Source organism: Agelaius phoeniceus, chromosome 5, assembly GCF_051311805.1.
Source record: "Agelaius phoeniceus isolate bAgePho1 chromosome 5, bAgePho1.hap1, whole genome shotgun sequence".
Taxonomy (NCBI): domain Eukaryota; kingdom Metazoa; phylum Chordata; class Aves; order Passeriformes; family Icteridae; genus Agelaius; species Agelaius phoeniceus.
The window spans coordinates 40,845,378-41,133,735 of NC_135269.1; the positions used below are offsets into that span (position 1 = coordinate 40,845,378).

Genomic DNA, 288,358 nt, shown 5'->3' on the forward strand with positions numbered 1-288,358 from the left:
TGTCTCCAAGTGCCACATCTATATGGCTTTTAAATACCTCCAGGGGTGGTGACTCAGCCACTTCCCTGGGCAGCCTTTTCCTGTGCTTCACAGCATTTTCAGTGAAGAAATTTTTCTAACATCCAATCTAAACCTCCTGTGATTCATCTTGAGGCCATTTCCTCTCGGCTTATATCATTACCTGGAAGAGAGACAGACATGGGCACACTACTTGTGCAGCCGTGGGGCAGAGGCTCAGCTACTGCAGAGTTACAGTTAAAAGTATATTCCTGCATTTTTCATTTGCATGTATATATTGAGAAAGGTAAGAGAAAACCTGCTGACGTGTCCATTTCAGCCAGACCCAGATCATGTCATTTAACTCTATTTAATCCCTCAGCCAGCATCAAATTGTTCATGTTCTCCTTCCTTGGGCCTGCCAGCTCTCAGTGTACCTGCTGTGCAAGAAGGTAAGGGAACACAGAGCTCTTCTCTCCCTGGATTCCAGCTCAGTGCCAGTGCACAAGATTTGTTCTCACACCTGGTGGGGACGGTGCATCAGGCAGGCTGCCCCGAGGCCTGCCATTTTCTGTTTTCCTTTCCACTGGTTTTAGCCTTGCTGATCGGTGGGATTGGCTGGGTGAGAGGAACCAAATCACTGTGCCAGGGCCACAGCCCTGCTGGGGCCGGGGGGAGCTGGGTGTCCAGTGGGGCTGACTGCCAGGAAAGGCTGAGGGACGCCAGGACCTGGGGTTGAGGCCGAGGCCGCTGCAGGGCCGGTGAGCTGCAGCACTGCGGTGCAGTGAGGGACACCCCGAGCCGTAAGGGCTCCCTGGCAGGAAAAACTTGCTCTGGCTGAGTCTGCTGCAGCCGGAGTGCTGGCAGAGACCGGTGCTGCCAGCTGTGTGGTCTGCAAGTCCCAAAAGCTTACGAAAATCCACACCTGGATTACCACCTTCAGCGTAGCGTCTCAGACCACGGGGGAGACGAACACGCGGGCTCCAGCTGTAAGAATCCGTGCCTGGACGGGCTGCTCGGGTCCAATGCGGCCGGCTATGGACCCCAGCCCACACCATCTTCCATGGGGCAAAAGGCAACAGTCGGAGAAGCACTCTTCTCCACGTGGGGACAAAGTCCTGTTGTTTTATTCCCTAGACAGGAGAACACCAGGCGATCCAGGTGACTCCTCAGGTGGAAAAGAGGGGGTGGCCTTTTCCGGGGGGAATTTGAGCTGAGGGGAAGGGGGGCGGAGGAAGGGGGCAACAGCCGGTGGGACACCAGTGAGGAGGGGCGAGGGGAGGGGCAAACCGGGAAGAGACCACCAACACTGACACTTGGGGGGAAGACCATGTGGTGAGAAGATACAAATCATGTGAACAGTGCAAATTATCAAACACCCGGTGCAAATGACTAAATAACTATTTAGTGTCATACATCAGGATTGGCTGGATGAGTGGAACCAAATCACTGTGCCAGGGCTACAGCGCTTCTGGGGCCAGGGGAAGCTGAGTATCCAGTGGGGCTGACTGCCAGGAAAGGCTGAGGGACGCCAGGACCCGGGGTAGAGGCCGAGGCCGCTGCAGTGCCGGTGAGCTGCTGCACTGCGGTGCAGTGAGGGACACCCGGAGCCATAAGGGCTCCCTGGCAGGAAAAACTTGCTCTGGCTGAGTCTGCTGCAGCCGGAGTGCTGGCAGAGACCGGTGCTGCCAGCTGTGTGATCTGCAAAATGCCCTTGTGCAAAATGAGAGACAGGGAGTAGCTGCAGTTACAGTGGCATGTCTGAATGAGCGGTTGGTTGGTTTGTTTTTTAAACAATAATTGAGCTGGTTCAGCTAACTGGGTTTTAGGATGCTAAATTGTTGATCTGTTTAGGCTTCCATATATTATAGTGGGAGTTTTTTCCCTCAAGAGGCAAGTTCATGGAAAAAAGCAATATTCCTATGTACAAGAATGGTACCTTCCTCTTGTACCATCTCCAGTTAATACTTTCCCCATTTCAGTTGCTCCCCATGTATCAGTTCCATCCAGACAGACATCAAGGCTTGTTCCATGGGGTAGCAGTGACTGAACAGAGCAAATATGGATCCTTCTGGTCAGGATAAGTCCATGTGCGCCACAGAGTAAGAAATAAACTGTGTGTCTCTGCAAAGGAGAACTTAAGTCCTGGGTGGATCCTCTGTGGGTTCCTTATGCTGTCTGAGGAGGTGTTTGTGCAGGCTGGGGCAGTGCCACATCCTGCTGGAGCTGCATGTGGCTTGAAACAATGATTTGCAGCAGTGGCCTGAGAGCTAAACACTCTGCTGCCACTGCTACTCTTTTTCTGTTTAGCCAATACGCTTTTCTCAGCAAAACATCTCATCACCCTTTTGCTTTTCGAGCATCAGTAGAGTCAGCAGTTCCTCCACTACCTGCCAAAAGCTTTGGCTGTCTCCGTGAGAGCTGGGCTTCTTTCCACTACAAAAACTGGAAGGAAGTTAGGAAATCAGCACCGTGCAACACTGAAACTTCATGTTATAAAACAGGAGAAGACTCCTTGTGTTTTCTTACTTATTTTAAAACAGATTAAAAACCACCACATAAGCCCTCACCAGTGAAGGATCTGACTGTGGAAACTGGGTTATGCATCCTCTGGGCTGTGTAGGACCTTGAAAGAGGAATGACCTTTGCTGTCCCCTCCTGTGTGCCTCAGTCAGCTTTTGTGCAGTAGGGGACAAGAAGAAATGCCTGAAGTAGGTCGCTGGACACTGCAGTGCAAAGGCTGCTGCCACAGGCTGATCCATGAGCAGTCACAGCTTTCTCAGCAGGAGAAGTGACAGCCCTGCTCTGAGCTGGGGTGCCCCTTCCCCCACACCACCCCACACTGCCCGACACAGAACCACAGCATGGTTTGGGCTGGAAGGCACCTTAAAGATCATCCAGTTCCTACCCCCTGCCATATGCAGGCACACCTTCCACCTTAAAACCAGATTGCTTAAAGCTCCATCCAGCCTGGCCTGGAACACTTCTAGGAATGGGGCATTTGTCTTCTTCAGGCACACAGTGGTCCTCAACAACAACCAGGGATGACTGGTTTGGATTTTTTTAGCAAGGATTGAGAATGCATTTCCAAATAGCTCTTCTGCCCCTAAACATCTATGGTGGGAAAGCATGGCAAGCCTATTTGGGCAGCTGTAGTCCGAGCTCAGGAATTGTCCTTGATAGCATCTGATCCATGTATGGCAGAACATTTCTCTGCAGTTATCAACCTGACAATCAGACCCCCTGGTTCCTGGAGCCAGGGGGAGGGTGTGTATTGCCACCATTTCTCACACATAAGGTCACTGAAGATGATCTTTAACTGTGGCACTCCCCCCACCCCCTCCCAGCATGACAGCATCTGCATCTCTCTCTTTTGTTCCAAGAAATATCCCAAATTTAAGAAATGTCCCTTTTGAAATTCTTTTCACTCTATTTTTAAAAAATGTAAGCTGGAGTGTTTTCCTCACCCCATTTTTCCTGGGGGGAGCAGGAGGGGGATGTCAGGGTGTTTGGCCAAGTGGGCAGTGGGGGCTTTCCTCAGCCAGTGTGAGCAGGATTGACTACCCTTGATGGGTTCTCAGCAGAACTACGTGAAGTTGGTGGCTCTTTGCGAGGGGTTTTCAGGTAAAGAGGGACTTTTAAGTTAGGCAAGGAACTTTCCAGGAACAAGTGCTTCTTCAGGCCAACAGTGTGATAGCTCTTGATGCAGTGTGGGGTGTGGGTAGCTGGGGGATGCTGGTGTGCTGGATGCTTCCCTATGTGGGAAGTAGATCATTAATGCATGTTGGAAGATACAGTGGTTTCCCCAGCAAAACTACACACACAGACAGAACTATCTTCTTTATTATAAAGATACACTATGAGGAACAAACTTGAATGTATACTGAAGCTTGTAATGGTACATGCCAAAAATGTACAGTACTATACATAAAAGTGCATTGTCACAACAGATTAACAGTACATTTCTCTTCCAGAACTGTGGGTTTTCCATGTTTTTATTTGATCTTCAAGAGTGGAAGGAATGCAATGGGAATGCAGCCATACACGAAACAGGAAAGGATGCAATGGAAATGCAACAGTACAAGAGCAAAGCTACAGCTCCTCTAAAAGTTAAAGGCACTTTCACATGTACATACTACAGATGTACATTGACACAAGTAGGTAACAGTCAACAAGCAGGAAGCTACCAGTACTGCAATTCATCAAACTTGACAGTAAAGGACAATACTGATTGGATTAGGTGTGCAGGAGTTACCCTTTAGTACGCCTGTAGATGTAGCAGTCTTTCCTGTTACATATCCACTTACTATGCTTTAAAGTATCTATAATAACCATCAAACTACACATTAACTGTGTGAATGCACTAAGTGGATGCATTCACTAAATGCACTGTTTCTAATATTTTCTTTTGCTAAACAATTTCTAATAAAAGCATTATGGAGTCCAGTACAGTTATTTAAACATACAAAATTCCCTATGCAATTTAAAGATACACGTATCCATCTCAATTGTGCCAGGTGGGTTAATTTAAAAATGCTAGACAAATTCCAGTTTTGCTCCACTGAGTCTAGTAAACTGGGGAACTACTTGAAAATACCTCTGGTCCCAAACAAGTGAGCAGACCAGCACTGGTCTGCAGCTGGGGCTGGTCTGGCTTAGGCTCTGGCCCTGGCATTAGGGCCAGGCCAAGGATGGAGGTTTGCTGACCCATGCTGCACAGCCCACTGTGATGGATTAAGACTTTGCCTCTAACCTAGATGTGTGTGAAGTCTCTGACTGCATTGAAAAGTATTTGCAAATACCAGCAATAGTTTGGGGCTCAGAGGCAGTTTATGGGGTACTTCTCACACATAGAGCTTCACATTGCATCACCTGTCTAGAAGGTGTACACCAGAGCAGGAATAAATTGCTCCTAAATAACAACAGGAAATTACTCCTGTCACCTCAGCAATTATGTCTATCAAATTTTGTCCCTACTCTTCTCCTCCCAAACTCAATTTTTTATGTATAATGAGTTGTAAAATTTCAAGCTTTCCAAAAGTGAGATCTTACAGAATATGTGGAAAAACAGATCTTAATTACAGCCAGTTGTACTTCTGTAGGTGGACCACAAGTGATTTTTCCCCATTTTATTAATTGAAACTTCTTTTGTGGATTGGATGCTTGAAAACATGTTCACAGAAATAGTATTATGGCTTACTGTTGCAATGTGCAAAACAGCTGTAGGTTTAGCTCATGCCTAACAAAGTTTAACAACAGAGCACTAAGCAAAGTTGACAGTCGCCACTCACACAGACATAAGAACGGGACTGATTTCAGTCATTAAAAAAAAGGGAAGTGGAGGGGAAAAGGGTTATGGAAAACTTTAGTCAGCTTGAATCTAGGCAGTAGAAACTCAGCTGCCTGTCCTGTGAGTGACCCCTGCACCACTGGCAGGGGGTAGTCCCCCTTCAGAGTCCCTGTCTTGCTGCTGTCAGCACAACTGAGCATTTGCTGTGCAAGGCAGTCAGCACAGCTGGGTCAGCTCGAAACTTGGACTATTGCAACCCAAATCACGTCCTTAATTGGACACTGAGCAATAAAGTCAATGGGATACTTTTCTGAACTACTGTGTAGTTGGTCCCTTTAATAGCCCCTCATGCTCCCTGATGGACCAACAGGTTCAGGCACTCCCCAGAGCCTGGCTTCTGTGAACTTCAAACAAATTCAGCTTCTGTAAAAAATGTGGTATCAGGGAATGAAGGTCTGACTTCACGGGAGAAGGTACACTATTACAGAGGGCAGCAAAAGGAGTTTCTAGATACTATCCTGGAGATGTGCTTTAGCTGTGTCCTGGAATGCTGCTTTGTATCAGTGAGAGCAATGTGATCTCCAGCTCCATTCAGCGCTTGCCTCTAGTGAGACTGCCAACAAGAAAGCTAACACTTGGTGCCAATTATGAGTTTGTAAGGGTTTGGTGATTTTTTCTCTTGTGTCTTAAATAAGAAATGTGGCCTGAGATGACTTAGACATTCCACACAGACACGTAATCCTCACATGCTAAGTTTCAGTTCTTACTAACCTGCTTGAGATTTGGTTTGGTGACCCAGAAATGAGTGGCTCCATGTCCTCTGAACCCCCTCCCGCCCCTTAGTTTTGTGCAGGATCTGTTATTATATAGCTACAGTAAGACTGTGAAGTATGGTACAACGTGGCAAGCTGTTTGTGATCTGTGTTGGTTTTATTACAAATGGTGCAGCATCAAGTTTTCAAGTAAGTCTATGTTTGTTTTTTAAAACTATGCACAATTGTCCAGTTTTTCATTTAATCGAAACCATACAAAATACAAATGCCCATGTTAATGTAGCTACTTTCAGACAATACATTCAAAAACACTGAAAAACAAAGCCTCTCCAGTTACAAACATGAACAAATGATGTTACGGAGCCCTGACTTCTATTGTTAATCCATCTCTTTCCCTAGCACACCCCAGCTGGGCGCTGTGGGTGGCTGAGCTGCCTACATTGTGCAAGATTTGTCGGCTGGACCCTGGGAAGGAGGAGAAGGCCCTATGCTAGGATTTGTTTTTGGAAGAACAATAGGTTTTGGCCTAAGAGCAGGAGGTTTCAGCTGCACTCCCATTCTAGGGGCCACCATGGGCTTGAAAGTACTCATGGTGTCACTGGAAGAACTAGTGCTACGGCGGATCTGAGGCTCGGAGCTCCTCAGAACAACGCTGTGGAGAGGGCTGAGCGACTCCGTCGAGGTGGCAGGGGTGGGGCTGTTCTTCACTTGCTCCAAGGTGTCCAGCACAACATCAGGGGCGTGTTTGGCCGAGCTCTGCCGCTCCAGCTCACGGAGCTCATTCAGTGCTGTGTTCATTGTCTCCTCGATGTCCTGCGTCAGAGCACAGAGAGAGCAGCATGTCATTTGTGTTGCTACTGAATGCCAGAGGAGCAAGGGGAGGGGTAAGGGAATGCATTAATTAATTCACCAACCATCCTCTAACAATTATGATAATGCTAAAATCAATTTCCACCAGATTTGTTTGAAAGACATTAAGATTGACAACATGGCAGCTTTGGGTGAACATTACAAACATTTAACCTTGTTCATATGAGAGAATCAAAAAAAGGTGTTACACCAAAATCTGCAAGCCATTTATGAAGTGATTGTCAGGACAACTGATGTCTGCTTCGCAATGTTTTAGTGGTGAAGATTTCTGTCATCTCTTGGTTACTGACAACTTTAAAGATTTTAGTCCATTTGTTCACTCTTAGCTAACTGCTCTGCTCATCTAAAGCCTCAGGTGCTCAGGGTCTGTATTCCCTCACATGGATTACAAAACCTAGTTTTCTAAGGAAATAAAGTTTGTGTGCTCATCATCTCTTCTCTCCTCTTGTTTCATCAAGTTAAATCTTAAACAGAAAAAATCTGTAAGATATTGGTCAGTATGCAAACCTAAGAAAAACTATTTTCTTCATCAGGATTTCAGGCCTGAAGGCTAAAAAAATGCACCAAGATACTAGTTTACTGCTTCTCAGTGGTATTGAGATACAACTAATCTTAAAATATCTTGTGTTCCCTGCCTGCTCATACTGACTTTCACATAGTTTAATCAAAGTTTGGGTTCTAGTCTAGGCATAAAAAAGAGATATTTTAAGCCAAACAGTGCTGTTCCAGGAAAGTAAATTAACAGCTTGGAATAAAATATAACAGTAAAAACACTTGCACTTTCTAACCCTAATACATGGGTTCTGACCTAAGCATGCCAGTCCCTTCTATTCCTCACTGGAAGCAGAGTTTGAAAGCAAGCATTATCAGTACATTAAATTTTAAAACATGAGTGCCAGTGTTATTGTAAAATGCGTTTGCAATCATAGAGCACCCTCAGGGTGCTCCCAGTAATCACGTTTTCCCTCCTAGACAAAATGTGAGTTCTGAAGACAGAGGCATCTATTTACTCAAGAGCTGTTACCAGCTCAGTACAACAGACCAATTTGATGATCAGGGTACTTCCTACTCCATTCTCTTCACCTCTTCACTGCCAGGAATGAGACAGGTGACTGTTCACACAGTAAGATGGCCCACAATTTATGCAGCTGTGACATCTTGCACATCAGGTTCTACTACACGCCTCAAATCAACACACAGTATGAACTGTATGAAAACTATAAAATCCACAAGATCCTGGACTGTAAATCTCTGCTTTGAATGGCAATGGTCACTACTAGCCAGTCAGAGCACTTTTCTGCTTACCACAATACTGAGACATAATTGAACACTTATTACATGCAAGTCAGAATAGGCCAGCCTTCAACAGAGCACAGCGGTCTATGTAGCTGTTGTAAGACTGTCCTAGTGTTCTGTATGGCAGAGGCAATTTCATTACAGTGTAATGGGAAATAATTTCTTTTTATTGCTTTTGCAATGTTTACTCCCCTTTGTGCTTCTTCTATTCAGGATTGCTTAATCCATCTTCTTTCACACACACTCTGTTTGGAAAGCCAAATAGGATATTCCCCTGCACACACCTTCCCACCAGAGCATGCGCTCTGTGCTGTGCTATTCAACGGGATTTGCTGCTCAGAAAATCAGACAGTGCCATAAATAAAAAAGACACAAACCTGAGCTATTGACTCCGGGTCCAGTGGTTTGTGGTCATTGAAACCTGTGTACTGACCAGAGGATGTAGACCTTCTGATGGGAGGGCTGTCGATCTTCTTCAGCGAGTCGTGCCTGCTGATGTTAGTGAGGCTGCCGTGGCCCGGCCGGCGCCGCCGCTCAGGGCTGTCGGCGTTCAGGTTGCGGTTCTGAAGGAGGGCTCTGGGACTGCAGTGAGTCGCCAGGTTGGGGGAGCCCAGCTCCAGGGCCGAGTTGGAGAGAGGGTGAGGTGGGTGTACCGGGCAGTGGCCGTCACTGCTCCTGCCTGGGCGTCTCAGGGGAGGTGGAGGCTCTGATCTCTTCCTCTGCCTGCACCAGTGGAGAAGTGGTGGAAGAACAAACTGTAGTGAGCCAGCATAAGCAGCACGTGCAGGAGTAATTACTGTGTTAGCTGAGCTGTGAGCAGCACTGCTGAAAACACGTTACACTGAGGCTTACCTTCCTGAATACACATCTGAGTGACGGTCAGTAGGGGAGTTCATATCCTTTGATGATGACTTGTCCTCAGTTATGGGTCCGCTGCTGGCCTCACTGTCTGCTTTTTGGCTCAGTGTGTCTGAGAAAGTATCATCCCTGAACAGAACACAGGTGGTGAGATGAGAAGTCAGTGAGTGAGAGCACCTTGGCACTCTCAGATTTTAATCCCCTTAAGAAAAGCAGGCATGTTGTAAATGCACTGCAGCCCTTGCATATCTCCCAAAATTGTTTATAATCCCTCTGTTTACTGAGCTCTTTGCACTCTGAGTGTATGTAACCTTTCAGTAAAGAACTTTGTCATCCTTGGCAAAGCACGTGCCTAATACTACAAAACAAGAGTTCAGGGCTGCATTTCCCCAGTTCTTGCTATTCTGAAGTTAAAAGTCAGCAACTGCTACACAGAGATAGTCTAATTAAAATAGGTGCAGCAGCATCTGTCTCTTAATGTACTGGGAATGTATCCATAGAAGTAGCTTAGCCTAGTAGTAGTTTTTGATGGAGCTTTCAATTCAGGGCAGTAAAGACAGGTATCCTGCATAAAAGGCAAATGTTTAATCTATCTGACCCCTCAAACCACTGACCCATTTGGCAAATACTGCTAAGCACTGTAGACTTTACACCGCCCCAAGAACCCAGTCACACCAGACACTGCTTACATATCCTGCACCACTATGTACTGGTGAGGAACAAGGCCATCAATTCCATTGTGCCTTCCTTCCCACCAGTCCTCAGACGCTCGGTGATAGAGCAGAAGGGAAGCTCCTTTCTTGAAAGAGAGTTCTCGTGCAGATCTTCCAACATAGTCAAACTTGGCAATAGCTTCTATGGGCTCGCACTCTGGGTGGGAAGAACAACAAATATCAGATTACATATTGCTCTTTTTGGTTTCATCAACCCCATTTTTTCCATTTTCTCAGTGCTCATTCTGACAGAGATCAGCTAAAGGAAGGCAGACTTCAGGCAGTGGTTACAATGTGCCCCTTACAAAGAAGTATAATTGATCTGTGCCCTAGGTGTGAAACATCTGGGCTGCTTCAGGAGCTTCAGAAAACAACAGCATACTAAAATGTTACAACTGCCTTTGGAGAGAGGCCTCTGCCTCCTGCTGTAAAGGATCCTGCATGGCTGGAGAGTGGGATGGAGGCCAGGCAATAAAGACTTCTGAAAATAAAAAGAACAAACTCAGATGAATAATCAAAGGCCCAAGGAATCAGCATGATAAGGGAAAAGTAAATAAGAATGCTTTTACCATCTGCAGTGGCAAAGGAAGGAAGACAAGATTAGCCTGTGCATGAGTAGGGATACCCTGCTGAACTGGGCCATGGAATTTCTGTCTTTTACGTGACAAGCATGCAGACCTCCTGAAACCTAGTGTTTTACACAGCACCAAAGCCTCCTCCTTTAATTCATTTCCTTAATGCCCTTTTGGAGTGAGACAAGATGGCTCCAGACCACAGGGACAGTCCCTGTGTGGCCTCAAGTTGTTTAAAGCAGCTCTGACTGCTCCAAAATCCTGAGCTGCCCTGATTTCTGCAGGGGAGGCCGGTGTTTTCTGAAACCACACACTGGCTACAGCAGTGCTGGCTAATCCTCTGTCAAAATGCTGGTAAATTCAGACTTAGTTACCAGCCTTAGGCTGGAAATGGGTTCCATCCCATAACCTGTGCTGGGATGGAGACCTGTTGATGTCAGCAAAGGGGCCCTGCAGCTATGGCCAGAGCTGTGCCCAGGCATCCAGCAAAAAGCTGTGATTTTCACAAGCTCTCATTTTGTCTGCATAAAACCAAAAGCACCTGAGCTCTAAAAGATTAAATTTTGTCATCAAAGTCTCAAAACATAAAGAAAAAACTGCAAAATACAGGTCTAAAAATCACATACTCTGATGATTCCAGTAACTCAAGAGTCCCTGAAATGACTAATTTCTTTACATAATTAGAGCAATATTTAGATGGAAATTAACATCTGGGCTAATGACTAGCATAGCAACTTTCTGTCTGATGCGAATTAAAATTGCTGAGGTTGTAATTCCCTACAGAACCAGGCTGGTAATGAAAGCCACTGTCCCTTTATGACAACATTTTGCACAGGAATGTCTTTTTAAAATTAACTTCGTTCTACAGTGTGAAAACATAATGACAGCACCTTTATTGAGGTTACAGCTTGCAGCTCATTTTTTAATAACTTGCCCAGCCTGCAGAAGAGTGTCTTGTGGTTTGCTGCTTCTGCAGTCACTTTAAGTGTTCCTGTCAGTGACAAACTGTAGAGTGTATAGAAATCACTAACACAGACACTTTACACAGATGGAATACAGTGATATGGAGAATTTACTGTTACAAACACAGAAGTAATGTATGGTGGCAGAAATTATTTCAATCATATAAATACAATTAAGAACCAAGCAATAACAGTATACATTCCTGAAAATGCATCCCCCTACTGGATGGCTGTAGAGGACCATATTATCTTTTTTGTTCTTTGTCTTTTTCCTCTCTTTTTCTCTTTTGCTTTCTCTGTCTCACAGCCCCTGCTCTGGACCACTGACATGGCAGCAACAATGTGGGATCTAATCACTGGTTTTATTTTTTGTTTTCTTCCCTTGCCCTGCATGGACCAAGCACAACTATCATATTCTACCCCATACTCTGAAGTTTGTTGTGGGAAGGAAGAGCTTGTGAGCCAGCACCTTTGAATACCAAATGTACTGTGACTTGTGAGTCAGCACTTTTGGCTGTGTGTTGTGGGAGTTGAGAACTTACTGAAGTGTACTGTACAAAACAAAGGGCTCGTTCACCTCCACTCTTGTGGAAGTCTGTCGTAAGAAATTTAGGGTGTGTTAGCCAATACCTTTTGAGTCTAAATATTGGGCTGGTGGCCAAAGTTATGGTGACTGTACAATAAAACCTACGAGTTCCTTGATATGTGTCCAATGTCTTTGTTCAGCCTGATGAGAATTTTTAACAAACATCACGGCCCCTACGAATGTCTCGCTCACCGGCATTCCCTGGTGGGTGGGGCTGAAGCTTTCTTGGTTTATGTTTTTAAGCAAAGAAACTATAATGTTGACACAGAAAGAAACATTCTGGAAATCTGGGCTACCTCTAATGGTGGTGTGATATTATGATATGCTACCCTGTTGTCATTCCTACAGCCTCTAACAGAAAATACAGAGGCCACAAAGTAACTGTAAGGCACAGAAAATGAAAAGAGGTAAAACCAAACATGCCTGTTTATCTTGCATCATCTTTATGAGAGCAATATGAAATGGCAACAATGTAACACTGACAAAAGAACACAGTTCTCCTATCATGTGTATTGTTCGTAGAATTTATTATAAGAAGGAAATACTGGAATCAGGTAGGATTGAAAAGAAGAAGACATTTATGAGCACTCTGTTCTCAGATTACAACTAATTTATGGGTTATGGTAGAGTTGGTCAAGAATTCAGAAATAAAATCTCCCAGGCTTTGGAGAGGCAGTCACTCACTAATAGGCAATATTTTAAATTAAAAAAAAAAATTAAATCAACCAAACAAAAAAGTTTTACAATAAGTCAAAATCCCAAATTTCCTGCACATATTTTTCTTAGACATTCTCCACAGTTAACTGGTAATGCTCATGAGTACTGGATTGATGGACAAACCCCTACACTGATTGGCTATGGAATTTGCTGTTTCTCTGCTAACGTCAACAGACCATACAGTATCCCACAATTAAGTATACAGGTCTTTTTATTTACAAATCAGTGGACTAAACTAGAAACAGTTCTGTCTTGCTCAGTGGAATTATGCTCATCTAAGTGTGATATGCAATGAGAATCCTCTTTATTGTATCCTTCTACCACCTGCAAGACTCACATTCTTTCTCAGAGGTCTGAATGACATTGTCCCACTGGAACCAGCTGTATGAATTGTTAATGTACCCATAATGGATGTGACTTTTGAGACATGTACATTAGATTGCCTGGGTAACAAATCCCACCTCCTCAGGGAGGAGTGCCCAGAAAATTTCACACAGATTTCATGAAGAGGACGAAAAATGAGTTCAGACAGGTTTTCCTACTGTGAAAGGGGTGTCTTCATTTCTTTATACACAGAGATAACTTTCCTATAGTAAACAGTACTGAGACTGCACTTAAATAGTAATTCACCTTGTTACAGGTCAAGCTTTAATAGTGAAAGCCCAAGTACCATGACAGTTACTCCTAAACATAAATGCATTTGGGAAAGTTAAGCCATTTAATATCAAGGTTACTGAATGACAGATGAGTATTTCAAAAAGCTAAGGCAATGAAGGCTAAATTTGGGATCTGTAACTCAATTTCTGTGTGGTACAGAATGTCTAACAGTAAAACTGTCAGCTCAGAGGGAAGTGTAATTGCACTGCTCTGTCCGTACCTGCGGGCATTCAGCTAAAATACCAGGAAGTGTTTGGTGGCATACAGGATCTCACCAGCTATCATCTCTAGTGAATCAGGAAATGCTATGGAAAGGAAAAATCAGGACAAACTGAAGAACTGTGGGAACAACTTCTGCTTGGGAGAGCAGAAAGGGCAGAATAAACGTGTTAGTTTTATCTTTGAGATTGGAGTGCCAGATGTAGACCACCTACAGAGGTGATGGCAGTGAATTGGCCCTGGGCTGCCCCCTAGGCCTCAGGGCACAAGGAGCTAAGGAAAGGAGGGGACACCATTCCCTGCACTTTTTCTAGGGGAGTTGCTGTTGCTCTGCTCTTCCTCAGTTTTCCCAGGTGTACCCTGTCTGTTGGGAATAAAGTACGTCCCAAACTCCCCAGGAACATGGGAGTCTATCTCCTTATTTCTTTATCTTCTGCATCCCATCAGAGAATAGAGTGGTTTTGTAATTTCAAAGTCCTGTCCTCAGGACAGCAGTTTTCTGACTGGGAATAGCAAAAGCAAAGAACTGTTGCAAGGTGTTGACAAAACAGAATTTGGCAAAGTATCGATCACAGCACGCACTTCTGAAGAGCAAGAAAATGAGTATGTGTTGGAAACAACAATGTACAGTCTGACACGTCCCTGTAAGTTTTGTTTTCAGCAGAAATACCAGCTAAAGTTTTATCCTAAGTTTATGAGATATCTATGGAGAGCATGGCATTAATTTTATGTATGTTTTCCTAGGAGAACTCCATCTGTCTAACTTCCTCAGGAAATGTTTACTTCCTTTGCAAACAATTTAGTCACTCTTTACCATATGACTCCAACAAGAATAAAAAATCTCCATCAGTTTGAAGGTAAAGGAAATATGGTAACAGCTGTTTCAGTAAAACATAAACAATAGCCTTTGAATCTTTACTGCAGAGACATTTTCAGGTAAAGGTTTGTCTGCAGCAAAATTACAGGTAGATTTTTTTTTTGTGTCTCAGCTTGAGTACAAAAGTTCTGAACTTCACAAATTAAATTTCATTTCCAGATTGAAGAGAAAGGAAAAAACTTCTATGTTTCCCTTACCAGGATATTTTCTGGATATCTAAAAAAGCCTGAAAACACTACAGAAAAATGCAGCTCCTTTTTTTTCCTGCTTCCCTTTCCAGTGATCAACTGAAATACATGAACACCTGTAATCATAGGGGGAAAAAACCCACAACAATTTATATGCTTAAAATAAAGCATTTATGAAATATTTATATGCTCATTTATATGTGCTAGTATTTTTCCCCTAATCTACTGCATTTTACCTCTGTGGACATAATTAAAATTTAATTTTTAAAGTCTTGTTGTTTTCTAGTGCTACTGACACAGCCCCTACAGATGGGTTTTTTCCTAGCAGGCACAGAGAGCCACTTGCAGTTTAACTTTACAGCAAGAGTAAGTAAAATAAATCCTTTTGGTTTTGATCGTAACCTCTGGATTATGTTTCAATGACCCTGTAATTCCTGTGGGGTAGGCAGCTTGGTCTTACATATGTACACAACATTTTAGCATAAAACTAATCAGATTTTCAACATGAAAAAAACCCCTTAGCATTTACAGAATCTGCTTCTTCCATGTCCTAACAGAGGGAGCCATGTAAGTACCACACGTCCGATCAATGCAGCAGCAATGTGGCACCTCCCTTTCTCTCTCTGCACATTCAGCTGGCAGTGATGCATCCAGCTTATCATCAATGAATCAATCACATTAAACTCCCAAAATACTCCAGACCCTTTAGTAGAAGGGTTTTTGTTATCCACCACATGTTTATCAGTGACTCTCACAAAGTTCAGTAAGCAAACTGAAAAATTTTCACCTATTCTCATATCTGGTGTAAACAATACTTTTTAAAAGGAATTGTCTGGAGCACAAACACATGAATGTATGTGCAAAGAGAGAGTGAGTGAATTTAATTTTAAGTCTGTAACCTACATTAGAAAAATGTGCTATTACAACACAAAGCCATATTAATGGAAAAAATGGGTTAGAGCTTGCAGGTTGGAATTGAAAACGAACAGTTTTTGTGTGCAATCCAGGCTTGTTAATCTTCAGCTGTGCAGCAGTATTTATCTAGCCTACAAATATTTTTGTGGTAACAATTATTTCTCTGTAAACACAGATGTCCGCTTCCTTTTGGCACTGAATTAATTAAAAAGGTGTGATGAGGAAACTAGAATTAAACTACTGGGTGATCTGGTGAACAAAAACCCATGTCTTGAGCAGTCAAATCTTTCAAAAGAACTTTGTCCTGTTGACAGGTATTCTCTTCAGGGTTTGTCTTCCCCAGTGACACAGTCACAAGTAGTACCAGGACAGGAATGTAAAACTGGTATAACAACACAGTGGTGGGGTACAGCCCACGATGATTGAGGCCCAAATGATGCATCACACGATGCCACAGTCCTGCTCCTCTGTATCCTGCTGATGTTTTCATCTTTCCTAGGCATGGCTTTGAAGCAACTGCTTTGATGGCTGCTGAAAAGCTGCACTTCTTCTCCATGTCCACTTGTGCCTTCGTCTGTCAGTTTGGTCATGGGACCCTGAAGTTGGCCCCAATATATTGAACTGGTGTGTCATCTACACTTTACTTGTGCTCTAAATGAGAGACAGGCAGGCTTCCTCAGCTTCCACTCTTGCTTCATACCTCCAATGGAAGAAGGTGTTCTTCTAAAGTATAGCTATACTGTCTTGGAAAAATAAGGTGCAACTTTTGAGTTTGTTCACACTGCTTAGAAGAGATGTGCTGTAGAAAGATGGTGGGTTTAGTTGTACAGAGCTGGTCAAGAGGAACCCATGCACAGCCTGTCTTGTAGAGCTGCTGGTACTCCCTGCTGCACAGGCATGGCTATACACCCAGGCAGAAGACCAAGATTTCTCTCCTACTCTCAGTCTTCCCTCCTTCTGTAATGTCTGCCCACCCAAATGTCCCTCCTGTCCAAACAGCTGTACTGACAGACTCTGCCTGCCCCTCCTCACCTTGGCAAAGGGGAAGAGACAGACAATCTGTTAGTGACAGCCTGTGTACGTGACCAAGCAGAGGGGTGCAGCTAGAGTGGAACTATTGTTTGCTCTGTGTGCAATGGGAGCAGCGCAGCCAGCTTTCCTATACATACACCTTCCGGTTTCCCTTCCCCACAGCAATTGTCCCAGCTCCTGAACGGTATCCCTTATGACATTATTAAAAAAAAATATATCCTTTTCTGCAGTAGCTCTTTTCCTCCCCTCTCCTCTGCTCTGTCTTTTCCTCTTCCTTCCTCCACACATCCTCTGTAAGTGACAAGGGGAAGCTTTTGTTTCTGCTGCTGCACGTGTGCTGGTTGCTCTGTATGGGTTGCCTGCTGGCCAGACAGGCAGAGAGCTCACATTGCTGCTCTTCTCTACATGGAGTGTTATTCTGAATCCTTCACCTCTAATGAGCTACTAATTCTCACAAAGTAGTAGTTATATAACAATTTGGAGAATCCTTTTCTATCTGTTAAATTTGCTTGAAACTTGGCAGAAGATACTGTGAGGGACATCAGAAGAATGGTCAAACTGTCACACTTGAATACATATTTATGACCTGGATAAAAAGAATTAATATAATAGATTTGCATCAATTTTTTCATTGATACCTCTCATACCTAGAAGTATACGTGACTGATATTTACAGAAAATTATTACTGTTCAAAAGTTTCACTGTGGGGGGTACACACATGTTTTTAAGTTGTTATAAATACTTCAGAGAGAGCAGCTTTTAAATTCATATAAAAATAGAGCTTCAATGGCAAATATCCTATAGCTGCAATATTTAAGGGCATACTTTTGACAAGTTTAGTTTTTGTAGACAAAAGAGTCACTAAAAATGTAACACTATGTCAGAAAATAATATGTGCTGACTGAAATAGTTTCTCTCTTGCCCTTCCTGTGACTGGGCAAATCAGGAGAGAACAAGGAAACAGCTGGTCAAACACAGATGAATCAAGAGTGCAAAAGCACACAAACAGAGATTGAAGATTTGGTACAGAAAACCAGGACTGAAATTTCCTTCTTTCAAATAAGACACAATTAGGAAAGGAAGAAGGTCTCCTGCCTGGAACACCTGTAGAACTTACCCCCATCAAAGGCACAGTAAAGTGACAGACTCACCATCTTCACTGGTGTGGGGCTCTGTACTGGCATCCTGGTCCCCCTCCTCCAAGGTACCATGCTCACTGTATGGGCTGTCACTGGAGGCAAGCAGAGAGGAACCACATACATCAAGCAGAGAGAACCACATACATCTTATAATGTTACAGAGTTATGTGCAACATAATTATCCTCATGTGCTATGAATACATAATTAATAAAGAAGCCTGTATGCATTTTCTTGAAACAAAATCCCAACATTAAGAAGCCCTCAGAACATTTGATTCCTTTATATATAAAAAGTGTGTGTGTTTGCTGCCAAGGGGGCGTCCTGGTTTTGGCTGGGATAGAGTTAATTTTCTTCCACATAGCTGGTACAGTGCTGTGTTTTGTATTTAGGATGGGAATAATGTTGATAACACACTGATGTTTTAGCTGCTCCTGAGCAGTGTTTACACTGAACACCCCACCACAATCTGCAAGTAGACTTGGGGGCACAAGAAGCTGGAAGGAGACTTGTCACAGCCAGGACATCTGACCCAAACCAACCAAATGGGTATTCCAGACCACGTGGCATCATGCTCAGCACATAAACTTGGGACAAAGCTGGTCAGGGGCTGCTGCTCAGGCACTGGCTGGGCACCCACCAGTGATGACGAACAACTGCATTGTGCATCACTTGTTTTGCATATTCTAATTATTGTTATTTGCCCTTTCTTTTCTGTCTTATGAAACTGTCTTCATTTCAACACATGAATTTTACATTTTTTTCCCAATTCTCTCCCCCATCCCACTGTGGGGAGAGTGAGTGAGTGGCTGTGTGTTATTTAGCTACCTGCCCTGTTAAAGCACAAGAAAGAAAAGGAGCAGGCATAATAAGCTGAAATTTTCTAAGGTGGTTCACAGCCAAAGAAACAATTTCCTACCTGCCTGTGTGCTCTGTACATCTGGAATTCTATCTCTGGCTCAACACAAAGCAACTTCTTCCACAAAATGTTGTAGGAAGCATCATCATAATTGCTTTCGCTTTACTTTTTCATACTGTTTTTACACTTTACTGTGTGGACCTAAATGCTCTTCTCATTTATCTTCATACTTCTAACCAGCCTAATGATTTTGTTTAGGAGACAGAAGGATAATCTTCTGACTTACCAATAGTCATCTCCAGCCATGCATTTTTCATACACCGGTCCATCAAGTTCTTTCACATCTGGAAAAATAGCCTCATGATGGATGATGATAGTTTTGATTATCTCATTCACATGTGCCTGACAAGACACCTGGTCTTGTATGTCTGGAACAGGCATCAGGGTTGGCCCAAAACAAATGGCCAAGTTGTATGGATCCATCATGTTTTCATCACTGTACTGTGAAAGGCTGTTATAACACAAAAATCAAGAAAAATTGACTTTTCCACTGTGACTAACCTTATTCAGACAACTGTAGAAAACTTTTTGAAATCATAGCTTGGAGATTTCCTGTTGTCATTGACAATCCCACATAAAGTAACGGAACAAAAAACCAAGATTTCTTCAATAGATTATATACACTATAAAGTGAGTTTATTCCACATGTATATTTATGTATGTGTATGTGTTCCCAGGCTACCATGTTGAGTGTACACTGACTTAATGGGCTAACATCAACTGCTGCTGCTTCTAGCTCAACAATGCTCCAAGTGGACTGGATGCAAAGTGGGTCTACATTTCTCATTGGACCTGGGTGCATCTCTTTCAACAGCCAGGTACACAACTTAGGCACACAGAATTGTCTTCTGCAGGCAACTAAGTTCCTGGATCTTGCAAGGGCTCTTGTGACCTTTGGGTTCTGTTTTTACTATAGACTAAAATTCCTAAGCACCTTGCCTTCTGCCCACAAACACCCATAACAGTTTCATTATGGAAGTGTCCAAATGAAAAGCCTTCATTGTTATTAATCAACTTTTGCAAGCTCTCTTTTCTTCCAGAAAATGCAAGGTTACTAATTTTCTAATTTGAATGAGAAGTTGCTATCTATTCCCTTGTTTAAAAGCATTTGCATTTTTACTGAATGCCAGTGCTGGCTTTTTGAATGGTTCTATGTGGGGCTAGTCAAATAGAATCTGAAGTGCTGGGATGCCCTATACTGTGTTGTCCTGCACTCTGAAGCAGCATAGGAATTCTGATGTCTGGTTGTGTTCAAATACAACACCATGTTCCCTCTAGAACAGGAATTTTAGAGTGTTTCCCTTGTTTAATCAATACATATGCAAACCTTCTACATGACTACCCTCATAACTAGCTTTTAAAATTAATCATGTTTGCCCCTTTCTTATGCCATGATTTACTATCCTGTCCTGTGTGTTAATTGGAGACATCTTGTTCTTCTGATTTATCAGGTGGTTCAGACTTTATACATGCACAACTGTAAAAAAAGCTTGTAACAATCATTGTGAAATGTGAAGTTCTGCTGATGGCTGTTAATAAGCAGTGCTCCTCAGGGCTCAATGGCAAGGCTGGTACTGCTTAGCATCTCCATGAATGACCTACACAAGGGGATGGAGGCACACTCAGCCAGCTTACAGGTGATGCCACACTGGGAAGGGAGCAGTAAATGTGCCAAAGGTCAGACACAGGGCTACCATTTAGAAGGACCTTGACAAGATGGAGGAATGGAAAAATGGAAATTCATTCCACAGCATTTGTGACTATATTAGGAAGAGAAAAGGCAGCAGGTTAAGGGAATAAATGATTCCTTTTCCAACTGGTGCTTGTGAAGTTGCACATGAGGTTCTGTGGCTAGTTTTGAGAGACTGACAAACTGGTACAAGCCCAGAAAAGGACTACTACAGAGATGGCTGGGGAGCTGAAGCATATGAATTAAAATCTAAAGCAGAGAGAAGTGGGTTTGTTCAGCCTTGGATAAGAAAGTTACATTTTTTTGCAATCTCCTACTATATATAAGATTATTAACAAGAGCAAGACAGACACAGGTGCAAAGAGATGAGAGGCAATAGACACAGCAAGGGCTATTCCAATGAAAGCACAAAAAATTTCTTTACTATAACAGTGACCTAGTCCTGGGACTGACTGCCTGGAGAGGCTGTGGAGTTGCTGCCATTTGAGGTTCTTGACTGGCCAAAGCCTTGAGCAACTTGATCTAACTTTGGAGCCTTGCGTGGGAGGCTACACCAGGCTAGGTCTGCCGTGAGACATCATGACTTCATGTGGTCAAGCAGGCATAACTGCATATGCAAAAAGCAGAATGGGATTTGCAGGAAGTCAAATAATGGGAACATTTTTCCTGTAGATGCATCAGGAGCAATTAGGAGGCAGTAAGGTATTTAATCTGCTTTCCAAATTGCATTCCTGTGGAGAGCACAGATGCAGCTAACATGATCACATAACAAGTACAACCCTAGACAGCTCTGGTCTATCTGTATGTCTCTGCAGAGGAGAAGTTGTGATGTAATTTACATGGTGTAATTTTTGGGGGATGGATTCAGTTTCAAATGAATGGTTATTTTCATACAACTTTAGATCTCTGTCTCTCTCTTAAATACTGCTTGAAAGTGGTTCAGAAATTGCTAGAAGAAAGGAAACAGGAACAGCTGTGACTACAGGCATGAACAAATAACCTGGCTGCAAAAGACCCTGTTTCTATAGGAACAGACAGGCTGGATGAAATGGGGAAGGTCACAAAGACAGAATGAATCAGCAAAGGGCAAATTTAGGAAAAAAGAGGAAAAAGGTGATAAGAAAACAGATAGAGCAGGAAACAGACAAATTGACAGTAGAAAGAGAAAACTTAGAATCAGGGCAAAGTGCACATAAGCAAAATTTTCTGTGAAACCACTGGGGTCAGCAAAACCAGAGAGGGCCATGAAGGACTGAAGGAAGAAACACAGTTCAATTGCCTAGCCTGTCTTTTATTTTCTCTTACAGGAAGAAGAAGTTTTTTCTGGGATGATGAAGACATGAACACCACTTTCCCTCTCAAACAATCCTCCTTCCAGCCTGTGTTTTGCAACGTGAGAAACAAACTACTCTACATCAAAGCATACTCAGGGGATGTGTCCTCTCTGTACTCATACTCCTGTTATCAGAAAACAGAAGCAGCAAGACAAAGTCTCACCCTGGCAGTGCCTAGCATCAAACAGGTAGCTTGTAGTGCCTGTGTTGCTTGAATATACTGGGGTTTTTCCCATCAGGAGAAATCAGTTTGAGACAAGGAAAAGAAATGCATTTTTAAATTGCATAAACTAGTTTTAATGTAGCTACAGTTTGTATTTGTTATTTTTCTTATTGGCTTATTCTGTTGCCAGCTTTAATGTTGTAGACTGCACTCCCCATTTCAGACAACACTTTAATCTGTCTTATTCAATTCTGGACAAATGGAATTTTCATTTGAACGGAATCCAGCGTTTTCATTCTATTTCCACTGCCAATTAGAAGATCATATTTTGTGTTAAATGGAGCTCAAATGTGAATTCTACATAGAGTATGAGTGAACCCAAAGAACTTCAACAGCAGCAAAGGAAGGCAGAGACAGCTGCAGCAGCTGGGGTCAGTACTTACTGGTTGAGGAAGGCGAAGAGGTATCTCATCACTATAAGGACCGACCTGGGCAAAGTAAGGAGCAGTTTGCGGATGTGAAGAGCCCTCTCATAGAGATTGTCTATTCCTGCAAACAGAAGAAAGTGTTTTATGTTCCCTTGTATATGATTGTCAAAAAGAGCATTCAGTCAATTTACTTTGACTTTTTATCATCACATGCCTCTAGTCAGTATTGTCTAATTCTGGCCTATTACAAAAATGAGATCTAGAAGTTCTTTTCCCTCTCATTAAAACCATACAGCTTAAAAGTAACAGTTTTTAAAGAAGATACAAATCTGTCTAAATCAAAGACTGGACACTTGCTGAGCTTTACAGCTCACAAAACCACAAAATCAGTACAAAAATAACCTGAAGGAACCAAAGAAAGATGCTGGCCATTCCTTTCAAATACAGATGCATTCTCTTAATTTGAATTTTCCTATCAGACATTTAATCCGATCACCAAGCTTCTCTAGCAAGTTTTCTTAATCAAATATCCAGCTATAACTCTCTTAGTGGCAAAATAGGAGAAAGGCCTTTTCTTTTTTTTTTTTGGTATGGAGCCAAGAAACACAAAGATTGCATTTTTCTCAAATGATTTTATAGCAGTCCACGGAAATTCTTCTGAAGTGGGAAAAATCATCTGATAAAAGCATCAGTTCCTAATGTCTTGTAACAAGGATGCACTATTTTCCATGCTGGTCAGAAAGACTGTGTGGCTGCAAGTCGGGCAATGATGGAATAAAAGCTTGAAGTGTTTTTCAGAAAAAGCAGTATCTCAGTTTTTAACTCAGTGTGTTTTCTGAGTCCACAGTAAATGACTCTGTGGGAACAACCTCAAATTTCAGTAATGCTTTTTATGTGAGCCAAGAAAGTATGCTGCAATTAACAAAATCTAGGGGATATCTTAGCAGACTAAGATGAGAAATCCTGTCCAGTGGCACTAAAGTGGATATTCAGCAATTTGGAAATCAGAAACAGGAGATGATTCCAATAGCTGAAAAACAGATTGTACCACAAAATGTGGTATTTAGGAGTGTACAATTAAAATAATTACTTACATAAAAATGTGTTAAGTGAAAGTGTACATAAGTAATACACATCAGAATTACTGGCATTATTTATGTGCTCTTTGGTATGGCTATTTCAGTATTCATTTGCAGATGCAAAATGTGTGTTGACTTACATTTCTTAGAAGAAAACTGGTATCTAGTAGTTGTTATTTTGGTATTAAAAACTAAGCATCAGAAGAGGATGTTGGCAGCAAGACTTTGTTTGCCACCTAGGTGTTATAGTTCACTAGGAAATGCCAGTGCAGCAAAAGGGTGTGAGATCTGCTCCCACATCAGCATTCACAGGAGATTCCACTGGCTCAGCACCACTAGTGTGCTGGAACAAAAGATTCTGGGATGGGATCAAACTGGCCTCCATCAGAGTTTCTGTAGAAGCACAACTGCCTACCACTGCTTGCATGAAGAAGTCCATTTGGCTTATGGTATCTACTGCAGAGGCAGAATAGCAAAACTCTGGCAGGAAGTAAAAATGTATTCCCCAGCAGAGACCCTGAAGGCTGGACAGTGTCCCTGGCGAGCTGCTGCAGAGCTGGTAGGAAAAAGGACTGCTGACAAGCTGTAAAATTTATAACCTAATGAGTCACTCTGAACCCAAACACTGGCTGGAAATCAGTTCAAGCCGTCTCAAGTGGAGCATGGGACCTAAAATTTCTTTTTATGTTTCTTGTAAACATGGACTGCATGAGTCAAGAAATACTTCTGATTACTGGTTAAGAACTGGTGTCCACGGCAGGGACATGCCAAGTCTGGGAGCTGCTTGCATAGTGAACATCCACAGAGCAACTACAGTTGTCCTTTCCCATTCCAGTGCATCTTTCAACACTCCTGCTTCAGCAGCACATGTGTGCTGCATGTGGGAAGCTGGAGGGCAGTTTTGATGCAACACCAGGACTTGCATTCTGCATTACAGCCTTTCCTGGCTAATACCTTGTGCTACAGTCCTGCCTCCTCCAGACAATTCTGGAGACTGGCCCTGCTCCAGGTTCAGTCATTGCTGAATTCAAATCAGACCTGAGAAATGCACTGGGCTGGGACTCAAGGTGGGTTCAGCAGCTCCTTCTAGCAGTGTGTTGCCTGAATGGCTGCAATAGCTCTGCCTAAACTAGTGAGCTAAACCAGGATGGGGCACACTGGCAGGCAACTACCACTCAGTCGTTATCACACTCTCCAGTTGTGCTTGTGGTCCCTGCCAACTACAATTTTTCCAAGCAATTCCTGGACAAGTTTGACAGATACATGAGTCAGGAACCAGTCCCAGTAGGCAGCACAGAGATGGTGGAGCAGGTACAGATATTCTGGCGGTGTAGTCATGTATTGAACTATCCCAGCTGTCCTACTAGGAGCATGATCAGTACTAAGTACTTGAAGTGACCTGCACTCCATACTGAAGCAGTTACAAGCCATACATGCTTGAATGAGAGGTGTGTGTTACCAGTATTTTCCTGGTAACACTGGACCCAGTTTCCATGAAAGTCCCTTTATTGAAAATCCAAACTACTGTCAAGTGGTAAATTTATGTACTTTCCACATTATTTCAAGAGGCTGCACTGATTTGATTTAAAGGAGCTAGGTAATGATGTAATGTATTTGCATGCTGTTTTGAAATGTGGAGCTGAATTTCCCTATTGCTTGAGTGTATGCAGCACATGAGTGTTTGGGTACTTAGGAAAGATGGAATGAATACAGAGCAATCTTTTTACATGCAGGCAGAAAGAATTTGCAGCTCTGCTGCTTCCCATGCAGAGAAAAGCTAAAACATTGCTTTGCCTCCAATGGCTTTGCTAAAGAGAGCCTCAGGGCAGAAGGACCATGCACGCTGGTTGCTGCAAGGAAATACTGGCAAGCTCAATGCTGGAGAGAGCTGGACACACCTCCCCTCTCACAGTACTTCTGTTGGAGACACTCTTTTCATTACTCTGATTTTTTTTTACCTGAGTGCCTGATGAGGTATTACCCATTTCTCAGCTAAGAAAACAGAAGTGCTTGCTATTACATGATTTGTCCTAGTAATGCAATTTAACTGCTGAGCTGAAATAGAAATCAGGGGATTTGAAAACTGGTTCATTACTCTAATGATATGATGAGACTCATATTCCCAAAGACAAGCAAGAGGACAAGCCTCTGGCAAGGCCAAACACACTGAGAATTAATGTATTTTTTCTGACTGTGGAGAGAGACAGGGAAGAGAGATCTCTATGAAGGACACAGGAATATCAACTACAAATCAAGACTAAAGTCAAGTAAATATCACACAGTGAAATGGTTATTATTTTCTAGTTCCCAGTTCTCAGAGCAAAGCAAAACTTTTGGAGCTCTGCTCTGACACATCTGCCTTCCAGACCCATATCTGCCATGGGGGTCAAACCCACAAGCAGGAGAGTTTCTTGTCAGCAAAATGAGAAGCTGCTTGTTGTGGGAACACTGTGCTTCTGTCAAGGCAGAGCACAGGAGGTAGTTGTAGGGTGAAACAAGAGGAGGGGAAGGAGGCAGCTTCTGGAGTTCCATGACTGTAGCACTTTGTGGAAGAGCCTGGCACCTGAGCCAGAACCATTAATGTACCTTCATCAGACAAGAGTGGAACAAGTATTCTAATAATATAAGGAATTTTATTTTCTGTCTATCCATAACATTATCTAGGCATCTAAGTTCCTGAAGTGTTTTGGATCTAAGAAGCCTCCACCAGTTACTACAAAAAATGAAAAACAGAGAGCTCAGAGGTCATTTAAGTCTACAGTCTTAGCCTCTGACTTCACTTTAATCCCCTCTGAAAGATGTCTGTTCACCTTGTTCATAAAATCCTCCAAAAAGTTCACAAGCTCCACAAGAAAATCTGTTGAGGTGCAATCCTACATTGCTCTTGGAAAAGACTTTATTTACTGATCTCCCAGGGACTTACTCTGCAAATGTTCCATGCCCTTCATCTGGATGAATGAATCCAGAAGAGATTAATGTCATTGCATATATTTATCAGCTAGCTGCCTCTCTCTCAGCCACACACTAAGGACTGGCTCTCAATCACATAGATAGACATAGATCCTAGGCACTCAAGCCTTGAAAAGTGTGATCTTCAGTCTCCAAGAAAACACTGGAACCTCTTCTGGAGAGGCACTGTCACCTTCACTGACTGTAAAGACACACAGAAACAATGAATCTCTACTTTTCTCTTCCAGGAGAAATAACAGTTTTAACCACCTGGTCACTCATGATGAGGTTTTCGAAAGGTAACTCCAAATTAAAACAGATCAGAAGTGAACAATCTACCACAGAAGAGTAAAGGAAACCTGAGAGGGGAGAAAACACAGTTACTAACAGAAGCCCCCAAAAGACAAATAAATAAAAACTAAATTAGAACTGAAATAGGGTATATTAATCCCAAATAATATTAAGAAAATGTAAATTAAAGTTTAATTAAACAATAACTCTGAGGTAGTAGAGCATGTAAAAGGTGATATACTCAAATATATCAATGCAGTGATGCAGAATACAAGTCTTTTGCATGAGAGCAATTACTGGTGGCTTCAAAGTATTTTGGACCAATTGGACAGCTGCACACTACTCTGTTGTTTTAATTTAAAGAAGCAGAGGAAGCTCCGTGGTTGGTCATACACATGGCCTCCCCTGCAATGGAGGTGAGACATGGTTATCCAACTGAGAAGGTTCAGCCTGGGAGCCGGCAGAGCTCAGAAACACCTGAAAACATCTGAAAGCATCTGAAACATCAGTTCTGGACTGCAAATGTTTGACCAGCCTCTCTAAACAGGCAGCCTCCATGGGCCAATCTCAGTATGAACAACAGGACTGCAAACATTTGGCAAAGGGAAGATATTGTTGATCAAAACATATGGAAGGAGAAACCTGGTGTCAGCAACTAATGAATTGTGTTACAACCAACATCCAGGGCTGTGCAAGGTAAGCATATTTCACAAGCAATGGGAGCCCAAAGGAGGAAGCAAACAATGGTAATGTAAGATGTCTCTCCACTTTAGGACCATGGCTTTGAAGGATAAAATCCAATGTAATATCTCTTTGTGGGGGTTACTTGCTATTTCCACTTGGTGTGGTGCCTACTAGTAACAGTGAATGCCTAATGCATATTTTACACACCCTGAGAATGCCAAATGGGACTGAGTTACACTTGCAGATGTAATTTTTATGGTCAATTTGCAGCTGACAAGTTATCTACATGAATATGTATTAGTGCTGAAGTTAACAATTTGTGCCTCTTTTCATTTTGGTCGAGGAGTCCAATCCAGCTCAAAGATATGTATATATTAACTCAGCAATGCCACTCACAGCTCTTTCAGATCTATTTAAGAAGGCATTACAAGAGGACAAACCCAGCAGTCTCCACTGTCACTTATGGAGGAAAACACTTTCTATTTTGTTGAAACTTTTTCATGGAGAGTTGACAATTGAGAGTACTTTTTACTCTTTAAGTAATGGGCAATAGTCTGGAAAAGAAGTAAAATAATTTTCTTTCATAACGTTTATGTCTTCAGGTAAACAGGCACTGCTGGTGGCAAGGGATTAAAATGATAAAAATCAGAAGAAAAAAAGGACACAAGTTTTCAATCACCTTGCCATTTTTGTCTATGAAATTTAAGGCCAAGGGAGATGAAACCATGAAGAACTGTAATGCTCTGTGCAGACATTAAGCAGTCTGAATAGCTCAGGTGTGTCTCCTGCTGCATGGCACAGCTATCTACGTAAATGTGGACTTAAGTAAGCCATGTGTGTAAGAGCTCACACCAGGAGAGAAACTGCAGTCCCCAGCAGTGAAGTGGATCACAGCCAGTCCTGAGCTCAGCTCCTGCACCTTCTGCCTCCAGATAGCTCCTGTTACAAATTCTTGTCTTTGGCCCTATCTGTTCCTATAAAGGGGCAGAAAGAAGTGCACTGGGACTCCCCTCCTTCCCACCCCAACCTTGGATTGTCCTCTGGATAACAGAATGCTGCTGGGACCAAGAGTAGCCACTCCTAAGGATAAGAAGAAACCATTATGGCCCATGATCAGATGGATTCTTTATGTTCTGCTCTACCTTTCATGCTTGCTCTGGCCCAGCGCATACAACTTTGCCCAAATTTTATCTAAATTAGATCATAAGCCCAAACAGAATAACATTGTTCTCATGAGTGTAATTAATACAAATTGCCATAAAAATCACAGTAATTTCACATTGTTTCCACTGTATTTACAAAATGGAAAGTATTAACTTACAATGCTCTTTTTCATTTGGAAATATATGCATAAATGTAAAGGAATTTCTCGGTGGCTGTACTGAGGAAAGGTTCATTTTGCAGCTGTAGCCTCAATTATGCCTGACATCCATAACTAAGTACTTCAGTTTCAAGGGGTTTTTCACTGGCAACATCACATTTCCATATAAAATGTGTGACATTCTGCCCTTTTATGGTTTTATGTGAACATTAACTTCACAAATTTCCTTTCTCCCTCTACCCTTCTGTAACAATTTCTGCCAACAATTAAGAAACCACACTGACATTTATCTTGAAAAACTATTTGAAAAGAATGTTTATTCCTTTCCTCAGTGTTTTTCAGATCATGAATGCAACATGAATTAAGAGTATTTAAAAACGCATAATTAAACATGTGAAAGTTTTGTGGATTTTATGTATCTAAAGAAGTTACATTAACCTAAGTTCTCCTAGAAAAAGGGAGTCTGGCCCTGCTCCCATTAGCAGGAAGACTGAGATACATAATTTGTGAGGCCACATAAGCACATGAAAAAACCTAATACAACTATGACTGATTCAAAGTGTGAAATGAAGGAGAAATCTTGCCTAGACAATTTCCCTTTTGGCAAGATATCCAGTGTTAAGGTTAAAATATAGCAATGGAAATGGTGTTTTAGACCCACAGTTTATGACAGTGTGTACCATGTAGGTGCTACACAGTGTATTTAGAAATGCTGGGGGTTTTTGTTTGGTTGGGTTTTTTTTTTTGGTTGGTTTTGGTTTTGTTTTTTCCCAACAAAGCATTCTGATTCCTTGGAAGTGGTGCATCATTCAACAAAGCACATAGAATAGTACACAGCTGTAAAAATACTCTGCCTCAGGCTTCTCAGATAACCAGAAGATGCAGCCACACAGCCCCTTGCTCTCAGCATATGGTTCTGGGGCTGGCTCTGGGTGCAAGGTACAAGAGCTGTTCTTGTCCTCATACTTCATTCAAACTCCCCCCACTGTGACAACACAAAGCAAACTCACCCTGGTGTGCTCACAGAGAAAGCCCCCTTTGTCCCACCTTGGTCCACACTTAACTCTCCTCCCTGTGCTGAAGGCATTGATATGCCATTTCAGCATGCCCCTAATGATAATTTTGTGAAAACCAAACCAAACAACAAAATCATCCCCACGCTTCCCCCAAAACCTGTAAGAAAGCAGATCTCAGACTCTTACAACATATTATCAGACTAAAATCCTCTGCTTTCCTGTACAACAGCACTAGCAGAAGTCAAAGCTAGCAGAACTACTCAGTCATTACACCTTGTTTTGACAAACTGTCATAGAGATGACAATCCAGATTTATGACATCCTCAGAGAACACTCAGTCTAAACCAGGATCAGATGGCAACACCTCTTTCTCAATAAACATTTTAAAATGTTGTTGTGAAAAGCAGTGACTTTGTTCCAGGCTATTGTTGTTACTGATTTCAGTTCTGCTGGATGATACTATTATTTAAATAAAAGGTTGGCAATTCTTTCGCAAGAAAATAATTAATTGCCTACTAGGAACATGCAATAGTTGGACATTCTCTATGGAAAACAAGATCTAGCACTAGGAATCTAGTATTCACAGCCATTTTTCTGGAAGTTCTTAACAACAAAAGAAATACTTTTTTCGGGGTAACTGAACTGGAACCCTCTCAGACAGTGATGCTCTGGAAGGCTGGTGAATCTCTCCTGCCTGTGCAGGTGCCACACAGATCTGTCAGCTCAGTCCATTGAACCTCCACCCCTCTTTCCAAATACCCCATCCCCTCTTCAGCACCTTCAATTGTGAATGAGAACTCTGAAATCTGATTCCTCAATTGTGAATGAGAACTCTGAAAGATTCCTCTTCTTGGAACACATTTATAAGGCTGTTCTGGGCAAGTATCTTTGCATCTCCTGAGCATTCAGTTATATAATCTCTGTAAACTGAACACTCATTCAAGGTATTTTAAAATTTAGTTTACATATGTATTTAAATCTCTTCAACAGAGCAGACTGCAGTAACATCTTCATGCATAAGAACCACCATTTATATTTCTCTTATGCTTAGTAAAAATAATGAAGACATAAAAACATCAAATGGGCAGAATCTGATAGCAGGAACTTTGAGAAAGAAATCTAGTACAAATGTTTAATGATGAAAGTGATTATTCATTTGAACAGCTTATCCAAGAATGTGGTAGATTTTCTATCAAGCAAAGCCACTAAATCAACAAATTTTTCCAGCAGATATGCTTTAATTCATCCAGAAGTTATGGAAACCAGCTCAGGATTATTAGGCAGAGTTCTATCATCCCTGTCATGCAGAAAATCACTCAGTCAAAATGATCCTTTCTTACATTTCAATTTCTGTGACTTGCAGAGATTTTCTGGGCTGTGGCACCACAGTCAGTTAAAGCTGAACTGAAGCAGAACCAGGATTGTGCTTCCTAAAAAGACACTGTCCCCCTCAGCATCAGGGATCAGACTGCTAAATTGTGTTTTTTAGGTTTTTAGGACTCCTCAGTGCCACCAAGTCTGTAAGCAGCAACAGCTGCAGAAAACCCTGCAAAACAACGATACCAAAACACCACACATAGATGTGATCACAGTGCTGCACGTACCTGTTAACCTCCAGGAGAAACTACTGCAATCCTCCCTGTGGGGGAAGCAAACCACACACACTGTGTCCCCCAAGTAGGAGCCAAAAACCACACCTGACTGCCAGCCTGGAACACTGTGCACCCACCAACTGGTGGCCTTGCCTGCTGGGCTGAGATCTCTGCCCAAATAACAGTTTGGAGAGCCTGACCTCATCAATATCCCAAGGGACTGGCTCTCATTATTTGAGAAACTGCCTCTTTCTCCATTTGGTTGAAGGGGCAAGTTATAAAGGAAGAGTAGAAAGGAAATTCTTCCTCAAAGCTAGCTCCTCTGACCACTGTGCCCACAGGGAACAGCAAATCTACTGATGGCTGGCTTGGCCTCACCCCTCAACACCTGCAGGGGTCAGTGAATTGGAAGAGGTTTTGTGCATGTCACAGCAATTCACTCAATCCACTGACAACTTTCCAAATTACTACAACCTCTCCATGTCTGGTCATGAACACCAGCAGGACACAGATCATGCAACGCTCCTCCAAGGCATCCCATTGCAAATCCTGTGTGGGAAGGCAGACCAGGCTCTCCTGCAGACAACACTCAGCTCTTCCCCTCCTTCCCTGCACCCAAGAGTTTTCTGGGTTAGATTGGTGGTTTTCAGCAGAACACAATAAAGGTCCAGAATCACACAATGTTGAGCAGTTAGTTACTTATTTACCAGTGCTGACCCCAAGCTGTGGGGCATGAAAGCCTTGGAAAGTAACACAATCTGTTTGCATGTTCACAACTTCATTCACTTCTGTCTGCCTCAGTGCACAGAGGAAAATAATAATGTGTTTAAATTTAACTATCCCTTGTGTACCAAAAGATATTCTTCCTGCCCTGTTAAACAAAGAATTGTACTGTACATTAATCCCAATGGGAAAAGGGAACAACCACAGCTGTGAGTATGACTAACAACTGAGCCAGACTGCTACACACAGCAAACAAATAATCTCAGGAAAATCTGTGAAGTTAGCTGTTTTTTCAGGCTACTACTGTGTATCTGAAAGTAAAATCCTATTGAGAAAAATCAGAAGTTTATACTTACTGATACAAGAAATAAGATCATTAAATCTTTCCTTAGGAAAGACAGGATTTTCCAGCCCTCGGAAATAGAGCTTCAGTACTCCAGCAACTGAGTTAATGTCATGGTTACTTTGGTCGTCTGCCAAAGGATTTTCACCTTAAAAAGTAAATAAAGTGAATGAAACAGACATGCAGGAGCATTCTTGCATGGAACATTTTTAGAAGTGAGTGACATTTTGGGCGGGTTTTGTTTTTAGTATGTGGGAGGTGGCAATGCAAGCATTCAAGTAAGATAATAAACACTGATTTAGAAATCCCAGGCTATGATTAAACTAAAAAAAGGCAGCCTAAATAAAGCTTCCTTAAAATTACATAACCTAGTGATCTCTTAGGTCCTGAACTTCCAACTAGGTATTTATGGCCATGTTGTGATTTACAGTTAGTAAAATAAAAAAACCAAACACTCTTAATTGAATAGAGTTTTGCAGACTTTTCTTTGGAGCCCTACATAAAACAAATGGAGTTAGACCACTCATTGAATTGAATATGTGTCTTCATTCTAAAAAGTTAAAGTATCAGGAATATGTGCAACTACTTTGATGAAAATCTAACTGCAACCTCATCCATGACTGAACTGTTTTATTTATGTAATTTTAAATTACATAAATAATCTTTATTTTGAAACACTTTAAAATGTATGGATCTTCAAGGATAACGCTACCTAGGAGGAGGAGTTAAAAATAAGCAGATTTAAAAGCTGCAGAGTGAAGGGATGTGGCTTCTCTTAGCAAGTGAAAACAGCTGCTTTATGTATCTTGTCAAAGAAAAGATCAGGTTTAACAAGATATATATAACTAATATTGGGAAGCAAAATACTGTGCATATTTTTTATGCTTTTAGTCACAAGACTTATTTCTTCAAGGGTTTTGTCATTTGCAGATGATCTGCAGAAATTTTCCCTAGAAATTAAAACAACCCAGCTTTTAACACTCAAAAAAAAAGAATGTAAGATTTACAAAGATTGTAACAATATTGCTTCAATACACTTGGAGGATGGCTGGATCCTCGTTTCCCTAGCAGAACAATCCAAGCTGGGTGTTGCAAGCCACTGATATTGAAAAAGCTGGCTGTACTTCCTGGCATTTTTCATGTAATTCCTCCTCTGGGGGGGCTGAAGTTTCCTTTGGGAATGAAAAATGGAATGACCCTTTTTTTAACTCCCTATTTTCCCAGATCATGATGCAACTTGGGCAGAGGGGCCAGAAAGTCAAGCACTTGTATTCCAGAAGATCAAGCAACAGGACTTTCAAATTTCATTAAGTAGTCTCTTGAATCAAATTAAACTCATTACCTTTCTTTTCTGAGGATCTTTAAAATAAAATATAAAAAAACTATTATTTGCAGTTTACCATTAACAAAAAACTAATGTTTACAGTTGATTGTAGAGTCATATGCCTTCTTTAAACAAAATGAGAAAAACCCTCAAGCTCCTAGGACATAATGGGGGGAAAACCCACCCGTCATCATTATACTTCATGTTTAAGCATGTGATGGTGGAAAGTCTTAGGTGCAGCACACAGAGAAAATTATTAGAATTTAAAAGATTTTAAAATGTCAGATATTAAAGTGCTCAAATAAATGAAAATCCAATTACCTCTCTCAAATGAATTTTTAATATCATTGACTTCCACCTGGGAACCAGACACTCTAAAAATCCCCTGATGCTGAAGACCTGCAGAAAAGATGGGAGACAGTGCTGAAAGATTACTTTATTTTTTAAGATACTTAAAATGTGTATTTTAAAAACTAAGGTGCTAAATGAGTAATGTCCAAGACACACAAAAAAGGACAATAATGAAATAGTTTTTTTCAGAGCTTACCATATAAATTTATAAATCTGATACAGCTTTCCACAATAAGAGGAATGACTTGCCCCGAATCCTGCAAAAACAAGAGCAGAATGAGTGAGCTGCAGATCAGAAAGAGGAAACCTCCCTGCTATGGCCTCAATGTGAAAATGCACTTGGTCAATCTAGATGGACATACAGTGCTGGCAAAAAAACACCTAAGAAAAAATACCACTTTTAACAGAGCTCTCTTCCCATTTAGGGAGGGAGGAAAAGGAACAGGTAAAGCAAAGGATTATGGTTCTTAAAATAATTTCTTCAGGAAATTCAGTTCTCTACCTCTGTCACCATATCTGGCTAACACTGTATGTGACATCTAAGCTCATGCATGCATTTTAGATTTCTGAAGCAAAATGAGTTAAAGCAGTAAATTTGCCTTTTAAAAAGATTACAATTAAGAATAATAATTAATGATGAAGATGATTCCTCAAATATCTATTTAACTGACCTTTCTTTTCCTGGTGAAGAAAATCCTACATTTGGACCTAATTACACAGGACCCAATTCCTCAATGTGGGGTTTTCTTTTTGTAAGAAGTTTATCACAAACAATTTACAAGCCTTTTCTGGATTTGCTGGACTATGAGAAACACTCTTGGAGCAGAGCCACTAAATGACATTGCATGGGGTACCATGATGTCTCCCTCCTGACTGAAGCACTGCTATGGGCTCTGCTGGTTTGTGTGCCCTGCCATGGGGCAATGATGGGCTGGCATGTTGTTTCTGGCTGCTCTAAATGGCTGGTAATCCCTGGGTGTTGAATTGCAGCTACCCTGAGCTGAGCATGTGGCTCAGCTGCTTTGTCTCTATGCACAAGGTTACTGGGAAAGGGAGGTCACAACCTCTATCTCCCCACCTGCAGAGCTCAGAAATCACAGCTCCTCATCTCAGCAATGACACAGCAGTAGGTCTGTAGCTACATTTTCAGCTCCATAAATTGTTTTAAAAAGGGATAAATGGTATTTGTGATGGGAGGTGGAGAAGACTATATAATTATATTAGTGAGTTACTTGTCTTTTTCTTTTAAACTGCTTATTTTCCAAAATAACCATTGGAAACTTTTTGTTTTGGCACTTCAAGAAATGGATATTTTAATCCAAGTGACCAGAAGTTATCAAATACAGATGAAAGACATAAATGATATGATTAAAAAATATTTGGAAAAGTTGGTGCTTATGCTGCAGAAATTACTGTTTCATAAACAATCTTCGAATTTCTTGTCTTGGAAGCTGTAATTTTTCTTTCCAAATGAATTTCCAATATGTAAGTGCTCAGAGAATTGACTAATTCATTTGGAAGTTTAGTATAAAATCAGTCTGAATTATAAAATCATTAATTCAAAAGCACCTTGTAACTCAGAATATATATTTCCTCTTATAAATTAGTACTTTGTTTTCATGCTAAACTACACTAATGGGAAGTTTATGAATTAAGCTCAAGTAGAAAAAAACAACAAAAAAGTTTGAAAAATAACACACAGTAAAGCAATTGCACCTCCTGAGGTAACCTAACCCCCTAATCTTACACGTACTCTGCACTGTTTTCGTGGGGCTTACAAAAGACTGTTACCACTAACTCTGCTATTTAAACTGTGGCTTGTTTGTCTCTGAATTTGAAACCTAGCAAAGACTGGCTAGCCAATAACCAGTAATGGCTGGATTAGCATTTCCTCTTTGACTTGTGTCATGATTCAGTAAGAGCTAAATAAAAAACCCCTTGGATCAGGTCAGTTAAGCCCAGGAACACCATAATCTTCACCAACACTCTGCAGCCTGCCTCTCCAGAAAAGCAGAGTATTAGCAAAAATGCACAACATGCACCCCCATCTCTTGTTAGTAGTTCATGGTTCATGCAAAGAATGTAAAGCCTAGGAAAAGAGTGTTTGCAGTAAGAAATTACAATAAAACCCAAAACCCAAATCCCTTTCATACCTGTTTTTGGAGAATCTGTTCAGAACCACACAAAACTTTGTACTTAAGTAATACCCCGAAATAATCTAAATTAACAGCTTTGCCTTTTGGATCTAATCAATGAAAAATAATTTGAAGTAACCATCTGTGTTGGTGAGTGTCAAGAACAGTGACCCTACTGCTACTGTGAATTTAATCTGATGTGTGAAGTCAGTGAGTGGATATTTGTGACTAGTTAGAATTTCTTACGATGTAAAACTCAATCACAAAGCAGTTTGGCCTGACACTGTATTTCACTAGCTGTGCCTGTCAAAATGACTCATCCCCCCCCAGGAACGACACGGTCTTTGGGCAGACAGGCTGTCCCACACTGGCAAATCTGACATAAGGCTACCAGCTTTTCTGACCTTTCCTTTTGAAAGACTAATTATGTAGGACTCCCCACTTGCAAGTAAGCCCTGTCAGCCACACTGCCATGTTCCCTTGTGAGGGAAAATGATGGGGTACCATTTCTCCTGAGTTGCTTTGTCCTTCTCTAGTCATGGGGCTTTCACTGTGAGAATCTCTGCTTCCTTGCTTACTTTAACCTTTCAGCAAGAAACTGCTCATGATACTTATTTATTTCTCATGTGATGATTTCTAAAGGTCTTTGCATTTCATGGCACCTCCTGTGTAACAGTAACAATGAAAATAATAATTTCCCCTTTAGTTGTACTGAGGATGACTGAAAGCTTGATTCAAAGACAGCTAAATCAATACAGTGCCACTGAGCACAGAATTTGTTCTGCAAAATGTCTGCCACTAGCTATACTCAACAAGAAAAAAAAATCCCTGTAATATTCAAACCAAATTCACAGAGCTTGCAGTCAATAATTTCATTCATTGCATTTATAAATGTATTTTTACAATTTTTCAAGATTTCTTTCCTGTAGCTGTGTCAGCTGTGTCCAAAGGCACAAACTGTGATGTGGGCGAGTCCTTGAAAATGAGTAAGAGAATATCCATCATTTAAGACTACAATCCCTCCAGAGTTCTGCTCTGGTTTAGTTTTGCCTGCTATATTTGTACACTCATTTCTTACTGCAAACCTCTCCCTCCAGGTCTCTGAAAGAACTCATTTTGAGCCAGGCAGGAATGCAACCCAAGAGCAAGGCAGAGCTGTTCTCTTGTCACCAGAACGATACCTGATGTCTCGTGTGAGAGTTCCTTCGGCCTCGGCTAGAAGCATTATTAGAAACAAAAGTATGAGAAAGAAGAAGATAGTAAATACAGCAAAGATACAAGATCCAGAATAGTGTTGATCACAATTTCACACAATATAATAAATTCCTAAAGTCATAGGAAATCAAAATCTGGATATCAAACCCAGGGAAATGCTGCTTCTCCACAGACTTTGAACACTGGATGTTATGAAAATAGCAAGCAGGAAATTGTGGTAAATTGTGGGATGCACTGCTACATCCTACCTACTACATGGAGCAAAGTTTCCTACTAAAAGCAGGCTGACAATACTATTCCTACTTGATTAACACAACTGTAGGGAGGCTAATGTGAGAAACGAATCCCTCTCTTTCCCTTTGACTTCAGGAAGTATTATATTGATCAACTGGGAAAGAAGAGCCCCAGGACAGACTTAAACATAATGATCTGCCTCAGCTTTGGTGAGCTGGTGACCATTATAGTAAGAAGTGTTGAGATCAGCCACGGGGGTGGCTGGTGCCAGTACCTTGATGAAGGACTCCAAATCACCATTAAACAACTTAGCACTATACTGTGATCGGGGTCTGGGCTTCCTGTGTTTCTGGGGCTTAGGGGGAAGATTTGGAGGCCTAAGGGAAGGGAATATGATTACTGAGCAAGGTAGAATTAAGTCACACAATAAAATGAAATGTCTGTAAGCTCATGGCACAACAGAACATTGTAAAAGGGAGCAATAAACACAATACTTATCAAATAAAGACTTTCCATCAAATTTAAGTGTACCACATTAAAGAGCGGAGAACTCCCCCATTAAGAATTACTTATGGATAAATAATGACATTCTTTATGAATCCCTGTTTTGCAGTTTTACCATATAAATTTATTCCAAACACTGCATAAGTGGAATGGCTTTTTTTGTTGTGGTCATGCATAAAATGTGCAGCAACCACTGGAATTTATCCTGCCAGCCATGGCAGAACACAGACCACTCGAAGCACCTCTTATCAAGCAGAAAAGTTGCTTCATGTTGGAGAAAATTCAAATGCAAATTAAAGCTGCTCAGCACACTCCTAAGATGCTTCGAAACCAAACTGTCTGCATTTTCAACTAGAGCCAAGAAAGTTAAACAGCTTTAGCCTTGCACATCCAACCAATTAACAACTTCACACATGAAAAGAAACACCTTGCTAATTGGCTAATGGAATTAAAAGTATATCAACTTGAACAAATAAATAAAACCAGAATAACACATAAAGAAGTAAAGAAGAACACACAAAACTTTGGTCTGCAAAATTTACCGAGTGTGTTACACGTGGTGACCAGTACTGAAAGAGATTACAGGAAATAAATACTGTTCTCTAGATCACAAACTACTTTGTGAATGTCATGTCAACAGTTAAATGCCAACAGCTTCCTTAGTTCCCATGCACCAGCAGTTTCTACAGGTTTTTTGGACTTAGCAAAAAATCAAATGTTTTTGGGGGACCAGTGCGAAACAATAAGGCATAGAGCATTCAGCAGTGGGACTTCAGTTTGTTTGAGTACTGTCAGCTGTTTTAAACTCATCTTTAAAGATATCTTCTTCCCTTCCACAATTTAACTTTGACCTTAAAGAAAATTTCTGTTTGCATGTCTAGCAGTCCAGAAACATAACTGAACCTTGGGGCAAGAGGCAGGGCCCAGCCAAAGCCCAGGAGCTGGTGTGAGGAACAGATGGGCAGGCCCTGCTCCTCAGAGTACTTTTCTCTAGGTGACCAGCTGTAACAAGATATGAGGCAAGATGGCTTCACTGCTCCCCCACTTTGCTAAGGCAAAATCATTGACTGAATCCACCATCTCCTTTCAGTTATTTACACAGCAGGGAACTTAGGATGATGTAAGCCTGATGAGTCGCCTGCATTGGAGTCAAGAAAGGAGGTTTTTCTCATTAGACATGAACTTGTTGATTTCCATGCATTCCTGGAATGGTAGCACCTGGAGGCAGAGTTAAAGGTACAGTTGTCAGAATTAATGGCAGCAACTGAGAAGAATGCTCTGATTTGTAACCACTTTTCAACTGAGGTCATGTAAGCTAAGAAGTTGAGGAAGTCCAGCTTCACAGAGCTAATAGAGAACATGGAGTGGTGGGAGAAAATCCGATGTAAAGTCTGTAGAGATGTCCTGGAAACATCAGGACCAGGAAATATGGTTCTTGAAGGCATTGGGCAAGGATGTATTGCATGGGAAGGGAAGGGAAGGGAAGAGTGAGACCAAGCAAGCTGGGCTGGATGTTCCTGCTGTAGCCAGGCAGACTGCCTGTAGCAGTGATACATACAAGTGGCAGCTGCAAATTCAAGCAGTTGCCATTGCCCCCTCCTAGTCTCTGGGGGCTGCAAAGCTTATCCAGGTTTATATCTGGAGGCAGCTTCAAAGCTGTGGCATTACACAACTGAAAAAGTACATGCAGCACAAAGCTGGGAGATCTAACACTGAATCCCTTCTCTTCTGTGGATATATAGAGCTGTTTCAGTATGGAACACATGGATGCAGGAGGAGGCAGGTATTAGTGTTCAGAGCTGGGTTATCAAAGACACAGCCCATTGCCCAAATTGATCTTCCTGCCAGTTTCTTTTAAACTGTGTATCCTGACCAATTGAATCACAAACTATGAGAAGCAAGGTATCTCTGACAAGTGAAAAATATTTCTTTTTGAGCACTTAAGTCCCCCCTGCAACTTCCAAATCTGATGTGTAATTCACAAATATTTTTGATGATCTCCCAGCTTGTCCCACCCTTGATATTGGCCAGAGCAGCTCACAAAAATGAGGAAGATGAATGGTCTGATCCTTTACTCATCAGCATGCTGAAACAGAAATGCTGAATGTTAAAACACACAGGGTCCGTACATAATTTATATAACAACGGTAACCAGCCTTATGAAGTTGTCCTAAAATTTGTAAATTCTAAGATTTTACCTATTTTTTAACTCTAAACCAAGTCAGATAAAAATATCTTACCTTGTTGTCATGTATTCAGCTCTGTGACCTAGAAAGTTCAATAAACAGGAAACAATGATTTGTAGGTTTTAGGTTGAAATTTTTGTATCTAAATGATACTTAGCAAATTATTTTTAACCCTAACTTTCGTACTACCAGCAAAAGATATACAACTATACAACAAACAGGGCACTGTAGTTACCTACTATCTCCACAGTTCCACTTAAAATACAAACACAACCCATCTTACGGGACAACTTTTAAGGAGCCTACCCAAAGATTTAGAGTCACTTGATACTGTAAATAATTTCAAGTAAAATTCCAAACAATGTCTATTGTTGGTGCTCATATGTTTCAGTGACTAAATCAGTATGGAAATAGAGCTGTGCCAAGATTAGATTACATCTCCCCCAGTGCCTTGTGCCTAAACCTGTTCAGTGCTGAAAATGCAGGGCTCTAGACATGAGTAGTTATGAAAAGACTGCCTACTCTCTTTTCTCTGTGTATTACAGGAAAAAAGCACAACACTATCACTGAGAAACACCATAGAGAACTGCAGGGAACTGTAAAGAAGCAAATATCATATTCCAGAAAGGCTCCTTGGCAGATCAACAGACCAGTAAATTAGGCATGACTGACTCATCATAATGAAAAGCAAAATAATGAAACAGGACAAAGATCATGGTATGGTAAGTTCCAATGAGCCCAGCATTGCCAAAGGGAGATTGTGCCCTATTAATTTAGTAAAAATCTTTGAAAATGTCAGTAAAATACTGGATAATGAAGAATCAATTCAATTAATTTACTTAAGCTTTCGAAGGCCACTGATAACTTTCTTCACAGGAGGTGACGAAGGAAACTCAACAGCCATGGACAGAGTGGCAAAATATTCTCACTGATCAAAAACTAGCAAAGAAAAGGGAAACCCAGTGGACTTATAATGGTCTTTTTTCATCATGGCAAAAAATGTAGCAGCCATTTACTCAGACCTTCCCATTAGGACCATTTATGCAATCCAGAAGGCATTTATTAATATCTTGAGAGATCACAGCAGCTAGGGAAGCAGAGCACTGTGTAGATAACTGAAATACTTTTGTATCAAATCATGACAAAACTGTGAAGGCCTTTAAAGGGGTTAAGTGACACACACTGCAAACAAAATTCACTATTAACAGGCTTAAGTAAGGTATTAGTGAAGAATTAAACACCTATGCCAGTGAACAGATCTATGGATATGATTTCTTAAAATCACTCTGAGCTTCACTTGGGCTAGGTCCAAGTACACATCCCAGTTTGAAGGTGACACCAAACCAGCTTTTCAGACTCAAGGAAGAATGAATAACAGTGATATGAAAAACATACTATTATGTGCCAGTGTTCAGATGCATGCAAAGTACTGCACAGTACTGAATATCCTAGTCTGAAAATATATTTTGCAATACTAGAAGAGTGTGGATCCCCTCAAAGCGGCACAAAGAAAAAGCTCTGGGAACAAACTCTGACAGTAAGACATGTGAATCTTGCTGGCATCTATTTCAGAGAGGTGAAAAAGAGAGATCAAAGAAGAATATGAAAAATAACCTATGACAGAAAAAGAGTAAGCCAGGGACTTCTCCATACTCAGGTTACTACGGGAAATTCACTGAGACTAAGAATTCCAAAAATAAACGTTAGTAAAACAGAAGATGTTACAAATGCTGTGCCTGGGGGGTTTTAAACACATCTTTGTTTAGGGCAAAAGGTGTCTGGGCCTTAGGGGAATTTCTTCTACAACTCCTTGTTTTCTTTCCTGCATTTCCCTTTGCTTTGTTGATTTCTTCTTTCAATAGATGAGCCTTTGGATCAGAACTAATGCGACCATCAGTAATGTGACCATCAGTGTGTGTAAATTGATACTATGTTTAGTATCAATTTCATTTGAGTGTTTTTTATTTACTTTCCAAGTTTGTAGAAGCAGATTCAGCACAGAGCACTTCATCTATCTTCCCTGTGCAGATCATGAATATGTATCTGCTGTGTTCATAAACAGCAAGACTGTAGTAGTGAGGTGATGAACCAGAATAGAAGCCAAATGCTGTTAACATTGTGGGCAGCAGATGGAACCTGGATCTATTCAGCCTACATCCTTACACTCTATAGTTTTGAATGAAAGCAAGAAAGGGTGCCAAAGGAAAACTTGCATTTGAGACAATCCTCTCCTTCTCCCCACTTTATTTAACACAGCACACTGTGTTATTTGTCTGCAGTCTTGCTGATATTAAAGTTTCCAGAAAAGGCAATTTGAGAGGAGCAGGGGAGCAGTTCATGTCCTACAAATTAATTTCTATATTAGATACAGCAATAACATTCATAATACCACTGTAATTTGATCCTTTCAATCCTCCCCATTCAAGAAACTTTCAGAATCCAGGTCCTCCATCCAAGACATGGGCATTTTAATGCAGGTCATGCCTCAACTGAAGGGGGTACTAAAACTTCTTAACCTGTAAAAAGGATGGCTCCAAATACCAGCTTTCAATGTAAATGTGTATGTTTGAGGTACTATTTGTATGTGCCATGCTATGGTGCTGGGACAACAAATACGTGCAAAACCACTGTGGGCAACACAGATTAACTACATGGGGATTACAGATGGTGTGTAGAAGGGAGCTCTTCAAACAGAATAGTCCAAGCATGCCTCAGCATGGCAGAATGGCCCAGAGCCTAATGGCAATTTATCACTTGGGTCACCCTGCTGAGAAGTTTTTCTTTAGGTTTCCTTTCAAACAATTCTTTCCTTCCTTTTTTCCAACACGGTTTATGCAGCAGATTTTTTTGCCTTTTATCTCCCTCCCTTTCACTGTATTTTTCCAAAGACATTTTCAATGAGCTTCCAGAAGAAAAATGTCCTCTTTTTTTGACCAAAGTCAGCTGCACACTGTTTTGTGTGAATAAACTGTTCACCACACACATTCAAAATAAAAATCTTTTAAATGAAAACTTCCACTAGAAAGAGGGTAACATAGGTAGCTGTCTAAAAACAGGTACCATCTTCTACAGTTCAGTTTTGAAAGAAAATGCTGCTTATATCCTACCCCCAACCTCAGTCACTCCCTGGACAGAGGCACTGTTTGGGTTATAGCCACTGAAGTGCTAATAGCTGTTCAGGCACCTCCACATGATTTGGGGATCTGGGCTTTTGTATTAAAAGCAAAAGGAGATGTGATTAACTACAGATACTTGGCAGTAAAAAGAAAATAAGCTGACACATCTCTTAGAGTAATTATTTTAGCAAACAGGTTTCCTTTCTTGAGTCTAAACTTTAAATCACAGTCTTTAACTTCCAGAAGAAGATTTTTATTCTTTGTGGTGTAATCTCACTTCCTCTCAAGTCCATTCCACTCTGTGTGTCTGGTCTTCAAGGTTTGTACTGCAATTCCCCTTTTCCCTTCAGTGCATGAGGAAGTGTCTGTTGGGAGGGCTGGTAAAAGGCTGGAGCTGTGTATAGTGTGTGATTCATTAAAAACCTCAAGTCAACAGAAATGGTTAGGGTGTAGAAATACTACATTTGTCACAGCTCTTAAATAAACCTGCACTGACTGTGTCACTCTCCTTGCAGGCATGAGATTTTTCATTCAATAGTTCTGTTGCCAAATACAGTAATTTGTCTAAACACCTGTGCAGTGGAAATAAGTATGTGTTGAGGAAATAAAATCAATTTACTGTGTATACTCTTACCACTGCACCAAAACTGTGATTGGTAAAAATCAAATCTATGTTTACTGGACAATTAAGCTTTAAGTTTTGTATTTTTTTTCCTGTGTATCTTTGGCATTTCAGTAGGTTCATTGTATAGTTTGGAATCACTTTTCAGTTTATTGCGTGATATTTACCTTCTCCGAGTGTCCTCTGCAGCAAGTCATGTTTTGCTTGAAGTTTTGTGATGAGATTGCTACCTTCCAGATATTCTCTGAATTTCTGTAGAAATGCAGATGAATCTATTACTATGCATGACACATAAATCCCAGGAACTTCTGGGTAATGATTACTTCAGGTGTTTGGTCTGCATCAGATGAATGAGGGAGCAACCAACATACCATGAAATAGAACTGCTCTGTTTCCTGCTGGTTAGCTCTTCTTTTTGCAATGCTAGGCTTACTCAGGTATGTCTCAGAGACTGTTGACTTCACAGACTCTGTTGAGCGACTGTGCTGGAAACACTCTGACACATCATAATCTTCAATGGTGACCATATCTTGTATTGTCTGCAGGGTAGCCTCTGTTGTTTTCTTAACCTGGTATTAAAAAGCAGAGTTTGCCAAATGCCAGATAAATATATAAAGGAACAGCTTAACAGGGAAGCTCATTACTCACAGTAATTCTCTGGCACACTCCCCCAAACAAACTGGTGTGTAAATGTGAAAAGTCAGGTGTGTGATAACAGATATCTATGTAACAGATATCCTGTCTCATTCTCTGCTTTATCATGGTCTAACCCACAAACACAGATGCACCCTTGTGTTGACCCCTGTACTGTGAGTGCTGTGATGAGGGCCACAGTAATGTTCAGACTGCAGAAGTGGAATACATTGTTGACAGAGAGGGCTCAAGAAAGAAAAATTTCTTGTTTGTTCTCAAACCAGACTCCCAGCCCTCCTATGACCTATGGAGCACCACTGCTCATAGTGGAAACCCAGGCATGGATGCTGTGGACAAGGGATGCAGTTTCCACAGTGCAATAAAGTAACTGGTAAGATTCACAAGGATGTGATTATTTCCCAGTTTTGCTTCAGATGGAGTCTCTAGTAGGGTCAACCAAATCATGAACATGTCTACACACAACTCCAATGTAGTCAAATATCCCTTCCATGCCTGTCAAACATGATTTTTCCTGCTATGCTCTTGTACTTCATTTCACTGAAAGAAATTATCTTTCTTCTTCCATCTTTGTTACCTTGAGAGACTTTCTGAATGCAGGTGGTTGTTTTTTATTTTATGACTACTGTACACGTCTCATGGACATTAATACTTTGTTCTAGATATTCAACGTACAAACTAGAATGAGAAAAACTGACATCTTGAAAACTTATCAGTAAAGTACATGAAGAAACTAAATCATTTCTATGTTTCCTTTTAGGAACAGATTCTCATGTAAACTGAAGGACTTTAACATTGCCTCAACTGTGATAAAAGTGCATTTTATTTCCACTGCCAGAGCAGGGGAAAGACAACAGCATCGTTTTTTCCGTATTTTACAAAAAACTGCATTTTTTTTGCTAGGTGAGCTGTTCCCATCACAGGCATTCATTAGTCATGTTTATAAATAGCTGTAGCTGAGAGCCTAAGAGATCTTGACTCAGCGACCACAAAAGACATTTCAAATTCCTTTGTACTACAGAAGAAGCAAGTTGAGAACTGGACAGAGGGTGGTCACAAAAGACAATAACTGTTCTCAGTGGCTTTCTGTCACAAGAATTTAAAAATATGTGCTCTAACAAGTTTACACTGAAGCATCTGCAAAACATGGAACTCAGGAATGTAAATGTATGGACCGGTAAAAGACAAAGTTTCCAAACCTCTGTAAAGCAGGTGAGGATTCACCTTAGCCTATGTGCCAGTATTTGATGTTTAAAATTAAAACCACTTATACAGATTGGAGCCACTTCAGGGTCATTTACATGCTTTTGGCAAGGTAGAAAACACTGCACCTTCCTGAAAATTACGTTCAATGCTTAGCCCTTGTAGACATAGATCTTACCTCCTCATTTTCAATTTTGAGTGTAGCCAATCGTGACTGCAGTTGCTGATACCTAAGCATAAGCTCTGCTTGCACAGGTTGCTGGGCAGAGACCTGGCAAACCTAACAAAGAATCAAAAAGAGCTGTAAGATGCAAGCAATTAAAAAAAACAGTCAATAGTCTTGCTGTTCTTCTTAAAACTAGGCGAATTCCTACCAAAGCTATTAAAACTTAATAAAGCAGACAATAAAATGTGCCCATCTAAATTTAAAGTACTTATGTGCTGTAAAGTGTGAAAGTATGTACTACAGCTTATTAATAAAGAGCGCAACACTTTTGTATGTGTGCTTTTTATAGTTTTTGTATCACACAGAAATGCAAACCCTGGAGTTATCTTCAGAAAAAAAGATGTACATGGGTGATTTCAAATTCTGCTTTGCTACTAGCCTTTGGTGTAGCAGAACAGGGCACAGCTGGGGTACCCCATATGCTTAAAATCTCCAGATGATAAAACAAGAGAAGAAGAAGGGGGAAAGGCTGCATTGCAGCAGGAATAATTTGGAGCAGCTCTGTAGCTGCTCTCAAATAGCACCCACAAACTCTGTTATGAGTGATGCAGTTAGTAAAGACAAAGTCACTGCTTACACTGGTGCTGGGCTGAGCACAGGTTGGCCAGCAAATTCATAGCAATGCCATTATAAATGATACAGAATATAGTAACACTTAACTTAATTTTTACGTGGGAACTTTGAAGCAGCAGACAGTGCTGTAAAGTTTTGCAAAATGTTATTGCTGATCCACTGACTTTCAGTAGCTTTAACCAAACTCTTCGTAAAAGGGCTTGGTAAATGATAAACTCTCTGTCCTGGTATACAGAAACAGTCACTTGGGGATACTTGTCAGTGTACAGACCTCATCACCCATGTGAGACTGGAACTCAAATTTCATTGGTGGACAAAAAGCAGTAGGGTACATTTCCATGAATCTTTGCTTGTCACTGCGTGGCTCCAAGCAGTCAACTGCATTTTCAATGATGTCTAATCCCTCATGCCTGGAAGTTTCAAGATTATACTCTGCAGAAAGGTATGTTCTTAGGGCTCTGTTCAGACTAGCATGGTATCCAAGATCACAACACTAAAAAAACAACAAAGGGAAAAGAAAACAAATTTAAAAGGAGAAATGCCATTCCAATATCACAATCCTGAAACTGTCACTAAAATTTTCTGTCCTGAAATTTTTCTATGTTTGAAGTATTTAACAAAATATCTTCTAAATTAAAATACACTACTGGGGTCAAGACAGTAAGTATTTAGTATTGCCAGTCTGTTGCAAAGATTAATGGACAGTTTTAGAAAAGAGATCAAGTGTACACGTGACAGTTTGCTTATCAGATAGGGAAGGGCAGGCACTGTATATCAATGAAATCTGGGGCCCCACACAAGTAGGCTTTTCAGCATCAATAGCATCTGTAAGCCCTGAATCCCCTGTTTAAACACACCCTAACATAACTATCATCTAAGTTAATGACAGCAGCAAAGTGAACTTGAAGCAATTCTTGCTTACCCTGCCTGTGCCCAAACCAAAACCTTCACAAATACTTTGAGCATAAGCAATCCATCTAAAATGCTTTTTCAAACAACAGGAAACGTTTAACATCTTTTTCCCTGATCATGAAAATGTATTTAATATAAACACCTTATTTCCCATGCTCATATAAAGCCAGAAATGTATATCATGTTACTAAATGCAGAAAGTCATAATTTATGTATTTTTTTTCCTATGAAATGGAATGTAATTGAAACCTAATTGGTAAAACACAAAGTTGTGTTTGTTCTTGAATTTTAAACATCCTCAATTTGCATTATTCATGTTTCATTAATATTCTAGAGAACAGCTGAATATATTTTAAAAATGTCATCGCAGTAGCATATCAGCTGATTGTTTCCCTACATTGTACAGTAAATACCCTCAGTTTCTGCTCAGTGAGCCTCCAAGTAAGGGGAGATGTCACCTCAATAGTGGCACATCAGTTTGCAAACAGCTGCATACAAAGCAGTGCTCTTTATTCAAACAGGTGAGATGTGCCCCAATCAGAGGGCACATCTGCCTGACCAGAGCAGGCAGAGCACTCTGCTTTAGGGCACCCCTCAGTTCCCAGCCACTCCTCTTTGGTGCCCACCCACAGCCTGAAGTCACCCATCCCTGTAGGACTCCCAGGGTAACTACAGAGCTGGGTAAAGAAGCAATTTGGATTCAGTCCACTGTACCCTACATGCATAAATGCACTGTTCATATGAGTACCTCCCTCACAGCTATTACAAACCCCACAGGACTCATGGAATCACATTCCCCTCCCCTTCCTCTTGCTTATTTGAAAAAGGAGAGAAATAGACAGAGAGAGAGACAGAAGGAAAGAGCTTTCAACCTATTTACCAAACCAAAACCTGCGTGTAGAAGGGAATGAAACACTTCTGTAATGAACAGAAGGGAATGAAACACTTCACACCTTGACTTAGATAGGGTAATGACTAGTGCTGAAGCTGCTCTCTGAAATCTAACAGAGAGCTGTTTATTCACAACAAAGCTTCCAGAGAGACTAAGTTTTCACTCCTAGCAAGTACTCAGGCAGTGACTGCAGATGGGACAGTGGCTCTCCAAAAAACCAGATGCTGAACTATTCAAACAAAATAGAAAAGATGTCATGTTCAATCACACACACATACCTTAACCTCTCTCTTTTGCATTCATAAAATGGAAATTTTTCTTACACTTACTAAAACAGCCACTCAACCTTTATACTGAAGTGCATCCATATTTCAAAGAACACCAGCCTCAAAAATACTGTTTCTAAAAGGAAAAGTCTCTTGGTGTTTTTCTCTTGTTCTATGTCAAATCAGATCTCATATTTAATTCACTATCTTGGATGAAAAAGACGGACTAAAAGTGCTGATAAGAAAGTGAATTGGGACAGCTGTTTTATTTCATGTGCATTAGTTTCAGAGAGACCTCAGAGAAGATTAAACTGAAAAAGAATTAGAAATAGAGGGCAGTGCCAGGTTTAGCATTGCCAACTACCCATGTGTTAGAATACTACAGACTGAATTTTGGCTCTGGTGGATTAATCCGAGTATTACTAGAAAGCTTATTGATTTACAATTAGAGCTGTGTGGGTTTCTGATGCAGCTTTTTTGCAAACTGGAACATAAAATTGCAGTCTTTATGCTGTGACACAACTTCACTGTTTAACCCTTAATCTACTCAGTCACTATCACCATGATCATCTTTGGCAAGTGATGACAGCTGAACAAGGCAACAAATCAGACAAGAAGAGGATTTTTCAAGTGAAGCAGAGTATCTTGCCAGGCTAAGGCATTTTCTTGCAATGCCAATGCCAGCAGAGAAAACAAAAATTAAATGCAGATCCTGAACTAATGCTTTATCACAAGTGTCTCTTTGAATGGAATTAAAAACATCTGAATTTGAAATTTTGCTTAAATTACTTATGTAAAAATAGAATTTGTATGAGGGAAGTTATTTTTTAAAAGCAAAACTAAACACTCAGACATCACAACTCTTACTTCTGCCATACCATAGCCCACTTTCCCTAAAACCTGGACACACAGGGTAACAACAGCTCTGTCATAGTATCTTAGTTAACCAGAAAGAAATGTTCTGGTTTAATCTGCTGGAAAGATGGTTTAGAAAAGAGAGTTGTCTCTACACACACACACGGACATGTATTTACATGATTTTCAGGAAAAATCTGTAGATTTGTGGAAAGACTTGTACAGTTCAAGTGAGCAACCACACTGTTAGCCAAAATAACCACGAGTGTTAGAGGCTCACTAGTCAGCACAGAGGGTCCAGCCAGGGTGCTCATCCATCTATGGGTCTGCTACCAGTCTATGGGATAGAGAGGTGAGATGTCACTTGCTGCACTAAGACATGAAGATGAGAAATAACAGAATGAAGTCAGATGAGGGATGCATTTGGGGTATGTGTGAAAAATTAATTTTGTAATTTGCATTTTATTCTTATTTGAAATTAAATCGGAAGCAGTCTCAAGAGCATTTACTGCCTTTATTGTACCCCAGAGTACATTTAGGCTTGAACAAAACAAACTGAAGTGCTTAGCACAGAGCTTCAACCAAACCAAGCTGCTCTTATTTAATTTAATTTTGTTTCAGAAATAGGAATAAAATTCTAACGTCAATGGAGAGAGGAATTAATAAAAAAAGCCTTAATCTCTGAATAAGTCACTTTCTAAGTATTTTGTTACACAGGCATCCACATTCAAATCAAAGGGATCTAAGGGTACATACCATATTTATGAGGACTTACATAATAAAGATTGTGAGCTGCACACATTTTACCCTAGTTTTAAACTTGGTTTTATGAATGATTAATAAAGAACCTTTACAGAATAAATTAAGTTCACAATTGCTAAATGTTCCTTAATGTCTTAACGGTCCAAAGCATGCATACTGCAATTAGAGATTCAGTAACTACATTTTAAGAAAGACCAACACATTGATATTTTATTTATTTCAGCGGCAGAACTACAGTAAAGTTGATTTGATCACTATTTCCTAGTATTTATCTTCAGATCATAAAAATGCATGGTAAGTCTGAAAAAAGGTCCTTACCTTCCTCTTACACAAATTTAATGGAAGTAAATGAGTAAAAGTATGTGCCATATGGACAGATGCTGGCACTAACAGTCAGATTAGCAGCACTGTATAGTTTGTTGTTCCTCTGAAACTCAGAATCTTAAAAAAATTTCTACATACTAGGTAAAGCTTATTTAATTCAGCAAATCTTTACTGGTTTTTATAGGTGCAAATAAAGAAAATAACTAATTCTGTCCTGCACTTGAACTAGATCCCACTCTAGACACCACAGAAGAAATATTTAACAGAAAATTCAAATTCCTCTACAATATGCAGGGGACAGAAATACACTGTGCATATCAAATCCTGTTTACCTCTCTGCTTCTTTGCAAATGTTGGTCTCATCTCTCAGCTCACTAACTGCATTAAATCATCCAGCTAAGACTCCAGCAATATTTTTATATTACTTTTATCACAAGAGCTTAAAATGAGCAACACATAATTTTTAGTCAGAAGCGCTGAGCTCTGTTAATGAAATGACAGAGTTGAACAGTTCAGACTGAGTTCAGATGGGGAACAGTAATTTAGGATTTTCCATATAAGCCTCATATATGGAAAATCAGTGGAATCCAAAGGAAAAATAGGTGGCATTTTTTGTTTTTGTTTTTTTTTTGTAAAAATGAGTAGTCCCACTCTGCTCCCCAACCTTGTTAGAAAAAAATTTATGGAACAGTTTATTGCATGTACTTAGCCTGCTTTCATTAGACACATTTTTCACTAGCACAGGAAGACATTTCATTTCATTTATGGGCAACACCAACAGCTTGGGGAGATCTAAATTCTTCCATTATCACTGGAATTGAGACACAGAGCAGAGGTAACCCCTTTCTGTACAGGCAAAGAGAGAGAGTTCAAGGAAGCACAGAAGTCAGGCTAGTAAAGCGGGACAAAATAGAGAGGGCAAAGAATGAAATTGCCACCACTGTTCTGAAAACTCCAAATTGTACCATGACATTAACAGATTTACAGAATGAGGTAGTCTGGACTGTTGCAACATATGGCCAATGGGAAGCATGTCTCACATTCCAATGATATAACTCCAAAACCTTGCCAAGATTCTTGCATTTACAAAAAGAGTTTCCTTTGTCAAGTGGCAAACACTCTGTCTAAATACCAGTGCTTTCACAGCATATTCTGATTAAATACAAATGTCTGAAAGACACTTCATTTAAACAAGCTCACAATTGGATTAAATTAGCTCTGAAGCAAATTCTGGTTGCACATGTTTACAGCCTACTCTTACAAAACAGCGATGGAAAGGGCAGCTAGACTTTCCATTTAAATTCCTTAGGGAAGAGTAATTTCTCAAGCCATTTTGCCAAAAGAATGTTATGCTGTACACTGGTCCATGGCTTTCAAAAAGACAGGCAGAGTAGATACAACTTTTCTGTGCTACTAAATATTGTAGAATGTATATTTTTCTTAAAGACTAGCAGTTAGGAAGCTCTAGTCTTCATGGTTGTGTAAATACCCTTACATACACACTAACTCCAGTAAGTGTTGGCTCTGTGTGTGTGTATGGACAGAAAGCTTCACTTCTCCTCCCCTCACAATTCTTTGTAAAGCTCCAGCCTGGTGGTTCCTCCCCTCAGTTTTCACTGCTACAGAAACCTCTGTGGACATCACTGAAGTGGATAAGAATCACATGCATCTTCCAACCTGATAAAGTTTTAGAAGCACACACTGGAGACATTCTCTGAGAAATGTGAACTTTGAAAGGGAAAGCATGAGAGGTGACAAAATGAGCATCTACCCAGCTTCTGAAGGGGTATGGGTGATGGAAACAAAAAGAAAAGGACCCTTCCCTCCTTCCATAATCCAAGAAGAATATGTTCACATGTATGAGTGAACAAGAAGTTCACATGTATGAGACATGCCCTAATTACTGACCAAAAATCTGTCATCCTTTAAGCAGTAGCGGGAAAATCATCCACTAGGTAGGCTCAATTTCTCACTTGGGGGATACCCCAGCAGGTAAACAGCTTGTCCTTTGTTTTATGCCCTAATCTTCCACCTATAGGTCCTGGTAAATGCTTTCATTGCCTGGGCAACCTAGATGGGTGGATCAGGTTGTGCAAGTGGATGGATGCAGACTAGACAAGGACAGGACACAGAATAAACCAGAAGAAATCAGGAGCAAACATGCAGTAGCAACTAGGAAAGGAATAAAAGAGATGTTGAAATAGAGACAGAAAAAAATTCTGAAAACACAAAAAAGATTGACATCTTTTACAGGAAAGCAAGAAAGAAATGAAGCAAAACCATTTGAAAGGGAAAAGTTTTAACAAAATCCAGCAAGATTTTATAATTATAGAAACACTAGAAATTATAAAGAAAATATCAGTTTTTAGATGACATATAATAAAACACGTATATGGAGCTATTTTAGTCCATTAATCTTAAGAAGGCATTTTTCCCCTTCTCTGTGAAGCTTTGCTTCTCCAGTCAGTAGAAATGAGACTTCTTGTCAAATTCTGTATTAATTTATTCTATATTAGAAACCAGAGTTGTGTATGAATGTTGTTTACTATTAGAAGTAACATATGTTAGTGTTGCAGTAGGCAAACATATTCAAGTATCCAGAATTTCAAATGGGCCACTTTTTCAGAGGTGAACCCACTGAGCCATTTAACCCTACAATGCTAGTGAATGAATGTTCTGGAGCTTGTGTTTGCTGTCTCTGTATTTTCTCTATCACATATGAAGTCAGCTTACAAAGAGGGTAGGATGTGATGAGGGTGCAGGATGCTCCCTCTGCATCATGTAAGAATGTCAGTAATACAGAAGACTAAATGCTGGCACAAGTCAACATTAGTGTATAACCTCATTCTTCTAGGATGTTCTCATAAAAACAACTTACTGAAAATAAGTAACAGGTATGCTGATAGTGCAGAGTACAGGACTGATTGTGCCTGTTCTTCAAACTGCATGAAGTCAGAGTAAGAAGCCATTGTATGTATGATTCAATGACTAAATGAATGAAACTAAAGAGTTTTGAAAACATGGAAGAAATTGTTTCTTTTGAAATAAATATCATTAGATGACCAGTTAAGTTACCTTGTAAAAAATACTTTGATTCCAGAGATCACACATAATTGCAATTTTGTATTTTCTATTGACACATGGGGTGCAAACACAACATTCAAACTTTAAAGGGATGGGTTCAGCATCTTACTGGCACTTTATTTTGTGGAAATAAGGGAAAAACTTCTGATTGTATCCTACAATATTATAAACAGCAAATGTACTGTAGGCAACCCATATGACTAATATATTCCCTTTAAAACCAAAAAAAAGTATTATTCCTGAAGAGAATAATAAAGATAAATCCCAACATGCCAATACTTACATCGATCAGATCCGAAAGGTCGTGAATATAATACTTGAACACAGAAGCATTGGTTGCTTCAAGGGTGAGCAGGTATTCATTACGGGCCTTAATAGACTTCAGCTTGTTCTCAGAATATTTTGCTTGGCGCTAGGAAAGACATTTCATATTAATGTATTTTAATTACTTCATTTTTGGTAGCAGAAATGGTAACAATTCAAGCACACATTCCTAGTAACAAGAAAGAATCTTAATTTCTAGCCTGTTATACATACAACAGATAGAACCCAAAGTGAAAACTTAATATTTTGTTCCAAATGTGACAAATTTTACAGTAAGAATTATATTTGTAATGAAGTATCCCCTCTCTCAACTGAAACTATGTCGAGTTATCTATAACCCACTGCTAGTTTATTATGTGTACATTGCTTGATTTAATTTCCCAGTTGGATTTCTCTGTCTAATATTATGCCAAAGAATGTCAGAAATGCCCTGAATTTATTTCAAATGAAACAAAATTAAAGGACTATTTACTTTTTCCTTCATTTTTTCAATCTTCTTCACAGAGCTCCGTCTCTGGTGCCTTTCTTCTAGTCGAATATGAAAAACAGGGTCTCCTGACCTCCCAATCTGTTTTTCTTCTTGCTTCTCTGCCTCCTTCAGTTTGCTTTCAGCACTGATGCTCTCTGCATGATACATGTGGTATGTTTTCATGACCTGCAAAAGGCAAGAGTTAAAGAAGAATTAGAGAGAATGAAAATATAAAGGTATATACAGAAAAATCATAGGGTCTTTGAGAAAATGTTGACTTATAAACATGGATCTTGTGTAAGTTTCTTTGCCAGTGGAGACTGAGGACTTTTGGTTGCATTTTTCTTTTCTGATTTATTTAACAGTATTCCAAATAGGTATTTTTTTTCTTTCATTTTCTCTAATAGGAAAGAGCAAAAGCCATTCTTAATAAATTTCAGTATTATCTTCAAGTGAAAATCTAAAATAATGAAAACAAAACTAAATCTGTGTCAGTACTGAATCTATCTGATATATAACCATCTTCTGGGCTAAATAACAACTTGGCTGTGGACACAATGTTTGAAAGCAGAAGGATCCCTTAAACACTAGAAAAGGGGAATGAAGGAGAGGGAATGGGATGGGAAGCTTTGGCCTGGGAGCAAATCCCCAGATAGCCGGATGGCTGTCCATGGCCTGGAAAGAAGTGTCTGCCCACTGCACAGCCTGCAGACTGGGCCCAATCTAAAACCAGATGAGAACTGAAGAAGGAGCTGCCTGATGTGTAAGTTGTGAAAATGCTAGACCCAAAGGCATCTTTCCTCTGCACACCTGCTGGGTCTGCAGATGAGAGAGCTTGGATTGCCAGTATGTAAATACATGTTTGCATGAAGAGGAAAAGGGACTGGGTTACCCCAGTCCTCCCTTTCTTCTCCAAGCAAGAAAAACCTCAGCCTAGTGGACAGCAGTCAATCACAACACCCACCTCTGCTGGATACGGCTGACTCTGCCCACTTCCACCAAAGGAAGCATCTTTCTGCCTTTTGTTGTTGGTTTCTTTGCGTTGTTGTCTTAAGTTTAGAGCACTGAATAAAGCAGGAAGGCATCCTCAGGCAGCCAGAGGCCTCCTCTCTTCTAAAAGCTCTCACCAGCAGATATTATCTTTGGGTGGAGGCCACGCAAACCATTCAACTGAAGGACACACAGGCAGAAGGAATCAAACCAGCTGCTTGTGTGACCCATGGAGGAAACAGTTTTGAGAAGCTGCCTTGAAATATTCCTTTGGGAGAGTGTACTTTTTGTAACTGAGTATTTAGGCCAGCCTAAGGAGTATCCATGGAGTGGCAAAACACTACAGCTAGATATTGCAATTCACTACAGCACATCTTAGCACAGATTGACACAAACCAACTGCATGCCATGCCAGTGGGTGGCTGAACTGATGTTTATTTCAAGTCCTGTGCAACAGAAAGACAGACGCTTTCAGAGAAATGCTATTTTGCATAACAATGCAGGTTATACGCCATAACTGTGTATGCCACTACTTAAGACTCATGCCCCTGATACTAAAAATGAAACAGACAACTCTTCACCAGCTTCCTGTAGTAAGGTAAAACAGCTGGTGACAAACACTAAAAGTGGCCCTGTTTTTATTTTAAGAAACATATGCTTATAGCTCTGTGGTGGAAAAAACCAAACTGCCTGGAGCAGGACTCTGTGTTATTGCTGCTGCTCCTCTATAGCACTCTGGGCTCCAACGCCCAAGCAGAGGGCAGAGCTCCCTGTCCAAACACTGCCTACACCCACTGGGAACAGCTGCTGCCCCACCAGTTCACATCTGCACGGATGAGGCAGAAAAAACTCCCAGGGACAGACAAAGCTGGCTTAGGAAGAGAAGGCAAGCCCACAAGGGTGAGGTCTGCAAGGTTCCCAGTCTAACTAAATAGCATGTTCAGTCTCCTGTATCATGCTCTGCTCCAAAGGCACTCTTACAGCTGTGGATGATCAGTACCCAGGGAGCTTAACTCATACAGCCACATGGAAACAAATGAATTACTGCAAAGAGAAGAAAAGGACTTTTCACAGAAATGGTTTATATAATAAAACAGAAAAGCACAGAAAGTGATATGGCTCTTATTAAAAATGATAGGGAAAGGAAATTAAAAGCAAGGTTGTGCCCTTTTCTTCTGGCCTTTCCATTCAAATCTTTTAAGTGTTTCTTTACATAAGGCTAAAGGTGTTTGCTTTTATTTTTTATCTTTTGTTCTGTGTCATCTCTAGAGACTTTTTAGTTGGTGGGACAAGACTAATTCATGTGTCTTACCACCTAGAAAAGTTATTTTCTTTTGCAGTCTGGCTGTGGAGGGAACTATGGGTCCTGATGGAATTAACCCAAGAATTCTCCAAGAGCTGGCTGATGTCATCACAAAACCTCTCTCTCAGTTTTTGAGCAGTCTTGGGAATTGGCAAAGTCCAGGCTGGCTGGAAGCTGGCAAATGTTGCCCCAGTTTTCAAGAAGGACAGGAAGGGTTCTTCCTGCAAACTGCAGGTCTGTCAATCTCACTTCAGTGCCTGGCAAAGCTATGAAGGAGATTATTCTGGGATGTATTGAAAAACACCTGAAAGACAACACAGTCACTGGTGACAGCCAGCAGAGCTTCATGAGAGGGAAGTCCTGTTGATTAAACTTGATTTCCTTTTATGGCAAGGTAACCCACGTAGCTCCCACCAAGGGAAGTCAGCTGATGCAATCTTGGATTTCAGTAGATCTTTCAATACTGTCTCTCAGAGTACCCTTCTGGAGCGAATGTCCAGCACAGCTGGATAAACACCTCATGTGATAGGTGAGCAACTGGCCCCTTGGTTGGGCATAGTTATAGTGAATGGGGTGAATCAGTGAATCAGACTGGTGACCTGTCACTAGTGGGGTTCTGCAGGGCTGTCTTAGGTCCTGTGCTCTTCAACATCTTCATTAATGACTTGGATGCATGACTAGAAGGCGTACTAAACAAGTTCACAGCTGATACAAAACTGGGAGGAGCTGCTGACTCCCTCCAAAGCAGGGAGGCCCTGCAGAGAGACCTTGACAAATTAAGAGAACTGGGCAATCACCAACTTCATGAAGTTCACCAAAGGAAAGGTATTGGGACTGTGCATCTGTGATGGGGCAATCCTGGATGAATGGACAGACTGGGGAATGAGAGGCTGGAGGTACCATGGAAAGGGACCATGGGGTCCTGGTCGAGGGGAAGTTGGATATGAGTCCACAGTGCCCTGGCAGCCAGGAGGGCCACCCATGTCCTGGGAAGCATCAGGAACAGCACTGCCAGCAGGCAAGGCAGGGGACAGCCTCACCTTAATAACTGTGTGCAGTTTTGGGAGCCACAATAGAAGAGGGATATAAAGCTATTGGAGACTGCCCATAGGAGGGCAACAAAGATGGTGAAGGACCTTGAGGGGAAGCTGTCTGAGGAGTGGCTGAGGTCATTTGGTCTTTTCAGCCCGAAAAACAGGAGACTGAGGGGAGAGCTCATTGCCATCTGCAACTTCCTTATGAGGGGCAGACATTGATTTCTTCTCTGTGGTGACCAGTGACAGGTCCCAAGGGAATGGACTGAAATTGTCATGGGAAGTTTAATTTGGATATTAGAAAAAGGTTCTTCACCCTGAGGGTGGCTGGGCACTGGAACAGACTCCCCAGGGAAGTGGTCACAGCACTAAGCCCTGCCTGAGTTCAGGATAACACTCTTAGGCACATGACATCACCCCTGGGGATGGTGTTATGCAGGGCCAGGAGCTGGATTCTATGATCCTTGAATGTCCATTCCAACTCAGCATATTCTGTGATTCTGTATCAAATATATCTCAAAGTTTTCTAACTGTGTCTAAAAGCACCTAAGTGGTGAAACAAGGATTTGTTCTGCTTGCCAAAAGCAGCAAGCATTGAAGTTCTTAAACTAGCAGATTATGTTCTTAAACTAGCATAAATGTCCTTCTGCAGTGGCTGACATTTCAGCTTGCCTCCTTGCTGAAAGAAGCACTCCTTGAAGGAGTACAAGGGTATCTCTGTTCTCACCAGTATCTCCACACTGACTCCACTAGTTCACATCACCAAGGAGTGTTTCTTCCTCTCACTGCTTGCTTACAGCACATGCTATCAAATTCAGAGTGTCTCACTCCACACTGATAGATAGGCAAGTTTTGGGGGAGAACTACATGGAACTCATAGCCTTCACGGGGAATGAAGATGTCTACTTGAAATCCATGTTCTCAAAACAAACTCTGCACAAGTTCTTGGTACAAATGGTTTCCTAAATAACTAAAATTCAAAAAGAAGTTCTTTCTCTGTATTCACAGAGCTGGACATCAGTCAGTCAGTCCTACCCAAGCCTCACTGCCTTAGGAATCAATATAGACTCTATAAAGAGCAATGATCAGCCTAGGCACGTGACTCCTGTCCAGTTTATGATATTTATAGCATGCTTATCTCATGCACTAGTGACATCATTATTTTGCAAGCCTTTGGGGAAATGTCTTAATGATTTCTCAGCCTTTTTCATGATGTGTCAATGCTTTTTTAAGAGCTGATATTGCAGCAGCTGAACTTCATTTGAGAAAGCATTAGAGAGACACGTATGGAAAAATAAATGGGAATAAGCTAGGGAGCTGGCTTCCAAGTATTTCAGCGCATACTTCCCCAACAAATTGGCTTACAATTTGCTGGCGAAGTTGCATATATGATTCTTTCCCTTAACACTATGTCATCTTTTTGCCTTGGAGTTTTTAAGACTGTTAGATGTTGTTAAACACAGTAACAGGCTTTCCTAAATAGACTTATTGTATGAAAAGTTCTGAGATTTGTAGGCCTCTGATCTGTGAACATGCAACGGATTCACAGACCTGTTATTCAAACTATGAAACATGTAATAATTCTTCTCAAATGTCCACCAAACTGTTGAACTGACAGATCATCCTGTGTGAGTATCCATCACTGAACTGATTTTAGTTAGTCTCCAAAGTGTTTACTGATCAGCTATCAAGTACACACTGAAAAAAGAGAGCAAGGTTGCAATTTTGCAGATGCTGAACTGCCATAATGATATTTGCTGCATTTCTCCACTGTAGTGAACCAGCATTGTTAAAAGCTTACTAGTACCTTTCTAAAATTAAATACTGAGTTTATCTTCTATTAATTTAGGAGGTTTATTCTGCTGATCCAGGTATGTAAAATATATATTTGTCAGATGACTGTGTCAGACTACAAGCAGATGAAAAAAATTTTGCTACCCTAACTATGTACTCTCACATTTTTAGGTGACAGACTGTTCACTTGGTAGCATAAACATCTCAATTTGTGTGCCAAAGTTTCAGCATCATTTGTAAGAGCTCAGCAAATAGGCTTAAGGCAGAAGATAGTATTTATCACAAGGAAGGGCACACTAGAGTATATCCCTAGGTAATTATTTTATTTAACTCCACAGTTGTTATCTAGGCAAATTCATCAACAAGACAGTAATTAGTGCTATACTTCTATGGGCCATAAGTGAAGAATGTTCTCATAGCAGGGGACTAGCTTTCATTCTCTACACAGGTCCTTCTTTTCTAGAAAACTCAAACCAAGGCAAGATTGAAAGCTAGAGAGTTAAAATAGATTGAAATTACTGTGTTAACATGTACTTTATTTTTATAATAAAACTGCATAATTAAGAGCCTTTTCACAGTGTTTCTCAGGAAATAGCAATTTCCTAGCTTATCCCTGGTGTATTTATCATGTTTGAATTGTTTTAGAATTGTCTCTGTTAAGCTGTGAGTTCCTCTCAGAAGGTGAAGTCACAAAGGTTTCATTAAATTGGGTTAGTTAGTGCTCTGCACAAGAAATAAGCAAAATCTTATGCCAATTTTACCACAGCAGTGGCCTCTAACAGTTAAGCAGGCTCAGTATGAGCTGTTGTCAGCATCCTGTCCACTCATTCCAAGCCGAACTCTGCTGTGGTTTTAGGAATTGTCACTTATATATTATTATCAATACAGGACTGCTGATTTCACCTTCTCATATCTCTGATGTGCCACAGTAAACTGAACTTAACTTTTGAAGAGGAATCAGATTCTGTGTTATTTTGGCAAAGAAAAAAATAAAATCTGGCATCAACTACCTTGAAAAATTAAATAGCCAGGATTTTTAAAGAGTAAGATAAATCAGTGGAAAATGGAAGTGGCACAGCAGCTCTGTCTTTTTTAACATCCAAGTTGCTTGGGACTGTCCTCACTTTTTCCTTTTTCTGAATACTTTACATTTGCATTGCTTGTGAAATGTGTGATGCCAGTAGGATTAATCTGGAAAGCCAAGTGGGAGACATGAAGATATACTTTTATGATGTGCATCACTTTTCTACACCATTTGCCCTCAGCCTTATTACTGGAACAGCTTTGTATTTTTAGCAAACCTGTGACCTTCCTGATGTCTTTAGAGGACATTTATGAATATGTCCTGACCCCTAAATAAGTCCACTGAAAGCCTCTCTCCAACACAAGAGAAGTGTCTGCCTACCTTCTGTTCCCTGTCATTCCCCATCATTCAGATACTATGGCTATATACCAGTATCTGATCTAACAAGGCAAGGTATTTTAGCTTCCCAGAGAAATAGAAGAGTTTGACTGGGGAGTTTTCTATGTTGCAAAGATGATTTATTGCAAAGTCAAGAATCTGTTGTCTCTTTAAGTCAATGTGTAAGAAGATTTCTAAATCAATCAGTTCACAAAAGTAAACCAAATATCTTCCAGCTTTCAGTTTGACCAACTTTTCTTCCTGTAACTGCCAGGAAAACTCCTATCTGTGACCCCACACAATTAACTGAGCTGCCCTTTCCCCACCTCCCTCACTCAAAAGGTACATTTCATAGTAGTTTCTATAGCTTATATTCTTATCTGAAATATGGGACTGATTCCTGGCCTGCACTGGCTAAAGTGTGGTAAGGAGAGGAGTAAGGGAGGAGTGCAGCTGCTGGGATGCTGCAGACCTGAAAATACCAACTGTCTGGCACAGCCACAGAGACACCAGGCACAGCTTTAAGTACTTGCCAGTCATAAATCACTGAACTCACAAAGATACAAAGTGAAGCTTAGCTATTAAATTGGTTTTAGAATGATGTCGTCAGTCATAATTTTAAAATGTATGCATAAAATACTGAAAATTGAAAATACAGAATTTTAAAGTGCATTTTTGTTAGTTGTAAAACATGTCAAAAACCTATGTAATGTAACATTTAAAAAACCCTTTACATAGAAGAGATGGAAAATTAGAAAGTAAGGTTTCCCTTACAAAATTCTGATTATTCCAGCAAAATAAGCCTGCTTTGTTCTGAGAACATCTGAAGTTGTGGTTCAGCTGCTTCTGTTCTTATTTCTTCAACAATCCTGTACATGATGTGTAGTTTTAATGAGGACAGCACAAGCTAAAGGCCTTAATTTACAGACCTTTGCTGTAAGATAAGGCATGATGATAAGAAATAACTGGATTATTAAAGCTTCATACACACTAAAAGCTCTGATACTTGCCCCTTGCTCAAAGGCTTTAGAGGTATTTAAATTCCAATATGACACCACATTCTAAGTTACACTTCATGAAGGCACCTCTCCTGTCAAACAAATAGAACTAAGCAGTAGGGAGAGACTTCAGTATTAGTATATTACTCACAGATTTTATATCAATTTGCTTTTTTTTGGACACAATGATTTATCTCACAATAGAAAGACTGATTTTTTTTTAACTTTTTCCCCTCTATAAATCATGGGGCAAACAAGTAGATGACATTTCCTTTTTGTGACTGAGAAATGTCAATTGCTGGAGATTAAAACTGTCGATACTCGTCCTGATAAGGCCACTATGATCTTATTCTGTACACAGTAAATGTCATAAAGAATTAAAAACCCCATGAGGTCCCCATGCATGAGGTCCCCATCTGTCTAGATACTGTTCTATCTTTATGTACATGAGCAGATAAAATACACAGATATGATGATGACCATTCTAAACATTCAAGCAGTGAAACAGATGCCACTCTGCACCATATTGTCACTTTATTATTTGTGGGCTTTATTTAGCTAAATGTGGACATGTACAGCTGACCAAGCCCTTTGCAATCAATGAAAAGCTGGACAATGAAGTTAACAGTACAGATCACTTAATCTGAAGCAGATTCTTGCATCTGATTAAAGGGGTCTCATCTGCTCATATTAGATTTCCAGGGACTTTAGCTGGAACACAGATAGAATGCTAAGATATTTGTATCTACACTGCAGATGTCTGAAAATCAGGTAAAGTAAATTCCATCCCAAGAAACCATCTTGCAGCACTAGCCTGACTCAAGTTGTGGAAAAATTCAGAATTTTTATAACATAAAAAATATTCCCATTTAAAAAATAAATCTTTAACTTTAAAAAAGGTATTAGCATGCACTGGAAGCCATAATATGGAAGTTAATACCTGATTAAATATGATGGCATGATCAGTGTGCATATATAGCACTAGTGTGAAGAAAAAGAATGAAAATACTGAAGTCCAGTCCTGCAGATTTTCAGTGGTACTTTAGAAAAATATTTCAGCACATGCTTCACTGTTTCCCTACCCTGGGAGCACAGGCACTAATCCCAAGCCTTGCCAGACACTGGAGTTATGCAACTGTTTAATTGAAACAAGGCTGTATCTTCAGGGCTTATTCAGCACTGAAGTCCCACTTGTGCCATGGCTCCGGCAGGCGCTGATGCCCCAGCTGAGGGAACTGTCTGTGCCTATCGCTGCTTTGCAGAAGCTGATCCCAGAACACTTCACTGACTGCAGGCCTCAGCCAAGAAGGATTTGCAGTGTCACACCCTACAAAATCCTGGTGGTTTCAGACAAACAAAACCCAAAGAAAATCTCAAACAAACAAAATAAAAAGTGGTGGTTTGGGAAGGCTTTGGGAATCTGTCCGTAACAATCAAAAAGACCTCAGGGCAGAAAGACAAGACTAATTTTCTTTGCATCTCCTTTTTGCCATGTAAGTTTTTCTTGAGTTTAAATGTTCTTCATCCACTGATGGCTGCACAGTTTTCCCTAGGTCAAAAGAAAAATCACCAAGATGCACAAAACTAATGTTTGGGCTCTGCCTGTGGAGAAGTGATCACTGATAGTTTCCTAAACTTCACAAATATTTCTTGATATCAATACTGTAAGGGTTTTTTTTTATGGTCCTCCAATTCTTGAGGATGGGGAACAGAGGTGCCTAGAGATTGTTATACAGGGTACTGGAGCATATATGTTTCAGTTCTTCCAGACAAAAAAAAGAGCATTTAAATGTACAATTCCTGAATGAGAAGAAATCAACAGGCTTTTCTAAGAAATGCACATCACCAATTCATCTTAATTCTACAGCTGTGTTTCAAAAAAAGGGTAATTGTTGCTTCTTTTCTTTTTCACAACATACTACCTCAGAAAATAGCTGGGGAAATAGTTATCAGGTAGACGAGACATTGTTTTGTAGTACCAAGTTGTGTAAATGGGTTTCAAACAAGAAAATAGAAATTCAGACCTAAGTTCTCTCAGATTTGCCTATGGATTAGCAGGAGCTTGCCAGAATGTTCACAGTGGTTTTTTTCTTGATCTCTCTAAATGGTATGGGAAGTCTACAAAATGCTCTGTTTTTCTTCTCATTATTTACTTATCTGAGTCAGGGATGGGGAAGGGCACATAAGTAACATTTAGACAGCACAGCACTGGATCTGCAAACCTATGATTTTTAGAGAGTGTAGACCACAAGTCAAACTAAGCAGATGGCAGCATGGACAAAAACAAAGCAGAAAAGAAAGAATTTTGCTCTGGCAAGCTCTGAGTTGAAATGTCTCATTAATAAACAACAAAACTTCTAATAAATTGGCTTACCAGAGTCTGGGGGAAAAAAAGGGTTGCAAGTAAAGACTAATCCTGAAAGCATTATCATACGTATTTTAAACAAGTGAGTAGTCTTTTCAAAAATATAGTTTAGGCTTGTGTAAAACATAAACATAAGTAACTCCATTGGGGGTAACTTAGTCAATGAAAGTCCACTTAAAGCTTACAGAAGTAGTCTGATATGGAATTTGTATAAGATAAGCTAAGTAAGTAACTGTACTTACTGTGTAAAGCTCGTTAAGTACTTTCATTAAGTCTTCATGAAGCTGAAATGAAATCTCTTTACTCTGTAATTAAAAAGAATCATTAGAAATGGGCATGTAAAAACTGCATCATACATTTGTTTCTTGATATTTATACTCATTGCTCATCCTAGACGGTGAATGCAATGTTGCTCCCAAAAACCATTCTGAATTACAGTGCACTAAAAAGGCTGATTCAGGGATGCAGAGGCAGACAGATAACATCTGGACAGAAGACTCCTAAAAAGAAACCCAGAAGTAGTTTTAAGGTATTTTTCCCATAAAGCATCAGGAAATTAGGTGCCAACAGAAAGGAGAAAGTTCAAGATTAATGTTTTTAATAGAACAAACTGTGTACTGTTTTATAAGTGCTATGATATATACAAAAATGAAACCATGCAGAATGTGATATTCTAGAGGGACATCCTGCCCAATTTTGCATCTAGTCTTTGCTTCTCAGCACATACAACTATCTAAATATTTATGCAAGAAATAATTGTGGCTCCTCTTTGAAACAGATAGCCAACTGCATAATATTCCACAGAGTGGGCTGCTGAACCAGCTTTGTTTAGCTTTTCTGGACTGTGACTTTACTTTCATTCTGACCCAGAAAAAAAAGAAATGCTTAGCAGCAGTTATTATCAAAGCAAATATGTCAAAACAAGATCATTTAATTGGAGTCTCATTGAAATATATTCCTTTGTTAGTTTTCCACAGCAGCTCAATCTGATGAAAATGGTGGCAACTGTGCAAGAGTTGAAGGCATTTGTATCACAGCCTTTGGAAAACAGCTACAGAACAGAGCTACGGGACTTGGCAAACAGCCTGGCTACACTTCTGCTGTGATGCTCAGCATTCTAACATCCATGCTGGAAGCATCAGATTTTTTTTCTGAGAATAAATTGATAATTAGTCTGGCTTCTAAAAACTTCAACAGCATAATAGATAATGGCCTTAGCTATGAGAAGTACTTTGTATTTGTATGGAAGCCAAAGGAAAATCCTCAGGGACAACTCATGTCCAAAGCTGCTAGCGCATACTTGGCCATCACTAAAACACCTGAAGGAATAATGGGCTTCTGAATGAGAATTTGCAGCACAACATCCACGTATGAGGAGAAACTATATCACACATCCCACCCACTGTGTCTTCCAGGAGGATGAAACAGATACATACAGTAGCTCAAACAGAAAATTTGGGGTGTTTTTTTCTCCTGCTCCTACTATCCTACTTTAACTCTGGGCACTATTTTAAAGCACTCGTCATATCACTTATCAGTATTCACTCCAATCATTAAATGCAAGATGGTTTTACACTGACAAGAAGCTAGGAATATAATTTAAAAAAACACTTCAGTGAAATTCTTGTACTCCCAAGGGCATTAGCTGTAGTAGCTGAGGCACAGTAAGACAGTTGCTCTGAAGCTGAGGTACACAGAATTACTGTGAAACTTTCCTTATTGCTTATACTTTTCAAATATGTATTTTCATGAGGTATGCTTTAGTTCCAAAGTATCTAGAACACAAGGCTTCCTACTTCCATTTCTCTGCAAATATCATATTATTTTCATCTAATAAGAAGGACAAAATTTCATATATGTAATAGTAGAGTTCTTATGAAGAATTGAAAAGGACTGCAGATTTGCAAGCTGCTCTAGAGAAATGACATAAAATCTTTAGGAAAAATTCTGAGTTGCTTTTCATTGCTTTACATTGGTACCCTGCCTTTAAAAGTCAGCAGCACAGCTCTAACACAACTTACACATCTCCTCAAAGCTCCAAGCAGAGGTTACCTGTTTATTCTTGGATAGATGCTTCTATAGTGCTGAACGTGAGTAGTTTTTAAAATTACTTCAGCAGAAAGAAGGGCAAAACATACAAATAAGATGTTTGACATTAAGATGAGAGCATACCCATGTGGGAGGAAACTCTAGTAGAAGTCCAGCTTCAAGCAATTTATCCCTTTCAACTGTTGCTCACAGCCATCTTGAGGCTGATGAGAATCAAACCCTAAATACAGCAACAGCAATTCTAAGTCAGGACGCCTTAACCTGGTAGTGCAGAAGTTTGTTTGAGAAGGTGAGACAGAAACCCCCAAATCAATTTTCTCTTTACCCTTGAGGTTTTACTGTAAGCAAAGTACACACAGTTCATTGAGGGATGGACCCTCCTCTTAATGCAGTCCCACCTTGATGCAAGTAGACACCAGATGAGCTGAGGATTTGGTGAATGAGCACTATTTACTAGGAGCCATTTTTTCCCTTTGCTCCTTTCAAGCTCTGTCCAGCACTGAAATACAAACAGTCCAGGCCTCAGGATTTACTGGCTATCATGCACACATGATCTTTTCCAGGGCAACACAGTGATCAGTGGTAAATTTGAAAGTGAATGGAAGAGATCACAACAGAGAAAGATGCTTTTATAGAAGGACAATAAGTTTTAAAATGGAAAGCAAAATGAGAAGGAGGGAGGTGATCAGCAAAAAGAGTGAAAATTGGGAAGTGACAACCAAGAAATCACAGAGGAGTCATCCCTCCACCACTTCATCTGTGGACTCCAACTGGCAGAGAATGCCTGCAGTGATGGATGACATTTCAAACAATTTCAATTCTGATGAAAGATCTTGTAGGAATTATCCAAAAAAATAAAGAAATTTGGTTAAACTTAGCTGTATAAAAGGGATTTATTTTTCAAGAACCAACACATTTTTCTTTGCCATTTAGGATCAAGAAATGCTGACTTGAGTGGCAAGCAATATGGCTTTTAGTGTGTAATATATGGCATGTTAGAGCACCAGATAAGAAGTAAATTTATTTTCAGTGGTTAATTGCTTTCCTGTTTCTTGTTTATGCTACCTATTCCTTGCAGTACGGTTCAGCACGTGTGAATGGTGTGCTCCTCTAGGAGCCTGTCCACAGGGTACTCAAACAACAGAAAGTAAGATGCAGCACACATTTTCCCAGAGCTAAGCTGATAGCGCTAATCAGGCTATTAACAAACTGACAAACCATCAGTGAAGGTGCTTAGTTATTCCCTGTGCCCCTGAGAAATGCACTAGTATCTATTAACCAAAGGAATGAAGAATATAATAAAAATGTTAGAGCACATGCAAATTCCTGCTAAAAATATTATATATGGTACTAATTTGGTTCAAGACATTAAGAGACAGCAGTGTATTTTTTTCACTTGCTAGCAGCACAGATCATACACATCCAACTGACAAGTAAATGTACCTAAACCCTCCTTTTTGGTATGTGCTCAACTTTCAACACATCAGTGCTCCTACTGATGTTATCAAGATTTGTTTTTCTGGATAAAAATCTGAGAAACTTAAAATTTTATTCCACATTAATATCTTTTCCTTGAAGTCTGTTAAAATTTTTTCCATACATTTCAGTTAAAGTATAATTTGGCAATCCAGCTTTACTCTTGTTTATTTTAACTGAAATTTAAGGGTCAGTCCAGTTCTTCCTGGAACTCTTTAGTGTCTGCATTTAGCCTACACAACACTACTCAGTTAACATAATTTAAGGAAAATATTCTGTGCCTATTGCTTTTAAATAAGTCTGCCGCTGGTCCCTGTGGGAAGTAAAGTGCAAACCCTTCTTTTATGGAGGTTTCATGAGCCGCGTGACACTAACATAGCCAACTCAGTAAAATTTTTTCCCAGACTTGCCAGTCTATAGCAACAAACAGCTTTGCTATCCTTTTAAACATTTAAATGTTTAAGAAAATGATGCAAAAAAATTATATGCCACAATCTGTATAACACCAAACGGATTCAGTAGGTAGTCATATTCCTTGTTAATAGCCAGATTAAGGAACTAAAATATTTATTGTGCTTGGTTTCTCCAGCATCTTTTACTGTAAACATTGGAAGACATGTTCATCTTGGCTTATGTAGATTTCTGTCCAAGGAAAATACATGTTTATAAATTATAAATATAGAAATCTGCTTAAGGATTTTGTGAATATGTGTTTATATAGTTGATTATTACTGCTGGGGTAACCAGAATCACTGCATGAAATATTCTGCATAATACTTTTTCCCTTCTGCTTGACATTTCTCCTTATTACTTTATTCTTTAATTGTCCCCATGAGGCCAGCTACCCCATCTGCCTGAAGAAACATGCAAGTATGCAAGGTTTGAACTCCACTACTTTATTTTTGTAATTTTATGTGCAGCATGAAGGGCAGGCATCAACAGCAATCTTACTGCTTTTATATGCCAGCAACTAAAAAGAAGAGATTAGGTGCCTATCTGAAAGTATGAGGCTTGACATAATGTCTCCCAACAAATGCTACAAAATCTCTGTATTAGATCCTATCTTTGTCTTGCATTTAGTACATTTAAACAGATGTCAGTTCCTGACCCCTGAGAAAAAAGAATGACAAATAGCTCCTGCGAGAACAAAATTAATTAATATCAACATGTTAAGGAGGCCAGACTAGACAGCAAAGCCATATACAATCAGGTACTTGAATACAACACATCCAGTCCCATCAGACCATGTAAGGCAGAGCCAATAGGGATCATTTCCCCAAAACAATCCAAATACCCAGACAGACAGATGCATAAATGCACACAAAGGAAAAACAGAATGATGAAGAACAGAAACTGAGACAAGGACAAGGTACAAAGCCTAAGGAACGAGGACACCCTCACCACTACATTTGACCAGATCATCATTGGCTACTGCACACACCTTTTACAGAACGAGGAGAGAAAGGTGCTGCTACAGACTTATGGCTTGTGCTATATCTCACATAGGAGGGGTAATGAAACAATACTCCAATGGAAAGCAGGGCTGGGAAAGGAGGAAATTATTGAATCTTTCTACAGTTCAAGCTGGAGTCAATCTTAAGATACAAATTCAAGCCACACTCCTCTAGAAAATGTTGGGCTCATTTCATGGAAAAGTTTCATTTGAGAACAAACATGCCCACCAGCAAGATGGAAAAAGTCAGTACTGTCTACCATTGAGAAGCAGAATGGGAAGTCCCATCCTCTTGGAAGGAGAAAGGGGGAGAAAAAAAGAGGGAGTAGAAAGAGTCAAGATGTTCAGAGTGATTACGACTCTGCTGTTTTATCCCCTTATCTTGCTTGTGGGCAATGGGGCAATCCACCCTGAGACACCTTCCCTTTCTGCAGCAGGAAGACTGAGGTTTCAGAGCAGCACAATGAACATCTGTTCTGATCAGGGGCTTGGTGTGTGTACTTACTCTCCACACTTGGAAATGGAGTAAAGCACCTTGCAGCTACAGGACTGATGGAGCACTAAAACAAGGTAAAAGTAGTGATTTGTAACACCATTAGATTAATAAGCTGTAAGATATCTAACTGAAAGATGTAACCATTGAATACAGAGAAGCTTGACTAGCTGGTATTTGTAAATTATAGAATCACAGAACTGTAGACATTACATGCTCTTGTGTGCAATACTGTGACAGCCAACAGAGTACAGATATTTCCTGCTCTTGACCGTGGACTGCAGTAAGACACTAAGCATGCACTTGTTAGTCTATTTTTAAAATCTTCATATTTCTACTTGTTATTTATATTTATTACTTAGAGAGACAGTACATATTTCACACAATAGTATGATCAGATTCCAGAATAGAAGTATCTGCAGGACATGGTTTGTCTCTACTTTAATCCAAAATCTGTGAACAATGAACAAATTCCATACGCTTTTACAGGGATATGACACCTATTGAGAGTGATTATACTTTTCTCCGACACTATTTTATTCTAAATACATTTTTTTTCTGAAAGTAATCTGCAGAATCACAGAAATTGACAGAAATTGCTTAAATATGCTATTTGATGTTACAAAATCTCCAACAAAATCAATGCCATTTTCTTCAGGGAGAATACAATTTTGATGGAGGACACTGTTGGCTGTCACCTTTCTCACTGTAAGTGCACCTTCTCTCTGCCCCTGTGACCTCTTTCCTGCATAGAGAACTGTAGCAGAGTACATGTGTTTTTCATCTGATCTTTTTGTTGCCCAGTAAACATCCATTATGTAGTTCTGTGAGTACCTTAAGTTAGACTGCTCATTCACATCTCACACAAATTATCACAGGATCATGGAAGGGTTTGGGCTGGAAGAGTTTCATCATCAGTTCTGCACCTGGGAACTAACGGCAAATAAATCACCAGTACTCTGCAGCAAGCACCATAGCAAGAACTGTGCACAGTACACTGGGGCTCAGTGGAAATACCAACCTTCTGCAACAAGTACTGAGCCTGACAGAATGTCTTAAAAATGTGTGCTCAGAATTGACACTGGTGAACAAGCACTGCCACATTGAGTCCACGTGCCCACAAAGCTCACTTGTACCATGCTGAGGTGTTCCTGCCACCCTTCCCCTAACCCCCTAAGTTATGGCACTGGCTCAGATCCCTGCACAGAGCCTTTGCTTAGCTCACTCTGCCCATGCTCCACCTCAGCTATCAGCTGTTTGACATGACACTCCCATGCTGAGTGTCAGCTGGCAAACCCTGATGAGAGGTAGCAAAGGGCTGCTCAGGATCTGGGCTCTACTAGTGTCAGCTTCAGGTTATGCATGGCAGGACCACCTCAATTTCCCTGCTCTTCTTTCCCCTTTTATATTCCCAAGTTAGGAATATAAAAGCAAGAGCAGATGCTAGCTCTTCTTCAAGAAGCTGTGCTAGAAAGAGAAAACTTGAAATGTTGCACCTGAATGGGAACAACATGGAGGACAGAGACAAGTTTATCAGGGAGATGGGACAATATGCCTCCTGATAACACACTGAAAATATTCACGCATTTTCCTCCTTTTGAGAGAGAAGCTGCAGCAATCTCCATTGATAAATTATGAGTGAATATAAAAGGACACACACTTGTCCCCTGAAAACTTTAACAATATACCATTTTACAGTCTACCTGGACAAAAGGGAAGATAAAGCAAAATTTCTAGTGCCAAAAAACTGAACTATGCTGAAAGCAAACAGATTTGTCTAATAATGCACACCTATTGAAGAAGACATAAACAAAGGGAAAACTATTCCAGATTTTAAAAAAAAATCTACTGGCTTGGAACTCTGAGATATCTGCACATAGACAGTACTGCAGCCCATTCAAATCACTTTTCTCATTATTGGATCAATTTCTATAACTATCTTCCATTTCATTAAATTGAGTGGTCAGTAAATTATAGTTTTACATATCATACATATTATTTGAACTACCCATTACTGATTGAGAAACTATAAACTTCAACTCTGTCCCTGTTACAGATTTTAATCCATACCAGGAAGTTCTATTTAAGTTTTTACTTTCATTTCCTCCAAGAACAATCAATGTGGTCCCTAAATGATTCTTCTCCCCACCCCAGTGCTATCTATGGTTAGGTATATGTGAAACCAGGTCCCTGTTTTTTGAAAACATTAACTTGGGTACCGCTGCTATCATTTCATCACACAATTTACGTCTTTTAGCCTTTACTCTTCTTGAACTCTTTTGTATGCTGATTGTCTACCAGCATCCCGCTGTGACTAATATATATGCATTTATAATCTATTTTTCTTTTGAAACATTTGAACAACAATGGCTGCAAACACATGATGTAGATCTTGAGCTAAGGTTGTTTAGAGTGCTTGCTTAGTACATGAGGGATTTACACACCATGCATGTGTTATGAAAATACATAACAGTCGTGGACAAGGACAAACATGTACAGAGACAAGACTTAAAGGCTCTAATAGAAATACTTATCAAAAGTGTATGTTCATATTTAATATTAGGAAGAAAAAGAAACACTTTTAGGAGAATTACAGCATATGCTACCAACTTTATGTCAAGGGACAAAAAAGCAGATTCTTGCTTCGCCTTCAATCTGTTTTGTTCACAATGAAATTATTTTAAAAAATAATTAATTAATACAATGTTAACTATTTTGGGAGACATTAGTGAAAACTGTTTCCTTTCTGCATGGACAGACAAGTGTGCTTTTTAGAGAAGGACAGGCTTTTTCCCCTGCTTTTTGGATATTTGTGATTCAGCTCTTAAGGTCACCAGCATATACAGCAGGATCCCAGGCATTTCAGCACTAAGTATCTGCTTCAAAAGATCAGTCATGAAGAATTTATATGTATGCTAAAACAGATTTGATGCTGTGTGTGCTGAATCTTCTCCTCACATGCTATCTATTAGGACACTTTTGCCTGCCTCATGCACCTTATAAGCCTGGATAGAGGGCTGCAGGAGAGGCATTACCTTCTTGAACATTCTGGTGGAGTCTTCACTTATCTGCATGAATCGCATGATCACATTGTTCAGGTAGATCTCACTCAGTGTTGCATGGTCTTTGCTTTCTCTTCTCACTTGGTTCAGGAGTAAGTACCAGCAATTCACTGGTGACAAGAGGTTCTGGTCTTTCCTGAGGAAGGAGATACACACATGTATAACATATAGAAATGAAAAGGTTATGTTATTAACTGAAACGTCTCACTGACATTTACAGTCGTAACTTGTTACATAAAAATATCTACATCTGAACAATCTATCCATTCTTGGGATAACTCAGGTTAGGCAAGCCTCAGATGACTTTTAAGACACACTTGAGTCCCATGAGGCATGGATACTCTGCAAGCCACCTTTAAAGTATAAAATATCTTTCCACAAAGCTTAGAGATGGAGTACATGTAAATGTTCAAAATCAATAAAGGTCATTCCTGGAAGAATAACAGTAATTAATTTTTGATATCAGAAATAAACAACCACTGGAAGCACAACCCAAATTCTTCATGAGAAGAATTGCAGGTGTAGCTGTTTCACTGCAATGGATTTGTATAACTGATGAAGTAGAAGAAAATGTCTCAAGCATCCATATTCTGTGAGCAATGCTCAGAAATTCACAGCATTCATAAATACACTGCTACTGCTAGTCCTAGATGTGTCAATTACAAGACAAAGAGCAGGACTGGACTTTTTCCAGTGATCAATTCTGAATTCCCATGACAGACTGTTTGCAATGCAGGCCCACTCCCAGCTTTAATGTAGCAAAAAGTGAAATAAAAGATGACTTCTCATTTCTTTTACACAAGGCAAAATAAAAATACATGTAGTTCACAACTATTTCACTGACAAAAAAAAAAACTTTATATAATTTGTCTTATGATTTTATTGACATTTTAGTATAAAGTTTGCCTTCCAACTAACTGCTCCAGAAACTTGCTGCTCTTTTTTTTTCTCTTTTAGAGGGATTCTCCTTTAGTTAAAAGGATAAAGCACATGAGGATCAAACAGGCAGAAGTGGTGATGAATTGAAACTCCTGCAACTCTTGGCAAACTCCTCTAATAATTAGCTCTTCTCATTGTTAGAAATATGGCCTTTAATTCCCATCTAATCATCTACTTTCAGCTCTCACCCTCAGAATCAAAGCAACAATGAATGATTAACAGAGAAGAGTATTTTCTTTTTCATCAGTGCTTTGCTATGAATCAGGAGTTAAGAAAACTTCCTCCATTTGTTTCAGATAGACATCTTAGCAGTGTTACTTCACAGCAAGGGGTTTTATCAGCCAGGTCAGACCACATGAGCACTCCTGAAGGGCCATGCTGATACTACTTGGTCCTCACTGCTTCTGTACGTCCCAAAGCCGACTCCAGAGACCTTCCTGATTGTTCTGGAAGTAATGGTGGGAACAGCTCAGGGGACCAACAACTAAGGCCACTTTTGCTGTAACCTGTTCTCAAAGCAGAGAACAGCAAGAGCAAAGCCAAAGGTAGAACTCAAATCATAACTCCCATGCACAGCTGCCAGTCCAGATTTAACTTGTTTAAGAACAAGGAAAGATGTTTTGCAAACATAAGGAAACGAGATTTTGCCACAAGCAGAATAAAAGCCAGGGCTCTCTGAGAAGTGATGACATATGCACAAGTTGGATATTTCAGAGAATCATTGAGTCGCTAAAACAAATTTTAAGAAATATATGTTAATGCTCTTTGAACTGTTCAAGCTCTAATTGATTAACCTTTTCTTTGCCAGATTTATTTGGAAAAGACGTTTGTCCTGGAACAACAGTTTTATTTGTGTATCTCTAGCACAGCACTGAGTGAACAGTGGGAAAATTATTTTTTAGTTATACAAACAAAAATACTGTTCTAAATCCCTAAGCATAACAGAGCCAGACACATGCATCCATTAATCAGCTCAAGTCAGGAAAATAACCACGTAAGACTATGTCAGCAAGTGATGCAAATGAAGGATTTCAGAAAACCTACTGCATGTTACAAAACTCTGCTATTAAAAGGATACATTAAACTGTAAACAACACGTAACATTCACATCATCTTTATTCCCAGGAATCAGAGAGGTGAAGATGCAGCAAAGTTTACATGCAACAATAAATCAAAATAGTTTTATTTCTTAATGTCATTCTTGGCCAAAATTGTCTTTTTTGTTGCTGTTGTAATGTTGACTGACCTTCATGCAGATGCTTCAAAATCCTACCAACTCCACTAGAAATGAGCACACAGATTTTCAAGCTTTTGGAGCTCTGCATCTCTTCTACATACTGGCTCTATTTTGGGTAGTTTAAAATCCATATGGTAGGTTAGGGATAGTATTTGTGCAACTTAACTTTTAAGAAATTGAAACTACTTGTCAGAAGCTGCGATGAGTAACTGCATAGAGCCACATCAACACTGGTATTTAGGCATGCTTCAACTGCAATGAGAACTGCTATGCTGCTAAGCAGGGCTGGGAATTTTAAACAGGCCTTTGAACCAGCAACAGGTACAACATGGGGGTGATGGGCAAGCAGATTTCTCTTACTTGTACTGCTGATGATCCTTTGTACTCCTGGTTTTTGCCATGAACCTCTCTGCCAGTTTTTCCAGGTTTCGGGAATACTCCATCTCTATTTCCGACTTCTTGCGGAAGAAATCCTGCAGATCCTGAAGAAGCTGCACTCTCATCTCAGTCTGCTGCTCCAGGCATTTCTGTTGCTCAACGAGTTGAGCTCGGATCTCTAATGAAATAAACAAATATCCACTCAGGTCAGTGAAAGTAAATTAATTGAGTGTCACCAACCAAAATTACAAACGCTCCAGTGTACTTCATCCTCACAGCTACACCAGCTGGAGCTGGATTTGAGGTCTGTGGTGGGACACAACAGTGGCAGCTCTCACTTCTGCCACCACATGCTTCATCCCTCCATGTGCTGTCTGTCTTACAACCAGCTGGGGCTCAGGTGAGTCTCCACCTTCCTCTCCCATCCCTCTTCTGGCCACTGGCACTAGCACAACATTCCACTTGGAGTGATCTCCTTGCAGAAGGTGGTGCTGCCCTGAAGAATGGCTGGATAAACAAGCAGCCTTTGGGCCAGGATCAGCCTGCTGATTGTCAGGTGTTATATCTCCATGTACACCATGGAAACAACCTTGTGATAAACCCTGGAGGCAATATCCATTGTAATTGTGCAGAGGTGAGTCTCTGTGTCTGCCCTATCTCTGCCAGGGAAGGAACCAGTGTACTATACATGCATCCAACAATGTTTTACAGTAAATATAGAGGAAAACATGTACCTATACTTAGAGACAACTATTTGAAAATTTGCACCTCTGCACAACGTTCCAGAGACTATAGTATATTTTTTAGTATTTAAAAAAAATCGTTTTAGAAGAATCTCAGTTTAGAAGAGAGTAGATGCTCACAGTTCTCTTCTAGAGCAATAAGGAAAAGCCTCCAGATAACCTACCACTTTTTGCCATATGCAAAATTACTATGTAATAAGGTTTTTATTTTAGAGATTTCTGGGGTTTTTGATTTTCTTTTATTTTGGTTGGTGATTTTTTAGCTGACCAGTTAAATACATTCTGAGAACATTTAGTCCAAAAAGATCCCTCTGGTTCTTTAGAGTTCATTACACGTTTGTCAGCTGCCCAGGCACAGTGTACTCCAATACTGTGGAGTAGAGTAAGTAGTAAACACTTCCTGACAATAATATATGTGTATATTTTTTACATAGTTTAATGCTATAATAAGGATTTATCAACAGCAAAACACCCGAAAGTGATGTCCATGTAAATGCAAAATTGTTGTGAAATTTTACTTGATTCTTAATGACATAACCATGCTGTGGGCAAAAAGATCCTGGAAATCTTCAAAGCCCGCAGCATAGTTCCAAATAGAAGAGCATTCTAAAAGTCATACTAACATCACATGCAACTGCAAACCACTAAGCACTAATAACATCACAAAATATTATCTGATGCAACTAGGATCTAATGCATCCTTACTGATCTTAGAACAGGTATGAAGGCAGAGATGCACTCTGCTAGGATTCAAATGTGTATACTGAAATAAGGTAGTACGAGCAGAGAAAACTGTTAACCACTATATTTGCTGGAGGAGGGAGACACTGCAGTATTTTCTTCCAGATCTCCTGTGAGCTACCAGCTGCTGTGTTAATCATTAATGAGACCATCCATTTTTATAGTCTGGGAGGTGAACCAAAAAATTCACGGTTTGGTTTTCACTTCATTTCAAATCAGTTTGTTGGAAAAGAAACCGTGCCTCCAGCAAGGATGAGCCACTGTAATACAACACTGTATCAATGACATTCATGTACACAGAGGAGAAAATCACATCAGAGCTGGAAGGATAACAACAGAAACAGATGCTCAAGACCACTTTTGTAGGTTTCTACTACTGTAAATATTGCAGTCATGGAAAAGTCCTGTGTATGGCTGTACAGATCCACTGGTCAGAAGCAGCAGTTTTGTTTATAAGCTGGAGTTTTCACTAAATCCAGATCCATGTACATGGTCACTATACTTAAGCCACCTCCCTTTCCCACTCAAGATTTTCTAGCAGCTACTTTGAAAGCAGCATTTTGTACAGAGCAACTATGTTCTGATTATTTTGTAGGTCAGTGTACCTTGCTGCTATAATTCTTCCTTTTTAGGCAGGCTTTTACCATAGCAACAAGAATGAGAAAGATTTTAGAAACAGGAATATATGAATAGAAATACAAGAAACAATGAACAAGGGACAACTGATAAAATATGAGAAACTGCCTTAGCTTTTTAATGCTGTCTGGATTTCCAGTGGACAATAGTGGCTTCCTTCAAACTTGTATTTTAGGAAACAAAATTGAAGCATGATCTATGAAAGCTGATGGAGATGTACAAGCTCTGAGTAAGGCTGGTAAAATTAGGGGCTCAGGGGGCTGCAGCTTTATGAAGGGAAGATTTCTAATTTCTGGTTATTTGAATCTCAGCAAAGAGAAAGAACATGTTGATTCCAAAAGGCTAAGCCTGAGGCCTCCTGCTGGAGGAGAAAAAGGGGAGATGTACATCCCACTCATGCTAGCTGACCACAGTCAGTCCAGAAGTGACTTCAACAGCAGTTCTCTCCATTTTTTATCTTTTCTTTTACTAATAACATGTGTAATGCCATACTGGCAGGCTGAGGAGACGGCAATGAATAAGAAATCAGATCAGAAAATGTTGTGACTTCCATTTTCCGATGAGAGTGATGGATTAAAAAAAAAGCAAGCAACCAACAAACCAAACAACAATAAACCCCCAGAACAAGTACTGGAAAAATAGGCAGGCAGCCTGAGTGGCTGTGTGTGACAAAATCACAACTGTCCAGGTACTATTATTAACTATAATAGACTACCCATTACCTACTGCTACAGAAAAATGCACCAAGGCAATGCTATTTTCTTTAACCAGTTTATATGTGTGATATAAGGCTATAAAGAGTGGCATGGAAAATTGCTGCATTGTATTCAAAGAAATAAAATCAGTATAGTCCAAACTCCATAGATACAAAGACAGGTGTAGCAAGTAAGAGAAGGGTGCCTGTCTTTACTCTTATTTTGCTGGCATGTTTAAATTAAAAGTTGAATTGGTACCAGTTGTAATGGGCAATGCTCTTCTGCTCTGCTGAGTGGCTGATGTCAAATTGCCAGGCTATTTTGTGCCAGGAAAAGACCAGTTTAAACCCTGGATGAGTTAGCACCTTCTCCTTCTTTCTCTTGGCAGCTTTGAGTCAATGCTTACTGGCTTTCTGGCCAGGGGCAGGCTCAAAAGGAATCCCATCCATTTATACTGCAGCTTGAACAGACTGAGATTACATCAACTGGGGAAAAAATTAAATCCACCTACACTTGGTCCAAGATTTGCACAAAAAGTGAGGAAACAGTTAATGTGATGGCAATTAAATCAATAAACTGAATAAAGTCTTATTTCTAAAGATTTTTATGCTAAAATTTATTTTGGTTATGCCCTCACAGACACCCTCCACTACAATTACTGCATTAAGTATAAAATTAGATTTTGTTTATGCCAATTTTTGTTTATGCCAATTTTGAAAATATAGCTTTAACGTTTCAACAAATCTTTATTTCCTTGACAAGTGGACAGATCTGTGCATCATGAAAAGTAAAAAGAGATAAGATATATAGTTGCTTTGAAAGTTAAGTCAGAGCAGATGAAGCTGAATTACTGATATCACCCAAATCATAATCAGAAGTAACTCATCAAGGTTACCTCTTTGCACACAGTACAGTATTACAAATAGTGACTTACATAGCACTGCTGTAATACCCTGTACTACCCTGGAGAACACGCATGGAACCAGTGACAGGCCAGTGCCCCCACTGAAGGAACCTGTGAAGTTACACTACAACGTGACACAATCATAATGCTGGCTACACACCAGCATGGAACTAAGTCCTTCACCTTCACTTCCACACACAAAAGCACCAGACTCCATCAAACATCCCCAAAAAGTCAAAGGAAACCCCCTCCTGACCTCATAGGTCACAACTTGTAAACACATGGTATTAACCAAATTAACCCACAGACAGACCAACACTGCTGCCCTGCTACAGAACTCCCCACTGCAATGCCCACCTCCATCCCTGCCCTGAGGTACTGCAGTGCTCCAGCCATGCTGCACCAGGCTGTGCCCAGCCTTTTAGACCTTGGAGACCTTTCAGACCACCACAAACTCTCTTACCAACTCTCAAGCAAAGCAACTCTAAAGAATGCTTCATGGTGCTACCAACACACCTGCCTCAAGATGCTTCCTGCCTGAGCCACTCCAAGAGCTGATGCAGCCTGCCACTCTTAGCTCCCATTTAACTTTTGTGCTTGCAGGGCAGCCCTGATATGGGCTGTGGTGTTTGCTGAAAGCTCTGGAAATGCCACAGAGCAGGACATGTCTCCCCAGTCACCCCGCCTGGCTGCACTGCAAGCCTCCCACCTGCTGCCTCACCCTGCCTGGCAAGGAGCTATATTTAAGTCATGATTACAATTCACAAACTATGCAGACATATTAATCCAGTGGTATTACTGGATAATCATACCAACAGCCTTGGGGCCTCACCCTTCAAAAGATCACAAAAGCAAGTAACTCAAGAGAACTCTGAGAGTACTGAGGCTCTCACAAGACACAGTTATGTTTGCAGGTTTTATCTGAGTAACCAGACAAAGCTGCATCACTTCTCATTTTTCTCCAAATGTGTCCTTCACCAAAAAAAAAAAAAAAAAAAAATTTAAAAAAAAAAAAAAATTGCTTTTAAATGTCTCAAAAATGTCTCATGCACTAAAACCTATACATGGTATCTTAGACTTTGCATTTCTAAAACCATTACACTTAGGTTTTTTTTTTCCCCAGTGAGCTATCAACACACATATCCTTCATTGTCATGCCAATGATATCCAGATCATATTTCACAGGCAAAGATTCAGACCTTAAATTCAGCCTAGATATCATCTGGCGACCAACATGCATGTGTAATTAAGCAGCTATTGCAGCATTAATCATCTTGCAGTTCCTCCTTGAAGACACTTGAGTCTTATATGCCTCTCATTGTGCCCTAGTTATTTAGCATGAAGAATTGCTGATGTCTACCCCTGCTGCTAGAAGCTGGGGTGCTGCATGAGGGGACTAATCATTTCAGTTTCATTCGAGCCTCTGCCTTTGTAAGGACTTGGTTTTGGCTTCTTTGTCAAGATGAGTGGAGCTTTGGTCCAGCTGCGTGCAGCTGGCCAACATCTGCAGTTTAGGTTTTGCTTGAGCACAGTGCTTATCTCCAGCCCACTGAGGATGCTGCCAGCAGAGAAATAGCAGCAGGAATCACTGAGAGGGGCCTGGAGGTGTCCCTGTGCACATCTAGTACTCCTTAATGCCATGTCCCATCAGTGCTCCCACAGTTCCCAGGGACATTACTGTTCCTCTCAACAGACAAGAAGATAAAGATGGTGAGAGGTAACACATCCATGGTAGGTGCTCAGACCCAGCTGATATTACTGGTCTCTGAGATACATAGCCTAAAGATGCTAGTGCTGTAAAGTTTTTATTTCTCAGACTTGGCTGGAAAGCTATTTGAGTGTTTCTATGACAAATGGCGAGGGAAGCTCTGCGGTCAGCAGGGAGTCTGGCTCACACTCTCTCCCAAGTCCTTGTTGCCATTTTCTTTGACCACAAGCAGGAAAATCCACTTCAAAAGCCAGGAAATTCCACCAGACTGACAGCTAATGAGAGATGCTGGGGCAAAAATCTCGGAGGCTGATGCAGAAATGCCTTTAAATAGATCATGAGCCTGTACCACAACATTAACCTTCTATGACAGACTAGGGGAGATCACTTCCCTGTGTTCAGCATGTAAGAAGTGTGGCTGCAGAGACAGTGATGACCTTGAGCTTCCATAGGCAGGGTTTTTGTGGACTTTGTTCTACCCTGACCCCATCAATTTCACTTAGTACATCGAGCATACAGCTTTATACATGTTGCCACTTGAAGTGTGACTTCTGCCGTGCACACCCCAGCGTTAAACTTACTGTTTGACTTTGTGCTATTTTCCAGAGAATTCATTTCAGATTTTTTGTTTCTGTGGGGATTTTGGGGGATGTGCTTGAGGTTGCCTATAACAGATCATGTCTTCAGGCTGTAGTGTAGAACTGGATGGGGACAGAGAATCACTTCAATCACTTCTGCTATCTGAAGGGCTGTACAAAGAATGAGCAATCTGAAGCCCCTATTGACATCTGTCAACCTCTTTAAAAACTGTAAACTACATTCATTCAAGCACTTTGGCATGCTTAAAGATAAAAACCAATCCTCATGCAGCCATTAGGAGGAAAGCTGGTGTAGAAGCCATTTGCAGGATGCAGACAAATTTTTATGGGTCACTTCACTTGTCCTGCTCAAACAAAGGGAGCAGAGAAACAATGAATCCTCTCCTTGAAGCTGCAAATTTCATTTCTATACATTCAAGCAAATACACTTCTGTCTACTGCAGTCACAGACTGGGCAACAACATGTGCTAATGCAGAATCCTGTAACTGGGGGATCCCAGTGGACAGGATTCAAAAAGGGCAGCTGTATTAGGGCACCTTCCAGATCCTTTTGAAATGAGAAGACATGTCTGGAAGAGCCAACAAAATCTCTAGATGTAGAAGAAGAAGCTTTTCTTCTTGTTGTTCTTGGACTAGCGCCCTCCTGCTATTCACAGCCACAGCTGCTGGTCACTTGGCTGCCTACCGTCCCAGTCTAAATGGAGGGCAGTGTGCCAGCTCATGACTTGGCAGGACACTTGTGCCACAATGCTGCTGCCAAGTGACCATGAATTTAAGCAGGCAGTCTGCCTGCACCACATTTTGAGTGCCACTGCTTTTGTGGCAACTGCTCCTTTGCACGCATAACTAAGTGCTGGCACTATGTCCACCCAAACCTTGAGCCTGGCATACTTTGTCCTTGTAGTCACAGGATCTGGGACTGAGGACAAAAAATTCTGTCCCTCAGTGGAGAAGAAACTTTATTTTGCTCAATAGTAAAAGCTCAGCTCATCTCAAAACACTGCCAACCAGAAGAGTAGAGAGCAAAGGGCAAGATGCCTCCTCTGCGTCAACAGTCTGATTCAAGGTCTTTCACCAGAGTGACCAGCCCTGAGAGAGCAGATACTCTCCCAAAATCCAGCTGCCCTACCTCTAGATGAGCAAATCAGTTCTGCTAAGAAAGATGGAGACAGTGAGAGAGGAAAAAAGAGTCCATGCAACTGTCTGCCAAGCAGACAGGTGATCATAAAGTAGGTGTCTAAAAACCCATTTAGAGCATCTAAACTGTTAAGATCTATAGGAAAACTTATTCTGAAGCTTCTTAACAGCTTCAATCATCCTTTTTTTTGTGCTTGTTAAAGATACCATCAGCCTTTCCTTGCAGTCTTAAATTCTGGGCATGTGAGAAAATGAAAAAGAAATCAGTATGCCCAAATCTTTCTTATCTTTTCACCAATGACGTATCTACCTATAGAACAGAAAGATGATTCATGAGTCTTCTTGGAAACATTCTTTGCACAATGGCTGGGAGGCCTGATTGGCATTAGAACTCCATGAGACAAAAAATCCACACAAACCAGGGGGTCCAGTAGGAAAGAAAACCCAGTTTGTCACAATCCAAGCAGTACTGAAAACTTAATACTCTTCATTAGCTTCCTTACTTGTAAACTGGTGAAATCAGGTTGAATTCCTGCCTCAGCTGCTACAAGGCTGAGGATGGAGCTGCCTCTGAAAAGTGCAGCAGTATCTACTCTGCAACAGACACTGCATCACTTGTCCACCAACACTACCCTGAAATAACTCCAGTCTTAGTATTAGCACATATCCTTTACTTCCAGAGAATCATAAACCTCCTGACCATACAGATTTGAGTACAGATTGCATCCAGACCAGCACCATTTCATTTTGTTACGTTCTACTTATTTGTCACAATAAAACCCTTCCTTCTTAATATCTTGGACGGAGAGTTGACAAGTGAAAACATCTGAAGGCTTCTTCTAGAAATGAAATGTTGAGAGAAGTACCTTTTCTTGACAAAAAATTTAATTAATCTGAGCCTCTGGCAGGTGGCATAGCTCTTAAAATGAGAGTTATGTTGGTAGAAGAGCAGGTCAGGAACTCCTGAGCAGCCGGATAAGAAAGCATGAAATCTGCACATCAATCAGATACAGCATCTCCTGTACACTGGTAACTATCACTGTGATAAGACTTAGAAATTAATAACTAGAGAAAATTCCCTCCCTACATCCTGTGAAAATGACTCTCCATGCACGGCACATCTTTAGGAGGTCAATAAAACATTTTTAGGATGACACACACCCTGCTGCATGTCATAAATAAGAGCATGCATTTGACCCAGCCATGACTTTCAGTGACAGCTCTTTAAGTCCCAAGGTGAAGTAACAGTGCAGTTAAGCACAGAAAGGAAATGGTAATCTGTGCTGTGTGCCAGCATTTTACCCACATCACTTTTCAGTACAACCAGTCAAACATGCAGTAAAATACTTTCACTATTGCTCATTTAGCTTTGATACATTTAACTCCAACCCCCCAACTCAATACATTGAGCACCTTTGTGTTTTTCTTCTAAAATAAATATGTACTTTTTTTTTCTGCAACAGATCCATGATACTCCTTCAGTGAGACAAACAGCTATGGCACTGAGATGCCTCCAACACTGGTTTTAAAACTTTATGTACATATCCCATGCTAACTACTCACTGAGTACATCCCTGTAGTTACTGAAGGCCCTGTGTGCCCCAGCCAACCAAGTGGGGAAAGAAACTGTCTTGGGCAACATGCCAGAGCTGCAGAGCCTGCCTTGGATGCTGGCACACTTCTGGGCAGAGCATCAGCCCCTGCCCATGAGCACCGTGCTCTCGAGCAGCACGGAGCAGGGACAGCCCTGCGCTGCCGAGGCAGCAGTGGGGGATCAGAGCTCCTCACTCACCCACCCAGTGCTGAGTGAAGGATGGCATCCACCACCCAGCCAAACTTTGAATGCAATTCTATCACTGTGCTTCAGGCTTCTTGGACAGATTTAACTGTAAAAGTGCAAGTCTGGCTCAGGAGAATGTCTGTCAGACCAGATGGACCTTGATCTGCATAATTTTTTAGTAGAGACTTGGCCTAAGTCTGCAAAACCAAAGCCCCAGTGAGGGATTACTGGTACTCTGAGCATGACTATGATACTACCCAAAAGTAAATTTCAGCATCTTGTCTCATTTTCACATAGCAAATAATACTGAATTTGACTCAGTAGAGGATTTAAGAAACAGGATATAATGTTTTTTGGGGGAAAAAAAGTTCTGTATGACAAACTCTGAACAGAAAATTCGTATTTTTACTAATTAAACAAAAGAATAACCCCAATCATGATGGAATTACTTATTCTATCTGTGGGAGTACTAGTAAATAAATAATCACCATGCTGGTTGATTATAACTATTATACAAGTAGAAGTAAGAGACAGGTATTTTTATATGTCACCTAACAAGATTAGATAAATTCTGCCATCCTTCAAATACATTTGTCTGTGTACTGCTCTGATTTGGTAGAAGGTGTAATGCCTAAGTGAGAAGATAAAATGCCTACCTCAAAGGATGGTTTTGAACCCAATTACTCAAAGCCTCAAATTCCACTAACAGCAGCTGGGAAAAAACAAATCCTTCAGTGTCACAGAGCAGATTCTTTCTGCTACAGGGGAGTATAAATTGGATTGTGGACCACATTTAATTAACTTTATCTTCAATTGTTACAGTAGCAGGAGAAGAAAGCCCCCCCCCTCCCCCCCCCCACCAGAGGTTCCTGCTAATGGGAACAGAAAAAAATATCCCATGAGACTGTAGGTAACTGTTGCTTACTCACTCAACAGTAAAATGAAGAATAGTATCTGCTAGTAAATGAACTCTGGGCTAAAATAATTTGCATATTTCCAGGTCCCCTGGAAACAGTCTTCAATCTGTCAGAAGTTTAAAAAAAAAAAATATAACTCCGATTTTTTTAATGAGAGGAAATATCAGAACAAACAAAACTTAAAGCTGATGATTTGTAGAACCCAGTATCTGCATTGATTCACTGTTTTGTGTATTCTGTAAATGTTTCTCTCCAACAGATATATGGGTGATTAGGGTTTCCAGCAGGGCTTTGATGACTGCTGAATGGAAGCTAAGACACCAAAAACAGCTGTAGGAAACAGATGTGCCACTTAGGGCACCTTCACTGAATGGCCAAGGGATTAATGCTTCACATGCTTAGTTCAGAATTCCTTTATAAAAAAAGGCTATAAAATCCCTATTATTACCTATGTTTTTAGCCTATCTCCATTTGGAAATAGACATTCTGGTAGCAAAAGCTGCATTGGAATGAGTAAAGGAGAAGAATTGCAATGGGCAGGGCAGTAGCTGTAGCTCCTAGGCCCTTTCCCTGGTTAAACTGAAATTGAATCTTGATGTTTTGTAAGCATAAAGTTCCAGCTCTGAGAAGCACATCAGCAGTTATAGCACCTGGATGGCAAAGTGGTAACCTGTGAAAATAGTTATTCTTTATTCTGGGAAAAAACACTGTTTGGTAATTCACGGAAGGCCATGCACTACTTAGTGAAGAAATGAAAGATGTGAAATCTACAATGGAGAAATCTCCATCCTGTAAGAGGATCATCATCCAACCATTAGCAAAATACTAGGGGAATTTTTTGGAAATAATAAACACAATAAACATGGATACCAACTGGGGAAAAAAGCAAGGGTAGTTGGAAGGACAAACCAGACATGCCAGCAAGCAATATGAATCTCACAGGCTTCTGACAATTTGCCAAAGGAGGCTTTCTCCCGGCTTACGTTTCCTTAATCAGGAATACTCTGAATACTCCAGATACTGGTTTTACAACAGTGCTATATTTCCAAATGTTTACTTTAGGGCCACGCTTTTTTTTTTTTAACCAAAGATGAGTTTGAGTCAGTCAGGAGCACTGGGAAAATAATTGAAACAGAAGGATAAAGTAAAGACCAAAAAGTCAAAGTGTGGCAGTGCACACCTACTAGGCCAGATGAACCCAGGACTGCAATGGCCAAACTGCTGACAAGAATCTGTCCCCTTTGCCTGAAAGTGGCTGCTGTGACTAAAAAGCTGGAGAACATCTCCTGGAAAGGGCAGGGGGAGCAGAGAGAGATGCCAGTGTGTTCTAGGCAAGCAAATTGCTACTTCTGCCTAAATTACTGAAGTTCTCATCAGAAATATTTATAGAACAAAGACAGGTAGAGAGATAAGGAGAAACCAGGTCAGTTCCTGGAAAAGAAAACTCCACTGGCAAGCCACTGGAGTTACTTAAGCTTATCAACAGATAGTGGATAACTTAAACCCAGCTGACCTCCAGTTTCAAGTTACCTGCAATCCTTCGCCTCAAGTTACCTGCAATCCTTTGCCTCAAATTATTCTACTCCTGTTCCATTTAAAATTTATCAAAAAACCTTAAAGAACACAAAAATACAGATAAACCAGTTGAAAAGCATTTATTTTTTCCAGTTTCTGCAAAATGTGCATTTTCACTGCAACTTCCTTTCTGCACGTAATCTGTCAAAGTACAGCGACAGTGCTTACTGAAGCATCAGTCCTGTCCTCTCTGCCTGGATAGGGATTTTCATCTTAGTGCTCATCTACTGCTTTGTCACTTTGCTGATAATCTGTCATAACCTTGACATGTAAAAACCACAAAGAAAAGAAGACTACCTTTGCATGAAGTTCAAGTTGTCCCAGTTGACTCAGTCTAAAACTGCAGATTACTCATGTCCAAGCTGGGCATTATCTAAAAGACCTCATCTGTGGCTTCTCTATAGAACAATGATCTTGTTGTTTACAGAAACTTTTAGGTTATGAAGAACAAGAATAAGATAGTCAAAAAGAATAAGATAGCAGCTGTGAAAGGGGTCTGAGCAACATTTACTTTTGTCTACTTTGAAGGAAAAAAACCAGAACTCTTTACCTAGAATGGAAAGCAAAGACAATAAGTGCTCAGTATTTAAGCATTCTGCAAGCTAAGCCTTTCTGATGCACTGTTGCAGGTAATGGTTCTTCCCCTGTCCATAAAACCCAGTTTCACTGCAAATTAGCATTGGCTTTAACCAGTGAGATCAAAAATTGAGAAAATAAAGAACTTCAGGCATGAAGAAAGGCTTGTCAGAAGACTCAACAGAACTGTAACACCCAGATGAATCCAGCTAACCTCAGCAGGAATCCCCTCCTCCAACTTCCCAAAAAAATGAATTTGCTTGGAGAGCAAACAGGCCTTAAACAATGCCCAAAACTGTCAATCATGTGGAAACTGCTTGCAAATATAGAAATCTACCAAGGTGTTACAACTAGACTTACTTTTCTCCCCTAAAGCTCTATTTACAAAATTACTTTAGAGACAGGAATAGGCAAAAGCCTCCCTTGGTCTGGAAGACCACTGGACATGGTATCCAGCCAGGCTGCTGAGCTCAGCCTCCTTCTCCCAAGGAAAAAGCAAGCTTTTCCTACATTCCATAGAGAGATAGTCCCCTAGCCATACAGGTAATATGGCACTCTCTAAGGAAAGATTCAGGTCAGAAAAGCCAATAGCCTGAACAGAAAAAGCTGGTTGTAAGCCACCTTCCTAGGAAAAAGTTTTCCAGCAGACCTACAGGCAGCTCATACTCAAGCCAAACAAACTGCTTGAGCTCCTCAGAGTGGGTGGAAAAGCCACTCAGAATTAGTGTAGTCTCTGACGGAAGCAATGCGATTAGATGGTAACTGAAGACCTACCTCATGTCCTTTGAGTGAGAAGCACATCTGCAACATTTTAACTCTGCTGAACAATTAGTTGTTTCTTGAATCATCACTAAGGCTAGACATAAAAACCACACTTTGATAGAAATGCACCAGAGTCTGGTTTGAGGCTAGGACACTTAGAACTTTCAAAGAAGATCCTTCTTCTCAAAGCACATCCTCATTGCCATCCTGTATCAAGGGCATCACTCAGTTTGACCTGCCCCCACCCCTCAGGTGTTTTGTTGGGATCACCAAGCTGGAGATCCTGCCCCTCCCAAGCACTTTGTGCAGGAAGTACCATTGCAGTGCTGCACATCTACCCACGTTTGGCAAGAAAAGGAAAGATACTTTCAAAGGATATCTTTACCCACAAGGATGCAAGCACTCTGAAGGCAGAGATGATTTAAAATAAAAAAATCAAAACAAATCAGGAAAGCCCTTAAGCACTCTGATTTAACAAAGGAGAACAAACATATTCCAATTCTAAAACACCTAATGATTTTAATTAAAAGCTTCCCTCCTCTGCAAAGTTTCAGTCTTTTAATTTATAAAAAGCTTGTAATTAAGATGTAAACAGAAGTTCCAAACCTTGCAATTTCCTGTGCTAAGGAAATTCTGATTATTTTTCTTAATATGTCAGTAGTCCGTTTGATTTAGACAGAAATTTTATCATTTAGATCTCCAAGCAAAAACATCTAAACAACTGCTGCCAAAGGAAATTTAAGGCAAGAAATAAAAGCTTTCAGTGACGTAACAACAGTGGATCCAGGAGACTAAGCAGCCTTGCAGAGACTGCATCTGGCAGGGGAATACTTGACAAGACTGTCAGCATTCTCCTGAGCGCCAGACTTCTTCCAATTTGCACCTTCAGACCTATGCATTTGTTCCCTGAGATGTAATAAGAAAAAGTGCTGTCCTTGTTCCTTGTGTTGCCACACAGTGCACACTCCATCACCTCAGTGCAGTGAAAAGTCTCAAGACACTCAGTCTTATTAGAAGCCTGCACTCATTAGCTATGCAAGAGAACACACTGTCTGGCCAGTCACTGCTCCTTATGCCAAATACACCTGCCTCTGATCTGGGCTGGATTCACCACCACCTGCATCCTTCCTATGGATTCCTCTGTGCATGGCTGACTTCAGGATGGGGCCCTCACGTAAATGAATCCAAAATTAGTAACTTGGTAACAGTTTCAGGTCTCCTTTCGAGAGTGGGTTTTTGGATGCCTTCACTGTATTCTCACTGCCCTATACGGACATCCTGAAAAATGCTGCTGTAGCTCAAGAACCTCCACTGATGTTCTCTGAATGCAGGGAGGGAGGGATAGCAAGAACCCTAATTGTTTGGGGGTAAAACAAAATACTTCCAGTATCTTTTTATACAGGCACCAGACAGCCATGTACAACACACTGGTTTGAGGATGCTCCTCTTTATTTACCAGGATGTTTTACTTTGCAGGCATATGCTCCCTCTGTATTCCCCATATGTTTTTGGGGTTTAAAAAAAAAATAAATTGGAGGAGCAGAATCATTTGCTCCATTGCAGGCAGCTTACACAGCAAACATTTGGATGAGCATCAGAGGACAGAAGAATCTGCTTTGATGAATAAATGAGATTTTGAACTAAAAGACTGAAAAACACAGAACAAGATTTTGTGACATTAATGCCATTACTTATTAAAGACTACAGACAATCGTCATAATACAGATGTACTACTTCAGAACATATATAGTAAGGACCAAATCAGTTCAGAAAACTGTACCTTTTCTGCATAAAAATACTGAATATTGCACTGTCTTCAATACGAGACATCCACTGTTAAGGTCTGGTCTAGACAGCCATTTACAGCTCCCAACAGCAGCAGTATTGATCAAATGAATGGATGCACAGCCATGCTCATTCTTGTCCAGCATAGAATGGTGACCTTTCTATCATACATGACCATCTAAATCTCAAACCTCTGCTTGACAAATGCTGCACATAGAGGAACAATGTGGGTTCTGTGTGGCATTAAGTATCCCATGCCATATCTAAGGCAGGAAAGAGAGGAGCTGCCTGGGTGAGGATGAAGACAGTACAAACATAACACCTGCGAAATAGAGATTTTATTCTCAGTTTCTGCTAAATTCTCGTGTGATCTGAGAAAATGCTTTACCTTCTTCTGTGGCAGAGTGCAATAAGGCCCTGTACCTTATTCACCACAAATGTTTTTGTACCACAATTTTTTTAAGCTTCCTTAGAAGAGAAAAAGAGCAAAGAAGTGGGTGGCTTGAAGTGTTTTAGTAAGCAGCATTCCAGTAACTTTGATTGTTACACAGGACCTAAAGTACTTTTTTTAGAAAGCACTTTTAAATGAAGAGCTCAATATGAAGCTGTCTAAGAGTGGTTGCTGAGAATAAAAGCATAACCTTCCAGTTTGACAGGACTGTATTTGGCTGTAGTTTCTCTATCATGGGCCACTTCTCACTGCCTAAAACCCAGCTAATCTCAAGACAACAGCAGGGACGCAAACCCAAGCTCTGACATTCAGATAAAGCAGTGAAGGGAGAGAGTGAGTGCACCTTTCTGCTCTGGAAGCAAGACCTATGTGGTTCTTTGAGGAAAAAGGAAATCCAGCAGAACAAAAAAGGCAACAGGCATTCTATTTACTCCAGGCACTATCAAAATTAGAATTGCTATTATTATTATAGCAAATTTGGTGTTATGAGAGAGCAGAAACCTTACTGCCTATCTCTGCACTTGCTGTTTAACAGTCTCCATCTGACTGCCCTTTGCACACTGCAGAGGTGCAACTTAAGCTGACCTAAGCTGGATTGAGAGCAGCGCATCTGTGCTAACATGTGTTATGCGTGCTTAGGGTGTTGATCTCACTAAAAATTAACAAGGTAAAAAAGATTATCCCTCAGATCAGCTCTCACTGCAACTACACCACTGCCACCACTACTTGCAAACCAGAAGAGTCATGGGACCTGAAGTGCAGAAGGACCGAAGCTTTGGCTGATCTCTCTTAGCTGATTAACTGTGGGCTGTTAAAGAAATATATGGGCCCACCTTCCCTCCTCTCCCTGTTTGCTCATCCCCTCCTCAGATAAGATACATGAGGCTGCATGCTGCATAATCTGTCAGACCAAAGCCTGAATCCAACCAGAAAAAAAAAAAATCAGGTGAGGGAACTGCAGGTAAGGATTGTTTTTCATCCATGCAGGTCCCCTTGTAGTAGGGTTACATTATCACTCTGGCCTAAGGGAGTTCATCTTCCACCCTGCTTCTCTTTCAGCCACTGGTTCAGAGCAGCAGCCAAGTACCTTGCACTCTGGTCTGCCCCCTGGGAGAGCTGCTACTCTCTCCATTGCTGACAGAGGGAAACCAGAGAAACCACCCCCTTGCCAAAAGGGTGCGATGACTCCAAACCATTAGCTTCTGTATAATCTATTTTTCACCCTCAAACACAGCTAGCACCTCACACAGGAACCAGCAGCCCCCCATACCAGGAATCAGGGAGAGGCAGAAAGAACAACTGCACTGAGGTGCCACGGCGTATAAACGAAAATTCACCTAAGTTAGTCAGATATGAAGTCACACATGAAAGGAAAAAAAGAGTAAGAAAAGTCCTCTTTGCCCTGCATGATACACTGTCACCTGATTATGTGCTGAGCCATTTCTCACAGTGCTAGGCACAGTTGCTGTCTTATCTGTCAGCTGTGCATTAGACACCCTGGTGAATTACTTGCAAGGATACATTTCCCTGGATGTGACACTCTGATGCCTTGGCAAGAGTAATGGCACCAAATGCCAAGGGTTTGCTGTCTTTCAGTCCAAATCCTACAGCACACGGGCAATTTCTATTACTGTCAGCCATAAAGTACAGGGGATATTGTCAAGCACTTGAGCAAAAATGCATGTGTAAAGCATTAACAAGAAGGATGATACAGCTTCCTTCTTGATAAATGACTCTCTTGCCTAAAGCCTGCAGTAGGAACAACCACACATTTCACCATATTTCCTGTGGAAGAATTTCCTTTTGGTTTTGCGGATCAGACCGTCATTTAACACATGCACCTCACTATTGGATTTGCAGTGGTGTAGAGCAGCAATCCACAGGGTTCTATGCCTCTGGAAGGCAAGCACCCATGTTAAGTGACTAAGGAGTACCCAGTTCAGGAACTGAATATTCCTCATGCCATGAAATAAATCCTCCTGCAGGGAATTCAGAGCAGCTATAACTCCCAGAGTGAATATCTCATCCATCATCTTTGTGCAGGTTGCCAGTCCTGAGGGTCCTGGGACACCTGTGACAAGGGACAGATCAGCCAGTGCTGAGAGGACAAAGGAATGTGAAGCAATTGAATAATGGAGAAAGCTGAGGAGGAAACTGTCTGTCATACAATTGCTTCTTCAGGTGTGCATTGAGCCTGAGGCATGGAGGTGTCAAGATGTTATTCAGTGTGAGGAAAAGAAAATACTTTATCCTGTAGGTCTGGTTATTTTTATTGGAGAGGGAGAAAAGACTCCCTTGACATGAGTGGGCTCTCTGAAACAGCTCGTCCCAGGGAGGTAGGACATCGATCCGTAGCCTTGCTCGGGGCTTCTCCCTCTAGTGAAAGGTTGGATACAACATTAGCCCATGCATCAATGTGTGAAATGGATGGATTTGTCAAACAGGAGCTTGGTCAGGTCACCGGCTGGCTACTACAGATATGCTAGACAGGAACACACACTGCTGTTTTCTGAAGAAGTAGAAACATGCCTCCTTGCTGTGCACCAAATCAGACTGACTTGAGACAACCTCTCCTGTACCAGGATAACTTTTTCGACTACAGCAACACTGTATTCCCTTATTGCTACTGGTCTTTCCAACTTCTTTTTTATTCTGTTAAGGATAGAATGCAATATATTTGACGTTCTAAGGCAACTGCTTAAGAGCTCCACAGCAGATGATAGCCAGCACTTAATATGGATCAGAGGCACTTAGTCAATGTTGGAATGCTAACACAAAAGAAGTTATAAATGCCTAAAACATACTAGTCAGGAAAGAGAGTAATTATGGCAATTAAATAAGGAACAAACAAAATATTCCCTTTGTTCAAAGAGACTTAAAACTATAAAACAAATATATCAGAAAGGAAATGCTGTGGTAAAAAAAGCATTCATAAGAACAAAACAAGGAGTTGTCTCAGGAGAAAGGAATTATAATTATTATGTCACATCAAATGCAACAGATAACTTACTTCCACAAACAAATGCATTTGAAGGGATTCTACAAGGAACTGAATCCTGTGTTAATGCTTTCCAGGTGTAAGATGATAGCTAGAAAACCACAGTAATGACAAGCCCTTAACTATGGCAGAATGAGAAGCTCTAATGGGGTGATAATCTTCCCAGAACTGCCTCTCCACAGAGCTCAGTTGGCCTGGCTTGATTTCCCCTATCATTTTCAATCTTAAAGAAACACCACCAACTTCAACTCAGTCAATCTCCAAGCCATCTGACAGAGTCACCCTGCGAATTGAACTTTATGCGTTTTGTAGGGTTTTATTGACATGTTAAAAACATACTCTCCAACAAAAGATGAAAAACTCCAGGGGAATCAATGCTGTAAACGAAAAGAGAAAACTAACTAGGAGTGAAATGCACAAGGATCAAAAGCCAAGAAACTGAAAAGCATTTCACCCTCCAATCTTTTGAGCTAAGTGTATTCCTTAAAGATTCACTGCTGTTGTTTCCAGGTGACTGTCATGACCTCACACTGGCTGCTGGTCATCAAAGTGGAGCATGGGATGGACCCCCAGCTCAGATCTGCCATATTCCTAACAGCCAAGTCCCAGGGGGTGTTACACTGCTGATCCTATCTCAGTGTTATTCTTCCTTTCCCTCATGTCCTCTCCTTTTTGTGCTACAAAGACACAGTTGTCTGTCTTGGAAAGCTCACTTTTCAGTCCTTTACCTTCCCTCTCATTTTTTCCTCCTTGGCTTTTCTTAGGCTACTGGGCATGGTGAGAGTAGGGGAGAAGGGTTATACATCACATCTCATCTCTGCTGGGACTCACAGAGGCTGCTCTTATTAAAACACATACAGTTAATACCACAGTGGACTTCTACACTGTATGGGGTGAGGCAGCTACTGGCATGCTGGTGCAGTGCCCAGGGAACTAAGGCAGGCATGGGGAGGAGGACTTGTCTGAGGTCCCACCAAAGGAATCAAGGGCACAGCACTTAAGAAACAAGTGAGTAGCAGCATAAGGAGCTGTCAGAGTGGTTCTGACACCCAAACCAACTCCTCCTGCAAGCTATAGCCTTGACTCCATAGCATACTGACAGACAAAGCCTGGCGGCTTTGATGGCAAAAGAAATCCAGGAGGAGTGAACAATTTGATTATTGAGAAAACAGAAGACTTGTTTACCTGCATACTAGTAGTACTTTTGAAACATCTCATTTAAAAGCTCTGCTGTGAGTATGCATACTAATAACTTCCTCCTGCTCCTTAAGCAAAACGTTTAGTTCTGAGTGGCAAGAAGCCCCTTTCTTGCCACTTTCTTGCCCTTTCTTGCCACTTTCTTGCCCTTTCTTGCCACAATTCAAATATGCAGGTATCTGTAGGATGAAGAGAGGAAATTCTGTGCAATGCTGCCTTCAGTGTGCAAACCAAACATCTGCATTAGTCATTGGCAGTTTATTGCAAAGTTCAACTTTTCAACCTGTCTGAAGAAACTCAACAATGTGATTGCATTTTTCACAGTGGGGAAATCATTGTGGAAAATCCCTAAGCTGAACCCTCTGAATCCTCAGATTCACAAAAATAAAGCCATCTGTGACTCTCAATTAAAAAGTGCCTCTGAAATATAGGGTGCTACTCTCATTGCTTCCCATAGAGGAAAAACATATTGCCTTCAAAAGTAAAAGGCCATTTTTGTGATTACAAGCAAAATGGCCTGTAATCAGCCTGTCTGGTGACTTGCACTGCAGCACTCAGCAGAGCTGCAGGGTTAGCTTGTAGGTCATTGTGCCATTGTACAAACAAGCTTTCTGTTCACTTACTTCCAAGTCCATTGCATCTTTAGATCCTAAAACACATATGTATTTTTACAACAATCAGGGTATTTAATATGAAATATTACCATTAAAAGCACAATTCCATTTTAGAAACTCCTATCTATGTCAAGATATCCAGAACTAAGGCTAGTCAAAGCTTAGTAGGAGCACCAGAGCAAAAGTGAAGGTGTTAGAAAAGATGCTGAAATCAATTTTCTCTTAGAAAAATGTTGATCTCACTAAATGTAACACAGGGGAAGAATGATTCTGTCAGAGCTTTTTGAAAGACATTATCAAGATATTCTATTCTGATTTTAGATCTTTCAAATGTTATGTTGACTTTTGACTGTATGTGGATTTTGTTCAATACACTAAAAGGCAGAACTGCCTGATCTTCCTGTAGTGTGGATATTTAATTCTACAGATGCTGATATGATGAACAAGAAAGCAAAACCCAGGATCCCAGATTCCACATTTGTAATAAAACTCTGAAAACATCCAGACTTGTAGGAAAACCAGGATCTCAATTTTTAGAGGCATCATGCTAAATAAATTCAACATCTTTTAAGACTCACATCATCTACAGCTGAACATGAAATCCAAATCTATTAGTCTTGCACATCATTATGGGCACAAATGCCTAAACGTAAACCTAGACAGAGAAAGGCAGCACTGCTCTAAATCTTGCTAGTTTCAAATAGAGAAGAGTCATGTTCACTCCAACTCCTCATAAAGGAAGTTGACCTGAATTTTCATAAAGAGAATCAATCAGATAAATATCTTTCACCATATGGCCTAGACAGAAGGCCGTGAAGATCTACTTATAAATGTCCCCTTCTGAAACTAATAATGTTGTTCATCATTTGACTGAGGCATTTCTTTCCCTTTACTCCTCTTCCTCCACAGAAGAAGTAACAGCTTTTCCATAAATTTTTGCATGCACATGTTGTGAAGCATTAGTGCATTCTCCATAGTCAAAGCTATTTTATCGTGCTCTGACACATATTTTCAGGAAAAGTAAAGCCAGAAATGATTATCAAAATTTGATATGGAATCATATGAGTTCTATGGATTTACAGTGTAAACAACTAGATGCTTTATTGTCTTTAGCCAACATATGTTCATATACCTATTACAAAGAGTGCTGAAAGTGAAAGAGGTAAAAGTAAGACTGTTAACATGGAGTAAGGATTCTGATTTAGCTCATCACACAGCACTTCCTAGGAGGCCAGCTAGGAGAAAGCAGGATGGAAAGATATCCAATTAAGAGTCTGAAGAAAACCTAAATAAGTATCAGTCATCTGGGAAGAATTAAATGGCTAATGCTATCAGAAAAGAGGTGATAATGGATAGCCCAAGTGCTTTCCAGATGGGCTTGAGGGAAGTAGTCTGGTGCTTAAACTTCTGTCACCTTCCCAGAGTACAGCAGGTCTGGCCAGAAACCCTGAGGTGCAAAAGAAGGTAATTTTTTTCTATGAATTCTGCTTCTTTGGTTTTGAAATACTTGAATCACATAGATGAAGCTTCAGAAGGTGTTCACTTCTGTAATGCAAACTGGAACCATCTACACTTAAAATGTCACCTCCAGATTTCTTTTTAATTGTAACAGAAATTTTGGGAGCAGCAAGGCCATCCAGTACTGACTTCTACAGCTGAGCCAAATGTCCTGGGTGCCTCATCATCCATGGGCACTTTCAGAGTTTCAACGAGATGCTGTGGGCTAGGTTGTAGTGCAACAAGCCAGTTTCAAGTATTTTTTTTTCCAGGAAGTAGATGCTATGGAAGACATCGGACAACCCTCAGAAGCAGAGCCAGGATTTAAATTAAAAACCTTTGGGTCTTTCACCCCAGAAGAGTCCAAACTCCGCATTATCAGCATTTTACTAATAGCATTTCCTCTGGAGGATGAACAAATCCTGTTGGTGGAACAATGCAATTAACCTGAGTGTAAAAACATATAATCTACTTTTCAGAACAAGAAAGGTAGGAATTGGTAAATGCAAATTTGATGAAAGCCACCCATCTGGCATAGAATATTTGCTGGTGTATAACCTATATTTTACAATAATACACTTTAAAAAATTGCGATATATTTTTATGCTGCTACTTTTGCAACAAGACTGTAGCAACTACATCAGAAACATGGTTTAGCACAGAAGAGAACTAAGCTACCACATTTCCTATAAACCATTAAATATTAATATGCATGTAAATATATTGCACCTGGCAGTAACAATCTCAGCCCCAACCTAGAATAAAACTCCATTTTTCCCAGTCAAGTGAAAATAATGTACAGTCACTGCTACGGTAACAGGTCTAATCATTTCCTTAGGCTGTCTCCATTCTCCGTATGTTGGCTGTGCATAATTCATAGGATTTGCCATATGTTGTCTGAAGCAAGTGTCCCTATAAGTGTTTGTGGTTCTACTCGAAGGCATGTCTTCATAAATTACATTGTGATATATTTGACATTTAAAAAAAAAACCAAACAGGGAAAACAATTCAGTGAAACATAATCTGCTTAGAGTTTACCACTTAGCCATGTGTTGAACATTCAAGCGATTAGCTCCCCAAAGTACAACTTTTTTCTCAGTGCGTGCAGTCTGCTTCTGCTGGCAGCAGTTTCAAAGGCAAGAAACAATTTATCTTTCTCTCAAAATGAGTACTTGGTCCAGCAATCTTCAAAAACAGATAGCTTTTGCTGGCTTCTGAGAGCCTGAGCATATGAGCATACAAACTAGGATTAGTTGCTTGAGTAAAGGATGGCAGCATTAGACTATCCACTGGTTGCAGCCTTGCAGGCGAGAACCCCCACAGTATACAACCTGGGTTTCCTGTTTCCTGACAGACCTCACAGCTTCAATGACTTCTCTGACTCCCAGCTGGTTTCCCTGCAGCATCTTCAATAATTTTTAGGCAAGCAAAGTTCAAAAGATAAGCAGCTGTGGAGCAAAGACAGTATTGGTCAAAATAACAGGATGACAAATAACAGGATCTCCCAAGAGAGTGGCATTGTTCAGAGAGGGGAAACAAATGGCAAAAAGTATAGGCAAGGGCAGAGGAAAGGGAAAAATAAAAGCAGAAGTGATGTAACCTGTTTGCTTCTGTCTCCTGATAGCTAATGAAAGATGAGCTAATTAGTACACCCCTCAGCTGAAACAGGAATAAACTCTCCTTTCTACAGACAGCTATGCACACTGCAAAGGCTCTCAGGGGCATCCTGTCTCTCAGACTGCTGACCCCCTGACCTGTGTGGCTGAGATCTGCCCTCCAGCTGAAAAGGTGCTCAAGAGAGGAGGGCAGGCAGTCAAACAGATGGACACAGCAGGATCTCGTGGTACATCTTTACTTGGGAAAACAGGATAAAAATCTGAAGCATAAAGGAATACAAACATGGAAGTTCCTTTTATGCTGAGAGAAAACAAATCATCATCTGAAGCTTTTGGGAGGAAAATGGGAAGTGGGTTGAAGAAAGGCAAACTGGAATCCTGATGGGTAGCTTTGTATATTTACGAACTTCAAATTTTAAGATAGCTTCTTATGATGTCAGCATAATTGTGTTTGTAGAATTCCACTATATTCAAGAAGTCAGAAAAGCAAGCATGAACTTCAACACGAAAGTGATGCCCACTTTCTAAACCATAATTTACTTTTGATGCTCATAGCAGTGGTGCCATCAAAACTCACTGACAGTTTTTTGTTGAGTTACCTGAACAAAAACTTTCACACACAATATAAAAATTTCTGATGCAGCCACAATCCCGTGAAGAGACACGTATTTCCAACATGAGTTACAGAGTTAGGCTGGCACAGCGGGGCTACTAGCACTGTCAGTAAAACATGCACTCACTCTTCAGTTGGTCAATGACTCAGGAAAGCCTGACCCCCACAAAAAGGAGAAGGCCATGCTCCCCAAATCCAGGTCAAGGAGAAGGGGCTTCAGACTGCAAACAGAAATATTTGGGTTTTAACAGAGCTATGTGTGTGATGCAATGCGAAGAAAGAGCCAGACTTCCAAGTGTCCCAGGCAGCACTATGTTGACATTCTTATACTAAAAAAATAGACTACATAAACCCAGAATAATTAAAATGGTAATTGTTTCTTTTGTTGAAAGTGTACCTTTAGGAAGGGGATATTTTTTCACGTGTTGAGATTTAGTTAATCTCACAAGAGATCACCTATGCATCTCAGTTTTCATGTAAGCAGAAAGATTCAAGATCATTAAAGATCTAACACAAGCAATTCAGAGACACAACAGGTCTTGCAAAAGGCACCACTGACAGTCCAGTACAAATCCAGTGCATGATTCTTTCAACATTTCAAAGATGGTTACAGCTCTCATTATGTTTTGATGTTTGGGTTTTTTAAACATCTCTGTGAATTATTATTAAAAAAGTTAAGTTCAGAAAACAATGAAAACTAAAGCCAAGACAAACATGTAAGAAGAATGAAGAGACTACTATTCACTTAAGATCCAATTTTGCATCAATGAAACCAAAGCAAGTTCTACTGCCACATTTGCTGAAGGAAGTAAGTCCCTGCTTGTGGTTCTTCACCTACACACCTGGTAGAGAAACAAATTTAACTTCATAAGGTCTAGTAACATCCAGAACTAGGTCTTGCCTCTGGCCATCAACACTACAATCGTCATTACCTTTCTTTTTCCTGAGCAAAAAGTGACAAGAAAGGAGACTGAGAATCATAGATAAACATATCAGTTACTATCAACCAACAGTATGCTCTTTGGAACTTGCTAAAGACAGAATACACTTAACACATGAACATTCACTGTCAACAAATCCAAGTTATTACCTCATATACAAGGAAGCAGCACAGCCACAGGCACTTCAGGGGCAATTGCTGAATACAATATGACATTAAAAGTGGAAGAAGAAAGAGACTCAAATCGCTTCTACATCTCTCAATGATTTTTACTAGCTAGGAGATTATTTCCTACAAGAAACACCCTATTTCAAAGGGTTCAGCTATAACTGGAGAATCATGAAGCCCATCACAGAAGCTCCAAGTATTGTGTTAGGTACCAGCACAGTAGTTTCCAATTCTATTGTTGCGGTAGGCCACACAGCCTTTAACAGAGGGAAAGAGTGGAACTGGTGGTCTCCACTGTACAGGAAACTTGGTCATTCATGTGTCTGCAGATCATGCACCCTTTTTGGTCATTCCCTGTGAGCACTGGAGTTTAAGGGCACACATGACTCTGAGCACAAGTACATGCTCCTGCCATTAAATCCTAACTCCTTCCTGTTCAAGGCTGGAGAGCTCCAGGAGAGAGTTTGGGCATAAACAGCATGTTGCCAACAGAGTAATTTGTGTAGCTGCCTCCCAGTGACTGTTTTCCTGAGTGTCCTGCAGAACAGGATAAGCAGTTTTCAAAGAAATCTGTTCCTCTTCACCTTCTTTCCTGAGGCGTGGTTCCTTTCCCTTCTGTACCATCAGGACATCTCAGAGGATGTTCAGGCTGGGTATTAGCAACAAGTTCTACACTCAGAGGGTGGTCAAGCACTGTAAAAAACTCTCCAAGGAAACGGTCATGGCTGCAAGTCTGGCAGGGTCAAGAAGCATTTGGACAATGCACTTAGGATAATATATGGTTTAATCTTTAGGTTGCCTGGTGTGGAATCTCATGTCTCTTTGAATTCAGGATATTCTGTAATTCTATAAATGGCAATTATGCACGAGGATGGTCTTTATTTCTGTAACATGATGGAGACGAGCTGATTGCTTTCATCAGAGCAGCTAATCCAACCTGCACTATGCTCCCAGTATGACTCTGGAAAAGTAGAAGAGAATATACCACAGTGATCTCATAAAGGAGATACATGACTTCTGCTGTATTTTACAACACACCGCCTTGATATCCTATTATTATAGAGAGGAAGAACTGGGGTTTCTTGATGGAAATAAGCAAGTGGCTTTCTCTAGAGAATGTTGATACTTACAAGAGAAGCTTGATTTCACTCAAATCCCCTGGAAGATTTCTACTGCACTCTGTAATTAGAAGGTTTTGCCTAGTTCTGTCAATTGAAAAAACTATAGCTCACCTGATTAGACAGTGCCCCCTGCAAAAAACATTTTTGATGTGAATATTCTGGGAGTGCACTGATACTGACTGAATCTTGATTTTATTTTTTCAATGAGATTCATTAATATAATTTAATGGTCTAACTGTTTCCACATTACAGGACTAAAAATCCTTTCTCTTTCAAAGCAGGCTTTGAGTGTAAAAGATTTGGTGGGATGTTTCCATTCAAGGCTAACGTTCTTCAGTACCAAGTGTATATTTAAATACAAAAGCTAACTGTATTAAGTTTATTTCCGTGGCACAAGAAAACTTAGCTGTCGTCTTCATTTTTTTGAAGATATGCATGGTTCAGTAATTGAAGTAGATAAAAATATTTTATTCCTTAAGTATAAAAGCTCCCAGAAACCCCAGCTGAGAAGAAACCCCACTGTGCTAAATGATGTGCAAATACAGAGTAATGCACAACATCCTCCCGAAGTTTGCCATCAGCAGAATCACAAAGAAAGTACCATCCCTACTTTACATTGTTCAAACCATGCAGCTGAGCTGAGAAAGAAATCCAGATCTGCAGAGACCAGATTTAACTACAACTGCCAGCCATGGCAGGATGAAACTGAGGTCTTACCTCAGTGAGTGCTCTACTAACTCCTCTAAGGTATGATCTCCTTAGCCTCTTTTGCCCTTGAGTAGTCAGCTTGCCAACCCACTTTCCTTCTCCTCTTAAATTTTTTTAAAAATTGTAGCTCACTTATGAGTCATTTGTCATTTTGGAGTCATCAACAGTTTAACCCGAAGTGGTCAAGTGCCTCATTAAATTCTTCCCTACTTAACATTAGCATATCATACATTTCACTGTGATTTTGTCATGTTCTGTTCTAATCGCAAGTGTTTAAGCTTTTGTTATGAGTGGCTCCTTTCAATGGTTATTAATGCCCATTTTATTGGAGATGATGGAAGCTGTTTATCAGTAGACATAGGTCTCAAAAAATTCCAGTAGATGCAGAGATCACTCTTTGTTTCTACAAAGACAGAAGTATCACAAATTTGCAAAGTAGTTTTAAAGAAAAACACATTGTATTGTTTGAGTCCAGCACAGTTAACAGAAATGCCACAATAGGATTGTATTCTGGCCCTGGAGTAACAAATATCAATATATTAGCCATAATTCAAAAGATGGATAATAAAAGCTGTGAAAAAGAAATGATACACAATAAAGCTATGAATAATAAGAAGGCTGCTATGCAAAAAAATAGGCAAGGCACTGGACCCAAGCCAGCTGTTGAGACTACCTACCTCTGCATTGTCTAATATAGTGGTTATTGTAGGCCTTAAAGCTGAAATTCAGTGGGGCTCTGGGAAGAGCAAACATGGAAATACAATGGGCCAAGCTGCTTGTCTCAAGGAATCCATGTTCTTATCTCCAATTAGGTGCAATGCTGCCTTACATGAACTGGCACAAGCAGACCAAAGGCTTACCTGACAGGATAAGCAGGGCATTGCTACAAATAGTGGAGAAGCTGCCAGAGGTTCCCAAACGTGAGCACTCCAAGAAATGTAGCAAAGAGGGAAGCTCTAAAGAGGGATCTGAGATCATTCAGTGCTGGCTAAACCTTTAGAAAACATGCACTGCATTTAAACCATTTTACTGTTTTCAAAGCCAAAGCTTACATAGTACAGGTTTTGTTCTAAATCCAGAGCAGTTTTGCTCCAAAAATACCAAAATTACACTGTCTAGGGAATAAATTAGGCTTGGTGAGGAAACCACAACCTATCATTGCAGCACTGAAACTCGGGGTCCCGCCTAAGAGAGGGAGAGTTTCAAGCTTCCTTCCGGAGATGGAGAGGATTCAAGATCTCCTGCTCAGACAGAGCATAACTGCAGATGCCAGGAAAGCACAGGCAGGCTACTGTCCACCCAGCAATCAAGATTTTTCAGGATGTGCATTTTGTGGCAGTCGCTGAACCATAACAGCACCGTTTGAAGCCAGAAAAATGAGCATCCAAACAGAATGAATCTGCTATAAATAAGTGTGGAGGGGAACTAAACTAGCAAGACTTCACTGTAAACCAATGTGAAGAAGAATGCTTGAGCTACCCCTTGTAAATCCAAACAAAAGCAATCTTCCAAAGTCAGAACTATCCCTGTTGCCATCAGAACTGGAACATATAAATGATCTATGCAATTAATTCAGTAAAGTAATTTGTAATGTTTATAAATTAATCAATAAGGTGACACTGACAGTCCAGTACTTTTTAATTGCAGAATTACCATGTTCTCCCCATTAAGAAACAAGGTAGAAAAGAATCCAATACTTAAAAGGCAGAGTTAACCATCCAACACAGTTCTTTTCATTTTGAGATACCCTGAATCTTATAACCCTGCCAAGTAAATTGATGTCCTATGAGCAAGTTAGTGAAATGAAAGATTTATTTTCCTCTGTTGGATGAAAAGACTGTCATCTCACAGGACATACTTCCACCATCACTACTGCTAAAATAAAATATGTCTATCAAGTCACAAGCATTTCCTCCCATTATTGAGAGCAAACAACATATTCTTACGCAACTCTGCATTCTTTTCATGAGCATTTTGTTATAAAGCTAAAATATTAAATGGTACAAGATGTATTTCTCAGCAAATGTCATGCTATTTATTTGCTCAGACTGGGCAGGGGTATCATTATGAAAGGCATATTAGAGGCATTTACAGAAGTCTCATGAAAAGCTATTTCCTACTCTTCTGTTTTGCAGTTCTACTATGAATGCCCAGGGCAAACCAAACAATCTATTCCTATCAGCCAAATCCCAAAGTTCTGCAAATGACATAGAAGGTACGGAAAATTCCGACTTTTTTTTTGTTCTCAGTTTTACATATATTAAAAATTAAGGTCAAATCAGTTTGTTCTTTCACATACCATGGAAAATCAGCACTAAAAACACCTAGATTTCTGGAACAAAATCAATTATTTCCTTGAAAATTTTCCAATTGTTTATTAGGCTTGAATTAAGGGGGTGTAGATTTAAGAGCATAGCTACTTCAGTGAGAAGTTTCAGCCTTGTTCTAAGCTGAAACCAAGATCAACACAAAGCCAGCTAGGGATATCATACAACACAATTATGATGGTGCCAGCAGCATTTGAAAAGCACCTAATTACACGTTTTAAGGCAAAATTTAAAGTATTAGGGATAGTTTGCTAATTTAAGACATCCCTTGTAGCCATTAATGGCTCTGAACTACACTGATTTTTTTGGTATACTGAAATTACATAATTGAGATAAAGTGATAAAAGAATCCAGTGGAAAACGAAATAAATTCTTTTGTATTAATATATTATTTTATATTATGCCCTGCAACCATGGGCATAAAAGTGTCTCTAGCATAACACCTCATTCTGATACTGGGAAAGTGATACAAGACTCAGACATTTGATCTGGTCCATTCTGTAAGAAGGCATTTTGCTTTCCTATTATGTTTTCTTCTTACAACCACCATCCCAAAGAAAGCAGATGTATCCCAGCCCTCTAGGAACATAGCACTAATTGTCACCTGTTCATATACAGACCTTCACCCCCTCTGCCATCCTCTTGCCAACCTCAGTGCTGCTCCTGCCTTGGGCTGGCGTCACCCATGATCCCTGTACCAAGCACCATGTCCCCCTGGAACCTCATGTTCAGTCTCTGCCATGGGTTAGGAAGGCTGCAGCCAGCAGAGCCACCTGGTAACTGCACCCCAGAAACTGCAAAATCCTGTCAGCTTGTTGGGACATTTATGGGGGCATCAGGAAGGCTGCAGCAGCAGAAGTGCATCAGCATTAAGCACTCAAACAGCATGATCTGCAACCTCTGGTCAACACCGGTGTAAACAATCTTGAAGGTTCTCTTAACAGAAAGTTAGATACAGCAGTCACTACAGAGAGATCTGATTTCTTCCTGAAGGTAAAGGACACCCCCACCACAGAACAAACCCCAGTGACTTTTCTACCCATTTGTTTTACACAGAGCTCAACAGGCCACAGACAAGGGAAGCCAGTGACAGCACTAACAGCTGCCACGTCTTCCCACTACTGCTAAGTTTCATCAATACATGCCAGACCGACTGATCCAGGCTGCAGCCCAAAGAGACTCATTTGGCAAGGTTACGTAAGAAATGAGCTGCTGGACTGGCTGCTTCATTTTTGTTTATCCACACAAATTAAAAAGTGTGGTCATGCGTAAGTTAATCAATAGCAGAAAACAGCAATCCCCACTTTTGATGCCAGTTGGCCTATTTAATGCTCTCAGTTTAAAAAGCAGCAATAAAAAGGCCACAAAACAGAAGATGTGTCAGATGAGTGGAGCACGGTGACTGGCTGGAGAGTGAGCCAGGCCGTCATGTCCAGCGTTACGCATTTCCCAGAACCCAAGTAAAAAACTGGCAGAAATTACAGATAACCCTCCAGCCAGCAATACACATTAAGACTTATTGCAATGAAATAGAATGAAGCCCTGGACAAAGCAATATAAACTTGAAAAAAAGAAGGCAGCTAAGAGATATGTATAAGTAGATGCAAAGGCACTCTCTCTCAAGAAAGCACCAAAAGAAAATAAAACCCAATATAATATACCCAACTACCACTGAGAATGCCATCCCCATGATTTTAAGTGCTTATAAACCAAAAAGGCATTTGGATCCAGCATAGATCTGGGAAAAATTGTTCCAGGATTAACCAATTACACATTCTGAATTTCTAATATAATTTTTTACTTAATATTCATGAAAGTATTGTGAAATATCTCCTCCCAATTTGTAAGCTAAGAATAAAAAAAACACAAACAATACATTCTTTGGCATATCTCCAGGCTTTGGTTTTAACAACTCATGGTACCCAAACCAGAAATTTGCCAATGTTACCTTAAATTTTCCATTAAGTTAAAAAAAAAAAAAAAAAAGAAAAAAAAAAAAGTCAGTGCCTCGAGGAGGTGGCCATTACATTATACATTACAGATGTGAGGAAGCTGCAAGCTGTTAGACTGTGGACTCATGCCTAATATGCATTAACTATGTCCATTACAGCTAATTTTTACAGCCATTTGGTATCCTGACAGCTTACTCTGAGGTTTGCCATCATTGTAATGCCAGCCCCATGCTTGCCTTATGTATTACTGTCTGTATCTGTGCAACTTTTTCAGCAATGAAGAATTATTTTATTCTAAGGCATGGCGTTCTCCAACTATTTAAAAAAAAACCACTGAAATGGGGGGAAAGAGATTGTTTGCTTCAAAGCCCGGTTAATCAAAATGGAATGTCTCCTGGTGCTCACATCTGACCCTAGGGCTTTTCAGGATTTCACTGGTCTCCCTGGTGATAGTTGCTATGAGCACTTTCTGTATGTGTCATGAGAAATACGCAAAAATAAATTTTCACTGCTTTCACACTGTCCTTCTAACCTTAGCTCTATTAACTTTTATCAATGTTGTTGCCCATAAAAAAGTAAGTCCAAAATTCTTCTAATTTTTCTTTTCATTCCTTGCGAGGAATCCAAGCACTGGACAGGGTTTGCCTCCTCCTGCCACAATGAGCCACTTTGAAACCTTTCAAGATTAAAATATTTTTTTCAAAACTTGCCCTCCAGGGAATGAGCTTAAGAAGATGAAGGTGTCTTGTCCTTTTAAAAGGCTCAAACCAGGTAAAACACATCTAGGTATGATGCAAAGTAAATTACAGCCATGGAGTCATGTTCATCAGCCTCACACACTGGGCCCTAAGAATCTCATTTTATTTCATGAATATGAACAAGTTGAGTTTCACCGCTTGAGAGGCTACAATAAACGGTATTTCTTTTTCCTTTTTCCTCAGTTGAAAATACCAGCATTCTGTATGTTTTAAATCTCATAATCCTCCAACCAACAAACAAAATGATTCTTTATAAACCTTAGAAGATAAAACCATCTTGTTTAATGTTTGCTCTGTAATACCAAGGCAGTAAAGTCATGTTGTTGAAAGTGCTGCAGTGTGTGTACTTAGGCATGGTCAGTTTTGAGCAGTTAAACCTGTTTGAACTGATTTGACAGAACCAAACACTGCAGTTCAGTACAACAATTTCTCCTGCCTTTTTGTTTTGCTTTGTCTTCTGAATATTCCAAAGAAAGTTCAAGTTTAATACTTGAAAAGCACAGGAAAACTATACTCATGTATACTTTCTGGTGTAGTAGTAAAGAAAAAAATTAGCTGGTTATTAAAAAGAGTCAACAACCGAAACCTAATCAAAATTAGTTGGAACATCAAAAACTGACACAACTTAGAATACACAAATAGACTTTTAGAAGGCTTGGGAAACCACGATTAAGGCAGTCATTTCCAAAAAACACTAGGGTACAGTTCCTTTGGCAGCAGCAGAAACACATTCAGCTCTATTAAGATGCATTAAACATCTGCTTAAAAGCTTTCTGGCAAACTTAAGTAAAAACCAAATTTTATATCGAATGGCAAAGCTCAAGTTTTTCCTATAAGAGGCTGCTTTAGACACATGAGATTCTGACATATTGTTGGACGAGAGCCTGAAAAACATCCTTACAGTTTGAGCTGAAAATATCTGGATTCAAAATGGAACTGTAATTCTCAGAGAGTTGTAATTCAAGTGCTTTATACTTTCCACTAGTGTCTAATTGACTGGCCTACACTTAAAAGAGGAGGAAAAACTTTGTTTAATTAGACTACTCAGCTGACAGAGGACTTTTGAGGCAAAAGACTTTCACGTTACAATTCCCACAGGAAAACAAAATGGCAACTTGAATGCTTTTTCACTTTTAACTGTAGACTGAAATACATGGGAAGACACTAGTGCTGTCCTCAGCTGCCTAATGGGAAGACATACATATAAGAAGGCAGACCATAGTATTCCCAGAGGTGCAGAGTGATGCTAGGAAAACCAGTAGACACAAACCGCATGACGAAAAATTCTGATTAGCTGGAAGGAAAAAGACCTTCTCTGTGACAGCAGTCAAACAAGGGAACAGGTTGCCTAGAGAGAGGTAGTGATTCTCCATTCTTGGATGTATGCAAAGCTCAAGTGCAAACAGCCTTGAGCAACCTCATCTAAGGGGCTGCTCAGAACAGGCTGGACTAGGCTGCCTCCAGACATGCCTCCCACCCTAAATTATATCATGATTGTATACAGAGACTGAAAAAATAAACTGCACATTCATGAGCAAAGTGAATATAGAAGTTCTTCACATATACCTACTTCTCAATAAATAACTTTACTTCACAATTACAGCTAAAGAAAACTCAGATGAACTCTTCCCTGGACTGTAGACAGTCCCCTAAACAAAGAATTTTGTTCAATTGAATAATATACTAAACTCATTTGGAAATAACAGAAACAATTCTCCAAATAAAAATACTGAGTGCCATCATGCACACAATTTGCCTGTATCAGGAAGACATCTAGATGTCCCTGAGAGAATACAAAGAGTTCTTTAAAGGCAGCGATAGTTAACTATGCTTATTTGATGTGCACTGGGGCAGATTAAAAGCTCTTTCAAACATTTTAATATGACAAGGTTGACAGCCACAGACAGACTCATGCTGCTATGTGCATTACCTTTAGGAAGAAGTGTCATCCAAAAACATAAGCATGATCAGACCAGCCTAGCAATACTCAGGGTAAAAATCTTTACCTCTGTTCCTGAAAAATATCTGTGCAGGAATGCAAGACAATTTCAGACTTTAGGAAGAAAATTCTTCAGGAATAAAAATATGAATGTAAATTCTTCAGGAATAAAAATATGAATGTATTCCTTTATATAAGTAATACATGTTCTAAATTTTACTATTCCAAGATGCAACCAATATACTGCAAAAAGCAGCAAAATTACTGAATGGAGGTCAGTTTAAGGAAAAGAAAATTTTAAAAGGAAAGCCCAGCTGTTTCCTAAGATCTGTCCTAAACATGACCAGAAGCAGCTCCTTTCCATCTCTATTATAAAGCAGGCAATTTGGTGCTTTATTATAATGCTAACAACTACCAAGAAAAGTCAATTTAAGAAACACATCCAGCAAGTGATCTTACCAAAGCACAGAAAGACTGAGAAAACATGCTTTCTTCAAAAAAGAAGAAAGTTTTTGAATAGGTGACATTTTTCATAGTATAAGGCTTTCCAGACTTAAATACTTGTTTTTATCCTTGAATTGAATATTCTCTTCTTAGTAAGGAATTAAACACAGCAAGTCAGAATGATATCACATTCATATTCATCCCATTGGGCACACACATTTTTTCAAGTAGGGGCTGAAAATCTTGTAGTCTGGCAGATGCTCTCCAGGTTAAAGATCACCACCTCTCACACCGGACACTTCTAACAAAGGCTAATAACTGTCTAATTCCCTTCCAGTCCTCCAGAAAGAATGTGTTCCAGAATGCTGCCACTTCAGTCATTCCGAGTCATCTTTTCCATGATCTTATTTATTTTTTTGCCTTCAGCAACACATAATTTCCCATCTCCCTCCCTAGCCATTTGTTCCCAGGTCATCTGGAATCCCCTTTGCACCCAAGTGGTTCCATGCATCCTGTATATTTTTAAGTATGTCACCTTTGTTATAAGATAGAGAGACTATAATTATATACAGTGTTTAATAAATTCTGTACCATGGTTTTACACAGCAAACTCTTTTGATAAGTAGCATACAATTAACCTAGTACACTTACAAAGAACACATTAAACTGGAGCCATAGTTTAATAGGTTAATCCATGGTTTATTCCAAAGTCTATTATGTATTTTACCCTTTATGCGGCTCCTTTTAATATGCCTTGGATTGTTTCCTCATTTTTATCTACTTCCTTTCTGAAATATTATAATGGGAACTAAGGGGGTTTTGGGAGGCCTTTTTATTTGATGAGAAAACTGAATTAAAATACATCATCTATTACAAATCCTCAGCATAGAAATTGTGAATGAAGACCCAGTAAAAAATCGGCATTTTTTGTGGGTACTTCAACAAACTCATTTGCACTTAACCATTATTTCCACATCATATCTTTTGTGACTTCTCCCTTGCATATGGAGATGTAACTGAATTTTTTGGACATTACTGTTTTCTGACATCACAGCAATTCTCATTTTCTTCCATATTCTGCATCATTATCACCATTCTGTGCTATAACTGCTGGTCTATTTCCAGGATAATGACCATATATTCATTTATTTTCTAGCCACATGGACTGAGGCACCTGTTAATACATTTGACTTATTAATGCTATCCAGTTTCTCTGTCCTTAAAGCACAAAGCCATTATTCCAAAGCTGTAACCTGCTGCTATTTTGACACTATATTTGACATATATTGACAAACCAATATTCAACCCTGGAATATTCATTGTTAAGCTGGAATATTCATTGTTAAGGTATTTTAACGAAGAAATCAGACACTCCAATCCATTCATATTAGCTTGTAAGAGTTTGAAGCATTGTATAGAAGCACTTGCACACTGAGTGTTGGTTTGATTATCTGTTTTTATGTGCTCTGTTTAAATAAGACTGTCAGCCTGTTTCTTGATAAAACCTGATAATACTTCTTTCTGGACAATTTTTGACATTTTCTACCATGGAAGAGACAACATCCATATTTGCATTAATTTAGTTTTCCAAGTCTTTAGGTTAAGAGAAGACTGGGTAGAGAAGCAATAGTTACTTGTTCCAACACAGTATCATGCAAATGCATATAAGGTGCTTCCAGACTCCTAAATGAAGATTTTTGCATTCCACTATAGCAGGATGGTAGCCCACCAAGGTACTTGGCAGGCGGTATCTGAGGCCTCAAAACAGCTCCCTGCATTGAGATGCACATGGCAGGTGCTCATACTGAGAGAGGATTCAAACTTTGAACTCCTCCTTGACAGATGCAGACAAAACAAGATGGTATTTAAAAGCCTGTTGGGAAGTCTCTTCACCAGGTATGACAGCCTAGGCTAAAATTCTTCCACCTGAGAGAACTGAGTCAGTCTGTCCCAAAACCTACACTGAGAACCTCACTTCATGCTGCCTGAATTCAGAGATTCATTGTCTCAAGAGTTCAGGAGAAAAAGCCCCCCCATGATCACAGTCTGATGGTCACATCTAGCCTTTAGCAAAAACAATGCATGGGCAGGATCACTCTTAATCACTAAGGGGCTTGTAAAAAAATTCCCACTGATTAGTGATAGTTTCCATCACTAAAAAGAAGTTGCTTTCCCTTTAGCTCAGACTCTCTAACAATTATGAGGAATCCACGGAAAACTAAATCCTGCCCGAAGGAAGGCAAAAAAGAAGGCTCTCACCCCAACAGGCTTTTGTCTGATGATGAGGACATTCTCATCAGGTAAGGGAATATGAGACTGTGTCTCTTCAGCAGGAGGCAACAATAACCATGCCCAGACCTGCTACATGCATAATTAAACACTTATTGCACTTGTGAATGAAAAAAAACCAAACCACAGAACACCAACCAGAAAACTTGGAGAACTTTCATGAAGTCTTGTAATACACAGAATGAATAAAATAATATACTAAAGAGAAGTTCCTTCTCAAGTGCAAAGAGCATGGATTGATGTCCCATGATCTGATTCACAAAGCAAACCCAGATATTTCGAAGAATATCATTATGGTTTTAGTCCTTATCAAAAAATAGAGAACACACTTCACATCCTATCTTTAACAAGTTAAATACAATAGTATGCAATGGTATTTTCCTATCACAAATTCAGGTAAAATTCAAAGTTCTGTTGGTCCTCTTCACCCTTCTGATCTCTTGAAGTAGCTACCTACTATCTTGTTTGGGGTTCCTCCCCCCTTCTTAATCCTGACTCTGTTTCTTCCAGAGATTATAATTGGTACCTTAATAATTTTAAAGATGAGAAACTAGACAAGAGTCTAAAGGGCAGATAAAAGAATTCAAGGCTAGAAGAAATTCAGAGCCAGCTATAGGTCAATATATGACTTATATATATAAATTAATAAATAAATATATGAAACTTCAAAGTTATGTTGAAATAGCTTTTGTGATTTCTGCTCTTCAAAGTTTCTTAAAAATTGATGTAGCTCTAAATAATGTATAAGGAAAGAAAATGAACAGTTGAGTAACAACATAGCATTATTAAGGTTGGAAAAGACCTCAAGATCATGAAGTCCAATCATTAACACAGGATTGCCATCTTCACCACTAAACCATGTCCTCAAGTCCCTTATCTACAAATTCTTTGTCAGAACATGTCCAAGGATGGAAATTTCACCACTTCCCTGGGAAGCCTGTTCCAATGCTTGAAAAACCCTTTTGGTGAAGAAACGTGGAGAATTTTTTCCTGATAACCAATTTAAACCTCCATGGGTGCAACTTGAAGCAGTTTCCCCTTGTTCTATTGTTTCTAAGTTGGGAGAAGAGACTGACCCTGACTTTGCTACATCCTCCTTTTAGGTAGTTCGAGAGAGCAGTATCCCTGAACGTCCTTTTCTCCAGGCTAAACAATTGCAGCTCCCTCAACTGCTCTTCACAAGACGTGCTCCAGACCCTTCACCACCTCTGTGGCCTTCTCTGGACTTGCTCCAATACCAAAATGTCCTTCTTGTAGCAAAGAGCCCAGAACTAAACACAGGATTCAAGGTGCAGTATCACCAGTGCCAAGTAGAGAGGGACAATCACTGCCCTAGCCCTGCTGGCCATGCTATTTCTGACGTTTCCAGGATACCTCCAACTTTTTGCCTACAGTAGTGGTGCTCTGGATACTCTGCCAGTAGAGAAAACATTCTGGAGAAACAAGTGTTAAGTTCCATAGCTTGTAGGCAGTCCCGTATCCAGACAGGCAGCAGCCATGGCAGGAGGCGCAGCCGGGCACACAAGTGAAGTTGTCTGTGATCACCATCTGCCAACACAGGTGTCTCACACATGTATCTGCCTGTGTGCTAAGATGTGTGTTCAGCATGATGGGAGAGCCTCAGCATTCTGGTGGCAGCCAAGGGGAAGCAAGTCCCCTGGGACAAAAGGAACCACAGTGTAATCACTGATGACTCACCGTGGTCTGTATCCTGCCCTCCCGCCTGGTCCAAAAGAGAAGGTGAAAGGCACAGGCTGTGGACTCTGAGAATTACTTTGGTAAAATGACTACTCCTAAACCAGAGCATTTCTAGAAGGAAGTTTTGTATCTCTTAAATAAGCAATCTACCAGAAGATGCTGTCCTCCCTGAATGCAATTAAAATTTTCTCTTCTCCAGTGAGTCCACCTGTACTTTGTGACTCCAGCTTGCCAAAGAGGTTTTGGCACTTCACAGGCACCAACTCCCTGAAGATGCGCAGGAACACTTCATTTCATGTCATGGCTTCAACATAACATCATCAATCTGACCAGACAGCCAAATCTGGTAACATCTGTGACCAGCTGCACCTGCCATTTGTTATTTATCAAAGTGTGTGTAGGACCTTGCAGAATTTATGGGGGCATCCAGTGGTGAAAATGGAAACAGATATAAGATGGTGATCCTGATCTACTTTAACAAATCAAAACAAATCAAATTGACACTCTAGACAGATTAGCAATTGTTTTCATTGACAGAAGCAATAACAACTCAGTAAAAATGCAAAGAAAATACAATACTAAGTATTAGCCCAAAGTAATTAAATCCTTATCACATGCTCCAACGTCAAAGATTCCCTGCTCAGTAATACAACTTCTGCTATTCTGCATGGGCATAATACATACATCATGGTAGATATACAAAGAGATTCCTCTTTCCTCATTTCAACTATTATTCAAAAGAATATTCTCCAGTTTTAATTTTGGCAATATGTCCTTACTAAGCCCTATATGCTACTGTCTTCCATTAATCGGCTCTAAGTAGCTGCACAGATGCAGTTGCTAGTAGACTGACATGTTTATTGCTGAATCTTTCTGTTTACAAGCAACATGAAACAACCATTGCTACTACAAAGTAAAAGCAATGATTTTATATTTTCAAACTGAAAAGGCTTAAAATTAAATTTAAAATACTTACTGTCTTCTTTCCACTGTGTCTATTCCATAGCATTGATAAGTGTTTCTTTCCTGTGCAGATAACTGTGCTAGTGTACCTTTCCCAGATGGACAACGGTGATAAACTATTTAACAAGTAAGAAGATGAGCAACTATCAGATTGGTGTCTTGGGCGTCAACCAAAATTTCTTTTGTCCTCAAACAAGTGGAGAAAAACACAAATAAGGGCGAACTGGAATAATATTCACTTCAGACCTTCCCTTCAGTATCTTCAGAGCAAGCATTAAATATATTCACTGAGTAACAGTCTGTCTGATACCAAGAAAGGTCAACACATGTCCCACCTTCCCCTTCACAGGCTTCAGGCACACAGTCCTCAGCAGGCACACAAATAATGTCAAGAAAATGCTGACACAGCAGGCTTGCCATATGAATCCCAAGTACACTAGATTATTTTTTAACTGGTTTTCTGGGTTACCACAAACACAGTAAAAGATGACCATATGTTTAAAACACCACACTCATATTACAAATCTCATCTATATATCTATCTATTTGATCCCACACACAAAGGAATGCATGTATTTAAGTATCAAAGGGAATTGTGGATAGTGTCTCTGATGCCACACAGGAAGGCCACCATAGTAATATGCAATCCAATGTTTCATTCACAATCTGCAGATGCAAAGACACTCTTCACAACTCATTCATTCATTCATTCATTCACTGAAAGGAAGGCCAGTGACCTGAGTAATAAGGACTAATACTCTGCATAAATTTAGTGCATGTGGTAAGCAATATATAGCAATATTTCCCTCTAAACCAGTACAACGCACACCAGTTTGCACACACTTTGTAATTTCCAATATCTCCCTTCAGGTTTTATCAACTCTGGGACATTATCTCATTGTTGCTAATAGCAAATTATCACTTCAAAACTACTTTTACTTCCTTAAAGGCAGGTACAGAGGATAATTATCACACTATCTTAGTACAGAGTCACAAAACTTTACACTAAGGCCAAACTGCAATTCAGATAAGAGTATGCCAAGTTGCACCTGGCATTATTCACAGAATTTCAAAACAGAAGTCATGAAGCCATGAATTGAAACATGGGCTACTAATGTCTTCTCAGCACAGCTAAGTTTTAGTACAACAGAAAGGTTCAGCAAATACAGCATAAATGCACTAGGTGCTATCCTACAGCCCTGAGTCACTCTTACCCACAATCCATGATTACAGCAGACCACTATTTCGACTAAAGGAAGAATAAAAATATTTGAGCAACCTGAAAGCACTGAACCCAAGCACTGAACCCAAGCCAAGAAGTACCAGGAAAGCTCTGGGTTCACCATTAACACAGCATAGTCAGGAGGCTGCTTGGTCAGCTTGGCTCTGGAGCAAAGTGAGCCACGACACAGCGTGAGCACATCTGGATGACTTGCCATTATGCACAGGCTTGTAATCTCATTCTCTGAAGATCTACTGCAAACAGGGTGATTATATTTTAAATAGGATAAAAAATATATGCACTCTATCCTATCAAAACCCATTGCATAACTTCAGCCTTCCCTGTGGCTGTAGCATGAAGCTCTGATTTTACCATTCAAACCCAGTGAGACCCTCCCAGGAAAATAATGCTGCAAATGAGCAACAGATAGGAAAACCAGAATTTTATTTAACTAAAGTAGTAGAAAATGAAGTTTAATTTAAGGAAAAATAAACATCTTCTCTGTTTTCAGAGGCAAAATCCAACTGTTGTTCTGTGTCTTTCCCAATTCATCAATTGCTTAATTAATTCTGAATAGAGCAAAAAGTCTACTACCAAAAGACACTAAAGTCTAAGACATTATTTTTTTCACCTTCACTGAGATGGAATTTTTAAGAGCACAACTCTTCTTTTATGAGAGTTTCAAAGTGTAATCAGGATATGTACAGGCTTTATTGTTACAAAGGGAAAAAAAAATTGCTTTGCAGTCCTCTTGGCATCACAATGTATCCATTAGCAATTGCTGATTTTAGCTTTTAACAGAGACTATAGCCATATCAATTCATGACGCTGACCTCTGTTTTTCTGAATGAATTAAGAGGAAGAGAAAAACGTGGCTTCCACCGAGCTTCCATTCCAGCACAGGAAATCCTGTGTGGTTAGATACAGTATGTGTCGCGCTCAGAGATTTCATTCTACTCCCCTTTAAAAAGCCAACACGAGCAGCATGTCACAGGAAATTCTTCCTTATTTTCAGTAGTTTTCAGGACAAGGCTTCTTTGGAAACAAGGTCAGCATGAATAGAGCATTGCTTCCTTATCGCTGCTAAGCAGCTGCGTTGAGGATGCGAGACACAACGCTGCACCCTGTCCCTGAATACCTCTTTTCATAAACTTTAAGCATATGCAGCTCAAGCAGTTAAAAGTTCCCTTGTGCTTTTTTATTTTGAGATTTTTATATCACATACTTTCAAAAAATATTTTTTTAAATGTACTGAGCAACTGTAAGGTTAAAATCCACCTTAAAAAAAAAATCAAACTTCAACTACTTTTAAACAGACAGCACCACACAGCAAGGCCGACAAAATTAAAGCACAGTTTTGGCTGACTCTTCAGGAAGCGTGGGGCCCAATTCCACCTCCCTCTGCAATGTACCTCTTTCAAGGTGCAATGTACAACTTTCAAGGTATTATTTTAAGTCTTTTACTCTCTGCAGCTCCTCAGTTTTATACAAAGCTCCAGTTGTAATCAATCATTTAACTTAATAAGCAATTTAGGCAGGAATTATATGCTTAAAGAGTCAAAGCAAATTCCAGTTTTTCCAGATATTAAGCCACTTACAAAACATGCAGTTTCCCCCTTCCCATACCGTGCCAGTGAGACTACTGTTAAGTACACTGATGAGTAAGGTGCTGCTAATTTCCCTCAAGATAATGTCTTGAAAGGTTTGCATTGATAACAACAGCACTACACAAAGCATTTGCATTTAGTTTTTGCATATTTTTGCAAGGAAGTTAAGGGATTGAGGAAGAGGAGCTTTGAAAGTAGCAGCAATTTGTCTAACTGGCAGTAACACCAGTTATCCCAAATAGCAGACACCCCCCAAACCACAGGAAGGCATTTAAAATGAAGACATTTAACCCCTCTGTGGCCAGAGAGAAACAGAGTGGGCAAGGTCCATCCACCACAGAAAGGCACACATATCAATTCAGTGCTCTTGGCAGAGGGGATGCAGAGGCAGTACAGTTCTCACACTGCAGACTCTTTGATTAAGAATTTAAGTGGAAGAGCTCAGAGGTGAGACTGCCAGCATTCCTCAGGCAAAAGGGTAGCAACAGCCACCTTTGAGACACAGAATGCAAGAGGGGAGAACATAAAAGAAGGGAAGCATTACAGACCAGTGAAAAATGGTCCTAGCAGATAAAATAAATTGTAGGCTGAGGCATAGAGTGGCATGCAGTACCCTGACTGCACTGCATTTCAACCCCATTTGAGCTGAGCAACTCTGCAAGTATTTTCCAGAAGAGACACCTAAACAAGAAATATAAACTCATTATCTACAGGTTTTTCTTCCTAGTTTTCTGGCTGCAGAGTTCCCAAGTGTCCTCACACTGAAAGCTCTCATGCAGCTACAGCCCCAAGCTGATGAAGTCTAAGATCTTGTATGCTCCTGGCTAGGCTGCAATGCTAAAACATCCCTCAGGGCTGTAGGCAGTATGGATATGGTCTGGGTGATTACAATTATCTGGATTAGAATCTCTCTTCTGAAGAAAAGCCATAATGTAGGATAGGTTATTAGAAATTGGTGTCTTGAAGGAAACGGCAATAGTAATAACCAGCAAATAGAACACTTGCCAGATGTTTTAATTCTGTCATAAAACTTGATGCCTCTCTAAAGGTCATGCAGGTGCTTTCAGCCATATCATCAGATTAGGTAAAAAATCCTACACTGTTCTGGGGTTCATGACCATCTAGAAGCAATTTTACAATCTACAAAATAGTTACAGTAGAGTCTGCTATGTGTGGAATTGCTTACTTGATTTTACAAGCATTTTCTGAAAGAAAAGGCATCAGATAAGAAAGTAATATTTTAAACCACTAGCAAGGAAGTACAAATCGAGTGGTTTTGAGCATTTGATAATTGGTACAATATTTCTATGACACTGGGACACTGTAAATCTGTTTAATTTTGCAGTGTAAACATTGGCTTTTCCCTGAAGTGCAGAGTAGTAATTCCTCACAAAGGAGGAAGAGTTTTCCTCAAGCACCCAAACCTTAATCCTCTCCTTTTTTTTTCAGGATATTGCTGTTAGCTTAAACCTCAACATAACCTATACAGCCAGTACAATTTATTTAATACCGTAACACCTGCAGGATAACTAACAGGATAGATTTTCCTTTAATTGCAATGTAAGGCTAAAAAGAAAACACCATCCCCCCAAACAACACCTAACACCTTAGATCTTTTAACACTTTATAGGGATTTGCTGCTGCATCTAACTTACAGCTGCACTGGAAACCAGACTAAGAAGGTACAACTGGTCCAGATGCACCAGGAACTACTCCCTCAGCAGAGCACACTGCACTTCAAAATTTTTCTATCTACCTTTATTCTTAGAAATCTGACTCTGTGTGCAAAGCCAGAAAACAACATCTTGAAATGAAGCATGGCAAGGACTTGTGTTGACACAACTCATGGACCTGTCTTTAAGATCCTCTGCTTGACTCTTGTGCATTTGACAGGGCAAGATCTTGATTTTTTCTGGATGTGAAGTTAAACTGAAGCTGAAAAGGGAGGATGAAGTGCTATTTCTGTTCTGACAGTGACTATGGAAAATCCAAACCATTTCTTTTTCAGTATTACTCAAACTGGTAATAAATTAAACCTGACCAGCTCACTAACAGTTGTTTGTCCATAGTTGGTAAGGTCCAGAACTAACCACAGTCAGCCAAAACTGTGCTTTAATTTTGTCAGCCTTCTTCTGCATATCATGTAGGTGCCAGAGGTGCCAGGGCTGGCTGGCACAGAGGCTGCTGAAGCAGCTGTGGCTGGTTCCACCCTGCATTGGAGGCGCCAGGCCATGGGATCACATAATCCCGTATCACCCCCACTGCTCCCTGCTCCCAATTCCTCAGAACTCCACAGTCCATGGGCTGGAGAGGCTGACTGTTTTTGCACAAGGCTTTCAGTCTGTGAAACCTGTACTGCTTGGCTCAAGCACATTTATTGCTTATTCTAACAAGCACCTGATACATCAGAAAGAACAGGGAAAAGCTTCTGCCTGGAAAATACACAGCATAAGTTACACTGACATCATAATAAACACAGACAAGCTATGAGAAAGGAAACCACCCCTCAAACAGGACACAGCTTCCAGGAAATCACTATTGAGAAATTCTAATAATTTACACCATGTTTGTTTAAGAACTTATTTTCATGCAGTATACTGCATGGCAGAAATGGGAAAATAATACAAGATCTGAAAGCAAGCAAGGCAGCACAAAGCATGATCACAGAAGCAAGAACATATTGACTGAAGTCATTAAGAACCACTAGTTACAAAAATAACTTGGCTTTAGGTTAGTGTCAAATTCATTTCAGTTCTTGCAAAATCTGAAATTCATCAATATTCATCACTTTCCTGGCAGAAAGTCTCATTCTTTAGATTCCCTTGTTAACAGAATTACCAAGCCAGAAAGAAGTTCGAAGTTTCCTTCTGTGACAGTCAAATCCATCCCTCTGCAAGCGATTTTCATTTTATGGGAAAAAATGTCAATTTTTTGTCAGTTCCATCTTTGGCACAGAAGTATTTAATTCTCATGACTGCAAATTTAAGTACATTACCAGCTTGCCTACCTCTCACACGTAGAAATGTACTCTTCTGCAACTTACATGTGTCTAAGACCTTTCATGTAGCTACAGACTAACAGCCAGATGAAGAAACAAAACAAACAAACAAACATTCACGTACTCAGAGAGCTATGAAATTCCAAGGGCAAAAGGCAACTCAGAAATTACTCAGGGCCTTAGTAGGATAAAAAAATCCACTGTAGCACAGGAGGCTAACCAATGGATAGCTTCAGTGAAATAAACCACCCCAACATCCCTATACTATAATAATTAAAGTATGATTTCTAATCTGTACTTGGTTATTACTTTGTACTTTGTAATGGGGTGAATCATTCAACTGGTCTCCACAAAAGCTTGATACTTCCCCTCCAGGAAGCATTCATTTCATTGCTGTGGTCACTTGAATTTTAAAGGTTCCTTCGCCACTGGTAAAAGGATCTATCAGAGGCCACAAAGGATCCCATACAATAGGAATCAGGTTTATTGCTTTCTATTGTTCTTTCAGGCAAGAACTGTTTTAATCTCACAAAAACTTTCTTCAGTCTGTTAAAAAACAGGGAAGTCATTGTACAGAGGCTTTCACCCCACCCTGAAAGGAAGAAAAGGTACTTGGAAAATGGTAGTATGAAAATCTGTTCTTTTTAAAGACAAACAAAACAAAAAGCACATTCATACTGCCAATGGAAGATTTTAAGATTTATTTACCCACTCCAAAACTATCAATTTTGATAGCATGAGAAGTAAAATATTTGGTACTTGGGTAACTAAGTTAGCTAACCCAAAGAGACAACTGTCCAAGCTCCTTCAATGTATATAAGGACACTAACATTTGAGGATTAAACACAGAAATACAGCAATTAAGGCCTCTGATGTTTTTAACGGTGTACAGTCAAAGAGGTTTTCTTCTAACAGTCACAAAACAGAAACAGAAACATGCCTACTTTAGGAAGTCCACATTTACTGCTGTCACTATTAGACTTCCCAGTACAACTATCGACCAAGGAATCAATGAAAATAGTTTGAAAATACCACTCTGCTATTAGCAGTTACTCAACCAAGGAAAGATCCCTAAGGTTAGGAATAAGAGTAGCATTTCTCAGCATGGAAACTGGTTTGTCAACAACCATTCTTCTCCTGCACAAAACCTCCGACAATGCCATCTCACAGCAACACTAGCTTCATTTACTGGCGGGAAAAAAGGCGTCCCTTTGTACCATCAGTTTTGTGCCCTTTCAATAGCAGCTCTGGCGGTAGATTGGTGTGGACAATCGCAGTGACCATCTGTGACTAGGAGACAGTTTGATAGCTGCAAGACTAACGTAGCTTCAGCATCACCACATCTTGCCCTGCTGAGTCTTTCAAACAGCTTTGAAAAACTTAATGAAAATGGATACATTCAAAGCTGAATAAAAAGAGGTCTCAACAGGCTTGACCCTAAACCTGAACAATGAAACTGTAATGCCGGCACCATTGTATCAACACGACAGATGTAGGTCGTGCTAACTTTCATCTATAGTTGTGACTGATAGCTTGCAATTTGCTGACAAGACATCTAGTTTCAATTTTCATTTGGTTTGTAGGCACAAATTTCAAGGGTTCAATTAAAATGGAAGATGCACCTTTTTTTTTAAGTTGTTTCTTGCAAATAGTATAGTCAGCATGTGTCACTAACCTAGGGCATTCTTGTACTAAATCCACCCTACAGAATTTATTCTAAAATTACTCAGTGCAAGATTGGTTTAAAAAGTTTATAAAGTTACTGCTTAACCAAAAAGTTAATTCACAAAGACCCGTAGTATCAGCACAGTCTATAGTTTTATATATTTTATAGTTTCATATTTTCCTGGTTAATTTAATTATGTAATCTAAGCTGTACGAAATTTTGTTAATAAGCTCCAGAAATCCGTCCATCATAAGTACACATTCACTGCTGGTACAATCTCATCATGTGATCTGTCCCATTTGGATCAAGGTGAAAAACTGATTTATATTGGAGCTAGGGAAGAACAACCAAAAAACCAAAAGCTCCTAAGCTGCACCCGTTACTTGAAGAGTAGTCACAGTAAGCTTTATAAGCAACACTCATGCTGGAGAAGGGCAAGCACAAGCAATCCAGGAGGTCTCTGGAGCACCCTGATAGTGGCCTCCTGACATGGGTGATTAAGGAAACAATATAAGAAGATGCTCTGTTTGGTCTCATACTTAAAAATCAGAAAAAAATGGCCAGGAATGTGAAGGCTGGAGCAGTCATGGCTGCAATGACCATGAGATGATGGAATTCAGGATGGTATGAGAAAGGAACAAAATAAATAGCAGGACAACAGCCCTGGACCTTTGGAGAACAGATTCTGATCTGTTCAGGCACCTGCTATCAGCAGGATAGCTGGTTGGATTTCAAGGATCACTTCCTCCAAGTTCAAGAATAGTCTGCCGTGGTGAGCAGAACATCAAGCAAGAGTGGCAGGAAGGTTAAATAGATGAACAAAGAGCTCTTGACAAAACTCAAACATAAGAAGGAGGCATATGAGAGGAAGCGCCAGGGATAGGCAGCCCAGGAACTATCCAAGAATGCAGGGAGAAAATTAGGAAAGCCAAAGCCCATCTGATACTGCATCTGGCTAGGGACATGAAGGACAACAAGCAGGACTTCTGCAAGTAGATCAACAACAAAAGGAAGACGAGAGAAAATGTGGGACCACTGCTGAGTGGAGCAGAGAACATGGTGACTAAGGACAGAGAAAAATGCAGAGATGTTCACTGGCACCTTCGCTTTGGACTTGAGTGGCAAAGATTTGGCTTTGGCATTCTCAGGTTCCAGAAACCTATGGGAAAGTCAGGAGCAAGCATGACTTATCTTTGGTACAAGTGAATTAGTCTAGCAAACACACAAATTGGACATACTTAAGTCCACTATAACTGATGGAATACATCCATAAATACTGAGAGATGGTTAATGCCATTACAAGGCAATTCTGGAATATCTTCACAAGGTCATAACTACCAGGAAAGCTTCCTCAGTACAAGAGAAAAGCAAAGGCAACTCTTATACTCAAGAGAGAAAATAAAAAAGATCCAGGAACTAAAGTTCAGCCAATTTCACCAGGACCCCAGGGAAGGTGAAAGAGAAAGTAATTCTGGAAATATTTTCCAAACATGTTATGGACAAGAAGGTGATTTCAAATAGTCAGTATACAATTATTAAAGAAAATCAGGATTGACTAACCTGATAACCTTCTACAATTAGATGATTCCCCTGGCAGAGGACAGAAGAACACAGAATATTGTCTATCTTGATTTTAGTAAGGCTTTCAGCACTGTTCCCCTACAATATCCTCATGGAAAAACTGATATTAAGTATGAGCTAGAGAGCAAACTCTGGGGTGGACTGAAAGTTGACTGAACTGTCAATCTCAAAGATTTACAATCAGCAACATGAAGTCCAGCTGGCAGCCAGTGGCATACCCCAGGGGCTGATAATGGGGCCACTACTCTTTTAACATCTTCATTAATGACTTACATGATTGGTCAGAGAACATCCTCAGCAAGCCTACAACTAATACAAAACCTGAGAAGAGCATGTTGATACAGCATATGGTTGAATCAACTTCCGTTCAAAAGGACCCCAATAGGCTGGAGAAATGGACAGATGTGAACCTCATAACATTTACCAAAGGCAAGTTTAAAGTTCTGCACCTGCAGGCACCAGTACACAGTACAGGCTGGAAAGTGCTTGACAAAAAAAAGTCGTAATGAATATCAAGTTAAACATGAGCCCACAAAGTGTCCTTGTGGCAAAGAAAGCCAGCAGCCTCCTAGGTAGCACTAGGAAGGCATTGCCAGCAGGTAGAGGAAAATTTTTTGTCTCTACTCAAAACTGGTAAGATCTCATCTGCACTGCTGTGTCCAGTTCTGGACTGTCCAGTTCAATGGGGAATACTTGAGGGAGTTCAGCAAAGAATCACAAAAATGATTAAAAAACAAGAGCAATTTTCATCCTGAAGAAGAAAAGATTCTTAATAATGGATCTTAACAATGAATTAAAATATTTAATGGGGAACAGAGGGAAGGAAGAGAGAAGACGGAGCCAGACCCTTCTCAGCAATGCCAATAGAAAGAACAAGAGGTAACAGACATTATTTGATATTCGGGGAAAAAAAAGACCTTTTTGAATTTCTACTCTCAGATTACTAATACCTCCCTTACATAAAATTACTGTACTGATCCTTGTGACAAACAAGAACCAGTCATGATCAAGTCAGGCAACAGGAAGAGCCATTTAGTAGCACATTCTATAAATGCAACACAATGTCCCTGTCCCTCCTTCCTGGTAAAGAATCCCAAATGCCAGTTGAGGTTGTTCCAAGGGAGGGAGTATAATAGCTTTATTTGGCAAAAAAATTACTCATATGGGATGCACTAAAGGGGATGCAAGATGAGGGTAAGGGCAGGAGATTTCAGTAAGTTTCAAGTATACTGCTACTATGAAGTATTCTTTGCACCTCCACAACTCAGATGCTGTTCTGCACTTAAAGTGGAGTTTACCACTCACCCAGTAAAACTAGGTGAAATTTTAGTAAACTAAAAACTAGGCGAAAATTTAGTAAAACTCAAATTTTTCTAGAGCATTATTCCACAAAATAAAATGTTGAGCAAAGAAGATCACATCAGTTATTTAACATAAAGGGCTCCACATTTTCTTTCCCAAAGTCCAATGAAGTCAACAGTTGCCTTCTTCAGAATTTAGCAAAATGGTTAGATTCTTTAAAGGGACATGGATTTTGCTCTGAAAAGCGTTCTCCTGATAGGACTGAGCAGAAGGCTGTAAAATACCCAAAGAGATAGGTAATGAGGGAAATGGACTACCTTAAGCCATGTCTGAGAGCTCTTCTATCCAAACAAGGAGTAGAATCAATTGTTTCTCAGACAACAGCAGTCTTTTGTCATTGCTGGATTTGGCATTTAAACTGCAGAGGACAGGCATAAGACAGATGACCAAATTCACCACCACCCTCTTTTTGAGCTTTTCCTTTAAAAAACTCATTTAAGACAGATTATTCCATTGCCTCATCATACATAGTAAACCAGTGAACATTAAATAAGCCAGTGCAAAAGAAAGCTTCACACCTGTGAGGCTTCCTCTTACCAGTGTCTGATGGACAGAGGAGACTAGTTTGGGGTTTGTTCGCCAGAGGTAATTTCAAAAACAAATTAAGGAACCCTTGAAGCTACTAGGTATTATTCCTTAAAATTGCCTGTTTTATAATTTATTGCAGGCTGGCAACTTGCTGAGGCTATAGAGAAGGTTACTGACTTCAAGACCTCAACAATACAATGTATACCCCAGAACATACCAGAAAAGATTCATTATCATTCTTTATGCTTAAAGGAAATACTGCATTGTATTTAGGTCACACAAAGTAGGTACAAAGTTGAGTAAGGGAAGAATGCAATTACAATGCACGTACCAACCTAACCCAACATATTAGAACCCTGTAAACATCGCTATTAAATTTACATTGCGATAAAGCTATCTCCTGGATGAAAAAAACAAAGATAGCAAGAAATCCCCAAACCCTGAATAACCTGAAAAACATCTCCTTAAAATATCTTGACTCAGATGCTCAGGGATTGGGAGAAGGCAAATCATATTTTAAGTTTCCCAAATAAAAACTACTGGTTTATTGTAAACTCAGCACTTAACTTTGTAAATAGATGTGCTTCTTCCAAACTTCCTTCACCCTGCCATTGTTTTATTTATCTGATTTAATGCAAGTTTTTCTTACACAAAGCAAAAAAGAATGCAATTGAAACTCCTGTCCTAATTAAAGGCTTCCTTGTTCTATTTTGAACCTTACTTGACTGCTCAATACTATTGCCCAGAAGAACAATACATATTTAAATCTCTAATCCCCAAAAGGGAAGAGAGTCCATTTGGAGTTCTGCAGTAACTATAACAATCTTGCTTGGGGATAAAATACTGTTAAAAAATATGTGTTAATCTAAACTTCCTGACTCTAACAGTCCATACCCTGTAACCACTGATCTTTAAGAATTTGTACACTTACAAATCAATCACAAGTCATGTGCAGCTGCCTCCTGTACTAGTTCATGAGGTTTGACTGTGGAGAGGTGGAAGTACAGACCATTACGAGTCAGAGTTGCTCAGAGTTAGATACAGTGTCACAACACACCACAGAATTTGCACTACACCCATGAGACCTTTAGAAACAAAAGGGACCTACCTCCACAAACCTGCATCTCTCCAACTCTAGCCCTGGCAATCAGTAGGAAAAAATCTAGGACAGCAGCTTTCACACGGGCTATAGATTTTGTGCTTAAAGATAAAAGTGATCAAGAACTTAATTTCACTCAGATGTAAAATTTCATTTTCCACTTTGTATGACTGTAGACAATCTGCAAATATAAGCCTGCAGCTAACTGCAGGATGGTAAAGAATCACATCCCAATGTCACTTGTAAACTCCATCAGTGAGAGCCACTTGCTGAACACATCATCTTGTTAGAAATTTGCAGATGACTATTGAAATGGTGATGTTCAGTTCTGTTTGGGGACATAATATAACCCAAGAGGCTCCCAAGGGAAATGATTTACAGCTCCTCGTTCATCTTCTGACCATGCATATTACCATCCTACATGTAATTTCAAGTACAATCACGATGCAGGCAAGTGTGCATTCAGAGTGGGACAGCATCTGCAACCAGTCCCCAGTTATGTAATGTGATACACACACCCCTAATTATGTGATATGCATTTCAGGTCAGAAGACAACAGTATAGCTAGTCACAACAGAGGGAGGGCATGTATGTTTGTGAGGAAGTACAGCAGAAAGTAAGATTTTGGTTAGAAAAAAAACCCAACCAACCAACCAACAAAAAAACCCCCACCCACACAAAACCCTTATAGTGATAACTAGGTCCACAGCTTGCCCCAGAATCCCACCCAGATCAGCTGACAGAGGTGATTCTGATAGCCAGGATCGGATCTAGGTTGGCTATGCTTGCTCAAGGCTACAGAGTATCATCACAATGCATTCAAGGACTTGCATTACAGGCAACAGAAGTCATCACTTTCTTGTTAGTGCTCTGTATTTCATATACACATAGGCCCATCATGGTCAGCAATGTAATTCTATCATCAAGATACTTTTCTTATAACAATGTTCAGAGAAATACCTAATTTAGGGAATGAACAATATATACCTGTAAAGCAATTCAGTAAACTTATCTGAAATATGAACTCAAATCTTTTTAATATTAACACAACTTTTGTTCATGAGGCAAAAAATGAAATAATTCTTGTTGTTCAACATTCTGTGGAACCTTCATTCCTTCAATATTTCAAGGCTAAACATATTAATAGGGTCATAAATATTCAGATTATGTAATAAAGACAGTGAAAGCAGATGATAAAATGCTGTTAACATTCATTTACAGCAGCTGGGAAGGCCCTGCCAAATGTTGCTTTACATAACAGGTCGTGACGCTCTGACTGCATTAAGCTTTCTGATCACTCTTCCTTTATCTGCTATGATTTTGAACACAATACGAGACAGCACAGACTAACCAATGGATTTAGGAGCCCTTTCAAACACACCACCATTTCAAAGGTTTAAAAGATTAAAACATCAAAAAGAGCCTAGTGGTTACTATGTTTGTGCTTTTGCATTTTATAGTGCAGACATGAAAGTGACATATCATTCTCCATTACCTCCACAATTCAGTGCCTCCAATAAATTTTAGAAGTGACTTTATTTTATTGTGCCATGCTTTAGTTTAGCCATTTGCAAAAAAGGAAGTAAGTCAGTAACTTGAAAACATCACTGCTACCATTTTCACAAGGCATCTTGAGTACTACTGAAACGTTCTGTAATGTATGCATAATCCTGTCTACAACCTACGCTAATTTTATTTTATGAATTGCATCTGATTCAAGTGACAGTTATTGCTTTGCTCCAGTATATTCTGCATTACATTTCCTTTGTTTCAGAACAGTCTCTCCTACACTTAAGAAGTCAGGATTCCAACAGCATGGATCAGATCCTGCAAGTTCTCAGGCAAGTATCAGCCAGACACATTGACTGTGGGGGTAGGTCTGAATGTCCAACTATAAAAATAATGACTCATAGTTGGATTCGTTTGGCACATTCCCATGCCAAAATTAAGCCAAATTCTTCAGACATTATGGAGATTAGTAGCCCTAGGAAGGTTAAAAGCTCTAGTCAGGTCAACAAATTGATGTGTGTGAAGTAAGCAATGCTGTCCTAACATAGCAACTATTCTGCTTGTAAAAGCAGTACCACTTCATTCATCCCTCCAACCCTGCGTTAGTTAGCAACTATTCAGTGCACTGAATGCATTCAAAGCCTATTCCATTAACAGACTGAAATTTTACTGCAGTGGGTCTCAAGCTCTTCCCGTAGCCAAAGCACATTAGAAAGCACTGACGTGTCTTTACACAACTGAGAAGTTTCCTCAGCATCTACCAGTGCCAGCTCCACACCATCCACATGCAACACTGCTTCAGCAAAGCACACCTCCTTGCTTAGGAAACCACCTAAATACCAGATCTGGGCAAAAATATTACCCATTATAGGAAAAATAAATTCCTAAAGAGAAATACCGGTTTGTTTCATCAAAACTCATTTAATGCTGTGAACAAGGAACTTGGTACTCCATTTTTGATTCAAGTACAACTACCTTCACTACACTTAAGGAGACTCTTGTCAGTCTGTTCAGTCACCTGGAATTAAGATATCTCCTCACTTTAAATTAAATCCTCTTGCTTAAGTTAGAGCAGAGTCTTAACCCTGATGTAGGAGAGGCTGAAAGCTTTTGGTTTTTTTCACTAAGTCAGGTTTGTTTGCACAAGAACTATACAAGAGGTATGTCTTCCTAAAATCACAGACTCTTCAGATGAGATTCAAAGGGGTTTCCAAGGTTATAAACACACTGTAATAGGAATAATGGCCTGTATGATCTTAGTAACAGGTCTGAATCCCCACTGCACTGAATCCCCACCACATCCCCCACATGGTTAAGAGCTTCTTTAACCTAAGAAGCTCTTTTCCAGAGCATCTTGCGACAGACCTATGCATAAGATGGAGTTTTCAGTGATCATAGCTAATCCCATGATCTCCCACACTACTGATAGTTAACAAACTGAGAAAAAAAGTAATTCCAGAGATAGAAGTAAAAAAAGCAATTAAATTAAATCTATTTCCAAATATCTTAACACAAACATTGCTAAGCAAAACCAAAGCCATATAATGCAAACATGTGCTTTCCAAGTCAGGTATTATAACTAAAAAAGCAATAGATTACATGTAAATAGTTAGGGAACTAAAATTTCTATTAAGTCTTTACATATATGCTATCTCCTTACTTACAGTATCTTCAATACACTTATAAGAATACTCTTATTCAGTAGGAAGTGCTACTGATTCATGATGCATTAGCTATTCATTTAACCCAATAGTCAATTACAATTTAAAAAAATCATCACATGAATAGTTACATAAATTATCAGATAACTGAATGGAGTACAGAACAGAACTAAGAACAAATTGTCCTTTCCAATGCAAAACACATCACTGCACAAGTTCAGAAGCATACCTGTAGGGTCGTCTTAAATCCACGTTTAAATTAAGTGGAAAAAGAATTCAGACATTTCCGTGCCTGATTCTCAGCTATGTCACTTTGCATACAGCTGTTCAAACAACCTGAACTCACCACATATAGCTGCAGCAGTAGAAGTAAAGAATAACCCCATTAATATGCCAAAGTAAAGCCCCAAATCAGTAACAAGTAGCTTGGCTTCTTGAAGGACTGCCTGCTGCCTTGCAAAACAGCTCTGCAAAGGAAATAACCCGATCAGCTGTCATGACTGATAAAGAGTTCTTCATTTTTCCTCCTTAGAGCTATATTAATGCACAGTAATCATTCATCTCTAGTCGCTAAACCCCAAAACATTCACTGTTATTTGACTTAAACCTGAAGGTTTGCCTTGGTAATATTTGCAGACCAACTGCCCTTCTTTCCTCCTCAAACATCAGTTGAAGTAATTTTTCTGCCCCCAAAAAAACCCCTCAAACCCCACACAAAACAAGACCCCCTACCCCTACTCTTCACAGATATGAAATAAATCAGGAATATTTGCTTAGTAAGTTTCTGGTGGCTGCAAAAAAAAAAAAAAAAAAAAGCTGTTTGTGAATCTGCAACTCGGGCACCTGGGGACCAGAATTGCCATGGGACAGTGGACTGACTGCTGTATGGAGGGAGTGTTGCAGAAAGCAAAGGTTCAAGCAAACAGACATTCATCTGTGAACCTTTAAAATAACTCTGAGCAAACAGTTCTTTCACAGATTATCTGCAAAACTAGAGACAAACTACAAAAAATTGGTGCAAATCCTGTAAGGGCTTTAAGATTAAAAATCATTACAAAGGAAAGAGCTGTGTTTTTTTTCTGTATACTGTGATAAACAAATAAGGTAGCCTCTGAACACTCCCCCCTCCAGATTAATAAAGTAAGTATTCTTAATTTAGAATGGTCACATAATTATCTCAATCCTACAGTCCTCCTCCTTTTCCATTTCTTTAAAAAAGCAGAGCAGGAACACACTCTTGCTGGAATGCATAGAGAACCCTATCTCTATGGTGCCTGCTCTAACTACCAGGCAATGGATTCATAATCACCCTGTAAATAATTAAATATTCATTAAGTCTGGGAAAGAGCTTGAGAGCTTCAACAAACAAGAAACCAGGGAGACTCGTCCAAGAATACTCAGTTCCTTAGTTCTCAGAGCAATCTCCAAGGTGGGAGATCTGTACTCAAGACTCAATTTTGAATAAGATAGAGGCAGCAAAATATGGAACTGAACTCCTTACGCAAATGCTCTGATCCCTAGGAAGGATGCACTGATCAGATTCCTGATGCCACAATTTCATACATATTCTCACATGGCTCAGCAGAAAAAGCAACATATTTTTAGGTCTACTCTGGTGGCAACTCAGATGACATCAGCATGGATGAGGCTGGCACTTTGTCTCTGCCAGCTGCAGGCACGGCAGTTTCTGCTCTATAAATATTAGAGACGCTGCATTTCAAACTATACTACAGAATAAACATGTAGGCCAGTATGTGCAGTCACACAAACATACCAACACCTCAGAAGCAAGGCAGCAACCAAACTGAATGTGGCATCTGAAAGGCAAACACAAGCTAGAGGTCTTTTATTAATTTCATCCCATGGGATATTTTACACCCTAAGTCTCTTTGAGCCCCCCAAGGAAGACTGAAAACTGCTACTGTAGCCTGAAAGTCTGTCTTCTTAGGCCTGAGCAGAGACCCCAGTAGCCCCCCGCCCACAATTACAGAGGCCATCTTGGAACCACCAGGGAACAACACAGAGCTGTACTGAACTGTCAAGCAGGCCACTATCAAGGCATGTGCTTACAATTTCATTGAACAATCCTTCTTAACACCCATACCCTCTCACAAGCAACCTACTAGTTGGCTTCTCAGGGATTATATATTGGAGGAATTACACTTTGGCTCTTATTTCCATCGATTTTTATCCCTTTTGATATGTAAAAGAAGGTTCTTCTTGCTCAATATTATGGTTGTCCAGAAAGGTTTCCCAGAGATGTGAGTCTCTCCTCAGTGCTTAGCCAGATCATGCAGTAGATCCTCCTTGAAGTTATGCTAAGGCAGGTGGAAAATACTGTGGCGGGTGAACATGACTTAATAAGGGCAAACTGTGCCTGAGAAACTTGGTGGTCTTCTGTAATGCGGGTTACAGCGCTAGAGGATAAGGGAAGAGCAATATGTCACGTACCTTGGCTTGTGTAAAGCACTTGATGCTATCCCACACAACATCCTTGTGTCTAACCTGGAGCCATGTGGATTTGACAGATGGACCACTTGGTCAATAAGGAATTGGCTGGATAGTCTCACTCAAAGAGTTGTGGCCAACAGCTCGACATCCAAATGGAAACAAGTGGTTTTGAGTGGTGCTTCTCAGGGGTTCGTATTGGGACCAGGGCATTTTGACATCTTTACTGGTGACACGGAAAAATAGGATTGAATGCACTCTCAGCAAGTTTGCGAATGACACCAAGCTGTGTGGTGTGGTTGACATGCTGGAAGTGATGGCATCTAGAGGCACCTAGATTGGCCTGAAAGGTGGGCCCCTGCAAACCTCATGAAATTGAACAAGGCCAAGTGTAAGGTCCTGCATGTAGGTCAGGATTATCCTAAGGACAAATACAGGTTGAGCAGAAAACGGACTGAGAGCAACCCTGAGAAGGACATGATCTGGCAATGTGTGTTTGCAGCCCAGAACACCAAACACATCCTGGGCTGCGTCAAAAGGAACACGGCCAGTAAGCCAAGGGAGGTGATGCTTCCCCTCTGCTCTGCTCTGGTGAGACCTCACCTGGAGGGCTGCATCCCACTCTAGAGCCACCAACATAAGAAGGATGGGGACCTGCTGGAGCAAGTCCAGAGCAGGGCTATGAATATGATCAAGGATCTGAAGCACCTCTCCTATGAGGACAGGCTGAGAGAGTTGGCGCTGTACAGCCTGAAGAACAGAAGGCTCAGGGGAGACCTCAAAGCAGCATTCTAGTACCTAAAGGGAACAAGAGAGCTGGACAGAGAATTTTTACAAAGGCATAGAAGAACGGGTAATGGCTTTGAACTGAAAGAAAGTAGCTTTAGATTAGATATAAGGAAGAAAATCTTTACTGTAAGAGTGGTGAGGCTTTTTTTTCTCATTAAGGCCACACAATCAAGTTCACAAGGCATAGTCTATTGCACCTTCCCACAGGTAAAGTGGGAATATTGCTTATGAAGCAGAGAATTTGACTCACAACTACAATACCATGGCATCAGAAGTGGCTGGCAATTACAGGATTACAATACAGTCCACAATAATCCGATGAGCTCGGCTGCAGATGCAATAGACTGCTCATCACAGGCTGCTGGGGAAGAAGTGATGCCAGGCATGCATGACAGTGCTCACTGCCACCAGGCTCCTCCACAGCACCCTGGGAGGAGAGGAGCACCTAGCAGGTGTGGACTTGCTACCTGCACTCGGTTCCCTCATTTGTTCTGCACAGGGGAACCTTCTCCCACTCTGCACATGGTTGTGATTTTATTGCTGAAGTGTCTGAGCAGATTAACAATTGGATTCTATTTTCTGGCATTACATTAAGAATCTCACTAATTTTATGCACTGTTACTTGGATATTAGGAAGGCACAAATAAAGACAGCCCAAGAAAAGGTACATAATACAAGGAACCCTCTTACATTGGTCTTAGCCTCAAGTAGTCCGCTAGGCAGCAAGCACAGCATAGTTGTTAAGTTCTTAAACATACTGGTTATCCATATGCCAACACACACAAAAGCTAGCTTTCTGCTACACAGCTGATTCCTCAAGAAACTAGTATTATTTAAGCCAAGAATGCAGACACCAATTTGCAAAACACACAAGGCACCTATGGACAAGAGCTTATACACTTTCATTTCTACTCGTTGGCAAATCAGTGATTTGCAAGAGGTAGAGTTAGCTGTGCTGTCTAACCACCTATAGCAACCTTGGTGTAGTAAGAATCCTATGATAAAGGTTAAGAACTTTTTCTTTTTAGCATGCCTTTTGAGTGCCTGCAGAAATACTTTCAAAGAAATAAAAGTAACTTTATGCCTAGTAACTTAGTCACAGCAACTAGTCAACAGAGACCAGTATTGAAGCATACGACAAAAGCCACCACCCCTTTTTTAGGGTGTTTTTTCTTGGTTTTAGTAGCACAATCATCATCCTGATCTATATTTTAAAAATTCAATTAAGTAACTTGCAATCATTTCAATTTCTCCATTATTGTGTAAAGCAGTAACTTAATTGATGAGTTAGAAATTTTCAGTTGAGATGCCTGCTCATCTTGGTACTGAATGAACATTTATTTTGTCTTGCCTCTGACCTGATGCTTTAGATTGTTTATCCTCTCTCTGCTTAAAAAAGAATCAGAGGGGAAAAGCAGTGAACAGCAAGGTTTGAAAAAAGACACGTTGTCGAAAGAACAGAGTCATACAAGAGCTATCACTGAATCTTATTAGACTTCTGGTGTACTCTGTACTTTGTAAACATGAACAGATTCCTCTGATTTTCAGGAAGCAGATACTCTGGAACTGGCTAAAACAGCAGACACTGCTTTCTTTTCCCATATGAAAGTATGCACACTGCAAAGTGAAAGGGGATCAGCCTGTCTCCTTATTTAGTTTTACACACTGAGAAAATCCAAAAGTGTGCACCACTCCGTTTGTGACACGCAGGAAGAAATATGAGCATCTCAAAAACTCCCCACAAAAGACAGCACCAACAAACTGCCAGAAGATTTTACATGCAGAGTAATTTGGATGAGTAAGCACTGAGTCAGTTAAGGAGTCTGGATAGTTTACATGAATCTCTAGTCAGTTTTGTTTCCCACAACAGCTAATTATGTAAAAGGTTACAATCATTACTTCCTGGAAGTCATCATCCGGTAAGCCAGCTGCATTTACTTTTTATTCCCAATATAGCTAACAAGAAATACTGCACTATAAGTGTTCTAATTATACTTTTTGTAACTTCTATTTTACAATAAAAACAACCACTTAGGTCCAGTATATTTCAAGAATGTTTTGGTTGATATGCTAATACAACTCCCTTGCCTGCTTGTCAGCAATTCTGCATCTATAAAGGAAAGTCTCAGGAGGTTGCAACTGAAACTAAAGCATGTTTTATTGGTCAATAATAGATAACAAAACAAAGTTAACAGGAATATTCTAACTGGTGAATCCATGATCACACTTTTAAGCAAGTTCTACTGAACTTTTTGAGAAAAATAGACAAAGTGTTTTTTCTTTGTCTATACCTGTATTTTTTCTCTGTCTATATATTTTTTGAGAAAAATAGACAAAGAAAAAGTATTTTTTCCTTCTCACCACCTTAATTAAAAAGCACCCTCCCCCCCCCCCCCCCCCGATGCTACGATCAAGGTAAACACAGATAAAAAACGCATGTACCTTAGGAGAGATTTCATTAAAGACAGATCAACAGCACTGTCCTGCACTGGATAGAGTTTGGAGTAAATAACACAGACCATCTTAAATTTATTTCACAGATATGATTATTAAAGAGTCAAATCATAAAGCATACATTTTCTCCACAACATTTTCTTACAGCATGTCATAGGTTTTCCCTTCCTACCTGCAACATCTACCTCATTACCATGCATCTAAAGCTGGGATTATTTTTTTGTGCCAAGTACGAACTAAACCAAGCATTTACACCTTCCAGAGAAGACAGGAGAATAACATGAAGTCACAGCCATGCCCACATACAGGAAACAGGACATCAGATTTGCTTGGGGTTATTTCCAAAATGCTCTTCATTTTTCATAATGACATTACATCTCAATCTCAGGACTTATCAGTCACCTCCAGGTAAAATTCAGGTTTCCAGCAGGTCGTACAATGCAAGACTGAATATTGCATCTTGAAATTCATACAGGTATATGCCTGAGAAATAGTGACAGAAGAGAAAAAATGAGAGGTAAGGAGTTCTTAAAGAGATCTTCCTTGATCAGTTACAAAACTGAAATTAACTGAAAACGGCTTGAGAATATGAGTGCTTTGCCTGGACAAGATGGCTTAGTGGGCAGAGCAGAGGTAACACATCTTTAGCCTACCAGGTGGCTGTAACTAACCTGTACACACGTCAACGTCTACAAGAAGATGACTTCCAGAAGAAAACAGTAGATTCCAGAGGAAGTAGTGCCTCAGGATTATGGCTCCATTACAACAGATCAAAGTGAATTGTTTGTCTTAGAGCACTCCCACAGGACCAAGCCACCACACAAACTGCCAGAACAGCCTGCAGTTGTTTAAGTCTTGGAAACAAAGGAAAAAGCAGTGATAACCAACTCCTTTAGTTTTGGTGCCAGATATAGCCTTTGTAATGTAAAAGATACACAGCAAGCAGTCTTCCTGTGCAGACAGCTCTGTCTCTTACTCAAGACATGGACCCATGCTCTCAGCAGTGGCCTTCTGTCCTTCATCCCAATATCTGCTACTGCAGAGCCCACCAGCCTCATCCCTGTTACTGGTACACAAGCAGCAATGCCATCCATTGCACCTTCAACCACTGCCTCCAATTTTCAGCTGTTGCTCTTCTTCCACATCCATACGTATGTACCTACACACATATTCCCACAATCTCCTAAACCTCAAGGAGTGTGGCACAGTGCCCAAGAGACAAAAAGTGGGGAAAGAAAAGATGAAATAACTTCAGGAACAAGAGGCCGTTCATGACTCACAGCTCCCAGACCGAGCAGCACAGCACAAGGTCAGCCAGCCTTGCCCCAGAGATGGGCAGCACTCAATCACATCAGCCCACACAGCTGACAGCACGGGGCAGATCCCTGGAAGGGTCAGGTCCATACACCGCAAGCTGGGAGAAGCACTCCCAGAGGAAATGCTGCCTAAGACTAAACCCTGCAGGAAGCAGAGGCGGCAGCACCCCAGCACAGGCAGCCCTGCTACACATTTAGCCTAATCACTCACACACAAACAAACCCCCACTCTCCAAAGCCTACTTTGCCCTGTGAAAGCCAGCAGTAAGAGTAGATTAGACTCTAATAGGGATTAATACAAGTTAACATAGCAGCAATTTCCACTAGGGAGACCAGAAAGGTTAGACGTGGGATAGCATGACAGGTAGATGTAGGAAGAGTTGGGAAAAAAAAGGTAAAAGGAAGAACAAGTAACACAGGAGCTTGCATTGACACCTGCCTGGCTCCATTTTTGCTCTTCTCCGTGTCCATCCCTGTCCAAAGCAGAGATGAGACACGCTGCACTGTCAAGTCATGGTCAGTGATTTCTAACAGGCTGTGTAATGGTCAGGAGCGGATTTCTTATTCAATCTCAACAGCATTGACCCACTTTCTACCAGCACTGCCATCCATCACCTCTGACTGACAAGGAGTCCAGTTTTAACAAAAGGCAAAACCTAACACAAGTGAAGTCTGAAGCAGAAAATGGAAAGAAATTTGGATCCCCTTCTGTCTTACTGCGGATCCCATTCTGTCTTACTGCAGCCACTTCAACGCTATGTTTAATTTTATTAGCAACTAGAACTCCAGTTCATAAAAAGCTGACCAATAAACGATAATAGCAGGAAATTAAGTGACCTTAGCATGATTTAGAGCATTGCTCTGCAACGGCAAAACTGCATATAAGGTATGCTTGGAAAAAAAAAAGCCCCCAAGAAGTGATCATAAAAAGTTTCCAAATTGCTTCAGAGTCAGAGGCAAGCTAAAACTTCATTCTAGAGACTAACAAAAATTTGTATTGACAAAACACATACATTAAATATGCATTATGAGTGCGCCATACTGCCAGAAAGAAACACTGTTCAGACAATCCATTCACTGCCTACCTTTTCATGTGTGCTATAGTAATCAATACTTTATTTACCTTTAAATTCAAGTAGAATAATGTAGTTTCACTGTGCTGCAGGAACACAACAGTTACAGTGTGTGGTCAAACCAGGGAAAAAAAAAAAGTGTACTTTCCTGACTGTCATATTTTCAAAAAGGCATGAAGAAAAGGTGGGAGGTTTTTTCATTAATTATATAGAAAGACTAAGAAGCCAAAACCTCTGAAGTTCCTGAGTCATGACCTTTGGGAAGCAGGCATTTTGTAGGGCACCCCCATAACCCAAATACTTTGGTACACAACATAGTAATAAACCAAGTCCCTTAGTTTTCATTCCAAGAAAGCTGTGGAAGTGTAAGAATACTGAATATGTTGGTTAACTAAAAAGAACAAAAAAAGGAACAAGACAAAACCCAAAACCAACCAAAAAACTGTTCTGTTTATAAGGACTGAACTGTCCTTATTTGCAGATACCCCTTTCAATTGCATAGTCAACTACAAATTCAATAACCTTTGCCTGGACAAACTCACTAACGTTTACCTGGACAACTGGTGTTTGTACTCTGAAAGGAAGAATGAGAGAGCTGGGAGAAAATGGTGGGGGAAAAGATAAGGAACATCATCAGACAATATAACTCCAACTGGAAAATAGCATGGAGAACAATATCCTTTCTGTATCAGACAAAGTCCTGTGTGTGGTCAAGTTCTTTGACCAGAAAAATTTCTGCTAAACCACACTTGATAAACTTGAACTTTGAAAACTGGCATCTATTCATCAGATTTTTTTAAATAAACCTCAAGAATTCTGGCATCATCCAAGGTACCAAATGTTTCATTACAAAGACTTTATTCAAAATAGCTATCAGTTTACTAAAACAACAGCCCAATTTGTACTTCAGAACTCAGCCTTTTCTCAGAGAGGCTTCTGTTGTTGTTTTAATGTGAAGCTGAAATTCAGTTTCACAATTCAGAATTTTAATTTTCCATAAAAATTAGTTAGGGAATGTAATACAGACTACTACCAAGTTCTTTCTGATGAAAAATAGGAGTATTTTGTTCTGAAGAAGGCCATGCAAATATTGATCTTGGGGAAGTGTCTTCCTCTGCAAACTGCTTTTGGGCTTGCATTTCCACTAGGTCAATTCCAACTGAAAAATTAAGGTGGAAAAAAGGAAGGATCTAAGCAGCTCTTTCCTCAGCCCATTTCAGTTGGAGATGCAGTAGTGTAAGAAGGCTGAGACTTAAACTGCAATGATTCTCAACAGTTCACACCGTAAGGAGTATCTCTCTGAAGAGAAAGGCCTGATAATTAGGCAGTACAATGATTACCTAGTCAAAGCACATTTCTCCTGCCCATGGAAGGCCAGTTGCAAGTCCTAAGAAGGCAAACATGCCAGCTTAACATGAAAGATCGAAAAGCTCTGGAGCAGTATATCCCTAATCCTCTTGCTCCTACAAGAGACTTATTTTTCAGAAGGATAAATTTCCGAAGGGAGCCAGGTATTCAAGATCTCACCAGCTCACCCTTTACCATCTCAAGACACCCACTCACAGATATCAGAGGATGCTCTAGTATTTCTTAACTAGGGTGAATTGCTCAATAACTTTATCAATAGACACTACTTGACATTATCAGCAGTATCAAGGAGTGCTGGTCCTCAGAACACAAAATGTAAGATAGGCTACTACAGGCAACTGAGGCTTGAGTTAAGGCATGCTGACTATAAATTTAACAGGGTCATACGGCAGAAAGTTAATACTTGGCTCATAACTATACCACCAGTCTGTTGCTCATCTAAAAAGTATTCCTTCCACTTTCTAGCTCTAGTTGTATCCCCCACCCCAGCTGCAAGGTTGGTAAAACTATCTCTAATGACTTCAGAGTGCAAATAAAATTACCACAATCTTCAGAAAAACACAGATACAACTTATCCTGTGGATGACCAGGAATATTTTATTAGTTATGTTACTTTCCAGGTGCCTTTATGTCTACAAAGTAAGGTACCCATGCCATCATTATATTATTACATCCCCCAAAACAACATGTATAGGTATCCAGCTAGACAGATCTGACTTCAGTATTAAAACATCCTTAAGAAATATTCTTCTGCTTTCTATACAATGTACAGGGAAGTAAACACACTTACCTTATTGATTCAGCTGGGATAGTTCTTGACAGAAGGTAGACTGAAGAACAAGGATGTTATAAAAAAAGGTGCAATAAAATACTCTGCCCAACAAGTCAGAAGTACCTTGTTTACTTCAATTTGACAAACATTTACAGACTTTCTGCTGCTCCTGTGTGACCTCTACTATAGCAATAGACAATCTAGTGATACTGCTAAAAATCAAAGGAGAAGATGTCAGTTTATACCACTCAGGAACCAGGCACGACAATTAACATCTGTTACTGCTTCCTATTTGAGGACTTAAGAGTAGAAAAGCTATGTGAAGAATGGCACTACCAAATCCTCATTTCCAAATATGGCACCATATACATACCCTACAGGGCATGTACAGTGCAGGCCCCTCTTCCTTCAGTATTAACATTCAGACATAATCTTAGGGCAGGATTTCCAGCTGCACCCACCAGCGGCGTGGTTTCTGAAGCACCAACGCTGATGCTCAGCAAGCCAGGCTCAGTGCAATCTCACCCCAAGGTACAGGAGATACAGGAGTGCTGCTGCACTCCTGTGCACACGTCTGTCCAGAGGACCTCAAAGGGCCAGTCTGCTGCCCAGCTGTCCACATCCTTCAGCAACTACACACATCAGCAGTGAGAAATCAGCTAGCCATTGCAAACACCAGAAATCACAGGCAGCAAAAGCAATTTGGCCACACCCTTTCTCCTAACCTAATATAAGAAATTCCAAGCAGTATATGGGGATCTGACTTTCCTGAATTTACATTCCTTTAAAGCTATCTTGCTGGCTAATTAGGGCTGATTTCCTAGGTCTTGAACCCTCAATATCAAAAAGATTTTCAAGGTATCACACAGTGGTATCACTGCTTTTTTATACTATCACAGCTGGTGTCAAGCAGAATTATATCTTGGCACAGACAGTTCTTGACATCTGAAATACAATTCTAGTGATGCTGGTTAAAGAAAAAGCATCTAGCCCAGCATACCTTTTCAAACAGCTGCTGATCAACAATTCCAGCAAGACAGTTGGGTGGGACCAGACTGCACACACCCCAGACCACCACAAAGAAGCAAAGCAAGTTAAAATTCCTATTAAGCTATATTTACAAATGCCACCTCTCTCTGCAATTATGATGGAGGACCATGACACCAAAGGAGAGCAAGGTTATCAACAGAACTTCATGCCGTCATCTTTAGTGTCTTTTGAAACAATACAATAGATGTAGCTGAAGGGCATGGCATTTTTTCTTCATTATTCAAAAGAAAAGACTGGCATATATAGGAAGTAGCTGCAGATAATAAAGCCTGAGCCTTTAACAATCAAGTTAGGAGGAGGCAAAGAACAGTCTGCACACTGTGCAATGAGCTTAAGATCTCAAACATTTTTTATGCTCAGTGACCAAGACAAATCTGCACCCATGTCCACAGAGAGGAAAAAGCGCCAACCCTTCAAGGGCTCAATGGCAGTGTATACACCAGCTATGTGAGAAGTGTCTTGGCCCTGCCCATGTCAGACAGACACTTGAAGCGTGCCCCACCTGCCAGCTCAGACCCCTCACTGCCCACCTATTTGGCAGATCTCTTATTTTAATATAGATGCTTTCTTGGACACAAAATGACTTTTGATAGCGACAGGTATTTTTCACAAAAAGTTTAAGAAGAAAAAAACTCAAGAACTACCTCTTTACTTTTAAGAGGAAAAACCCCAGCAGAACGACAAGCATTGCCTTGAAAAATTGATATCACAGGATCAAGTGAGAGGGGAATATATTGTGCAAGTACACAAAGTCAATAAATCTTTCAACAGCTGAGGAGTGGTCCCTCCCACCCTGTTCCAGATGCCTCACAGGGAAGGTCCCCTGCCCATGCCTGCGTGGAGCAGGAAGGCTGTTCCGGAAGCCCACGGACCTACATGAGGACATGCTCCATCTCTGCACATCGCAGATTGTGGGCAGCATCAAGGAGGGAACACCTTACCGATGTGAAGAGCACACCAGCATCATTTTAAAAAACAGAGTTCAGATGTCGGATAGCTTTTTAAATGCCGTGTTTCACGTTCACATCCATCCCTGGATTTATTGCAATTTATATATTATGCAATAATTTCCCCGACAGCACTCAGAAGGATGCGCACCAAGAGACCCACACCCCACTGCCATGGCGCTACTTTCCCCATCTCTGTTCCACCCAAGACACTGCCAGAAGGAAAACGCTAGGCGAGGAAACTCGAGGGTCTGGAAGCGCCGCTGGCTCAAGCCAGGATCTGCCGGCGCTGTCCTTGGCACAATAGTTGGATGCGATACAGCGGGCGATGCGAGGCTGAAATACTTCCTGGGATGGCTGAATGGGCTCATTCAATAGTCAAGGGTAATTCTTTATTAGCCATCTTCTACAGCCCAGCACAAAAACTACAGCCCTGAGGCGAGGGTGGGAGACACCAGCCATGTGCTTCAAGAAAGGGGTATGGCTTAGCATTGTCTCTCGCCTCAGTAATTGACAAGCTTTTTCTTTTTTTTTTGTCCTCCCTTTCCCCTTCCCTCCCCCCCCGGGCGTTACCGAAGCCGGCGGAGGAAGGGAAGGTGCCCGGCCGGGGCCGGGCTGTGGAAGAGCCGCCGCAGCTGCCGTCCGGCCCGGCCCCTCGGACCCACCGGCGCCGCTCGGAGCGCTGCGGGGGGAAAGCCTCCGCCGCCCTCTCGCCGCTCCCTCCCGCCCCGAAGTTCGGGCAACTGGGACCGGCCGGCCCGCCGGCGCTTTCCCCGGCAGCCGGGGAAAGGGGCCGGCAGGACGCCCGGCCCCCGCGGCGCTTTCCTCGCTGCCTCCCCGCGCTTACCTTTCACTTGACTTTCATACTCCGCTATAATCTCTTTGTCCTTTTTGAATCTGCTCGGGGTTGACATTATCCACTCGCTTCTTCTGCTTCTCCGCCTTGTTCTAAATTATTATCACTAATTGTTCTTGTTTATCTGGAGGTGCTCCCAAGTTGTGTCAGGCGGCCGCAAGCCCGAGCGAGCAGGGGAGGCGGCGGGCGCTGGCCCCGCGGGAGCGCCGCCGGCACCGGAGGCGGCGAGGCGGGGAGCGGCGATCAGACTAACCCCGGCGCAGGCACCATCGCCTCCCGGCACCGCCGCCGGCAGCAACGCGGTCCGCGGCCCGGGGCCGCCGCAGGGCGGGGCGGCGGAGCAGCGGCCGCGGGGCACTCGCTTCCACTAGGCGAGGGCGGGGGCCCGGCGGCTGCGCCCCACCATTGTTATCTGTCCGCACGCACCCGGGAGAGGGGAAGGGAAGCAGGGAGAGAGCGGTGGGCGGGAGGCAGGCGGCCGCGCTCGGTCCGTACGCCAGAGACACTGGTCACTGCTGCCGCCGCGCTCGCCTGGCTGAGAACTCGGGGCCGGCGCCCCGCCGTGACTAACCCCGGGCGGCAGCGCCGCGGCGCACGTCCCAGCCTCACGGGGCGAGCAGTCGCCGGCTCGGGGCGGCTCCCCCGCCGCGCCCTGGAGAGGTGTCTCCGGGAATAAACTTCTCCCCGCCCTCCCGCCGCTGTCTCCTCCCTTCCTGCCTGCCCGCCCGCCTCCGGTCTTTGCTCGCCTTGTCCGCCCGCTCCGCCTCTCCCGCCCCGCCGGCGGCCGCTCACCGCCCCGGGCCGGACCCGTGGGTGCAGCGCCCGCTTGCCCGGCCGGTCCACAGCCGGAGGCCCAGCAGGCCTGAGGGGCTCGGGCTCGGGCTCGGCGGGGGTGGGAGGAGGGACACCCCCGCCCCGCCGCCCCCATCGAGCACATGGTGGCCGGATGCTGTCGGGGGACAGGGGTGTGAGGCCGCGGTACGGTTACAGAAGGCCCTTGATCCGGCAGGGAAAGTTAAAGCCCCGTGCTGCTGTCAGCGCCGAGCCGCCCGGGGAGGGGGAGCCCAGAGGGGACGAGTGGCCTGTGGGGACACCATGTGCCTCCCCAGTGTCTCCGAAGACAGGGCACAGCTGCACCGGTGTGCGTAGGGGCCCGGACCCAGGGAGCCAGAGCTTGGCAGCCGCACCCTCAGCACGACAGGTCTCGCTTCCGCCGTCCTTGTCAGCCCGGTGCTCCCCTGCGGTTGCGGCTCGTTCTCCAGGGCAGGAGCGCCTGTGTGGGGCATTCCCCACATCTCCTGCGGGAAACAAGCAAAGCTGGGTGGGAGGCCACTCAAAATGCTCCCTTGAGGTGCTGTGCATGGCACACATGGGGCTGGCCCTGATGTCTGATAGTCACGTTCAATGTCAGCCTTCGAAGGATGGATTCCAGCCCAGCAAGCAGTGCTGCACGGCCCTCCCCAAAAAGCTGGGGCTGGGAAAATGGGAAGAAGATCATCCAGAATGGCAGGAATAGTTGAAATTTGGAGCGTTGGGCAAGTTGTTGAGAGGGTGTAAGTGACCTTGGCGTACCCTTGGTCCGGGGTACCTCCAGTTGCAGTGGGGACAGCCTCCTCTGCCTGAAGAGCTGGAACTTGGTTCAGCCCTTGGAGACTGTGGAGGATGAGAGCTGGCTGCCAGCTCTGCAGGTGCAGTGAGACCATGCCTGCAGGAGTCAAGCACAGTGGTTCACAGAGCTGGTAGCCACGCTTCTCCAAGGTCCCCGGTTGCAAGGCTGGGGATGCACAAGGGCTCAGGTGTGCCACAGGTTGTACAACCCATTTTTCTTTTTCCCCCGACTACTCTGAAACTTTGCTTTTGCAAAAGAGCTTTCTGAAAAAAGTAAACATTGAAAAAGCAGAATGATGGACACTGCTGCCTTGTGATGAGCAAAGAATGTGGCATCATTCATGGGTCAAAGCCAAAAGTCAAACCAGGGCACAGCTTCAGACTTTGAGGTTCAGGGAGGTCAACTCTGAGGAGGTTTAAAACAGGCAGGGGACATTCTGGAGACAGAGGGCTCCATTGATGTCAGGTATGTCCAGGAGTGATTAAGCAAAGATGCACACTATTTACAATGAATTTCCAAAGATAGTGGCTGTATAATTGGTGTGGTGGAAGTTCCCAGAGATCCTGTCTTGGACAGTTAGCACTGATGCTGCCAGGACCTGACTCTTTGGGACAAACAAGTGAATTGTGGGATAATCTGCAATTGGAAAGGCTCAAGGGATTTGAGCTTGAATGATGTGGGGACCTGGTGCTCAGAGAGGAATGGCACAGTTAACTTTACTCATGCAGACATTCTTGCTTGTGTTTATATTTAATTCTTATAAGCATGTTGCCTTGGTCTTACAGTTGGTCACTTCCGCACCTCTGCATTTCAGCAGTAAGTGTACATCTGTCCTTTGCTGTTCTTCTTTCATTAAGTACCATGTTCTTCCTGCCAGGGGATCAGGGTAACAGGATTCCTGTTCCCTTTTCCATCTTCATGTTTTGTTCTCTGTAATTTTATTATGTTTCTTCCTCTTGCCCTCCCAGTGCAATCTTTTTCCACTCCATTCCCAATCCAGATCACCTAACACTGTCTTAGTACAGGAGGTTATTGTCTAAAACCAATTTAAAAATTTAGGTTGGATAGTCAAATTACATCCCTTGAATAAGAAGCCCAGCCTCAAAAGAGCAGTCATCTCTGTAATCCCAACCACTCTGATTTTCATCTCAACCTCTGATGCCAGCATCTTGCTTCCTGGCTGTTTGAGTCCATCTGTTTGGCTGGGGACTGGCTGATTTACAAGACAGTGGGCCGTTTTCCCTGGGAACATGAGGCACTAGCTGGAGATTAGCTGTAGGTCTTGTCTGGTCTTTCAGAGCACTGTGTTTTTACAAACAGGACAGGGAACAGTGCTCAAGTCCCCTTCTACCCTGTGTGAGGTTATGCAGGCTGGCACCTCCAGCCAGGCCACTCCCTTTCTCTCTTACCTAGGACTTGGGCATACAAACCATGTCAAAATGTGGTTGAAGGTGTAGAAATGTTCTGTGCGTCCTCTCCTGAGTCCTGAAGGATGCAGCCCTCTCTTACCACTGAGCCTGTGCTGGAAAGTCTGTGAGGAGAAGGGTGCAGAGACAGGCTGAATGCCCATGCCAACACCATCCATTCCCTCTGCGCTAGATCCTGCATCCAAAGGATCAGCCTGGCTCCACAGAGCCAAAAGAGAAGCTGCAGACAGAGTATGTTACTGCTTGAGAAGATGAAGAAACCACCTTTGGGCTCTGGAGACTGACCTCCCTGTATTCAGCCATTCAACTCAGGGCTGTGTGTCCATAGCAGGACCACTGAGGAAGGATGGGCCAGGGACCCAGCAGGCTTGAGTGTGCCAGGCTTAGAGCTGCACAGATTCTGGATCCCTGAGTTAGAGTTGGACTCCAGGACAACCAGGATTGAGCTGGCTGAGAAATCTGATTTTGGCCCCCTGTCCCTGTTCTCCCCCTGCTTACCAAGCTCCCCCTCCCCCTGTCCCTGCCCCGCTCTTCTTTAGGGATTGGCGAAGGATTGTGCGTTATTACATGGGTGTAATCTTCTTTTAAGATGTTCATAGCAGCTCAAGTCTCCAGACTCAATTCCGCACTGATTTACACAGCCTGCAATCCCATTGTGAGGGTGGTGATTGCAGAGGAACAGACCCTGCCTGGGCTCTGCAATGCCACGTTTGAGGTGACTCACAGGACACAGAAGATTATTACAGAAATGCCTGTCATTTGAGACCTGTTCCCAAAGATCCCCACGGAGTGCCCATGAATTTTGAGAGCAGCAAGTACTAGAGCTGTGGAACAGTCTTGTTATATAAATCCCTGTGCACTCATGAGTGATACTCGAGAAATCATGTTTATCCAGTGTTCTATGTGCTCTTAACTTACTGCTTGCAGAGCATATCAGGTCTTCACAGGGAGAATGCTATAGACATTTAAAAAGTATTAAGATAAAACTGATGGAGAGCGCGTATGTTGTTGAGACAGAGTTGTATCAATAATGCAGTGTAGCACAGTACTGTTGTGGTACAGTTCTGGTGCAGGGTTTGTGGACTGTACCTCAGTGTATGGAGTTAGATAATCTACTCCACCAGGGAATTGGAAAACCTGAATTATGTATGATAGAAGAGAGATGTGTTTATTCAGAGAGCAGTTCCTGCAATACTTCATACACTTAGTGCAAAAAGGAAATAACACAGGCATGTTTGATACTGCTTGCTTGAGAACTTCATTATTGCATTTCATTTGCACAGCCTGATGAGCTGCACAGTATTTGGTTTCTTCAGCTGCTAATAAAAACAGTCCATGTAACTGATTGCTGGAATATCATTGAGCTATTCTCTGTTGGTACATAATGAAACACATTGACCCCCTTAAACAATAAAACCCTACACTATTTTTTTTTAGTCAGAAAAGAAGACAAATAATTCATCTTGCTTTATAATTGCAGTCAATCAGTCATTTTACAATTGGACAGTAAGTCTCTAAATTAAAGACCAACCTTTAATTGAAACAATGAAACGTTTGATTGTTACTGAAAAATCAGTAAGAGGCACCATTCAAAGAGCTCGTTCAAATGTTTGTCACTGATAAGATGCACATTTCTAAAGAATCAAATCTATTTGCTTTGGAATGAGATTATTTTTGCAAATACAGTTGCTTATCTAAGATGTAAAACCAGTGAGGCTTTTTTCCTCTCCCCTGCCCCCAACCACTGCAGCTCTTAATGCTGCTCCGTGCTTATAAACTCCTGAAACATGGAGATGAAATCTGGGCTTATGGGGTTTGTCATAGGCTGCAGAACAGCCAGGACTTCACCCTGGCTGACCTGAAAGCAGATCCAAAGCAATCAGCTGCACCTTCACAACAATGAAATGAAGACTGTGAACTGCCCAAACTTTAGTAGTTCAGGAGAAATAATTCCCTTACCCAAGTTTCTCTGTGAGCCTAAGCTGTCACTCAGCTTTCATTGCCAGGAGTAATACTCTGACCACTGGCATGGGTATATTGATTGTAAGGACAGGTGTACACAATTTCTTCCAGACACAGGAAGAAAGGGCATTCTTGTTCCTCAGTAAGAGTGTCTACAGGTGGAGTATGTAGAATTGGTTATGCTGGAAGTTCATGCTATACCAGGTCCATGACCATTTCCAAGCCCTAGGCTTTACTACATACACCCTCAGGTTACTTTTTTTGTCCATTATGCTGAGTTTCTTTAGAATCTAATGATCAGAATGTCCATTTTGCGGGCTTCACACACCCTGATTTAGGCAACTGAAGTCATATGCCCAATTCAAATGAGGGCTCCTCAGTATGAAAGAGACATAGAGCTCTGGGAGAAAGTCCAGTGGAGGACTACAAAGATGATTAAGGCATCTCTGTTACGAGGACAGGCTGATAGGGTTGGGCTTGTTCAGCCTCAAGAAGAGATGACTGAGTGGGGACCTCATCAGTGTCTGTAAATATCTGAAGGCAGGGTATCAAGATGATGGAGCTGGGCTCTTCTTAGTGGTGCTGAGAAACAGAACAAGAGGCAAGAGGCAGAAACTGATGCACCTGAATATGAGGAAGTACTTCTTTTACTGTGAGGGTGACTGTGCTCTGGAACAGATTGTCCAGAGTGGTTGTGGAGGATGATATTCAAAAGCTGTCTGGACACAGTCCTCAGTAACATGTTCTAGGGACCCTGTCTGAATAGGGAGATGGGACTAGATGCTCTCCAGTGGTCTCTTCCAACTGTACCCATTCTGTGATTCTGTAATTTAACCATCATTTAACCTCCTTCAAAAGTCAATCAAGAGAGGTGGGCATCTGAAATTCACTTGTTTTAGATAGTTAATTTAGTATAGATTTTGTTCCCATTTTCCTTAGTGTCATAACCAGAGGTCATATAAGACAGAAATTATATCCTCTTCATAAAACCTGAAAGTAATATGCTGAATCTTAACAACAATTAGGAATATTTATAGTAATTTGCTGCTGAGTAAAATGCACAGCTAAGGGTATGCAGAGTGCATTTGCTTATTTACTAATTGCAGTCACATTGGAAAGTAATCCTGTTGGCCGGTCATCTGAAGGAGGATTCAGGAAAACAGCCACTAGGTAACTTTTTCTATATATGTGTGTGCGTGCATGTGCGTATATAGCCAATTTGCCATGTTCAAATGTGTGCAATAGCTCTCTCAGCATGAAATGCATCTGAATCCAGTGGAGAATTGTTCACATTGCAGAAAAAAAATCTTCCAAATGAAATCACTGACTTGAAATGTTAAGAGATGCTTTTGGTTCAATAAGGTAAGATTTCAGTCCTAGGGGACTGAGAGAGTCTGGGACCTGAACAAGCCTTGTGTTTCTTCTAAATCAAAAAGAAATGCACCAAACCCAAACCTTCTCACATTAGTTTCATTGCTATTTTGTTTGAAGAAATTAATGAGACTTAAATAAGTGATTGATATGTTAATATTTAGTTCTTTGGTTTTACAATTCTGAAGTGTATCTTAATGTTTCCTTGTTAACTTGTTAATTTTGAGCAGTGCTAATAGGACTAATGACATAACTAACATATAGAAAGTGATGAAGCTACTTTATGCCTTCTACTGTTGTTAAGAATATTATCCTTTTTTATATGGTATTGCTATTCACTTCCCAACTAGTAATTAGAAGGAGGAATTAATTCCAAGTAATAACTTTCTCACTTAATGAGAAGAGACTGAGGCAGTCTTGTCTTTTGGAAGGAGAAGAAATATAGAAATAATTGCATCCTCACTGCAGGGTTTGTGTTCTCTGTGGGGCTACTTTTGTTCTGTTGGTAGCCTTTGAGACTCTAGTATTCTGCTTCTGAACATAATGAGCTGAATGCCTAATTTGTAAGATTTACACACCTTATACCTGCCAGCTTACATACACTAGCATTATTCTGTATCTTTATCTTACTTCTTAAATTTAAGAGTATATTGTCCAGAGAAGCAGGAAGATTGTTTTTGATTTGGCTTTTCTTTCTAAGGCTGGTAAGGGAACACCAGTGTATTTTGAAAGAACTCTTCCAAGTGAGCATAAGGAGCTGTGTTAGTGGTATTTAAAGTCTTTGATGAGCAGATAATTGCAACTCTGATAAGCATCTTTTGGGTTTAAATTTTCTACTTGCATTGTTTGTGTTTGTTCTACCCATTCTCATCTCAAAATGAAATGCTTCTGCTACTTTATTACTCCTGACCTTCTCATGCTAATGGTTTTGAGTGGAGAACATTAGAAGCTGGGTTATGTTTAAAAGGAGAAGGAACTGCTTGAAGCAGCATCAGATAATTAAGAACATCACATTTTTAAAAATCAGTTCTACCTACTTCATCACGCTGCTGTTATCTGACTTTAACTGGAATGCTTCTATGAATAAGGCTGCTGGATTGTACCCTCAGGGCTTAGATAGGGGAACACAACTGCCAGTCTTGCTATCCTTATATGGCCTTCATGGGCCATCCAGGAATCTCAGCTTTCTGGGCTGCTTCCGTCTGTGCCAGTAGTTTAAAGGTTGCGAATCGCCTTCATTTGTCTCAAAAGGGCATTAATTTTGAAGCCCAGCAATGACACTTCAAATGTCAGCCTTGTTCATTTTCTCAGAAGCATCCAGCTAGTCTGCTTATTCATTAATGTGGCTGGCTGGCTGGGAACAGCTGCAGTCTATCTGCCTGAAAAAGAGCCTGGCTATTAATGGTCTACGCAGCATGCTGTCCTTTCTCTGATTAAGCCCCTTGGTCTACCCTCTGGCTGAGCCCTTGCCTGAGAAAAAGGCATATGCAGAGAGAGGCAAAAGTGGAAAAGGAAGGCTACTTCTACAGCATCTTCTCTTTTGATGGTTGATAGCATGATGCTGCTTTCCTGAATTTTTTTTTTTTTTTTCTCTTAGCTACTTTTGCCTTCCCAGTTGGACAAAGACAAACCAGACTCATGCAGGAGGGGTGGTGATACCTGTGACTCAATGATCCTTGTGGGTCCCTTCCAACTCAAAATATTCTGTGATCCTACATGGAAATGCTAATGCCAACATAACTGAATCCTAGACTGTGAAATAGAGGTAGGAAGGGATACAGCTCCAAGGTGGGTCTGAGGAGACCCAGAATCTCTACATTTTGTTTAATAATACTTTAACTTCACTCAAAATCCCAGCTGCTAGCATGGCCCGAGAACACTGCAGGGTAAGTTGGGTGGTGTCAGTTGGAATGGTTTCAGGCTGTGGAAGGAATTGAATCCAGACCTACTTCTAGGGCTGCTGTCTCCCTGTATTAAAAGACATCAGGATATCCTTCTTCTGCCACTAGATTTTAAAAGACAAGGATTAACCTGAAAATTGTTCTTTTGGGTATTTGATACTAGTGTGACTTTGTACAGGGAAGGTGCTCCTTGCTGCAGTCTCCATCTCTGGGTGAATTTTGAGGTTCCAGTGATTCCTCAGGCAATGCTCAATGCTGCAGAGGTGTAGAATCACTGGGTGTTTGAAGGTACCCATGTCCTTTGTTAAACCTGGCTTTCTGTCATATCCTCAGGTTGCAGCTGACCCTCTCTGCACACCTGGGCTGCTGGCTGTCATCAACAGGAGACACACAGTAGCTCAAAGGTAAAATACAATGATCTTAGCCTCACAACTGTGGCTTCAAGGTAAAGCTTTTAAGCTTTTATGCCAGTGTCCAAGAAGATGTGTCCCACATGGAAGAAAATCAGTAAGGAGTTCCGGAGCAATCTTTTCCTTTCATTTTTGGCATGACTAAGAACATTTCTTAGTCATAGTTCCCTTTTGTTATTTCTGTTCAGCCACCCAATGTCACAATAATTGGGTGTGCAAATATTGCAAACTGCACACAGGCACTTGTCTCCAAATGAAGTTGTTTTTATGCAGTCTGTATCTCGGAGACATAAACCCAAAAGCTTTCTGTTAACATCAACTGCTTCAAAAATTCATTTTGACCAAAGTTAATATCTGTTTAAAGTGATTCATCGTTTTCAAAAGTGCATAAAACTAAAGATGTGTAGAAAATCCTTCCTGGGGGCCTCCAGGGCAGTTACCAGACGAGGCTGTTGATACATTTGAGATGTCACAGCTCCCTCCAGCGGGCTACTTCCAAGAGGAGGATTCTGCAAGCACCAACCCAAAGCTTCCAAACCTCAAACAGAAAATATTCAAACCATTTTTAGCATTTTTCCCCGTGAATGTAGTAGCTGATTCTCCCTTCTCACAATAGAATAATATTTGAAGCAAAAACTTGGATAAAATCTGAGAAAATTAACGTATATGGACCAGATTTTCATATAGACTCAAACCAATTATTTCCTGTTGACTGCCATGTAAATACAGTTTTTCATTTGGAGTAGGGTGGCATGGCCTGTGAAACCACAACATGTGAGATATAGTAGGATAAGGAAGGTTTTCTATGTTTGTATTCTCCAAGTCATCATTCTCCAACATCAAACTACTGCAACAAGTCCAACACCAATGACATCATCTGAACATATGTGACTCCATGTAGGTTTGTTTTCATAACATGGATTACTGGTACTTATGAACCTTCACAGGAGCTGATGTCTTCTTTAATGAGTTTTCAAGTGTGGCAGTGGATGAAGCAATGTCCATGGGAATGACAAAGTCTAGTCCAAGCTAAGGAACAGATCCAGAATGGAAATGTGTTCTTTCTTTCCAAGAACCTGAAAACAAAGAGCAGTTCTTTTGGGAGATTTCCAATAATTCTAATTCTTAGTGTAATTTTTCTTGGGAGATGATGTCTTGTGACATAAGCACGTTATAAATATTTTAGTTTTCACAAATACCGTAAACCACAACATCTATATTAATAATTTTAGATTGATTATTTAATATTATTGTTTGATATTAAAAGAAAAGTAATGAAAGGAGTTTAATGCAGTTCATTTCTACTCCTTTCCTATCAATTTCTGTTCACATTACTGACTCAGTTGTGATTCAAGCTGTAGGTTTAAAAATGGGCTTGCAGCTGATGGATAGTGCTGGCAAACCAAGGAACGGATTCAGTGTGATGGTTATAGATAGGTGGTGGCTGAGCCTGTAAGAATCTGCATTAGATACAATGGTATCAGCATCTGGAGACACAACAAAAGCACTACATAAATCATGTGCAGTGTTGTATGTTCTCAAATATATAATATGTTGCCTGGCAACCACATGTCTCTCAGCTTGGAAAAGTTACTGCTTTAAATTATGTCCCTGTGATACTGTATGACCACAGAATTAAGAACACTGAATCTGCCTGATTGCTTTAAAAATGACATTTATTAAAAAATTATGCTCCTTTTTTGAATCATCAATATTCCTTGCTTCAATCAAGCATTCTGTACTTCTGGTGTTTTTCCTAAGCATACAGTATTGCACTCCAAGGATAATTATGCAGAACATGTCTTCTTTTCCCTGAATAGTTCAGGATTTATAGAATTTATAAAGCATCCTTCATGTAGTCAGGGCCTACTGCTTCTTCTTTTTTTTCTCTGTAAGACTGTGCTTACATCTCTCAGCTCACAGAGACAAGAAATTTGGCCTGTGTGGCTCTCCTGTGGCTTGGACTTTATCTTGTGTAAGGAAAGGCACTAATATGCATACCAACTTGGCACATATCAGTAGCTTAGAACATCCTTCAGCTGGATTTAGGTAAGCTAAGTACACCTGAAAAGCTAGATCCCATATATATACTATATTCCCAGGTTTCTGTAAACTGTGATTCCTGCACTATTAAAAGTGGACCACATTTGCAAAGTCATGGAGCTGATGCACAGCCTTCGGTGTACTATCCTCTGCGAAGAACATACCTAGAGAGGAAATTGTAAATATCACCCATCTTTGCAAGTGCAGCCTCAGTAGGAAAGGACTAAATAATCCCCTGAAGCACACTGACTGGGACACCCTGCAACATGGGAGTCACCTCTCTATTCAATCCCTTTTGAGTGGATTAGGAATAGCTCTTCTATTATAGGGGTGAATACTCCAGCCAGAAGGTGGGTTATAGAAAAGGTGTCACAATTTCACAGCTCTGTGGGGCTTAAATAAACTCTGAGACAGCTGTTTGGACTGAACCTCTGAAGAGACTTAAAGAGATGCTTAGTTGCTCATAGGCAATAAATCTCAGATGCATGGGGATTTGAGCTACAACAAACAAATATTTTCAAGTGGCACGGACAAATTTCTAGTGAGTCAGGTTGCCTCCAGCATTACTAACCACCTGCTGCAGAGTTCTTTGAATTGAATTCTTGGACAATTCTATGTTATTTGTATATTTTATCAAACCAAATTTTATTTTATTGATTTATTTTTTTATATGATCCCAAGTCCCTATTGAGATTGTGCTCTTTGTGTGTTTTAACATCTAATTGTCCATTAAGAAAGCTTCAAGAAATAACTGAGATGACTCCTAAAGGAGTAGCCCTAGCAGATCATCTAAGAGAGGATGGCATTTAGAGTAGTCCCTCAAATCATTCTCAGTTCTGTACAGCTTTTTCACTGTATGGTTACATAGGAACAAAGATTTCCTCAGGTACTATTGCTTCAGACTCAGAATATTAGACATTAATTTTATATTACACTTTCTGGCTTTTTTTTTTCTCTTGTGTATGGAGTCCTTATCTAATTTTATAAAATGTAAGAAATGCACTTAATATGAATATGAATATATACTTTATTAAACATATGAACATATGCTTTAGTAAACTAAGCACTGGCCCAGGTTGCTCAGGGAGTTTGTGGAGTCTCCATCCTTAGGGATAATAAGATACTTGAACATGATCCCAAGCAACCAGCTGAAGGTGGCTCTGCTTGAGCAGGGGGGTTGGACCAGATGATTTCCAGAGGTCCCTTACAACCTCAGCCATTCTATGATTCTGTGAAACATACAGTGAAGGGAGTCTGATCAGAAGACCCAATTACTATCTGTCCCTTCCTTTCCCTTCCCCCAGACCTTCTCAGTTAACTTGACAGTACTTACAGAGAAAGAAAATCAGTCTCAAAATCCAAATCCATGGCAATAGGACACAACTCCGAAGCTGGCAAGTTCAGCCTGTGGAGCAGAATGAAAAAGCCCATCCTTAAATCCAGAGCCTGATGGGCAGTCACAATGAGCTGGGGGACCAGCAGCTGATGCATCCCACCTGGCCAGTCAGGTCAGAGCAAGACAGAACCATCTAGCAAAAGATGTTTTTGTTGTTGTTGTTGAGAGTTTATTGCTTTGGTTTGAAATGGTATTGGACTGGGAGGACTTTATATTGCTTTTTGTGAAGAATAGATAGAAGATTATCAGCACACTTCAGAAGCTGTCTTTTGTATTTGTCAGATTGGTCCAATGTAAGATTTTAGTCCCTACAGCTCAAGCACTGCAGTGCCTAATGCCAAAGGCAGTCCTAGCTGTCCATTTCACTTTCATAGTGCCTGGGGAGAAGTGACTACCCAGGAAATCCAGTGTGCTGTGTGGGAGCTGCCTTGTGTGGGCCAGGAGACACAGCAATGGGAATGAGCCTGGGATCCATCCCCAGCTCTCCTATGTGGATGTCTTGGAGAAAACACACCTGCCATAGCCTGGGCAATTCACAGCCACATCTCTTAGTGCCCAAGAATGTAACTAGAAACACCAGACCCTAGGCAACAGCCAGCCAGGGAAGTAGTCTCTGCCCCAGTCATTAAATTTGTGTGGCTGCTCAGACAGGATAATAAGATTCACTGAAGAACAAACAGGTAGGGCCACAAGAGAGAAAATGAGAGCAAGTCTTCCTCTGCAGCAAGGCTGGTGAGGAATGAGGTGGGAGGGTCACATCTGCTTTATAGATACAACATGGAGATGAAGTAGAGAAGAGATTCTCTGATTAAAAATGTCTTCACTGCTGAGGACTTTCAAGGTTTAACCTTGAAAATAAGTGTCCTATTTCGTACCTCTAACTTGTTTGCAATAGCAGCAGCTAAAGGGAAACTTGAAGTTACAGATGAACTTTATGTTATTTTGTGGAAGTAAAACCACAGGCTCTTATCATCCAGGCTTGACTGAACTGCTCGGTTCCTGAAAATAGGTCACAGAGAGAATCTGCACTAATTAGGAGAAGTTGGCAAAAACAATCATTGCAAGTTAAAAATGTGTGTCAGATCCATTTTACTTGCCTGGTTGATCTGGAGGTGATGTAATGAACAGGTTTTGTATCAAAGGAGTACATACTGAAGAGGATGACTCAGTTCTGGGAGCCACAGGGAACAAGTTAAATCAGGTTCACTGTGCAGAGCAGCAGCTTTTGATGACTCCTCAAGAAAATCAAGCAACTGCAGCTGCACCTTCCCCAAAGGCCCCATAGCATATTGACTTCTATCCACGCAGTTAAAATGTTCCTTTTCTTCTTAGGCCCAATTTTTTGTTTGATGGATTTAAGCTGCTACTTCCCTTGGCAGAATTCAAGAGAGGACTTGAGTGCTGCTGAGTCAGATAATATACTGGCCTTGAAGTATTTGGGATGCAAAACAGAGTCCCAAGGCTTGTGACAAGCATCTCCCAAGTTTGTACAAACTCAGGTAAGAAGCTGTGCTGTGCCTGTGGAGAATGAATTATATCAGGCTGGAGAGCTATAAAATTGATGTGTGAGCAGGCCAATGTGCAATACATGACCTACTCTGGGCATTCAATATGAAGCTGTAGGAGGCTCCTGGACTCTATTTTGGGGCCCAGACATCCAACATTAATTCCTGCAGTGCATAAGTTCAAGCTCATTGTGTAAATTTTAGACATTAAATCCTCTGTTTTCTCTTTTTCTTTCTCTGAGTACATAGCTTCTGTTTTCTGGACATGTTTTTTGGACATGTTAATTACAGGCCCAAACCACTCATGTACAAAAGCAGGAATGGAGAGGACCATCAAGCAGACAAGTGTGTATACAGCAATCTGGCCAATGGTTTAGTCCTCTTTAAGGGCAGGCCTATGTCCAGATTGGTATTTAGAGTTAGAATCTGTCTTTTCCTGCATCTTCATTACTTTGCTAATGAAACAAAGGAATGATTCATTTATCTTTAGAGTTAAACAAGTATTTTACCAACCTTGTGCTAGAACAATGCCCTGGGTAAGTAATCATGCAAAGCAGGTACTAACATGGAAGGAGAATTTGAATTGGTCTTTATGTATGTGTTCAAAACTGCTGAACTCATTTGATATAAAATTACTGACTTCAGGAGTCTGTAGGATTCTGTATCTTGGAGAGTATCTGGATGACAGGGGAAGCTGTGTTTCTTTTCTTGACTGCCAGCATTATTTCACTATGTGAATCATTTCAGTATGCAAAGCTGTCATGAAAATTTGCAAGTCTAGGCTCACAGTCCTACTCACCCTATGTTTACTATGATGAAAAAAAAATTGTACCTTACTCACACATCAAAAAACTGATTACCTCAGGCAAACAGCATCTCAACCAGCTTGTTTTCCTTTAGCTCTTTCAAAAAAACAGACATAGTGAAAAAAATCCTCTGTCACTTTTCTTTTTAGGAGTTTCTATGTTAACTTATCTTGAGTCAACCCAGGAACTCACTGAATGTGTGGCTACAACTTATCTTGAACTGGGAGGAAAGAGCTTGATGTTCCTATTTACAAAGGATACAATAAGTCTATATCTAATGTTTAGAAAGCATTTTATCTGGATGTTTCTCTCACCACCAGAACTCTTATTAACCTTTTCTAACATGGCAACTGAAATAATAATTAGAGTATTCTATTCTGAAAAGGAACATTTCAGAGTTTCTGTATTGCACAACTCAAACTGGGAATGTTTGTTGTGGTTGATTTTGCCAAGGCAGTATGAAGCTAATGCCATTTACAGAAAGCTGGCTCTCAAAGGAGTGAAAATTAAGCTCTGGTGAGAGCAGTTCTCTTCTTGTCAATATTCTGTATCCTTTTTGCTAAGAAAAGCATATATCCCCTCTTCAGCTATGGCGTCAGTAGCTCATTCACTAAGATATTAAACCAGACAATAAATGGTATCACAACATCTGAGCCAAAGCTTATTTTCAGAACAGATCACAGAAGCTGCTGGGCCTGTGTGAAGTGTCTTTGCTGGATCAGGGCCTTTGTTCCATTTAATTTCAGCTCAGTTACCTGAGACCTCACCTCATTCTCAATCACTGTGTCCTGCCACAATACTAAAATGTTTGTATTGCTCTTCATAATTCTTCAAATATTTTCAAAGTCTTACTCTTATATACTAGCCAGAAAATATCTTTCCTTTCATCTTATATCAGACTAAGCAGTACACCTTTTTAATTCTTGTTTTTCGAGATGTATTCCTGGTGAGTGAAACAAAATAAGAAGAGGGACATAGGCTCAGTTCTTCCCAGCAGCACACTGCCTCACTGGAGGTAAAGCTGTGTAGCTCCTGGGGTGGCCAGGAAGAGAAGGCAGGAGGTAGCTCTTGTAACTCTGATCCATCTCCCTTCCTTCCCCCTCATACACCCTGTTGAGGAGCAGAGCCCAGGAGTGGTATTTCCAGCACTCTTGGCTGTAGCATTCTGGCCCATGGAGAGGGAGTGCTCCATGCCCACTTTACTGCACCTGTAAAAATGTCACACTACCCTTAAACCTTCCTGTCACACTGTGCCCCAAGAAATTACCCCAGCACCAAGCCAGAGTCAGTCTTGTCATCCTTCTGGATTCCTGCCTGTAGCTTGGACCTGTCACACTGACACAATATATCCACAGACTTCTCTTCCCTCAATTCAGCCAGGAACAGGACTCCTGCCTGTCTGGGAGGTGGAAGAGCAAAGGGCTGGAGGCCAAGTGGTTGGATTCCAGCTGGGGACTTCAGGAAGCTCCATTGCCTGAGCAGCCACCTCATGGGTGAGATTGAAGGAGGTGGTGGTGGTAGTAGGCATGTCATGGAAGCCCAGCTCAAAATGCTGCCTTGTCTGAAATTTTGCAGTGCCATGGAAAGTGTTTTAGATGATGAGAATTGAAAGTTCTTGATTATTGAAAGTAATAAAACCAGTAAAAAATACCAAAATCTGTAATTTTCTTCCTTTTTTTTAGTCCTCATAAAGAAGAAACTAGAATTGACTTTGAGAAGAAAGCAAAGAATTAAAGTTGTACTGCTCAGGCACTTGGACTGAACCCAGCCAGGCGGGTGAGGCATTATATAAGAAGCCACATTTTAAAAAATCTCTTCTGCATAATATATGACAAAAAAAAAGAAATGTGATTCAGCATGGTTACTAACTTTAATGAAGAAGACATGTGCTTTAAAGAAGGAAATTATCAAGTATAAAAATATTTAAAGAGAGGCAATTCCACTCATAGTCCTATGGCAAAGTTTTTAAAGCTTATTGCATATTATATTCAGTCCACTGTACCCTGTAATGTTCTCAAGATGAAAGTTGTCTGATGATAAAAACATGAAGTAGATGAGGAATAAAGTCTTGCAATTCAATTTATAGAAAGAGAGAGCCATGACTGCTTCTGAGTTCTTGATATTTTTGGCTTTATGTACAGACATACAGCAAAGTCTCCAGTGTGCTTGTGCATAAGCCTGCTGAAAGTCTTCATGCACAAGTATTAACTGAACTTCTGGAAATGAATATTCATTATGTTTCTTGCTTGTCCATGATCCTTGGGGAGCTTGTAATGAAGGAGCATGTAGGAGAGAAAGGTAACTTTGTTCCCTCTTTCTGCAAGAACCTCATAAATGGCTTCAAAGCTAGATAAAAATGCTTTGTGCTCAGTCACCGATAAGTTTAGCACCACTGTGTTCAAAGGCTCCTTCTGAAAGTTAAGCTTCAGCTCACAGAGGGGGCAAAAGTCTCATTCTATGTGAGTGTCATTAATTATGGCAGACATACACAATAATCTCCCCTTTTGTTGATGACTCATACTTTGAGGATAAATAAGATAATTTTCCTCACAGTACTAGATAAGAAGAAGAGACTGCAGTGCCTTAGCTAAAAGTTCATCAGGATATTGGTGTAGATTTTTAAAACTGAGCATACAGTGATATATATGCTTTATTCTAGCATCTTTTCATGTTTTAATAACTTCCTTCTGTAGTGTGAGTAATTAAAGAAAAAAAAAACCCTTTGAGAAGAGGCTGCAGCATTAAACAAAGAAAGTTCTCCTTCAGTTTTCTCCTGTGCTGCCCTCCCCTCTGTGTATTTTCCCTTTTGCAGGACATTTGCACCTCCATGGGCACTCACCTGCCATTTGACTTCTGCAGGTATGAGATAAGCCCAGTCACCAGGTCTGTAAAGTCAGTTCAATCCCTCTTCTGTCTCTTTCTGGCCCGTATCTCTCCAACCACACACCTACCCTGTCCTCTTCATTCACTGCCTGTTACAAAGGACCATCCTCCCCTCGGAGGAAAGGAAGCATGTTCCACTTTGCAGGGGTAAATGAAATTTCCTGCTAATTGCACTGAGTTGAATCCATCACTGCAGCAGCTGCCATTCCTGCCTCAACAGTGCAGGAGCCATGAGCAGGGCACCATGTCTGTGCTGCTTTGCTGGCCTGGCCAGTCTGGTGTGCAGAGGCTCAGCCAGATCTGCCAGGTACAAATCTGCAGAACCAGAGCATCCACCAACCCAGGGATGTTGAATACACCTGTGGGCCAGTGTCACTCTCTGCTAGGCTACCTTAGTTGCAGGGAGGGTCACAGCATTCACCTTTCTCTGGTCTATGGCACAGAGTGAGGCAGAGCGTGATAGGGAGCAGGGAGTTGAGGCTAGCTGCAGGCTGGTGCTCTGAGTTAAGGTGACAATGCAGGTGTACCCAAAGTGTCCTCCAGCTGTCTGGCTAGGAATTACAAACACTGAGGCAGAGTGGCACAGGCTTTGTTTATCAGAGGACAGGGCAGGGGGCACATGGCCTTCTGTCTTTACTGAGAAGTGATGGCACTAACCAGTTGATTTCTTCAAACTCCCACATTTGAGAAACAGTTCAGAGGAAGCATCCAACCTTTGAATATAAGGAGCAATGGAGATACTTTGTGTCTGTGGTATTTACAAGGCCCTTACCAGAGCACATCCTGGGCTTCTGAAGCTCTTTAAGTGGTGGTCCTTGCTGAGGCCTGGTGACAAGAGATGAATTCTTCAATGCTCCATTTAGGAGCAGCAGTCAGAGGCACAGAAGTCTGGTCTTCAGTTAGTTCGTGCTTTGGCCTCAGGAGCACAGCAAGCTGTCACTGTGTGCTTTCTGCCTGCACCAGGACCTATCAGCCTGGCTGTATCCTGTTTGCTCTACTGAAATCTAAACATGGGTCAGATGATTTACTGGCCTGCACTGTACCTGGCACAGCTGGGGCTGGTTGCATTCATGCTGCATGAGGATACCCTGGTTGTGTGCTGGTGTTTTGTGTTTCCTTCTTGACAAGCTCGGAGAGAGGCTGTACCAGAGTCACATTGCCTGCTCACATATGAATAATAGCTTTGTTTACACACATGCAATCTGATGTGCACTTCAGTTTCAAAATACACCAGAACATATGTCTGCATATAGCCACTTCTAGCTTGCTTTGTGGACCTTGAGCTCCTGGAGAGAAAACTAAGCTATTGCTTCTCATGAGCAACCTGCACTGGGCTGTACAGGAGTGGTGCTAAGAATAAGCATGACCCAGCCACACACTGGTCATCTGAAAGTCAGAGTTGGAAGCCATGATTTGGTAAGCAAAATGTTACACCAGTTCTACTTTCCCAGCTTCTAAATGATGCAGACCTTGTTTCCAGTGCCTTTCCAGTGCTCTGCTGATTTAGCCAGCATCTATTGCCACCTACTATCTTCTAGCTCCCATCATCCAAGAGGATAGCTTGGAAAGGTTATCCTCTTTCAAAATCTCCTTTCCATGGATGGACTTGTAAGTTCTCTGATGATACACAGCCACTCAGCATTAATTTTCATGATACAAGAATGAAAATCCATTGAGGAAGAAAAGGAAGAACAGGGAGGATTCCTCGCCAACAGTCACCCAGAGCAGCTTGCTCTCCAGTGGAAGGCAATATAATCATAATCTAGCAGATGTACGAGGAACAGAAAGGAAGGATACATTTTACATCAGCTTCAGAACTAATTGTCTCAAATAGTTAGGAAAGCTGGCCCAGTGTTTATGCTGTGAATTGTTTTTTCCTTTTGTCTTGGCATGGATTGTTTTGATCACCTATCCTGAGCAAAGAACTGCATACATTAATTAGGAACAAAATGTCATCTCACTAGAAAACCAGCTGCCATGTGGTAAGTTTTGTGCTGTGGAACAACATCTATAACATAAATGCAGATTTAGCTGTCTTGATGATAGAAGCTGAGAGAGAGCTGGCACAATTGAACAGCTACAAGACAGCCCAGGCTTGGATTAGTAGTACAGCTGTACTTGGTATGTGTAAATTTTGGAGATCCTTTGACAGAACTCCAAACAGTTGGCAAATCTCTCACCATCATCCCAGTCTTCCTCACAAACAGCTACAAAATTCTCCCCCATGCTTAATTTGACCTTGTTTATGAAACAAAATGTCTCCATTGCCAGAAGGCTTAAGTTTTTGCACACAGTGATTAAAGCTGGAGCTTTGCCTCCCACTTCAGTGGGGGCAGGTTTGGGCTCTCAAGCAGTGAGCCATGAGGGAGTGAACAGGATGATCTAAGAGAAACATGCTTGGTCCTTGATATGGCCAAGGCTGGAGGCCAAGGACTTCTAAGTATTGAAGTGTGTCACTGGTAGATTACGCATTTAGCAGGCTTAGAGGATTAATTTCTAAAGAATACACAGCATGAGAAATATTTGTAAAACAAGGAAATCTACTGAATTTCTCTGTTTATATCATATAAATAAAACTTTTTTTTTTAATCATCACATACAGCTGGAAAATAGTAACGATAAAAAGACTTTTCAGCCAGCTTTTCCTCTGTAGAGATACAACAGCAAGGTACTGTGGTGGTTCCTTAGTGGCTGAGAGCAACATGCTGTGAGCACCATGGCTGGGCCAGAGATGCTAAGGCAAGCATCCTTTTCCTCCAGCTGCCTGTGCACAGTCTGATCTCATCCATTAAGCCCAGTTAGTAAACCAGCAGAAAACAAGATTAAAAAAATATAAATAAATTTTAAAAAATCAGTGCACTGTTACATATACTGTTGCTAAGATACAAGAAATGCCTCTGAAAAGTTTCTCCCAGAAAGGACATAATATTTTTTCTTCCATTTCAGGGGGACTTGGCTTTTCCTCCCATGAATGTCATTTAAGAGACCCTGCTGAGCAAGAATTGAATCTGAATACAAAAGCTTAAAGCTCACTTTCTTTATACTGTTATCAATACGGTCCTGCTTCTTTCAAACAGCTCAAACTGAGTGTTTCATAGAAAATTAAATTTTATTTTAATTTTTTTTCTGTGACCAGATTAAGATAAAAATGCCTCAGGAAGTAGAATCCATGATCAATATAGGTGGTGTTTGTACAAGAGTCAAGGCAGTATTTCTGACTGCACTGAGTAGCACAATAGTATCTTCTAAAACAATGGTTCAAAAGTTACAGACAAATAAAAGAGCATTTGGAGTTTTGACTACTGACCTGGTTGATTGATAGATACAGGAACCTGTTTTGCCAGTGGAACAAAGCCACCAACTCTACTAAGATTTCAAGCTCCTTTTGATATTCATCTGTAACATTAAAGATCATATGTTGTTGGTTTAATGAAATTCTATAAAATCTAGACATCTCAGTGCCCAACCAGGATGATAACTAGTTCATCCTCACAATGTTGAACCTACAGTATCAGACTAAAGTTGTTTGTTTTTCTTAACAGAGCGTATAATTTCTAAATGTTTGCTTAAATCTCTGGGGGCCTGACATTCTGTCTTGACCAGGAATAAAAAAAATAAAAGCTGTTAAAAAAAGACAATGAAAAGCAAGTGACAGATGAGTATAGGTTCTAGAGTGGCTTGACACCATGACAGCTCCTCCTTTATTTTTGTAAATATGCTGGCTCATGGTCCCTGGAATTATTTATCAATAGAGTATTGACTCCGTGCATAATTCCTTTCATTAGTCTTACTTATATGAAAACAGTTCTCTTCTTTTTTTGCCATGATATGTCACATCATGTGGTTTTAGAAAAGATTGCTCTTCTCTAAGTAAAATTAAGCATAAACAGCAAAATGTAAACTGAGCACCTTCTACTAGAGGCAAACGTACATAAAGAATTTTGAGTATTACAATTAAACTGCATTTCTGAAGTTTAGCTTGTAGTGTTTCCACTGAGAATGTCAAGTGCTTGGGCATATGGCATCACCATTAAATTATGGCACTTGCCTACATTACTTGTCATAGTTATTAAGTCTGAGTTACCAAGAAGTCACTATGGATCTCCCAGGGTGATCTGCTGCATTATACAGAGCAGAGATTTCAGGAATGGCTGCTTCAGGTCTCACAGCTCAAAATGAAACAGAATGTGTTTTTTCAGAAAAAGGTCCAATCTTGATCTAAATACTTGCAGTGCTAGAACCCCCCCCAAACCCAGACAGTTTTTTTCTGGGGGCAGTCACCAAGGCCTGCAGAGCTGGCTGAGATTCTTCTCCACAGCAAACAGGTTGTTTATGGCCAAAACAGTCAGTGTAACCTAAAAAACTATTGCTTTTTTATTGCACAGACTTTTCTCCTCTCCTTTGCAAGATGGAAGTTTTGACAAGACTACAATACTGGATGCAGTATTTTGCTAGTTAGCAAATCATCATTTACAATGCCAAAGAATTTCAAGGATATTTCATTCTGTCTTTATGGGTCTTTTGTTTAAGTTACTGATGTTGACATCCCTCACAGTGGTCCTGATTTTTCTCCCTGCATGTTACCAACAGCTGTTTATGTACTGGTGCTCATGTTTACCAAAGCGATATAATCATCCGTGGCAAATATCAACATGCAAGGCTCTTTCTGCCTGCACAGAGCAGATGTAACCATGGATATTTATTTTCAAGCTGTTAGTGACTTGGAGAGAAATGGTCACATGCTGTCAGGCACATGGTGTGACTCTTAGGGATGGTCTGTGCAGGGCTGAGAGTTGGACTTGATGACCCCACGAGTTGCTTCCAACCCAGCATATCCTGTGGTTCTGTGATTTGATGTTTGACACAGAGACATAGTTTTCCTTTTTGCCTTCTCTGTATTTCTTCAGCAGGCTGTGGGACAGTGTTAGTCTTACCATCCAAATCATCCTACAGTTCTGAAAAGCACTAAGGAGCTAGAATTTATGTTCTTAAAGCTTCAATTCCTCTTGAAAATTATTTCTTTGTTTCATTTATATTCCTTGGCATCTGGGTCAGTTCTTGTTCTTGACATCCTGAGTTCATCTGAAATTTGTGCTGATTTTGTGCTTTTTGCCAGGATGCAGTGGAAACTGGGACAGGGGAGTAAAGAGTCAGGAGTGTCCCCAGCACTGGCTGTGCTGCACCAACAATTTACATCCCATGGGGACTTACTGTGAATGGGTTTAATCTTCCTCTGATACAGAGGCACAGAGGAAGCTTCAAAGTGGTCTCAATATTCCCCTGCTTCCCACACTCCTCCAAGGGCATGGGCTGTGCAGGAGGCCATGGCACACAGCCACCAGCACAGCCTCTTTTGTCAGCTCAAAATACATTCAACCCCGCCTCAGCTAGCCCTGGGAGCCCCTGAGCACCCTCCTGCTCTCTGGTCACCTCATATGGGAGGATTTGCTTTGCTGTTCCTAGCAGAACACATACCCCAGAAGATCTCTCCTGGCAGCAGTGTCCTCAGTCAAGCCCCACACAGAGTGTAGTGTCCAGCTCCAGTGTCTGTGCTGGGCACCCTGTGTGGCAAGGCAGGGGCTCCGCTCTCCTCTCCCCATGGCTGATTGTGTCCCATCTCATGAGCACACCTGGTCAGCAGTACAGCCACTGCTCAGCCTTACTCCTGTTTAGTTTAACTGCTTAGTTTTCAGAAAGGAAGGTTAATCTCAGGCCATATTGAGCAGACCCACCAGATCTGCTACGTTTGATCTGGTCAAGTCTTTTTATTCTACTGTATGGATGAGTCGGTGTCTGCAAAAGCCTTCTGAAATAAAAGGCTTGAATTTATTATCTAAATATGTATTAGGCAAACAAGATTTACACCAAAATATGCACAGAGAGAGGCTTTCCAGAAAAAGACACATAAAAAATTTCCTTTGAAAAGCACCTTATCATAAAGTGCTATTTCCCTCTGAGAAGAGGTGCCATATGAAAACTAGCCTGGGTACACACTTTTTTTTCTAAATATTCATAATAGGAATACTCTCTTTGAAAATCTAAAAAGAAACTCAGATCATCTTCAATATTACTAGCTTATACCAGTTTGTAACCATTGAAAGTATGTCTTTCCTACTCATCCCATACAGAAAAACCTGTAGTCCAATATCCTAGCAGTTATGGGAATTCCCAAAAGGAAAATATTAGTACAAAAAAAATTCTCTCCTGATCTGTATTTTCAAATTTTTACATTCTAGTCATAAAACAGTTCTGGAGATACTCTTCATGAACTAGAGTGGTTCCAGCAATAAGCTCTCCTTATCCTATCTGACCCAGCTGGCAGGGTTGGCAAGGGTTTGTGTTTGTTAAAAACATGAAGACAGAGAATATAGCTCCCAGTGTCTGGCAGAGTGCTCTTGATACCATGGGCATGTGTCTCACCAGCTTCCCAGGAGCTAAACACTGGTAAATGTGATCATCAGAGGAAAATTACAAACCTGCCTAAATGGTTCCATCCACCTGCTGCTTTGAGGAAGTCATTGTGCTTATTAAAAAGAGACAAATTCAAATATCTTTTGGGACAAAGCAGCATTTAAGGACACAAGGGGTTGCTTCAGTTGTTACCTGTCCGTGCATGATCTTCACTGAGCATAGTACTGCTCTGACTTGTCACAGCTGCTCAGGACATCTCAGGGAACACCTCTGGACAAAGCAGGACACAGGCGCTTTTCTGCAAGTCCCTTGCTATTCCCATTCCCATGGCAAGCTTCTGTTGAGGAAAATTCATGGTCCTGAGATAGAGAATATGTTACCAGTGTGGAGACAGAGGACACCTTGCTGTAAAGAAGCAAATCATTCATGTGTGGCCTGGGGGATAAGGAGCTGAAGAGAGCTGAAAAAAGGAGGGGTTGAGAGATAGTCCTGTAACCACACAGAATAGTAGTCCAGAATTGCCAAGTACCCTTTGCAATACTCCTTTAGAGTGCTGCAGTTCATTATCTGGCATATCTAACTTATTGGGATGGGGTGATGAAGAAGAATAGGTGCTACCAAGCAGTGATGCCAGCTCCATGTCTTCTGAGAGTATTCCCATGTAAAAATTCCCACATGCATTTACTCAGGGGCACAAAGAGGGGATTGGGAATCCAAATCTAACTGCACTTCCTAAAATGGAGAACTCTGCTATTCTCAGGAGATAATAGTCATTCTGTGAGATAAACAAGATATATTTCCCTGATTGTTCCTGTCTTTACAAATGTAGCTCTTCTTGAAGTTAAAAGAGTTCTACCAGATCATCAAACCACATAGTTGTCTCAACTTGCTTTAATTAAGGATTGGAGTATTGCTTTTTTTATTGCTTAAATGAAAAATAGTTACAGCTCTGCTCTCTGCAGTTTGTTTTTATTTTATTTCTCCAGCAAAGCAGTTCTTTCTGTGAAAACTCAGCAGGGGAGGGCAAGAAAGGAGCAGTTCATCTACTTTCAATGAAAGAAATGAAATGTGATTTTAAACAAGAAACCTCTAAGAACTTTCTTCCTCATTTGTGATTCCGCTTTTATCAGGAGAAACACAGAACAGAATTACCAGCCATAAGTACAACAGGAACAAGAAGCTTGGATGATGAACAGGGAATGGATGTAGGAGCACAGCTGGCATCTTCTCTGAGGTCACACTGCTCCCTCAGACTTGCTGTGAAGGACATACAAGCCTGTGGCATCTACAGAGCTGCCCATGTGACAAACTGTCCATCTGTTCCATGTACCTACAGATAACCTGAACTGATTAATCTAAAGATATTGTGTTGTGAAATGTCTAGCTTTTCCTTTGTTGTTCCAAGTGTAGTTTGACCCTCTTGTGCCTACCAGGGATGTTTAAATTATAACAGACCTGCTACTGGACCTGTGGTGCAGAACTTCTTCATGAATGGAGTCAAAATTTCTTGCACAGAGGGTGCTATGATAAGTTAGTAATGCCTGTTCTGGATCACTGGCTTTCTCTAAATGCCTTTATGTTCATTGCAGCCTCAGTGGATTCAGCTTTCCCTGAACAGCAAGGGATGATGTGGTAAGACTAGTCTTTAGCTACTTTGATAAAGAGAAACACTTTTGGAATGATTCCAGTATGGCTTTTCCCCAGAATCTCTTGGAAATCACATCTGGCAGAGGTGAAATTCACATAATAACTGCATTGAAACAAAAGCTCTTCAACTTTCTCTACCTGAAATTACATGAATAGCAGTCAGCCATGAAAAGCAGCCACTGACCATTAGAGGAAAGGAGGGTGCCTGGGGAAGGTAGACATCACAAGATGTATTGGCTGTGGCTGGGATAGAGTAAATGTTCAACATAGCAGCCCCTGTGATGTGGTTTGGGTTTGTGACTAAAACAGTTGACACCATCAATATTATGTCCATTAATGAGCAGTGCTTGCAGTGTTGTTGCTGTCTCTCTTTCCCACACTTCCCCCTTTCCCCAGTGAGTAGGATGGGATTGGGTAAAAAATCTGACCCTATACCTGACCCAAACTGGCCATAAGGTATTTCCTGTGATATCATGCCATGTTCAGCACTAAAAAATGGGAGGGTTTTCTTCCAAATCAGTTCTTGCTCTGAGACTACCTTGGCATTGCTCTCTTGTAGGAGGTGGTGAATGAATGCTGTCGTGTTACTTGTTTTTTCCTCCCTTACTTATTAAACTGTTCTCATCTCAGCCTATGAGTGTTCTTGCTTTCACTCCTGTTCTCTCTCTTGTCCTGATAAGAGGATGTGTGAGTTCTTTAGCTGCAGCCCATGGTCAGCACACAGTAACTCTCCATGTCTATAGTTCTCTTCATGCAGATGTATCTGAGGAGTGCTCACCTGAGACATGGTTTTGCCTTTAGATGTTTGCAGAGCTCCCTTCAGAGCCTACATACCCAGCTTTCAGCCAGCACAACACAGGAGGTCAAGCTTGTCTGGGATAAACCCAGGTAAAATCTACTCAAACCATCTTTAGTCTCTAGCAAGAGTGCATCTACACCACGTAGAGTCACTTCACAGCTGACTGTTGAAACGATTCTCTCCAGGAAACACACTCAATGGGGGTAGTGCAAGTATCACACACAGCACAGTGTTTCTTACAGCAGGGAATGAAGCTACTGCCTTGGGCAGTGCTTCAAGATGTTTGAAACAGAGGTTGCTACTGCTGTGCCCAGACCTCATTTTTCCCACGCTCTTGCAGCCTCAGGTTTCTGTCCTTTTGCTCCTTCAGTCTTCTCTCCTTGACCCATCCATGTGAAATGCAAGCTACAAAACACTATAAAAAGGGTCACCAAAACTCAGACTGCTGTTTGATTGTGGGTGCTTTAAAAACTTCATATTTAATTTGGTGCCGTAATATTTATTTCTTAGCAACTTAAATATTTCTCTGTCAAGTGTAGTTGCAAGTTCATATAATATTCAGTGAGTGCTCCTCTGCTTCCTGAACTGTTTTAAGTCAGCCATTTAGCACACATTTCATATGAATGTTACTCTTGCTAGATTAAGCAGCTGACAAATTGTTAAAAAGTTTTTGAAAGATTTATACTTCTCATATCGAGAGTAGGTACATTACAGGGATGCGTGGTCATTCCAAGATGTCAGATTTTAACAAATCATCTCTCTCTTCAGGATCATCTGTAATAACCCCTATTTTAGCAGAAGGTAGCAGAAGGATAGCCATGATGACTGGTCTTGTAGTCTGAGGAACCAAAGTTAGTCAAAACCCTGAAGGAGAAGAGCCATCTCTAATTAAATATCAGAGCAATCAAGATGCTAGAGGGTGGTGGTGTTACTGGTAGTTGTGAATTCAACAGAGAGAAGCTATGCTCCTTTGATAAAACAATTTAATGTTCAAAGGAGGTTCAGTTAATAACTGAAATACTCCCAATTAAAGTCAACAGGAAAACAAGGGGAGGTTGGTAGTTGCTATATACAGTAGAAATGTCTTGTTGATTATATACCCAGAAGCAGGTAAAGTGCTTGATTTAAGTATTAAATAGAAAAATATTATATCCACTTGTCAGCTGCTTAAGAAAAAAATATTTTAAAGGCTTTTTTAAACAATATAAAAAATCCCAATCAGAAAATACTAATCAAGTGTAGAAATGGCTGGGATAGTGGAGCAAAGCACACTCAAACTCCCCAAGTTTCAAAATGTATTGTTGTCCAACACAAGGATTGGGGAACTTCTTTTTTGCCTGCATGTGAGGAATGTGCATTTGCAATTGAGAAACAAAAAAAGCAACAGTTTAAGCACCACTTCATGGTGTTGCATAGCTCACCAGCAGGCCAAGCACCACAGGCTGTCTAGCAGTAGTTGAAAACACTGGTCCTTTGGACAGTCAATCTAAGCAGAACTGCCCTGCCCTAGACTTTATCCTGGATAAGAATATCTCTGCTGGATTTGGCCCTTGGTAAATTATGTTGTGGGGAACTGAATTCAGATTCCAGAAGTCATGAGCCAATGTCTGAGATTTTGGTGTCAAATACCACAAGCTGTGTTCAGGTATCTATAGTTGCATATGAAGTCTGGAAACTTCAGGGAATGAGGAGCATTCCTTGCTGTAAGCTGGAAACCAAAGAGATGTTTCAAGTTAGTCCTCTTTTTTCTCCCACAAACATAATCCTTTTTACTGAACTCTTGATACAGACAGTCAAAAATCTTAAACTACAGACCAAATGTTTAAGAAACAAGCACTCAGAAGGCATAATATCCTATGGAGAGGTATTTTGGCAGCATGCTGTGAAATAGCATGAGTTTTGCTACAGTAGGACTTCAGCAAAAGCCTAATTACATCCACTCTGAGACTGGGTATCCAGTGAAATTCTCCATGGGTACAAGGAAATTATATCCCTACCAGACAGAAAGCAATTTTCTCTAATCTGAAAATAACAATGTGAAAAGAGGGTCAGCAAAGAAAAGAGACACAGAAGAAAAAACAGGCAGAGCCTGATTAGAGAGGGGAAGGAAGCAAAACTGGTACCACATGGCATAATGTACAGATCTCTGCTTATGTACTCATCAGATGGAATATTGTCTGCAATTTTAGCATTAGTAAGACTATTTAGTTTTTACTGTAAAACAGTCATGATACTCCACAATCATCAGCAAAGAGACAGAGATTGATATAACATTAGTAAATTAATAAATTGAACCCTCCAGCAAAAAGGGATATGCAATTAAAGACTGCATACCACAAAACACACGTCACTAGCTATCTCAAAGCTATGCTAGCATTTGAAGGAAGTGTGAAGCTCCATTTAAATTCCTACAGCAATTAATCATTACACTCTATTTCTCCTCAGGGGAAACAGAGCTGCCCTTAATTCTCCATTTCCATATTCAGTGAGAATGAGGGTAGCCTCATTCTCCCCAGGAGCCCATTACCATCCCATCCCACACTTCCTCAGCCCCCTGCCAAAAGCAGGAGCAATGAGATTCAACAGAGAAGCTCCCGGTGGTTGTGCTTCTGAAATGGCAGCTGGGCAGTGGCAGTGTCCAGGCTGGATGGAAGGCATGAACCAAGGTTATTTCACATCCCAGAGAAGTCCCTGCAATAAGATATAGCACTGTGGTAGCCCCATTGCTGACAAGGGCTGTCACAAACACCTTCATGCATTAAATAAGCAGCCACAGAGGAAGATGTTTCAGCATCTGCTATGAAAATATTACTTAAAGTGGATCTCCCCTCATGACCACAGACTACCTTTATTCTTCAGAAAAGAACTCCATGGCAGAGGAAAAAAAACATGAAAAGAAACACTTATGTAGAAACCTTACATATTGAGCCTTGAACAAAACCCCTTTGACACAGCAAACTCAAAATACAACATTTAACAGTTTGATGCTGTTTGAATAACTTAATCTGAAACAATCAGGCTAATTTCAGTCATTCAGAGATTTATTTTTCTTCGTTTGTGGCCACCTGCATAACTTTCTGTCTTTCAATGGGTTGTGTCTTCATCTGGATCTTAGTGAATGACTCATTTCTGTTTGATGCATTCACTTTACATCTCATAGCTTCTGAAAGCACATATTTAATGAAACTCTGTGTAATACCTTCAGTTCTGTTTATTTTAAAATGCACCCCAAGCTACAAATTATATATTCCTGAAGATGAAAAAAATTAAGACTATAGGAATGGTGAATGCTGTCATGTGAAATCCAGAAATTTTGCACTGTCAATTGGGACTACTGAATGCAGGAAGCAATTTGAGGATTCTTACCTCAGGCAATCCTTGTGTGATTAAGCTGCTGTAAGACTGGCTAAGAGAATGAGTCATGTTATTTCATGGCATGCTTGATGAAACACATCTGTGTTGTGTGACTGTGGCTAACAGAAATATGAAGTACATCTGTGTTGTGTGACTGTGGATCAGAAATATCTTGCATTCTACTTTAGAGGCATTCATGGAGCTGCACTCAGGATCCAAGAGTGCTCAGGGAAGAAAATGAGAATTCCAATGCCTGTGCTGCCAGGGCACTCGACACAATTAGGAGGTAAAAGATGGTACTGTACCACTACCTGGCTGGGTGGCCAGCTTGTCAACACCAGGCACTGGCTTTTGGGTACTGAACTACAGCAATTTGAACAGATTCTTGACTGTCAACATGTGTAGCAGTTTCCTCTGAAGACTGAGGCCTCTTTATTGGACCTTGAATCAAGACACTTAAAATGGTAGCCAAATTGAACCACCAGACCCTAGGGGGTGAATGGTACACACAGCCTGTTCTGAAAATCTTCACTTTACCATCTTACTGCCATGTAGTTCCAGTCTAAGATGGATTTTCTCTTTAAACCCTTGAATTAAATAAATACAAAATCTAAATGTATACAGGCATTAACCTTTTTCTCTTGAGCATTCCTCTTGGTCCTCAGATTTTACCTTTAGTGCCTTTTCAGCTTTCACATTCTTTAAAACTAGAGTCATGTGGAGATATTTTAACACTCAAAGCAGTTATCCATGCTCAGGCTAGTAGTAAAAGGGAATTACATTGGTAAGATATATTGAAAACCATTTACTGGTTTTTATTGTTCAGGAGACACTGAAGAAATCCTGATATTTGACCCACCCAAATAGTTTAAATATGGACTGATAATGTGACCTTTTGCAATAGTTTCTTTATCAAGAGGATTATCAGTTATGATTCATGGACTGGTGAGGAGTAAGAATTTTATGTAATTTTGTGTAACTGCATAAAATGATGGAATGAGATTTTAGATCCACTGTCACTTCTGCTGCACAGCATGGTTTTTATAGCATCACTTTGGAGTGATCCCTGAAGGGTTTATAATACAACTTAACTTTGTGGACTCAGAAAGCAAAAAATCCCAACCAAGATGGAGTCCTGGGATACAATGCAAACTGCACATCATCCTTTCAGGCACATTTTCATCAGGTCAGCTCTTCTTCTCATCTTACTCATCAAACCCTTTGTGTAGCATTCACAGTACTACATAAACATTAAAGCCCTTTTTAGCTATTGGGAAATGGCAGTCCCAACATGCCTTATGCTAGCAGTTTTCTTGGAAGCAACAGTTTCTTACAGCAGAGTTGGAACCGCATTTGAAATACTTTTTGCCTCTCCCAACATCAGTTTTTATGAACAGGCCAAAATAAGCATAATCTTGTTCAATCTTCTTCATTTTTCTGATCACAGCAGGAAGAATTCTTGGAACTATTTTAGGAATCAGTAGCATGGAAGCTGCTCCTGAGTTTGCCCTGTTCTTAGTGGCTATTACTAACATGCAGCATTTGCCAAGAAGAAACAGGATTTCTGTGGCTTTGAAAGTGTTTTGGTGAGGGCAGTAAGCCAAGACAGAAACTGGTGCTTCAGTACACAGTGATCCTAATTCAGACTTATTTTTTGCTGTGAGAAAGGCTTCTAGAAAATTCTCCATTGTATCACTCCTTTTGTAAGTTTCAGCCATGGAAAGATGGTAAACCTAACAACTGAAATACACTATCACAACTTAAATATCCAAGAATAGTAAGCAAATGGTAGATGGGTCATTTGCAAGCCATGTCCTTATCTACAGGATTACAAACAGTTATGAAGACTGGTTATGTTTCTTTGGAATCATTTTGCTCTTTAGAAACTGGTTTTCTAAACTGTTTATGCCATATGTTCATAGCCACTCAATGGGCTCAGAATAATGCAGGAGAGAGAGTTACACTAAGGTTTGGAGAAGCTTGATCTGTTTCTTCATATAACAAGGCAATTCAGCTTAATTTGTAAAGTTTTCATCAGCAGGAAATGCTTCTGATAATGAAACTGGTAGAGTTATATACTCCACACACCAATGTAAGTGTGATGCAAAACAGCACATAATTAGCAATCTGTCTAACATTTGGAGCTACAGTTGGCATTCCAACTCCAGACAGGCTCAGTTCTGTGCATCTCTCCAAGAAGCACCAGGCACAGTTACAAGAGGCATTGTTCTGTGCCTGGAAAGCGATGTTCCATGATCCCAGTCTCAAACCTGAGGGCTAAGCACAAAATCAGAGGGTGCATTCACCTCTCAGCAATAACAACTGAACTGATTCGTCATCTTCTCGCTGACAGTAGATACTATCTGCTCCTACATGGATGTGGCATGCCATCTTTTTTGCCAGTGGCTTAACCACTTCCCTTGTTTTAACCAGTTTCTCTACCACTGTAAGACATCCTCTCTGATTTCTTGCAATCCCCACTGTCTTTCCTCCATCAGTCTCATCCTTTCTTTACCAAGGTCCTTTCTGTGGTCTTGCTCAGCTCTGGATCTAAATATAGCAAAGTTGACAATTTCTTCCACATGTTGGACAGTGGAATGAGAGAACAATTAAAACACTAGCAACCTGCCTAATGTGTTAGGAATCCCTCCCTTGACTTCAAAATGTTTTGCTCCATTAGCACTAGAAATAGTACACAAGAAAAAACTCTTGGTACCAGCTCCTGCTGGAAAAAGGTGAATTTGCAGTGTCAAGAATTGGTTCAATAGATAAAATAATTCCCTTTGAACTCCCAAAGTAGGCAAGGAGCTGTAAAGTGAAATTCTACTAAAATTTTGGTATATGTCTCAGCCTCCCTTAACATACAATTGCCCTGATTTTGGAAAAATTTCACACATTACTTAGAAATGAGCACATCAATAGCATCTTTCTTTTGCTGATGAGCCAAGTTACATACTCAACTGTTTTTCAGACTTCAGTTGAAGTCTGAAAACTACACCAACTACAGTTTTTTAGGAGCTGCAGCCTCTTTTATAAGAACCTTAGCTGACTGGTTAAGACTTCTGAGAGCTGTTTTCTGCAGTTTCTTGAAATCCTGCAGGAGTGCCAAGGGATCTCTTGCTGACAAGTTGAGAAACACTGCTCCAAATGATTGTTCTGCAGTTTTGTAGCTTGTTTAGAGATAAAGATTCTACTAGAGGAAAAATACAGCACTAAGATTACATTATTACAGTAGTGAGAATTGGGAACAGGTTGTCCAGAAAAGATATGGATGCCTCATCCCTGGAATTACTCCAAGGCCAGGCTAGATGGTGCTCTGAGCAACCTGGGATAGTGGGAGGTGTCCTTGCCCCTGGCAGGAGGGTTCATGATCTTCCAACCTAAAGCATTCCATGTTTCTATGGTTACTGCAGACACTCAAGCTTCCTCTAACCCTCAAGTGCTGTGTACTGCTGATGAGCTTCAGATCCTAAGTGTGCTGGACATTTGCTGTGAATTTGGTCTAACAATGTCCACCTGTAAGGAGTGCTCATCAACTCACTGCCCTACTTCCAGTCTCAGCTGAATGGAGTATGTTTGCATTGTACTGCAACTGCAGGACACTTCAGATTAAATGGGTGGATGAAAACAGCAGTTCACGTTAGACAGACAATTCACATTACCCACAGAAGTGCCCTTGTGTGACACATGCTCCAGAACTAGAGAGAATCAGGACACAAATGACTACTACTTAGCTGTACAGCCTTTGAATTGCTGCATGAGAACAACCCCACGTGTCATGCTGTGGTCAGACAGAAGTGGCTGCTACAGCCCTTTGGTATGGCAGTGGTGTGTGTGCAGTCCTACTGCTCAGCAGAACAGACTGGAGGGAACTGCACACACACAAGAACAGGAATAGATCCCTTTGGCTACATTTAACAAAAAAACATTGAAACTATTTATGGTACACATAGTACCATAACCATGCAGTATTACACTTCTGCCATCTTTTGGCATTGACGAGTTTCAGCAGATTTTGAGCAATCAGATAAGCTACAGGCAGGTTCATGTCTAAAGCCTGAACATGCAGCTGTAACTACAGGTAATGAAAGAGCAGAAACACAGAAAGGTATAGCCCAAGACTAAAAACAAATTAAAGAAAGTAATTTGATATCTCAGGGTAAAGATTAAATATATTGCTATCAAATATTTTCAAGAAAGAGTTCTCTATTTTTACCTTGAAATACACATTTTTATTCCACAGTCTTTAGCTTTATGGTCACTTTGTTGGAAATGAAATGTCAACCAAGTAAACAGTTCACATTTTCAAAACAAGCACATACCAGAATATGCTAAACCTGGCAATTTTGTAATAATACTTTTCATTTTTAGTTTCCCTAATAAATTACCCTGTACCACTCAGCCTCCATTCCTTTTTCTTCAAACACAACTGATTTTCTTAAGTTGGATTTTACCAAATGCACATGCTCAAAGATATTATCCTTAAAATTTCTTACCAGGTCACAAAGCAACATAAAAATTATGAAAATAGTAATGAAATTGTTGTCATCCTTGTACCATCATATTACGTCAACAACCTCTCTGAAAATCATTAAAGATGGAGTGCCAAATGTAGCTCTTGGCCAAGCTTAGAGCAATTCCACTGACTTTAAACGGAATGCATCTGTCCTGTGAGGTTACTTTTAAATAAAAGCTGCCTCAGGTTAATGGAAATTAGGCTGTCATCTATTCTAGATTTTCAAAAGGGACAATTTATCCCTTATCACTGGGCAAAAATGAATTTTCCAAAGTGTTAATGAATTTTTGTCTCATCCATGCTTTGAAGTTTCGATACCATTCTAAAAGCTTTTTTCTCCTTTGAATCTTTTCTTGTAAGCTCATTTTTTTTTCTTTCTCTAGAATAGCAGGAAGCTCTTTCCAGTTTTTAATAAAGATAAATGGAGCCCCCATGGTTTTTAATAATTGCAATGGAGCGCTGTGGTAGGCTGATGAATTTCCGCAATCACCCGGTGTCATTACATCTTCTATAACGGGAAGAGATCCATATGAACAAGCTTCATAAATTCTGTAACATTCTGTATTTATTCCCACTGGGCACAATGTCAAATCACTCTGCAGCAAGGCATCTTGATAGTTCTTGAAACTTTCATTTGTTTCTTGAGGCTGCCACCTAGGAAAGTAAAACGAGTGAAAATTAATAATTTCTTCATGGGCACTGCAATGGAAAAATACAGATATGCTTTAATTTCTATTAGTTGTAAAACTGAAAATGCTATTAGTGTAAAAATTTTATATTACACACACGGTCAATTGACTTTTACTTTTAATCTTAACTGCTCTTAAAAGTCTTCTAAAAATTTATTGAAAATGTCACTGTTAAAAATAGATTGTAATATGTGGCCCTTTCTGGAAATTATTAACACTTAAAAGTGTAAGAAACAAATTGAAATGCCACTCCAAATCTTCTGCATGACTTGGATGATGCATATGTCAATTTACTTCACAGCACAGTTTAGAAACAGACAAAAAGGGAGACACTCAATGGACTTTTAAATGACTTTTTTTGGCCTCAAAAGAGGTTTGTTCTTCAAAAGCTAGGATGCAGAGCAATCGGTTTAACCTGAATTCATCTACTTGAAGTGCCTCAAGATGTGTGCGAGATAAGAGTTTATGTCACAGATACAATCCATCTCCTGAGACTCTTTCATCAGGGCAGCTAAGGTCTACCTAAGCACCACTGTGCCTGCTATCCAACATTTTATAGGTGTTGCTTTTCAAAGGTAAGAAATACAATCAGAACCCTACTCTTGTTAGTCAAAAAATAACTGTGCTTTACAGATTAAATCCACTCCCATGTGGAACACAACAAAATATGGCTGTCATTTTTCTTTGGCTAAAGACATTAAACTCCACAAAATACAAGATAAGTGTTTCTTCTCATAATCAAATATTTGTAAGAAAAAAGCAGATGGTCTTTGATGGTTATATAGGTTATATATAGACGAGACTTTTCTATACTAGATTTAAAAATATGCCTTATGTAAAATATAACAGAAATGCTGTTATGTTGACTTAAATGAAGAGTCTCTGCACTATTCCCTGACTTAATGACTAATTACCTTTATTTGTATTATTTTTTAACACTCAAGAAAAGATTGGTAATAATGAACCGGGCAAAAAACTTAGAATATTTTCATGAAGTAAATTAAAGTCTTACTGTTCTCTGGCTGCAATCCAGCAAAGTTTGTCAAGCCCATCCTGTTTCAGAATTTCGATGAGGGTTTCTCTAGAAGAATTCTTATAAACTGTTCCTAAGAAATTACATAGATATGATCTTGGATCATGTAGCATTGACCAGCTGGGTTCCACAACTGGAAAATTTCTGTAGCTATAAAAAAAAGTGTAAGTTAGACAACCATATCAAAGGAAAACATTTTGCAGCATTTCATTTTCAGTGCATCATATTTTATGACTAAAACAACCTGCTTGTTGCCAATCCATCTCTACAGACAGACTCAGAAGTAAACCAAGTCACATCCTGTCCTAAAAGTATGTCTTTATTCCCTTTACCCCCATCAGGCCCTTCACAAAGTTTCCAGCATACTTACATCTTCTTTCAACATCAGATATATTAAATGTGCAGATTACAGAATGTCCTGGACTAACATGCTTTTCCAAAGAGCTGTTCTTGATGCAACCACAAGTTTTGACTGAAATGGCCAGTTTAACAGTAACTATGGCATGTAAGTCTCACCTACCTTAATCTCTGGATATGCTCCTCTACTGAAAATACCATTGGTAACCTCTCAAAGGAAAATCTTACTGTGATCTGAGTGAACTCAATAATTGAATCTTTTGGCTACTAAATAGCTTATTGTGCATTATGTGATGGAGCAGTCCTGTCCTCATTCTTCTCCTGCATGAGGAATGTCAATTCACTTAGTTTCTAATAAGCATTAGAAACTTCATGACAAATATTTTTGCATCATTCCACATCTTCATTTTCCCTCTTTACTTGGAAAATCCAGCAAATTTTCTGCCTTTAACCTGTTTTTTACAGCTGTTGTATGCAAGGTCTGGTAACCCCATTTTGATACCAAATTTATCTTCCTCCACCCAGCTTTGCACCCTTGTTTATTGTTCTAAGTGTTGTTGCTTTCTCTTAACTGTCACCCTAATCTCTGCATATCAAAACTCAACTTCTTTCCACTTAGGAACTTCCAATACCATTGATTCTTTGACACCATCAATAATCCAAATTTAGCATATGTCAGAGACACTGTGAACAAGTTCAAGCTGTATATAAAAAGCTCTATACAGTTTTCCAGCTTGTTGAGCAAACTAGATCAATATAGGATATTGAATTCAAATTCAACACAAGGTATGAAAATAATCCTGTATTCCTTTCAGCTTCTATTACCCTGGTAAGTAGCTAAACAACTATCAACTCTGTTAATAAGAAGTAAAAATGCATCTAGCTGAACCAAACCTTTATTTACTCCACATAAACAGTTTGAGCACTTAAGTATAACAAAAATGGGTTTTCTTAAACAAGCAGTTAAGCCAGTTTACACTACTGTGATACTGGAGTATAACAACTCCAAACGGGAAGCCTTTTGAGCCATAACGGAGGTTAAAAAAAGTACTCTTTCCTTTTCTGAACAAATAGTACCTGCAACTTTACTACATAAGTATCCTTTGAATCTCCACATCACTGGTATGTATTACATCAGCAGTCATGATAATCTCAAGAGCAAATCTACTGAAGAAAGAATAAACAGAAAATCTCAGGAGACACAGGTTCATTTTCCTAAAATTCCTAAATACTAGTATCCTTTTCCTGTTATAATTTTTATTGCTAAATGCAACTTTCAAAGACTCCAATGCCTGATTTAGAAAATGACTGATAGGATCACGTTCTGCAATTTACTTATTAAAACTGTTTTGGGCAAAAGCAGTAAGAGTCATATTTTCCATACCTCATGCACAACAATTAATGAATCAATTGCAACTTCTGCCTATAGCACTTACGTAGCTACTCCTAAAGGCCACTGGAAAATATCTTCTTCATTTACGAACGCGTAGTCATACGTAACAAAGAGCAGATTTACAAATCCCCCGTTTCGTTTCAGGTATGGCTGAATCCAGGCGTTGTTGCACTGCTCGTTCCCGAGCAGCACCACAGCCACGTGCTGGATTTTGCGGGTCTCCATCAGTGTCTGTGCGTAGTGCAGCCACTGCGTGGCGTAGGCGATCTTCGCCGGCTCCCTCCCGTTCAGCACCAGCACCACATGCTCCGCTTCTACCGAGAAATAGCCGGGAACTACAGATGGGCCAGTGAGGAAGCTGAGAAAGCCAAAATACAACATCAAACAAAGTAAGACTTTGTAAGACAAATTATTGGCCTCAGTCCTCTAGCTAGTCTTACTACACTGCACTCCAGAGATGATATTTTCTTCAATAAAGTAAATGCAATATACTGCAAAATTAATGTGCAACTACAACCACTTCTGCTGTTAGTATGTACTGCTTGGCTGCTTTCATTTTTATTCAGGAAAAAGGTGATTGACTTAAATAAGGTCAATAAATCAGAACTAGTACAATACTCAGACCTCAAAATGTATGTAAATCAACCACCTTTCAAAAAAGGGTGCACCTTGATGTTCACTAAAGGTTAAACATTTTCTTAATTCCAGTGATAATCAATGAATGCTGTATTAGAACAAGAGAGAGGCCCTCCCAAAAACCTGAAGACTATACACAATCTGGTATCATTAAGAGTGACAGCTAGTCTTGCATACTACTTTTCTCAGTATTTTGATTAAGTTTCTTCTGTGTAGAATTGATAACACAAGAAACATCTATCCAAATGTAAACTTAGGTTGGCTGTATGACCCAGGTCAAACTTGAGGCTCTGATACAAGGTAGTAAGCACAAACATTTTAGTTATAAAACGACATTTCTAGATCTTCAACAATGTATTTAACAGAAGAATTTCAGTCATGTAGCAAAATTACCAACTCTTTAATCATTTGCAAATATGTGACAAAAGCCATTTAAACTTCAATGAAACAAACCAGTATTTGCCAGCTCCTGCTCTTTAGTTACCTGGTGTTTTAACAGATTATTGACTGAATGCAAAGAAGTAGCAGTTACACAGCTTGGGAAAAAGTGGAGGGAGAAAACAGCTTTTTTTTTAAAATAAAAGTCAGTTAAGTGATAATTTTCTAGGTCTGCTGCATTACTAGGTTTTCAGCTACCAGCAAAACTTAATTTAGAGTGAGCATGAGTTTTAACTCATGAAGTGCTGAGACTGACAGCTAATTTCAGTTCAAATATACTTGCTGAGGAAAAAAGCTCTCACAACAAAAACTGTAAAGACTACTCCAGTGAAGTTATCTAAGGCAGACTGACCTTAGACAAGTGTATTTTAAACCTGAGTTAAGCTGACATGCTGCTGGCTTGGTGGAAGTGTGTTTTTTGGAGCCAAGATTCATAAGACTCATGACTTGGAATAAAGATTTCTAATCATTCATTAAATGCTAAGTCAGATCAAGACTTAAATCCAAAGTTTAAAAGACAATGAGAACAGAATCACTGGGATTCCTAAGAGAGAATACCTCGAGCTTTGGAAAGCCTCAAATAGAGACTAAATATGTACAAGTGATCACCTTGCAAAGAGACTTGGGGAAAAAGGGTTTTTCCTATGACACAGCACTTTGAGGGTAACAGCTTTACAGCAATAACAGATGTACAGGTCAGGAAGCAATGACTTGTGTGTAGGAATATATGTAGTTGAACAGCATAAAATTACAGTGGGGGGAAAAAAGTAACACAGTGCAAGTCTCATAAATCCATACTTTAATAATCAAAACACCGTGCTAGGGTTGTGCTATTAACTCCCCATCAGAACACAACTGTGACTGGGAAATGGAAGAGACACTACAGAAGCTGCTAAATGGAGGGAGCAGTCCTTACAGTACTAACCACTCACATGAAGGCTAGAGCAAAGATAATATGGGAAGATTACATTTTTTTTGGACTAAATACATGATTTGCTTTCTACAAAGTCCTTGTTTTTCCTTACTAGTGATAGACAGTCATACAAAAATCTGCTATTTTAGACTGGGTCTTATAGTGCCCACTCTGAAGGTGTTGAGAGAGCCATTCTTTAATAGCAAGGATTAAATTTAACACTTGCAGTAATAGGGATAATAATAAATACATCCAGCATACACATATTCCATATGCAAAAATGTAATTACATAAAAATGAGAAAATCAGGAAAAGAACTTGGAAAGGAGCAGTCCAAATCACAGAAGTGACTTCCATCTACAAAAACAACTTGAGAGGACTCTGGAGAACAGTCAGTATTAATTCCCTCTCTGGAAGAGTCTGTAATAAACAGTAAGATCACTGAATCTTATCAATAGGTAAGATCACTGATCACGTATGTGGATAAGCGCTGCTGTGAATGAGTTAATCCTGTTTCATTAATCTGATGAAGCATGTCAATAAGAACACAGATAAAGAGGATCCAGTGGGCATGGTGGTTTTGGATTTTCAAAAAGCTTCACTACATGGTTTTATTAAAACTAAATTGCCAGAAGCTATCCCAGGTGGAATCCTCTGATAGACAGAAACCTCTCCTAGTTGACTGAGGCAAGGCAGCACGGAATGTTTATAAAATAGAGAGGGTGTGACTTGGGGGAAATAGAAATTTAGGAAAGCTCTTGCCAAGTAAGAGGTAAGAAGTTTGGAACTCTGTGCTCTACAACATCTCCTAGATGACAGGAGAGAAGGGTGTGAATTGCTTCAAGCCAAAGAAAGTGTTAAATCATGTTCTCTTGCTTTTTGTATGAATGTGCCAAGAGGCTACTAAAATCCACAGTGATGAAGTTCTTTCACCACTTCTGTTTTTAAATAAACATCACTGCATTTTATAGAGAAGCTGATACTTCATGTATTATTTTAGGCAACTTCTTTGATGGAAATATGTACCCATCAAAATCTGTATTAGGGATGTGCATTCTCCATCATAAATATACAGAATGGGCTTATTCATGTAACTGTGTTCAAGTGGTATTTTGGCATTTTTATGTCTTTAGATTTGTTATTCTTTAAAAACATTCACCAGACATCTATTTTTCAACAATCATTAGACTTACCACAGAGAACTGCAGAACAGCACATATTCTCCAAATATGTCACCTCAGCTAGTTCCCTCTAGCCTCATCTAGTAATCAAAAGATAATTTACCTCAGCCACGCAGTAACAATTCTAGAAAATAACCAGTGAGAAGCCAAAATCACATAATTCTTCTCCACAACATGAACTAGTATTTCCAAATAGAGTAAAAAGTAGCTATTTCAGAAGCCTAGTTGTTAAAATAACAGTTATATTGCATATTTTCTATACTTTGCACAAGTTTCTACTAGCCTTCGTTATGTTGGTAATAAACTTAAGCTTTGTATTTTTATAGGACCTAGCATCCAAGTTGAAATTAGAATAGGGACTCAATTATCCCTGGCACATCTAGACATAACAAGAAGATATTTAAATGCAGGCATAGAAGTCTTTCTTTGAGAGATGCATACCCTAAGGAAACACGTGAGGTTATTAATCATCTGAAACAGGCACACTAGAAAGAAAATAACCATAATCAGTCAAGTGACAGACTCATTAAGTACAGCAAATTATTTTCATGTTATAAATGTGGAAAGCAAGAGCCTAAAGAAATTCTTATGTCAATACCAGGAAGATAACCTATCATGCCACAGTATCATGGATTTCTATAGCTTCTAAGATTTTAACTCTGGAAACAACAAAGTCTTTTGCCACTAAAACTATACTGTAGGCACTGGCCCAATATTCAAAGAAAGGACTGTATCCTTTCTCTATATTTGTGAATTGAAAACTCTATTGCTCTGTCAAGGAGACTACCAAGATGCAGAAGCATCATTCATAGTTGATTCTCTAAACTTGTAGGATCATCTTTTATTTGCAGACAAGGAATATAGCTTTTTCTGTTAAAAAGTACATGAATTCATCAATTTCTGCTGGAAAGACTCTATGGCCTGTACCATTCTTACTGTTAGATACTTTGATAAACAATTCAAAATTATTTAAAAAAGTTTTGTGATCACTTAAAACCTCCTTTCAATTCACAATCACTTGGGTACTTCAAACACTACCTCCAAATATTTCAGCTAGAACCACATCTTGTGCAAGGAAAAAATGGCCTTCTGAAGCAACACGTGTTTCAGAAGTTAAGCTCACTTAACTGTGCAATTTATATATCAAAAGAAAACTTTTTTTAACAGGCAGGTTCTGGTGCAAGTGACTAATGTTGCAGGAGACCTATTTCTGCAGACTGGCTAACTGGCCAAAGAGACAAAAACTCCTTCAGATTCCACTGTATCTTCACAGAAAGCATTAAAATGGTATTAAATAGGGACTCAGAGAAAAGCTCTATATTATTCGCTGCATAATATAAAACTGACAACAGTCTTAAAACATACACGATCACAGATCAAACACCACTGTTAAAGCAAACAGTGTTTCAAGCATAATCATCCTTTCCATACAAAATTTGGTTTGCAAATCAAGTAGCTAACCAGAAGCTAGGTCTTACAGGTAGCCTTTGCTATAAACAAATTATGGTTTTGACACATTCCTATTTATGAATGAATGAGCCAAGTCCCTTTCCCCTGAATACAGCAGAAACCAAAGAGCAGGAGGCATCTTCCTGCCTCACGCATGCATGCTTGATTTCATCAATTATGAGCCCCCAGGCCCCAGCTCTTTACACTGTTCTCAGGCTTGTATCCTCACCCTGCCACTGAGGTCTCTTGGCTGCTCTTTCTCGCAGAATTGGCAAGTTTTTACATAATTTTTTTAATAACACAAACCATCATAAACCAGATTAAATTGCTCTCTAGTTTTCTATTTTTTAACAGTGACATGTTTGGTCTAGAACTGGTTAGATTTATCAGGTATGTGTTTTTGTGTATAAATTATAATTTTGAATGAGAACCCATATGCATATTCCATAGTTATCAAAACAATACAAAATTAAAGTACTTGCAACTGTATTAAAATAACCACAACTTTGAGACAGCCAAAATAATGCCTGAGGAGTGCATCATTTAGTTTACCTTTCCAGTGCATTATTTACTAAAGTTTACACAATTGAAATCAACATCATGAACAATACCTGAAGTATGTTTTCCCTGCATTTTGGTTTCCTTCTCTCCACTGTGCAATCACATCAGCTGGCTCAAGGTGCCCTCCAAAAATGTGTTGCCAAAGGTAAAGACCTACATAAATGAAGACATGATGGAGAATTTGAATGTACAGATCTTGCCTACTCTATGCTCCTAAAAATGATTTCTGGAAAATGAAAAAGCATCACAACGTAAGAATTTGGGAAAGAAATGTCAGAGCTTCTTGCACAATATGACTTAGAATTAGTTAAGATGAATTTTTCCCACATTGGCATTTAAAAAGATTCTTTGGCTGACAAAATATCAGCAGATGAAGATATACACTACTGCTTCTGTTAGCAACTCTTTCCAGCTCACATACCACTAAAAATGAGCAAATATTAATTGGCATTTTAAGCACAAGCATACTTCCCTTAAGCTTTTGTGAAATGCACCAATTTTTATGATGGTAATATCCCAGGAAATATACTTATGTGTTCTACAATGCTACATGAAAGTTCAACTGTAAGCCTGGCATTTACAAAAAGGCTAAACTAAGAACAGTGATATGTCTTCAGCAGTAGTTAAAGAGGTTGAGAAGACTTTGGCTCCCAGTTTGTGTAGAGGGGAAACTCAGTATCTTCCACAAAAGAAGAATTTCCAAGTTCATCAGTGGTAGTAGTACACTGCACTACAGAAAATGCTTTATTTCTCACTGTGTGATGCTTTATTTCACAAAGTGTAAATGTGACAAAAATTAATAATGTGCTTAGGCAAGTAAGAGGCCTCTCCTTGTGTCATACTGTAAACTAGACTGGATTAAAAAAGTAACTGCATTTCTTTGCCATTTGAGACATTTTCCTTGACAGATGCAGAAGAGGAGCCTTGAAAGGCACTGATACAAAGAAACTGATACAAAGAGAGTTCAACTACTCTTATACTGCTATGAGTTTGAGTAACAGCTAGCATCTCCCTAATACTCCCCATGTTCAGATATACATAGTATTGAATCATATACATAAATTTTAGTCATCAGGAAACTCAGAAAAGCGCTATATCAGAAAGGTTAAATAACCAATAAAGATTGACTACATCTGCTTACCAATTGCTGCTTTGCCCCAAATCTGTACTCTAAGACTGGTCTGTTCTAGGTGAGACCTCGCATATTTTATCATTTTAAGATTAGCTTCATATCTCTGCTGAGAAGCAGCCAGCTCATTTTTCTCATCCGCATCCCACGGATTCCACTCTTCATTTCCCAAGGCAACATGATCTGTGAAACCTAAAAGCGTGATTAACATTAAAATAAAAAAAAAAAAGAAGATCCAATTCACAACTGTAGGATAACTGATTAATTTTCCCAAATTCGTAATTTCACGCAGCACCTGACAGCCCTAGGTCGCGCACATCACCATCGCCACCACCACAACAAGCGGAACCACAAGCACAAGCACCGCCGCCTCCTCCTGCTCTGCCGTGCCGCGCGGTGCCCGCCGAGGCCCAGCGGAGCCGGCCGCAGCCAGCGCAGGCCCAGCGGGGAGCGGTGAGGCGCCGGCCCCGCTCTTCCTCGGAGGCCGCCGCCAGGCCCCGCCCGCCGGGCCGGCCCCGCTCCAAACCCGCCGCCCCGGCCACACTGGCCGCGGCCAGGCCGGGCAGGGCGGCTCGGAGCGGCCCCGCCGCCGCACTCACCTCGCGGGCCGTGGCGGTCCCGGTGCGAGCGAGGGGCGGCCGGGCGGCGCGGGCGCAGGAACACGGTGTAGGCCGCGTAGAGGGAGAAGAGGCCGTACGCGACGATCAGGGCGGAGCAGAGCCGCCTGCGAGCGCCCCGCATCCCGCCCGGCGCGGGCGGAAGGCCCGGCGGGGGGCGCCGGGAGGCGGCGGCGGGAGCAGACTCCGCCCGCCGGCCTGGGCCGGGTCCTGGGCCGCTGGGGAGGCTCGGAGCCGCCGGGGCCATGGGCTGCCCCTGGCTGCAGCCCCCCGGGCGCTGCCGGCACAGCTGTGCGATGGCAGGTTGTAAACGGAGAGATGAACAGCACAGTCAGGTTATGGGAATTTTATTATAATGGGGAAAGCTTGGATTGATCAGAGTGAGTCACATTCCACAGAGAGATAGAAAGACTATGCGCGAGTCCTTCTTAAGGCTAGGTGCTACAGCTTCTGTAAAGCTCTACCCGCCTGTAGACAAACACCATGACCCTAATTGTAGCAAGAAGCACAGTGCCGTTCACCTACTCAAAGGAGAAAGAGTCTAGAACAGTAGAGATTGTAATGCACTGCACAACCCTACAGCCTCCTCTGGGTTTGAGTGGGTTTTTTCTTGATCAATTTTTACCCTTTCTCGGATCCTGACCTAAAATTAAATCAGCGGACCACTGCTTGTTTCCAACTGAAATCTTAGAAGGCCTTCTGAAACAGGCTTAGAGTTAGCCTACTGCCAAATCCTTACTCTGATTTGCTTGCTTGTACACATGCTGAACTGTGAGTCTAGCCTTATGATGCACAGTGGCAGCAATCACAGACTGTTGGGGTGGGAAGGGACCTTCAAAATCATTGAGTTCCAACCCTGGCTACCATAGGCAGCAATACTGATACTCATACTTCCCACCAGACCAGCTTGCTCAAAGCCCTGGGTCACTTCTGAGGATGGGACATTCATGACTTCTCTGTCTTACCAGGCTCATTAGGAGCACTGTCCTGTGTCATGTCACTACTAGCCCTGGTAAAAAGTTTTTCTTTCACTTTCTTTTAAGCTGCTTTTATTTATTGAAACTACACATTAAAACCCTACATATAATGCAAATAACAGTTGTCAATACTACTAGTAATCTGTTGCAGAATTGCAGGTCAATATACTTATTCCTGTTAGGCTTCATGGCCACTTTGCTTTGCCTACAGTGATTTGTAATTTTAGGGAAGAAGTACCTGTCATAAATGCTTTCAAAATTAAGACTGAGCTTCTCTTGCCTTTCTAGCTTAGTGCATCTGTGTGAATGCACAATGAAGTGATGCAGTCACAAACTATAAGAAGAGCAGCAACATGATATGTCGTTGTCAATATTAAATTAAACTATTATCAGTTTTAACTGCAGTTATGTTTTCTAGACTATATCAGTAACTGTATCTGTGTGCCGAGTTGCTAAAAATTAAGAAAAATTTTTGTACAAATACTTTAATTTAAAACAGAATATGATAATGAAAGTATGATAAACACAGAACCAAAGTGAAATAAGATGGCAGTAGGAAATAATTACAAAGGGCAAAGAAAAATGAAAAATATTAATCATTTGGAAACACAGGCTACCTATTGCACACCTTCACTGCTTTGGATGATGGTTAGAAAGGTCTCCTTCCCACACAGAAGCAGTTTTATTTCTTATAAAAATGACAGAAGAGACTTGAAAAGGTCAAGAAGGATTAATCGAAGAAGAGTTTGAATTATAGACCATCTCAAAAATAGTGTTTTAAAAGTCTGCATTTGATTGTGTGCATTTCAATAAGAAATGAAAAAGTTAATGTGATTTGAAATAGTGATTATTGCTGAGCAGTCTTTCACAATACTGATGATAATGTAGTCTTACTTATAGCAGAGAAGAAAGGTATACTAATCACAGTGAGGTAGACAGGCAATATCAATCAAAGTCTTAGAACTGTAGTAGATGGCAATGCCTCATCATTTGGAACGAAATCCAGAATTTGGAAATCCAAATCCAGAACTGAAAATGTGTGAGAAGGAAGAGCATATACTTTTGAGCATAGCATCTTTATCTTGTATTTCCTACCCTTACTAACTCATTGTACATTTTGCAAGCTGCATTGGCTCATTTCATGGGCAAAACAGGATGTAAAAAGCTCTACATAATGTAAAAAAAGATACTAATTTTATAAAATTTTATATTTTCCAGCCAGCTCAGGACAGACTCAACTAAATAGTTTTCCTGTACAGCAAACTCAAATCACATAGAAGCAAGTGGGAATCAAGAATATAATGTAAAGAATGTACTAAGGGGGAGTGTGTGTATGTGTCAGGGGCTGGACTTAACAAAATGCCTTCATGAATTAAGATCTTGGAGTAGGAGCTTTGTCTAGGGATTATGGGAGTAAAACTTACAGAAACATTAAATCAGAAGAGCACCTTAACCATGGTATTCCCTGAAATCATGGAAAAATGTGCAAATTTAGGAAATGCCTGAATTTCATGCACAATGCCTGTAGGGGCCTGCAAAGCCTAGCAAGTACTCCTTCCTAGCACTCTATAACGAATCTCTGATTTGTTGTAGAAGACCAAAAGCCAAATGTTATGTCACAAGAAGGGAGGAGAGATCAAAAGGATCAGTGATGTCTCAGACCTGTGTCAAGCACAAGATCATTGTGTGTCTAGATGGCATTAAGAAGCAGACATGCCCTGCAGCGTAGGAGAGGGTGAAAAGTCCAACGGCCACGGCTAATGAGACTTGGAAAAATCCTAAACCCAGATCTGATAAATCAGGAGGCTTAGATTCTCTCTTAGCTCTGACAGCTTGCTGTAGGATCTTCTGGCAGATTATCTTGTCTCATGGGCCTCCAACTGACCTCTTGTAAAATGTACAAAACTGAGCTTCTTGGACTGTTAGGAATCCTAGCTGATATAAAATAGTTGAAGTTTTCTTTGAATGAAAGTTACTCAATAAATTAAGCTTGACAAGTTCTTTTCATCATAAATTAGAGACATTTTAAAATTTATCATGAGGTTCAATAACAGTTTAGAGACAGGAAAAAATAATCAAGAATACAGAAGTGTCAAGTACCTTCAACAAGTGTCTAATCTGATCAAGAATTCATTACAACAAATGAAAATAAACCTGGAGTTTCAAAATTAGGACTGAGTGCTGCTGAAATCCTAAATCAAAATACATTCTGCTGTACATTAGGCAGTTTGAGTAAGCAACTAAGAAAGTAAGGTTTTTTTCTTATGAAAAGCATTCTTTTTCTGTACATATTATGATAAAAGCAGAATTTCCTTGTTTTTACTAGTCATGACTGCCTACAATATATTACTCTTCAGTCTCTGTTTTTCCCAACAAAATTCTTGCAGAACTTCCTGTCTTATCTTGGTCCCTGTTCATTGATTATTGGCTTAGAATTGCAGATGTCACTGGAAAGTTTTAAAAAGCTGTATTGATCAACATGTGACATAGGCAGATCTGAACATGGTTTTAAAGCAGAGTCAGGAGTGAAAGAAAGCACCAGTTAGGCATCTAACCAGAACATGGAATGAAGACACTTGTTGCCAGAGTCCCTGCAGAAAAGTATTGAGCTTCAGTTACTGTTCTATTGGTCCTGTCCTGATTAATTAAGAAGTTTGCAGGGTTTTTTGTGCCACCTGCACAGTGTTGTAGGCAGCCACTGTTACAATTTGTCTACAAAAGTCTGAATTTCCTCTTAAGGTTGCACCATATAAGGCTGAATAAAAGTCTGAAGTCTGCAGAGGACAATTAAAGCTGGGAAGCTGGTGAGGCTGCAGATCACAGTGCTCATTCTTAGCCTGTGGCAGAGGTGCTCTTGTGATGAGAGGTAACAGTCTTTGGGGCTCATTACTGCTTGATTAATAGAAGTGCTCCTTTCTACTGACTCTGGTTTGTAGGAGTGCACCCTGACATCATCCTTCAGGCAGAACAAGGCTCAGGTTGATTTCATTTTTACCTGAAACTAATTACAGTGGCTGAACTGTCACTTCAACAGGATTTTTCTTGAGGCAGCGAGGTAAGGAACTTCTGATGGTGGTAAAAAATTAAAGGCAGTAAGCTCTTGTGATTTGGTACAGATGGGTCAATAAGACAGTGTCCACCTGTGGCCTTCTAAGCTCATACTTTAGGTGAGGACAGTCTTCCTGAGAAAGTAATGCACTTCAGGAGTATCAGAATAAAGTAATTTTTGAGCTTAATGAAGTGACAAAACCAATTGCCATTCTTTGTTCTATATCACTCTCACATTCAAGACATATCTATCTGAAGACATTTTTAGATAACAAAGGGTAATCCTCCCATGTGTCACATTTAGAGTGTCTCCAGGCTGAAGTCTCTACTGGTAACTATTCTATTCCATTATATTCTACTCTGTCAAAGCATAAGGTCTCTCAGAACACTGCGTCTCTTCCTGAGACACAGAAAGAAAGGACTCCTAGGTGCTGTTTCCTAAACTGCTTCACCTCCTACACATTTTTTAGTATCTGTGTCAGGACTGGCTTAGACCTTTCCAACAACTGAAATGGGTTTGACGTAAGCTATGCCTAACCAACCATACCAAACTATTCTTAACCACGCTCCCTCTTCTTCCCTGAACTGCCACATCTCCACTATTTTTCTAAGTTGGTATATCATAAAGGAAGGCAATAAAGTCTGCTCCTTTACCATTTCTTTGGATGTTCCCAGCCAGATAAAAACTTTATGGCTCATTTGCTATTTCAATAGGCTAAATAAATCCTTTTAAAAGCCATTGTTTTCACAATCTTTTACAATCTCATGTACAAATCTAAGACAGATAAATGTGTTAAACATTTATAAACCCAACATTGTTACATTGGCCTTTTACATAGATCTTCAATGTTTTCATAGTATATATGATTTCATTGTGGATAGATGGGATTATAGTATCTCCTCACCCTATTCTTAATGAGTAACATAAAGACATTTTTTTATGTCACTGTCATCTATCATCTAGCAGATTCAAAGGGAAAGAATTTATTCTTACAGGAAGAACTGCAGTATTATACAGTATTATGCAGTATTATATAGTATTATAAACTGCAGGTGTTATACTAACAGGAATTTGGTCTATATTTAAAAATAAAACTATATTAGCATTTCACACTCTGGTGTGACTCATCTAGGTTTCTGTGTCGTGGGGAACAAAGTATCAGTTAAAATCTGCAGTGCTAATTGAGGTGTTTAGAGTGCCATTTAATAATCACTTGACCCTGAAATGCTTTAAAAAATAATTTCTGGAAGGCAAGCAACATAATCTCTGATGGAGGAATTCTAGTGCTGTAGTTTCTGGTTCCCTCTGGTGCAGAAACTGCTCTACTTCTGCACTGGATCAGACTATTTTCTGTGATATTTGGGTATAGGCCTCATTTAAATGGCAGTTACATGGTTGATAAGGAAGGCACTTGGCAAGTGCAGCAGTGAGTGACCTGCCTGAACAGTTCATGTGAGCTGCAGTTCATTTACTGCCTCTGTCTGGGGATTTATCAGTAGATAGAGCAGGTATGTGTGAAAGATGTTCAGGCTCAAAGGTTTATAGGCTGGATATCATGGTGTTGGTTTTTTTTTTTGTGTTTGGGTTTCTTTTGTTTTTTTTTTTTTTTGATCTGTAGTGATAGAACAGAAGGAAATCTTCTGAGATGAACCAAAAGAAGATTCTGTTCTTCCTTAAGCATGGTTTCTTCACTCTGTTTGGGTTTCATGTTAATTGTCAACCTGAAGGCACTTTAAGAGATTCCACGTTACTTCCAACTAAGTCTTAAGAAGGCACACAAAATAAGTTAGTTACTGCTTCTTAGCTGAGAAGCAGCTAATTTCAGCAAAGATAATTTTTTGAAACACTAATACATCTATTTTTTTTTTTGTGATTGTGAGCATTTATACTCAGCTATTTATACCAGAATTACCTAAGGAAATGCAGCTGTGTCGTTCTTGTCTATGCAGTCTCAATCAAATCCTTTGTGTCTATTTTATCTTCCTAATTTTTGTAATTTTTTTTCCTACTAGACATGGAAATAATAGAAGCCCCATTTCCAGTAGGAAATGAGTCGAGAGAACTGAAAAATGAAGCTAACAATTAAAGCTGTAGCAAGTAGTATGGTTTTATATTTTGAAGCCACCTTTTTATTTTTGAGCATATGATTTTTCCTGTTTAGCTCTTTCATCCCACTGAAAGGTTTTATTTATATGGCAAACTTTTTTAGAGTCTTTGGATTGACAGAAGACTATTAAAAATGCTTTTTAGCTTCAGAACTTTTACTGTTCTAAAATTAATTTACTCTTACTTTTAGAGATTCATGTGATTCTCTCATTATTTGCCATTTATGGCCTGCCATCTACTGTTACTTCTAAAGTGGCTCACTTGGCCTTCAAGGTATCTGGCTGTGTGTTGAACTGAGAAATTGTGTGAATTGTACTTTGAAAGCCTGCTTGCAGCATGGTAATTTATTGCTTATTAGGATGGAATTTCAAGATATGTTATCTTTGCTTATCATCCTTTCAGATGTACTCTGCCACAAGGGAACAAATAAAGTGACTCCACCATTTATATTCCAAATGGCATCTATTTATTCAATCTCACAGTTCCCTAATGATTAAGTGAAGCTATTTAAATCAGAACAGAATGTTTCTCTTTTAATATGGGAGCTCTGCCTGTCCATCAGGTGGGCATGCTGTAACAGAACAACAAATCTGTTCTCCCATTGAAGCTGTTTCGATGTCCTGGCATGATGAAGGTAGTGATGTTTTAGCACTGCATCTTTTGTACTGGCCAGAGGTACCAGAATCTCTTTCCTCAAGTGTCTCATGGGTGCTGCTGTGGGACTTGTCACTCAAGTTTCATTGACAAGAAGATCTGATTGAATGAAGTCAGCTACCACATTTCTAGCAGTTTGAGGACTTTTTACTACATCTTAGTGAGAGCATCTTTACAGGCTTCAGGAAGGAGTTAAATTGCAAGTATCCTCACATGAATGATTTCAGTTTTCCTAAAGCTGAAGTCCAGTTTAGGTTCTCTGAGAATGCTCTGCATATGCTCCAGAGTTAAATTCTAATCCACCACCTACTGTCATGAGAAGGTAAAATCCAACCCAGACTATTGGGCCCAAGCAAGGGCAGTCTCTGATCATACCACTCTCAGGGGAAGACAGCTCAGATATTCCAGTAGGGCCATTTCACTTTCTACAGGCAATGACTTACACAGCCAGCATGTAGGACAGGAACAGGATGAGTGAGTGTTTGTGCACTGATTTCTAATCAGTGAGGGACACTCAGATGAATCTGATACATTTAGGGAATTTTTCCAGTGCTTCCTGATTTGGAAGTCCTTGGAACTTCAGAGAATGGTATAGCTGCAAATTTAGTAAAAGACCTGCTCAGTTGTTGTCATAAGTTAAATTATCAAAACCCAAGAAAATTGCATAACGAATTTACAAGCTAGGCAGCCAAGATAGCAGAGGGAAGGAGGCTATGTTAGCACTGAATCTCCTAGGACATCATAATGAGTGTGACCAGGAATTTATTCTCATCTATTTAACACCTTGTTTTTCTCTATGTTAAATCATTGTTCAGTAAAAGAGGAGGGAAAAACTCATCTCCTAGTCAGTGTCTAGTCAGTATGTCAGAACAGCATATCTGTTCTGCTTTCTAGGGCATTATGACCTGCATAAGAGAAATCAGCAGCATTCAGCATTGCTGCAACAGGAACAGCAGTTTCCTGAAGGTGACAGAGGCATGGCAGTACGGGGTCAGTTGAGTGTCCTTCACACACTGCTGGGACTGATTGTTCCCTTTTTTTCCACTTAACTTCAGAGCATTTTAAAATCTTTATTAACAAAATAACAGTTCTTCATAAAAATTCATACAACCAATATAAAAATTCTTTGACCATTTCAATTATGATTAATAGTTTGGTTATATTTGTATTCAGTAATATAAATTTTTTGAGAATGCTACAGAGATTTTAATTTCAAATACAGTATCTCATGAAGACCCCTTATATTTTTTCTAACAGTACAATGAATAGAGAGGGGTCTATTTCTAATTTTTGTCCATATGAAGTTACTGAAGGAATAAAGCTGCTTAAACTGGGTATGTTTGACAATATTGAGTGCAACTTGATGATGTTCTTGAATATAAAATCCTTTTCTGCCACATTGTGTGTAAAAAAAGAAATCCACTGGGTAATAAGAGAGAAACAGGAAAAAAGAGAGAAAAAGGAAAGAGAAGAGAGAAAGATATTTTTCTTAGGGTTACATTATGTTTAGTCTTTTGAATGACAATAGAGTGTGTTAGATTGCAAATTCTTATCTTTGGTTCTGCTGTGTTTTACATGATGTCTGTACAAAGATGTAATAGGATTAGCTTGATTCTTCTATCCATCACAATATGCTTCATTTGAGGTAGAGAAGACCCCATCTGAATAACTGCACAGCAACATGGCAGATGAATTTCAGTGTAAATCAGGGCTATTAACGCTTTCAGATTGAAAAAAGAAGGACTCTCTCCAACTAGAGATACAGACTGATTGTCTCTGAATCAGTTGTGATTATACATGGAGAAAAGACCTAGAGCTATCACAGCTAGTGCTCAAAAACCATCAGAGAATGTCAAAAAGGACTCACATTAAAGATCATTAGGGAAGAAGTCATTGTGCCACTGAGTAAATAAATAGTTTTATTTTCTAGTCTTGGGAGGAATGACAGAGACCTAATGACTGTTGATAGGTTTCTTAGTCAGATACTGAAGCCCCATCACAGGCATTCAATTCCCTTTTATTACAGTTTTACAGTGAGCTCCCCAAAATAGTTATCTTACTGCTTATTTATTTATTGTACTTAAAATTAATCTTTGTTATGTCTTGGTACTATTCTAAGCAGATTGCAAAAGTAATTATAATGTGGTGAATGGGATTTAAAACTCAACTTTCCAGCATCTCCCTTATACCACATGTCCTCCCCTTACACTGATGGCATTTATGTTAATATATGACCTTTACTTCCAAATTTAGTTCATAGATATCAAATTTTGGGAAAGTCTCTCTTGCAGTAATAGTCAATATGTTCAAAGGCAAGACTGCCTATGTATGGATCAGATGAAAGATTTACCTTGTTAAAGTGTCTTGCCAGTGATAAAGGTCACCAACTGAGACAATGTAAGACCACACAGTAGATAAGACCCTGTCAAGTTGTCTGCAGCCCTCAACAGACCACCCTGAAAATGAGCAGTATACAGATTTACTGCTTCCTGAGCACAGAACCAGACAGATTCTTCCCAAATTCAGCCTCAGCCCTGACTCTCTGCAAATTATAACCCTTCCAGCAGGAGTGGCCAGGGACTTTCATTGAAGGACCTGTGTCACTGGACTATCTGATGTTATGACCTCCAGGGCAGGTATCCCCTGCACAGAGCAGCAGTCACATCTATGGTGCCAGTAAGGATACCCTAGAACAGGTTCCCAAATCCCCTCTTTGCTGACACACATCATGGAGTACCCTATGACAGAAGCAGTTAATTTGTCTCTGAGGCCATCTCTGGAGCTGGCTGTTCTTCATAGCAGAATGTCCATAGCCTCATGATCCAAGGTGACAAAACTGATGAACTCTTCAGCATAAAATGGTCATGTGTCACTTTGTTGCTGTACCTGAGGCAGGTGACTTCAGCAGCTGTGGTGTCTGCACCTGCCAGCACATCCTGCAAGGAGGCAGGCAGGTGTGCACCCAATGTGTGAGAAATACAGGTCAGTGGAGTTTATCTGTGTCTAGCTCAGCAACACAGAGTTTACAGCTTGTCCTGTACATCAGGCATGTGATCCTATCTCCTTTGGGCACCACCAAGCTTTGGGAGTTCTGGCCTGGTTTAAGTGTTAAACCCACCACCTTTCATTATATTCAGAATACAAGTGGGAGCTGACCCATGGCACAGGGGCCAAACACTTGCCAGGGAAAGCATCTTTAATATATGATAAGTCACAAAAAGTCTTTGCTGATGAAAGTTATGCACAAATTTCAAATAGTTATGCTGATTATAAGGAGACTCTGTGTGGAGATATTCCAGTAGCAAGAAACTGCAAGGTTCTAAATGGCTTCATTTTTTTTTGCTCGTGTTCTTAATAAACTGTAGAAGTACTACCTTAGGCTACTGGGTGGAAACTAGGCAACATTAATATTTTAAAATAGATTTACACAATTGGATACTTTAAGGCACAATTATAGAGAGCTTGTTTTGTTTATAGGTATCAACATCTGTTGTCCTATCTAGCCTGTCAACCATGGTTTGTACTTTTAGTTTCTCCAAATAGATATTAAATATAAACAGAATACAAGCAGGATCCTCTGTAATACAATTTTGACCTTTCTGCAAATAAGATGAAGAAACATTATCTCCTTGAGGGCCTCTAAGTAGAGAATAAAAAACTTTTGATAATGACTGATATTCACAATGCCATTAAGTGAAATACAAGTTTCCAGAAGTAGTGAACATGGAATGACCCAAATAGCATATTCATTAGATAGGCAATGTCCTGGAAATGTTTCTGGGGAGAAGCATCTGCGCTCCTGACACAGATTGCCTCTCCCTTGCAAATCCATACCCAAGCCATCCCTCCAACTCTCCAGTCAGTACTGTCCACTTGAAGGGTCTTGGAAATCACCAAGCATGTGAGGTGATGATGAAGGACAAGGCAATTTTAGCAATTCCAGCCCCACAGTTTGTGAGGCCAGGTGTTACATACAGTGGGTGGCATCACAGTGCACACAAGGCACTGAAGGAGGAAAGGGTGTCTCAGATGGATACCACAGGCATTAAATATCTAGGACCAAGACTGCTTGGAAATTAATTTATAATTTAATTTTACACATTGTGTTGGATTTGATACTCTTACAAAGGCACTGTCTAGTTCATAACTGCCAGCTTATGTAGGCTTTGGCTCACCTTTATATATTTGTTGATCAACAATCAGTTATTTCTGTAATGTGTTGTCTGTAACCCATTAATTATGAAGAAATGAATTACTACATCCTACCAAAAATTTCATTGCCTTATCAGAAAACACAGAATCATTCATCAAACTATTATATGGGTCCCCATGAGTCAAAGCTTACAGAGATTTGTAATTGAATGGATAGAAAACACAGATAAAACCTTTTGTCAATAAGTACCCATAAATTAGTCAGGCACAATATACTCCCTGCATATTAGAGAAAATCTCTTTCTCCCAGGCATCTCTATGCTATTAAAAGAATTATGTACCCTGCAAAGTAGTCAAGTTAGGAGTGTGTATCTGGAGAGTGAAGCCAGCATGGTGGGGTGGTCTGGTGTTCCCAACCTTGTTGCAGTGCTGCCCATGCACACCAGCACAGCTGGTGCCCCAGCTTGTTTAGGGGAGCATTTGCTGCTCAGCTCCAGGACACTGCACAGAGCTTGGCTTACAGGGGTGGCTGCCACCCGGTGGCCTCTGCTATCTCTGCTTTGCCTTCAGCCTGCTCCATGCACCCACTGCATCACAATGTGCTTAACAGCCAAAGAATTTTTTTTTTTTGATACAAAGCTCTGGTGGCTGGTCTCTGATTCAGATCCTAGATCTGCCTTTGTAGCAGAGAAGCACCAGCAGGTGTCCAGAGAAGCTGTTTCTTCAGATTTCTCTCTGTTTTCTTTGGCCTTCCCCTTTTTGTCCTACCTTTTTTGCATGCAGACACATGCCAAGAAGATCCCTCCCCTTCTTTCTGCACCTGCAAGAGCTTGCTATTATATCCCTACCTCCGTGCACATGCAGGGATAGGAAGTCATGAGTGAAACTAGGGAAGGTCTGGGCCAGAGGAGTTGTGAGGGATGGACATGCTACACTTCATGAGGGAGTGATCCATGGTAGCAGAGCACTCTGCTTAGGCAGTTATGTAGGAAATTCAGTGAGAAAGCATGTGCAGATAGAGAAGGATGTCAGCTGCCCAGTGTGAGCTCATTCCTGCTCTAGCCTGTATGGCACAATTCTGCTGGGTCTGCTGGGTCTGAAAAATCTTTACTGAGGAACCAGCTGGTAAAATGACAGTGATTCCTTTTCTGCTTAAAAGATAATAGAAGAACCGAGGGAACTGATGTTTTTAAAACTGAGCTGTTGCAAACAGGAAAAAACCACCAAGATTGCTAATTCAAACTCTTGATAACTAAGAAATACCAGAATTGCAGAAAAATTTTCTATGGCATCATGGATATATGTGCATTATACTGTACCTTTACTATCTCTTTATAGATCATTTTCTCATAGGACCTTTATGAGACTGACTGTGGGGACAGGGTATTCCAAGGATTAACTAGGCTTGTGTAGTGAAGGGGACTGCTATTTATTATCCCTGTCTTCTAGACTACAGGAACAAAATGGTCTGTACAGATCATAGAAAGGGATTTCAGAATAGGAAAGACTGATCTCAAAATTAAATCTTTGAATGTTGTCTCAAAGTGGGTTTGGATACAGAGTTCCTGCAGTTCTCTATTGCAGGAATAACTTGAAATAAGTTTTCATACACAAGTAGTCACTATGTCATGTTCATTTCTGAGTTTCCATGTGAATTGCTAGGGTTTGGTTTGTGGGAGTATTGACATTTCAGAGCCATGACTGATGCTGGTAGGAGCTGTGCTTTAAATATGTGAAGTGCTAAAAAGTGAAAGACATTTTCAAAGATCAAGTGCAAACTTTCAAATTGTGCATCCAAATTAACAAGTACTTTCAAATTTAATCTCATATTCATGGTCTTTCCCCAAAATACCCACAATTCCATTTATCTATTTTTAACTGGCCTGCTGTACAGGTTAATGGTGGTGCCACACCTTAACAATATAGGAAAAGAAATTCCATGAAAAAAGAACATTTTGTAAATGTATGAGGTTTTGGATAATGTGCTGCAAATAAGACATGGAGGCCTCATTCAGCAATTAAATGAAGAACGGTGTTCTAGATCCTAAATTCAGAGATGGTAGTTTAGTCTGACCTCCAGTGTAGCACAGGTCAGTTCTTCTCAGAATTAGGTTTAGTTTAACTACAGCATGTCTTTTAAAATGTTAGAAAATCCCAATTTAAATATTTGTAGTAGGAACAAGCTATCATTATTTTGTTAAATTATTGGAGTGATTAATTTTCATAGTACTAATACATGCAATTTCTGTTTTGGAATGTCTCTGCTTTCAACTTCCAGGCACTTCATCTTGTTCTCATTGTGATTTTGAGACAGAAGAGCCCCAATTATTGAATTTCTATTCCTCCTAGAGGTAATTAGAAGCTGTGATCAGGAGACCCTTTAGCCTTTTTGTTAAGATAAACAGACTGAACTTCAGTTTTCCACCACGGCAGTTTCCCCAATCCTTTGATCTTTCTCCTGGTTCACCTCTGAACCAGAGAGACCCTATTTATTCCTTTTTCAGCTGTGTGTGCTGGGACTGGCCAGCATCTCAGAAGGAGGCTTGTTAGTCCCAGGTTGTATAACCTTTCTAACACTTTTTGGTATTCTGCTAATTCATGACATGATTGGCATTTTATTTTGCTGTTATACCCTTTTTATACTGCACAAGGAGCTAATCTCCATTTGACTGACATGATGCCCCAATCATTTCAGTTACTGTTCCCAACAGTGTCTCATTATGTCTGTAACTCCTGAATATTGTTGAATTACAATTATCTGTATTGATGCACATGCCATTTTCTTGCAGCAGCTTATCAGCTCATTTGTTTCAGTGTACCCTCTTCATGTGTCACATGCACACTTTGATCAGTAAGGATTCTCTCATCTCTTCCAGAGCATTAATAAAAACGCAAAGGCCAAGAACTGACCCTAGCATGGCCTTAAGAATACATGCCCTTAATGACATCTCACTGTTTAAAAATGTGTTTTGCAACCTTTCAACAGCTTAAAAAATTAATTCCCTGTGTACCACATTTAATTATCAAAATATTGTATAATGCCAAGGATTCTGACTTTTTTACATAGCCTGTATTCCCTTTCTCAGTCACTCAATGCAAGGTCATCAATCGTGCATGGAGTGGAGGCATCTGATGGGAAAAAGGATGTGATCTTTCAATTAGGAGTCTATCAAAATGCATTGATGACAGGTGGATTAAAGATACTCAATATCTAAACTTAATCTGGATTTTAGGTCCTAGTTTTTCTGTGTCTGTGTGAGAGACAGTTTTGATATAGTTTTAAATATTTACTGATTAGGATATCACTCACTCAAGTATAAGTGTAAATATATAAAATAAATGGCAATGAACTGCATTCCCTGAATGCATGTTTCTTGCTGCTCACTAGAGAGAGAGACTGCATAACCAGATCAGACATAAATGCTGATGTGAGCTGGCCAAAGTTAGATGAGATGAATCCCAAACAAAGCCTATAAAATTCCATCATGATTCTTGCTTTTCTGTTCTGGTAATGAAGTCTAGAAACAAATTCAATTTTGTGGAAACTAAGAAAGAATTCTGAACATTTTGCTTCACTAAATAATGTTTTATTTGTTAATCCAGCAGCTATTTAACAACTGGATTAGCTAATTAATGAATGGTAAAAATGAATGTTAAAATGAATGGTAATTCATTTTAACTACAGCAGTAACTGATAACCTCCTTTGCACATTGTATGACCCCAGGGTCCACAGCAAACAGAGTTGTGCCTGCAGAAATCAAGCTCCCTTTGATCTGGGGACTTGGGCCAAAGAAAAGAATGAATAGGTTAAAATTGTTTAGGGAAAAAGTCTGAAGGCCACAGAAAATGGGCTTTTCTAATTTTCCTAAAATAACTTAAAGAATTCTTGAGAGAGAGATTAAAAACATTGTGATCAAAAATACATCTCTTTGTCTTGTCTGTGGGGATAATTTCCTTTCTCTAGCAGTGTTTCTGTTTTCAGTAGCTTGATTAAGGGACAATATCTCATGATTAAATGATCTGGGCACATTTGCATATGAATGCTAGATGACATGGCATAGAAATTGATTAGGCCTCATCTATATCACATGCCTGGAAATTAATGCTAATAACACTTAATATATTAAGATTTGGATTAAACTTGACAAGAGAAAATGAAGTGTAAAACAACTTTGCTAAACATTTGGGAGCTTCACAGATTTTTTCTCCCCTTTTAATCTGGGCATAAAAGTTTTTTCATCTCAGCTGCTGATAACTTACACTTTCTTAGAAATAACAGTTTCCTACTCACATACACAGTCTAGAAATTATATGAGGAAGATAACTGTTTATGATGGAAAACTCTGTGAACATGTGTCTGGCTTTGCCATTCTTGTGTTTAGATAAAGCAGGCAGTAGGAGTGAGAGTACAGGCTCTCAACAACTTTTTGTCTTCAGAACACAAGGGAAAGTAAGCAATAATTTTCAAGCCTGAGCAAGAAATGCTGAGGAGTTACATTAAATCCTTGATAGTGGGATCATTTGTGCCTGATTTAAACTCTTAATATTTTGCTTATACTAGAAAGGTCCTAGCAGCTGATCCTGAGATGCTATCAGTGGTCTGTACCATATGCCTTCAAGGTGCCTTGGGAGTTTGACATTTGAAAATTCACTCGACAGGCTTCACAAGTAAGTGCTCAAAAAATGAATAAGATAAAATAGAAACATATTTAGGTTGAAATTAATAAAATAAATTAAATTTCACATGACTCACACCAGTGACAAAACTTTACCTCTGCAGCCTGGCTTATGGTAAGAACATCCTCTTTTCCCTGAAGTGAGTAGGACCTCTATGACTCTGGGACTCACCTTCTAAAGTCCAATCTTGTGTAAAAGACCTGGCAGCCAGTGACACGTTGAACTGGGCTTGAGATCAAAATACTGTATCTCATCCAGCAGCTGAGGTACATGTCTGGCACTCATCCCTCTTTCTGAATGAGCTGAAATCCCATGCAAGCATTTGTACATGCAGAGTTCAAATACAGACAAAATTCAGCTGCTCATTAATTCTGAGCTTTCCTATTTTCTAGCAGAATAATTTTTGCAGCTCAGCATATATATACCATATATAACATTCCAGCACTGAAATGCTCTGGGAGGAAGAAGAGCAGAAGTTGATACTGACGGTGGGGAAAGATTATTTAAGTTTTGACTAATGCATGCCTAGCCACTGATGATGCAGTGAAGAATAAAATGCCTGAAATATCTTTAAGTAAAGCCTTAATATCTTTAAGTTAGTGCCTTCTTTGTTAAACAGAAGGCACTAATAATATTTTTGTAGCAGCAGTTGAGCTATTTTGAGCTTAGAAATGTGTGTTATTCATTTATTTTATTCAGTTTCTGCAAATTATATCAGCTGTAATGGTGCTTTAAGTTTTATTTAGTTTTGCAGATTCTGGCCCCCTCCCCCCCAGCTTTTTAATTGGACCTCAGTCATTTTTTAAGAAAAATGCAGTATTTGATGTTAATGTAACAGTAATTTATATGGTATCCACCATAATGTAATAGATACACTTTTTAATACCATGAAACGTAACAAAGATAGAAGTTATTGTATTTTATATACTTTTAATTTTAAAGTATTACCCAACCAAGGATTCTCATAACATAAATGAGGTTTTCATCCTGTAATGTCAGCCACTGCCAAAAAGTAGAAAATTCTTGCTGCACTTACAGTGTTATAGAAAGTGTTCCCCCAAACATTCATCTCTTCTTTTGAAACTCATCTGATGTTCCTTTGGCCATGAAGTAATTTAAAAATACTCCACTGGAGCAGGGGAAATGTTTTAAGAGCCTTTTTCCTCCTCCGTAGCCTTTCTTTGGGTTACCCACTGAAAGCCCATGGGCAGCCCAGATGAGTAAAGCAAAGCCCCCTTGTACTGAGTACTGGTGCTTTGTGCCAGGAGGCCATGCTCTCACTTGCACCAGCACTGTGCTGCAGCTCTGCAGATTACACAAGCAAAGGCTCTGAGCAGGCTTCCCCTTGCTTACTCCCTCTTGTTAACAGGATGGTGGGGGAACAGAAACAGCTGGTACTCTTTGTGATTGGGATTTTGGACATGCAGTAACATGCTACCTGCCATGTGACAGAGCACACTCTATAGCTATATTTTCCTGTTGTCAGCTTAGTTCTGACAATACCATTTCCCTTGGGTATACAACAATATACTTTTTATTTTCTTTTTAATTTCATTTTGGTGCTGAATTATTATTTGCAATAATACAGGTTCTCTCCTCTCCTTAAATACACCCAGATTTGAGGGCTCTGCTCATCAGCATTAAATAGTTATTTATTGTGCTAAAGGTATTGCTTGGAAGCACATGTGGGAGGGAACTGTGAGCCTGTGCTGCCTCTCCCCCCGATGCTGCCCTCCAGGTACTGCAAATAGAGAATGGTGTGGAGCTCACTGCTGGCCCCAGTGTACTGCCATGACCACATCTAGAGTCTGCTGAACACAAAGCCATCCAGGGACTCAGTAGGAACTCACCTAGGGATTTAAATGCAAACAAGAACAAATTCTGCCCTGTGAAATTACTTAATACAAGTCAGGCTTGGAAAATGACAGCAACCCCTGTGAGAGCTGGTCTCTGTGACAAGTTTGTTTTCTGCACATTGGCTCCTTGGTTTCTACTACTGCACACCCAAATCTCATCTGAGAAGATGAATTCATGCAGTAGTTGGGAGAGATCTGTAGCCAGGTGGGATCTGGTGTTGTTCTGCCTGGCCAGGGGTTCATTTCCACTCTCAGAGTGGAAGATGTGGAATTAGCTGCTTATAGGCAATAATTTCATTCCTTTAGCAAGTTCCAAATACTAATAAGATGTAATTTTCACAATGTGTTCCCATAATAATTCAGCTATTAGGAAGGGGAAACAGAAAATAGAGCTTGATCCATACCTTTATATCTAAGAGTGCCACAGCTGACACACTGGGGAATATGCTTGGAAAAAAACTGGCTGGTGTCTGCCTTGAAATCTTCAGAGACCCACTCAAAGCTTTCAGCTACTGTGTACTGCTATCTGCACTGGAGACTGACACACATCCTTATCAGCCCTGCCCCTTGCTTGAGAAACACTGTTTTAGGTAACACAGGCATGAATGATAGACCACCTCTTGCAACTTGAGGATTAAAAAGTTCACTCCCACCTTCAGGAAACAAATGCTGATCTTTATGGTACACCTGAGACACCAGAGAGTAATATGTGGTAGGGAGGAAAAGCAAGCAATGGTAGTCTGGGGACAAAATGGAAATTTAGTGATTCACAGATGCAGCTTTCTTTAGAACAAACCAGAACATTTTATTGATTTCTCCATCTTTTTAAAATAGTTCTCTTGAATTTCATTATTCACAAGGCAACAGAAAATGCACATTCTGAAATTCAATACTAAAAAAATCAGGAAAATTGAAGTTATTATTCTGTGACCTCACTGCTCTTTGGCATCTCATGATGCATTTCAAAGCTGTACAGAGAAAGGATGCATACAAAATGTGTGAAAAAAAAAGAGGGGAAAAAGTAAAGAAGAAACAATTATCACAAAAGAAGCAGTATTTTGTACAGGCTACATAAAGCATTATATAGTGATAGATAAGTTTTCTGAATTCAGCTTTAAATGAATTAGAAATATAATTAGGGAATGAAGTGGGAGAATTTGTGGTACTTTGATTTCTACTGTCTTGAAGCATGGACTGCTCTCTGAAAATTCAGGATTCAGTTTCCAGCTCTCTGCTCAGATGAATCTTGTTTTTTACGCTGGATCTAGTGATGTACAGCTCATAACATCAGATGTACATTCATAGAGCTGCAGCTCTGTGTGACTAGTAACATTGACTAAAAGCTGATACCACATTCCCATAAGCAGATTTTATATGTGGTGGTTCTGGGCTTGATTGACATTTACTATGACAGTGGACTGCTGAAGTGGTTGCCTCTTTCTTGAGTTTGTGCAGCAGGCTTTTAGTAGTGGAGGGCCACTGAGGTGGCTTCTGTGAGAAGACACCAGGCACTGTCCTATGTCAGCAGGCTCCAAGATGGATCTGCTGCTGGCCAAAGCCAAGCCCATTAGCAATGTTGGCAGAACCTCTGTGATAAGATATTTAAGAAAGAGTAAACAAAATGCTGAGCAAGAGCTGCAATGGAAAGAAATGAGAAAAATGAGAAAAAGAGCTCTGCAGACATCAATGTGGAGGTGCTGCAGGCACTGGAGCAGAGAGTCCCCTGCAGGCCTTGGTGAAGACCATGGTGAGGCCCCTCTGCAGTCTGTGCAAGCCCAGAGTGGAGCAGAGATCCACATGCAGTGTGTGGAGGACCTTATGCCAGACCAGGCAGACATGCCATGGAGGAAGGTGCAGTGAAGGGTTCTGGCAGGGGACCCATGCTGGAGCACTCTGTTCCTGGAGAACTGATCCCAACTGGAAAGGGTTCCATGCTGGAGTAGCTCTTTAAGAACTGAAGTCTAAGGGACAGACCTATGCAGGAGTAGCTCATGTAGCTCATGCAGGACTATTGAGTGGGAAGCCCCCAGTGCTGGAGTAGGGTAAGGGTGTGAGGAGGAAGGAGCAACAGCAGCAGCATGTGATAAACTAACTGCAACCCCCATTCCTTGTTCCCTGTGCCACTGTGGCAAAGGAGGAAGGCAAATTGGGAATGAAGTCAAGCTCCAAAAGAAGGGACAGGTGGGGGGAAGGGTGTTTTAGATTTGTTCTTATTTCTCAGTATCCTACTCTGTCATTAACTGACAAAAAATTAAATTATATTCTCCGAGTCTGTTTTGCCTGTGATGGTAATTGGTGAGCAATCTCCCTGCCCTTATCTCAGCACACAAGCTTTTCATTTTGTTTGCTCTCCCAGTCCTGCTAAAGAGGGGGAGTGAGAAAGTGGCATGGTGGGCAGCTGGTGGCAGCCAAGGTCAAAACCCACTTTGCCTGTATGGTCCTTCTCCACTTGCTTTATCATTACTGTCCTCCACAGGGTGCTGCCCCATGTTCTCAGCCACAGCTTTGCTAAAGACAGCACTGCCAGTTCCCAGAGTCACAGAAGCAAGGAGCCACCAGCCACCAGCCTAGGCACCAATGAAAGGTTTGGGGGAACATGGTAGTCATGTACAATGCTCTCATGGCTAATATCTGGAAGTTGCGTAGGGTGCGAAGTTAATAAAATGCTGCCTTTACAAAACTGGGAGAATTTGGTTCCCAGTGGCTTGTTTGCCACTTTAAATGCAGGCAAATCTAAGACTGTCTGATTTCAAGCTATTATCAAACTCTTATCTCCATTTGGCCCTATGACTAATTTATTTTTACAAAATCATTGTTTTTGTCAAATTATTTTGTAACCTGGATATGCATAAGTACTATCCTCCAAAAAAAAAGAGGGAAGAGAAGAAAGGACTATATGGTAACTCATTCAAATGCTTTTTTCATGTTTCTGTGGGAATGATGCAGCAGAAAATGCTGCTTGGCTGGATCAAAGATGCCACAAACTGATCAAAAGGGTATGTTGGAGTATTTCTTAAGGGTCACTTTACTGCATTGCAAAATGCCTGAAATGTGGACACACTTAACACTGGCACAACACTCCTCAATGTACACTGAGATCACTGAGCAGAGTAACCTGTCATTTATTACTGACACAAGAAAGCTGCTACATTTGAAATCTTGTTGTGATGAAGCTCATTTACATTGAAATTGCCTTTCAACATCCCACCATCAGTTATGTTTATGTCATCCATTGACAGGTAAAATGTTCTTTGGGGAAAAGACATGAGGCAACATAGAGAAAAAAGCACCTCATGACAGAAAACTGTAGGATTTTTTTGTGCCCGTTGTTGTATGAAAAATGTGTGGTGTTCACAAGGAGACAGTGAAAAGGACAGGGTAAATTGAAAGCAGGGTCTTTAAGTCCTGCATGTCTGCCTTTGCAGCCTTTGAAAATGTCATATCCATGTGGAGTATTATCTGCTCGGAAGAGGAATCATTTCTGCTGGTAGTGGCATTTGTGAAGAGTTGGGACTACATGCATCACCCCTGCAAAGTAGATTTCCATTGACTTCAGAGAGAGTGGGAAGATAAGTACAGGCCTCTTAGAATATTGTACAGGAAGAACTGAAAAGATTTTTCTGGGTGTTTGAGCAACAGACAACAGAGAAGCTCAGATTGCATAGTTTGTGGTGTAGGAATCTGGTGTTTCCTTGATCTGCTCTGCCTTTTGGACTGGTGTTTCAAATAGTAACTGTAAATGCTGACTGTGATGAATGCTGACTTTGCTTGATGCCTTCTCTGGTACTGCACTGTAAGTCATCATTTAAATACATAGCTTGAAATATTTCAATGCATTATTTGCATTTTCAATGCACTACTTCTATATTTCAAAAGCTTTTCTCTTCAATAATTGAAAATAACAAGCAGGACTTTTATGTGAGGTGATTTCTGCTTTCTTGCATAGCAGATGATCATACTCATTTCACTGCAAGTGCTACATTTCCTCTACTAACATTCCCTTATAGATCACCTCAAGGTTTGACCTTCATCCTACTTTTCAGGTATGTTTTATGAAGCTAGTATGAAAATAGTATTTGCAAGTAAAGCTGGGTCTCACTTCCATAAAAGGATTGTTGTTAGAGAGGTTTGCCCAAATTGCTCTGCTGTGATTTTTTTTATTGTTGTTTTTCATTGCTTTGCCTTGAGGCAGTGCAGGGAAATGTGACAATTCCTATGCTGTTAGTCAGCTTTGGGTCCATGAACTGACCACATTGCTGTCTGTCTGTCCCTGAGCAGTGTGTGGATGATAGATATGTGAAAGTATTCTCCTAGTCTTTTCATTTGATTGAGATAAAAACCCAATAAGAACGCATTTCAAAATTATTTGGTGAATGACTGCTAGTGAGGACATACCCATGTCAAAGGTCATTGTTTCCAGCATGTCTGGACAGAGCTGGTGAGATGAATTCTGTAGAGAAAGATGACAGTGGTCTGGAAAATTGTACGTCCCAGAGGAGCAGCTGTTCCACTTCCCACATCTAAGATGATGTCCCCAGTGACCTTGTCTGAGAAAAAGAAAAACAGCAAAATGCTGTTTTTGAGATGTCTTTGAGATGTTTTCATTGACTTGTGGAATGGTTTGGGTTGGAAGGGACCTTTAAAATTCAGCTACAGCAACTCAGGTGGAAATGAAGTCCCTTCCAGCTTAGCACACTGCTTTTAGTGACAGCAGGGGTATCCTAAGTGCTCAAAGTGTTTTAATTTAATTTCAAGGAAGCAACCCTGAAGCTACACACAGCAGCATACATTATCATAAAATCTTGGTAATGTTTTACTTCAGAAATGAAAAATGTCATCAATTTTTAACCCATCTCAGTATCTCTCCAGTGTGTCAATAATTTCCTAATTTCTCAAGTATTTTTGAAAATGAGCTGTTTCCTTATGTCAGACAATATCTTCCTCAAACCAGGAGATGGAGCCCTGCTGCCAAAGCCTATCACCAATTGCTGAGTCTACACCCACAAGAAATATTTTTTAAATTTCATTTGAGGAGAAAATGTATCAGTTCTGCTTTCTTCTGATAAGATTTGATGTGTGCCATCATCACTCAGCAGATTTATGGCTACTGAGTAAGGAAATGGTCTGATGGGCTTCTGTGTTCTGAAGACGGCCAGCCACTGGAAGACAGAAGGTTGCAAATAGTCAGTTCAGTTTTATGCAGGTGGCTAGTGATGGTGCTGATAAATGCCTCAGTAGATGCATGAGACAAGGGAGTAGAGCAACTCCCCAGTGCCAGGACAGCAGGGGCCCTGGCTCACCTCCCTCAGCCCCTGCCACTCCAAGGCTTCTGGCACGGGATGCCCGAGGGGGCATCACACTGTACCAGGGGGGTGGCACAGCTGAGCCCAGAGAGGCTTCCCTGTCACCCCCCAGGACTCCAGGGGCTCTGAACCCAGGCCCCTGCTGCTGAAGGCTCTGCTGTTCACATGGTATTTCTATCAGGCCATGCTGTGACAGTTTCATCCATTACCAGGGCAGTGAGGGGGGGCTGCCTGTGAGCATCTGGCATGGACTAAAAGCCCTCTGTGTACTCAGTGCCTGATTTACGCAGCCTGTGGAAGTCTGCCAAAGCTGGCCACTTCCCTTTTGGTGTTACTAGTCAGTCATTAACAAGGACAGTGCTTAGCAACTTAATTCAGCAACATTAGCCACCATCTTCCTGGAGTACAGATGTCTGAGTTCCACTCCACACATGTGCTGCCTGACTTCAGCACAAGCCATGCAGCTCAGTGGAAATCTGCTGCCTACATGGCAGGACAAGAAGGGGACGCTGCTTATGGCACATATATACATGTAAAAGCACATGCTCAAGTAATCCAGGAAGACTGTTCACTTCATTGGATACACTCATGCAAAAGAATATGAATTTTGCAAAACCATTTGCTCCCTGGAGTACAAATATATTCAAAAAATGCAGAGCAGGGAAAACCGTTCACTGCAGTTATTTTGCTTTGTTTTGGCAACACAATATGCTGGATGCTGGCTGGCTCTCTTGCCAGTCCAGACAAGTATAGGGCTGCTGGAGCAGCATGCAGCAGCATTTCCAATGCCAGTGACCTGCAACTAATTCTGTGGGGATGATTTCAGGGCAAAGGAGGGAAAGGACAGCCCCAGTGTCAAACTCCGAACCAACTGATAAGATTTCAGCTCGAGATTTTTTTATTTGGGTAAAGTTTCTGGATTCATAAGTTAGAAGTACACTTTGGAGATTATTTGGAGATTAAGAATTTGGATAATTCTTCAATTCCTCAATCATACTGATTTCCTGAGTGCCAGCTTCCACTGTGGTATAAACAAAAAACAGTGAAAAGTAGATTTTAAAAATGAGACTTTGAGTTCTGATGCCTCAAAAAACCCAGATCTGCTCAAGCTTGATGGCAATGAGCACACTGTGAAGTTTTTCTAACATGTTAAAAAGGGACTCCACTCACCTAACTGCACTAGGGGTCCCAGCTTCTGCAATGCTTGTTGGTACAGTTTGGATAAAAGGATCTATGGTGCAGGAAGTCTTCCCAAAACCACTTTTTTAAAGGGCAATGAAATGTTGCACTATGTCTGCTGGTGCCCATGCTGGGTATGGAAAGCAGCAGATGGCACCGAGTGGCTGCACTTCACACACTGTTACCCTTTTCAGCAGCTGGTGAGAAGGGTACATGGCACAGGGAAAGAACAAGGATGTCATCCATCCATCCATTTATCCATCCATCCATCCATCCATCCATCCATCCATCCATCCATCCATCCATCCATCCATCCATCCATCCATCCATTTATCCATCCATCCATCCATCCATCCATCCATCCATCCATCCATCCATCCATCCATCCATATTAAAATACCAATTTGTTGCCTCTATCTGAATGAAAAGTGTTTTAGAAATTTGTTGGTACCAGTTGTGCACAGAATCAGACTTGATTTTATTGTTTGCTTTTGACAATTTAAGCTAAATTTACAGCCTGTAAAGGACATTTACCTTGCAGAGCCACTGTCAAAGACACCCTAAATGTTGAAATTGATGCGTGAAATGAATTTGGGTGTGGGGAATTGTCTCAAAAAAAAATGCTTAAAAGCAATCAGGACAGTCTTCACATAAAAACCTGTTCTGTCTGGCTGTAGAATAATTAACTCAATAATTGGCTCATGACTGCGTATGCCAGAATGACATCTAGAAATGACAAGATGTTTGGGGGCTCCCTAGATGACTGTTAGAAACCAGGAGGAGTTTGTCCTCCTATTCCCTGTTTATTTTGGTTGTTACAGACACCAGCCAGAAGGATAAAAGTACCCTCACAAAAAGCCCTAACATAGCCTGTATGTGTAAAGATTTATTGCAGGTAGAGGTTGTGAGCATCTTTCAAAAAGTGCATTTATCATATGTTATGATATTATGCACGTATCATATGGGGTTTGGGTTGTGAGGAATAATATCTTTTATTGGCTCATTTTAGACAGCTGGGTAAAAAATATGAACTTCTGGTATACAAGTCCTTTTTTATTTGGCTGTTTCTAAGTTTTAATGTGTCTCTAAGGAAAAAACAGCAGCTTATCTTCTAAAAATAGTTATATAATGATGAAATATGTACTCTAACATATTCAAAGAACCTAGCCTCAGGTTCCACCAGTGGAGCACATTTCATGGAAATGTTAAAAGTGAGAGAATGCTTTAGTTTTCTGGATTTGTTTGGCTTGTGCCTTGCCAGATGTTAGAAATAATTTGTCCATAAATGCAGCTTCAGAGCATATGGATTTCTTTGGGGAATGACAGAAGTCCACTAAGATTCACTGTATTGCAACTGAATAATTAGGACTTGTTTTTGAAACTATGATCTTGTCATCATCCAAGACAGAGAGAAAAAAACCCCCAAAACATATTAGTTAATACCAAGACCAAATACTTTTCTATTGCTATCCATAAAGCAGCTCTAGCCCTCACTTAATTGTTATCAGGGAAGATAAAAAGAGAGGCCTGACACCCGCCTTGCAATTCCCACAATTTCTAAACAAACAAAAATTTCCCTTTGCCTGCCTTGCTGTATTTTCAGCAGGGGCACCTTATGTCAAAGTGAACAGCTTTCAGATGAAAGTTGTGGATTTACTGTATTTAGCTGCAATGAGCCCTGTTCAAACACAGCTAGTGAATAATGCCATGCCGTGAGCTGTTCTGGATTATCCCAGACATGCTGAGAACAAAGCTCTCCTCCTCCTGCTAGGTGGTCTCTGGACATCAATTAACAGCTGTTCTGCTTCATCTTTAGAATGAACTGAACAGAGCTCTTTACCACCTCTTTTTGAAAGCCTCTGAAAGTCTCTGACAAAAGTCTCTGAAATAATGTTCTACTCAAGATCATATTTAAAATGGCTAAATTTCAGTGTATAAAAGATACATTTTCTGTACTGGACTAGAACTGATATTACTAGTTCTAACTTTCTTGGCAAAATTTCTCCATACATCTTTCTGAATTACTAATGTCTGTATTTAGATGCAATAGGGAAATAAAATCTGAGCATGAATATTTTCACATACTATTTCTGAAAGAAGAATGCTAGGAAATAAAATACAAACTAATGTAGCTAGTACATGATGCTAACAATAGCCCTCTGTGACTTTTCAGAGCACTCTCAAGGAAGATGCAAGCTTCCAGCTGAGTTCAAACTGAGAGTTGATAATATTAGACAGAATTTTAAGCTTCAGGATTTCTCATTTTTACTTGACATTGATTTTTCTTAGAAAAAAAGGAAGGCATATTCTGGCCAATAATAGTTCAGCTCAATAAATTTGGTTATATATGCAAAGACACTGCTGGGAGCTGAAGAAAGGAGTGCAAAGAAAGGTAAGATAAGAAATGAAAAGCTATGGATATGACCCTGGGTTGCTATATGTGGTCCCACTATGGAAAGACAAGTGCATTTGTCTGATGCTTAGTGAAATTTTATCCAGGGCTGATTGTAATTACTAATTTTAAAAAGTCTTTCCTTAGTATTCCATTCACAGCAAAGGTCAGTCTAAAGATTCTTCTGACACAAATTTGGGCCAAACATATTTGTAAAAAAAATTTTTTTAAAAATTGTATTCAGTTTCTTTGTTCCTAAAAAAATTTTTTCCCACACCCCTACCCCATTTCTGTTGCTGCTGTGGCTACTGGGCAGGAAGCTACTGATCCCAAGGACAGCTGAGGAACTTGTCCTGGTGCTGTCTCTCAGCTGAGAGAAGTTTCACTGAGTGTGGGTTAGCTGAGTTGCCTTTGTAGCTCTGAGAAAAGCAATGAGTATGGAAATCCTCCTCAAAGCTTGTGGGGCTGAATGCCCAGCCCAGCAGCTGAGAAGGAGCTGTTTCTGCCTCACTGATTTCTCCTGTACATATAGACTGACTGCTCATGTACATATAGACTTGGTGTTGGATTACCAGTCTTAGGTGACCTTTCCTGAAACACTCAAAATGACATTTAAAGCACAGATGGTATAAATAATCCCTTCTGTTTACTAAACTTGCTTAGTTTTCTTGTAAACCTGGAGTTTATATCCAGTCTGCAACTGAAGCCCAGAGAGACTCCCTGAGAACTGGAAAACCATGCTGAGAAGGCAAAGGAGACAGAAAACTGTGTCATTTTGGGCTCCCAGCTGCAGATGTGGCTTTCATAGGAAGGACATAATAGAAAAAGGAGGAACATCTGAGGTCAGGGGCACTTGTAAGGATAGGGTGAGACTGGAAATTTCCCCATTGTTAGCACTGTTCACACAGTGGAAGCAGCTGGAAGGTCTTTGCAAATGCCAGGACTTTCATCTGTCACAACCTACGTATTTTTCCAACTTTAGCTGTTTTGACCAATTCATGTAACTACCCCTGGGTCTGGCTGATAAAAGTTGGAGATGTTTCTTAGTGAAAAACTGGTAAGGGTATGCTCTTTCCTCTTCTCTCTGTTACCAGCAACAAAATAACTTTCATTATTTCTGCAGCCTCAATTCCAAGTGGTTTTTTGTGAAGATGTTGAGAAAAGGCACCAGGCATATTTTTAAAATACCATTTAGACCCCTCAACCCAACAAACAAGCCTAGAACTGTACAGAGCTGTTGTATTTTGCCACTCTGCTTATAAGAAATGTTGAACACTTGCATGCTTGCAGACACTGTCCTATTATTGGAGTTGTAAATATTGTCATGGCTTTCTGACACTGCAAAACACTTGCAAGTTGTCCTGGAGGAGGACCAGGGGTCTAGTGAGCTACAGGCTCAGCTAATCCACGTGGGGACATATCTCCAGATGGTTTTCAATGGGCAGAAGCAGCTTATCCCCAGGTCAAAATGTCAAGAGCTGTCACTGCCAGCAGTCAGGTCAGGAGCTGGGCTGGTGGACATAAACCTCCTTTGGAGGCTGAGCTGCAGAGAATTTGTGGTCAAGCCAGAAAATGAGCTTTGAGACACCTTAATCAACACTTCTCCTGCTTTAGAGAACCTTAATCAAGGAGGAGATGAGACTTTTCCTTTGTACAGTAGTTGTTAATATTTAATTATGTATTCTGAAAGATGAGGACTTCAGCTGAATTGTCTCTTCAATGAAAGAAGGGAAATAAATTCACACAATAGGGCAGGTCCAAGATAACCAAACTATTTCTGATGACTTCCAGCCTTTGTGGACAAGTTATATCTGTTGCTTGCACAAAAAAAAATTGCAAATCCTTCCTTCAACTAGCAGCAGTATTGCTGAAGTAGTGGTTCTCATTAGAAGAAAGCTGTTCAGTTTCTTAGAACATTCTTTTTATATTTTTTTGGAAGAAATCCAGTCACATGCATAAAATTGCTAACAAGAGAAGAATCAAATATTATATGTTGCAAAACCAGACTTGCACTTGTGAAACTCAATGAAGTTTAGTGACAGATTTAAGTGAAGTGAGGTAGATTTTACAAACCCTGCTGACAAGATGTGCGTAATTTCTAATGTAGTGGTTATCATATAACCATAGAATCATTGAAAACACTTTGGGTGTGCAAAGGACCTTCAAGATCATCTATTCAAACTCCCTGCTATGGGCAGGGGCACCCTCCACTAGAACAGGTTGCTCAGAGTCCCATCCAACCTGGCCTTGAACACTTCCAGGGATGGGGCATCCACAGCTTCTCCAGGCAACCTATTCCAGTCCCTCACCACCCTCACAGTCAAGAATTTCTTCCTAATATCCAATCTAAACCTATTCCCAGTTAAAAGCCATTCCCCCTTGTCCTGTCACTCCAGGCCCCTGTAACAAGTTCCTCTCCAGCTCTCTTGTATCCCCATCAGGTACTGGAAGGGGCTTTAAGGACTCTCCAGAGCCTTTTCTTCTCAAAGCTGAACAAACCCAGCTCTCTCAGCCTGTCCTCATAGAAGAGCTGTTCCAGCCTCTGACCCACTCCAGAGGGTCCATATTCTTCTTATGTGTGAGGACACAGAAAACAGTACTGCAGGCAGAGTCTCACAAAAGCAGAGTAGAGGTGTACAAAAATGTCTTCACAAAGGAAAACAGGTTGGTTTTTAAGCAGTATATTGAGTATCAACTCAATGTATTACTTCAGTGATTTATTATTTAACCATTATTACTCAGAAACATGTCAGAGATAATGAGGCATTTTCATGTTCAAATAAATTTTAAATCATATTTTTCAAGCATAGCCTGCTATTTTTTCCTTAAGGGCATACTTGAATCAAATTAAGAAGCTGTCAGAACTGTGTACAATTTGCTTAGTGCAGAATTAGGTAAAAATGGTTTATTACTAAGCTCAAAAGACTCAGATACCATGTTCTGGTACAAGTGTCATCTATCTCATCAAAAACAGAACATTAAAGCTGGACCAAACAGTGAGATGTAGAGTCGTGTTTTATAGGGTTTTCTTTCCCTGTAGAAATTGAAGAAAAAAAATCCATAAATAAAGCACCTAAATCAATACTGATGCAAAAAAATTAAGAGTCTGAAGCAGCAAAAAAAGATGGGTTAGTTTTATATGCTTAAGTTTCTAAGACAATAGGATATAATATGATAATATTTGCAAATTCCCCCATTCAAATACTATGATGTTCACAAAATAGAACTGGTAATCTTTCCTGAATGCTCTGAAAGCTTAGATCATCAGGCAGTCTCTTTATTCAGCAACTGAGGCTTCATAAAGATTAAATGATACTGCTTAAAGAATAAAGATTCTACCTCCAGTAATAAGTCCCTCAAAATAATAATTTTAAAAGCTACAATAATAATTTTGTATGGTCTGTTTTTCTTTATTCTGCATATATTTTTTTGTACTAGGAATAAATTTGTAAATCTAGCATGGCTATCTATCCATTGTAGTTTTTATTCTCACCTGTGCTGACTGTGATTAAAAGTCCAATGCATCTTAAAATTATTTATTTTTATTTTATATATATATATATATACTTTGCCACAGAAATCCAATAATCAGTGTTTTATCTGATTTGACACTTAGGTTGGGGTTGTCAATAGTCCTTAAAGACTTGCTCCGAATTCATACATCTATCAGTCCAAGACTACTTTGAAAATACTGGCTGTAAAAATGTATTTTCTTCAAAATATTGATGAACTAAAGAGGGGAAAAAAGTGAAAAACTAGAAATTTATGTGCTTGCTTTGGAAAATGAAGGAAAAAAATTGCCACATGAAAAGATTACAGCTGCCATGAAACAATAGCATCATTTCAAATTTTAAAAGAGAAATTAAGGGGAATTGAGATGGGACAAAAAATAGAAAACAGTATTTAGCAGCACAGTTTTGCATGCATGCTCCTTAGCAGCCTGTATTCTTAATTTTGCTGACAAAAATAGAATGAAGAGTTAAAAAACTGTGAGTTTTTAGATACTGGCATGAACTACTCCTATTTAGTACTACTTCAAAGGCATTGAACTTCAAAGTTACTGATTTTTCAGCCCCCACTCTGACATCCTTCTTCTGCACTATCTTCTGCTGTTTGCTTGTTCTGTTTTGAAATAAAAAATAATTCAAAAGTAAAAGGTGGAAAAAAGGTCTTCAAAATTTTGTCATTCAGATGAATTTGCATTTCTCTTGGCAGCCCAAACAAAGTGTCTGGAGACAGTACTTTGCAGTTTTAAGACAGTGTTTTGTAGCTCTTTGAAGGCTCTTAGTCGAATCCGATTAATGGAGTTAGTTATAGAGGATGAAAACATACCTGAGAGACCCTTTACATGCTAGATGAGCATGTAAACTGCTCTTCCTGTGCACCAGAAACTCTTGCATAAGTTTCCTTTGCAGACTGTGGTCCTTATAAAGGTTGTGGAATGGGATACAGATGCCAAGATACAATCAGATGCAAACGCATAACAAGATGATATAGTAGAAACCTGAAAGTAGAGAGGACCCTAACAGTGACATTTCTGTGGCTAAATACAAGTGTCTTCTGCTAGTAGATAAACATGTGAAATCCCAGACATCTGCTCTGTCCTTCCCTCCAAGGAGAAGTACAAGCTGCTGCACACCTTAATTCCCCTTCCTCTGCTTCTTTATATGCAAACATTTGTACATTACTACCAAAGATCACAGGAAACTCAGAATACTGCAGCACAGGATAAAATGAGGACCTAGGTGTTCCTAAGGCCTCAAATCCTCCTGTCCCTGCAGATCATTGGGAGTATAACCTAAGTGACACGTGGGTTTATTATAGTAATACTTACCACATAAAGGGTGGTGCAAGGGAGCAACTACTTGAGTGCACTTGGAGTTACCTAAGCACCAAGGTGTCTGTCAGTTTCTGAGTGAATCTTAAAATCCTGGCCTTAAAATCACATAAGAAGAATAATCCTACCAATTTGAATGGGATTTTGAAACAAATCAACATAAATAGAATGGAAATAAAAGTGTTTGGGGTATTTTTGCACTTAGATGTTTATACTGAATAGGAATATTTTAGTGCCTGAGAAGGATTATCATTGTGCTTTGTGCTAAGGTCCACGAGGCTATTAATTAGGATACTTCAGTCTGTTTGCAGCTTGATATGAAAATCATGCAGAATCACAGAATCACAAGGTTGGAAGAGACCTCCAAGGTCATCAAGTCCAACCCAGCCCTAACACCTCAACTAAGCCATAGCACCAAGTGCCACATCCAGTCTTTGTCTAAACACATCCAGGGATGTGACTCTACCACTTCCCTGGGCAGGCCATTCCAGTACCTTATCACCCTTTCTGTAAAAAACCTTTTCCTAGTATCCAACCTATATTTCCTTAGGTGCAGCTTGAGACTGTGTCCTCTGGTTCTGTCAGTTGTTGCCTGGAGAAAATGACCTGCTGGTCATTGCCAGCTGTTGTCAGAATTTGCCAGCTGTAGCCTCCTGCAGCCACTGTGGCTATCACTCTGCTGCTACATAAGCTTTCTGAAGAAAATGCCAAACTGTATTAATAATATTAAGATTAATATTTAGTCCAATATTTTGTTTAATGCTAACCCAAATCCTGAAACTGTGGGACATTTTTAAAAAAAAACATTGTCCCCATATCTCTCTTCTTCTTTTCCATGAGGACTTTGTGCTGGCAAAGGCCATAAAAGCTCTAGGGACCAAGCCAGGCTGATGAAATCTTAAAGCAGAAGAAAAGAGGTTCTGTGCCTCCATCCCATGTTGGAGGTTCAGGTGTTCTAGATTCTGCACAGCCTGACTATGCAGCTTTCCTTTCTCCACTAGATTTGGCAGACACCAGTTTTAGCAGGCAAGGATGGAACCAGCTGGGTTAGTGGGTACATACCAACCCAGCAGGGTAAAACCAGCTCCAGGATGGGCAGCTCTATTTCCCTAAGAGGGAGTAAAGCAACAACAAAGGCTTGGGAAGATCATGCCTGAGGTCAGGTGCTGTGGCCACATCTTTCTGCACAGGCACTCAGCCTTTGGGAGTCAGCTGAAGGAGAGCATGGAGCCCTGGAAGGTCCAACCTGGGGCAGGGAATACAGCAGAGGCATTGGGTTAAGCTCAATCCTCTTGCTGCCAGCTGCACCATAGTGTTGCTGTACCTGGAATACCCCTTTTTATATGTTGTGATGACATCTCTGGGGAAGTTCAGTCTGACATCCTCCTCATGAGTAAAGGATCAGCAACTCCAAACAGGAGATACAAACCATTTGATGTAAAAGTAAAGTAAAATAAAGATAGGGAAAACAAGAACAACAGAACAAAATAGAAGACAGGATATACTCTCCCTAACCAGTCTGGTGGTTGAAAAAATTCTGCTTGAGAAACCTGCAGAGGCTGTAATCAAGCTGTGGTTATATATATGTCCCTTTTGAAAAAATGCTTTAGAGGAGTGAGGGTTTCTGTCTTTCATTTTCTCAAGATATTAAAGTGTTGTGCTGTTTCCTAGTTCCTGCAAGAAACTGCTGTAAACTTAATGCTCCCAGTATTGGAAACGGCCCAGACATAAAATAAGATATGTAAGGGATATTGTAGACCATTTGTCTTTTTCTGACCCTCTCTAGGCCCTCATTTTGTTAGATTGGAAGATGTCTCAGAGTGCATTAGCTGAAACATATCTTGAAATTATGAATTGCCCACCTTCCTTGCGCTCATGACTTGTTATTTCTAGGAGGAGGACTTGTCTCCAAATTGTAGAGGCTCTTCATAGGTATCAAGGTGTAATCCTTCACCTGAAAAAGGGGAAAAGATATAAGGAAATGGAAGCTTTAAAGTTTTAGCTATATGTTTTCACATATTTTCACAAGTGAAGTGAATTTGAGTAGCTGGTAATGTAAGTTTGATCCATCCCATCCAAAAAAATGTATACTTGAGGGGTTCTTGAGAGAAAAATAAAGAATAAAAAGAGGATAATTTTTATTTCAGCTACAGCTATGAGGACAAGCTGCTCTAAGCTGCTTTAGTGGAAGAGCACACAGAAGTCAGGCAATTTGCTGGAAATCCTTCCTCCCTTCTGCTAGGTACTGTAGAACATTACATAGGTCAGATGGTAATTTAGATCAATCCATGAGGCTGAAATGTCGACAATTACTCCAACAGCACCATTAATAATTGTTCTGCATTGTCTGCAATCTGACAGCAGCTCTCCCAGCCACCCTCATCTTCACAGTGCTAGGCACTGCCCAAGAAAAAAACAGAAAGGCCAACTCTGATTTGAACAAAGAGCTTGCTGAAAATTTCTGAGCTTAACAGGAGCCATGGAAATTTCAGAAAAGGCCTCAAGATGTGCAAAATCCTCTACCACTCATTTGTTGTTGGGGCTTTAAAGCCAGCTCCAAACATTTTCTGCAGCTCTGCAAAACTGAGGACAAAGGAAGCAAATTGCATCTGAGCATTTAAAAGGACACAATAATTGATATATGAAATCAATTAAATACTACCCCAAAGCCCTTTAGCTGGGCTGTCCCGTGGGCTTAGAGCAGCTTCCAGTTAAAAGCATGAAGGGAACACTGGCAGCCCACTCCCCACAGTGAGCACAGTGCCCTTCGAGGCTGGGTCAGAAGAGCAGCACAAGCTGGGAACTGGAGGATGGAGGTTTGGATGAATTTGTTGATATGAAGACTTGTTAAACTGTGCCCCAAGAGAATGAGCACCTTTCCACTAGATTTATTCACTATTACATCTAGGCAGCTGTGAAGATCTGGATATCCCTGCCTGAAGGCATCATCACCACTGGGAGGATCTTTAGGTTTTGTTCAGTCTCTGTATTGCAGAAAGGGTTACTACAATTAACCTTAGACTCTAAATACTGGAAAACAAACAAACAACAAACAAAAAATTTTTAAAAGTTAGTTGAGATCCCATACATTCATAAGAGCCATCTAAAATACATAATGGTTTGTTTCTGCCATGGTATTTTAAATAAGTCTCTAAGCTTATTAAACCTCAGAAACAGTCTGAGGTTTATATGTACTACTGTGAATACTCAGTGGTCTAGCAGAGCTCCTGGACGTTTTTACCTTTAAAAGATGTGGTTTGCTCTGACATTCTCAGTGGAAAGGTCAAGTGGCTATTCTGCAAGCACAGTCCCACTGGATACAAATTGCAGTTTTATTTGATCCAAGCATGGATGCAGGTGAGTCAGAGAATTGATGAGGAGAGACAGTATGTCATTTGACTATTTGCTGCTTTTATTTCTGACATTCAAAGGATGATAGCTTATCTTCTTACAAGGGCCCACTTATAAAATAAATCAATAAGAAAAGGGAAAGCACCAACCTCCCTATTTGTATTCACTACAAGTAGCTTGGCCCAGGTTAACAAAAAAGTCAGTTGGATAAACAGTTTCAATTTTTCAGCTATACGTAGTCACAAGTATGAATTTACAATTTCTAAGTACTGTGTAGGGTGAGATAAGGTTTCTCTCTATAATTAGACAAGGAAACAGACATAATGGCTGACATAGAGATAACAATAATTAGTCATGGTTTTAAATTTAAGTAATCTAAGTAGTTAGATTGAATGGAATTAGTGGGCTAGTGCTTATCAAAATAAGTAAGGCTTAAAATTTGAGTTATCTTACAGAATAACTGAGTGCAGACAGTATTTGTGTAGTCACTGAAAATCTAAGCCTCTACAGCAGAGAAAGGTAGTTTCTAAAGGATTCAATTTGCATTCAGTATCAAAGGCTCAGGAAAAGCACCTGAGCCACTACAAAAGAAATTAGTTACCTCACTGACCACAGGAGTAAGGGTTCTGAATGGGACTGTCTGCACCTGCCTCTATCACCACAACCAGGAAAAAGAGGGATGATGAAACTCAGCCTAATCACAAATAAGGGTGCAGACAGCACTCTTGTGATACCATGAAAAGATGTAAATTACAGTCTCTAATAAACATTTCCATTTTTTTTTTTTCAGTTTAAAGGTCAGGATAAAGGATATCTATTTCAGAGAAGAGAGAATATACTCTTTTAAATGCCTTCCACTGCTCAATGCTGCAAGATACAATAATCTTGCTGCTCAATATGACCCTTCTCATATTTTTTTAGACAAATCAGTGAATGGAAAGAGAACTTTATCCTTTTTAGTACTGCTTACTGCCTTTTAAAAAGAGGAGGTGATATATCAGCGAACTGCCTGTGTGTTGACTGCTCAGTACTACACAGCTTTTTGTGATTGATGGCATAGGGAGATCAGGTTCTCTGGGCCTAGCACTGAGTGGCAAATAAGGAAAATTTTCCTGTACTAAGTGACAGTAAGAATTTATAGTGGATCAGTCTGACTACACTACGTATGTATGTCATACAGAAATGAAATTACTACATTCTATTTCCAATGCAAAAGCCAAATAATTCAGTCTACCTTATTTCATATTTAAAGAATATTCTCTCAAAATGATTTGGTTTCGTTTTATCAGCTATTCTAAAAATTAATTCTGATCAACTTTGAATGTTTTCAAAGCCCATCCCTATTAGTGAGTAGGTATATAAAAACATTGAAATGTATTCAATGTATCAAAATCAGTAGTGAAATCTATCTAAGTAATTAAAAGCAAGAAGTGTTTGTCTTAAAATAATACTGGATGTAGGAATATACAGGTAGCAAAATGTTATAACAGTTCAGTAGCTACCTTCAGCAGAGTTTGGCACCACTGCCTCAATGACTGATAGTGAAGAAACTTGGTTTAACAACAAAATCTCTCGTGTGACTGTGCCACTGAGAGTCCGTGGAACAAAACTGCTTTTTCATTTGCTCCCTGAGGGTGTCTGAGCTCTGCCCATGGTCTGGAGAGACACAAATATGATGACCTGTTTGCTGCCTGCCAACTGGTTCATTCACACTTGATCTGTGCAGGGAAGTTCTTCCCATAAAAAGAAGAATAATTCTTTTTTATTTTCCATTTTTTCTGAAGTTTCTTTAGACACCTGCTAATCTTGCTAAATATGTCACTGTGTGTATCAGCAGATGTCTCACCAGCTTGACCTGTCCTTCTTGTGCAGCCTGGCAGGAGAGGAAAGTGTTTGGCCATGGGGCCTGCAGCTCTGCAGGGTCAAACAGGCTCTACCAGTGCCTTGCTTGTGATGCATTAATGTACCTGCTTTGGGCCTCTGCACATCATTTGGGGCCAGCACAGAGAGCAGGTGCTTAATGTCACTTTTCTTTCCTGCTGGTTTTTGAGAGTAACTTAACAGAAGTTTCCTGCTTTATCCAAAATAATGCAGAAGTCCCTGTAGTCATTTTGCTCAGTATTTACTAAATGCCACACAGTCAGATTGATATTTTTGCCCTACAAACTTACTCATAAAGGCACATTACTATTGCATACCGTTGTGCTCACCATAAAATAATATATCACCTGCTTTTAAGAATACTTTTTTTAGAATACTTTGTGCAAAGTACACTTTGTCTTTGTACCCCAGTAGTTTTATTCTTGCTGCTTAAACTTCTCCTTTGGGTGCAGTATTTCCAGACTAAACAGAGTAACCTTTTCATAGCTCTAATAGAATTTGAAAATACAGAGAAATTACTTATAGCTGGAGTTCACAAGTGTTTTCCTTCTAATATGATGTCTGAGTCCATTATAACTGTCAGTCTGCAAGATGAGCCACATCATAATGATGTTACTGGTTTTCTAAAAGACATATTTATAAAATAAATTATCTACTGGAAAAAAAGGTAAGCAATGCAGACCCCTGTGATCAAAATTAACACTTTCCAGTTCATACTTAAAAAATTATTTTCATATTTTGATCAGGAAAAATTTGGATTGGAAAGGGTATTGGCACACTTAACCTTTTAACTGATTTTGAATTCTTATAATTTCTGGCTGAACTCTAAAGGTGTCACACCAATTGCTGCTAAGGTATGGAGCCCTTCCAGAGACATGTGCCCTGGTTTTTATTTCTCCAAGACACACACATTCCAACATATCTTTAGAAGTATGACCATGTCAACAAGTTTGACTTTTATTCAGTATTCAAACTGACTTTTACATTACTGAATGCGAAGTTTGACATTTTTCATTAAAGTAAAAGATTTGTCGAGACAATAAGAGAGCTGAAGGAGTTTCAGTCATCAGGCTTTTCTGATGTCAGCTTGCTTTGTACTCTCTAGGGAGCTGCAACCCATGATGGCAGTTTGAGAATAAAGCAGGATTGGTCCTCATCTGTGTGACTCAGGAAGGTGCTTCAAATACCTTGCCTCAGCACTTGGTTACAATGATGATTGATCCCTATTATCTGCTTGTGTTGCTGAGTCATATGCTGGAGCTCTACAATAAAGAAGCCTTCAGATACTGAGAAAGTAATTGGATTTTAATTTTTCAGAATGTTTTCTAAATTTTTTCACCCCTGTTGGGACCCAGGCTTTGCCAAGCCTTACATAAGTCCCATTTTGAAATCCTATGTGAGGAAGAGAGCAACTCCTAGGTAATGACTGCTGTTAAAAGGTTGAGCCTTCACTGTGCAGTTGCAATGACAGAGAGATTAAAGCCAACCAAGTGAGGAAAGAGAGCAGGAAAGTTCTCCCTCATGATGAGTGGGGGACCAGACTCTCACTGCTCTGTTTGGTTGCTACCCTCTTTCTGGAACAATGTGTCTTCTCCATTGACATTGCAAGGGCTTTCACCGTAGCTGTTCCTTGTTTTTAGCAGAAGACAGTAGCCTTGCTCCAGTGCCTGCTTTGCTGGGCAATGGGCTCTGCTCCCTGTGCTGCAGAGGCTGGATGACCCTGCAGACATCCAGGTGTTGAATGCAGTGCCCCTGCAAAGCATCAGTGCAGCAGAGAGGCTCAGTCACAGCTGTTAAACTGGCAGCAACTCCAGGCAGATTGTTCTATGGCAAAATCACCCCCTTAGCATGGACTTTTGCTTGTGGCTGCTGACATCTCCAAGTTGTTAATTATTTGTTATTTCTTCCCTCCTCAGAAGAGTTGTTCAGAGCATTACAGGCAACAGTCCTCTCCTTTTGATTCTGTTCAAACTCAGAAGCAATCAGAATGTAGTCATCAAATGTACTGGCTGGAGTCAAGTAAAGGTTACAACAGTCATTATATACAGCAAGTACTCTAATGCCATACTTTCTTTTATAACTTCTGGATGCTCTGAGCTTCAATAATTTGTTTAAAAGTAATGAATGCTTGTTTCCTTTGGGTATCACACTGTGGCACAACTGGTCCAAATGATGTTATTAGTCTCAGTTCTGTCATTTTTCTTTTTAGTGTATTTTAATGCAAATAGTTGTTTCAGAAAGCCTCAGAAGACTTAACTGGGCATGTCTGTAAACCAAAAGAATACCACTGCATGCTGTTTTGTAAAAGAGAGCTGGACCAGAGGTTAAAGTTAGCTGTAAGTAGGTTAATTTGGTGGTTGGATTGAAAGTGGTTTGCTTATAACAGGAATCTTGCTGTGAAAACTAGGCAGGTGACACAGAAATTAGGGAGAGGACATGGGAGGTTTTATGGTTTTACTTTCAGAAGCTGCTCAGGGTACATAAAAGGCATAAGCAACTGACACAATAGAAACCAGGGCTATTTGGAGATGGAGATTTTTGTTTATTACAAAAAGAGCTAACCAGATATTTTATATGAGACAATTCACATCAAGCATTGGAAATCTTTCCTGTAATGATTTTTGATGAAGTATAGAGCAGTATAATAAATATGTATAGTGAGATACAGCAATTTTTAAGAATTATCTTTGCTTCAGGGCTGAATGAAAGAGAGAAGAGTAACATTTAAATGTCTATTTCTAAAAATAGTCATGTATCTTAATGATTCCTCTTGCAAAATATCTTCATCCTCCCTTACAAGGTCTTCAAACATTTTAACTGGCAAATGATAACAGATATTACTAACTTTTTGCAAGGACAGTTCAATAAAACAATTTATGGAGTCTCACAGAGCTGGTCATCCACAGTACCTTTGTGATGGGAAGATTTATACTATGTTCAAGTAGTCATCCCTGTCTATTTTTTATGTTTTACCTCCTCCCAAAACAAGAGATCTGCTTGATATGTATAGGCTAGTGACATTGTAGCAACACTATGTAATTGGTAACAGCCTGTAAACATACTGATTTTGTAAATGGTAATGACAAACAGCCTGATGCCACCATGAGGAGGAGGAGGAGGAGGATGATGATGAGAATGACAATTATGATGATGATTGCCAAGTTTATCAAGCTGTAGGTAGGGCTTTGCTTTCTTTTCTTCTATGCATTACAGACAAAGCTCCTTTGGTGACATGGATTTGGAGGTAGGAACTTGGATTATTAAGGTTATAAATGATTTATAAAGAAATAATCAGTGATTAACAATATTGATGGCAAGCTGCAAATTTCAGCGATATGTTTTACATACCTTAGTGGAAAATGCTCACAGTCTGTGATGGCCAGCCTTTTGACCAAGAGAATATCAACATTTTTGAGTGGCAGAAAAGAGGCACATGCTCCTTTTTGTCCCCTCTGTGGCAGGAGCAGGACCATGAACACAGATGCTGGTCCATCCAGTGGAACAGAGCTGCCACCCTTCCCTGGGGCTCTGGGCAGCTGCAGGCTGTCAAGCAGAGCTGGATTTTCAGTATGGTTTTCTTCTGTGCTGCCTACACCAGGGAGGGAGGGTGTCTGGGGAGAGGCAGCCACCACCCAGTAACATTCACATTTTTCTCCTGGTCCCCATCCATCTGGAGACCTCTGGGAGTGAGGAGGATGGATGTTAGACTTGCAGAACTCCCTGTCAACAGCAGCCCAGGCTGAGGCACTGACTCACCATGAATCCAGTGAAATTAATTGTTGCTGATTATTCCCTAAACCAGATGAATTATTTGGTTACTATTCTTTAGAATCAATTTTAAATACACATAAAAATAGAAAGTTAAATATGTCCCTTAGTTGTGACAGCATTGTCTTCCTATTCCCACAATATATAATACATTAATCAGATCAGTCTGCCATATTATGATTCATAAAATCACCAGTCAAAATCACAGCAGAGAATATACTTTTTACTTATTACACTTGTTTGTTTTAATTAGATTTTCTTCGATGATTGTAAGACCAGTTTGGACAGGGCTTTGAGCAACCTGATTTAGTAGGAGGTGTCCCTGCTCACAGCATAGGGGGTTGGAACTAAATAATCCTTAAGGTCCCTTCTAATTAAAAATATTCTATGATTCTGTGGCTCAGAAAAATACAGTGTTTCTTAGTCCTTACTGTTAGATTTTAATATTCTTTGAAATGAAGATGATTCTGAGAGTGGGTAGACAAAATAGTCTTAAGTGATTTTTTCATATATAAGCAGAAGCTTCAAAAAGTTTTACAGAGTAGCTCCTGAAACAGTGTAATGAATAATCCAATGAAAACTATGGCATAAAACAAAGGTGTCGTGTCTGTACTACCTGGTGAATTGTTGATTTAATTCTAAAAAGGTCTATTTTGCTATAAATCAGAATGAAAATGTCAGCACTGTAAAATTTAATTTGAAAATAAACATATGGATTTTAGCTGTGCATAGAGGCTCCACCAGGCACAGTTCACTCTTGTGGAAGCATTGAGCTCAGTTCTGGGAATGTGAATTACAGCACAGGATCCTTATCAAATAGGTGGATTCTGCACACAGTGTCTAGACATGAGACCCATTAGTGTATTTCAAAGAAAGAGAAAACATTAAGTACCAGTATCTAGTAGATTATGGGTGAAAATATTTTTATATAAGTGTCTGAAATTTAACTTTCACATAGAAAATTTCCACCCAGAAATACATCAGAGACTGTGCCTAAATTTAAGACACTGGCATTGTCCAAATTAAGCCCATAAAACTAAGCACTTATTTACATTTTCTTCTGAACAAGAAACTCTAATTTTTGCCTTTTTCCATGCCATCTATGGTTTCTCAAAATCTTTTTTTTTCTGCCTATTGATGATACTTACATCCAAACACAGAACTGAGTACAAAACTACCTCTGTGGCTATTAAACATAAAACCCAAACTGCTTACTTCAAAACTATCTTAGGCTTAGTTTGGAAAAGATGTGGCATTGGTGTCAGCACATTTGCAAAAATAGATATGGCAGGACAAAATATGAATCCAAATAGCCAAAGCACTGCAAAGTATTAAAGCATGTGTTTAAATATAAGAATTAATTTGATGCTTTGCTGAACTGGAATCAAAACTGGATCTGTGTTAGATACTTGCCAGATCAATTCCTTTTATGGTGAGTGTCTGGTTAAACAACACAAAGGCAGTGTAATCTTTATATTATCTTCTTGCTGACCTGCTGGTTACACCTTCTTTTCCACATTACATAAGGTTTTCTTAGTGTTTGTTCACCATATTTGGCTGAACAGCCCTCTCCTCTACATTCTCTATAGAAAGGTTCAGGGATTTCTTGCCCAAGAAAAAAATTCAGCTCAAAACTACTCAAAACCAGGGTATAGTCAATGCATCATTACAATTTACAGGACGCTCTACTGCTGAAAATTATTTTCTGGTTTAATCATCTTAAGTAGACTTAATTTCTAATGAATGATGACATAAAACTCAAGGAATTATTTTCCTTAATTATCTGCCTCTGTTTCCCATTATTTGCTCTTGCACAGCTTCTCTGTCAGGTGACTCCATAAACTTTTCTATGGTGAAATCTTAAGGATTTTTTTAATCCTTAGTGTAACATCAGCCCATATGAAAATATTCAGAAAACATTTTATAAATGTTTCTTCTGCAGTCCCACAGCTTTATATTGTGTTATATGTACCACAGTTTTTGCTTTAACTTTATCATCTGCTTGAATATTGTAATTAAAACAGTTTGTTTGTAGCTCAAGACCATTTTTGAAACCAAATCAGTCTCCTTGACTGTAACATTTGTATGAGTGATGACTATCTATTTCTCTTGGGGAAAAATTGAGTCCTTCTGATGTTCGGTTAACTAATTTTGTTGTTTTACCTGTCCATGAATGCATATAATGGATGATATTGATGAATTGAAATTGATGCATCATGAAAAGTCTTTCTTCTAAGTCTCAGCAATAATTGGACCAAGCAATTATTTCATTTTGAGCAGTTACAGAGGTGATGTCAGTATCCATTGATCCTTGTTGTGCACATGTAATCCAAGTCTTCAGAAGTAATCCAGGTGTCACCTGTAATTATCATGCTCAAACATTGGAGTCCTTTCACATGCAGTGGGTTTTGTTCCAAGGGGTGGCCTCCTCAGTAGAGAACAAGGATGGGCTAAGGTGGCATCCCTTCTGTCTGTGCACATTCCTGAGGGAAAGCATAGCAGCCCTGAGGGATGATGAAAAAGACACCATCAGAAAAATGGGTGATGTCTTCCCGGGAGCGGTAGGTGCAGAGCTGTGACACTGTCTGGAGGAGGAAGCTGCTGACTCCCAGAACCAGCTGTGCACCCTCTCCCTACCTTGATGTGTACCAGAGATGGGCCTCTGCTCTGACCCTGCACAGATTTATCACCTCCTGATTTAGCAGATTTAGCACCTCTCCCAGAATAGCACTGAAAAAAGAGATTCCTCTGCTTACATGCCACACATATCACACCAAACCTGGAGAAAGAAGGTTGGTAGAGTAGGTAGGATGTCATTCCAAAAAGGTTATATTTACCCCAATGTTTCTTTCTGATAGTCATTTTTATGTGTTGCTTTATAATACTGGAATGATGTGAGATCATGATGGGAAAGAGCAGTGTTTGTACATTATGTTAATAAAAATGTTCTGAGATAATGCAGCTCTGCCTTGTTTCTGGTGTCTCTCATATGTCTTGTGTATATTATTTATTTGTATATAGCTTAGGCTGAGGAATTTTCAAGGTTTCTTTCTTGGAATGTAGAACAAGATCGTGAATGTGACATTTATTTTTTTATTACCTCCTCTTAATGTAACTCAAAGGAATAGTAAAAAAAATGCTTCACACCTTTTATCTTAGGAACCATATTGCTGGGAGCAGGGGGATCTGCTGTTCTGCATTAATATTGTAAAAATAATGATTTCACATGCAATGACAATTTTTAAAGGGTTTTCTGTCATTTCATTATTGTCATTGATCAAAGAGAATGCTTCAGATGAGCACAACTATTTTAACTGAAGCTTTCAGGGCTGTGAATATAATTTAAAATGAAGTAAGGGAACATTTCTAAAATGAAAGGCAAAAGAAATCCTCACTGAAAAGCAAAGAATCACACACATTTACTCACTGGAAAAGAAAAGAGAAAATTACAGAAACTTATGTCTACTATTCTATTGCTAAAGATGATACTGCCTTTGCTAGCCCCATCTTCTCAAGTATTTGCAATGTCTCAGACTACAGCAGTAAAAAAGGATAGATGGGGCTGGATAAACCAAATGGAAGACCAGGATCTCATAAAAGAACTAAATATTCTCCAGACAGAGTTGTGAAGTTTCTGTGCTTATGTGTGTAACAGAAAACAGGCTCCAGAATTTCTAGAAAATACCTGATAGAAAGCTTAACTGGCTTCACTTGGTACAGTCACCTAATCTGTTGTTTGTCAAATCTGTGTTTTCATTTCAAGTTGACATTAAACTTCAACTTGAAAGTATGGTTGAAGCATATAGAAACTTTGGGTGAGCTAGTGCAGCAGCCAGAGTATCTTCGAGCAACTGGGAGCAAGGCCTTAGTCCAGGAGGCTTGGGATGGTTTGTGACAGCTTCAGAAAAGTCCTCACCTTGCAAAGACCTTAATTTTTCAAAATACCCTTCACTGTGAATGAACTCATGGCTGTAAAGCTTTGTTTTTAAAAACTCAGTGAAATTTCTGCAAATTCTCAGTACTGGTCTGATCATATTTCTGCATTTTCTGAGTTCTCCCATTGAATTAAAGGCCCACAGAGCAACTTTGGACAGCCTACCCCCAGAAAGATAATAATACTTTCTTTATAAAATCCTGCACTACCTGCTGACTTTCTTGACAAAACTTTTGTGACACATGAAATCTGGGATTCTCCTTTGAAACAGGGAGTACAGGCTACTGGGTTGGGTTTTTCAGCAGTTATCTGCTTCAGCTTTGTTCTCCATGCCCTGTTTCCAGCATGGGCTTTGGTGGATCACAGCACTGCATGGTGCAAACCCAGCCTGCTCTTGCAAGGGGCTCTTGCTTACCTGAGACTGTGCAGGGCTGTGTTTGAGTCACATTGCTCACCTGAGAGTGTGCAGGGCTGTGTTTGAGTCACCCTGCTCACCTGAGAGTGTGCAGGGCTGTGTTTGTAGTCACACTGCTCACCTGAGAGTGTGCAGGGCTGTGTTTGAGTCACATTGCTCACCTGAGAGTGTGCAGGGCTGTGTTTGAGTCATTGCTCACCTGAGATTGTGCAGGGCTGTGTTTGAGTCATTGCTCACCTGTGACTGTGCAGGGCTGTGTTTGAGTCACACTGCTCACCTGAGATTGTGCAGGGCTGTGTTTGAGTCATTGCTCAGCTGAGAGTGTGCAGGGCTGTGTTTGAGTCACACTGCTCACCTGAGAGTGTGCAGGGCTGTGTTTGAGTCACATTGCTCACCTGAGAGTGTGCAGGGCTGTGTTTGAGTCACACTGCTTGGCTGTCTCACTCCTGTGATCACCAGGCTGCTGCTTCCACAGCCAAGCACCAAATCTGGACCCATCTCTGGCATCTCAGTGTGGTGATCTATTGTACCAGATTGTTCCTCTGCTCTAAATGAGCAGGCACACCTCACCCTTCAGCTTGATGGGGATTTTTGTGCACTGCCTGCAGAGCAGAGAGCCTCCAGGCTCATGCAGACAGACATTTGAATGAGAGATGTGCAGTGGCAGAGCTCTGCTCTCAAAGAACATGGCCTGCACAAATGTTTCATGGAAAGCAGCACATTTTGATAATGTCAAATGTCATTTTAACAACATTTAGTAAGTTGTGTGTGGATACACTGAATTTGTCAAAAGTACTTGCTAGCTCTGACTAAAATTCTCATGGCTGGAATATTCACAGTGAAAGGTCAGATCATAAAACCTATTATTGTGCTTCTAACCATCACTTGTCAGGAGAAGATACTAATGAACATCTGTGCCACAGAACAAATTATTACAAAAAATAAAATAAGCTCCTAATTTTCATTAACAATTCATTAAGCCAATAGATTATACTTTTGTTGTTTCACTGGTAGGGGTGTGGGGTATCAGTCAGGAATAGTAAAGCAAATTAATGGTGTCTATGCGTCTTTTTCATGCATGGGAAAGTTAGGAAAGAACATCCTTATTTATTGTTGGAACAACATTTTTCCAAAACATCATAATATTCATTCTCAAAATATCAGCCACATTAATTATATGGAGACATAGAAGAGTTTCACATTCTTTGGATTACTACCTAACACGACTTTAAAAATAACAGTTTACTGGTGTTCTGCGGTATAAATATTTTGATTGGTAAGTCATGTAGATTTCAGAATTGAACTGGTTACAGTTCTTGCTTCCCTTCTGAAAAATCCTGTCACACTAACTGTATGCTGGCTAACAGCAAGGAATTCTACAGGACAGAGGGCTTCCTGGGAGGCTGCTGGAGGACAGTCTCAGGTGGCAGGAGTGAAACACGATGTGATTTATTCTCAAACAACAAATTTTGGGTTTGGATACTGCCTGGTTCACAGGCAGATTTGGGTGACCTACCACTGTGGCAGTGTGAGTGACGAGGAGACCTGAAGTAAAATGGGAATTGAATCAGAACTAAGATCTAACACAGATGTTATTGCTTTCTAGAACAGGCATGTTGTACAAAAACTACCAACTATTTGCCTTAAACCATGATCTTGGTCTGATCCAAAATTTGTTCCTCATGTGGTAAGATTTAATATTTTACATCAGTAAGAGTTGTAGTGGTTCAGATACATGCCCTAAATGGGAAGAGAGAGCATTCTTCCAGGTACTTTTTATTAACTTAAATCTACTTAAGATAATTTCACTCTTCAAAAGATAAATTCTGCAAGTCTTAAGTACAGCAGAAATGAAAATCCTCAGTGATATTATTCTCTGCAATCCATGTACTAAACTTCCCATTCTGCTCAGTCAAGAGATTTTTTTTCTTTTTTAGGCAAGAATGCATTTGTGTTTACTACACCTATATGTATACCAACATGCATTTGAATGAAAAGCAGCTTATCATCTCCTCTTCTCAATGCAGGATTTGTAGACATACATAGAGAGCCTAAAATAACCCAAAAGCATTTTTTCCCCCTGAAAGTTGTGTGTTGCAAAAAGGTCTTCTTACTGTACTCCACAGAAAGTCAGCAAACTACAAATCCTTATCTGGTTGCACAAAACGCTGATATACTCACTTGTTTTTATTTGTCAAACATATTGGCAAGAATGTCTGTGTCAATATTTATTAATAAAATCAGCTCCTGTGGAAAACAGCTGGTCCAGTTTCCCTCCACTTTAGGCATCTGAATCATCCAAGCTACTAATAAAGAAGACTTGAGTGACTCCTCTTTGTTTGATTTCATTAAATAAATAAAAGAATGTGCACATTAAAAACCTTGTAAAAGCCTCACTTTTCTCTTCTGCAATACCAAAAATGCAAATTTATTTATATTCTGTTTTTAAATAAAGGTAGGTCTTTGAGGTAATTATTTTCTTTGCTGTTCTATTATTAACTTGAATATTACTCTACAATACACAGGGCTTTATAAATATTTTCCTCTATCTCATTTGTGCCAGTTACCAGCTCTCCCTCATCCTTATGAGATTTTTTCTAGTTTGGTTTTTGTTTTCTCTAACCTCTTATCTGCCTTCTTTACATTGTCATCATTTCATGGATGATTCAATTTTCCTCGTCTTCCACTATTTTGTAATGAAATTTGGGAATATGTGTATTTTGATACTGAAATACACATACAATATATGTATTTTGAATTGCAAAACTGAAGGAATCTTATTTCTGTTTCATTCACCAAGAGGAAAGATTTTTTAAATAATACTTTGCATTATTGTCTTACTTTTTCTTATCTCTTTTGTCTTTATTGTTTTCTCCTGGACTTTTAGATGGCTATAAATACCGTAAGTAACTGAAAAAGTCACTATGTGTAGGTTCATACTTAGCTGAATAATTCTGGATGTACTGATGATCATTTAGCCCTTTCTCAAGTCTTTGAGGTTGCATTTAATGGATTTTCTAAGGTGCTGGAGAAATGGGGTATATTAATCCTGGTATGTGAGTCATGTAGGCTGGCAAGCACAGTCCTAATGTTCAAAACCTGATGGCTGTTAAGTCCACCTTTATGCTTCATTCAAATTATCTTCCTTTTACATTTCTTTTTCCAGCATTTGCTATGGCTGCCCAAAAACACTAAAAGGTTTGTCCTTCTATGTGGGTGCATATGAAGGTTATTGTTGACATTCTCTTCAGGGTACTTGTGATACAAATGTACCTGCTATCAGTATCTAACAGCTCATCTTTTATAAGAAAGGGCAAATGACAAAAGAATGAAAAATTTTCCCCTTTCTTACTGACAGGCCTCAGAATGAATGCAAGGGTCGTGCATGTTCCATTTTTGGCTATTTTTCATCACTAGTCTGCAAATTGGTTTATTGTAATAGGATACTGCTAGATTTATCTTTGCTCTTATGTATTACTGCTTTCATTTTTAAATCCTCTTTCTTTCTGTCAGGGTCTCTTAGTCCTTTAATGTTCAGAGAAATAAATGAATGTTGATTGACTCACTGTGCTGTGTTCTACCAGGTTTTCTGCTTTCTGGGTAAATCAGTGCTGCTAATCAGTGAGGAGGGTTGTATGTTGGTGAATACTGGCATCTGTAAATGTGCTGGTACTTAAATTCTTAAATAAGATGGCATTTAGCACTTAAAAAAAGAAAAGAGATGTTAAATATACATTGTGGTGGTTTTCAGGGGTCCCAGGGCGAGGGAAGAGACGAGAATCTGGCTCCATGTTTCAGAAGGCTGGTGCATTATTTTATTATATAAATTAAAATGATATATTAGAACTATACTAAAAGAATAGAAGAAAGGATTTCATCAGAAGGCTAGCAAGCAAGAAGAATGGAATGATAATAAAATCTTGTGACTGACCAGCGAGTCCGAAACAGCTGGGCTGTGATTGGCCATTAATTAGAAACAACCACATGAGACCAATTACAGATCCACCTGTTGCCTTCCACAGCAGCAGGTAATTATTGTTTACATTTTGTTCCTGAGGCACCTCAGCTTCTCAGGAGAAAAAATCCTAGCAAAAGGATTTTTCATAAAGCACGTCTGTGACAATACATCAAGGCAAATACTTGCTGCAAATACTGATATTACTATTTGGTCCCCAGTTATGGAGTGTAAAGGAATGCTTCACCCTTCCTTACTGTGTTTCACCCTTCCTTGCTGGTTTTTTTTTTTGCAGTGCCTGCCTGAGTTAACTTGAGGGAATCTGTGGGATTATTCAAAATAGATTCACATTTCAAAACCCTTGCTTTGAGACATAAGTCACCTGAATTATTAACCCAGAAGCACAAGTTAAAAGTGTCCTTTCAAAAAGGACATGCTCATGTATTCTTAATTAACATAATGGGGAAACAAAGAATGAATTAAAAGGAGCAACAAAAAATAGAAAAGGGGCATTATTCTGTTTATATCCACCTGAGTTATGTGCACCTTTATCAGGTTTGTATTAAGTGTGAGGAAAGAAATGCACATCATTCTGTGCTCTTTTCCTCAGATATCTTGGTTTGCACAAATCTGATTCCTTTTGGGCTATCTTTGGGGTTGCTGAAGAGCTATGTGAAACTAAAAATCCCACAAAATCCCACACTTGACTATTATGGCTGTAGACAATGTAGCATTGAAATATTCTTCGGTGTGAAGATTTATCATCCAGATGTAAACGTGGCCATGAAAATTTTTGGTGCTCAATGGTGAAGTGCTGGGTACAGAGCTAACACCAAAGAGGCTTGCTACCAGAGGGTTGCTACAGCACTTTAATTTAGTGTGTTCTAGCCTCCAAATGTTACAGGAAGAAATACAGATCCTGGAGTTAGCTCCTGGGGACAAGCATAATGTGGTTATTTTACTGGAGGTTAAGAGGTGGCTTATAAACTGTACTTGTTTACAAGATCCCTGAGAATTTCCTGAAATGCAAGGGGTGATGGCTAGACCTAGATCAGCTCTACTCAACAGACTAGCCTGTTCTGGATCTTTCTTTGTGTGCATCACTGACAGACAACATGTCTGAAGTGATCAGGCTCTGTACCATGTGCTTGGCATGCAGGTGATGGTTTAGTAGCCACACCAGCTTCCTGTTGATGCATGTGTTGCATTCAGATTTTCTAATGTGTTTAACAAATAAGTCTGAAAGATTACTCCCCTGGATGTGTTCAGACATAGTGATTCCCTCCTGGAAGGATTGCTTCTCATGGAGTCTCAGCTATTTACCATGCATGCTGCTTTAAATGCCTAGCTGCTTATTTATAGGAGATGAAGACCTGGGTAAGTACCTTTGAGATTTCCATGTCCCTGCCATATTTTCTGAAAAATCCCTTTGCCAGGATTTCTTCTCCTGGGAAGCTGAGAAGCCTCAGAAAAGAATGAAAACAATAATTATCTGATTGCTTGGGAATGTGGTCTGGACATCATTTACCAACAGGTGCATGTTTGATTGCTTCCATGTGAATTGTTTTAACTTAATAACCAATCACAGCCAGCTGTGTCAGACTCTCTGAGTCTCTCACGAGTTTTTATTATTCATTCTTGTTAAACCTTGTCATGTATCCTTTCTCTTTCTTTAGTACAGTTTTAGTATAGCATTCTTTAATATAACATAATATCATAATAAATCACCCTTCTGAGAACATGGAGTCAGATTCTCATCTCTCACCTCGTCCTGGGGACCCTCACAAGCACCACATCTCCACTCTCCTGCCAAACCTGCCATAACTGGGCCATGGGTTTCTTTGGGACATGAGAAATAGAGACATGATACTCCACTCCTCCTCCTCAGCAATCAGATTTTTGAAAAAGCATTGGCTCTCTGGCAGAGAACTCTGCAAGGGATGACAAGTCTTTCAGGCCACTCTTCTTAGAACACAAAAGCTGAAGTGTAAGAAATCAAACAAACAAGGAAGGCCAGAAACCAGATACCCTATTCCTGGAAGTCTTTACAGCCAGGTTGGATGGGGCCCTTCCCAACCTGATCTAGTGAGTGGCATCTCTGTCCATGGCACTAGGTGCTCTTTAAGGCCACTTTCAACCAAAATAGTCTGTGGTTCTATGACCTACACCAAGACAGTCTTACTTATTAGTGTTTTCAAAAGTGCAATCTGAGACATTTTCTTCTTTTTCCCCTCAGAGTCCTTCTGGACTGCAAACCTGGCTGCCAGCTGTGCAGGGAATCCTGAGTGTGCCATGCTTCTGGGCTGGCTGAACATCCAGCAACCTCTGATCCCAAACGTTCACCAGATCCCACAGGGGACTTCCTTGGCACATGATCCATTGAGCCAGACTGGGAGGGATGTCCATGCTGCTTTGGGAGCTGGTGTGGAGCAGGGCATCCTCTCCTGGAGCCTGCAAAAATAATTGAGATCCCATCTGTGGAGATAGACTCAAAACAATCTGGGAGTTCCTGTTTATGCTCACCCTTGGTCTGAGCCACCAGAGTATCCCAGACAAAGAGACAGAATTTTCCAGGATTCAGAGGCCTCTAGATCTTCACAAAGTACATAGTGGATGCTTTTTAGTTTCAGCTGTAATTAAGTGCATATTATTTATGTGCATACACATTATTTATATGCATTATTTATAGGCAACAATATGCATATTGCATATATTTCTTTGTGTGTCTCATGTATACACTGTTATGAGATACTCAAACTGTAGTTTTCTGGAAAAACAGAATAGAAATGTCTGTATCATTTTTAATTGAGTATCTGAAAGAAGAGTCATCAGTTTCTAAGAAGTTGGAAACTTACTCTGGCTTATTAATGGTTCCAGCTTCCCTTACCTGACATTCCTTGCCTATGTCTTATCTTTAGCTTTATCAATGCTATTTTTAATAGGCTACATATGGTCTTTTTTTCCCCTTCCCCTTCAGCCAAAAGATAGCAAGATAAGGCCTTAACTATCTTTTCAAGAATTAAAGAAATCACAGCTGCTTGCACTATGCACCTTACTGTCAAGGTAGCAGTTTTGGAGCAGCTGTAAGGGCCTCTTTACTGTAGAAAAGATGGTTTTATACCATAAAGATTTCTGATTTGATTTGTGTCAAAATGTGTCTGCAGAACCTGAGAAAAGGGTGATTCACAGCAGTCTTTACAAGCTTTTAGTTGCATGGAAACCAGACCAATCACTTAATTTAAAAAACAGTAAAAGATAAGGAACACCTGTAGACAGTCACAGCTAGGACAGATTTAGGGTGGACATTCAAGAATTGTGAAGCAGTATGAAAGGAATTGCATTTCTTCTGAGTGGGAGGTGAAGACAGTAGTATAAAAAATATGGTTTGTGGGAGAAGGTAAATTCACTGCCACAGACAGATGCTGCAAACCTTCAAAGCAGGGGTTCTGAATTTGATGTACAGAGCACTGGGGAGCTGCGTGAGGTCTAAACACAAAGATGGGAGGGTGAGTCTGATTCTGTATGGGAAAAAAAAGAAAGAATTCTTAGCATGAATCTCTGGAAAATGTATCACTTCACAGGACGAAAATAGCTAAATAAACCAACCTTCATCATAATCACAAGGCCTGGAGTCATTTCAGAGGTGATTTTATGATAATATAAACAGGTTTCTGATAGTGTGCGAGCTAGCCTGGATGGTGAAGTCCATACTGCAAGTAACATATGTTAATATTTGAATTACTCCTATCAATATGGTCATATGGTGAGGTGTTTTGGATTTACCTTAAAAATCCCAGGAGAACTTTGCATATTCTTACCTGTCTGTAGAGCTTATGGATGACCGTACATTGCATCTATTTTGTGTTGTAGGGTGACAAGGTGTGGCCTCAGGAGTAGCTGTAGGTGCTCTCTGAGTTGGAACACCCAGACTTGGAAAGCAGACCCCCTCCAGGTCTGTGTGAGGCTGACACCAGGGTACAAGTGTTGTGGAGTGGAGACTGGAGGCTCCAATTAGATGAAGAACAATTGCAGAAAGATGCTTGACCTGGCATGCCCTATTTTTTCCCATGTTGGAAGCTGCTGTCTGTGTGGGGAATTGCAGACTTGTACTAACAAACACAGCCAAATGGCTTTTCCATAAAAGCAAAAAGCAAAGGAGGATGTCTCAGGAAGTGTGCAGTGTGCTTTCACATCAGGGCTATGAGTAGGTGACACAGGGAAAAAAGCAGTGAATGAAAAGACTCGGTTGGCTAGCAGAGCCTCTCATTGACTAAATAATAGGGTGGCAACAGGGATGTTTGTCCAAGGACTGTTGTACAAATGTTTTCCAGAGCTCTCGCTCCTCTGAAAGCTCCAATTGAAATATTTCTTGGGCTTATTTAATTTGTGCTGACTTTGCCATAAGGATTTCTTGTCTTTTTTCCCAACCAATGTCTCTCTGTCCTTCCTTGCCTCCCTTGGCAAAGCACCATAGACATGGGGTACGGTGACCATGACATACCAGACCAGAGGCATAGTGACCAGAGGCACTGCAGCAAGACAGCAGAGAGGGAACTTAAAAACATAATTGCACAAGCTTCATATTTTAAAATACTCAATGATTTTTATTGCTGTAAAGTGCTGCTGCAGAATAATGACTGATTAATTTGGTAACTATAGTCTAGAATTGACCAAATCCACTGCCACAGCTACAAAATATGCAATGCAATAGATCTCTGTCATTCTAACACATTCAATCAAGGTCCAGGAATCTCTCTATCTGAGAGATTTTTTTTGTCAGACCCTGAATCCTTCCACCTCAGACAGGTACAATGACTTTAGGGACAGTTAGAAGTAAAAGGCTCCTGACCTGTGATGTTTCACTTATGGTGAAAGATTTCTTTGCGGAGGAGAGTTCTCCTGGAGTTAGGTCTGAGAAGCCATATAAAGAGCTTCAGTTAGGAGGCAGAGAAAGAAGGAGATTTCGGGAGGGATTTTCCATTTCCATTTTGGTAGACACAGAGAGAGAGAAAAAACAAATTGGAATGTGTTTGCAGGAAAGTAACAGCCCAGATCAGCTGGGAATGCCTAGTGCTTGTGCAAATGGAAATAAAATAGCTGGTAAAGAACTGTCCTGCTGCTTAGAAGTTAGGATTTTTTTTTCTTTGCTTCATTGGGAAAAACAACAGTTTCTTTCTGAGAAATTGCAAGAACAAGAACACAGGAGCAAGATCCCCAGATTCTTAAAAATGCCAGTTCAAATGTCTTAGCTACAAGCTTTTTGTTTAAATCAATTGGCAGCTTTGGGCTATGAGCAGAGATTTTCCCCAAGATTAGGCAAGTAGGTGTCATGGTATGTTTCTTTCTTATTAAATTAATTCTGTGACTTGTGGTCTGGCTTGTTCTCACGTATCACATAGGAAAATGTTGCTTGTCAAAACACACATAAATACACTTCAATATCTCAAGAACCACTCTTTCCCTATAACCTTTTTCTCCTCTCATTTGCTCCTGCTTGAGATTTTGTGAAATGGTCTCGCAAGAAAAGAGTATTTTATTTCAGTTTAACTATTTTTAGACTATCTCTAATGTGGAGGAGACAGCTGTCTGCCAGGTGTGGAATGCTGGGTACACTCACTCCCCTGAGGAGCAGGGCCCTGGCTCGGCTCTGAAGCTCTCCAGCTCCCTGTGCCAGTCAGACTGCATTTCATTTCACTTGACTCTGCAGACACCTGCCTGCAGCCCTGGGCTCCTGAGCAAGGCGACTTGTCTGCTTTTAGATGGTATTCCTCAAGGAGTCCTCTTCCCAAGCTGAAAGGAGTAGAGCTGGCAAATCAAGGGGGAACATTGACTTTGACTTTCCAGGGACCCATCCTGCTCCCCTAAGCAAGCTGCTGCAGTAAATGCCTTTTTTTTGTCTCAGAGCTGAGCAGGGGAGCAGCTCCTACTTGAAAATCCATTCCTGGACCTTGATGGCAGCCCATTAAGCAATATGTGAGACCAGGGAATAGCGACATCATGATTGTGTTTTGGGACCAGCTGAGGAATAATGTCACTACAGCCACTGTGCTACTGCTGTTTCCCCTAATGGCCTACTGATTTAATAATGTTAATGGTCTTCTACCTAAAATAGGATTTACTGGAATTTAAGTCAGTTTCTGCTCAAGATGTATAGGCTATGTTTTGGGCACTATACAGGAATTAATAGTGCTGGCCTTCAAATACATTCTTAAAAGGGTTGTTCAAATTTTGCTTTTATAGATGAATTGCACCCTCTCAGAATAATACAAGAAAGGGTACAAACACGTGTTTCAAAAGTTAATGTCTTAAAAATGGAGGATCACAATTCATTCCAAGCATTTTCTAATTTTGGCTATCATTATGAAACATGCAGGCAGTGTAAAGAAAGCAAGAGATATTCCTATGCCTTGATTGTACACCAAGGTGACACCATTTTATTTCCCTACTTTGTTTAACTTTCTGCTTGCAACAGTCTGACAATGTAAGGTTTGTCCATCAAATTGCAAAGCACATCAATAATGTATTTCAATCACAATATAGGCACTCAAAATATGCTTATGAATTAGTTTTGCATCAAAGTGGCAAGCCTCCAGCAATTATGTACAGAAAGCTACTGGTAGAAAGTAGCACTGGTTTCCGTCTCTACAGAAATTACTTTGCTGAAGTACTCTACTGAAACAAAACATAAAATTTAATATGCAAAGTTAAAAAGAATTTTAAATTGTGTGTGAACTGAAAAATCATATGTTAAATTACTTTACTCTCCTTCACTCCATATTTATATTTATTACCTTCACAATTTTCTGCTGGCTGAACTGATTTTTGGTGATGGAAATAATTGTGTTTATTTAATTATGTTGAGAACCATCTCTGGTTTTTAGAGGAAGGCAAATGATTCAACATGACCCTTTGTGCTGTTTGCTTTCTGTTTTTCCTAGAGTCTTCACTTGACAGTGCTGTGAAACAGATGTCTAGTAGCAATTAAATAACTGCTGTACTTCACAAACTGTAAAGGCAAATAGCAAACCATTCAAAGGTTTCTTAATCTTACATTTATATTTCAGTTCTACTGTAATATGCTATGTATGTTTGTAATCAATCACTTTATTATTTATTATTGAAAAGGAATGAAAAAAACTCAGCTGTGTTGTGTATAGTCACTTAGCTGTGAGTGGTTAAATTATGTAGGCAAGACTGCTTAGTGTAATCCTCACAGTCTAGAGACCTTTTGCAGACAGCACTTCTGTGTAAAAAGTTAAGATTGTAGCTCCTTCAGTCGAATATTACTGGAATTACTGGTCCAGATCATAAAAAAAATACTTAAGAAACATGTCCATTGACCACAGGAAGAATGGATTTTTGAACTGCAAGTCTAATGTAGTGGAAAAATACAGAAAACTATTTTTCTAAGAGATTTTTAGACAGGATTGGTCCACAGCAGATGTTATCAAAAAGCTCAGTCCAGAGAGTTTTCAGAGAGGCCCTAGAAGCCTGTTAAAGATGGCTCTCATATTTGAATTTGGCAATTTCTCACTGGATTTACTGCTGTCTCCCTAAGAGTCAGAATTCCGCTCTTCCTCTCCCTATTCCATCCTTCCCCAGCCTTACAGTGCCCTTGGCAGTGCCATGCTCAGGGGATCATGTGCCCTGGATGCCCACCTGGCCCTTCTTCATCTTCCCTTTGTCTCCATGTTTACCTGACTGGCTGGATGCTGTTTTGCATTGCTCTGTCAGAAGAATGTACAATTTGTGCTTGCAGGGGTGTGTTCTTGCCAATCACCAGTGTTTTGGGATTGGCTGCTTCTAAATAAGATGCCTACAGTGTGGAACAACACCCCTTGTGTGCACTAGACTCCAGGGGATGTCATGTGTTCCCCTGGGATGGGATCCTGCCTGATGCTCAGGAGCCCATCCAAGAGAGACTCTTTGGTGGGACTGTTTGATGAGCACTGGAATAGGAAACTCAGGATCTTCTATGGTCATGAGAGAGAAAAGAACATGAGATGCAGGAAGTATGGGAGTGCCTGGCCACGGGCTGGCTTTTATTGTGGCAATGCTGAATTTTGTGATGAAAAGGGGGACAGATGTGTGATGTGCATCTATGTGTTTTGTCCACACATGTAATCTGGAAACACAAGTGAATGTCAGTACTGAGCATGTGCAAACAAGAACCAACACCCCCCCCCCCCCCGAATTTATAATGAACAGTATAAAGCATATTACTGTTGCTGTTTCATTTTAATCTTTAATAATAAAGATAACAACCTAAATCTGCTGTAATGAGGAATGGAAAGAAAGAATTTCTGGCATGAATATTTAGGGATATGCTTATGCTTTCTCAAACGAAGAACGTGGTGGCATCCTGGAGACCATCGGTGTTATGCAGAGCAGTGGATGTTTGTGCTTATATTCAGAGTGCAGCTGGATCAATCTCATCTGCTATAAGTAAGAGATTTTTAAAAACCTTTCAGGATTCTGTAACATACAATCCCATAGAGATGGAGGCAGGGTTTACCTGCAAAATTAAGATTTTGGCTTTAACGTGGTTTGCAGTTTAATACAGAAGTGTGATTCAATATTGATATCTTCTGTGTTTCTACTAAAAAGATAGATTTGTGGTCTGACATCTGACAATATCTAGACAAATTTTTATGATCTGATTAACTTTCTCTCATATAATGGCTGAAATTGAATGTTTATACTGTATTACATTTAAGTGAATTGTAGCCTGTTATAACTCAGCTGTATTTGCTTATCTGGTGGCTTCTTTGTAAGATAAATATAACAATTTTTTATTGCTTCTAATAAGACCTTTAAATTCCTTTTTTTTTGTTTCTAGGTGACTAACTGTTTTTGTCTGGGCTGAGGAGAAAAAGATGCCTCAGGGAATGTTGAGAAAGTCTTGGAGCCTGAATAATTCTGAAGTTCTGAAGCAGGTAAAGGAATGTCTGGGCTCAGGCATGGTGCAGCACAACCAGGAGGAAAAAAGGCCATGGGACCAGCTCTTCCCAATGTATGGGGTACCAGGATGGTAACTGGTATGGTGCTGCTTGTAGGACTGGGGGAAAAGGATGAGGAGGAGCAGGTAAATAGTCCATGTCACTTCCTTGGAGCATCCATCAGCATTTCAGATTTCAACATTCTGCTTGTCTCCCTTCTGCCAAAGGTCAGTTGGGAGTTTGCTGGACAAAGAAGATGAGAGAAGCAATTCAGCATTACAAATCTTGCTGTGTGATTGAGGCTGGACACAGGAGTAGCTGAGGTGAAAGACGTGGCCTCTGTTTGGATTCAATTCACTGGATGAAACCCTTTTCCAGAATAAAACATGACTGATTCTTTGGATGTGTCTGCACTTGCCTTTGTGCAGATACTGCTGTGAAACTGCAAAGTAATCCTCTTCCCTTGCATGATGGCACCTTGTTTGGTTTTGTGACCCTGGTTATCTTCTTAGGGCTTTTTTCCCCCATTCAGAGTCTGATTCTCAGCCATTCTCATTTTCCTTCTGTCCCTTGGTATTGTACATGGACAGAGGCATTTCCCAGAGGCCCACAGAGTGTCTGGTTTTTGTTGCATGCCCACATCTTGGCAGCCTCAGAACACCCTACTGCTCTTGGTGATGCCCTGAGGGCACTCACCACAGCCTTGCCCAGTCTGTAGCCCTCTGCAGGGAGGTCCCCAATTTCACTGAAGCAGTACAGTCTGTAGAGTCTTAATTGCTCAAGCAAAACTTGCAAGAAAGAGGCTTACCTTAGAATGTGAGTAAGCACATTGCTCCTAGATGTAGTTGAGAATGCAGGAGGCACTATTTGAGAAAGACAGCCTCTGAGAAAGCTAATGTTTGGTGTTCCAATGGTTGAGGCAGGTAATTGGAAAGCAAGTGAAGAGATGGTCAATAGGGGTGAACACCAGAAGAAAAGAGTGTGTATGTAGCCTTCAGAATGAGAGTTTCTACTCTGTATTACAATGCTGAACTCGGAAATATCTCAGTAAATCTTCATGCCCCAGTTCAAATACCACCACCTTTATGGGAAAGCTCCCTTCTCCCTTGAATCAGGTTCAATATTTCTTGGAGGATTTAAGGAAGTGATCAGTGCTCCAATGGTTGTGTGAACTTTTAATATTGTGAGATTTTTCTGCAATGGCATTTGTTTTTAAACTGCATTTGTCATTTTACAGGGACGCAGCATTCCATAGGTATCTGTCTCATTCAGACACGCTTTTGGTGTTGCAAGCTTTGATAATTCTTGTTATCTAGGTGATTTAGATGCAGTTTGTCAAGTTACTGGATTTGTCCAAAGGGAAAACATTTAAGAAGGCTGTTTTGAGAATGCAGTTTTACAGCTGACCTAACAATCCAAGACTGCTCTTACTAAGTAAGTGGGAGATCCTGGACTAGAAGGGTTGGGGAGGGTGATGCTGCCCCTTTTGATGGCAGATCAAATTTGGTTTCATCATTTCTCTAAACTTAAATGTGCAGATGAGAAGAGCAGCCTTACCTTCTCTGGCCTGGTTTATTCCAGCATTCACAGTCAAAGCCCGATGAGATTTTTTTTCAACATTCTGCTCTATAGACATAAAAATAAGGTGCAAAACTAGTCCTTGTTATTTTTTTCTTCTGGGACTTCAGGTAGAGTTTCATTTTATTAGAAACATCATACTAGGTCTAATATCTCAATAGTTTTCTGCCCTGGTCTGTGTCTCAAGGGTTCTTGTCTGACCAAAATTCTGCACTACACAGTGTTCTTTTACGTGTGTGTTATTTATCACTCATGATGGAGTTCCTGTTTAGTTAAGCACACTAGTTATGCCACTTAATAGACTACAACCATTCTTTTTCTTTTCCCCTCTAGGAGCAGCTTTTACTTCTAACTTGTACATCAAAAAGCCTATGCTAGGTATTAGGGCTATGTGATGAGAAGAGACTGTAGTGACACAAACTTTGTTGTATTTTATGTATTTAGGGCTATGTGATGAGAAGATACTGTAGTGATACAAACTTTGTTGTATTTTATGTGCAAAATAATATTTTTTTAAAATTATATTAATATTCTACTCTTCAGAATTTGAAATTCTCACACTGTGACTGAGTGGCAATATAGGGCAGCCAAAACTTCCTTCTTGCAAGTGTCTATTTTTGGACTAACAGAGGCAAAAGTACTTAATACTTGTCTATATTTCTTTCAGATGAAGGTTTACATGATTGTCTTTTAAAAATTTTCTTATTACAGTTACTCTTGAAAATGTGTTTTATATATTGAGTTTTTATACTCTTCATTTTTCCCCAAACTGCATTGTTTTCTCACTGTTTTCCTGAAAAAAAAATTACTAGAGCCAAAGCTAAAGCAGAAGAGGAGAGACAAGTTAAATATTAGCTGCTACAAAATACTTGATTTGAAGAGGAAAGTCTTTATATTTTGTAAGGCATGATTAAATTTCTTGTGATTCATTTTTAGCCTGGAGCTTTTTAATCAGACTGATGATCAGCCTGTCTGAATGCCTTCAGTCTTCTTACAGGATAAAATAGCATCCTAACAGAAGTGATACAGGTCATCTGGAGCCATCCTACTGTGCCACTGCAGAACACCTCCTGTGTTAAACAGAGACTAATTTTATTGCATTGCCCAAACCCAAGATAAAGCTTTATTAAAAGAGAAAAAAAAACAGTTGTAAATAAGTTCCATATTTTAATAGTCTGTTAGGTCTGGGATGAAGAATTAACTTACTTTCTCTTTCTCTCCTCCTTTTTTTCCTTTTTTTCCTTCCTTCCTTCCTTCCTTCCTTCCTTCCTTCCTTCCTTCCTTCCTTCCTTCCTTCCTTCCTTCCTTCCTTCCTTCCTTCCTTCCTTCCTTCCTTCCTTCCTTCCTTCCTTCCTTCCTTCCTTCCTTCCTTCCTTCCTTCCTTCCTTCCTTCCTTCCTTCCTTCCTTCCTTCCTTCCTTCCTTCCTTCCTTCCTTCCTTCCTTCCTTCCTTCCTTCCTTCCTTCCTTCCTTCCTTCCTTCCTTCCTTTTCTTTCTTTCTGTCTGCCTTTTTTCATGGAGTTTCTGCTACTTTAATTCTAAGCACTTCAATAGAACAAGCATTTGAGAGAAGTTTTTGGCTCCAAGCTGATTAGCAAGGAGTAGTATTTCAGGTATATGCAAAGGGACAATAAATACAAGCCTAAAATTCCCCTCTAGGTGAAGAGCATTTTCCTACTGATTTAGTATTTTCCTGCTAATGAGGAACTGAGGGCTTTCTGCACATCTAATTTTTCAGCCTGTAAGTCTATTACTCATAACAATCCCAAGAAACTGACAATGAAAACAGGGAATGCCTGTGTTCTGTTTCCAATCACACCTTACTTTAGAGATTGTAAGGTTGTTTATAAACCTTGTTAAGGGTATTCACAGAGGTGCACACAGTTAAACAGCCAAGGTTATTTCCAATGGCCCAAAGCTTTTTTCCTCCATAGGTTGTCTCAGTTGTCTGAAGATTTAAAAGCTGGGCCATAATAAACTACTTAAGCTTTGGGAACCCATGGCTGTGTGGTGGTCCCTGGACAAGCAATTCTTACCTGCATTGCCAATGGGTACAAATTATGTGCAGATGCTGGAGTGGACAGGGAAATCAGTATGAAAGTTATAAACCAGGAGGAATATCTTGAATATTCAGCCTGAAAGGCAGCTTAGATGTGTGCAAGTTGAATCTGTTCCACTCTGGGTACCATTCTGGACTTCCAAAAATAAGAGTTTGTGCATCTTCTGATTGCCATCCTAGCTTATCAACTTTCTGTTATGTGGATGGGTTCCATGACTCTGCTATCCAAATATGCTGAGGCATTTTGCTGGAATTACAGACTGTTGGGATGAGAGGTCATCTCTCTTTCTCATTCCTATGCATCTTCTTTCTCTTGCATAGCAATTAAGTGCACAATGTCCATGGTATGCCTATTTGTCTAACATGCAATGTGAAATTACACCATATTTTTATTACGAGTAATTTGTGTTTTACAGCACTTGCACATAATGAGCTGTAGTTTTACTCTGTATTAGTCTTGACTTTCCAAAGTAGAGACTTCTCCAGCTGACCCCATAATTGATCTAGTACAGTAAGATGTGTACTTTTGACAAAATATAACAGAATTTCAGAGTTGCAAAGACGTTAGTGCCTGGTGCAACAAAGATTATTTGGGCTTGAGATCACTTAAATTCCCTTACTGAGGACATCAAGGAAATGAATTGAATGGTAGGTAACTATCAGTAAATATTAGCAGAAAAGTATAGCAAAGGTGAGAAGAACAAACAGAAGGCCCTTCTTAGGAATATAAGTTTCTGAGGGAGAGAATACTTTTCAATAAAGAGCCAGCATTAAACTGACATTGATTCCAAAGCAAAAGACTATACACTAGATTAAATCACAGGTCTCAGCTCTAATTCACTGTTTCAAATTTGTAGTAATATGATTGGTGTATGCAATCACATAACCCAGAATTGCAGTGTTATAAAACTTTCTCAGTTTGCTTTAATTAGGAAATATAGGGAAAAGACTGTTCTGCCTGAAGCTGTAGGTCTTCTCTCCAAAGGGATATGTGTCAAAATTCAAGGTCTCTCAAGCAGGTATTAGATCTCATCTCTTGCTACAGAGGACTTTGGCCATGCTCTTTACAGCAGACTTCCACCTGTTCCTCATGCTTTGCTGAGCTTGTTATACCCGGGCTGCAGGTCCCTGTATTAAAGCTGATGATGAACAGAACCCCTAACCTTGCGGTCACAGGAATGTAGCAATTTTCTTGTTTCTTATTTAGACTTTCTGACCCAGTTATTTCAAGAAAGAACACATCTTATTGCTTTTAAATGTATCTTGCCAAATTCTAACCAAGAGGGAAAAATTCCCTAGAATGCTTTTGCTTGCATATGATTATGGCCACTTTTTTACTTACCATCAAATGCTCTTTCTGTAACCCAGATTCTGACCCTTTGACACAGAAGAATGAGCTAGTATCCTTTTTACTTTGTAAAATCAGTGCATCACAGCAACTTCTTGGAATGGCTCCTAGAAGGAAGGCAGCACACCAGCAAAACCTGGTCTGTGCTTTCTGTGACTTTATTGTATTTTTCATCTTCTGTTGCTGTTCCAGTTTTGGGAGGTTCCTGCACCAGTCACAGTTAACTGCCTCCAGAGAGGTTGGGGCATTTTCCTCTGGATCCTCCTAGTTCAGTCTGCCTGAGCACATCCTGAATTCACCCTAAGCCAGTCTTGAACAGTTGCTTCCAGCAAGGTGGGAAAGGGAAAATACCTTGTACTCACACCACTCTTCTGTAATAGCACTACCTTATCCTTGTAGGACTCTTCCTCCTGTTGTAGCTTCCCTTGGGCTGTGTCCCAGCCTTCTCCTCTCTCTATGAAGCAGCCAACAGATTTTCAGGAGTACTCACCTTCAGCAGCCAGACTACACCTGCAGTCCTTATCATTGTGACCTACTTTGTCTCAGCATCATTTTTTCCCAAAACAGGCAGAGAAATACATGGAGAGGCTAAGAGGTTCACATTCCTTCATTGTCAGATGAGGCCAAAGAATGTCTTGGACATGTCACTTGAACACCAAGGAAAATTCTTGTACATTTGGAGCTTTTTGGAGAACTTGACTTTTCTCTTTCACGTTGGTTGGTTCTCTCCTGAATAGTTGCTCTTTTATCATTAATATAATTAGTCTTGATGATCCTCTCTGATGACATATTGAAGTCTGAGAAACATAGGCTCTGGAGCAACCCACATGGACTAGGATTTATTTGGATCTCAGATCTGGAGGCAAAGGACTGAGCCTGGAGTTGAACTTAAGTCAAGACCACCTGGGTGAAGATGCAGTGACTGAATTACCTGAACACAGGAGGATTACTATGGACGTTTTACCTACTTTAAACTTAGTGAGGAAGAAGTACAGGCTTACCCTTAAAGGCAAAGCTATTCCAGAGTACAAAAGCAGGAGAATGTCAAATCTAATACAGGAAATACTGGTGAAAGTCAAACTCCAGAACAGGAAAAACTCAGCAGATAGACACCGCAATTCCAAGAATGGCTGAGAGAAGCATCGGAAATGTTTTTAAAGATGGGCTACAAAACTGACTGGTTTTTCTTGTGCCCTATTAGGGGACTGTGGTTTGACATAAATTACTTTTTATGATAACCATTTACTGACTCTTCAGAAGCTGTGGCATTCAGGAGTAAATCTGTTGTGAAGTTGAACATAGCGACTGCATATAGATAAAAGGGAAAAATAAATGGAGATGGTAGTAAGTGCTTTGGGGAATTAGGCATCATCAAAAGTGAAAGGTGCTGGTTGATTTTATACTTAACATTCATGCATGTGCTGTGCTTGTCATCTTTCCACAGAGGCCTCAAGGATATCTGATGTGGTTCTGCCTTGTGTCAAGCAGGAGATACAGCTCTCTGAGAACTGACTTGTGCATGAGAGGCCGAATATGCTGGGAAGGGGATGTGTTTACTCTGCTGTGGTCAGCTTTCTGCTTGCAATGGGCTGCAATAATGCAGGGGAAGCTCAAAGTTACATCCTTTATAGAGCTGTGCTGTACCATCTCTGACCAGAACATATGAATAAGAGTTCATGTGATACACCATGGCTCAAGAATTCCCTTTAAAATTCCCTTCTTTTCCTGGACCTTGGTTTAAATTTATATCAGAAGAGGTGTAGAGGAATCCATGATCATAAAGGCATGCATGGGAGACTAAAATGCTTAATGTCTTAAACATTGTTGAAATCATCAAAGGACTTTTGCCCACTGCAGTAAATGCAAAGAAACAGGAGTTCATCTTTGACCACTGAAGACCAGCCTTCACCAAATATGCCTTCTAGCTGGAATTTGTGACAGGAACTTAAGAAAAGAGGATACTACTGTTCAGTCATCCCAGATCCAGGGAGGAAAACTCTCCTGAGCCCTGTCTCTCAAACAAGGTTTTAGTCTTATAAATGCTGCTAGAAAACTATTAGGTTAACAGTTAGGAACAGTCAAAACCCCACTTGTATATTAGAGGGGATTAGAAAGGAACATAGCAAAGCACTTATGCCACTGTGTAAATTGATGGTTAGCTCTTATCTGAAATGCTATGTTGCATTCCCTTTCTTCCATTTCAGAATGGGTGGTACCAATGGAAAAGTTATACAGGTAGACCACAAGAGTGATGAAAGTATGGAATATATTCTGGAATATATACATGGAATGCCCAAACTGACATTTCCTATGCCAAATAGGAAAAGAACTATGGAGAGGGATGAGATACTACAAAATCTCTGAAGTCATGACTAGCACTGAAGAAACAGTCCTTTGGCGTCTGTTTAGTACAAAAATGAAAGAAACTAAATGGTAGTTGGCTCAATATAAAAGAGAATCCTTGGTCTGGTTCTTCCCACATAGACAGATGGCAGACACATGGCCATCTTAGAGCTTTAGGGAGTTCAAATAGCAACTGAACAAAACTCCCAGAAGAATCCATGATGGTCATTAAACACATTCATCCCCTCTGGGTCAGTAAAGTCCTTATTCTTCAAAGTGTTGGAGGGAAAATATTTGTAAAGTACAATGATAAATGCTTTTCTCTTTGGGTGTTGACAACTGGCAGTGATAAGGTAGGGATTCAGATAGCCCCTTGCTCTGACCAATAGGGCCATCCTGATAAAAGTTTTTTGAAAATGTGGACTTGTGAAAGGGGGACAGAGAGGACCTGGTCCATCAGGGTTTAGGACAAGCCACCAAAATGAAAACTGGCCTCCTGGCCTGGAGAAATGGCTTCCTTGAGGAATCACCAGAGGTCCTTTGGACATCCAGTGTAGGAAAGATTAATCTGGAATGAAAATGGCAAGATAGACCCCATTTTCCTATACAATAATGATACATTAAAAACCAAATGTAAAATAAAGCAAGTTGCCACAAAATATCTCCTTTAACTAGACTCCTCATTCTCTTTGTGAGAGTATACAAAAAAAAATGAAAAGGACTCTGGTAGGGCAGCAAAATAGAAGCATCTACTTCATAAGTGCTTGTGCAAAGGACAAAGTGTTTTGTGAATACTGGGCCATTTATCATTACAAGAGATGTGAAAAGGGCTCAGAGCATACATAAGAAAGCTGCCTCCTATCCTGCACAGTACAGCAGCTGCACACACTCCCCAGATGAGCTACTTGCAGTAAGGAAATAACAATATTGTGTTGTCTTTATAGTTCTTAATGACTGGGATTTTTGCAGTCAATGAAAGCAACTGGGACAAAAATTACTAAGACAAATGGGCTCACCAAAGCAGAAGGATAAGCTCATTTAGTCTATTTTCATAATATACCTTATAGTCTGTTTAAGTGGTTACGTGGATCTCACAGACTGTTGATCTGCATGAACTCCTGTTGTGCTTTCACACAGAAGAGTGGAAATGGTGCATGTGTAACTTGACATGACATGTGAACCTACTACTTCTCAATGAACTGCATGTGTTAGTACTTAAACAAATTAATTAGAAGTTGCAGAAAGAGAGATCTGGAGATATCTGATCCAACTCACCTGGTCAGGGAGGGTCACCTAGAGCATATTGCCAGGGACTGTGTCCAGCCACAGATTGAACATCTTCAAGGATGACAACTTCACAACCTCATTGAGTAACCTGTTTGATCACTCTTACAGTAAAAAGTGTTTTCTTTTTTTTCAGAACATATACAGATTGCAGATCCTGGTGTCATGTCACGGGTTTCTCTGTGTTTTGTGTGTGTTTTGCTGCAGTGCCTCTGTTTTGTATCCAGTTGCATAGATGTTTCAAATATAAACACTTATGACTGAGCTATATTTAGCTTTGGCATGTGTTCCCCTGTTGTAAGTCATCAGGTAACTGTTCCCCTAGCAGATAGGGCAGGGAACAGATAGTGGGAGAAAAGGCTCTCTGAGGTTTTGTGCACAGTAGGTAACTGACCACCTCATTTCCAAACTTCTCTTCTATCATTCATTTGCCTGGAGATTGGTGTGTGTGTGTGTGTGTGTGTATGTATATACATATGTATAATGTATGTATATATAATCCCAAGTCCACATTTCTTTCCCCCCTTAAAGTTTCAAGTTAGTAAATTGTGCTTAGTTTTGGTTTCCCTCCCTTTTGAAAATAATGTACAGAGAAGTGATGGCTATGTCAGAATTGAGTAGTGATAAAAGTGCTTATCCTGCTTGCTTGGTTTTCTGTGTTGGCTTAAGAAATTCAGCTCATTTTGTTTCTGACACTGCCAGCTCAGTACAGGCAAGTAGCCTGGGGACTCCATTCCTTTGAAAAGCGAGGTCAAATTCAAGCAGGAAGTAAGGCAATAATTATTTGTTCAAATGACTAGGTCTTATAATTTTCTTAGCCAATCTTCTGAACTCCCACATCAGCATCATTGGTCTTGGAACAATGACACAATTTTTTCTTGACTCATTCTATACTGGAAAATTTAGAGCATTTAGCTATATTTTATTTTAGACACCAAAATGGTTCTTCATACAAGAAGTGTGGTATAAAATTTATCATCTGTGCTGAGAGTGTTGAGAATATGGATTAACCTTTGATTTGAAGGTCATGCGGAAGCACACTGGACTTAGTGTCTCACATATTTCTCAAAAGCTGCAAGTACCCTCTTCTCAAATATTCTGATGCAAATATGAAAATGAATTGCAGTCTACTGGAGGGTTTGAAAGGGTAGTGCAGGTTCCAGGAAGGATATAAGAGCTCTTTGCTTGTTTGTGGTGTCACAAAATGGAAAGGGTGCATCAAAGAGGTTTCCTACATAAGTAAAAGAGAACTAGATATATCTCAAGGCAGCAGGATAGTACAAGTGCCCGGGGTATTCTACTTTTTCTTTTGATATCTGGAGAAGCAAGCAGAGCCATCAGGTCTGACAGGCACCAATACTGAACAGTGGGTGAACTGAATATTTTAACAGAGTCATGGATTAATGAGGACAGGAATGGTCCATCATTTCCAAAGTTTCTTTTAAACCTTGTGAAATTTAATTCAATCATCTCTGATCACAAACTTTAGAGCAGGATCCCCCCAAAGCAGCTGAGGAGGTGTGCAAGGGGGAAGGGGAGAGCACAGTCCTGTTCACTGGATTAGGCTGATTCTGGAGCTACAGGTGATGTACTCAGCCTGTGAAGCCCTAATTTCACCAAAGGAAGCAAGCACAAGAGGCATCAGGAAGAGCCAAACCCACAGCTTCAACCAAATCAGCTGAAAAGATGACTTGCATGCCAGCCCTGATGGCAAATGGGAAACATTTGCTGCATTCTTGGCTGGACAGAGGCAGAACTCCAGGTCACAAATAGAAGTATCATTGCATCCAGGTTCCAATTACTTCTGCAAGACAATTCAGGAACATCTGAAAGAAAGTGTGGGTTTATTGCTCCTTTTACATTGTCCTTCCACCCCATGGAAGGACAGTTTCTCGGATGGTGGATGCTGTCTGGGGAGAAGGATCACCCAGCTCTTCCCCCTCAGCTCAATGCAATCCTTCTGCCTTTGGATGGACTTTTGGGTGAAAGTTTCCATCTCCAGGTGCACAAGAGCCCTGATGTTCTGTGAAATGCTCTTTACTGAGACCTCCAGTAAATTCTCTGTATTTTGTGATTTAAACATGTTCCATACCTAAGATTTGAAGGTGGGAAATGTCTTCTGGCAATGGTGCAAGTCACAACTTAAGCCCCATTTTCCTTTGGGACAAGTATGAGGGCCAGACCTCGTGCATTCTATCTGCAAATATATTAGTGTTTCTGTTTATCATTTGTTTCTTGGATCCCAGCTAAGAGCACGGGGAAATCTTTTATACTGCCTGAGGGGAGAAGAGGGAAATGGGTGATTTAATCAGGAGCTGTAGGAGGAAGACATTCATGTTTCCAGTATGTACTGTGTAGCATAAAACTGAAGATTACTTCATTTCTGGTGGTGGAGGAGAAGTGAAGACTATTTCAGTGGAAGAAAATGCAAGCATTTGCATGCAAAACTATCTGCACTTGTGGGAAATTCTCTTCAGTAACAAACCATTATGTGTTTGGTATTATTAATATGAAATTTTAATTAAAATCTACTAAATCATAACTGTTAATAGTCTAGAATAGTGTAGGAACTCCAGGTGCATTTCCAACTCCAAGAACCTGGATTGGAGGTGCTTGTGCAGAACTGGAAGATGACCAGGAATACAGGTAGGGGAATTAAAATATTAGTTAGTGCTTGTCTGCAATGTTATTTGAATAATGGATGGTAAAGCAATGCTTTCCACTGCCACTGCTGCTGTAGTACCACACTATATGTACACACACTGCTGTCACTTTCTCTCCAAGCTCTACCAATGATACCAATGAGTTACAGAGCAGGGCTCACAGTCACTAAGATGTTTTAAGCCCTTTGCAACTTCTAAAGGGACAAAGGTGATGATAAATTCAAGCTAACACTTTTTCATAGGTGATGACATAAGTCAGCTAGAGCCAGCAGAATGAATGTGGAGGCCCATAGACAGGTGATTAATGCAAGAACTACAGAGAGGAGATCAAACCAGCCAGGTGATGGAGAGGTTAATTCTGTCCCAGATAAACTCAGTTGCCTGCAAGAGGACCAGGTCTATAACCATATTAGTAACCAGAGGGAGCCTTACAGTGATTTCTGACCATATGGCCAAAATACAAGCTTAATCTGTGTCTGTATACTGAAAATTGCTGCCTGCAAACTGAGGTAGCTGCATCCCAATTATGTATCTACTTGAAGTGACCCTGGCAAGAGTCCTAAACACTTCTGAACCCAGACCATTCACACATTGAAATTGATCCTGTATCCTTCAAGGTCTCAGTGGAATAGAGTTTTGGGCAGCTGGACATAGACACTGGGATACAGACATGTCGTGGTTGCTGCTAATGCCTCAACAATCTGTGGAAGCACCTCATAGCAGGAGCATCATTAATGTCTTCCAGGCCCTGTGCACGTACTCTGACCTCGCTTTCCCTCATCCTCTCAGCAGCAGACACCATCAAGTAGTACATGAAGCCATCTGTTGCCATCACAGCCCTAGCAAACACTACAACAGAAGCCACAATAGCCTTATGCCTTACCCTAGGAAGAGTCAGGAAACAGATCTGTTTTCTCTCCCTTTGTTTTCACTCCCTGTGTTGCTGACACGTGTAACCTCAACCCCTCTTTACATTGCTGTCTCTTACTTCTGCTGTATTTTTGACAAGCATTTTCTTGCTGCCCATGTCCATCCCTCTTTTTCTAATAGATTCTTCACTTTTCAATCCCTATCTGCTTCCAGGAATTTGTCCCAACTACTATTTGCTGTCTTCACACATTTTCTGAAAGTCCTCTCCAAACTACATAACAAAAGCAATTCACAAAATATTTCCCTCTGTGCAAGATGGGATTTGCTTGGGCTACTGTCAGCTTGCTGAGTTACTTTGCGCCTAGATGGACCCCAGGAGCCTTTGGGTTCTGCACCTCTGACATTGCTTCATTGTACCCCTTGATTACTATTGCAGCCTCCTCTGCAGCTTGTCCTGCCTCAAAGGATGCCTCTGCAGCTCTGCCACAGCAACCAATAATTTTGTGTGGCCTCTGCATAAAAGTTTCAACTTGAATTGCTCAGGGAAACCCACTTCTAAGTCTTGTCTTCCCTAGACAATGAACCTGCCACATCATCCAGAGGGTACCACATCTTGCTTTTGGATGATGAATGGCATGTAGACATTCCCTCTCTGGAATGCCAGGGCTTCAGAAGTTCCACAAAGTCCGGATAAAGATGGCTCTGACCCTCAGTAGCTTTGAAGGGTGGCTGGGCCTTAGAATATCATCTGCCTCTACTGGAGAAGTGGTGCTGAGTAACCTCCTGCTTTTGGGGTAACACTGAGAAAAGTGGAGGGTACCTGATGGATTCAGTCTTTTTGGGAGATCAATGCATCTGTCTGAGTTTGTTCCCTGTGCTCAGTGGGGACAGCATCTTGGAGGCATATCTGGTCATTCTTTGAAATACTCTTCAGCAGGTGTTACTTCATCTGCTGTATTTACTGTAGGAGACTTCAAAAAGCTGCAGTGCAGCTCCTGCCAGCAGAATCCCTATTACAAGACTCAGGGTATATTTAGTGTGATTCCCTTTGCTCAATAAATTTTTCTCTTCTGAGGTAGTGGCAGGAAATCATTACAAATTAGTTCAGCACTTAGGCAATAAGAAGTTATTGTGATCCAGGGCAGTTCTTTAAGGTAGAAAATAATTCCATTCAGTGAAGTTAGTAGTTCATATTTTAATCTTTTTGCTTGAAAAATACTGTTATGTTCAACATAATATTATGTGTATTAAAATCACTCATCAAAAAATAAAGTTAATTTTCAATTATGTTTTCTCCTGCATGCAATGGTAAGTTTTTCACAGGCAAATGAAAAGTTTGAGGGACTTAGATTAAAGGATTTTCCATGAAATCCTGAAAAAATAGGAGTGAATATTTCCTTAATATACTTTCAACAAATGAAAGCAAATAAGTACAAACCCAAGACAACAGAACTTTCTGACATAAAACCTTGGTGGTTGTCAGTACCAGAGGCCATATTGGTAGGCAAATGTAAAAAGATTTGTTAAAAAGACTGTTACAAGTCATTAGTAGTGATAACACCTACAAATCTTACCTTTCTTCTGTGTGAATAAAAGCAAGGCAGAGTCCCCAGGCAGTGCAGAGGAGAGGCACTTTATTGCAAAAACCAGGCCTTTTAAAGCAGTTAGTTGGTTATCAGCTACATAGTCTTAAATCATAACAAACATAATTCAACCAGCCACCATACACCAACCACCATGTGAACGTGCTATGGTTATATAACTTGTTTTTCTACCTCTAATTCAGCTGAGCCACTTTCCCATAGTCCTTTTCTACTTAGCTGAAGTAACAGGACTGAGGCATGGTTTTACAGGGCCTTCCTTTTGTAAGGTGTTATATGGAACACTCCTCTATCCTTTGATCATTACAGCCAAAACCTCAGGTATTTCTTCATTATGGCCAACGTTGTCTTAATGGAGTTAGATCATTCCTCATTTCTTCTATTCTCTTTGCATCTCTCTTTCCTGTTTCTTCTCTCTTCTCCTGTTACCTCTGCATTTCCTCTGCTGCAACACAGTTTATTCCCTCCCTAAAATGGATTTTAACAGAAACAGCTTGTTATCCCTTAGTGAAAGAGTTATATGCAAGTTTACTGCCCCTTGAAGTCATAAATGGGTTCCAGACTTGGAGTCTTTAAAGAGAGACTCTTCTCTCAGATCCACTGTTATACACTGTCTCCAGATTTAGTTTATGAAACAAGTCTCATGACTGAATAGGATACATTCTCATACCTACAAAATCTATGTGGTTTTTATTTTTAAATGAAAAAAAGCTAGAATTCTGCAAAATAAACAGTACTACCAGGACAGATTTCACTTACTTATATTAGTGACATTTGAGCTAATGTACTAGGCACAAAAAACCAATTGGGACTCTGTACTAGTAAATTTCTCTCAGTCTCCAGAATGTTAGCCGTGTGTCATTCTGGCAAATAGTTCACATCTCTAAGAGATTTCATGTCTAAAAAAGCGTTTCATCTCTACAGTGCTTCTCGGCTACTGCAGGGTGTTGACTTAGAAAATAAAGAGCATTTATGTAGAGGCTGGGTACCAGAGCTCCTGACTTGGGAAAGCATCTCTGTTCTACAGGAGCATTTATCCACCTGCCCCATTGCTGTCTTGATTCAGTGCACAAATGATAAACAAGAGATAACCATTCAAAACTCTTGGTCTACTCTACATATTCTTCTGCAAAATGCAGGAGGCCTCTTCTGTGGCATCTACAATGCATGTACAAGTTTCTCCAAGTATTGGTATAGTGGGTTTTTTTGGGTTTGTTTTTTGTTAAAAACCCAAAAAGACAAGAAATCTATGAAAAAGAAGTAAAGGGAAAATGCTGCATGCATTTCTTTTAATGGTTGTAAACACTTATTAATTTTGTTTAAGGAAATTACTTTCCTTGAGTTGTAATAAAACACATTTGGTATGATCACAGTATCAAAACAAAATCTGCAATGTTCCTTAGCAGACATTGGATTAGACAGCACATACATGGGACAGCTCAGTCTGCCTAGCTTTGTATCTTGTGCAGTCACCTGTTATGCCAAGGCTCTTTCTGTATCCATAGATCCCAATGCATTTTGGAAAAAGTTCAATTCACATTCTTGAAAGTGAAACAAAGCCACTAAAACTTTTGCTTGTATTAAATCCTATTCTGTTTCTTCCTATTGCCCTGTATACTTGCTTTTTTCATAGGACTGTGTAATGTGCACAATAGCTCCTTGGCAATTGTCTTATTATTTGGTTCCAGAAAGTCTAAAGAGGTCTGTATAGTCCAACATAATTTTTGTCCCGGTTTGCTCCGACTACAGAAGAAATATCTCATTCTGCAAAGAAACTAAATCCTTTCAGAAAAAAGCTTTTGCTGTTAAGTGAACCTGGTAATGGGAGAGAAAATTTTCCTCTTAATGCAGAGCAATCAGGCAACATTTTTGCATCATGTACTTAAAGATCAAAGTTCTTGCATATTGATGAACTAAAAGCTGTGAACATAAAAGTGCATAATGATGCTGTGGAAGCCTGTATTGCTTAATTAATCTACAAACCAATACTAAATTGGCTCTCTGTCTACAGTACGTCTACAGTACCACTATAGAAGCCAAAATTTAAGAAGCCAGTCCTTGCTGCGCTTTCTGAATTTATCTAGAGTTCTTCCCTACTGATTAAATAGGAACTTGATTAAGGTTGTCAGGCAGGTAAGGGTGTTTTAATGTAGAGCAGAGTAATTCTATTCAAGCACACGCATCATTGTCATCCAGAGAAGCAAGAAAGAACAGACCAATCATTATGACCCCTCTGAATACCTGTTAAGGCACATCTGTCAATTTGTTAGTTATAATCAGTATTCTCCAAAGCATCTATGGAACTGTGTGAAGCAGTCCCTCCAAAGAACACATTAAAAAAATGTATTCTTCAGCAAAATAATAGTTTCTAAGAATTTCTACTGAGGCTAGACCATGTCAGCTTTCAAGATATAAATTTCTTACTCATTGCTACTCATATTTAAATTATCAAGTGGCATTTTTACATCACACTGCCGCTACTAAAGGGAGCTCTTTAACCTGAAAGCTGTACTGTGTTTTGGCAAACTCATCTGTGAAGTGGAAGTCTAAATGATGCCTCTGAGGTGTCTGGCTCATCTTGATGCTCTGTAGTTGTCCTGTCTTCTTTTCCTGCCTTCCTTGTAAAAATCTGCTGAGTAAAGAGGAGGAATTGTTAGCTCTGGAGACTCTATAATTTTTCTTCTCACAATATTTTGGGATTGGAAATCCTATATTGATCCTTATTCTAGTGAGTGGGCCAGAGAAGACTTCTGTACAATCTTCTGACTCCTGTTAATGAGGTATTTTCTAATTCGATAGATAAGGTACTTTCCACATTCTATAACTTGTAAAAATTTGTAATGCACAGGGTGATAATGAAGTAGCTGAAAGGGAGGCTGTATTAATAGGGGATTACACTCAGTCATGCTCCAGCAGCAGCTGTATCCCTACAAGGGTTGAAGGCTGAAACTGAAAACGGCAATTAATCTCATCTACTGATCTTATTAACTTTAAGGAATTAATAAATAACATTAGTACAAATCAACATGAATATTACCCAGAAATACATTGAAATATTAATCGAAAATACTACTTTATTTAGTAGAGAGTTTAATTACTTTTCCAGCAGTAGATGGCAACTGTAGGGATACATTTGTTCCCCCAAAAAACAGACTCATCCTCCTGGGGAACATCAGGTCATCTCTTTTTAACTGGATCTCCTCTCATACTGGTGGTGGTGCTGGTGACAGTGACAGAGGCAGAAGAAGGACGTTGCCTTGTTCAAAACAGGGACAAGCATTTCCTAGAACTCACTTGAGATAATAAGATAATGATGACCCACACTATTGAAGGTGAAAGGATCTAGAGGAAATCATGATTCCTACAAGTACGGGCAAAGGTGTTACAAATTGTAAGATTTTCTTGCTAAATTGTAGACAGGGGACCAGAAGGACTGAAATAGTCAATAGCAGCCAATTTAAACACCAAGTCTGTAATGTTGATGAACTTTCTTTCATACAGCGTACCCAATTTATTCAAGGTCTGAACTACCTAAGAATTTAAGCACAAATGTGACCTTGGATCACGTATTTTACTGCCATCCCTGTCGTTGTAAAGTCATTAAATTAACTAATGCAATGTTAGAAGGCTTGTTCTGGATGTTGCAGTATTTGTACATGTACTACATCCTTCCTTATATGTGCTCTCCTGGTAATTCCCATGGCTTCCCTAGATGAAACATGCAACACACTGTTTTCCATACCAGTTAGAAAAGATTCAAAGAAAACCACAACCATGAAATAGTGCCATTTACTTTTCAGTAAATGATACAGGCATTCAGAAAGACCACTGGAAGCAAGCACTAATGGAAGCCTTCCATAACAATCAGTTCTATGAAGATTCACTTTTAGTTTTGGAGAAATGCAAGGAAATATAAATGCTCTTAGAAGTCTAAGAAAGTTTCAGAAAAACTCTATGTACTGGATTCCAGCTGTAGAATTATGTTCCAAATTTTCTTTACTTCTCTGCTCTGTGATCTGGATCTAACTACTCTAGTGTAATCACCTCTGTTCTTTCCTGTAAAGCTGACAAAAATTAAAATATAAAATCTATTTTTTCTAGTCCAAAAAAGCCATTTCACACAGTTTACGAATCCTACTATTGGCAAATCAAGTATAAGCAGTGCAATGGCAAAACTTACCCAGAAACCATTAAAAAATGTTTATTCACTAGACATAAAATTGTATACTTTGGCTTACAGCTTGGCTATATCTCATGGAAATGCTTTTCCTCTCATGTCATGCTAGCCAGTTTGTTAGTACCTCCTATCACCTAAAATTTATTGCTTTATTATCCTTCTTTATCTTAGAAGCAAACAAATTTTCCTCTGGTCATAAAAGGAACAAGTAAAATGTTATATGATACAGAGCTGCTAAATATGATGATAGGGAATTGCAAAGAGAATCTGCTTAAAACTGCCAGGTAGAGAACTTGTTTGGAGTGAAAATTATAAACCGTGGTAGACTAAAGTACAAAGCAAGAATACCCCAAGGGGCCCTGAAGCTGCAGTAATTAGTATCACTATGTTCTCCCTGTCTTAGTACCTGCCACGATACAATTAATGCAATAGCAATGTGAATACCTACATAAAAGTCAGGCCATGTTTGATCTAGGGCTGCTAACTATCAGTCTATACCCACATGTGTTTAAAAACCAAACAAGCACACAATGAAATCAGCAGCCAAGATACTCCGTGCACCATCTAAATATAATTGATTATTCCTTCTTTTTCTCCTTTCTTCTGTTGGTCTTCTTCAACCCCCAAATCTACCTCATAAGTGTGTGAAACGGAGGTTGAGGTACCAGGGCATTTTTTGCCTTGCCTCAGACACAGAGCGGCTGCTCATCACACTGTTTGGATTCTGCTTTGACATGCTCACACATTACCCAACAGGCAGCTCCAAAACTAGCCCACCTCCCTGACCTGTGCTTTAGCTTTCTTCTCTCTTGACTGTCAGCATCTGATTCTTCTCTGCCTTCCTCAATGCCACTATTTATTTTGTTTTCTCTCTGGAGACACCTGAACAGTAAGAGCCTGTGCTGTCAGCACTGTCAGCTTGTTGCTGGCTCAGACAGGGACAGGAAACATGGAAAGAGAAGACACACTGGAAATAGGTAGGGAATATGCTCTTTGTTTCTTCTTCATGTTGAGCACGTTGCAGGCTGCAGCTCAGGTAAAAAACAGCAATATATCTGCATCCTTCAATATCCTTAAATTCGCATTCTAATGAAAAAGTGTTTTGGTTAAAATATTTTTAGCCAGTTTTCTTCCAAAGAGGTTTGGGCTTTATATGGAGAGAACAGTCTCACAGAGGATAGTCCTGTAGAGACTGGAAAAATGAATGTTTATAAGAATCCATAGGATTAGCTGGCACTTGAACCTTCTCCTGCCTGATAAAAACTGGATCCTATTTCTCAGGAATGAAGTGGGAAAATAACTGTGATGATAGCACACTGAACTACCAAGCTGCTAAGAATGCAGCTGCCACAATATTTTCAGTACAAATTATTGGAGAGGTGTTTTCTTTACACAATGGTTGCATTAGTACAATAGTTGCATCAACCACCAATATGGCATATCAGCAGGCTCTTCAAAATTATCACCATGAGAAAAATTACATACACAAAGTTTCAAAACTAATTAATTTTAAACTACTTTAGAACATGTTTCCAAATGATAGCTACTAAAATAAATTTTGTCGTTAACAGAAGCATAATTCCTTTTATCCTATAAAAGTTAAATGGCTTTATCTTTCAATTAGAATTATGAAGCAGTAATGCTCTGCCAGTGTATTCTTGAACACAATATGCTTTCAGTTCTATGCATAGTTCTGGGATAAATAAAGCTGTTTTGTACAATGACTAGCTATAACACAAATTCACCATTTTCTAAAATCGGTTGATAGTGCCATTTTCAGTTGCAGTTAAATCCCTCAGAAAAACTGTTATGTGTAAATTTCCTGTATACCTTCCTACTATTTTAAATGCCTGAACAGAATCTTTATTATTACTACAATTTTTTAAGAGAGTTGCATCTCACTGTGCCAAATACTTTCTGAGATGATATCACAGAAATAAACACGAAACTTCAGTTTGTTTATAGTGATTACTTTTGCCACCAAACTTTATTAAGTATTTTCCTTTGGCTTGGCTTAGTGTGTGTTAAGTAGGAGAGAATGCAAGAGTCATTAATAAATTGTCCTTAGATAAATCCAAATTCGTAAAAGGCATATGGAAGTTAGGTGTTAACACAGTGATAGAAACAGCAGGTGTATTGGGTTGTTGTGACAAAGTTTTGATAAGGGGGAACAAGAGGTACAGCCTCTGGGAGAAGCTGCTGTCCAGTTGAGGAGGGGAGTGATAGAACAGCTTCGGTGGACACCTGACATCCAGCCAGCATCAGCCCACCACAGTAGGTTACATATGGAATGAAATTCTTGATAGGAGTAATTTAGAAACTGGTTCAAGGAAATAAGAACCTTTCACATCTCTGAAATAAAAGAACTGAGAGGTAAATCTACTGATTATGTGCTTAAAGCAAAAACACTGAAGCAATATCTGTAGAAATGCAAAATGCATATTAAGTCTCTTTCAGGTCTGGAAACTCTGAGATTACACAATTTCACCAGGAAGGCATAATGTGTGGAAGCTCAGCTTAAATTTTTTCTTATTCTGCTAATGGCAAAACTGAATGATTCTGTGGGTTTAAGGATTAATGATTCTAATTCTTCAGATTTAATGAGAGATCTGCTGGCTGAGGCTCTAGTTAAACTGTCTTATGCAGATTTTTATTGTGCCTTGGACATGTTGAAAATCTGATCAATGTAATTCAGTGTCATTCAATGGGGAAAGGCAGGAGCTTTCACCATGTTGTTTTGATTTGTTCCTTCAACAAGGATGTTATAGATGGATAATGAGACGATTGTCTCACAATTAAGGGATAACTATTGTGTGAATATTAAGAAAAGCTTTAGTGATCTACAGTTATGTTATTGTAGTTTAGATGCCCTCTGTTCTCCCCATAGTTCCCTTTCCCCCCCTGTATTGTTGCCATCAGACAGCCTGGGCTGTCTAGGACAGGTACAAAGAGGCTGCACACCTGTCCCTTGCATGGGGCAGGTGGGAATGGAAAAGCTTGGTGCTTAGGGGGTGCAGCATGGCAACACCTGACCTCCAACCAAGTTACAAGAAAGCAGTTTCCACCCTTTCCACCCATAAATGGCAAAGAAGAGCTGACTGACAGACTTTGGGAGGGGCCAGGCTGGCTGATGCAACCCCCAGGGGTATTAAAGTATAAAAGACTGAGCATCCATCTTGAAGATGAACCAGCCATGTGGTATCCACAAGGGTAGTTCCCAGTGCTGTGAATTTTTCCTTATATAGTTATTTGTTGTATTTTTGTCAAGATTTAATAAGCCTTTTTTAATTTTCAAAGTGAACAGTTGTTTCTCACAAGGTTATAAACACACAAAAGCCTTCAAATGCCCATTTCCTTCACTGCCTTGAAATCCAGACAAGCTGCTGTTTTAACATTTCTTCAGGGAAATGGTCGAACTCTGTATCCTGAAGGCCCTTATTGCTGTCACCCAGGTCAACAAAGGATGCAAGGAAAGAGGCAAAAGGAAAAGGGCAACTTGCTGCTGCTTCTGGTGACATGTAACTGCACAGGTCCCTGTGCAATGCTCCCTGAATACCACAGTCAACCTCCATGTGCTGGTTTTGGCTGGGATAGCGTTAATTTTCTCTGCAGTAGGTTGTATGCAGCTATGTTTTGTGTGTGTGTGGAAACACTGTTGATAACAGAGGTCTTTTTGTTTCTGCTGAGCAGTGCTTAGGCAGAGTTGAGGCCTTTTCTGCTTCCCAGGACACCCCACCAGTGAGCAGACTGGGGGTGCGCAAGGAGCTGGGTGGGGGTGCAGCTGGGATGGGGATATCCCACACTGTGTGATTTCATGCTCAGCATATCAGGCTGGGGAATGAAGGAGGAAGGGTGGGGTGTTCAGAGGGATGGCATTTGTCTTCCCGAGTCACTGCTGTGCGTGACAGAGCCCTGCTCTCCTGGAGATGGCTGAACACCTGCCTGCCCATGGGAAATGGTGAATGAATTCCTTGTTTTGCTCTGCTTGTGTGCAAAGCTTTTGCTTTACCTATTAAACTGTCATTATCTCAAGCCATGTGTTTTCCCTTCTGATTCTCTCTCCCATCCCACTATGGAGGACTGAGAGAGCAGCTGTTGGTGCTCAGTTTGTTGACTGTGGTTAAATCATGACTCGCCATCATGAAAAGAAATGCAGTATGACAGGGATGGCCAGACGTGACTTCCTGTGTATATAAATACCAGAATCTAATTATGCTTTCAGTTAACAAGCAAAGGAACACTTGGGGCATAACCTTAAAGCTCTTTTTTTCCTGGCCACTTATCTACATTTCCAAACACTGAACTGGGCTTTTGCAAACTGAATGTTGAGGGCTAATCTTGAGTTTCTGTCTCTTACTGATGCTTTCTTAACTTTGTGTTTTCCAGAGTAGGAGCTGGCCCTTAGTCTCCCTTGTCTCTTGATCTTGTACTACAGCCTTTTCAGAATCCTAAGTTCAGACTTGTCATCTATTTTGAAGGCAGTTTGGGTCAATTCTTCACTTGATTTTGTGCTGGAAGCCCAAAAGCTAGGCCAATAGAGGGCCAACAAGGCATTTTTTCAGGAGTCTGCTTTGTGGGCTTTGTGTGCTCCTGTCTGCCTTCAGGTGGCATTTCCTTCACAGGGATGGCAATGAATGGCATGTCTGCTTGCTCCCTGGTGACCCCAGCTTTTAGTAGTCCCTCACTCAGCACATCTGCTTTTTCCCATGCTTGGTTCCCATAGCTGTGAATTTAAATGTTGGGATCTGGAGCATCTAAGCTTCGTGGCTGTCTGGGAAGGCCTATCAAACTCATCCTTATTTACTAAATTGTGTCAGTCAAAGGGAGCATTACAGATACTTTGAACTTGGAGACAAATTGCAGGAGACAGCTGTTCATATCTATGTAGATATTTTATGTGCTTTTTAACAAGGCAGCTGAATCCTCTGCAAATAAACAAACCTCTTTTTTTAGCAGTGCTTTAACCCTTATCCTGCATGAGGAATTTATTTTAAAAGCTTGACTTTTTTTTTTTGCTTATATTGATTTTTTGTAACTCCCACTGCTAGAGCAACTTTTCACAAAACCTGGCAGACAACCATAGCTTGACTAAAATTCCAAACAACCAGTTTTCCTGAAGAAGATTATGCTGAAAGGTCCCCCCCCATTTTTTGTTTAAAAGTTATCTTGCAGAATACAAATCATCGTCAATTTCCCAGGATTACAATACTGACTCTTTGACTTACTCAGAGCATTTATTTTGCCTGGAGGAAGAGGTTAAGTCTGGAGGTAAAGCTGCATTTGGCAACACACTGGATCTTGTTCCAGTTAGGTTTTTGAGTACTTTACAAAAGCCATTCAGTCTTCAGTGAGTTCAGCATTCAGAAAGATATCTCTCAACCTTCCAGCACTTTTACAGAAACCTGTATGGCAGCAGAGAACATGCTAGAAATCCTTACCATTCTTAGTTCTGTAGAACTCTGTGTGCTTAGTGAGAACACATAAAGGTTTCTTGTAACAGCAGTGTCAATTTTCTTTACCAAGATTTCAGCTCCAACTCCAGGTGAATCACAGGGCAAAAATGTTAATTTCCTCCATCAGCCTTCCCAGTGGCAATTTTTCTCTTTGGAAGGGTATTCTACAAGTACTGATTAATTTAAAGAACACGAATACTTTTAGGATTTAGCAACCCAGATCAGACTAGATGCTGATTAATCTAGTATAGAAACCTTCGGAGTCATGAATTTGTCTGGAGGGTATTTTTTAGCTACTAGATATAAATAAAAATCTCTACTGACTTATCTAGGTTTGTTGAAACAAAGGAATTTATAACAGCCTCTTTAGGTATGTTATCTAAAAACATCAATTTTGATCAATTTGGGAAATGAAACAAGCAAATACATCAAGACTAGCCCTAGATTATTTCTGTCTGATAGAGTAAAATAGAATAAAAACTATTATCAGTATCATGCTTAACATTGCATGTAATCACTAGGTACAGCCTTGTGCAATGATATTCAGGCAACTTTCCAGCCCTTTGCTCTGGAAACATTACTATAAAGGAACAAAGAATAGGTTGGAAAAGGAGTATTTCTGAGTTGATTTGGGCTTGACAAATTCTCAGTATCCTGGACTAATACAACCACGTTTATCTTATTGTTTGGCTGCAAACCTGAGTATCATCTCTTCTGTTAATGGATGACCTACCCAGCAGTGAATAGAGCTTTATGATCCTCGCATGGTTTGCACAGCAGAAAGTCTGCTAGCAGAGTTTCCTGAGTAACACTGTGCATTTACGTAACATTCACCTCTCCTGTAAAGCATGTCAGAGAGACAGGCAAGGAATGTGAAAGAAGCCTTGGTAGTGGTGCAGTGTTAGGAGATTTGTGATATGCAGCTTTAATTTCCCCTATTTGACCTGAAACCTGTAGTCACACTCATTTCCCTGGTCTAACACTAACATAAATAGGCACTAAGCTGTGAATAACGCACTGAACTGTTTGTAAAAATCAGGTTTTTGGAACAAAAGCATATTTAAAGAAACAAGTTTGCTAGAAACTTAGGATATCCACATTTATTGTGTGTATTTCCAGGTTTTGGGAGGGTCTGCAGTTTTAATTGGAAAACTCCTGTAGGAGCAGGTGTCCTCCTAAACTCCTGCCACTGATCCCCAAGCAAAGGAAGGGTAGTGACAGACTGGGGTGGGTGCACATAGCCTCTCAGGGGCTAAAAAGCCCAGAAAGTGGCAAAAAGCCTGGGATAAAGCCTTGCACAATGCTGACATGTTCAGAAGCCTATCACCTTGTATTTTAAACTTTAAAACTGTTCTGGAGTAAAAAATTTTGAAAATATCTTTTTAATTAAAGAAGTAAGACAATCGTTCATTCTTTCCCATTTTTTCTTCTCCCTGTAAAATCACATATTTTTTGTAACAGAATTTAATTCTATGAGGAGACATAGGGAGTTTTATTGAAAAACACAGTAGGGCTGGTATCTAACACAGTATTTCTTTGCTGTGATCTTATGCATTTTTGTGTGACTGAAGGAGGGAGTTGCTAAATGAAGGGTCAAATTCAGGTACCAGTGAAATCAGGATATAATCCACACTCATGACAATGGGACCAAAATTTTCACCAAGTTCATTCATTCTTTCAAGAGCAAGAACACTCTTCATCTAAACCGTGCTTAAAACAAGAATTTTAATGGCTCACTGCCAGAAACTCTCCATCAGATGTGGAGATTTTGCTTGTACTTGCAGAAACGTGTGGTTTAGACCTATGCTAAGGCTTGGATGACATTTATGGCCCGAGATGAAGTCCTGAAACATTCAGAGACATTAGGTTGCTATTTTTTCTAATAATTTACATCTCTGGGGTTGATCCCAGTGAAATGCCAAAGGCCCAGGTGGACTCTCTCAGGACCAAACCAGCACCTCTTACCGACAAGTCATTTTTCCTTGGCTAGAAGGCAGATCGGGGTGCAGGCTGATGCTGACAGACCTCCATTTGCTCTGCATGATTACGGCAGTTTTACTCGCAGTTATAAGTGCTGCTTTACCTGACCGCGAGGAGCACCGTTCCGGCCCGAGCAGCCCTTGGCGCTGCCGGTGCCCGCTCCCGCTGGGCGCAGCGCTTTGGGGCGGAGCGGCCCCGCTCCCGTGGCGGGGCGGGCGGGCGGCGGCTGCCGGGGGAAGGAGGGGGCTGGCGTCAGGGCTGGGCAGCCACTGCCACCGGAGCTCCCCCTCGCCTCGCCTCGCCTCCCGCGGCCGGGGGGATAAAGGCACCTGGCCCGGCGCTCCGGGCGCCGGAGGGGAAAGGCGGGCGAGCGGAGGTGCGGGGGCCGGGCCGGGCCGGGCCCCACCGCGCAGCCCCTCCATGCGCCTCGCCGGCGGCGCCGGCTCCCCCCGGGCTGTGCCCTCACCCGGGAATGGCAGCCGGTGGCGGGCGGCGGAGCCCGGCGGCGGCAGCAGCCCCAGTCCCGAGGCGTGGTCGGGGTCGCCGAACGGCAGCCTGGGCGGCTGGGACCCCTTCGGGCGGGACGAGGAGCTGGCGAAGCTGGAGATCGCGGTGCTGGCCGTCACCTTCGCCGTGGCGGTGGTGGGGAACGGCAGCGTGCTGCTGGCCCTGCGGCGCACGCCGCGCAAGGCGTCCCGCATGCACCTCTTCATCCGCCACCTCAGCCTGGCCGACCTGGTGGTCGCCTTCTTCCAGGTGCTGCCCCAGCTCTGCTGGGAGGTGACCCACCGCTTCCACGGCCCCGACGGGCTCTGCCGCGTCGTCAAGCACCTGCAGGTCTTCGGCATGTTCGCCTCGGCGTACATGCTGGTGGCCATGACCGCCGACCGCTACATCGCTGTCTGCCACCCGCTGAAGACGCTGCAGCAGCCCACCAAGCGCTCGTACGGGATGATCGCGGCGGCCTGGGCGCTCAGCCTGCTGCTCAGCACCCCGCAGTACTTCATCTTCTCCCTCAGCGAAGTGGAGCGCGGCTCGCAGGTCTACGACTGCTGGGCGCACTTCATTATGCCCTGGGGACCCCGCGCCTACATCACTTGGATCACCGGCGGCATCTTCATCGCGCCTGTCCTCATCCTCATCATCTGCTACGGCTTCATCTGCTACCGCATCTGGCGCAACGTGCGGGGCAAGACGCGCCCGGGGGAAGCGGCAGCAGCGGGTGGCGGTCGCCGGGCAGGTGATGATGGTGGCCCGCGACGGGGGCTGCTGCTTGCCCCTTGTGTCAGCAACGTCAAAACCATCTCCCGCGCCAAGATCCGCACCGTCAAGATGACCTTCGTCATCGTCTCGGTGTACGTCGTTTGCTGGGCGCCCTTCTTCACCATCCAGATGTGGTCCGTGTGGGACCAGCGCTTCCCCTGGGTCGGTAGGTGACGCCGCCGCTCGTCCCCAGCGGCAGCCCCGCACGCGTTGGAGCGCAGCCGGCTGTCCCGGGGCGCAGCGTGGGGAAAGGGCGCGGAAGCGGAGAACGGGACCGCGGAGCGCCCTCCCGGCCCCGCACGGGTCCCTCTCCCGCCGGGGAGTAGCGGCCGAGCGCCTCTGTGGGGGAGAAGAGAAGCCCTGGGCAGCCGCCGCCCCGGGGCCGCCCCGCCGGCACCGCTCGTAGTCCCGGACGGGCGGCCCCGGGAGCGGCGGCGGTCGCGGCGCTCGGCCCGGCCCGGCCCGGGAGCAGCCGGAGGGGCTGCTGCGGCAGCCGCAAAAGGAGCGGATGGAAACTGGAGCGTTTGCTGCCGTAATTTGAAGCAGCAGCATTTTCGTCCGTTTGAAGCTGCGGATAAGAAAACTTTAGAAATGTTGAGTATTGTTGAGAAGTGTTCACACACACATGTCGGAGCAGTTACATGAAGAGAGAACTTATTACGTCTTCTCTCCTGTAGCTGCTGTCAAATGATAGGGTTGAGCGCACCCTGAACCCTTCCTCTCAGCAAGGCAGTCACCTCTGAGAGCTCCATTAGTCAAGTCACCGATTTTCACGAATCAGTGGCAATTTAGACTTTGGAGATACGTGTGCTGCTGTTAAATATGTCTGAAAAAAATTGGTGAGTTTAAAAGCTATTACATAGGTAATGATAGGCAGCATAGTGACATATATTCTGTTTCCTCATAATGAGAGAACAGCAAATCAAAATGTTGGAATCCATAATTTCTTGATTTTTTAAAATATCCCCAGATGATCGCTTACTGTAGTAAGAGTGTTGATTACCTCTAATATGGGACTGAAGTCAAGCCTATAATGCAGATCTCTGTTGAGAAATAAAGGCTTGCAGTAAACAGATTTTTTTTTTTACTTCAAAGGAAATTAAATCTAGTTTAACAGATGGGTATTTATTTGATAGATTTGTTTGAAGAGATTCTTTAAATAAATGGAACTGCATAATACAGTAATTATACTTTTTTGAAGATCCAATATTTACAAAAAAGTCACTTATAATTGATTAGACTAAATACATATTTGGAGTATTTGATCTAACTATTAACTAGTTATTGAAGGTAGAACACCATAGTTTTTTCATGCCATAGTGCCAAATTCTATTTTTCCCTTAAGTAAAATTTGTTCAACCTCTAAAATCCAGATTTAACAAACAATCCAGTAGTTAGTTGAGCATTCAATACTTTTCAGCATGCAAATATATGCAGCAAAATTCAGTGTTATTGAAAGCAGTGGAAATTTTACCATTGTCTCCCAGGGTCTGGAAAAAACCTTTCAGTATTTAAAGCAGGAGCTTATCAACACATGGATACACATCAGTGGAAATGTGACTAAATCATTATTTTGGATGGATTACCCCATAACTTAATCTGTCACAGCTTTTTGAAGTCAGTTCAGAGAAATCCTCATTGACTTTAATGGCAGCCTTACATAAATAAGATCTTTACTGATTATGTTCTCATTATCTGGTTAAAATGCTGTAGCTCAACATTTAGAACTCGAATATTCAGGGAAATAAATCCAATGGTTAATGAAGCAATCGACTGAATGGTGCAAATGTTTTTTTGATGATTAAACATCTTTCTCCCCCCTTCCCCAGATTCTGAAAACACTGCAACTACTGTTACGGCTCTGCTGGCCAGCCTGAACAGTTGCTGTAACCCATGGATCTACATGTTCTTCAGTGGGCACCTCCTCCAAGACTGCCTACAGAGCTTCCCTTGCTGCCAAAAAATAAAGCAAACGCTGAGTAAAGAAGATTCAAACAGCAACAGCAGGCGACAGACTTCTTTCACCAACAACAGAAGCCCAACCCACAGCCTAAACACATGGAGGGAGATGCCCCACTCCAAATCAACCAGCTTCATCCCCATCCCAACATGAGACAGGCCTCAGGGCAGGCAGGGCTTGCAGTCCTGTCACAGTGCTTGGGAAGGTTGTGGAATGGCACTTTATGCCAATCCAGGCCACCATCACGGTACCAAGGAATGACTAAAATGGCCATGAGACAAAAAGTGCCCCCTTGCTTCATAAGCTATGCTGCAGTATGTAAATTATTTTCTGAAAGTTTTTTAAGATTAGGGCAACTGATCAGAAAGGTGTGGCAACAATAAAGCAGTTATTTTTTTAAATAGAATTTATTTTAATTTTTGTCTGTTCCTAAAATGCTAAGTGCATTGTTGCTTGCTGTTTAAAACAGTCAAAACAATGGAGTTTTCATGTATTGGGCTAACTCCACTCTAGTGTTAATGCATAAAACTTCTCATGATTGTCTGATGAAGTCACAGGGAAAGAAGACAATTTGAGCAAGATTACAGTTTAGTCTTAAACATTACCAGAAAGGAGTTGGGAAAAACTCTTGGCTGTCCAGATAAGGAATAGAGTTAGACAGACTCTGAGCTGCTGGAATTCAGTTGCTTGTGATGCTTCATCTTGTGAAGGTCTAGCAGTTCTCAGACACTGAAATTCAACAGTCCTTTTGAAGGCAAATCTTTTAGTGCTGTCGATGTCTCTATGTGTATTGTGGGGTTTCATTTTTAGGGTGACATTTCCTCTTCCTTTAATGCTGATGGAAATTATACAGCATATTTGTGCGTGTGTGTGTTTGTTGTTGCACCTACTTTCATTTTTTTAAACTAACTTTAAAAATATATTGATAAATAAGTATGATACGCTATGACTAGCTCAGCACTGTTACAAACAGTCACACCAAGAAAACTTATAATGAATACCAGAACCACTTGCTTTATTGGTAGGAATGCCATTTTTTCTTGTTTAATTCACTAGGACATCTAGGATGTCCTACATTGCTAGGTTGTCAAGCAAACAGCCTCACGAGCTCAGAAGAGTGTAGTCATTTGGTAAGAGCTGCAGAACCAGTGCATTTCAAGACACAGATCTGAAAATCAAACTTACAAGTCTTCTGGGAATATATAAAAATTTTGTAAATTGCAATAAAAAGTCATCACATTTGGTAATTACAAAGCATTCAAGGTGTGCTTGTTTTCAACACAATGCATGCTAAATTGACTGTAGTTCATTTATATGGTAAACAATCCTATTACATCTTTCCTTGGAGCCTGTCTCATATTGAGGTTGGGTTTTGAAGCTCCTTGAGTAAGTTTTGCTGAGTTTTTAAGTCTTGAGAATCTCTTAGAGAAGTACATCTACCTGTCTGCTCTGTTTTCCTGAGCTTGCTGGATCCTGAAATCCAGGAGCTCCCCTGGCCCCCTGCAGGACTGCTGACACAGTCCCAGCTGGCTGCTGCAGCACGGGGACTCCAGTGTGGCTGCAGAACCTGCATGCAAGGAGGAAGCTCAGCAGCAGCTTGCTTTCTTTCTTTCTCAACAAAACCTTACAAACAAGATCACTTTTCTAATTGCTTGAGGAGATTGCATGTGGCTTTCACCGAGGATGGTGCCCATGCCTGCCTCAATAATGGTAGCAGAAATTAATGGAGTTAGGTGCAGAATAAGATCATAAACCACTCCAGAAGCTCCCAATTGATTATTTTGGGCAAAGAATAGGGAACATTATGCCTAAAAGATTCTTTTTTTTTGTCACTAAAGAAAATCTCGGCTCCGTTCTCTTTCCTTGTGTTTGCTGTTGTTCAGAGCACGAGAAGCCAGAGGACAGTGTGGTGGAATGGCTTACATTTAACAGACTGTCTTTTTGACCACCTTTAATATACAAATGTGACTACAGCTCTCACCAACTCTGGACGAAGGTTTGTGAACCTGAAGCTATATTTTAATCAAAAAAACCAGCATGCAGTGATGTTGTGTGTGTGTTTGTGCACATTATGTGTACTGTGTATATTTTGCAAGTAGGTAATTCACAGTTACTGAAACTGCAAGTGTTTCAAGTTAAGTACACTATCCTTTGCCTAGTTTTCTCTTTGTGCTACTGCTTTCTTTGTACATGAAATATGTATTAAAAACCAATTAGCTGTACTAACAGAATTTTCATGTTTGCATAATTGAATGTTTTTTCTATTACACTTTACATTCAAACAGAAAATATAATGAAAAAATGTGTGTAGAATATTGTTGAAAATAAAAATGAACTGGGTAATGACCAGTATACGTATTAAACCAAACAGATTCAAAGTATAAATTTAGGTTTTTTTCAAATACATTACAAAATCTAGGCTTACACTTGGGGCTTGTGAGCATAAATTTCCCCTATGAGTGTCCTGTAGCTTCTGCAATTAAACTGACAACAACACAATTTGTCAATGTTTGATTTCCAGACTTTTTTTGTAAATACTGACTTTTTCACATAATTGTAATGTTGGAAGATACAACCAATATTTTTTAATTGTTCATCTGTGGATATATTTTTTTAACAGCTACTTTGGGTTATCATGAGGATGCCGTAATGGAAACAGAAGGAAACAAAAAATTGTGAAACCATTGCAAATTTAAAATGGAAACTTGCTCTAATAAACCTGCATATTTATTTGATCCAAAGCATTTTGGGTTTTTTGCTTGTCTAGATTTTGGAGGGCAAGAAATGTATTTGGTATTACTAAATATATTTTACAAAATTCAAAATGTCTTCATATAATAAGTTGTGTCCATGAAAAGCTTTAAGGAGTGAACAAAACTAAAATGTTTTTCTATTATACGTAGTGAATGAAGGACACAAGCAAAGAAGGAACATCCAATCAGCTTTCCACCACATGCTACTACTATTGTTAAAACATGTGAGTGAGCACTTATTAATGTTCTAGAGGAGTTATTTTGATATTTTTGTTTTAAATACTCATCTTCTAACATAAAACATGATTGAATGTTTTGAACATGTTTGAAGAACCTGTACTCTGTACTGGTGTTACTAGAATTACTGCATTTTAAATTCAATTAGATAGCAAAGGTGGATGATGATACAGAAGACAGAAAGGATTTTTTTCATTCATATAAGAAACTAAGTTGCCAAAAAGCTTCTTTTCATTTATTTCTTTTTAAGTTTGCAGGCAAACATATTATTGGCTTAGGAAAAAAACCAAAAAACAAACCAAAACCCAAAAAAGGTTGGGTTTTCCCCCCTGTATTATCAAGACCAAAATCTACAAGAAGACACAAATTCAGTTGTGCTCAGTACTTCAAAGACAAGGGTTTTGTCTGCACAAAATCTTATAGCCAATTCCAAATTGTCCAGATTGAAGAACCTTGCTAAAGTGCATGCATGCTCCTTTCCAGCTCAGGCACATGGAAAGCAGGGCAGAAGAAGGAAAGGCCCTGCAGAGCTGGATGTTGTCCTAGGGCAGATACTGGTGATCAGCTGAGGAAAGTGAACACAGGCCTTACCGTAGAGCTACTGCTGGAATAAGTGACTTGTTGCATAAAGAAAAAAAACACTTTCAGAATTCTCTGAGACGGAGTTCCCCACCAACAAAAAGGGCTAATTAAATACAGTGTCCTCTTCTAGAAAAGTGTCTGCACAAGTTTCAGTGCCTTGTGTACATGGAAGACTGAGGAAGCAGAAAGACACTAGCTGTAGTTACTCTTACAAGCTGGTTTTCTATGTTTTTCTTTAGGAATGGGATTTACTGGAAAATGTATCACTTGCTACTTGGGTAAAGGAATTATAGGATAAGTAAATGGACCCGTTTCAAGGTCCAGGACTAGATCAGAGCTGCTCTATGGGGAGCAGTCCTCACTAGTTCTGGTGACAGTCCCTCACAAGAGAGCAGGTTCAGCTGGTAAGTCATGCAGAATGGTTTGTGCAGTTAAAAGCAAGCAAACAGCAACCACAACTAGTTCCTGCTGAGCTTCGTTAGAGCCAGCCAGCACGGGTCTGCCTCTCCCAGGACTGGTCCTGCAGAAAGCCCTGATCCAGTTCAGTGTTAATTAACACTGTATCACTATTTTGGTACAGCTGCTCAGTAATTTGCCATGCCTTCATATAAACTTGGTTAGAGTAACAGTTTACATGCAAATTGGCCTTAGTTCTCCATAAGGATGTTTTCAGTTGAATTCTTGATACAGTCCATTGGGTTACTTAATTGCTGAAAAGCAAGGCTGTGAGGCATCATCAGGAGTGCAAAGCTCCCTCTTCAGCTCTTTGGTGAGAAGACTGGCAAGCCTCTCTAGTTCTAGGTGGATCAAGATGTTGTAGGATATGGGTGAGATTTATTCGAATAAAGGAAGAATCTTTTGCACAATCCCAGTATTTTTTCCTATTTCGAACATTTGTTCTTCCAGGGGTGTGGATGGAAGAGAAGGCTTTGGAATACAGCCCTTTCTCAGTGCTCTGCAAGCAAAAGGTGCCCAAGTTATTAATCCTCAGTTCAGGGTAATGATGATCATCTTTCTCCATAAATTCTTACAGGACACATGGCTAAGAAGTACTGTGTACAAGCTCAATATTCCTTTTCAAGCAAAGCATTGGCAATGCAGTCTGCTGGTGTGTCATTAGCTTTTACACCTTTGTAGCAAAATATGGCAAAATTGTCACTGGCTCTCCAGGGCACAAAGCCCATTCTGGAAGATGTGGAACAGGTCATCAGAGACTGGCAGTGGCTGCCTCAGTCTCTTCCACTGTTACTGCTGTGATTGCCCCTGCCATAGTCTCTCCTGACCCTGGTAATGATGGCAGCAAGAACGGGGACAGGGATCACAGGGGCAGCAGCAGACAGGGTTGTCATTAAAGCACATTAATTTCAAAGTGCTTCGGGAGGGAGGAACGTGGATCTTATAAAATAAAAAACCCACAGTGAATATTGGGAGAGAGATGAACTGGTGACTCAGAGAGCAAATAAAACATCTGATCTCACAGGTTATTTGAAAGTATCAAAATGCTTTCCATTTTTCAGTTTTAAAATATGTTTTATGTATTTAGAAAAAGAACCCCTCTTCTCCTGGAACTGTAACTGCATGAAGCTCCTTACAAATCTAAGTATTTCTGCTGAGATGGCTACAAGGCTATGTTCAAAAAAAGGAAAATGATCTCTCCAGGTTAAGCATTCAACATGTGACTTGTAGGGCCTTGGCTGCCCCAAAACAAATGTGTCCTGTGGGAAATATGAACAGACACAGAGTTTTCAGGGAGGAGAAACGAAAAAGCCTAAATATCGTTCCCCTTTTTGGGAAGAGGTGATAGTCAGGATAAATTCCATAATAGTTGACTAAATCTTCAAGCTAAAAGGCAACAGTCTTCCTGTATTTTAGTATTTTAGAAAGATCTTGGTTGAAGATTACATGGAAGTGAAAAGCAGTAGATAAAGAACCCAGAGGACTAGGGAGTATGTAACTTTGTAGCATTATTATCAAAAGGAGAAACTTGCTTAGCTGCTGCTTAAATGTTTTTCTAAATAAGAGTAATAACTGTCCAAAATAGTGTAACAAAACCAAAAATTAGGATAGCCAATGCTCTGTCCTGGCTCTGTGTAAAGCAGGCAGAGCTATGCAGAGTAAGAAGTCTGCAGACTAAGGTAGGCACAGACAAATGCACCCTCTGAAATACTTTATGTGCCAGTCACCTCAGAGGAAACCACAGAAAACAATCAATTCACTTTATTGTTGGCTGAGATGCAAAAAAAAAAAAAAAAAAAGAAATCAAATCATCAGACTAATTTTCTGCACAATTAATCTGAATAATCGTCTTCCAGAGAAGAAGCAAACATTATTAAATAGCCACCATTTTATTTCCTAAATGTGAGACATTTCAGGGTTTCCATGGGAGCAGAGGAGTGGCTTCCAAGTGTTACACACAGGGACATAGAGCTAAGGATTGAGTTCAGTAAGGCACTTTGGCATTCAGGTGGATTTCATTCCTGATGTGGTCCCATTATCTCCAATACTCCAAACATTGTGAGGGCAGTCAGGGCAACAAGGAATTAAAGTCAGTAAATAGTAAAAAAAGCAAAAGATAAATTTTTGCAACTATATATAACCTTATTTCTCAAACCAAATTGTACTTGTCTTTTTCAACAGAAAAGAGCAGAGAATTAGTTATATATCTCTGATAACCTAGTTCACCATGAAGCTGATGATCAGAGGATCAAGAATCCTAAATTGTGATATATGGTTACAAATGTTCTTTATTAAAGGGATAAGTTTGGGAATAATGAGTTAGTAAATTGAATAGAATATGAAAAATGAGGAGAGAGTTCTATCTTTGTGTTGTTTTGTTGTTTGTTTGGGTGTTGGGTTTTGTTTCATCTATTATGGCAATTCCCCTGAAAAACTATATTTTAAATATGCTGTACTGAGATGAGATGATCCAAAGAACCATGAAAAATCCCATTTTGACTCTCTCTTTATACCTAAGATATATCATTAGTGCTTGTTCTTCTGTCTCACAGATCACGGTGTAAGGCATACTGTAATTAAACAACAAAATCTCATTTCTTTCCAAATTTATTACTCGAGTGCCTCAATATATAGGCATTTTAAGGCAGAGGACACAAAGGTGGAATTCATCTGCATGAATGTACTTACAATGTATGTGTGTCCATCTGAGCAAGACTGATTAATTTTGTGGCCAATACAAAACTGATTTCTGGAGACCAGGGAGTCATCATATAGGGGATCTCAAGAACACTGCCCTTAACTCCATTGATGTATAGATAAAACTATTTATTAATTTTTTTAATGGCAGGTAGACAGCTAGGTCAAATTGGTACACATGTCCTGCAGACAGCTCTCTACAGGTACTATAGGTTTTTCTGAGAGATCTCTGCAGACACCCCCATGTTACTAGCTCAGGATTTTACTTTCTTTAAGGAAAACTACAAAATATTGTCATCTAATAGCATCATATTGTTTTGGATGGAGTTGATGATGCTATCACTAACCAAGGGGCTCATATTGCTAAGCTTCTGCCAGCTGGGTGCCTTTGTTAGTTGTGTCACAAGGAAGACCAAAACCAAAATTAGCCTAGAGATCAATTTACTTCCTCACACCCAGATGATATCTCTGGCCTTACAAAGAGGGAAAAATCTCTGTATCTAATCTCTCTGTGTGTCCCATCTGTGCATGCTGAACCTTTCCATCTCCTTTGTCCTTAAAGGTAGATTTGTGAGAAAATTCCTAATTAGGCAAAACTCTCAAGATACTCAGATAATACAATCCTAAGGTCAATGTACAACATAGAAAGATATTATTTACGCAAAGAGTTGAGATGGGGTGGGGGGGAAGTCAGGGTAGTACCTAAAATTCTTAGTAATATCGTATGGAGTAAAAAGGAAAAATAAAGAAAAGGAGGGTGGCATGTTAGGTATGTCTGCCACATACTGCCTATGAAGTCCTGTTTCCCTAAGAAACTACTCAATTATAACAATTTGGAGAAAATAATCAGTGTAAAATGGTTTGCACCAGAGGCCATCAATGACAGTTTTCAGCATGAGCACAAAAGATGACTCAGTGGTTCTGGTCATATTTTCTTCACAAGTGTTTAAATGGAAAGTTAAAGCAACATAATGGTTTAGTGGAAAAAGCCCAGATTTGAACTTTGTTGAAAAATGGCCTTTTTCCACCAGAGAGATGTCAGGTTCATGCAAAAAACAGAAACAAACTCTGTGTGCCTCAAAGTCCATGTACCTTTTGGCCTGTGTGGGGAGGCCAGGTTTCCTTGAGTGTAGGGAAAACAGGGAGCATGAACCAGACCCCAGAAGCCACCTCAGCACACTCCAGCTCCCCCTGGAAAGGCACTCTGGTTTGGCAAGGGTAACTCTGCATTTACACACACGATTGAGTTCCTGTGTGTATCTTTCTGTTACAGTTTTTAAGTCCTGCTGAAGGCAAGGACAAGAGGGAGTGAAGGAACTCAGTGGGACACTTGCACTTGTGTCCTTCCTCCTGAGCCCAGGAGGAGGGTACAGGCAGGGCTTACCCCACTGCTGGGCTGGCAGCAGGCAGAGAACTCCTCAAATCCTGCCTCAGATTAGCAAACTCTGGGAAACCAACCAGGCTCAGGAAACTGGGAAACAACTCCACCCTTGGAGTACAATGGAGTACCCTCAAATGAGGTCTTCCAGACCAGCAATGTGAGTACTCATTTGCCCTTGCCTCTCTGGGAGCCTGGAGAGAAACTAGGTCTCTTATAGAAGACAAGTGGTTAAAATACTTTTTCACATGCTGCTAGCTGGGATGGAAACATTTCCAAAAATAGGGGCTGAACTTCTTCAACAATTAAAAACCAGATCATGGAAGGGTAGGTCTATAAAAGTGTCTTGTAGATGAGATGAGAACTAAATAGGAGTTTTTCTGGGCTATTTTTTGTTTTGTTTGGGTTTTTGTTTGTTTGTTTGTTTGTTTGTTTGAGTAGCACATGCGGTAGCTGAGATTCTTCTCTGGGAGCTTGTTTGCAGGAGTTGGAAAAAGAGATGCAAATCCTCAAGCTTTCATTTCAGTGCAAAACAGAGCAAGCCAACATATTGCTAATTAGCAGACACACTCGTAGCATATTCCAAACATTTGGATTAATCAGCTATAAAGCATAAATATTTTAAAATGCAATTTGGTGAGACTCTGTGATTTATAGGCATTACATGACAGAAAGAGGGTACTCAGTTTTCAAAATTGAATTAATTTGAAGAGTGTTTGAAACTATTCATTCTTAGTCTTTTTATTAATCTTCTTAACTTGAAGTTCTTTTCTGTCTTGCAATCATGTACAAAGCATGAGAGAATTCTTCCACGCTACAGAAATATTTTCCAAGCATAATACAAGGATTATTATGCTTATCTGACTTGTAAATTACAGAATACTATACATATTGGAGATACTGATTTTAAGAATGAAGCCATGCAAACATGCCTTCAGTTTATTTACCTTTGGTCTTATTTGTAACTGTGTTTGCCATCAGAAAGGACTCATTTCTTAATTTTTCAGTGAAAGCATTTGTACAAAGAAGGAAGCTTGCTTGTAAGACTGGCAGCCCTGTTATGTATAGTGAGGCAACAGTAGCGATGGGATAAGAAAAGACATTCTTTGTCACAAAAGGAAATAGCCACGATTCTGTCACTTTAATGGTGAGAGAAGAAACGTGTGAGACAGAAATAACACCAGCTCTGAAACTTCTGTATGACCCCAAGGACTAGAGAAGGCCAGCAAACTGTTTCTCCCCACAGCTGACTGTATCCAAGGAGGCAGCCCTAGCATTCCTGGCTTCTCTCTGTTCAAAATGTTTTTCCCTAGAGGTTGGTAAGTTTATTTTTTATAAAATGCTGGCACTTCAAGGACAAAAGTATCTTTCCTCTGTGGTGTGCACTCTCAGGCAAAAGTAAAACTTCAGTTTTGACAACCAGACAAAGAATTAAAGGGATGTGATTCATGTGTTATTTTCAGTTGTTCTTGGAGCTGGGCTTGAATGAGTGTTATCTGAAGGGATGCAGTAGGTAAATATATAACCAGCAGGCCAGTCTCTTGTGTAGCTACTGGGAGGACAGCAGGAAAATTGATTCTTACCCATTGAACCCTGACACTCATGATAAAACTGTGACATTGGTACAAAGTGCAGTCTTCCCTTTAGGGATTTCTCCATTCCCAGTTAGATTGCCTCATGGCAATCTTTTAAAGATGCTTTAAAGAATCTTTTAAAGAATGCTATTTGCTCTGTTAATTTTTATTATACTTATTCTTTTAGCCAGGCCTGGCCTAAGAGCTGAATGACTTCATGTGTATGTCCAAATGCAACATTTCACTTACTGGTTTCAACATGATTCACTTTTATGAGCCTTTGCTCAGCTGCAGCTGGGAATTAAACACTGAATTTTAGTGCTTTTCTCATCCATCTGAATCCAGGTGGGATTTTATGTGACATTTTGTTTACCTTGTGCTTAGTGGGGGGTTCAATCCCCTAACTCATGCAGTCTTCTATATTAAATCAATTGAGGATTAAAGAAAAGAGATTATAGGAGACATTCAAGGATCATGGAAATTCTCCTTGCTTTCTACTGATGAGTGTCTGGAAGTTTGCTGAGGATTTCACTTTTGGAGTGAAATTTATGGGCATGCAGAGCTGTATTGGATGGTCCCTCTGCCAGCCAGGATCTACCAGGTCCCACTGGCATGAGGTGATGTGGTGACACGCTGCACCTGGCTGCTCGCCACAGCCTGGACAGAACACAGCAGCATTAGTGCTATTTGTGGAGATTTGTTACAGAAATATGAAGATTTATTAATTGATTATGGATTGAAATATTTGTGTGAAAGTTGCAGATGAAACAGCAGAACAAAGTTTAAAAGGACAGGTCAGAATAATACTCTATGTGTGTGATTTCATTCTAAGCAAGAGGAGGAACAAACTGACCTAAAGATAAGGTAACAAGAAGATGAAGAACATGACTGGAGCCATAAAATAACCAGATAAATTCAGCAAGAATTATGAGGGATCAGTTGACATACTGAAGCAAAAGATCTCAAACACCACTTCCAAAGGGCACGACAGCAAATTAGCATCAATTCTTCACTGCAAGCCCTGACATACATGTCGTAGTGTGCTGAGCATATGTGTGTGAACATGTGAATGAGTAAAAATCAGTGCAGAGATTTTCTAAATAAAAATCACCTTTCCCTTCCATAAGACCTCAGTGTGAATTAGCATTTTGGTAATTTACTACAAATTGGCCTTGTGGAGATGCAGGAGGAAAACGCACAGGAGAGTATTCAATGATGTAGCAATTCTGCTTTCTGGGGCATCTCTCTCTGGACATTCTCTTCACACATCAGCAAGCTGACAAGTGTCCCCTCAGGGGCTGGACATCATATCCCACTCAGCTGGGTACCTGGAATCTGAAATATTGAAATGAAGTGTAGAAGGCTTTTGAACAGCATCTGAATTTTGTGCTGGTCCACTGAATATTAAGGATAATGAAAGCATAAATAATGTCAAAACAGCAACAGATGCTCCATACCCAATCTTACACAAAAATAGTATTAAAACCATTTTGGACTTCAGAAGTAACAAAGATGCATTGTTATAAGCCTTTCCAGTAACCTGCAGCTGTTCTGTGTCAAATTTAGTTCAATACAGCTGAGACACAAGCCAAATTTTGATTTTGGCTATATATGTTCTAATTTTACTGAAAGTTGGAACCATTTTGGTCTTATAGATCCAAAATTTAGTCTTCCTTTGTTGTATAATCAAACTGGAAATGTTAGCAAGCAGTCTTTTAAATTACATCAACTGCAGAATTAAAATTACTGAAAAGGGAAGAATCTGGGGATGAGGAGAGATGAGGCAGGAAATTTTAGGCCATGTGACTGGCCAATAAATCCTTCCAAGGGAAGAAGCCTCAGAGGAAACGGTCAAGGCTGATGTAATCATGAAGCTCAAGGAATAATGTAGTATGTGACTGACCACAGCTGTTGCAAAGAAAACTTCTTTGCAACAGGACTCCTTGGCAAAGGAAGATGACCTTTGTTTTACATAAACAGCTATGAAAAGTTGAGTGGATCAAATGGTAGTGTAAATGTTTCTCACGGAATTCATTAAGAGAGTGTAAATGTCTCCCTGAGTTGGCCAGAAGAGCATGGGGGAGTGATTATGGGGCTCAGCCTGACACAGAATATAAAAAACTAGTCAACTTGCAAAAGTGGTTTGTAGAGAACAGGCTTGAGAAGCTTTCAGCCCATAAATTCCTTTCCAGCAAGTGGGGATGCCCAGAGTCATGACAATGAGTATATTATAGAGGTGGATAATGGGAATCACACAATTAAACTGTCTATTGCAGTTGCAATGGAAGTTTTGCTAAATCTAACTTAGAGCAGTTTTGTGCTTTCAATATAATTTTCTCTTACTCGGCTAAATGAGAAACTCCCATAACATAAAGTATCTTTAAATAAGTACACTTGACATTAAACATTTTACCTTCCACACCTTATACGTGTGGGATATCTAAAAGAATCCAGTCAGGGCATATTGGACCCTGACAGGCCATTCCTGTCTTCTTTCAGCACTGGGTTGCCCTGAGGATGCTGCTGATCTCTGAGAAAGAAACAGTATTACCCTGTTAAAGCTGAAGTAACTCTTCTGTGAACTCCTGCATCCTCCTTTTTCCCAATAACTTCTGTGCATGGACCAAGTTTGAGAAATCATCAATCACAATGAATATGATATGACTTCTGAGTGAATTTTTCTTCCATTGTAATATTTCTCTGCAGTATAACAACAACAACAATAGTTGTTGTTAGTTGTAGTATTAGTATTACTATTATTATACTACAGCAAAATATGTAGAGCATCTCTTTTCAAATTGATGACATTTAATGTTTGGGCTTCTGGGAAAACCTGGGACTGTGTATTTGGAGATGCCTACTTAAATTTTCTTGGTTGTTTTCAAAATTCCCACTAATGAGTATATTAAAGGCAATTCTATTAAAAGTCTGCTGAATTACAGTCAACCCTTATTCCTTAAAACCCTTATTTGTTTTAAATTGACAAAAGAGATGGAATGCTGCATAACTTTGATAGAAGCCTTAGCATAGCTCATTGCATGTAGCTCACTGCAGTATGCCTTAAGTGAAGAGACAAAGCTTTGAAAGCCTGATCCTGAACATTTCAAAACAAGAGAGATTAAAATAAAATATTTTCCTCTTTGAGGACTATAGAAGAGGCTTGTGTACCTTTCAGACTCTGAATGATGTAATTTTTCATTGTTAGCAAATAATGCAATAAACATCACACCCCAAAATATTAGGAATTTTTCAGTTCCTGTGTGTTTCTTTAATCTCAAAGAATATTTTAAGGATCTGGCAGTGGAAGGCATAGGGGCTGTTACTCTCTGGATGGAGATCCTTTATAACCTTTTCAGTGTGGATCAATTAGAAAGAAAAGAGTATTTTAATATAGCTTTTATAAAACTTCTCAGTCCTTCTGTCTCTGGGCCAAAATATGGCTCCCATTCATAATATATCTTTGCAAAATCATTAAAGTCAGTGGTATCTTTCCTTTCATTTTTCTCTCTAGTTTAAGATGTGAAAACTGAGATAGAAATCGCTGAATTTAATCAGGTTTTGTATGCATAAATCTAGGGGCAGAATTTCTTACCTTACATTTTTCAAAAGTGAGTTTCCTTTAGAAATAGCAATCCAGTAGTCCCAGTTGGACCAGCACTGTTTGACAAATTACAAATGTCTTGAAAGCAAGTCATAATCCACTACAGAACTCCCCTCTACTCCCTGCTGTAAGGATATTTATGGCTAGAAATAAAAAATGCGTGCACAAAAAGAAGATATAAATGGCAAATGATAAACAAGTGCTCAAGAGTTGAAAGCCGGTAGAAATTTTTAGATGACCCCGAATGATTTCCCATTTTTTAAAAGAACACTCTGTCTATTTTACGATTTGACCAAGGTAAGACAAAATAAAGAATGAGGTAAGCACTTTTATGGCATGTGTCAAAAACTGGGAAAGGAATGTGTGTGAACTTTTAGGGAGTTTTTCTATTAAGAACTAATATCTCTTAGTTAAAATATATCAGTCAAGAGGTACAGTAGAAATTTACAACCTACAGATATCTGCCTGGGAGGGATCTAAGTGGGAAACAGGCTGCAGGTCACTTCACTGCTGGTATAAAACCACTGTAAAACCTTGAATTTGGAGAGACAGCTATGCTCTCGTGCTGCTTTTTGTTAACAAGAACAAGTAGATACTCCTTGTGTTGTTTACAGTGTAGAGTGGCAATACAAACCAACACCCATTGGTCTTGCAGCACCTGACAGGTCTCAGCCACCCTGGGAATGCTCAGAGATAGACATTTGTGTACATTGAAGAACTGCAAGACTTAGTGGACATACAACCTTGAGACTTAGGAAGATTTAAATGTTTAATAGCTAAGTACTTGATTCAGAGATCCATCCCCTTCTGTAAGAGAGGCAGTGCAGGAGGAAAGAAAAGCTCAATGGTCAGGTTGTCTCCCATCTCCTGCAATTAGTGACATGGAAATGGAAAGCAGAATTTCCATTGTTGCCACAATAGTACAGACAAAGGGAAGAGCAGCAGTTGGAAGATGCAGCCTTGAAAGGGCACTGACTTCCCCTGTGTCAGGGGTGCCAAATATTGGGGTGAGGTAGACATGAGTGTTCCACTATGTGTGTTTCACAGTCCTGTTACAGAAATCAGTGCCATTTCCTAGTGCTGTACAGCACTGAGGTGAGCACTCCCTGTGGGCAGTGCTGTGCAATGAATTGATAGGGGCTGATCTGCTGTCTCTGGAGGATCTCAGTCTAGGGATGCACCTGCCAGCCCTAGTCCCAGTCTGAGACTATCTTCTGCCTTTTACTGCCAGCTGTAATGCTGGGTCCTGGTGCAGTCCCAAAACATTTGAGGCAGGGGCTAGTGGGAGCAAGATAGGTATGTCCTCTTGGGGTTCTCCTTGGTAAAACTGGGTCTTTTCTGCAAAACAGGGATGACACTCACCAGCAAATGAATCAGGATACAGGTGTCATGAAGCAAGTCACTGGGGAGCAGTGAAGATCTAAGAATTACCTGCTCTGTTGAACAGGTATTGGCACACCAGCTGTGAGGGATCAAATGTTTAAGGGCTGCAGAACTGCACAGATGTGAAAGAGGGGGAAAATCCCACATGTCAGTGCTTTGAAACAGCAGTGTGGCTGGTGGCTCACTGCAGAGATAAGTGAAGCTTACATGGCCCCTGGTTAACAGAAGCAGCCTTTGGGCTATGAGACAATATTCTTTTCAAGGCCCTTACATGAGTGAAGAGCCTTGAGGGAAACCATCCAAATCAGTATGAAACTTCAAGAGGAATTCATCTGCTTTTGAAGCTGAAGATCTAAGCAAACCTAAAAGCCCTGCTCTTTTTAGCTCACTACTGTGTTTATTGGTTTTGGCTGGGGTTTTTTTTAGCTGAATTTGTCTTTTATGGTAAGTATTAAATTAGCTGACTATCCCTGATTTCTTGGGTCATCACTGGTAATAGGAAGAAGATGCAGCACAAACATGAACTTTGCAAACTCTTACCTTTAGCTCTCCCTCTACTCTTCACCCTAGGGACAGTTCATCTCTGACCTATAAGCATGGTTCTCAGCAGACAGCTAATCTGTTTTGTAAACAAACTGATTTCTATTCCCTTGGGAAAAAAATAAAAACCTACAAATAAATGTATAGTCTATTAAATCAGTTTTCCA

General features: G+C 40.4%; 3 protein-coding genes and 1 long non-coding RNA gene across 6 annotated transcripts; 2 read left to right on the top strand and 2 right to left on the bottom strand.

Annotated features, from left to right (window-relative positions):
* Positions 1-3,822: 3,822 nt before the first annotated feature.
* SRGAP1 (SLIT-ROBO Rho GTPase activating protein 1) lies at positions 3,823-143,238 on the bottom strand. Of its 2 annotated transcripts, none has more exons than XM_054631101.2 (22): positions 142,542-143,238; positions 75,376-75,571; positions 72,813-72,975; positions 64,549-64,611; positions 54,424-54,606; positions 53,911-54,039; positions 46,804-47,025; positions 45,912-46,013; positions 44,251-44,448; positions 44,047-44,131; positions 40,196-40,223; positions 37,726-37,828; positions 34,064-34,124; positions 33,838-33,915; positions 32,206-32,340; positions 22,210-22,315; positions 18,806-19,030; positions 17,675-17,754; positions 9,774-9,954; positions 9,079-9,213; positions 8,604-8,949; positions 3,823-6,873 (listed from the first exon to the last, which is right to left on the bottom strand). In XM_054631101.2, exons 1-22 carry the CDS (start codon positions 142,606-142,608, stop codon positions 6,496-6,498), a joined length of 3,264 nt encoding a protein of 1,087 aa, XP_054487076.2. In that variant the 5' UTR covers positions 142,609-143,238; the 3' UTR covers positions 3,823-6,495. The 2 variants fall into 2 exon arrangements, with proteins under 2 accessions (XP_054487076.2, XP_054487077.2); XM_054631102.2 differs by lacking the exon at positions 37,726-37,828 and adding an exon at positions 37,184-37,217 and having other exon boundaries at positions 142,542-143,237.
* A 29,782-nt stretch (positions 143,239-173,020) lies between these two features.
* RXYLT1 (ribitol xylosyltransferase 1) lies at positions 173,021-187,267 on the bottom strand. Of its 2 annotated transcripts, XM_054631500.2 has the most exons (6): positions 186,969-187,267; positions 186,382-186,561; positions 185,291-185,393; positions 180,106-180,420; positions 178,292-178,462; positions 173,021-177,244 (listed from the first exon to the last, which is right to left on the bottom strand). In XM_054631500.2, the coding sequence occupies exons 1-6, from the start codon at positions 187,231-187,233 to the stop codon at positions 176,827-176,829; spliced, it is 1,452 nt and encodes a 483-aa protein (XP_054487475.2). In that variant the 5' UTR covers positions 187,234-187,267; the 3' UTR covers positions 173,021-176,826. The 2 variants fall into 2 exon arrangements, with proteins under 2 accessions (XP_054487475.2, XP_077034982.1); XM_077178867.1 differs by lacking the exons at positions 185,291-185,393; positions 186,382-186,561; positions 186,969-187,267 and adding an exon at positions 183,243-183,314.
* A 56,402-nt stretch (positions 187,268-243,669) lies between these two features.
* On the top strand, positions 243,670-253,911 carry LOC143694145 (uncharacterized). Its single transcript, XR_013182419.1, has 3 exons — positions 243,670-243,918; positions 244,313-244,409; positions 250,841-253,911. It is a non-coding gene; the product is annotated as an uncharacterized LOC143694145 (long non-coding RNA).
* A 16,108-nt stretch (positions 253,912-270,019) lies between these two features.
* On the top strand, positions 270,020-275,731 carry AVPR1A (arginine vasopressin receptor 1A). Its single transcript, XM_054631790.2, has 2 exons — positions 270,020-271,196; positions 272,860-275,731. The coding sequence occupies exons 1-2, from the start codon at positions 270,188-270,190 to the stop codon at positions 273,141-273,143; spliced, it is 1,293 nt and encodes a 430-aa protein (XP_054487765.1). The 5' UTR covers positions 270,020-270,187; the 3' UTR covers positions 273,144-275,731.
* The last annotated feature ends 12,627 nt before the right edge of the window (positions 275,732-288,358 follow it).

Excerpts from the sequence above, each read along its gene's own strand:
- SRGAP1 (XM_054631101.2), bottom strand. The coding sequence starts at position 142,608 with ATGTCAACCCCGAGCAGATTCAAAAAGGACAAAGAGATTATAGCGGAG. Across the intron at positions 54,607-64,548 it reads TACTTAACGAGCTTTACACA|GTCATGAAAACATACCACAT; the intron begins GTAAGTACAGTT and ends TGCCTTTTGCAG. Across the intron at positions 44,449-45,911 it reads TCAAAATTGAAAATGAGGAG|GTTAAGAAAACAACAGAGGC; the intron begins GTAAGATCTATG and ends TTTTAATACCAG.
- RXYLT1 (XM_054631500.2), bottom strand. The coding sequence starts at position 187,233 with ATGGCCCCGGCGGCTCCGAGCCTCCCCAGCGGCCCAGGACCCGGCCCA. Across the intron at positions 186,562-186,968 it reads GGACCGCCACGGCCCGCGAG|GTTTCACAGATCATGTTGCC; the intron begins GTGAGTGCGGCG and ends TCACGCTTTTAG. Across the intron at positions 185,394-186,381 it reads TTGGGGCAAAGCAGCAATTG|GTCTTTACCTTTGGCAACAC; the intron begins GTAAGCAGATGT and ends TCATTTATGTAG.
- AVPR1A (XM_054631790.2), top strand. The coding sequence starts at position 270,188 with ATGCGCCTCGCCGGCGGCGCCGGCTCCCCCCGGGCTGTGCCCTCACCC. Across the intron at positions 271,197-272,859 it reads CCAGCGCTTCCCCTGGGTCG|ATTCTGAAAACACTGCAACT; the intron begins GTAGGTGACGCC and ends CCCCTTCCCCAG.